The sequence below is a fragment of the Pristis pectinata genome, chromosome 2, assembly GCF_009764475.1.
Source record: "Pristis pectinata isolate sPriPec2 chromosome 2, sPriPec2.1.pri, whole genome shotgun sequence".
Taxonomy (NCBI): Eukaryota; Metazoa; Chordata; class Chondrichthyes; order Rhinopristiformes; family Pristidae; genus Pristis; species Pristis pectinata.
Window position 1 is genome coordinate 129069897 of NC_067406.1, and position 231965 is coordinate 129301861.

At 40.7% G+C, this 231965-nt stretch overlaps 3 protein-coding genes across 7 annotated transcripts; 2 read left to right on the plus strand and 1 right to left on the minus strand.

Annotated features, from left to right (window-relative positions):
* Positions 1 to 5059: 5059 nt before the first annotated feature.
* LOC127584712 (dihydropyrimidinase-related protein 1-like) lies at positions 5060 to 45912 on the plus strand. Of its 2 annotated transcripts, none has more exons than XM_052041610.1 (14): positions 5060 to 5664; positions 17997 to 18085; positions 21466 to 21650; positions 22679 to 22843; positions 25716 to 25777; positions 26325 to 26405; positions 27788 to 27856; positions 34020 to 34140; positions 35593 to 35749; positions 37648 to 37789; positions 38816 to 38986; positions 39285 to 39464; positions 42149 to 42314; positions 44767 to 45912. In XM_052041610.1, exons 1-14 carry the CDS (start codon positions 5293 to 5295, stop codon positions 44856 to 44858), a joined length of 2052 nt encoding a protein of 683 aa, XP_051897570.1. In that variant the 5' UTR covers positions 5060 to 5292; the 3' UTR covers positions 44859 to 45912. The 2 variants fall into 2 exon arrangements, with proteins under 2 accessions (XP_051897570.1, XP_051897577.1); XM_052041617.1 differs by lacking the exon at positions 5060 to 5664 and adding an exon at positions 6694 to 6882.
* A 124-nt stretch (positions 45913 to 46036) lies between these two features.
* On the minus strand, positions 46037 to 78516 carry LOC127584699 (evC complex member EVC-like). 2 transcript variants are annotated; one of them, XM_052041592.1, is made up of 20 exons: positions 77812 to 78516; positions 77551 to 77661; positions 73927 to 74010; positions 73089 to 73321; positions 72099 to 72183; positions 71392 to 71490; positions 68943 to 69077; positions 67651 to 67809; positions 65730 to 65946; positions 62950 to 63098; positions 60380 to 60478; positions 57609 to 57821; positions 57108 to 57217; positions 55505 to 55715; positions 54645 to 54845; positions 53319 to 53463; positions 51823 to 51934; positions 51056 to 51182; positions 48993 to 49083; positions 46037 to 46755 (listed from the first exon to the last, which is right to left on the minus strand). In XM_052041592.1, the coding sequence occupies exons 1-20, from the start codon at positions 77992 to 77994 to the stop codon at positions 46679 to 46681; spliced, it is 2841 nt and encodes a 946-aa protein (XP_051897552.1). In that variant the 5' UTR covers positions 77995 to 78516; the 3' UTR covers positions 46037 to 46678. The 2 variants fall into 2 exon arrangements, with proteins under 2 accessions (XP_051897552.1, XP_051897558.1); XM_052041598.1 differs by lacking the exon at positions 71392 to 71490 and having other exon boundaries at positions 77812 to 78483.
* Positions 78517 to 78742: 226 nt separating this feature from the next.
* On the plus strand, positions 78743 to 207692 carry LOC127586245 (limbin-like). Of its 3 annotated transcripts, none has more exons than XM_052044051.1 (22): positions 78743 to 79390; positions 79768 to 79855; positions 85754 to 85908; positions 87936 to 88001; positions 96777 to 96951; positions 99704 to 99813; positions 100910 to 100975; positions 102574 to 102708; positions 104939 to 105081; positions 111835 to 112159; positions 123883 to 124122; positions 129498 to 129673; positions 144986 to 145145; positions 160284 to 160753; positions 164745 to 164940; positions 169202 to 169330; positions 182098 to 182325; positions 186117 to 186325; positions 189881 to 189968; positions 199047 to 199234; positions 200854 to 200946; positions 205187 to 207692. In XM_052044051.1, the coding sequence occupies exons 1-22, from the start codon at positions 79127 to 79129 to the stop codon at positions 205452 to 205454; spliced, it is 3972 nt and encodes a 1323-aa protein (XP_051900011.1). In that variant the 5' UTR covers positions 78743 to 79126; the 3' UTR covers positions 205455 to 207692. The 3 variants fall into 3 exon arrangements, with proteins under 3 accessions (XP_051900011.1, XP_051900019.1, XP_051900028.1); XM_052044059.1 differs by having other exon boundaries at positions 99707 to 99813; XM_052044068.1 differs by lacking the exons at positions 189881 to 189968; positions 200854 to 200946; positions 205187 to 207692 and having other exon boundaries at positions 199047 to 199136.
* The last annotated feature ends 24273 nt before the right edge of the window (positions 207693 to 231965 follow it).

Consider the following 231965-nt stretch of genomic DNA (forward strand, 5'->3'; position numbering starts at 1 on the left):
TCTTCCTCTGAAATTTATTCCATTGATTTCAATGTAACTAAATTTCAGAAGCTGAATATTACTGCTGATGATACTACATAGTGCATTTGGTCTCCTGACCAGGATTGGATTTCTACCCAACATTGTCTTGCACATTGTGAATCCTTCAGTGCCTTACAAAGGCAAACAGGAATCAAACATCCATACTGGATTTCGTTAAAAGCCAAAAAAAGTTTGAGTTTTGTCTCTCCAAGCCAAACTCTTTTCTAAGACTGTGTTATGGTTTCTATATATGACTTGGATGAGATTATTTTCCTTTGGTACATAAATTTCTTGCAAAAAAGGAATAAAGTTTAGATATGCATTTTATTAAAAATAGAAGCATAAGGAAATGTCCTCAGATTTCTAATGTATATATTACTGAATACATGTAGCGTAGTCCCTAATGTTTCTTAAATGGATGTACATCACTCGTTTATAAGATGTTTATTAAATAGCACTACAAATTACTTAAAATCCTGTTGATTTACTTGTTAATAAAATCGTAAGGTTATTTTTATAAGCTGGTAACATGTAAATGATTTCTACACATTTGTATATTGTATATTGTATGCATTTTGTATTAAAATTAAACTAGGAAGTTATTTGGATTTCATGTGTTTATTTCCTTTCAATTTTGGATGTAGATATTGGTTGTTTCCAGTGTTCAATGCACAGCAGAAGTTAATACAGGGCTTTTATTATCATATGTCAGGATATATATGAACATAGACAAGCAGATGAATCCTCAAGAAGGGGCAACTCAAGTATACTTGCACAATTTTAATCCAGGGGTGATGTGATGCAAATCCAGAGCACATAATTTGGCAATAAATGTTCAGTCTCACAAGCTACAAAGCCACTGTTGTCACCAAAAAAAAATATTGAGGGGGATTGTTCGGACATGGGATAAATTAACTTGTAACTGAAATGGATTGAGTGTGCTAAATTCTAATATTAGTCATTTGCAACCAATCATTAGGGATCATGTGGCAAAGTGACTAGAAAATAGAAAACGGTGGAAGAAGTTTCAGAAGTTGAAGGACTGGTGACAAGATTTGTAGATGATACAAAATTGGAGGTAAAGCTGACAGGTACTAAACCAAAATTGAGTTGTAACAGGCAGATAGATGGGAAACATAATTTAGTGAATTGTGAGATGGTTAGTTTTAGAAGGGGCAATAATGAAGCTGATTATTCTTTTGAAATTGAAAACCTAAAGAAATTAGTAAAAAAAAACTAAAGTGGGATTATTTGAGTAACACGCAACCACTGGACCTGGTGTAGGATTCACATTCAATTTTTAGTGTGACAAAAGTGGGCTCGTGGTTAATAATAAGCTTGGCAGTGGTGGTATCAAAAACCTCATCTAATCTTGCAGATTTAAGGAGATGGGTATGAAAATGTGTGAGGACATTGAACTTTTTACAGCTGGGCATCATGTCCTTATGGTTTGAATCTTTAATGCTGTCTACTCCCACTGTTACTTTAATGCTTGCCTTAAGAACTTTCCAGCTCTTTATGAATTGACAATATCTATCCTCTTTATCTCATTTGCTAAAGATTTATAGCTGCATCAAAAACTGTGGATGCAAACTCTTTCATGAATTCAAGCATTGCCTCCATCACACTCCATGGTCCTACTTCCAGACACAATGCACCTCCCAATTAAGAAGTGTTGGTTTTGAGCTGTGATGGCGATCTTGAACAGATGCTACCTGCTCAGGAAATTGGGCCTTCTGGTGATGTGTAATCATTATAATGATTGCAGCCTACATTAACTGCATGTTTGCTGGGCTTATCCAGGTTATTAGCAAACTCCAAGAACATGGTTGCTGTGCTGCAAAAAGGCCAATGATCTTGTGCATATTTTCAAAACCATCTCCCAAAATTTGCAGCATTTTTGATACCATCACTGCCTTTCTTCCAGTCCCCTTGTTGCCTGTCAGCCTAGCAACAAAGACTAGCGCCATGAATGGTAGGTATGTGGTGCATTCTTAAGTTAGGCAACTTCAAGATTGACCTCCAAGACTAAATGCAGCTTCCTATCCTGCGAGCAGCAATAGTTTCCCATTAGGGCAGCGATGCATAGACGCACTGGGACAAGGAAAGCCATGTGGAAGACTGGGTGATATTTGTAGGTTTTATCTGTGGTTTGGCTTTTACTCTGCTATTCTGGTCAAGCAGATACTTGATGATACTCAGTAGAGGGAATGTATGATGAGGGCTAGTGGAATGAGAATTGGGACTGAAATCATATCAGACCAGTCGGTCACATACTGTCCTGTCGGCAAGTGCTCCTACTATTACCTTCTCTTTCTTGTCTGCCTCCTCTTCCTGGTCTTACTCCATAACTTATAACACATTTCTGCCAGGTTGTGTAATACACAGCAAAGACCATGAATTTGGAGATTGTAACTGCTATATACTACAGGAGCTGTCCTGCCAATAGTAGCACTGCACAAGAAATTTTTTTTTACTAATCTTTCACAGGATGTGGGTTTTGCTGAAAAGGACAGCAATAATTACCCATTAGGAGGTAGCAGTGAGTTATCTTGAACTGCTGCAGTCCTTGGGGTAATGGTAATGGGAGCACTATGAGGTAGGGATAGCTGATATTCTGATATAATAATGATAAAGGAATGCCAATATCTTCCCAAACCAGGATGGCAAGTGACCTTGAGGAGAACCTGCAAGTATTTCAGCCCCAGTATTGTGCAGTCCCACAAGGGGGAAGTCGCAGGGTTTGGGAAGTACTGGAAGAGAAGACTTGGTGAAAGGAATTAATATTTAGGGTGGGATGCCATTTAGGATTCTTGAGTGTTAAAGAAGCCACTCTCATCTGGGCAAGTGAAAAGTATTTGATACCACCCCTGACATCTGCCTTGCCATTGGTGAAGAGTCTTTGAAAAATCAGAAGATGGATTACTCACTGAAAGATACCTTGCCTTTGATGTGCTGTTGTAGCTATGGTATTATCTTGGCTGGTCCATTTATATTTCTAGTCAATGTTTCTTTTTAAAATAGGAAGTCATGAATTACCATTGACTCTTGGGTGGGATTAGCTGTATTAACCAAAATATTGAAGGAAGAATTAAGAACTGGCATAGTTGAAAATAATTGTATTTATATCCACAACAGTTTGCTGTAGTTGTTCCAGCTTTCACTGTGACATTTTACTCCAATGGACAATGTCATCCTACTTCCTATCCAGATCCCATTATATTTGGCGTTGGGTAGATGACCTTGTTTGTACTATGTCCTGAATTCTGACAGATGGTCAAAACCATTTTTGTTTATAGTTTCTCTTTAATCAATTGTTTCAACTAAGGATCATTTCACTTTATTTCAACCTTGGCATTCCCATACATATAATGGTCTTACTGCAGCTGTATTAGGGAATTGTTCCTAAATGCCTCAGGAAGAAAGGTTCAGATAACCTGTAATTTTCTATTAACTTTGCACCATTTTTAAACAGTTCTGTTGTTTTGTACATGAATGAATCAAACAAAAAACGTTTTATTCTCAGTATTTAAATCTCATCACTGTGTCATTGGAAGTTTTCTCAAATATTGACATCAGGGGTTTCAGGAACAGAACAGCATGTTACCAATCCATTTTAAGTATTGCTTGCATAAAAATTGGAAATAAGCTGAGTATATTTCTCTGTCCAGATGATCAATTTGATTGAAGACAGTTACAACCTCTTGCTCCAGGTTATAGTGTATAATGTGAAGAGTGTGGGTGCTCCCAGTCAGTGCTGACTACATTCATCGAGAAGCAAAACCATCCACCTGTGTTCAGCAACAAAGCACTTCTCCAAATGGACAAAAGAAAGACTTTTGGAACAGGGTGACTAAGTGATATTGTGGTAAATATTTAACTAGCACATTGAGCAACTGAGCGGCACAAGTCATAGAACATAGAACACTACAGCAGAGTACAGGCCCTTCAGCCCATAATGTTGTGCCGACATTTTATCCTGCTCTATCTAACCCTTCCCTCCCACATAGCCCTCTATTCTCTATCATTCATGTGTCTATCTAAGAGTCTCTTAAATGTCCCTAATGTATCTGCCCCCACAACCTCTGCAGGCAGTGCGTTCCATACACCCACCACTCTCTGTGTAAAAAAAACTTACCCCTGACATCCGCCTTATACCTTCCTCCAATCACCTTAAAATTATGTCCCCTCATGTTAGCAATTGTCACACTGGGAAAAAGTCTCTGACTGTCCACTTGATCTATGTCTCTTATCATCTCGTACACCTCTATCAAGTCACCTCTCATCCTCCTCTCCAAAGAGAAAAGCCCTAGCTCGCTCAACCTATCCTCATAAGACACGCTCTCCAATCCAGGCAACATCCTGGTTAGAAATCTCCCTATCGTTAAAATTCTCGTTATTTTGATATTAACACAGTCCTTCAGTTTTGTTGATGGCCGCAGGCCAGAGGTTAGTAGTTGCTTCTCAGATGTAAATCGATATAATCACGTGATGATTTGACAAGGGCTGTGTTTATATGGACTTAAATTTGCATCCAGTTCTCATAATTTCTTTTAATGCTTTGTAAGCTACATCACCAATTTCCGTTCATGTGTATGTTTAGTTTTTCAACCACCAGTTAATATTTTGAAAATTCGATCTAAGGTAATCGGTTGAACTTTGTTCTTTGCTTTAAGAGCGCGCAGATATGATGATCCCAACAAAAGTCCATGTACGCGCACTCTACCTGCAGAGAGGTCAGGCCACGCGTCTGTCTTGCAAGAAAACTAACGTGACCATTCTCCAGCCAAAGAGTGACCTCAGGCTGACGACGCTGCCTGAACTCCCCACCCCCAGCGGTCCGCCAGTGTGGGACGGTGCTGAAAGGACAGCTCACCGTGCACTGAATGCTGATCATCCGGGCACGTTTTGATCGATCGTTTCAATGCTGCTGCTTTCCGCCAAGCCACCCCTCGCCCTCCCAACTCCCACTCAGAATTCATCCCAAGGCCCCTCCTCAGAGGAAGGAATGACCAAAAAAAACCTGCCGAACCAACAGCGACACTTTTCTTTGCATTTCTGCAGACGCTATTACTTCCGTGTCAGAAGCTTTGGCTGAAATCTGCTGTCACTGGAGGATTCATTGACTTGCTAGATGCTGACTGGGTTCCACTTTACTGCCGGTGTGGGTGTGCGAGGGTGTGAAAGTGTGAGTGTTGCAGAGAGTTGAGGTCTTGTTCGATTCCCAGAAATCGGGCCGTTTCTCTCTTTCTCAGAGAGTGTGCGGGAAGGATGGCTGATGGTAAGAGACACTGGAACAAGGAGGATGATCTCCCGGTGTACCTGGCTAGACCGGGTACCACGGCTCAAACCCCCCGGCAGAAATACGGAGGCATGTTCTGCACCGTGGAAGGTGCGTATGAGAGTAAGACAATAGATTTCGATGCCTACAGCGTGGGGCGACGCAGCTCCAAGGCATCCAGGAGCTCCAGTCGGCATGACATCCTGTCCCCGGAATCGGACAGACTGAGCGAAACAGCCAGCGACATCAGCGAGATCTCCGGCTCGGTCATCAGCTCTCCCAGCGAGAGGGAGGAGAGGGGCCCGCTGGAGATCAAAGCTGCGACGGGCAAGGAGCTGCTGCAGGGCTGGGAACAAGGCAAGGTACACCCCCCCATCATCGTCATTGTCATACAACGACGCCAACACCACACGCACAAAAGTTCCTTCTCATATAACAATCAAATCATCCCATCCAGTTTCCAAAGTCACCGGGAGGAGGCTTCATTTTAAACACCTTTTGATTGGATTAAGTTGTTTGAAAGTCGTGATACAACAGGGGCTTTATGGTGGTTTTCAGTCACCGTGGAGGAGGGATTTAACAAATCCATTCCTGGTTAAAAGTGCCCCGCTGTAAAGTGGACTGATTCTTTTGTTCGGTGTTTATTGAACTGGAATCAGGCGACCGGGGGCAGGGGAAGGAGAGAGGCTCACTCCTCGGGGCTTGCTTCATGCTGCAGTCACTGTGCCGGAATCCGGGCTGGCGCAGAGCAGAAGCGTTTCCATCACTTTGAACAATTCCCCACCCTCTCGCTGTTGCCACAGGAGCCATTGTCTGTGGCAGCGTGACTCGCTCTTCCTCTCACGTTTCGTTTTAACGCCCGGGTGGTTTTCTTAATCCACGATATTTCAAAGTTCCATCTTCCCATCAACTCCTTTGAACAACATTTAAACAAAGACAACCTGAGGATTTCTATAATAGAACAAATGCAGCAAAACCTCCTCTTGCGATGACTGCCCCGCTGGTGTCTTAACTTGGGAAATTTGGGGTTGGAAGGCATGACTTCATTTGGCACCGAGGGGCAGCGTGCTGCGAAACGGCGGCGTGCTCAACACATTTTACAGGAAGGGTTACAGAAGACCTTTCGGGGGTGGGCTGGGGAGAGTAAACCCAGACATTTTAAGGTAGCTTCCCATTAACCCAAAGGAGAAAACGAAAAGCACCAGTTATACTAATTTGATTGCCCGTTGAGGAAAAAAAAACCGAGGGCATTGGTGCCGCTGGATTTCGTCAGTGTGCAGGGCTCCCTCGGCTGCCGGTGGGAAGTGCTTCCTGAGGTGAACCGCGCCTGCATTAGGCTGGCAGCCGCTAGAAGGAGCTCTTTGCTAACTCCCTCTGGACGGCTGCAGACATCTACACCAGCACACAGAAACACTTTCATTAATAAATACTGCTTTCCAAAAGGAGCGAGTTTGTAAGGTCACAATTGGCAGCCCAGTTTAAAGCCTAAAATCTACTCTTTAACACCCCACCCTTCCTCTCACAATAAAGTGCAGGCAAACATGCCCAACCAAGACGACCAGGACATGCACCGCGTAACGGTAAGCTCTTTCTTTGGGGGAAGGAAGGGCGCGCTAGCGTCCCAGTGTGTGTGTCTGTGTGTGTGTGTGTCTGCTCCATACCGGTACCTTGGGGGAAAGGGGGCTAAGGAAAAAATTTAACCAGGGGTTTGACTGCATCCACTTTGGGAGCAGGGATATGCTAGGGGAAAGCTGTATTATGGCGGCGAACGGCCCAGAAGGCGATGGTCCGTTTCAAACGATTTCCAGCATATGTTTTTCTTTTGTAATTAAAATAAATGTTGCTCATACTACTGATTGTGGTTGGAGCGTTGATAGGGGACTGTACGTGCAAAGAGAGAAAGAGTTATAAGCGAACAAATGGTTTCAGACAATGTCGTGGGTGTGGCTGTTCTGGCGAAAAGACGAGATCGATAGATTGATCAATATGCATCCTAAAGGGTCGGTACAAATAACTTGCAGCCTGATGGATTCACAGAGAAAAGGAAGCTGATTTAAACAGAAGCAGTCATTTCATGGTCAGATCACAGTTCAAGGACAAAAGATATTGATACCGCCCGCAACTCTGGGCGTCGGATGGCGAACGAAGAGTGAATCCGATTGTAGATGGAGAGAACAGATTTTTTTGTATATAATGGGAGGGGCTGGATGGATTCAACCGAGACAAAAAACCCTTCATAGCACAAAGCGCCATCATTGAGACACACCTTGAGGGTCAAACTCTGATTACACAAACAATCGGATGTTGTGGGTGGGATTACTTTGGATATTTTACATCGATATTTATAATACTCTTTAGGGAAAGGGTGTTGCCGATAGTTGCAGGTAAAACATAAACTGAAGTGATTAATATTCTAGCATGTAGAGCTCTTTGTTACGTTGCTGTAGACTCCCTGTTTGATGTGTGGAGACTCCCTTTGATGTGGTATTACAGAATCTTGGGGCAGTTGTCTTTCAACTCGGTGACATGTATCAGTTTAGACGGACGAACAAAAAGTCTCATCTGTCTGATATAATTTGGTTAGCGACTGGTCTACATTGTAATGCCGTCACCTGGGATTTTGTCGTACACTAGTTTCTCTGGGGCAGCTTGGCTGTATCGTCTTCCCGGGCAATCAATAAAGTCACCAAAGTGTGAGTTTGAGACAGGACAATGGGTAGATGAAGCGGTGGCCTTGAGGCTGAAGGTTTTTCAGCTGGGGTGGGTGACGCCCATCTCCAACCCAGCTATGTAATGTGTCCCGAGAACACAGTAGTGTCTATTATTAGAGCACAGATTATTTTTCACTTTCAGACATATGAACGTGCTGTAAATTTATTCAGTGAACAATAGGATTCATGAAGTGGAAAAGCAGATTGCAAGTCATTGTGTTCATATTTCAGCATTGTTACAAACGGAAAACTCGAAACTCTTATGTCTAATTTCAGCGTGAAACACTGGTGCCTTTAATATACTGGCATATTTCAAGATACTTGATTAAAAGGGGGATTTTGATAGAAAAGAGTTGGCTGGTTTTTTGAATAACGTAAGGAGGGGATTTTGGAAGAAAATAACCCAATAGATCGGTGGGATGGTCAAATGATCCTCTGTTAATGTTGCAGCAGGTGCGAGGGTTACAGGGAAGATCAGAGTTGGAAGAGAAGAGGCAGACTGGAAGGGTGCAGAGAGCCCAGTCATTGATTTGGAAATGAGGAGGATGCAGAGTGATAGTTAAATGCAATGTAATTTGTGACAGTTGTGAGGGATAAAAATACTGCAGATGCTGGAAATCTGAAATAAAAGCAGATAATGTTGAAAATACTCAGCAGGGTGGACAGCATCTCTGGACAGAGAAACAGTTAACTTTTCAACGAACAATCTGCTGGAAGAACTCAGCAGGTCAAGCAGCATCTGTGGGAGGAAAGGAATAACGCTGACAATGCCTTTCCTCCCACAGATGCTGCTCGACCTGCTGAGTTCCTCCAGCAGATTGTTCGTTGCTCCAGATTCCAGCATCTGCAGTCTCTTGTGTCTCCAGTTACCTTTTCAAGTCTGAGACCATTCATCAGTACTGAGAAGTTGTAGCTCATTTGTCTCTTAATGAAAACAAACAGCTGGATGGCACAGGTGCTGTTATGGAATTAAGGCTGATGGTGGGGAGACAAAAAAAAACTTGCTTGTGGATGAGATTGCCCATCAGTAACATATGGATGAGAATTATGGACCAAAGGTAGAATATTGGGGCACAACAGATGTAATTATATGGGCATGGGAGGGTGAAAATGGGTTGGGACAATGGTGCAGATACTGGGTGATGACAAAGCACGGTGCAGTCAGGGATGGTGGCTGTAGAGAGATCAAAGAAGATGACGAGTAATGCATTATGGTCATGGTTGCATATTTCATATTTAGAGCATAGAACAGTTCTGTACAGCATAGGAGCAGGCCCTTCAGCCCACCATGTCTGTGCTGACTATGGTGCTAATCTAATTAATCTCATCTGCCTGTGCGTAGTCTGCACACCTCTGCTCATTGCCTGTTCATGTGTCTGTCTACATGCCTCTTAAACATTGCTATCATACCTGCTTCCGCTACCTTCCCTGGCAGCATGTTCCAGGCACCTACTGCTCTCTCTGTGTTTAAAAAAAAAAATACTTGCCTTGCAAATCTCCTTTCAATTTTCCTCTTCTCACCTCAAACCAGTCTAATAGTTGACATTTCCATCCTGGGAAAAAGCCCTATCCATGCCTCTTATAATTTTATCAGGTCACCCCCTCAGCCTTTGATGCTTCACAGAAAGCAATCCAAGTTTTCCCAACTTCTCACTATAGCTAATACTCTCCAATCCAGACAACATCCTGGTGAAGCTCTTCTGCACCCTCTCCAAAGCTGCAACATCCTTCCTGTAACATGGCACCCAGAACTGTACACTATACTACGCGTGTGGCCTAACCAAAGTTTTATACAACTGCAACTTGACTTCCTGACTTACATTCTCAATGCCCCGACCAATGAAGGCAAGCAATCCATACGCCTTCTTTACCACCCTACCCATTTGTTTTGCCACTTTGAGGGAGCTATTGACTTGCACCCCAAGGTAGTTTTGTACATCAATGTTTCCAAGAGTCCTGCCATTTACTTAGACTTTCCTCTTGCATTTAACCGAACAAAATGCAACACCTCACACATCTGGATTAAACTTAATTTGCCATTTCTCTGCCCAATATTTGTTTGTCTTGACTAATTTAGAGCTCTCTCAGTCAGAAAACAATAACGGTTTATGAATTAAGAATAATGGGAGTGGTAGCAATGGAGTAAGGTGGTGATGTATGCAAAAGACTTTGTAGCTTTTGGTGAATATAATTTCAATCATAATTTTTGTGTGCCAAGAAATGGTAAATCAAACAAGACCTCAACTTTTGAAAATGCAACTTCCCCTCCTAGCTCCACATTAATTACCATTGTTAATGATTACTTGTTTTTTTTAGAAATAATCCAATTTCTTTTAAACATTCCCTCTAAACCCACACTTGACCTTCCTGTAAAACTCCATCTATCATCTTGTGTTCTTGTCACAAGTCCTGGAATGTGTTGTTACCTCGTATCTCCAGGATCAGGGCTCCAGACCTGCTTACAGCCTTGGTCCAAGCACAGACCAAAGAGCTGAATTCTGCTGATGAGGTGAAAGTGATTGCCTGTGACATTGAGGCTCTATTTGTGTGTTACTGAGGAGCCTTGGTAAAACAAGTCAATAGGTATCAAGGGGAAAATACACCAATGATTGGTCATATCTTATTTAAAGGGAGATGGTTGTGCTTATCGGAGGTCAATCACACCAACCGCACAACATCTCTGCAGGAGTTCCTCTAGGTAGTGGTTTAGACTCGACCATCTTCAGCTACTCCACCAGTGACTTTCCTTCCATCAAAGGTTCAGAACTACAGAAATTTACTGATGCCTGCATCCATAATGCCTCAGAAAATGAAGCAGTTTATGCCCACACACAGCAGGACCTAGAGAACAGTCAGGTGTAGGCTGATATCTGAAAATTTAATTGGTCTTGCACAAGGTCCAGACAATGACCATTTCCAACGAGGGGAAGTTTAACCATCCACCCCTGACATTCAATGGCATTGCCTTCTCTGTCCCTAATTATCAATGGTTTGGAGGGCGGGACAGGGGAAGGGGGTGTCATCGTTGACCATAAATTCAATTGCACCAGCCATATGAATTTGGTAGCTGCAAGAGTAGGTCAGAAGCCGGGTAGCTTACCATCTAATACTGCAAAGCCCTTCCAATATCTTCAAGGTATATCAGGAATATGATGCAATACTCTTCACTTGCTTGAATGAGTACAGCTACAGCGACTAGTCAAGAAGATTGGTACTATCCAGGACAAAACAGTCTGTTTAATTGGCCACAAATCTACTACTAGAACTGTTCACTCCCTTTGCCACTGGTACACCTTAGCCACAGCATGTACCATTTTACAATATTCTGCAGTTACTTGCCTAGGTTACTCTGTAATTCTCTGAAGGATAAGGATAGCACATGCATGAGAACACCGACACCTATTGGTTCCACTTCAAATCGCAAGCAACATTGACTTGGAAGTATATTGCTGTTTCTGTCTTGTCACTGGGTCTAAATCTTGGAACTCCCTACCTAACCCCATTGTAGGAATACTTTCATCAGAAGGACTGCAATGGTTCAAGAAGGTGTCTCACCAATACTATCTCCAGGACAATTGGGTCCAATGTCAAAAAATGCTGACTTTGCCAGCAATGCCCACATCATGTAATTGAATAAATAAGGAAAACACTCTGGTCATTGCCAATTTCTTCAAACCTTTTGAATCCTTTGAACAGATCTGCTGTTCCGTTCACAGCATTACCTTCTTTGATTCAAGCCATGAGTTATTGTGTAACTGCGACCATGGTACATTCACCTTCCTTGACTTCCAAGAACTCTATAGTTTTCAACCACAGTATTATCCAGGATGAATTTGATTGGCGCTCCATCTGCCACAGTTGACATCAATGTTCTATGCAATATGGCTCTGGTGTGTGCCATCGAAAAGATGCACTGCAGCAACTTGCTATAGCACCTCTGAAACCCATGAACTGGTGAAGATGACCATCTCCAAGTTTCTCTTCAATTCATGCCCCAAGTCATTCTTACATTGGATTTGTCCTGTGACTGAATAATAGAGGAACATCATACCATGCCTTTTCATTATCCACCATCATAGGGCTCCAAGAGGAGCATAGACTCCTTATGGCATAGACTCATCAGAATGAAAATGAGGTTTAATTGTTTAAATTATGGTCCTCTGGATGTGGAGTCAATGAAAATTTTCTAAATATTTATTCAATAAAGGCATCAAGGGATATCAAATTAAATGACCTAATTAAATGGTGCCAAAGCCTTGAGGGCTGGAATGTTGGAATCAATGAGCCAATTTTCTTCAATCATTTTCTCATATTAACTTTTGATATCTGCCAAAGATTTATAGTCATCCGTCTTCTTTCGGTCATTTGCATGCTTTCCTTTAGTAAAACAATTCAAAGGTTTAGGTCCAGTTTTAATCAGTATTTAATGGCAAATGATCTGTTTCCGTAGTGTCTAATAACCTGCACGTAACCAGGTCTCGCTTATGTTGGAGAGTAGCTTTTATTAACACAAAAGTATCATTTTCAGCCCCAGTAATAACCTCCAATCTTTCTGAATTAACTGCCCAGCCACTGCTAGCTGGTCCAATGGCTGGGCATCTGTTTAAGACCGAACTGGCCTTTAAAATCTCTTCCTTTCCTGTTTTGCTGCATTGCTTATCCCCACCTTCATATCAGTGCCTATTGCTTAAATGCTTGCATGTATTATTCCTGTACTTGCTTTCTCAGTGTTCTCCTTGATGCTCTCCCAGAACCTCACTAACATAAACTTCAACTTGTCCTAACTTATTCACGTAATGTCCCTCAATAAGTTTTGGTCAGCTATCGATCTTTAAAATCCAAATCATCACCTTCATATGTCTGCAACCCACTTCTATTTTTCATTCCCTCTCAAACACTTCTTCTGTTCTAGTTAAACAGGCATTAAACTCTGCTTCCCTATTTGACACCTATGCCAGCTAGCATTGCAAGTGTTGTCTTGGGCATTGTGCTTCCCTTTCCAAGTCCCTGCAATGCATTGCAGATGTTGCTGCCTTGGGAATACTGAAACCATTGACTTCAATGTCTGTTCCATAGTACTGCCTCTCTGGCAACTGCCTCAAACTGAACCAGACTATTTATAGCCTGGTGAAAAGTTGGACCTTTTTGTAGTGTTTTTGGACTTCATACCATCACTGACTGTTCATTTCTACCTCCTTAACATTACTTGACACTGCTGCTGTGTTAGCTCATCTGCTGTTGAAACATTCATCAATTCATTTTTTTAACCTCTAAACACAAATACTTCAATTGATTCAGTTGATTCAGAAAGATTGGAGGTTATTACTGAGGCTGAAAATGATACCTGCTGTCCTCCCTTGTTGTACTCCATGAGGTCTTGGAAAATGTTCTTGCCCATGTCCTACCTCCCACTGTTCAATTCACCCTTCACCCTTGTGCTTGCTAACCTACATTGGCTCCCAGTTAAGCAATGCCACAATCTGTAACGTGCTCATCATTGTTTTCAACCCTTAGTTCCCCTCCATCACGCCCGTTCTGATTATCCTACCCCTCCCTATCCCTCACACTCTGTAGCCCTTTGGGATCATCTGCAGTTATCCAATACTGGCCTCTTTAACAGCCCCAGATTTAATTGCCACACCATTGCTGTCCATACCTTCAATGTCCAAGGCACTGTGCTCGAATTCTCTTCATAAACCTGCTTGCCTCTCTTTCTTCCTTAAAGATTGCTTCTTAAAGTTTAGAGCTTTTGGTTAGCTGTCCCACTTCTCCTTATTTGTTTTGGTATTTTTTTTTGTTTGATAAAGCTACGGTGAAGCACCACAGGATATTTTTGCTACATTAAAGGTGCTCTTTAAATGGAAGTTTTTGTTATTGCTATTGTCTTTTAAGACCTTCCTTAAAATTTATCTCATTGAACAAACTTTTGATGGCATTTGCTAAAACATCTGACTCACAGTTTTTCTTTTATCTTTACTTCTCTGTTTTGTTACCTCTACAGTGGAAACTGTTGTTGAAAGATATGTTTGACAGATAAGTCAATAATATCTTTCATGTGTGAATTGTAGAGTATGTTTGCATGTTGGTATTGTCATGACTTTATACTGTTGAACAGTTAAAACCTCAAATAACTCATGCCAACACCTGCCAAGCAATCTAAACTAAAGAATCTGACCATTCTGGAAACAATGGTCAGGAAACCTAGAATTATAGGTACAATCTAATACATAAACCAGGCTTTTAATTAGACCATGTGTTTGCTCTGTAATTAAAAACTAATTACCATATACTCTCCAGAGAAATGAGTGAATCTTAATTGTTGGACCATCTGGTTTATTAAATTTAATTATTGATTATTATAACAGATAATGTGGAAAATAATTGTACAAGATAAATCTGGTTCTCCAGATCAGTGGGTGATACTCAGATGTAATGCATATAGACACTGTGATCAAATTGTATGATGCAGTTGATGTCTCCAGTTCATAGAACCATTCAGATACTCATTTGGTCTGTGCTCAGTTTGTAATTATGGTATTTTGAACACAATCAAAGTTCTTGGATGGCGATTGACTAAAATGGCCAATTGAAGGTCTGCTATACTGTTAGTTATGATTTAAAGAAAAGGCAATTACTGTTGGTTAAATCTTATTCTGAGCTGGTTTCATGATTATTATGAACATTTCAGGAGAATATAGAAGTTACCTAATTATTACTGATGCATTGTATACCATGTAATAATGGTGGAGATTAGGCTAAGGAGTTGCTACTAGCAAATAATTATGGCTTTAGGTATGCTTGGAGTCATTAGAGTTCCATATTGTTTTAGAAATACTTCTGTATTACTATAGTAAGAGGGCAATTTTACATCTAATGGTGAATTACCTTTTATATATCTTGTTCCTGTATCAGTCTTCATAAATGGTTCTGAGTATTAAACAGGATCATTTAATATTCATACTGTACAAAATAGTCAGTTAATAATGGCATATAGTATTGCCAGCTGAAGGATGTTTTTAATAAAAGTTTAGTCATTCACGGGGACTTTTTTATTTAAGTCAAGCCATTAACTTTTGTACGTGCAGGTTCCTTGGACTTGAGAGTCACAAGTGTAGCTGAGATTACCATTAACATCCGCTAATGTGCATTGCTAATGTTTCCAGAACCGTGGAATCAATATGTTGGTTGGAAGTATCCGTACTGGGGAAAATACAGTCCAAGGAATGTATTTCAGGACAAGCTAAGCATTCTGAATAAATACAGTCATTTTGACTAAAATGAATAATGTATTGATTTAATTTTACTTTACTGCCATTCTTTAATCTGCCTCCAAGACCAGTTGTGCTGTTCACTGCAGCATTAGCCTGAGGCCTTTCAAACTGTTTGCCTTTGGTCACAAGCACTTAGGCTTGTGTGAGAATTAGCACCAGCTGGACTTGATTTGCATGTCTAGTCCTGTGGTGTACATTGGATGCCCCAGAGAACAAAGATGCCCCTTTTTCAAGATATCTTTCCTCTCCCCAAGCTGACTGGTACCACCTCTCCACTCCTGCATGCTTCCCATCATGCTTCTCAGACAATCCATCTGATTTCCTTTCTTCCTCAGCGTTGTACTGGAGTTTTCTCCCATGCTAGAATCGCCAGAGTCTTTGATGGTGAAACTAACAGTGTCTGCTGGTTTTGCTGCCAGCATGAAACTCACAGTAGCTTTTGGATTTTTGCGTGCATGTTTCCACAGAGAATTCCCAAAGTGTGCCGAGTTGTTCAGCCCTTCTCTGAAGGCTGCACTTTCTCCTACCAGAGAGAAAAAATTCTATTACATTGAAAAGAACTAATCTCATCATAACGTACCTGAAAGTCTTGTGTTTTGTTACATGTGATCTAGGTGAATTTTTAAAGAAACATTGACAGAATTATTACTTAACAAGCTCTTTGGTCCTAGAAAAAATAATTTTCACAAGTAATTAAAGATATAATGGGATAGAAATTTCTCCTGTGTCTTATGCTCTAAATGTGTGAATTAATAATGTCTGAGCTTTGAACTTTGCTTCTGAAATTAATTGGTCATGGAGCTAATCACTGACCTTGAAGGCTAACCACAAAGATTCAGACTTCCAGCTAATGTTAGTTGCTCCGAGGTGTTAATTCAAGGGATCCGTGGCATCCAGCAGCTGTAGTGTCATTGAGTTGCGTGAGTGACCAATCATATTAAAGAATTCTCAGCCAGTAAGCCAGGAACTTTTAAAAAAAATTCCTTTTAATTAATTTTAACACTTTAAAGAGTTCACTTAATTAGTTAGGAGTTTGCCTGACTTCTTGGTAAAATGTTGATGAGTGATGAGCAGATGCCCAATAGGATGATCAGGTTCAATACGTGCTCGAGACAAGCTGCCCAGCTACAAGAACATAATTGGATATTATTCAAGTACTCAAGACTTTAAGAATATCTGCCAAGCAACAGTATTTACCTTGAAGAGTTTGCAGGATCTGGTTAGTATTCTGATATGTCACAATTCTTTGACCACATCTTGCATTTTCCAGTACTTGTAGATCCTTGCAACTCTCAAAGCTTCAGATACTCTACGATCCTGCCACTGTTTCTAAACTCTAAGACCCTCTACATCTGGGTTTCCAATTCTTGTCCTGATTGACAAACAACATGCTAACCCAAAAATTCCAAAACATTTAAAACAATACACTATGCTTTGTATTGTGGTAAATTTGAAATATTCAAGTCTGTGAAAGCAATTCCACAAGACATTCAAATTATATATCCTCTTTCCATCAAATTCCATAATATGTGCCATGGAAGGTGATTGTCTTTGGTTTAAGATTATAGCTTCTACCCCCATTAATAAAGGTCACTAAACCAGTAATTAAATATGGGGATTCATTTTTATTTACTTACTACTTAGGCTTACTGCTTACTGTAGATAAAGTTATCCATTGGGTTATAGTCAAAAATTTACAGTTATAACAAATTTAGAAAATGGTTTGAGATACTAAGATCCAATTTCTACTTCATTCTTAAACTGGTGGCAATATGCTATATTAGGTAAACTTCCTTCATACTCAACAGCTAATTGGATGAGTTGAGCTGGCAGTATGCTATATTAGGTAAACTTCCTTCATACTCAACAGCTAATTGGATGAGTTGAGCTCTTGCTGTTGTGTCTAGTTGTGCAATATGTCTTCTTGGAAGGATTATTAATACCAGCTTGCCTTGTGGACATTGCCACATGTGTGGGATGCTTTCCAAAACACAGTGCTGGCATAGAGGGTAGGTGCATCTCAAGGAAACTCATCAATCTATTGTATGCTGTTGGTATGGTTCCAAAGCAACCTAAATTGCCAGAAATGGCTACACCTTTTCATTCTGTGTAAACTGTTGGCATGAAATTGAAGCAATCAGAAATGGAGGATGATGTGAGTGAGTAATTCTCCAGCATATTTACTTTTGTCAATATAAAGTCACATCTTCTTTGTAAGCAAGGTGAGTTTTTGTTGGTTGTGACCCGAGTTTTCAAGCACCAAGAGGATAATGTATGCCTTGAGAGTGAGAGAACAAACCAGTGCTTATCGCATTATATAAGGGGCTGACATTGATGAAGGTACATCCAGCTTTTAGAAGGATTTGAGTTTGTACAGGATCTTAAGTAGATATAAAAATTCTGGTATGTTTTAATTCAGTTCTGGTTCTTTACTGTTTCCAAGTGACCATTTTCATGTATGAGTGTTGATAGCGAGGATAGACTGACCATAACATTGTGCAGTTATCACAGCTGAGTCCAACCCAACACAGACCCAGTTTTGGTTCCAAGTGTACTTCTGTATCTTCAACTGTACGTCAGTGTATCTTTCGATAATGGGTACTGCTTTGTTTACTCAATGCAAAGGTTTTTTTCTACTGCTTTTATTTTGTCCTGTTAATGGTACAGATTTTTTTCTTTGTCATGTACTCAACTTTTTACTTCTTTTTATAGAGTGATCAAATTCTTATTAAAGGTGGAAGGATCATCAATGAAGACCGGTCCTTCTATGCTGATATTTATCTAGAGGATGGAATCATAAGGTAAAGCATCTGTAACAAGCTCCTCTATGAATATGGAATTTCATGGCAGCTGTGTGTATGCACTTGTCATGCATAGTTTAATGCAAATGCATTTGGAATGCCCATAGTAAATTGCTAAGAAGGATGCATCGAAGTGATGTGGAAGATTTGCAATAGTATAGATACTAGCAAAGGGAAGGGAATATAAGCATGTGTAAGTAGTTAAACCTAATCCTATATCTGAACTGGTATCAAAGTTCTGGAAATTTGCAATAGTAAACATCCTTTGAGACAATAATGGAGCAACATGAATGTCTCAAGCTTTCAGATGCTGATTTTGCTAGTGGTGTGTTCCATCTGCTGTGAGTTGCATTGGATTGTGTTTGTGGTTAGATTGCTTTTTATGATTGAAAAATATAATTTTCTTCCTCGTGGGATGTTACTGTAGAATATGAACCCTTGTACAAGGTTAACAAGCAAGTTTTCTTTTAGTTTGCCATCATTTTAGTACGTTTGTTCACCTTACACTAGGAATGTGGATGATGTTGTTGGGCTTGGTTGTTCCTTGAGTCAGATAGTACAGATAGTTATTGATGTCTGCTGCTAACCTTACATTCTCTAATCATTACTTCAGCTAATCTGAACATTTTCAAAATACAAATTAAACTGTAAAGTGTGAATTAATATGAAGCATCTTATAAAAATTTGTATCTCAGAAATCCAGATTTGTTAAAATATCAATGTGTGTTAAATGCTGCCTGTGACATCACCTGAGTATTGATAACTGAATTCTACTTTTTTTCCTAGATGGGATGGGATAAGATAAGATACAGCTTCTCTCCAAATGATCTTGGAGGAGCCTAAACAGTTAGCTTCGGAGGGTATAGAGCGCCTCACAATTCAACACCACCTTTTTTTCACCCAGTGTTTGTGCATTTGCGCTTATGGCAGTCAGGACTAGTTAGTAAGCAGGAGGTGGAGCTTTGGATTTTGTTTGTAATTGTTTTCTTAGTACAGAGTCATATAAGAAAAATATTGTGGCATAGGTTTTACCTGCCACCGCTGTCCACAGATCCCCATTGCCTTTCCTAAGATTTCACCTGAAATTGAACTACTCAGAAAATTTACTTGTATTACTAAGTGGTACAATGAAAGGGCTTTCTTAAGTTCAATTAAATCTTACACTTGATGTGTGTTTATTACCTGAGCTGTTACCTAGTGAAACCAAATACCTTAGTCATTGAAGAGTTGGCCTGATTTCCTTCCCAGTAATATCACTGAGTAAGCAATCTGCTGCAGCAGATTACTATACAGACACTCAAGGAGTTAACTGAATAACTCTGCACGTCTTGGCTGTGACTTCAAGGGATGATGCCAAGTAAAAACTATGTACTTTGTCAGTGGGAGAGAAAACTGGAAGCAACTTCTGTGTAGGTCTAATAATGATGTAAACTTTTGGATGAAATGTTAGATAATGTTTAGTGTAAGTACATTAAGATTCAGTCCCATTCAAGAAGGGAATTCTGCATACCTTTTGCATTTGTAAGCCCTTTCCTTCTCCTGACATTTATAAGACACCCACTTCATAAACTTTAAATATAATTGTTCAGTTTGCTGCTCTTTAGTTTCTAACTTCAACAAGGTCCAGCCTTTATTCTCAGGGTAGCTTAACCAGAATCTGGAAAACAAAGTTCTGCACACACATTTAAGCACAAAAATGGAGAATAGAATGGAGTATTCTCTGCCTGTACAATGTCTGACACCACACCAATATTAAATGAAGAGCTGATCAGCTCACAAACTAAAGTTTTGAGGCACTGCCTTCAAGGAGAAATGAGCTATGGCTTGGACAAAGGGCAGGAAGTAAATTACAACTGAAAACATAAATAACTAGGAATCTTTATTTTGGTGTAGTTCCAGAGAAACTATTTCAAATCTCCAAACATAAATGCCTTACTTCTGTGGACACATGCTTGAACATGCCATTTTTACTCTCTACTAAATTCATATAACTTCATTCATAATGCTATTTACCTATGTAAATGTGTCATACTGTAATTACACATTTTCACTAGGTAGTTCTGTGCCTGGTTTATGAATGTCTTTATAGTCCCTTTTTAAAAGCCATTACTCAATCTGTCATCTTAGGTTTTCTTTTATATTGGTTAAGTTTGTGTACTAAAATTTAAATCTTTATCTCTTGATTAACCGTTTCAGCATCATGGCTCATTTTCTTCCATAAATTGAGCTTGTGAGATTTTCACATGAGATCATTGACAAGCCAATATAACTTTTAATACTAAAATAGAAAGTTCATGTGATGGGCTTTTGTTGGGCCAGTTCTTGCTTCTGTGGCCCTCTTTGACCGAGCATCAATCTGGATCAGAGCATCCAGCGCTCCAGTGATGTAGTTTCAGCAATGGTGAAGCCACTGGTGCAGTGAGGAGGCCCCAGCTCCAAATCTAATCTGAAGGTTTTGACAGCTTGCTCCCAGCTTTGACAGCTTGCTCCCAGCTTTGCTGCTTGCAAAAGATCCAAATGACTTTTAAGAACTTTAAAATTTCTTTGACAATCAGAGATCTAAATAATATTAACGTTGTAGTAAATAACTAAAAAATATTAAATAAAATGACAATACGTAATTAAAACACATTTAAGATAAAGCAACATAGTTCGAAGAAAATAAATTTACTTTCTCATTTTCCTTCTAAATCTTTGCCCAACATTCCCGACAGGAATTAATCCAGTTTTATATCCAGCACCAGGTTTCTCGTGCCTAATCTAAGAGGCTTTCCACAGCTTTGTGCTGGGAATTGCAGTAGATCTGGTGTATGCTATTGGAATTCATTTGGAATCCAGTTGTGAAGCAAACTGACATATTGGGCCTTCAGAATCTTTTTGTAAATCTGTGATTTCACATTTGGCAGTGTATGTACAGGAGTCCTAGATTAACTGCTATTTAATTGGCTAGGTGCCAGCAGTATTGCTGGCAGTACTGAGTGGGATCAGGGTAAGCACCAAGCTCCTGAATCCCCCTCTTATTGCACAGGCTCTGCCTGACTTTTGCACTGGTTCCCAAGCTTCTGTGTTTCAGCTGTTTGCTGGAATTGGCCTGATGTTCAGCAGGATTTTTGTACCCTTGTCCACTATTTCAGCATTTGTCAGTAATTTTATGTGGTTTTCTGGTTTTGTACCTGTAGCTCTGACATTGCATTGCAATACGGACTGAAGAAATGGCTGCAAATGAATTTCAAAGGATGTCAACCAAAATTAATAATTGAATCTTTCTTTGAATCAAAACCTATATGCTTTGTCATCGATGTTTATCAACGATTACTCTTAGATTGGACTCTGTTTTGTGCTTGGATATATTATGACTTGTGTTCCTTTTTATCTTGCAGAGAAATAGGGGACAATCTAAATGTTCCTTCTGGTGTGAAAACCATCGAGGCAAATGGCAGGATGGTTATCCCAGGAGGGATCGACGCAAACACCTATTTGCTGAAACCCCATATGAGCACCACTAGTGTAGATGACTTCTTTCAAGGAACAAAGGCAGCCCTGGCAGGAGGAACCACAATGATAAGTAAGAAATATAACTTTCCTAATGCCCATTCCCCGTCCCTGGCCTTTCATCTTCAATGGAGCATCGCTGTTAATGCACAACACTAAAAAAAACACTATTCAGTAAATTACCAGGGTATGTAACTGATTTTTTTTCCCCTCATGTTTTCTTATGACATAAAGGAGGCCATTCAGCCATAGAGTCTCTACTGGTTCTCAGGGAAATATTGTTTCCCCCACTTATTTCTCTGACCCATTTTCTCTCACATGGCCATAGATGCCAATCCCAGATTGTCTCACCAGGCACCTACGCTAGGGATAGATTACAGCAGCCAATTTACCAACTAGCACAATTTCCGTATGTGACAGGAAACCAGAGCACCCAAGAGAAACCCATGCGGCCACAGGGAAAACATATAAACTTCACATAATATCATGTAACAGGTAAGTAAGTAATGGTGGAAAAGGTACTTGCGGTATTGTACAGTATATTTGATGCTGGACCTATTCCTATTTCTTAAAAGTGGTAATAATCTCAATTACTAAAATATTGCAAACCATTGTTTGGCTATACAAGCATTGTTCTGAAAGATATTCCAGCAGAGTTTATGAATGGGTCTCTGAACAGCTTGATTACAATGCTTCTAGGTACATGTTCCATTTTGAATATGCTTCTTTGTAAAGTGATTTGTAAGTAAATAAAAATTCAAAAATAATTTATGTTATTATTTACATGGCCCTTTAGACAATGTCCCATATATCCAAGCATAACCTTTTGGTGCAGGACTTATTCTCTTTCAACTCCCTTGTGAAAATAATCCCTCAATTGTGAAGACAGTTTAAGTCACTCACTTTTATCTATCCAAATCCATTGTAAGGAATAGCATACAGGTATCAATATTTATGAATTCCTGAAGTTAAAGGAACCATGGTAGCAAAATGCATCTCATGGTAGACTTCCGGTACCTTTTTTTTCAATGGTTCTGATCTGTAAAACCTTTCTAGAATCTACTTAATTTCTTGATTCATCTATAAATGTTCTTTTTGCAGTTGACCATGTTGTACCAGAGAAGAATGCTACTTTGCTAACTGCCTTTGAAAAATGGCATGAAGCAGCTGATAACCGTTCCTGCTGTGACTACTCCCTGCATGTGGATATTCCTCAGTGGAATGAAGGAATTAAGGAAGAGTTGGAGATCCTGGTACAAGAGAAAGGTCATTACACCCCATAAGTAGCATAAGAGCCAAAGGCATTTCTTGTGGTTTGAGGAGCAGGAGGGACAGATATGGGATTTAATGACTGACAAGATGAGATATGGGACTGGCGTGAAGCAAGGTAGGGAGTTAGTAATGGAGAAGAGGCAGGGTTTGCCTAGAGCTGTAGGCGAAGGATGTGTGTAATGGGGAAGATGGGTGCTACAGAGGCAGGGAAAATGATAGTGTGCTGGCAGGTATTCTGTTGGTAAGTAAGAGCTGACTTTAATTTTGTGTGCTTGCCATTTTAAACCTGAAACTCTCCTGCTAAAAAGGATTTTGTTTTTAATGGTTGATTGGTTGTTCTTCACAACAGGAACATGAAACCATTAAGAAAGACAGTTATCTCTTTGTTCGATCTGATAGCCTGCTTTATTTATGTTAACACAAAACATAGAAGATATTTGGAACAGTGTACTTAAAGGTTGTGGGTTCAAGGGTAATAGAAATACTTGAGACTGAAATAGATTTTTATTAGGTAAGGCTAAAAAAGGATGTGCAACATTGGCAGGAATGTGTTGATCATCTGTGAGCTAATGGTGGAACTCCTGTCCTCTCTGCCTTCCTTGGCCTGACTCTGTAATTCCTCACCCCAAACATCAATTTCCTGTCCCTCACCTTGTGCCCTCTCTTATGATTTCTCTCATTCTTCTTTCATCAAGTTAGGTTTCCATTTAATCTTCCTGAATCTCTCAAAGAGACACTTTTTGATATTGCTGTCGCATGCAACCTTGCTATCCTGAAAGCCTAAGATATTAAGAAGGCCATTTCTAATTGCTTTCTCTTGAACATCAGCCTGTCCACTTCTGTTTTGGGGAAAAAAAAGCACCACAGTTCCCCTCACAACTGGTATCTTTGTCCCCTTTCTCTGCAAAGCAGCTGACTTCAATATTCATCTCTCTCTGATTTTTTTTCCATCAATTTATCATTATTTCTTGCACAATCTCCCATTCCCATTGTTTTCTAGATACAATAGACGTCTCCATGAATTCAAGCCCATGGGATGCAGACTAAATCACATCAGCTGGTATTGTACTCGCAGTATCGTAATTGAAACATAGGGGACTCTCATTCAAGCAACCAAAGTGCAGCAATTTCTACGGAATCTCTTTTCAAACTTACTATTTTATCCTATAAAAATATAATGGTCTAAAATTCATGAATACAGTGACTCGTGAATTCTCATGAAATTCATGAATTATGTGACATAACCTTCTAGAAAGTAGACCCACTTGCACATGTTTTGATCATGTGTGATCAGTACCAGTTTGAATAGTGACCATTGGGAAATTGGTCCAGCACTTCAGGCTGTGATTCACCTTAACCTCAGCTTGGGTTTGCCTGAAGTCATTAGTGCAGCTTGTGATCTCACAGGTGGTGTAGCATGGGCTTGCTCCGTTGCTGGTGGACGTTGGAGCTTATAAAGTCTTACAGCATGGGAACAGGCCCTTCGGCCCAACTTGTCCATGCCGACTGTGTTGCCCAGAGAACTAGTCCCATCTGTCTGCGTTTGGCCCAGAGTCCGCTAAACCTCTCCTGTACATGTACTTATCTAGGTGGCTTTTAAACGTTGCTAACGTGCCTGCCTCAGCCATTATTTTTGGCAGCTCATTCCAAATACGCACCACCCTTTGTGTGAAGAAGCTGCTTCCGATGTCCCTTTTAAATCTCTCGCCCCTGATCTTAAACCTGTGTCCTCTTGTTTTTAGCACCCTCTCCCTGGGGAAAAAAGACTATGTGCTTTCACCCTGTCTATGCCCCTCATGATCTTGTATACCTCTATCAGGTTACCCCTCAATCATGAGAGAAATCTAGGACTTCTGTTATTGATTCACATAAAGAATTCTGATAGGAGCACATTGTGTGGGTTTTGGGAATGAGACCTTGGTGATAGAATTTGCGATGTCACAGTGATATCCTGTGCACAACATCTGCCAGCAGCACTTTCTAATGGCCAGCAGTATATTAAATAATTCACTGACCACAGACTTCTTGAAAATGAATCACTGGTGAGCAGCTTACTGTGGCTTGGAGTCATTCATCACATTGGTGCCAATAAGGTCATTTCATTGCATGGGGATGTAAAGCAGGGGTATGTCCATTCACATGGGAGAGCGCATGTTCATTAACCTCCGTGGTTTCCCTCCCCTCGACGTTAGCTTCTCCTGCTGCCCAACTGTGGCTGCCATAGGGAGAGTACTTTAAGCACCAACTTGCTTCCCAGACCTCATGGTGCAGTGTGTGAATTTGTTCACTAAATGCCAGTATTAATTTTCACATGTTTTTGCCCAGTTTCACAAACTTCTTGGGAGATAGGTGTGAGTATTGGCACTACATGCAACACACATTTCGTAGCGCCGAAAGAGGGTGATGCACCTTTTTAGTCCCTTGTCTTGATGGCAGATCTAATTGGGGTGTAAGCCAGCATCTGCACAGAGAGGGGAAAGAGGGGAAAATGAGAGAATAGGTTTTAATTGGAAATGCCTCATGGAATTAGTCAGTCTCAGATGAAAGGGAAAGTCTTAGAAATTCATGTTCCTGCATGGATAATGGCTTGCTGGTCAGTGAGGCCAGTAGTGTTTCCTATCAGACTTTGGATAGGCTAAACTCCATCCAACTTCTGTGCTCTCTGCAAGTGTAGCAGCTTGGCAGTGAGATTATGTACATTAACCCTTAAAATTTCTTTCCCTTGAAATTAAATGATTTAATGCTGGAGTTTGTTGAAATGTATGGAAGTACTTTTACAACAATATTTCAATTTTGTACTTGACTCTATTAAACAGTTGGCTGAGAATTCTGGTTCTAAAATATACTTTCTCTTTTTCAAAAACAGATATCAATTCATTTCAAGTCTACATGGCGTACAAGGATTTGTTCCAGCTGACAGACAGTGAGGTAAAATAGAAGCTGACTTTCTTTATCTGAGGATTTATTTACTCCAGGTGTCCCATTGAGGTTGTACATGTAGGTTCCACCGGGACCCTGCGGATCACGTGCGTCTGAAAACTTACTGAAGTTAATGAATGGGATAGTGGATGAAAGCCTCATTGGGAGGCCAATAAGTGTGGCATTTTAGTTGCTTGGAATTGGATTAAAGACATTCTAGGCTGACAGGTTGATAGTCTTATAATTCAGGATTGATCTACTCATCCTTCTGTTGTTTACAAATTATTGCTGTATATATCTCTCAGCTGGCTCTATACTTGAGCACATGTCCTAAAGACAATTGTGAAGCCATATCTACTAAAAGCCACTCCCCTTATTACCCTTTCAAGCTTTTGCTTTACTTCTTGGTTCGCCAGCTTATGGCAAACCTTAGAATGAGAAAAGCCTAGTTTCTTTTCTCTGTCAACACCTTGTGGAAAACAATAGCACCCATGTATGGCACTGCTGTAGTTAATGAAACTGTTCTCATTCAATTGTATTCTTCTTACGCTTCCAGCTTTATGAGGCTTTTACTTTCCTGAAGGACCTGGGTACTGTCATCATGCTCCATGCAGAAAATGGCGAGTTGATTGCTGAGGTGAGTAGCTGTTGTTTTGATTCATTTCACTTGGGGGCAGTGCCACACCCACTCAATCTTGTTCCTTAACAGTCTTGTGGGGCAGACTGACAAACTCTGCAGCTCTCCAGATTGTTAACACCACTACTGACCCACTGGCCTCATTTAAAATATCACTAAAAGATTTTAGAATGGAACATGGGAGTGGGATGGACTTTTTTAGCCCCTCGAGAAAGCTGCACAATTTGGGTGAGGTCCGGTTGATCTGCACTCTACACTTGCCTTTCCCATTTGGCTATCAAAGGACCAGAAGTGACCCTGAGTGGGACACTTCTGGTCAGTCGCTAAACGACCTTTGCCCTCGAACAGGGTCACCTATGTATCTCCCCTCCTCTCTCATCAAAGAATTGTATCAATTTTCGATTTAAAATTGACATAGCATAGTAGAAGATTCAAAATTTCTGTCATCCTTTCCATGTAGAGTTGTTTCCTAATCATTTAAAAATGCTTTTTTAAGGTAATGAGAGGGACTATAGGATCTGGGTGGTCTATCGATACATGCAGTAGGCGCTGCTGTTTTCTGGTGAGTGCCAACAAGTGTGTGCCTTGAGCCCCACTGAGTGGCCATCCCACCCAACACCAGCTCTTGCCTTTCCACACCGAAAGAAAACTTTACAATGCTTCCCCCGATGATGGCATCAAAAGCAGGAGAGGTCATGCACCTTGCAACTTTTTTGCGCTGCTGGTGTGTGAGTGGTATCATTGTCCTTCACTGCATTAGTGCCATTGTTGAATAAATAAGTAAATGATTTTTCTATGTTGGAGAGCATCTCCTTTTGAAAGGAGCACTTGGAAATTGGATCCATGCTTTGAACTTAGGAAGACTACATTATACAGGTACAAAGGGGCTCTTGATACTTTTGAAGAACTTCTTCAAATATTTACACACATACCAAACCTGCGAGAGTCCATTCAATCAGTTAATCATCTCCATCCTTGTGGTTCGAATCTGGTATTTAGTGGGTGCATACAGTTTGGCATTAAATGTGTCCCAACTCCCTTCATACACAGTATTTCCTGCAGCAGCACCATCTTGAACTTGTTATTGAGGAGCAGAGGTTTGCTGCTGCCTCCTTACTTCATGTAATTTGTGCCAACTCAGTTTCACCCTTCAAGCTGTGCTCAGGCAGCAGTAGGAGAACTTCCTTGGAGCCCAAGCAGTGGCTCTTAAAATGCCACTGATGTATTTCTGTTTGATGCAGTCAGCACCTAAAAATATCCATTACACTAATAGAGGGGCATTTAAATGAGGAATAATTGCTTTTGGTGTCAGCAGCATAGCTCCTATGGAAAGTTGACTTTTTAAAAAAAAAACTAAATACCGCAATAAATGTTTTTTTTAGGAGCAGAAGCGAATCCTGGCAATGGGAATAACAGGACCAGAAGGTCACGTATTAAGCAGGCCAGAAGAGGTAAAGTCTTCATCTCCTCTGCCATCTATACATGTGTATAGTCAGAAAAAGACACAATGATAGATAAGTTTTTTTCAAAAATAAACTTTATTCATAATAAAAAATCTATACAGAAGAAAACAGTGTAAAATACAAAAGCTTAACATTCATGATTGTTACATTCAGTAGTGTCAAACTTAAAGAGGAAAAAAACACACACTAACAAACATAGCACCATTGCGACTAATGTGTCTCCCTGAGGTGAGACCCCTTTCATTGTTTGAGGGACTTCCCCTCCATGTGTGGTAGTGGAAGGAGTCTGGACTGCGGTCCTTCCCCACAGAGCCTTAGGTTTGGCTGCACCGAGCTTCAGTGCGTCCCTCAGCACATACTCCTGCAGCCTGGAATGTGCCAGACGGCAGCATTCCCTTACAGACATCTCGCTGTACTGGAAGACCAACAAATTTCGGGCAGACCAAAGGACGTCTTTCACCGAGTTGATTACTGGAGAAGATTCTTAGAGACAGAATTTATGAGCATTTGGAGAAGCATGGGGTGATTAGGGACAGTCAACATGGCTTTGTGAGGGGCAGGTCATTCCTCACGAGCCTGACTGAATTCTTTGAGGATGTGACAAAGCACATCAATGAAGGTAGAGCAGAGGATGTGGTGTACATGGATTTTAGTAAGGCATTTGATAAGGTTCCTCATGGAAGGCTCATTCAGAAAGTCAGGAGGCATGGGATCCAGGGAAACTTGGCTGTGTGGATTCAGAATTGGCTCACCCATAGAAGACAGAGGGTGGTGGTAGATGGAGCGTATTCTGCCTGGAGGTCGGTAACCAGTGGTGTTCCGCAGGGATCTGTTCTGGGACCCCTGCTCTTTGTGATCTTTATAAATGACTTCAGTGAGGATGTGGAAGGATGGGTCAGTAAGTTTGCTGACGGAACAAAGGTTGGTAGTGCTGTGGATAGTGTAGAAGGTTGTGGTAGATTACAACAGGATATTGATAGAATGCAGAGCTGGGCTGAGAATTGGCAGATGGAGTTCAACCTGGAAAAGTGTGAAGTGATACACTTTGGAAGATCGAATTTGAAGGCAGAATACAAGCTTAATGGCAGGACTCTTAGCATTGTGGAGGAACAGAAGGATCTTAGGGTCCACGTCCATAGATCCAAGGTTGCTGAGCAGGTCGATACGGTTGTTAAGAAGGTGTATGGTGTGTTGGCCTTCATTAATCGGGGTATTGAGTTCAAGAGCCGTGAGGTAATGTTGCAGCTCTGTAGAACTCTGGTTAGACCACACTTGGAGTATTGTGTTCAGTTCTGGTCGCCTCATTATAGGAAGGATGTAGAAGCTTTAGAGAGGGTGCAGAGGAGATTTACCAGGATGCTGCCTGGATTAGAGAGCATGTCTTATGAGGATCGGTTGAGTGAACTAGGGCTTTTCTCTTTGGAGAGAAGGAGGATGAGAGGTGACTTGATAGAGGTGTACAAGATGATAAGAGGCATAGATCGAGTGGACAGTTAGAGACTTTTTCCCAGTGCGACAATGGCTAACACGAGGGGGCATAATTTTAAGGTGGTCGGAGGAAAATAAAGGGGATATCGGGGGTAAGTTTGTTACACAGAGTGGTGGGTACGTGGATCGTACTGCCAGCAGAGGTTGTGGGGGCAGATACATTAGGGACATTTAAGAGACTTTGGATAGGCACATGAATGATAGAGAAATGGAGGACTATGTGGGAGGAAAGAGTTAGATAGATCTTAGAGCAGGATAAAATGTTGGTGCAACATTGTGGGCCAAAGGGCCTGTAATGTTCTTCCAGCAGCACTTGATGTCTGCCTTGGTGTGTGTCCCCGGGAACAGCCCGTAGATCAGAAAATCCTCTGTTACGCAGCTGCTAGGGATGAACGGGGACATGGACCCCTGCATCCGTCTTTACACGATGAGTTGCCCTTACTTTAATCATATGATAATACTCATCACAACAGCAGAAAGGATGAGCCAGACACTACTGCACCCACCTTGAAAACACCTTCCAGTCATGGTTGACAGGGAGGCACCAAGCAAGACAAATATTAATGTGTTGGAATATTTTCACTGCTCCTTTGACATATTTGGACTAAAAATAGCTGGTTATTAAGACAATAGTTGGGCATCTTGAACCTGCAGGATAGTTGAGAGTGATGTTTTCAGATAAATGTTCCAATTTGCCTTCATGCGCAGTGGGGATAGAGATGACTGGGTTGGGGAAGGAATTTTTGTAGCATTAATTACAGTTCAAGTAGGCCTCACTAAGTAGGATATGGAGAATGGATCCATGTTTAATGGACCTGTGTTTAAGTGAGCAGACATATAATTCCTGTTTGGTGTAGAATTCAATATTACTCACTGTTATTCCAGAGGGTTAAAGGACGGTAATGGTGACACAGCAGTTACTGCTGTTGCCTCACAGCTCCAGGGTTCTTGGCTCAAATCTGACCTTGGGCACTATCTGTGCTGTTTGCACATTCTCTCTCTGACTTGTGTGTTTTTTCTTTGGGTGTTCTGGTTTCCTTCTACATCCCAAAGACACGCTGGTAAGTTAATTGGTTCCTGTAAGTGAACACATAGTGTAGGCTAATGGGAAAAAGAATCAAAGGGGAGTTGATAGACATGTGTGAGAGAGAATGAGTTCTGGGTGTACAGGATAATAAGTGAAGTGCTATGAGACTAATGGGATTGCTGGCATGGACCTGATGGGCCAAATGGGCACTTTGTGTTCTAAGCACAAAGTAAATGTGTAAACCAGTGTCAGACAGAGCCACACAGATCTGGGATACTCCGAGAATTGATCAGTAGGTTTTCTTGAAAGAATGTCACATTTTACATTATCCCAGAGCTGTGAAGGAGAGTAATCATGGTATAATAGAGCAATACACAAAGTGCTGGAAGAACTCAGCAGGTCAGGCAGCATCCAAAGAGGGAAATAAACAGTCGACGTTTTGGGCCGAGACCCTTCATCAGGACTGGAAAGGAAGAGGGCAGAAGACAGAATAAGAAGGTCAGGGGAGGGGGAGGAGCACATGCAGGCAGGGGATAGATGAGTTCAGGTGATAGATGAGTCCAGGTGAAGGGGGAAGCTAGCGGGAGGGGGAGAAGATGTAATAAGCTGAGAGGTGATAGGTAGAAGAGGCCGAGGGCTGAAGGAGGAGGAATCCGGTAGGAGAGGGCAGTGGACCATGGAATAAAGGATGGAGGAGGGGAGAAGAGATGGGCAGGTCATCAAGGTGGGGAAGGGGAGCCATGGGAATAAAGGAAGACAAAGGATTGGTGGGGGGGGGGGGAGAAATAGAAGGGGTGGGTATCATGGTATAGATTTAATTCACACATCAATAAGGTTAATGTAACTAAAAATCATACAGGGTTCCTGATAAGAATCTCCAGTTTACATTCAGTATTCTGTTTACATTCAGTAGCAATTAAATAATTTTCTCAAACGTGGAGACCCAGTTTTAATTTGGGTGATTTATTTGGACAAGAACTTGAAATGGGAGAAGTGCAGAGTACATGATCATTTCACCAGTGCTGAAGACTCCGTAGTTGCAGGGGCAACTATGACACATGGAAGCATGTGACTTCCCACCGGCAAATAGGAATTGAGGGGCTGCTGTAATGGAGCACTCCATTTCTGGTTAAGAAGTGTGGCAATCAGGCATAATTCTTGTTTCTGACTCAAGGTACACAACCCTTCCTGCAAATGTATTTTTGGAACTTGGAGCAAGGGCTGGATTGGGCTCAGTATGATGCCCTGCAGCGGAATAACTTGCAACTACTTGCTATCTAGCTTGACACAAAAGGAGTTGCGTCCAGTTAAGTTTCATGAGAAGGGGCAATGGATCGAGAGAGGAGAAAGGAAAAACAAAATTCCACAGGAGATATAAAAATAGTTATGTATGACAAACCAGGCGTTTTATTTTGCTTTCATTCTTTTCTACCAATAGCAGTGATTTGTTCTGGGCAAACAGTTCCATGGATACCAACAAGTTAAATCTTTATTATGCATGGAAAGTAAGCATTGGTGAGCTACTCAATCACAGCAGGTGACACAGTGGTGCTGCTGCAGGGAGTGTAGGCTCCTCTTAGCTCCAGTGACCCAGGTTCAATTCTAACTAACGCTGCTGCCTGTGTGGAGTCTACACATTCTCCCTTTGACTGCCTGGGTTTCCTGTGGGTGCTTCCACATCTCTTAGTCGTGCCTGATGTTAGATAAATTGGCTGTTGTAAATTACCCCTTGTGTTGGTGTGTGGTAGGACCATCAGAGGGGTGTTGGTGGGCATGTTTGAGGGAGAATAGGTTGCAGGGAGGATGGGATTGCTCTGAGACCTGGCATAGACTCAATCGACTCAAACAGCCCCCTTCCATGTCAGAAGAAAATATGAGAAACCACAACCATGCCTGTTCCCATTTTTTTCCATATGTCCAGTCAGTTTCCATGAGGTCATTGGACAGCAGTCAATTATGGAAATATTTGTTGAATTTGCCCTGTCTTTCATGGGGTCACACAGCATGGAATCAGGCCCATGGACCTGTTGAATCTCTGCCGACCATCAAGCCCCCATTTATATTAATCACATTTTTATTCTCCCCACATTTCATCAATTCCCTCCAGTTTCTACTATTCATTAGATAAGATTTCTTTATTAGTCACGTACATCGAAACACAAAGTGAAATGCATCTTTGCGTAGAGTGTTCTGGGGACAGCCCACGTGTCGCCACTCTTTCGGTGCCAACATAGCATGCCCACAACTTCCTAACCCATATGTCTTTGGAATGTGGGTGGAAACCGGAGCACCCGGAGGAAACCCACGCAGACACGGGGAGAACGTACAAACTCCTTCCAGACAGCGGCCGGAATTGAACCCTGGTCACTGGCGCTGTAATAACGTTATGCTAACCGCTACACTAGTCCCGATTAACCTGCCAACCCTAATGTCCTTGGGTGGTGGGAAGGAACTGAAGTATCCAGAGGAAACTCTTGGGGTCATTGGGAGAACGTGCAAACTCCATACAGATAGCATCCGCTGTCAGGATTGAACATGGATCGCTGGAGCTGAGGCAGCAGCTGTATTAACTATGCCACCCATTCATCTGAGTAGAGCTGACACTGATTGTTGTGAACCTGCCATAGTCCCAGCTAACCTCGTGCACTGAATGTAGAACACCCCCAATCTGTACAACTCAGTCACTCAGCTGGCTCTTCACCACCAAACTAGGGGCTTCCTCAGTGTAATGTAATAATTATAGCTGTAATAGGACCACAGGAAACAAACTTCAGTCACCTCTGTAACTAAGAAACAACATCCTAGACATCCCACCGATGAAACGATACCTAGACATTCCAAATTCCAGTTACACAGCAGAACAATAAATATTAGAGAATACATATTTAAGTTGGAATTTGATACCATGTTTCTATGTGCTGGTTGGTGGTAACCTGATGCTGTGTTTAATTTTTAAGTCTGAAGTGGGCAGTCTCAGGCAGCTGCCCTGTAACTGGAAACTTCAGTGTCTGGGTATTGTTTCATCTCAGGGATGTCCAGGCTGTAGTCTTTTAGTTATAGAGGTGCCTACTCTCTTGTTTTGATGAATATATTTAAATTTTAGCTGATGTGATTCTGATTTATAACCTGTCTCGCAATAAAGGGCGAGAGAGCTTTACAAAAAGTCCTTTACAACCTACCAGGTAACACGTTTCAAGCAGGCTAGATTAGAAAGTCTAGGTGCAAAATAGGAGTAGTTCATCGATTGGATACTGGTTCTATATGTGAAGTGTTTGAGCTCTCACAATGCAAATGTTCCAGTACATCATGTATATCTTAGTACATTACACTAATTCAATCCATCTGAGAACCAAGACATCAGATATTCAGACTGTTTGGGTATTTGCTGTCGAAACCTGCTGATATTTTGTTACAATGGTGGCACCTGCGTGCTTAACATTGCAAGCAGATGCTTAGAATATGGGCGATTTGAGAACTTAAGTGTTTTCTGAGACAAGCTAATTCACAGGAGTTTATAAAGTTACCGCAATAACAGAAAGAAGTAGAAAAATTTTAACCGTTGTTGTTAGACTGATTCAGTCCTATTTACTCTGTGAATTTGCTTTATAATTGTTGGTGTGGGTTCTCTTTTCAAAGCTGGAGGCAGAGGCTGTTTACCGCGCTATCACTATTGCCAATCGGATCAACTGTCCCTTGTACATCACCAAGGTGATGAGTAAGAGCGCAGCGGATGTCATTGCTCAAGCCAGGAAAAAAGGTAAAAAGTGCACATCTTCCAAATCCTGCCTTGGAGAATTCAGATCATCCTCCCTGCAACATTTTAGCTTTGGTGTTCTGGCATAAGATTAAAATGACATTTGTATATATTTTTAGAAAAACACTATATATTAATCTAACAAAAGCATTGTACCATTGCCATTTTAAATCCAGCCAGTTATATTGCTGAGGGTACGCGGGGTTAAAATAGGGGTCTATTTTTCTGTCAACACAAATGACATTGGCTATCTTTCAACATTAGATGAGATGTAGCCAAGGGAATAAAAGCCAAACTGATGCAACCCATTCCCATCATTTAACCTCTATTCTGGCATCATTTTGATGAATCTGTACTGCATCCCTCTTGAAGAACGCTGCCCAAGTAGGAGGTAATCCAGATGGAGACGGGCATACATCCAATAGCGCTGAAGTATAATCTCCCCTTTGTACTCTGCTCCCTTTAGATAAAATGCCAGCATTCTATTTGCCTTTTTGGTTGCTTATCTGCAAGCTATTAATTTGTCTACTTGAACTACCAAACCTCTTTCCTGCTCTAAAGTTTGTAACTTCACCCAATTTGGAAAAATCTCTAGTTATCTTTCTTTGGCTGAAATAGGACCTCGCACGTGCCACCTGTAAATTAGGTGGACTCTAGGTTAGAATGAATGACCCACACTTTTACAATGCCTTTAAAGTCTTTCTCAGAACATCCAATGTATTTTACAGCATATGTAGCACTTCTGAACTGCCATGAGTGCTGTAATATAGAAAAGACCACAGCCAATTGTTCCCATTAAACTTCCATAAACAGCAAATGAATCTTTTCTAGAAATGTTAGATTGAGGCATAAATAGGACAGCATTGAAAATTCCTTCATCATGGTGCCATATGAACTTCTACAACTACCTGGGAAAGGAGACGGAGCTTCAATGCAATCTCTCTGACAAAAGCCAACAGGTGAGGCACTCCTTTGGTGCTGTACTGGAGAGAGTTGGCCTATATCTTGTATTTAGGTATCAAAGGTGTGATGAACGCCCCACCCCCATAACCTTCCGATTCAGAAGCAACTGAGCTAGAGCTGCCGATAGAATAAATTGTTTGCAGGATGTAAAAATATAGGGGATGATGAGCTGAATGGTCATTTCTCATTATGTACTTTCTCGTGTTTTTTTTTCTCCCCCAAGATTGACTTTATGGCCAGATCGAGAGCTCATTGAAAACAAATTGCCTGTGTGAATTTGGCTGTTGCAGGGAACACTAGCAAAAAAAAAATCTGCCTTCTATATAAATGTGACCAGTATTGTTGTGCATTTGAACAAAAACAAATAATAATTGTTCTTTTTAATTATTTTGAGGTTTTACTTTTTGAAGAATAAAACCATTGAATGGTATTTAACAGGAAATAGACTTGGAGGACTCCAATGCCAGATTCTGTATGTTCCTTTATTAACAGGAGCTGTAGTTTTTGGAGAGCCAATCACTGCAAGCCTTGGGACAGACGGAACACATTATTGGAGCAGAAATTGGGCCAAGGCTGCGGCCTTTGTTGCATCACCACCACTGAGTCCTGACCCCACAACACCTGACCACCTGAGTTCACTATTAGCCTGGTAGGAGAGTTACATCAGTTTGACACGTGTACTTGGCAAACCCAAGGCACTGAGTGTTAGAGACCAATTTCTTTTTTTATTTCAAACTATTAATGTCTGCAGTGAGAACATTGAATTTAAATGCATATTTAATTTGTTATGGGTAGGTAATTTGGCCTGCAAGTGTTGCTTTAAACCCTAATATAATCCAAGAAGAAGCTATGTCCTTAGCAGGGATGATTGCAACATTACCCTGCCTGATTTCATCTCTATAACCATGTTGATTAGAAGTGGCTTCATGGGCTCTAAAACCCTTCATTAATTGTTTGTGCTGCTCTTCATGTGTCTATTTAAACCGGCAATTTGACCCTTATCATATGCTCAATGACATCCACACTGGGTGTGTGTAGTTGGCAGTCTGAACCAGGAACCCTGGCTCAGACTTTCACCACCCACCTCTCCTGCAAGCCCAGTGTTGCTAGGGCTAAGTACTTCACTACTCACCAGACTGAGATCAGCTACCTTACTCTTGGGATCTTCCTGATTATATGTTGCTTTGTACCACTGCCTCCTACAAAATAGTTACTCTGAATTAATTATGAAATTATTTAGAGTTCTCTTATGAAGAGCTGGATTTATGTTATTGGAAAAATTAGATATCATTGGATGATGAAGTTAGCGGCAAGTAAACCCACTTAGGTGATATATGTTCTATTAATGTAGTTAAAATGTAATTTCAATTTCTGTTATTAAATCCACACCCCTCTATCATTATGCAGGTTTTCTGATGTGAATGAAAAGGTTCATTGACAACTGTCCTGATTTATTTTTGAACTGTGTCACCTTGAAGAGTAATCAAGTTTGATTAACATTGAGAGAAAAAGTGTTGATAATTCTTGAAGAGATTTCTTAATTAAAAACTACTAGGTTCATTTTAGAGCTTGTTGATAAATCTTGTTCTGTACCCTTTAGCCTATGGACTTGATAGCCAGGATTTTATAGTAGTAATACCAACCAAACTATTGGTATTTGCTATCATTATTTAATGAAACTAACTGACATGCAGATTAACACAGAAGTCCCAGTGTTGCTGCCGGTGATTAAATACTCCTCTGCAGGTTGTTTTTTTCGCAGTTGCCTCCAATGAAATCGAGAGAAATCACTTTAGCTGATGAGAATTACAGCTATTTATGAATTAGTCTCATTGTAAATGGTCTAAAAACCCTGCTGTTTTCTACATAAGGTCTAAGTGACATTTTAATAGTGTGGTGCTTAGCAAGCTATCTGGACCTAAACACTAATTGATGTGTAAATGCAAGAGACTGCAGATGCTGGAATCTGGAGCAAAAAAAACAAATTGCTGGAGGAACTCCACCGGTGAGGCAGTATTTGTGGAGGCAGAGGGATAGTTGACTGATGCAGGGTCTCAAACCAAAATGTTAACCATCCTTTTGTCTCCATAGATGCTACCTAACTCACTGAGTTCCTTTAGCAGTTTGTTTTTTGTTACTAATTGATGTGTATTATACTTCCTTCAGATTAATATTTAAAGTTTAGTTTTATTTTAACTCCTTAAAGATTATTTATGTTCCCCTCAATTGTAAGTGATTATTTCAGCCTCTAATTAGAACTTTGTATAGCATTCAAAAGTTATTTTAAAATTGTTCTTTTTGCTTCCTGGAATACAGTCTGTGATTGGTTACCAAGCCAATTTGATGACATCACAACTTCTGCAAATTAGGGTTCCTTTTGAACTGGCAATTACAGATGAAGAGAAAGTTCTTCAGATCTTGTGGGGACGTTTCTTTGAGGACTGCGCCAAGTGCTCTTCCTTTACTGCAGACCCCAAAATCAGAAATTACAATATCTGTAACCTTGCCACCTTACAAGCACCTAACCATGCAATTTTTTGCCTCTAGTGGAGATCTGCAGGTTACGGGAAGTGGCCACAGTACTTTTACCACTGCTCAGAAAGCCATTGGAAAAGATAACTTCTGCTTGATTCCTGAAGGCACCAATGGCATTGAAGAAAGAATGAGCATTATCTGGGAGAAAGCTGTGGTAAGTTATTTACTGTAAGTGCAAAATTTGGATGTCAAGAAGGAATACATAAGGATATTTTTTTTTAATCCTTGCTTTCAGAGCAGTAAAACATCTGATGGGTTCTAAAATATAGAGTACTGTCGAAGCATTGACAGCAAGACATTTAAGTGGAAGGGAAGGAGGGCAGGGAAGTAATGTATGTTTAATATATTTTTGTTAACACGGTGTTGCTCATGTGAATGCGACAGGCAACTCTTAATTCTTTTTGGGGCAATTTTCATGTCTGTCCTGCGCAATCAATGAGGAAGAGCAATGTGCAAGTTATAGCCTATTAGAGTTTCGACTGTTGTCTGACCTTTCACAAATGCGACAACTCGTGGTATAGAAACTGACAAAGTGATGTGTCCATTTCCTTTAGTTCAGTAACTGCTGGATGTTCCTGTGTCCATGTACTGTATATGGTCGCCAGATATATGGATCAGAAAAATAGTGGAGAATAGACAATATATATTGTTTTGCACCTATATGAGCTTACTGATGAACAATATGCAGCCAAAGTATCTCCAGAGAGCCCAAAGCCATACACGATACCACTTTGAGAACAAATCCCAGTGAGCTGAAGACCATCAATAATGCCATAACGAGCACACAATTTCTGCTTCTGCAGATTGGACTCCTTGATATCAATGGAATCAAACTTAAGAAGTGGAATGCAATATACATTACATTGCACATTTAGTGGATACAGTGGAAAATGAATTGCTCCCCTTTTGTGTGTGGCCTGGATAGGAGAATGGGGCAATAATGGATTAGATTTGGTTTGATTAACGTATATTATCATTGGATTATTACCTGTAGGAGATAGGAGAGGTAGAAACAGAATCAATCAAAAAAGCACTTGAGGGGGAATAACTTGCAGTGCCAGGCAAGGAGACAGGGAACTGGACTGATGGGATTGTTCTGTTTGACAAAAGCAGCTTGAACCTGGGCTGATGATGCACTTTCAGTGTTACTATAGACTGAAACTCTAATTTTTGTTCAAAGGCCACAGGTAAAATGGATGAGAATCAATTTGTTGCTGTCACCAGCACCAATGCTGCCAAAATCTTTAACCTATATCCAAGGAAGGGAAGGATAGCTGTGGGATCTGATGCTGACCTCGTCATTTGGGACCCAGACACTGTTAAAACAATCTCTGCCAAAACACATCGCTCGGTAAGAAATCTCTCATTACTTGAAGCGGAGTAGGAGAGGCTTCATTGAAAATCAGATATAGCCTTTAAATTATGTAGAGCCGTTGTTGTTTTGGAGAAAGTTGGTTTCAAGAATTTAGGGAGAATTTATCAGAAATATTGGGTAGAAATTTTGACTCATGATCTATAAGATAGTGAGCCTTGACCAGCTGAATTCGGATAAATGCATCAGTAAAATTGTTATACTTAAGAATTTAAATTCCTATTTTTAAAACTGATATTTTGACACCAGCTGATTTTATTAATTATTTCTATGCCAGGCTGTGGAATACAATATTTTTGAGGGTATGGAGTGCCGTGGTGCTCCGCTGGTGGTCATCAGTCAAGGGAATATTGTCCTGGAAGATGGGAATCTGTACGTAAATCAGGGAACAGGTCGCTTCATCCCCCGTAAACCATTCCCTGAATATATCTACCAGCGTATTAAGATCCGCAACAAGGTGAGGAACCATGAAGACACATGCCTGCGTGTGTGCACACATTAGAGAAGTTTCAAGCAGAATGACTGATATCTATCTCAGTGACTTGAACAGCAATCCCTCCTAAAGCAAGCCAATCGTTAATATACTAAATGTATGGTCATCCAGAATCTATAGACCAGTCTTTCAGTGAGTTGAATTTGAATTTTGGTATCAATAGATGCAGGTCTAATGCAGGTAAATGGAGTTACAGAACAGATTGTATAACTGAATGCGAGACAGCTGAAAGACTCATTACATATTAGTTTTCAGTGCTGGAATGCACAAAGGCTGGGATTTTTTGAGTGTGGAGTTACAGAAGGATTTTTGGACTGGAAGAGGTTTTACAGATGGAGGGTCTGGAGAGACCACAAATAAGTAATGAGTAAACCCCTCATGCCTACTCTACCTTTCAATAAACTCATGACTAATCTATTACCTCAGTGCCACTTTCCTGTGGTAACCCCATATCCATTTATTCCCTTAAAACCCAATATCCATCTGTCTGTCTTGAAAATATTTAGCAACTGAGCCAACATAACCCTTTTCGGTAGAGAATTCCAAAGATTCACTACCCTCTGGGTGAAGAAATATCTTCTCGTTTCACTGATTAATTGGCTATTCCCTTATTTTGAGACTGTGATCCCCTGGTTCTGGCCACCCCAGCCATGGAAACGTCACTCCTGTCCTTGCAGATAAGACATGAGACTCTTGTGTATTTCGATGAGGTCACCTCTCATTCTTCTAAAAATTACATGGCGTAGGCCCAGTCTGCTTAAACTCTCCTCATAGGACAATACCACCTATTTGATCTAATCACCTATTGCCTGCTTAGTTAGACCGGAGTCCAGTAAAAATGATTAACTTCTGCCAGAAATGTTCAGAATTGCAACCCTCAGAAAGAAGAGTGGAGGTGAGAGTTATACCATGGTGTGAGAAAGGGCAATGTTTTTAATAGGCAGAAGGGCATCAAATGCATAGGAACGGGTTTGGTTTGGTCAATAAATTGCTGCAGAAAAGTTATGATTAAGTGACTTAAAGGTCACATAGTTAGAAATTTGAAATTGCAGTGATAAAAGATTTGGGGAAAGAGACTGGTCATTGAAATTGGGGGTTGGAGGAGAAAGGAGAGAGTGAGTGGAGAGCCAAATACAAATGGGATCACTTTTTCTGATTGGTAATGATAATGTTCAGAGTAGGAAGGCCATTTGGAATTGCAAGTTCAGAAGATGCCCATAAGTGTGAGTGAGAGAGTTTATGCATGTTGAGTGATTTAGGGAGGAAAGAACTCCTGAGAATGAGAACAACATTACATCTGAAATCAGTGCGGATAAGGAATCGGTCAAAATGGAGTATCTAGGAGAAAAGAGAATTCACGTAGATACAAGAATGGGTGGTAATGTTAAATGAGAGCTATGAGGGTGGAACAAGATAGTAGAAAAAATTGCTAGAAGTAAGAAGATAAACCAAGATCTGAATTCAGATGAAGGTGACACCACCTTTGCAATGGTCTGATGAATGTAAAGAGTAGTCATGTAGGAAAGTTTCATTAAGGAAAAAGCCATCGCCCCTCAGCCAAGTATCCATCAAGGTCTTGAACTGCCTTGTTTACAAGTGAATGAACATTGAGTCAAATGCAGAGACGGTCAATGGCAGCCAGTTTAGTGGATCCAAAAGGGCTGTAAGTGTGGAACCTGAAGGTATTCGGCAATACTAATCTCCAATGCCTGCACAGGATGGGACGAATAGGGTGAGGTATTTGGGGTTGGTCCACCTGAAGAGGCAGAGAATAGTGTGCCAGTGATCCACTTGGAGGATGTCAAAAGAGGCATGGAAGGAAACTATGTGTAATGTTCCAAGAGAGAGCAGATTCTGGGATGGCAGCAGGAAAATGGTAAGGATGATGTACTGGAGCCTTAAGGTTTACAAATGTAGATCGTCTGAGGATAGGGTAAGGAAAAGAGGCATAACGGCAAAGGGAAGAGGAAAAATGGAAAAAGTGGCAGCAAGAACGGGGATCCAGCAGCAGCCAGAGAATGCACATTAATGGATACAAGGGAAGGTTAATTGCAGAGACATGGCTATGTGTTAAATAGATATCAGAACATGTGGAAGGTGTGGTTAAGTTTAGTCAAAGATCTGAAGGTCGCTGTAAATCCCAGATGGAATGAGGCTGAGATGCTGAGAGATGAACAAATCCCAGACATCTCTGCTGATGAATCTAAAACTTTCAATGGTAAATGTTTTATCCCAGCCATCAAATAGTGAGTTGAACCATTTAAGTAGAACAATTGTGACACCTTCTTATTAATAGTAAGGTAAATTATAAGTTACTACTTTCTTAGTTAGGAGATAAGCAATTGTTCTCAGTTATTTTATGTGCATTAAGAATTGCCAGATGAGATTCTCTATCCACTTTGAAATTATTTTCTGCATTTTGTTTTCCCTCATTCTTCCTCCCAAAATACATCACATTTCTACTTTCTTAGAAGTTAATTTCTTGGCACACAATTTGAAACATTTATTGCTGTGATTGAAATGTATGCATTAATAATGAGAAACAGTCTGTGAATATCATTCAGGAAAGAGTGAAGCTGTTAATCTCTCTCTGATCTTTCCCTGGTCCTGTCATTGAATGTATCTGCTCATCAATGACCTCTACTAAGTCAACGGAATTGCATCCAGTGTCTCGAGGGATGTATGATGGCCCAGTGTATGAACTCCCGGTTACTCCCAAGTATGCCACCCCAGCTCCTTCAACCAAGTCGTCCCCTACGAAAACACATCCCCCACCGGTGCGGAACCTGCATCAGTCTGGGTTTAGTCTATCAGGTGAGATGTATTAATGTGAGCAAAGAAGGAAAACTCATCTGTGTGTTTGTTTAAGGAAGTAATTATGTCATGTTCTTGGGAGGAGACTGAAATACCAGTGGATAATTATGTATTTAGCATATTTTTTTAGAGCAAGTTATTTCCTTGCCTTCTCAGCTGATTAGGGAAAAGGGAATAAAACTGGGACTAAAACTCCTCTGCTGATGTAGACCATGCTCATGACTTCTTAATCATGCTAACCATCAATTATTTTTTAGGTCATCTTATTTGCACTGTTCGTGGAGTTTCTTCATGCAGAGGGTGGTTAATCTTAGGAATTCTCTTGTCCACAGTGCAGTGGAGGCAAAACAGAGATCATTAGATTTCCTGTTATTAAAGGAATCAAGGGATACCAGGAAAGGGCAGGAAAATGGTGTTGAAGTAGACGATCAGCCGTGATCTTGATTGATTTCATCAAATTCTGCTCCGATTTCCTATTCGGATGCAGACATCAGAGTGTGTAGCAGTGGTGTGTGTGGGGAAATTGTACATGAGGAGGAATGTGTACAGTTAAAGAAGGTCATAATGAGAGAGAAAAATTCTGAAAGCCTTTAAATGTTTTATCAACCCGTTCGCAAAATATGAGGTTGCCCATTTAAGACAGAAAGGAGGCAAAGTCTTTGCTCTCAAGGTCCTGGGTGTTTGGAACTTTGCACTTTGAGGAAGAGGGCCTTGGAATATTTTTGAGGCAGAGGTAGATAGATACTTGATATACAGTGGGGGGGGGGGGGGGGGGGGGGGGGGGGGGAATGATGGGGGCACAGTTGAGGTCACATCACATTAGCCACAATCTTATTAAATAGCTGAGTGGCCTACACCTGCTCCTAATTCATTTGTTATAGGGAGTGAGGTTTCAGAGGTAAAACCAGCAACAAAATGAAAGGACTCTTCAGCTGCATGTCACAAGCTCACTTAATGAGTTCTGTGCATGGCTGCTCAAGCCCTGTGATACATGTTGGTAACAGATGTCCATGGAGTGGATGGTACCGCTCTGTATCTGGCTGTGTTCACCCTCTCATTAAAGACATCACCAAAGCCAGTGCTATAAAGGTACAATAATACAAATGAGGTTAATGTCATCATGGCAGGCACAGCCAATGAGATTTGGTTGAACAATGTAAATAGTGAGTATGGTGAATAATATATTCTGAAAAAGTATATTGTAATCTGGCAGGCCTGACAATCACGAGGCTCCTTTGTAGCTGTGGTGGTAATGAGAAGCAAACATCATGGATTCTCCTCTTCCATCCTGAGTTCCAACAGGAGAACTGCTGCAGCACCAGAAAAAGCAGTTTGGCATTTACAGAACAAAAGCACCCTCAAAGAGGACTGGCAGCAATGTTGCCTTGTTCACTTTGGTGGGCTTAAATCAAAAGCGTGCCCCTGCAAGTGGCATGTTGGCAAAAGTGAAATGAGGCTCAGCCTGGTGAATATGGCTGGAGCAGGAGTAGCTGTCCCAGTAGAGGGAAGTGCAAGTCAGGACGATTGAAAGAGCAATGAGCCTCACCGCCCAATTCTCACATTCACAGCCATCTTCCCACCTAGGACTACTTGCAGGGATTCAGCTCAAATATTGGCATTCTGGGTTCAGGGACCACTCTAGGCAATTGAACACAAAGACTAGGCAGCCAAAAGAGTCCAGCACTGTCAGGGTTGTTGCCTTTTGGATGTCAAATGAGGCCCAATCGGCTCTCTCAGGTGGACCTAAAGGATTCCATTAGCACCATTTATCCTTGGTGCCTTAGGCAAAGTTAATCCCTCAACCAACATTTCTAAAGTAGATCATTTGGCCATGATACCATTTCTGTTCTCGAACTTGCTGACGTTTTCCCCTACGACAATGATGATACTTCATTTGGGATGTTTTGAAAGGCAGTATGTAAATGGTGGGATTTTCCTTTCCCCCTAGCCACTGGTTCTGCTCTTCCATTGTTGAGCAAGTTGCAGCAGTAGAGCAGGAGTGGTTCTGAGTCAATTCCCAACATCAAGTGACATGGGGCCATTTGAGTCCATGCTAGCTCTCAGGGAAGCAGTCTGATTATTCCCACTTTTCCTCTCCTTATTTCCATGTATCCCTGAAACTTGATCTTTCCCACCTGTCCGTGAACTTCCCTTTTGATCTTTTTCTGCTATTAACCTACACGAGGCAATTTACAGCAGCCAGTCAACTTACTGGCACATCTTTGGGATGTGGGAGGAAACCAGAGCACCTGCAGGAAACCCATATGGTGCCAGAGAGAACATGCAAGCTACACAACCACAGCACTTGGCCAGGATTGAACCCTGTCCCCAGAGCTGTGATGCTGCAGCACTAAATACTACACTATCTTGCTGCCTTTGCTTTCTTTTAATTGCTGACAAGGAAGAATGATTAATTTTAACCAGTCCTTGTGCTTTGCTTTATGTACATCAGGTGCCCAGTTTGATGACAACATTCCACGTCGATCTGGACATCGTATCGTCAATCCGCCTGGTGGCCGTTCTAACATCACCAGCTTAGGGTGACCAAGACTAGAAGGTGGAGCTGCTGGTGGCTGATACAGGCAGTTTATCTACCTACAAGGTTATTAGTGTTATTAAAACCAGCTTACTCTGGTACTTCAGCAAAAGAAATGGAACAAAGTGTGCGTATGTATGTGTGTGTGTGTTTGTCCTATAGAATGAGGTGAATTATGTGATGTATTTTTGCTTGGAGTTGGCCACCACACAGTTGTGTTTCACGCCACTTAGCATGCTGCTTTCACTAGCATTGCCCTTAATGATGCGGTTTAGAGATGCTCCTTGTAATTTAATAAGGATTCTTTGCACATTTTAGCTGTTATAGTATGTTAGTGCATGATCCTAAGAGATGCAATTTCTGTGTTGTGTAATGAATGATTAAAAACTCTTTTGAAAAAAAACTGCCAAGAACTTAGCCAGAAGTCTTAGCTAAACTGGTGTGGAAGTATGGCACAATACTTTTTGAATTGCCAGGAAAAATACAATCAATCAGAAGTAGGAAGACTGAAAAGTTTCTATAAATGTGCAAAGCATTGCTCTCTCACTGGCTTCAGTTATAATCAGTCTTAGCATAGATATTGAATTGAAACATACACTTGAGTTAGTTATACAGTTATAGTTACCTCACAGTGTTAACAGAGTGAAATTGACAGAAAACCCCAAATCATTTTGGAGTTTATGTAGTGATTTTGGCTTGTAATCATGAACTGTGTTTCATGCTTCTTTGGTTTGCTGTTAAGCTTTACCATTTCTTGTCATTTTTCATCAAGAGCAAAAGGCTTAAGAATGGGAGTTTTAGCAAAACAAAACTGAGTTGTTTTATTTGAATTGATGTGTTAGTGCAAGAAATGTCCCACAAATGAAGGGTGGCAACTACTAAATACCATCATGGATTTGAGCTACCTTTGTCTTAAGCTACTGTGACATTTTTTTTTTAACTTTTTGATACCGATGCATCCTTTGTATTCATACACATTTGTACTTAATATTCCAAACTGAATACTCTGGTGTTGTGACTCTACACTTGAGCCTGAAGGCTGTGAATAAATGATGCCTCAAAGTTCCTGATTTTGGCCATTGATTTAATATCTTATACTGGTGTTTTGTTTTTAGTACTAATGTCAATAGCTAATTTACTTTTGCTTTTTTATTCTGACAATCACTCTTGCTCCTTTACTCCAGGAAAGCAGAGACTATCATTAGTCAAGTTCTTTCTCAGAGTGAATTGCTGGTCAATGTATTCCTGCAATAACTCAGGTCCACATCTTAATGCAAAGATATGGATTTTAGCAAGTATTGATTGTATTATAGCAGATAAAATCTGTAACAATACAACTTATCCAAATGGTGCCAACTTGGTTCTTCTGTAACTCTAGGGTTTTCAGGTTTTGATGTTTTAATGTAAATCCAGTAAACTATAGCCAGGCTAATTATTATTTGAGATTAATGGTATTCTCTACTGCTGTTTATTTACAGTTCTGGTCCTCCACTACCATAAACTTTTGAATATGCATTCACCACCTTATATACAAAATGTTTCAATAGTTTGAGGCGTAACTTAAATGGATTTTGTTTTACATATAGGATTTAAGCATCCTGTTGATGTTTGGCAACTTAGTTCATTTGGCAGTATCCACTGTAATGGATTTCAAGCTGCAACAAGTCTTGGCCATACATTTTCAGTCCTTTGTACCTTGCCTGTTTTACAGGCTGTCAAAAATTAAACAGGCAAGTTCCATAAACTCAAAAGCAGCTGAGATATTTACGTACAGCAAAGGTCATGAACCATAATACAAAGACTAGGTTCTTTATAGCACACTGTAGTGTCAACATCTGGGCTCATGCTCATTTTCCTGCTTGTAAGGTTTCGCTTTTGGTTCTTGAGGGTAAGACTGGCATTTCCCTGCAGGGAGAGAAAAATTCAGAACAAAGCCCATTCTAATTGGCATTCATGTTTTGTCAGCAGTGAGCAGTAAAATAGTAATCATAGAGTTAATATCCTGAGAAGAGATGCCCCCAGCCTTTCCCTCCTGGAAAGGATGAAACAATGATGTTGGATGATGGCTTTCAGAAAAGCAGCACAAGTAAGTATACTCAAACCCAATTATTTATTTCTGACTTATTTTTACAAGAGAAGAATCACATTATTTTAGAACATAGATTGAAGTACCTAAAAGAACTGGTATTTTGTAAGATAGCAGCCTAGATTAAAATAGTGTCAGTCAAAGTGCAGGAAAAATCAAACTGCATACTGATAGCAAAATGTTTACACTTCCATGGTAAGCTTCTGAGACATTCCCACGAATGAAAATGTTTGACCACTCTTATATTTACTCTTACCACTACTGTTATTTTACACTGCTGAAGTTATATGTTAACTATATAGTTATATGCTAATGTATTCCATATATTCAGAAGTACTTCTGTCTGCACTGTCACCAATTCCAGATATGATGGTCATTTGTAGGTTTTGGATTTTGCTTCTTCTGAGTTAGTTATTTTATTCTTATTGTGCAACGTAGATAAGAGGACCAAATTTATGAATTCACTGACACTGTAAAGGTAATCTGGAATTGGGTATTAGCAAGCTTTTTGAAAACCTGAATTTTGCAGATAAAAAGGATTTAATTGTCTTGCAAAAGAATACTAGAATGACAAGCCATGTGGAAAGCCCCAACTTCATTCATCATTGTGAAAATGTTAAGAGTAAATATGTTGGATGGTATTTTTTCAGCTTAATATGATCAAGGAAGTTATGCTCAAAAGGACCAATAACTATCAAAACAAATAGAGAAGGATAAATAACTTGTTTTCCTGCTGAAGAGTGAGGAGGAGGAGTTGTTGCAGTAGACTTTCCAGATACAAGTAGTACACAAGCCTTAGCTCTTTAAGAAGTCTAAGAGTTATGAGGTGAAGAATGTCTCAATAATGCCTCAAAGGCTATAAAGTTTGAGAGTTCCATTAGAAGTCACAGGATATGATGAAAATGGAATGGTTTGGTTATATTAAGTTTAAGACAGTGAATAATATATGAATTAAGTTTGTTGACCTTAGTAAGTTTGATCGGTCAGTGGTTGTTGGCAGGACATCGATCTTACTGATAATGAAAATACAAAAAAAGATAGATTGGGTGTAAGGAAGATGAGAAATACGGAAGTGCACATAACCAGGTTGATATTAAGAATGTGATTTATGTAACAAGGAGAAAACCATGTCGGTTACTGTAGGTATTTGCATTGTAACTGGAACATCAAATATTACTGTAATATACGTTACTGATTGGTTATTTCAAATACTGCTTTTGCAAAACATCACTGTTACCTTGATGAAAAAATAGGCCACTTGTTGGACCCGTTTGGAAATGTCAAAAAAACATTTTGCATTGAGAATAAACTATAGTTTGGAATATCTTGCAATAATGTTCCTAAATATTATCTGGATCAGACCATACATTTTAATAATGACTTAACAGAACAAAGGGAATATTCTGATACACGCTCTCAAAAAGAGAGATGCTCTTTTTGTCTAACCATTGGCCTACTGCTATTTTTTTTATTACATTTATAAGTAAAGTAAAAATGGAACAGCAGTTGAAGAATGAATAGGTCAAGCTTCTTAAAAAGCAGCTGGTTTATTTTCCTTTGTACATAGCAAAACCCAAATGCTACATGATAAACACAGCCCCTCACAGCTCCAGTGACCCAGGTTCAATCCTAACCTCTGGTGCTGTTTGTGTGGAGTTGTCATGTTCTCCCTATGACTTCGTGGGTTTCCTTTGGGTGCTTTAGTTTCATCTCGCATCCCAAAGACGTGTAGGTTGGTAGGTTATTTGGCTCCTACAGTTCAGGTGGGTGTAGTGGTAGAATCTGAAGGGATGGGAATGTGGGCAAAAGAAAGTGGGATTAGTGTAGATGGATGCTTGATGATCAGCAGGGACTCAGTGTGTTAAAGGGGCTGTTTCTGTGCTGTATGAATCTATGACTCTGATATTTGCTCAGTAAGAGAACAAAAAGTGCTCTTGTGAAGTTTGTATTTAACACGTGGTCTTAAACCCTTGATTAAAGCATAGAACAAGCCAGAGCAGCTTTAATGCTCCTTTGAGTTTTTATTTGCTTAAATAAAATGATCCTGATTCCCTACCTGAAAGGAACTTTTTCTCCAGGATCTTCCATTCTGCTTGTGGAACTCTTGCTAAATCTGCAAGCTGTGACATGAATGTTTCTTCTGCCATCTAAGGAGTAACATTGGAAAAAAATCAAGATTACTAAAGAAACACAGGACTGCAGATGCTGGAATCTAGATGGAAAAACACAACGATGCTGGAGGAACTCAGCAGGCCAGGCAGCATCCATGAAGAAAAGCAGGTGGTCAATGTTTCGGTTCAGGACTGAAGATAGGAAAAGGGGAAGCCCAATATATAGGAGGGAAAAACAGAGCAGTGATAGGTGGACAAAAGACGGGTGACAGGTGGGCATAAAGTGGTGATAGGTAGATGCAGGTAAGAGACAGTGATAAGCAGGTGCGGGGCAGGAGGGGAGAGCAGATCTACTGGGGGATGGGTCAAAGGTAAGAGGAGAGGGGGGAAAAAAGGTAGAAAAGAGGCTGGGAAAGGGAAGAAGAGACGAAGGTGGGGGGGGGGGGGGGGGGGGGGGGTGAGGATTACCTAAAGTGGGAGAATTCAAATGTTCATGCTGTTAGGCTGCAAGGTTACAAGATGGACAATGAGGTGCTGTTCCTCCAGTTTGTGCTTGGAATTCTCCTGGCAGTGGAGGAGGCCGAGGACTGTCATGTCAGTGATAGTGTGGGAGGGGGAGTTGAAGTGACTGGCAATGGGGAGATGCACGTCGCGGTTACCGACAGAGTGCAGGTGTTCTGCAAAACTGTCATCTAGTCTGCTTTTGGTCTCACCAATGTAGAGGAGGCCACACTTGGAGCACCGAATGCAGTAGATGATATTAAGGGAGGTGCAGGTGAATCTGTCTCTCACCTAAAAAGACTATTTGGGGGCAGTGGAAAGTTTCCAGGGTGGAAGTGGTATGGGTGGGGTGGGGCATGGGGAGTTGGGCAGAAAGGGGTGGGGAGGGGAAGATATGCTTTGTGGTGGGATCCCATTGGAGATTACTGAAGAATTACATTTTGGTTATTTCTTACAGAAAGCAGGCAAAATCTAAACTTTATACGATATTAGTCAGAATTCAAAACAAACACCACAGTGCTTGGCATTACATGGGCAATCTAACTCCAAGGCTCCTAAATGGGGGAGCAAACAGAACAGCACTCGAGTATAACAGCAGCTGCTATTTAGAGGTTTATCCAAAAGAATATTGTTGGGAGCATTATTCTAGTATTTTGTGACAGCATCAATGAGTGCTAGGTTGATTGCAGTGCAATTAGAAGAATAAAGACTCTTAATTCCAGTTATAAAAAATAAGTAACTTGTTTTATGACATTAAAAGGTTCTATTTAAAAAATAAAGGTCAAGGTGCTTCACAGGATTGCTATCAAACAAAACTTGACATCATACCACGTAGAATATTATGGCAGATGGTGAAAGAATTGGACAACAAAACTAAGTTTTCAAGAGGAAAACATGGAGGTATAAAGGATATAGATCCAAAGCCTAGTGTCTCCAGCTGAAAGTGCAGTCACCAATTGTTTAGCAATTACAACTGTGGGATGTTCATGGCAAGAATTGGAGGAGCACAAATATTGGAGGATGAGCAGTTGCATGGGTAAGTGCCACCATTTGCAGAATGGTAGGCAGAGATGGAGGAGCAAACCATGGAGTTGCAGAGGCAATGGACCTTTTATAATGCTGAAAGTGGAGTGTATCTGGTGATGGAATCCTACTGAAGATAGCAGAAATTATGGAGAATGGTTCATTGAATATGGTGACTGGTGGTGTGGAAGGTTAGGACAAGGGGAACCCCAACCTAGTCTTGGAGGAGAGGGACTGAGAGCAGGAGTGCAGGAAATGGCAAGGAAGCAGTTGATAATCCTACAATGCAAGTCAAGTGTTCACGTTGTATACAAGTATCTGCAGTTTTACTCCTGAATGTCTGATACCTTTTATTTTAAACACGACTATTAACCCTATTAATCTATAAAAGTATTAATCTTCCTCCTAAGAGGGTCAAAAGTAAATTCAAATTCCTTATCCAATTATAATCATAGAGACAAGATTTAAATGACTAATAGTATACCTTCAAGTGTTTATCTAGCTGCTCTTTCAATTGATGGAGCAGCTCTGTCCTCCGTTTTAGGAACTCTGTATTTATTTCCTCTTCAAGCAAAAGCAAGGACCTAATCTTCCTCTGCTGAAGCATCATCCTATCAGCCACAGAGAAAGAGGCAAGTTTACATTAAAATTAAATATTCTTCTCTCAGCTTCTGATCTACAAATTGCACAGACATTAACCAACATGGTATTAATGAGGTGCAACTTGTCTACTGCACATACTGATTATCCCCGAAACATGCAAAGGCAATAGCAACTATTTGTACAGTCTCTAACAGGGTAAAATATGAGGTTCACGGGAGGGTGCTGTCAGATAAAGTCTCCCACTAAGCCATGTAAAGACATAATAAGCCATATAACAAATAGCTTGATCAAAGAGGTAGCTTTTAAGAAGCATCTTAAATGAGGGGAGAGAGAGAGGGAGGTTGGAGCAGGTTAGTGGTAAAACTGTAGAAAACTACATTGCAAAAACTGCAGAACCTTAATCTCCACATCTAACAGAAAAATTTTAAACTCTACTTTTAACATTGGTTTAGCTTGTATATTTATAATATTCTGTAACACTTTAAAAAAAAGTTTAGTAGCAGTATGTCTTCAGCAACTAATTGCTTTATATGCACAAAATTAAAAGTAGCTGATGTTAGCTTTCGAATAAAATAGAACTGCATTGTTTGGGGTTTGCTACCCCATGACAGAAACTTCAAATATCAATCACAACTTAACCTTACTCACTGATGTTGAATCTTTGTTGAAGTAAAGCGCTTTGTCTTCACATTAGCCATGTCTTCATTAAGATTTTCTTCCATCATCTTCTCCTTAATGTGCTGTTTCCTTTTAAAAGTTTCTGTTTCCACAAGTTTCAATTAACATTGATCAAAAATGTAGCAAACTCTGATAGCACGTACAAGTAAAATCTTAGAATTCATTTTTACTTTGTCAAAAAGGGCATTTCCTTTCGCTGAAAACTCATTGTTTGACGCACAGTAACAATATCTGCATTTAAATGCACTCTGGAATATAAAGCCCCAAAGTGTTTACAAATTATCAAAGATGGTTGCTGAGCTGAAAGTGAAGATATTAAATCCAATTAGTGGCAGTTTATAGTAATGCCTTCAAGTCTTGTACCACAACAGTGTTTCACTGGAGGAAACAGGGTTCATCCTGCATATCCTGTACACAAATCGTATAAATAAGGAGCAGTAGACCACTCATCCCCTCGAGCCTGCTCTGCCAATCAATAAGATCACGGCTGATCTGATTGTAAACTCAACTGTATTCCGATTTGTCCCTCAGTAACCTTTCACCCCTTGTCAAGAATATGTTTCTGCCTTAAAATATTCAAAGGTACAGTTTCTACCTACTTTTAATGGAATTCTAAAAACTTGTGTGATCCTGAGAGAAACATCTTGCCTCATCTCTGCCTTAACTGGATTTTCCATGTTCCCTGCTATTACATCTTTAACAATAGTTTATAACTTATAACTTCATCCCAACCACCACCCACCCCCACACCAAGACAGACGTTAACCAAATTGGCCTGAAGATGCCTCAATGACAGAACTTTGATTACTTCAGTAACAGTGCAGAAGCAGGAATTACACCACTGCTGTAGAAGATTTAGGTATTGCCACATAACCACCAGGTCTACATTGGAAGGTTTGTTTCAATGCATTATATTCTTGATTTTGTAAGCAAAGTAGTAAATAGGGTCCCCAACTCTGCTCACTGTAGAAAGATCCCCAATGTTTTTAATATCAATATTTGGGTCAAAGGAAATACCAACATTCCCACATTGTTCCAATACAAGGTTGAACTTGAATCAGATAGCATACTTCATAAAAGTTATCTGAGATATCTGGATTATACCCATTTACTCAATTGAACACACATGGCTGCCAGACACAAAATTACAGATCTTAAAATGAATGAAAATATAAAAAAAAAGTCAACCATTAGGAAATATTGCTGGTTTTGCTTTCTTAGTGCTATTGCATCTGATGCTTGCTAACTTCCATAGATTCACAGTAGCCTGTCGATATGCCCCCTCCATCGAGGTCGAGTTTCACTGGGAATGCTTCTCATGATGTTACAGTATCTGTGACCAACCTCCAAGTCAAAGCAATCAAACTTAAAAGGAAAATACTGTACAAGTTGTTATTTGATTATAACAGAAGTATCTTGGTCAAAACCATAATCTGAGCAAGAAATGAAAGCTAAATTAGAGACACCTTGCAGGGACCTCAGCTGATTCCTTTTGTCTTTCCTGTATAACTCCATGATTTCTTCTATCCGTTGGTGATAATTCTGAATAAGACAAGTTGCACCTTCCATGGTCACATAGACGCTCTCCATTGTTCTCTCTACTAGTAGATTCTAAAATATAAATCAAACACATCAATATTTGATCAATTCTTTTCTAGCTTTGTGTAGCCCTGCCCAAAGATTCAGCTCCTCGGTTACTGTGGCAGACTTTTACCACACTTTGATATTTAGTGCTGAGATTTAACACATTTTGTAGTAAATAACTTAATGTAAAAAGAAAACCAATGAGGTAGTTTAATAGAGGCTGCAATATTCCTCAATACGGGGCTTTTTATTGTTGCATTTTTGACCTGGTGCTCTGCCTGTAGATTCTACTGTCAGAAGGTCCTACAAGACCTAATGAACTCAGCACCCAAATTCTCTTGTATTAAAGCCCCATGTCTAGAGAAACAAACACAGTCATTAGGACTCATGCTAGGTCCCTGTAGAGCCATCCAGTTAATCTTATTCCCCTGCTCTATCCCCATAGCTCTATCATCTGATTTCTCTCAAGCCTCTACCCAATTTCCTTTAGAACTTATTATCTTTGTTTTCATCACCCTCAAAGGCAGAGATCGCTAGCACTCGCAACACACAAAAAAAATTCTTCCTTACATCCCTACTGCACCTCTCTTGCAAAGTCAATCATATTTCTCTGTACCAACTGAGATCACAGATATTGAACAGTCTTAAAACTACCTTGACTAAGCCAAATTCATATTGTGGATCAAGCAGCACATGGGATTTGACACCAAAGTGTATGGGAATAAAATTTGTCTTTGCAATCATGTAAGATGGTTGATATTGAATTGGCTGCTCTTGCTTAATTTTCCAAATGCTCTTGATATAGGATATCAATTTTATCCTATTGGGAAAAGCTAGAATGACCTCCAGTCTTATGCAGAAGAGCAGCCTCTACTATACTGGTGTTCTGGTAGCAGATGTTTAAACTTTAAAACCAAGGTAATGTGTTAGCATGTACATTCGTCCCAGGTCAGACTGCTGCACTTCTTTCGTGCAACATAAACTCCCCTTTTTATTCAACACCCAGACTGAAATTAACCCTAAATTAATACAAAGATAAAACTACCTCTACACAAAGATTCCAAGGCAGAGTATGGAAAACAAGCTTTCCCAGCACAATACAAATATTAGTACACTGGCTGCAACTGAGATTTCAGAATAACATGTAGTTTAGACTGGATTATGAGAGTTGTGTTTTGACACTGATGATAGCTTCTAGGGAATATTACCTTGAGTTGATGCGTGCTGTCTATATGGTTCTGCTTGGCAGAGTTGATTCCAACTTGATGGACTAGAGCATGGCCAATGACCTGAACCATGTGATGCTGCAAAAAATCCATCAGTGCCTGGGATTCTGCAGCGAGTTGCTGGTGAATCAGTGATTCAGTCTCTCGGCACAGCTTCTCTTTTTCTTTTGACAATCTGGACACCTTTCACAAAATAAACAGAATGCAGAACACGTCAAATACAATTATCCAACAGCTAAAAATATCATCACAGGTTCACTCTCAACTTGTGGACAGTGAAAATTTGCGAGATAGAAGGTGGTGACCAAAGATGGATTTCAGGTCAATCCCACCTCCCAGATTTTGGTCCTGCAGATTATGGATCTTAAAGTGGTCATCTAGCTACTCTTTCCAAAGTGATGAGGGCTTCTGCCTCCACCTTCCTTTCAGGCTACAAGCCCCAATCTCCACCATTTAATGAGTGCAACAAAATTTTTGCGACACACTGCTAAACTTTCTACCGATTAATTTAAGTACATGTCCTCTAGTGACTGACCACCTCTGTTCAGGGAAATAGATCCTTACTGTTCAACCTGTCAAGGCCTCTCAAAGTTTTATATTTTTTAAATTACATTCCTTTCAGTTTCTTTTGCTCCAAAGAAGAAAGCAGCAGCCAGTCTCTTCTCAAAACAATAATTCTCTCGGCCAGATATTATTCTAGTTGAATGTAGAGTGCACTGACAATAAAATCTTTTTAAAAAATGTGATCTGAACATTATACAAATTGAGAAGGAAATCTTTAAAGTACAGCAGAAAATACAAGTTAATTATCTGCAGTAGGTTTGATGAAGAGCTACTGGTACCAGATCATCCCTTAGTTTCTTGCTTTCGTCTTCATACTCATCCCAAATGGGTGGTTCTTTTAATCGCTGTTCCCCTAGTTCATCCAGCTGACATTTAGTCTTGTAAAGCTTCATATCCTTGAGTGTCATTAGACTAAGATGTCTCAGAGTTAACCATCTAACCACAGACTGTAAAGCCGTCTTGTGCTCCAGCATAATGTGCTTAGAAAACCTGAAAGATTAAACATGAAAAGCAGTTACATCTTTGCAGATTATTCAAGCAAATGTTGGATCTTAAATGTTACCGAACTACTCTTATGACTTGAATACACCAAGGCATTTAAGTTATAGGATTAGCAGATGTGGGGAAATAGTCAATAGCTTCTTTTGTGAATAGTGGAGAGAGTTCCAAATCACTCAAACATGAAAAATAGAGGCCGCTTGGCTCAAAATTAAAAGGAAGTGAAGTCAAACTCCACTCCTAGCCTTGAGACTCCAAACAGAGACTACACCTTTGACAATATACAACAGTGACAGATGTACCATCTTTCAGATTTAAATGTTAAATTGAGGTCTGTTTGGGCGAATGAAATAATATTATGATCCCACTTGGATAAGAGCAAAGAAGCTCTCTCACAGCCTGGCCAATATTTTTCTCTCAAGGCAACAGAAACTAGATTTCCAAGGTTCACTGAGTGTGAAGCAAAAGGACAGATTGAGGGCATGATCAATGGCATACAAAAGTGTTCTCATTCTTTACACTTCATGGAATATATAGTCAAAAGTGAATGCATGTCAGGGATACTGGGGTCTGATAAAAAGTTATATCAGTGGGTTAGGACTAAAAGAAGAACAGAAGTAATAAATAACTGTATTAGGCAAAAATCCTGAGGATGGTCAATAACAGGATTGTTAGACAAACCTTGCATACATTTGCAACGTATTCAATACATTGCCTGAAAAGAAGACTTGTGCCAATTTTGGGCAATTGCCCCTTACAGTGGAACTTGGCACTCAAGATCCAAGGCATCATGCATAATAGATCAGGCCTTGAACTTTGCTTGTTCTATAACACAAAGGCTAGTTCTATTGCGCAAGAATTCTGACTGTGCATTTGTGAAGCAAGCAGGGAAGTTAGGCGAGTTTCAGCTCATAGGGGCCAATGGGGTGGGATACAGAAGATCAGGCTTGGAGTTGGAAGCAACCAGGGGGAAAATTGGAGTTGGGTCTGACACATCAGAAAGACAGGCTGGGATCCCAGGGACTGGGCAAGGGTGATTAGACAGATGTCCAGGGTCCCAACAATGCTGGAATTGAGAGATAGTAATGAAGACTAAGTAGCCTAAGGAGGTACCTACAAGACAATGGATGCACTAGATACTGCAGCAGAAGAACAGGTAATATCCTCACATTAATAGCCAAGGACGCAGCTTTGATACCTGAAATAGCAGGAATCAGAGTGTCAATGCTAGCCCGAGAATAGCTTCTCATCGTAACACAGAGGAAATATTTAAGGAGACAGAGGTAAGTCAAGAGAATAATGTAGAAAAACTACCAATAATTTCACTGAATTTCATAACCCTACCATGTATACTGTAGATAACTTTGAATTATTCGTACTTACTTCTCATCTAGTGCAGTCTGCTTCAATAGCAAGCTTTGAATGATCTGTTCCTGATAGTCAACAAGGTGTTTCTGTTTAGCTGAATTAAGTGCCTGCTCATTTAGCCATTCCTGAATTTTGCAATAGGAGATATAAATGTTATATAAAAAATACCCATTTTCGAAATGAGAAAAAAATCTCAGTTATACAGTCATTTGCAAGTTTGTTTCCAGAACTTAATTTCTCATGATTTGAAAAATACTGCTTGGGTGATTTAAAGGTCAAGGGAAGTTCTAAGTCTGGAATGATTTTGCCATTGTTAAACGTGACCAACAATATTATCACTCCAGGCGACTTGAATACTTAGAAGTGGTTAGAAAAAGCAGCACAGGGAGAAATCTGAGTTAGGTCATCTCCCCAGTTGTATGACAGAGTATGTACAAGGTGAGTATTTGTATGTAACAATGGAAGAATAAGACAGTGGCAAAAATACAAGATGACTAAGTCATTTATTTCACATACCTGCTTCATTTGGACCAATTTTTCTTGGAAAAATGTCAAATGCCATTTTCTTTCTTCTTCTGCTGCCTGCTTGCTTGCCCTTAACTCTTGCTGCATTTGGCTTTTCAGGGTTTTCATTGCAGATGAAGATACTTCAGTGAGGTTTGGTAGAGTTTCTGAAAAAAGCTCCTCGATCAATTTGTCCACAGTCCGTGATGAGGCAAAGTGCAGGTTCTGTTTGGTACAATGTGGTCAGTTTACTAAAGCAATGTCAGTTCCATGCTTGTGCAGTTGAAGCCAAAAAGCAATCAACAAATACCACTTGGCCAAATGGTTTGCAAATTGAAATCCACACCCTACATCTTTATGTCTGTAGGCTGCAACAAACGAGGTTTTCTTTTGAGGATTTAAATATTGACCCACTGAAAATTCAAAATGCGCCATGCAGAACTATTTGACCTAATTAGTTGGGAAAATCACATGCAGCTCATGTCTACATTTATTATTTATGCTTCCTGTGACCCACAGCAAGAAATCATAAAATTATCCATATAAATATTAACAGAATGAGTGACTAAGGATGTAAACATACAGTCTTCCCTCTCTGGAAACTAATTAATGACAGAGAAGTTTCCCCAGTTATGGTCTGTGGTATCCAATGTGAAATAATTTTAAACACCCTTATCTAATGGAATAAATCCATGAGTACACTTTTTATAATTCAACAGTAATCATAATAAACTCTTGGAGGCACATGAAACTGCAGGTTCTGGAACCTGGAGCAGAAACAAACTGCTGGAGGAACTTAGCAGTCAAGCAGCATCTGTGGAGACAAAGGAATAGTAGATATTTTGGGTCAGGACCCTGCATCTGGACCTGCATTAGGATAATAAACTCTTGTTGTACTCAAATCACAAGGCTGTGTGATTAGTGAGAATGAAAAAAAAAATCACCCTGCTCTGTTCCAGGGTTCTGGGAGAAAACAGGAAGGTGGAATCAGTTTTAGATTGCTTCATCAAGAGCTTCATCAGACACAATGGACTGAATTAACTCCTCCTTTGTGACAGATTTCTCTGATTCTTGGTTCCGATTCTGGGAATTAGTTTTTGCTCTTGTAAAGCTTGATGTGAAAATATTTGATTCTGTCAGTAAGAAGTTATCCCATTTTCTTAAATGAACAAAGCTCACCTGTATAAGCACAAACATGAATAAACAGGTGAATTCAACATAATGGAATCTTTTAGGTATAGACACAGCACTAAAATTGCAATCTTGTTCCTGCTGGAGGATCAGTGGCAACATTTTGTATTAGGTGATCGTAGATACGCGAATGTATACTCCCAAGACCAACTCAAGCCAATTACAGCAACACAAGGCTATAATGAGCTTGAGGAATGCCATCTCATCTTACAATTAGGCATTTTCCAGCTTTCAGCACTCACTGGATTTGCATTTCAGATAACCATCCTTTCAAGTCTGTATCAGAGCTGGCCGATTCTGATGAACTTGTAACATTAACTCAGTTTTATTCTCTCTACAGATGCTGTCCGACCTATTGGGTATTTCCATCAGTTTTTTTTAAATAAGATTTCTAGCAACTGCAGTATTTTGTATCTCACTGTTCTTATATTTTTTCCTCTATCCTCATTTATCTCTTCACATTTACATTTTCTCAAAACAGAAGTGAGATTGACAAGCCTTCCACACACTCTCAGCTAGCACCACTTGTGTCATCCAGTATCTCCTAGTCTCCATTCTATCACATGCATTCCTTTTAATTGCAGAGAAAGGGGAGGGTGGAGAAAATAAAGTCAAAGAGTCAGAGCTATACAGCATGGAAAACAGGCCGTTTGGCCCAACTCGTCCAATGCCGACCAAACTGCCCAATTAAGTTTGTTCCATTTGCCAGTGTTTGGCCCATATTGCTCTAGCCTTTTGTAGCCATGTAACTGTCCAAATGCGTTTTAAATGTTGTAATTGTACCCACCTCTACCACTTCCTCTGGTAGCTCGTTCCAAATACCCATCACCGTCTGTGTGGAAAAAGTTGTCCCTCTTGTTCCTTTTAAATCTTTCCCCTCTCATTTTAAAATTATGCCCTCTAATTTTGGACTCCCTTGTCTGGGAAAAGACTTTGGATATTCACCTTATCCATACCCCTTGTGATTTTACAAAACTTTATAAAAGGTCACTCTTCAGCCTCCTATGCTCCAGCCAATCCTTGTAACCCAAGTCCCCCAGTCCTGGTAGTATCCTTGCAAATCTTTTTTGCACCTTCTCCAGTTTAATGATATCCTTCCTCTAGCAGGGCAACCAGAACTGTACCCAGTACTCCAAATGTGGCCTTGCCAACATCTTTCACAGCTGTAAAATATATTTGTTTTGTAACTTATTCTAGTTCTGATGAAAGGTCAATCTAAAACATTAACTCTGTTTCCCCTCTCCACAGATGGTTCTTGGCCTGCTGAATATTTCCAGCATTTTTGTTTTTATTTATTAAGACTACCAGTTTGCAAGCATTTAATCAGCAGGATTAATAATGAAAACAACAATCTTCATAATGCAAGGCTAAAGGGGCCATAAAAAAAAAGTAACATTGAGAGACTAAAGGGGCCACAGATCCTTCCAACTTCTCCCACCAAAAAAAAGTTTTTCCAGACTTTTTTTCCCCCCACTGTCAAAGCATCCAACAATCAAACCAAACCTCTGAATATTTTAGCAAAATGTACTAAAAAGTGAAAACTGAATTAGTTACAGAGGTGTAACCAGCAAGTGAATTGACTGGACTCTCACCTTCCACAGCTCAGTAACTGCCTCAGCATCCTTATGATCTTCTTCATCCTCCATTTCACAACGGATCTGCCTGTGGCGGTCCTCAAGTTCATGATAACTCTATCAAGTTCACAGTTATAATATTATGTGCTGATCAGTAAAATATTCTACTACCTTCATTTCACTGCTTGCCAAATTAGTTATATACTGATTGTACCTGAACCATGTGAAGAAAGTAAACAAATGAATGGATAATCATCATTTAATATATGTGTGTGTATATTAAATAGTATTTAGTTCTGCTGAGCATCATTATTGCCTCAGCAGAACTAAATACTATTTAATATTTGTACACATATGAAAATGAAGAATTGTCCTTTTTATAGGACGAGGTCCTGCGTGAAGATAAGAACTACAAACACCAGCTTTCTACTTTGTTCTATTTTTATGAACAAATAATTTGGAGGATTAGATTTTGCAACTAGACTCACTCATATACTGCAACTTTTTCTTTGGACAGAATAATTAACATTAGGAATCATTATACAGTATACTCTCAGCCATCCAGTGTCCAAGGTGAACGGGGGTTGTCAGCTGCCTCAGAATTACCCAAGAAATATTATGATACATCACACACACACACTAGTATTTTACAATATTAATCTATAAATAAATTACAAAACTATATGCCAGCTCCTTTTACTTTTAAAACAATGTTTGAAACTGCAATTCTTTATTTTAAGGTTAAACAGTATTAATGTAAAATACGGCAAAATAACTCAAATGACTGTATGCACAATCACATGGTGTGAAATCTTCAAAAGTGATTGCTGATTATCAGCCTACAACTGCACTGCTCTTATAAGCATATAATAAAGATGTCTATTCACGCTTCTTTTGCATAACACTTGAAATAAAATTCAATTTGAACTCTTTTTCATAAAAACAAAATCAAGCATTTAACGAAATTGCATACTAGTCATAGAAGTTTTTGCCATTTGCATGGGAATCCCAATGCACAAGTTCTGGATAAACAGGAGTTTACTGTTAGAGTACTACAGCAAGGAAACAGGCCTTTCAGTCCATCAAGTCCATGCCAACCTAATCTTCTGCCTGGTCCCATCTACCTGCACCCGGACCATATCCCTCCAAACCCCTCCCATCCATGTACCTATCCAAACTTAAATGTTATTGAACCAGTATCTACCACTTCCACTGGCAGCTCATTCCACACTCGCACCACCCTCTGAGTGGAAACGATTCCTCCCAGATTCCCCTTATATATTTCACCTTTCACCCTAAACCTATGTTCTCTAGTTCTAGTCTCACCCAACCTGAAGGGAAAAAGCCTGCATGCATTCACCCTATCAATAACCCTCCTAATTTTGTATACATCTATAAGATCTCCCTTCATTCTCCTGCGCTCCAGGGAATAAAGTCATAAACTATTCACCCTTTCCCTGTAACTCAGGTCCTCAATTCCCAGCAAAATCCTTGTAAATTTTCTCTGCACTCATTCAAGCTTATTGACATTTTTCCTGTAGGTAGGTGATCAGAACTGCACACAATACTCTAAATTAGGCCTCACCAATGTATTTATACCTTTGTGATCATATGTTGTTTACATACAATCACAAAGGTATAAATAGCGTGATCAACAAGAATATGTGGTCAATAAAATGAAGCATTAGAGGATTAAGACACAGAAGGGAGGGGCTGAGAAACTGGTCCATGTGTGCCTGTCTACAGCACAAGGAGGAAGGAACAAAAAAGAAGCAATTTCACACATTGTTGACTTGTATCTCCCAACCTAAATTCATCCCATGCCATATTGGTTTCAGGTAATTTTGCAACCAGGCTTATGGAGAGGCAGTTCTCCATAAACAGACATTAGTCCCTTGGACTAAATGGAAGGAAAGGCCTAAAGCTTGTACAATGACAGCATCCAGAACATAGGCAGTGTCGAATACAAGTGTTGGGACTGCTCTGCTCATCTTTTGAACCATTTGTTGCTGTCTAATAAGCAATTGCCAAAAAAATTTTGAAGTGTGGTCCTAGGCACAGCAGGACTCCACAGTAATCTAGAGGGCTGCTGCAGGTTTGCTCCCTTCCTATTCTCCCTTTACCAGCTGGTGGACTACACCAATGGGAACCACAAGAACACCTTACCTCACAGGTAGTGTTGAAAAGAGGCTCAAGGCAGAATATAGGCTGAGCCGAGTTTCTGGCTGCTGTTGTGTTCTGGGGACTCATTAACCATTTCTGCTCTCCCAATCAGGCCCAGAGTCATCATTGGCATGGAATAGCCCACCTCATACCCAAGTCATCAATCCACAACTCCATTACTGAGCACGTTCAAGAGGCAGCAATTTGCCTTTTGCCAATGTGATAGTCTGACATGGGCAGTATTAAGTGAATTGCTAATTAGGTGGATTACATCAGTGAATAAATGAAAAGTGAACTTGTTGGAGGGAAGTCTATTGGAAAGTTATTCCCTTCTTGCAGCAGTGTAAATCTTACATGCTGCAAACAGAAAGTTGAATCAACATGTTAAATGCTGCACTTTATCTCAAAAGTATTTAGAGTGTAACCTTAATAAAGTCATCTGGAGCAAGTATTCGCCTAGCCCTGTCTGTCAGATTCGTAGCCTCCTCTCTTTGTGTCTCTTCAAGTCTATTCATCAGAGTCCTCCGCCGTCTCTTCATTTCCAAAATGATGCCTTTTGTCTGCTTGGTAAATTCTAAAGGAAATATTTACATTATTTGCAGGCACAAATTATAGAACTGTTTCAAGGATCAAGGAATGCTTGAAGCAGATTTAAAGTTATTTGTTCTGCAATTTTGGTACTATTCTCTGGAATGAGATGAACAGAAGCATCAGATAACGTGGCCCAAAAAGCTAAAACCATCATTCTTCAAATAAGGCCACTTCACTACAGCAAGAATTCAGGAAAACTGAGCAAGATCCAAGGCCTTTAACTTCTCGAATTATTTTCTTCACTAACATTATGTTTCAGTTTTGAAAGCCAGCACTTCTATGGCAGCTTACACAATAGAAGTAGCAATTTAAATATGGTCTAAGAGTCATAGACATACAGAAACAGGTCCTTTGGCCCATCATCAAGTATGTATTTATACCAATCCCCTTAATAGCATTTGGTCTGTCCCATACTGGGTTCCATACTTTTGGATCAGTTTCCCCATATAGGACCTTGTCAAGGGCCTTACTCAAGTTCATTTAGATTACATCAACTCCACAGCCCTCAATCAATTTGATCAGACAGGACCTCCCTAACAAAAACGTGATGACCAGCTTTGATTAGTTCCCTGCTTTTCCAAGTGTGAATTAATCCTGACCTTAAGAATTTTTTCCGATAACTTCCCTACAACTTAAGTCGGACACTGGTCTGTAATTACCTGGCTTATTCCTGCTGCCTTCCCAGCCTGGGATACATATCCTGGGGATTTACCCAACTTTAAACACACTAAGACATCTAATACCTCCTTTTTAATGTAATTTCATTGTAACGCTCCTTGAGTTCTCCAAGTACAATGTCCTCCTTAGTGAATACAGAAGAGAAATATTAATTTAAGACCCTACCTGTGTCTTCTGGCTCCAAGCACAGATTTGCACTTTGGTCCCTAATGAGTCCTATTCTTTACCCTAATCACCCCATTTCTCTTCATATAGGAATGAAATGATTTGGAATTTTCCTATCACCCCATTTCTCTTCATATAGGAATGAAATGATTTGGAATTTTCCTTAATCTTTTTCGCCAGTGATATTTCGTGCTCCCTCTTTGCCCTCCTAACTTCTTTCTTCATCAGTACGTCTTCTGTTCCCTTGAAGGGCCTCCCCCTTCTTCAGTCTCTACATCTGTCATATGCTACACTTTTCTTTTAATCCAGCCCTCAATACCCCTTGACACCCAGGTTTCCTCAGATATATTGTCCTTACTTTTCACTCTAACGGGAACATTTCCCATTATTTCACTTTTGGAATGACTACCACTTGTCGGTTATAGATGTACCTGCAAGTAACTGCTCCAAGTCTACTTTTGCCAGGTCCTGTCTTACGGCATTGAAATAAGACTTCTCCCAATTTGGGACCATGACTACCTTTAAACTTAGTTATGGTCATTATCTCCAAAATGCTCTTCCACTTCCACTTCAACCATTTGCCTGGCCACATTCCCTAATATTATATCCAGTACTGTCCCTTCTAGTAGGACAATCTGCATATTGGCGCAGTAAGCACTTTAAAACTTCCACTCCCTCCTCGTCTTTCACACTAAGGAAATCCCAGCTAATACTGGAGAAGTTGAAATCTCCATACTACTGCAACCAGTTTTTCTTACACATCTCTGTGGTTTCTCTACACATCTTCTCCATTTCTTGCTGATTGTTAGGTAGTCTGTAATTTACCCTCAAAGTGATCGCCCCTTTTTTCTGCTTAATCCCTACCCATACAGTCTCATTTGAAGGGGATAACCCCCCAAATTACCACATTCAGTACATCCACGCCTGGTGGTAATAGGAGAATAGGGGGAGTTGGTGGACATGCGAGAGAAAAATCTACAGGAAAATAAGTGAGGGAACAGGATTGATATGATTGCTTTGAGAGCCAGCATGGCTCAATAGGCCAAATGGTCTCATCCTATAAGAAATAGGAGAAAATACAAGGAGAATAAATCAGTTATAGAGTAATCCAGCACAGAAAGAGGCCTTTTGGCCAATCATGTGCATGCTGACCATTAAGTATCTATCTGTACTAATCCCATTTATCAGTAGGTGGTCCACTGGCTTCCATATCTTGGCGATTTAAGTGCTAGATACTTAAATGCTGAGAGAGTACCTGCCTCTTCCAACCCCTTACACTTAGGCAGTATGTTCAAGAACATCATCTTGTTATCAGTGACAAAGCCTGCACTTTTAAACACAGTATTTGCCTTACTGTTGTGGGTGATTACATAGTGTACCAAGTCTAATAATGCAGTGTCTTAAGCATTGATATTAACAGCCAAGCTACAGAACCTCCCTCCAGCCTGATCATTAATGAGTGGATCAAATTACACATAGTGGGAAGAATCGTGAACCAGTGCTGTACAATGACCATGCAGAATGATGTTGCAAACACAGCCTCCCTTTACAGACGGTCTCACCAATGTTTAGGCTCTACAAGTACCCATTTATTTACAAACAAGAATTACAAGTGAGAGAATGGAAGTAGTTAGCAAAAATGTAGGCTTAATGAGTCTATAAATGTTTACATTTAACAGTTTGGGGCACCTGCATACTGATAACCCTGAGTCAGTCAAGAAGTGCCCTGATGAAATTACCTTTCAATAATTCAGTCTAAAGCTTTACTTACCATTGTTCAATGTGTTCACACAACCCTGAACCGAACTTTGTAATCTGGCTGTTAGCTCTTCTTTTTGCCAAGATGCCAATGTACCATCTCTGGTGAGAGTTTCCAGGACAGATGTCACCATTTTCAAATTGTCTCTGTTTTCCTGCTGAGCAAGCCACTTGAAGAAATAAAGGCTTTTAGCCATGAACTTCCAACGCGTCAACTTATCCAGAATAACCTATTAACATAACAGAACCAAATAAAGGATAGCCAGATGACTGAAATCAAGTTTAACTTCTGATACATACTATGTAAGTCCTTAACAACATATGATTATATGACATAGTTGCACAACTGCAGAATAAGCATGATGATGCTGCTGAGTTAATGTGGTTGTAGTATTTTTCTTGCCATGTTTAAGACCACCTACAGGAGATGACCTAGCAATGTTTTGGCCAACTATTGCTGGAAGTTACTACCGAATTAGAAGTTTAGATTAATACAACTGTTACAATATCTTTTTGTTTTAAGGTTAGTAAATTGAGGAGTGGCGAGCACTTTTGCATCTCCATCTAAGAACACATGCTTAAGAGCTCCGCATTACTTTAGTAAAGGCCAGTATGACATAGCAATGGAAGAGTCAGCAATGCTTTTAGGTACTCAATTTGATTTTTTTTTCCAGACCTGTTTACCTACAGACTTTATCACAATCTTCACCTAGACATGAAGCAAGAGCTAATCAAAACCAAAAGACTAATGTCAGAAATCGAAAATAAAAACAGAATTTTCAAAAGGCCTTCAATGCGAAGCATTAATCTCTTTCTCTTCCCACAGATGCTGCCTAACCAGCTGAGTGTTCTTTGTTCATTACGGAACAAAGGCTCAATGCCAGGGGGAAAAGAGAAACAAAAGGAAGTTTTCACCAAGGAGCTCAGGAAAGTCAATGGCTTCCACAAGGGTAAATCCTCCAGTGGTTAGTTTTATTTTAATACAAAGAAAGATTGTTGCACTTGTAAAAAGCCAATCGTCACAGTCCAAGGACATTAGTGCAGGAGTATCTTGCAGGACCTCAAACAAATCACATTCAGTTATCATTAATAAATTTTCCTCTTTCATACCACCAGTGGATCGTTCCCTGATGATTGACTATTTTCAGCTCCAGTCAGAACACCTCCAATAATGAAACACAGTAAGCAAGCCTAGAATAGACCCTGAATAACATCTAGATGTACTAGCAAGGTGGCTATTCATATCCGTGCCACAAAGCTGGCAGATATGACCACATTGAACATGCAGATTAGTTAACATTAAACATGTGGTTATATTCATGAATATATCTAATTTTTATTTCAATACTTTTAAGTATTTTGTGCAGACAAAATGTTAGTCCAAGGTTTGGTTATTACAAGCCAGCCCAGAGACATGTGCCACAGAGGCAGTCCATGCCTATACAGCTATCAAGTGATAAATTATATACTAATGATCAGTACTTTTGCTGTCAAGGGATGTATATAACTTTTATAGGATAATACGCTTCCCTTTGAGCACAGCAATAGTGGAGTGGAACTGTTAGCAGCAGTATTCCTGTATATTCGAAGAACCAAGAGGAACAATCCTGTTCTTCCTGATCTGCAAAAATTCCCCTAAGTAAAAGTTCCCACCCATTTTGATGGGTGTACAGCATACTTGTAGATGAAAATTCCACTTTGTGGCAACACCAATAGTTTCCCTTTTGTGTTACAATGCAATACCAAGGGCTTTTGACTTACCTTATTGTGTGGTCCCTAGTCCACAACACCACAGGTCAAATACCGGGGAAATGCTATTTTTCGTGAACTAATAGCCTGCGTAGATTGGGGAAAGCTGCAGTTGAACTTGTCATTGCTACAAAATTAGGGTTTAAAAATTCCACGCATTGGAATAATTCATTATTTCTACATACCGTGACTTGCAAAGTCAGAGTGTCAGTTAGCATACTCTCCAACTGGGACATTTTGTCACGCACGTTCTGCATTATCTCCTCCACAGTGACTTTAGGGAGCTCAGAATGTTTCAGAAGGAAGAAATGAGAGTGTTCAGTTTGCTGGAAGAATCGACTCATCTGAGGGTCAGACAAACAAATGATAAATGAATCCAGTGTTAGAGATATGTCTAACAGCCCCAGTTGATGTATATTAAAGTGATCTAAGATGCCCATATACCCACATGGTGCTGGCTGGAACCTTGTAAAGTGAAAGCCTTCACTGGAAAGTGTATTATCAGATGAAGTGAAAATTTGCAATATGCACTATTCCAGACTTGATAAAAACATTTTGGAGAACTTAACCTCTGCTCTATTATGAAGTGTGCATCATAGAAAAATGATACATCACAAAACACAACCTGTGAAAAAAGATAACACATGTCCAGGAGATTCATACAAAGATGAAATGTGATATACTTATTGGGAAAGAGTCAAATAACATCTGGGGTTAATTCATGATGTGTGCACTGAAAGAAGGCAATAGTAGTGCAACATTTCATGTTGCTGCCTCATTGCTCTGGTGACCTGAATTAGAGCCTGTCCTCAGCTGCTGTCTCCGTGGAGTTTGCACGATCTCCCGTAACTGCATGGGTTTTCCCTGGCTACCCTAGTTTCTTTCCACATCCCAAAGATATGATGGCAAGTTAATTGACCACTGTAAATTACTCCTAGTGTAAATAAGTGCAAAAGATTCACAGAGAATAGATGGGCATGATTAGATTAGTTTATTGTCATATACACCAGGGTGCAATCCCCTTTAAAACTGTTTCCTCTCATCTTAAATCTATGCACTCTTAATTTTGATACTACTATCATAGGAAAAGTGTCTTATAAGCTGCACGAATTGGAGTGCCAAAAGTGGCAAAGTGTGTTTGCATGCATACTGATCTACTACGATGAAGGGTTTTGGAAATCATGTTGCTCCGCCATTTACTCAGATTCCTTATTGTCTGTAGGTTAGATGCATCTTTTCTGTGTCCTGCTAACAAGTCTTGGGAAAGCGGACAGGATTTGACTGACTGAAATGTTAAGCCTATGCAAGAATGGAAGGAGATCTATCCCACTGGATGGACTTTCTTCATCCTGTGCACCAGCTGTTGCGTGTGCCAGGAGAATGTTCAAATTCATTACATAGCACAATCTCTTAAGGTTAAGTCACCACTCCTTCAATTATTGCATTATAAAACTGCCTGTACACATTCAAGCATTACCTGTTGTATGGCATATTGAAAATAATCTTGTTCATTTCTTTCAATTTCTTCCAAAGTATAACAGTGTTCAGACTCTTCCCTGTCAGCAGCACTTGGGAACATTGGCTGATGTTTCTTTGTCAGTTCTTGTAGTTCCTTTCAATTAGAACAGTTTTAATCAGTTGTCACAATTTCTAGATAAAGAATTGAAGACTTGTCCATCAAACAAAATAAGTTTTTTTTTAAAGTTACAATAAATTCTTTAAAATATTGACTGAACTAATTATGTCCAAAATGATGTTCACCTCCACTTTACTCCATTCCATCCTTTGCTATTTGACCAAGAAGCTTCTTGTTAGACTAAGCAATAGCTGCCCTAAAGTTGGTCATTAGAAAGCACACACAAGGTTGGCCCTCCTTCCTCTAAAGATTTTGTCTTCTGGCTGCCTAGTAGATGTTATGGAATTCCCACTTGGGAACTGCAGAACCAAATCACTCCCCACTGTTCAAACATTATATTGCTGGTCTCTGAGTTACAACTGTATATTTTAGTTTACTGGAATCCAGCTTCAAGTGAAACCACTGTCAATAGCATTTGAAATATTAATCTAATTTTTTTCCCCAAAATAAACAATGAATGCTTAAATATTTAATTATTTTTTTCTCTCTTCCACCAATTTCCAAAGGCAAGAAACGTAGGGGTGGAGCTTAGGAACAAAACAGGTGTGTACAATATTCCTCAGGACAGTCAGCAGAAGTTAGAGGAACAGATATGCGCACAAATCACAAAGACGAGAGTTATAGCGGCAGGGGATTTCAATTTCCCCAGTATTCATTGGAATTGTCCTAGTATGAAATGTGGAATGTTTAAGGGCATCCAGGAGAGATTTTTAAGCCAGAACATAGTCCTACTAGAGAAGGGACAGTAATGGACCCAGTCTTAGGGAATGTAGTCGGGCAAGTAGTGGGAGAGCATTTTGGAGATATTGACCATAACTCTGAGCTTCAAGGTAGGACATTCACAATGAACAGATGGGCCTGGGGAGTATTGAGGAATCCAGGGTCCTTGGCATACAAGTCCAAGAATCTCTGAAGGTGATAGCAAATGAGGTGGTGAAGGCAGCATGCAGGATGCTTGCCAACATCAGCTGGGGCATAGAATGCATGGGCAGGGAGTTTTGGTGCAACTTTATAAAACACTGGTTAGGCCACAGCTGGAGTACGGTAAAACTCTGATAATCTGCTGGTTGACTATTTGGAAATCCTGATGGTTTGTCATCTGGCTCACCGGGTAATGTTCTCACGAGGCTGACCAAGGACCCAGTTCTCAGTCCTCCGAGACTCACTGGAGCCCTGGTTCATACGTTCCCTTGAGACTTACTGGCCTCACTGGAGAATGTATTATAATACTGTGAAACATTTCTTTAAAAAAAATCTAATTAAAAGTGTGTTTGGGTATTAACGTGAATAACCATCCAATGGTCCAGAAAATTTGCCTGTCTGACACCAAAGCCCTGAGCGTGCCCAATTACTAGCACTTTACTGTATTGCGTACAGTTCTGGTTGCCAAACTATAGGAAGGATGAGATTGCCCTGGAGAAAGTGTAAAGATTCACCAGGATGTTGTCTGGTATGGAGCAGTTCAACTGAGGAGAGACGAGATAGGCTGGAGATAAGGTACTAGAGGAACCTTTACCTCACTGCAGAGTATCTAAAACAAGAGAGCATATGTTTAAAATAGGAGTTAGGTTTGACAGGGGTCTGAGGAAAAATTATTTCTCATTGAAATTTGGAAAGCAATGCACGAGTAGTAGAGGCAGATATTCTCACATTTAAGAAGTATCTAGATGAGCACTTGACTCATCAGGCATAGAAGGCTATGGACCGAGAGGGGTAAATGGGATTAGTATAGATGGGTGTTTGATGGTTGGCAATGGACATGGTAGGCCAAAGGGCCTGCTTCTGTGTTGAACAAGTCTATGATGTTTTTCTACAAATGCAAATGACCAGATTTGACCAGCCAAAAGGAATCATTCAGGCTGGACAAAGTCAGTCTTCTGAAACAGAGCTGCTGGGAATAAAACACTTCAGTGGAGTTATCAAGTTGCCATCTTCATACATATATGACCCTGCACTATTACATTAAAGCAAATTATGTAGCGGCTAGCTTAACACTTTACAGCGCCAGCAACCCGGGTTCAATTCCAGCCGCTGTCTGTAAGGACTTTGTACGTTCTCCCCGTGTCTGCGTGGGTTTCCTTCCACATTCCAAAGACGTATGGGTTAGGAAGTTGTGGGCATGCTATGTTGGCGCTGGAAGCGTGGCGACACTTGTGGGCTGCCCCCAGAACACTCTATGCAAAAGGTGTATTTCACTGTGTGTTTCGATGTACATGTGACTAATAAAAATCTTATCTAATGGTTTTTCATTCTGATAAAGCAAATAAAAGATTGCTTGACAGAAAATTACCTTCTCTTGCATGGAAAGAAAATCCCCGTAGAAATTCTCATCAATTTTCTCTCTTAAATACAAATTATTCAGTTCTATTCTTAACAACTGAAGAAACATCTAAAGAAAAGAGATTGATGAATTCAGAGCTCCTTAGTAGTAAGGATTTGAAATATGCAGCAGTAATATACATGAATCATGAAATTTTCCCCTATTCAGGTCATACCCAGATTCCGTTCCCATGTACGGTTTGTAACCTTATGGCCGCGAATCGAGTTCCCACATGGCAGAAGATGCCTGCAGCAGCCAGGAATCCATTTCCTGGTCTTCCAAATGCTCGTTCATATGTATGGGCTGTACATAAGTCAGGCATTCATAAGCCAGGGTGGACCTGATACAGTCCGAAGGTGTGTAAAATGTAGTACAATCTATATCGCCTTACATAGAGAACAACAGAGTCTAGAATGTTGCACAAGAGGCTAATGCATAATCTGCAGGGAGTTAAAGCATGGTGGGACCCTGGAATGGGGTGCTTTGAAACTCTACAGTGGGACAATCCAACAGAATTGCTCTATCGAGGTTCTTGTCCTGGGATCCAAATGGGACTGCTATAGGGTCAGATGAAGAGTCTGCCATATTTCACTTCAGCCAACACAATGACTCCAAATATTTGTCTTATTTTAGATATTTAACATCCGCTTTACAATCCTTAGCAAATGTAGACATACCGTACATTTTTCTTGATGCATTTCTGTATCTAATTGTCTCAGGTCTTGCAGACTAAGTCTGTACAGGCCAAGATCTGCCTCAGGACTGTCAAATATGAAAAGATGTATGAAATACAAATGAACAACACTGAATAATATTAAGTAAGTTCTGAAAAGCTAGAAACCTTCCTATGGAGTTATATATGAGGTTATTACCTGCCTGCCCCCAGATCCTATTGTTTTGTCAACCATGGTTTGAGGGGCAGCCTTTCACTTGGCACCCAGCTGCCAGCGCATCACATAGCTTAGGGCAGCCCAGTCCAGGTGCCCAGCTATGCTGACAAAATAGCAGCGAAAGCTGGTGAGGTGCCACATCCAGCTGTCAAAGCTGCCACTATTATTCACGTCCTTTAACATTCACAAATATTCAAAAATCACATACAACTTGTAAAGTAAGTTATAATTGAAATGATTGATAAAAACTTAAAATAGAACACCCATACTTAAGAACAAATAAAAACACTTTAAACTCAATTAAATTGGATAAAAAGCTTGAGCCATCTTCCCCCGCCCACCCCATCAGCCAATTTCCCCCATTGATTTCAATGGATCTGATGACCAGCTGTAAGTTCATTGGACAGATTTCTCAACCCAAAAGCTGGAAGATCCATGGATGTTGGTGCCACCTATCACCCAGTCATGAATGGGCCCTTTGCTAAGCAGAAGGCTGAGCTGCATAATCCTTTTGAGAGTAGCCAGCAGATCCTGGTAGAAGGTCTCCTTCATTATTTTAAAATGAAGGCTTGTGCATTCATTAACCATGTGCATGTGCTTTTTAATTAACCCACATCCTCTAAGTAGAATCTATGATACATTTTAGCCAATTTAAGGACAGGATTATATCTGCATTGTCCAAATCTGTTTCACCTGAATAAACTTGCACAACATCATGTAATGCATGGTTATAGGCACATATTTATACCTAGTAAACATGTACTTGGAATATTTTACCTTGAATAGGCCAGTATTTCTGGGAAGAATGTTACCATCAAAACTAGCTTATCTTCATTACATGCTTTAGGATCTGGTGGTGAATAATTCCCTTGAAAATAATAGTACCCTCTTTCATCCATTTGACAAGGTGACTCAGACCCAGATAAAACAAAATCTTTTGTCCTTTTGCTGTGGTCTCTTTGTTTCAAGTTCTCTAATAGAGAAGGGTTAGATGATCCGTCTGCTAGGGGCTGCAAATAAATGGCACGTGGTTAATAATTAAGAAGCATAACATTTGTGCAACATGGTGATAAATTAATGATCTTCAAAAAAATTATGAAAGAACAAGTTATCCCATAGGGATTAAGAGGAGGAGAAATTTCTTTACTCAGAGGTTGCTGAACCTGTGAAATTCTCTCTCACACACAGGGGCCAAGTTGCTGAATGTGGATTGATTTCTAGGCACAAAAGGCATCAAGGGATATGGGGAAAGAGTGAGAATATGGTACCAAGAGAGAGGTTCAGTCTTTGATCATACTGAATGACAGAGCAGGCTAAATTGCCTATAGCTTTTCCTATGTTCTTATTTACTCTGCGGTGTCTCCATTTTGAATTTTTCCCATTTAACCTGGAAAGTTAGGTGGTTCGTTCTGATTATTTTAAATTAATGCTAATATAAACTAACTAATTGTGTAGCCAGATTTCCAAATAACCTATTCTGGGAGCATATGCAGATTATCAATCTAAAATATAACAGAATACCATTGCTATAAATGAATGCAAGGTGAAAGAATATTCAGCTGGGTGTTGAATGGCAATAATTGTTACTGTTTATAACAACAAATGCATAACTTACCCTAAATTTTTGATTTATGGGATATATGACTTTTGCTTTCAGTGCAAAAGCAGCTATATTACTGTTGATTGATAATTCATCTTCCTGTAAAGTAAATGATATTAGCATATCATAATACATTCTAGTGTTGAAGCTTTTGAGTTTTCTTATCTTTGTGGGTAGTTTTTTTGGACATAATTAAGAGTATGCAAGCCACTAGGCAAGTGTCCCAATTACATTGATAATAGCTCAGTCTGTGAATGCCAACAGAATTTAGTGATCTTCATGTGATCCATGAATGAAGCAATAACACGAAGAACAAATCACATCTCCAGCCAACGACATGCAGACAATAATGAAGTTTCAGAAAACAACTGGGAATCATCTTCTTTTAAAACTGGAAACGAATTCTATGAAATTTAACGGCTTGCAATTGAAAAAGTGAAGGTTTATTTAAGAAATGATCAACCATACATTCTAATAAATTTTATTATCTCCCCAAAGCAACAGAAGTTTGGAATCACCAAGGAATGCTCTCCATTTTAATAAGAACATGTTACTCTTTGCAAAATGGTCATATTTTAATAATGTAATTCTTTAAACAGTTAATTTACTTAACTATGAATTCATGAAGGATAATTTCTGATTGAATATTTTATTTTTTTTAAAAAACCCTATTTCATAATGACAAAGTAGTTTAAGCACTCTGGGGTATAATGCACACAACACCAGATGCAAAGGAAGAATCCACAGGGTCTGGGTAAATTTTGCCTCAACCCACCCATACGCTGCCAGATCTACTTTCTGTGTGGCCAATGGGAACAAGAACTCAGTAGTAGGAAACTGCCATTGGTGAGTAAAAGATGAGGGGGCACTTAAGGGTAGGGACATTCCCAGGGTAAGAGAGGTCCAGGCTTCCACGAGAGGCTCACAGAAACCAACTTGGGCTTCGTGCCCCAGGAAGAAACCCACAAATAAAGTCAAGGCTTACACTGCTCAGTTTATTCGACCCCACAATCCAACTCCCAGCAGATCTGACAGCAAAACATAACCATTACTCTTCTCAGGCCACCAGTTAAAATTACAGATAGAATCATCTGGAGATGATCTACAAATTCAAAGGAGAATCCTGATGCCTTCCTGCAAGTCTTCTGCTTGCTTCCTCACCAGCAGATTACAATGAGGTGACAAGGCAACAGGGTCAGAGGTAATAAGTCACTGCTCTCTTTTGACTGCTCCTACACTCAGCTTCCACCTGGCATAGAGCTAAAGATGGGGCTATTTTTAAGTAACGTGGTGTATAATTCTGTTGCCATGATGAATCTTTACTTCAAATGCTTGTTCCTTCAATTGGACTTTAATACTGGGTAAGGGAAGCTTTCAGATTTACAAATATCTCAAAGTTTTGAAATCACCTAAAATAAATCAGATTTTAACATTTGAAGTAAAGTGAACAATCTGGGAGCGACAAAGTTTCTGAGATATACCACTACATTCCTTTTGTCATAGTGTATGCAGAGACGAGTTGGTGCAGTCAACAAACAAGGTAGCATTAGAGACTTGGGACAGTTGAACCAGGGGAGTGTTGTACCATTCAATCCTCCTTTTAAAATCTTTCTTCCTACACCAATCATATGTTCCTAATTCTGCATTTATCCTAATTTATTTTGCAAAAATTACTACGTACTCATTATACCTTCTTATTCCTGATGATGCCGTGTCCCTTTAAAATAGTGAAGTATTACTGTTGCCAGGTAACAAAGGATCAGATCACTCAGAGATGAATTGCTTGCACAAGGGAACTTTGCTGATTGGATTGTGCTTCAGGTTTCAATTCAGAAGCATTTTTACAAAGCTTTGAATCTGCAATGTATAAACCTTGTATTGTGATTTTTGCACGGCTTACAGCAGTTTCCTTGTCAATGCACACGTGGAATCACAAAACAGTACAGCACAGGCCCTTCGTCCCACGTCTGTGCCGACTATGATACCAAATTAAATGAATCCTACCTGCCTGCACATGGTCTATAATCCTCCATTCCTTGTCTGTTCATGTGCCTGTCTAAATGCCTTTTTAATGTTGCTATTGTATCTGCTTCCACCACCTCCCCGGCAGCATGTTCCAGGCAACTACCACCCTCTGTGCAAAGTAACTTTCCTCCTCTCACTTTAAACCTATGTCCTCTAGTGTTTGACATTTCCACCCGGAAAAAAGACTATCTATACTTCTCATTATTTTATATACTTCTATTAAGTCGCCCCTTCAGCCTCTGATGCTTCAGAGAAAACAATCCAAGTTTGTCCAACCTCTCCTTACAGCTAATACTCTCTAATCCAGGCAACATCCTGGTGAACTTCTTCATTCTCTCCAAAGCCTCCACATCCTTCTTGTAATGCAGCAACCAGAACTGTACACAATACTCCAAATGTGGCCCAACCCAAGTTTTATACATTTGCAGCATGACTTGCCAACCTTGCACTTCATAAAAATGTATTAGCATGGGAATATTATACGCATTGCGATATTCTCCTCACAACATTGCCTTGTGGAAAAGCCTCTGCAAACTTGCAAAGACATACCTGATAAATGTCTATAAAGATGAATGTCAGCTGTAGGTTTTTAAATGATGTGAGATGGCCTTTCCAAACCCCTTGCATCACTCCCTTCACCGTGAACCTCTAAGGCAGTAAACAGAGGTATGTTTCAAAACAGCATTGCTCTGGGGCTTAAGGACAACAGTGGATGATTGAGTAGATAATCCTTCATCCTGTGGTACCATTGAAGTAGATCTGTAGTACAAGAACATCCAACTACACCCAGCAACATTACTACCCTCGCCTAACAGAAACATACAAATAAAGCCAGGAAATGCTGAATATATTCAGCTGGTTGCGCAGATGACCTATTGGAATTCTGATGAAAACTTTTCAACCTGAACTCTGCTTCTCTCTCCACGGATTTTGAATAGTTCTGGTGACATGTGTTTTCATTTGGGACTGGCAGCATCTGTACCATTTGGCTTTTGTAAAAATACACAGAAGTTTTCCATGGGCTTTGTGCTGAGACAAAGAATGAAGATGGCAAAGGTATTCAAAATATATCATGCCACGTCAGGTCTTCTGTCCACTGTTGAACTCTCAATGATAGGAATACAGCTGTGGGGTTTGGAAGACTAAACATTCTGCTTCATTGCTTCTCTCTGATCCCTGTGCAAGACTGTGCTACTTTATCCAGCTGTACCAGTAACACATCCAGTCAGTATAAATAACTAAGATGAGGAAAATCCAATATAATCATTCTACCCGCATGCAGAGCACACTTCCAATAACCCAGTCGTGGCCTGAAAAGGAGATTCAGTCTCTTTTTTTTGGCATTATGCACAGGTAGATCTCTTATCCTGTGGTTCAGGGCAAGTTGTATTGTACATTATTTTATAAGGGCAAGAGCAATATACTTTGTAAAGTGCAGTGCATTATTCCATTACTGAGGTAAAGCAGTGCTATTGCAATAGCTGCATTTTAATTTGTCCTCCACATATCCTCTCGCTTTAAAGGACTATATTGAATTGCAGCTAAATTCTCATGATATGAAGCATCAAAGGACAGCAAAATGATAAGAGAAAAAAACGAGGGAAAACATCCCACCTCTTGAAGGGCGGAAGCTTTGGTTCTTTCCACCACACTCTCGGAGTTGCTGTCATAATACTGGTCATCCTCAGAATCGGAACTGTCATCAGTTCCATCTGAACACGTTTGCTGAAAAGAGAAAAAACGTCTAAAATTTAAAACAGCAAAAAAAGCAAACCGCTCCTCCTGCACCATTCATGTTAGTAAAACAGTTCAGTATGCATCCCACTACGTTTCTATAGAGTCAATGCATTCTTCTCTTCAAATGAAAACTATTACCTTTCTTTGCAAGGCGGATTTCAGAACGAACAAGTAAAGCAGAACTCCCCCAACGACACCCAGGAAAACGCCCAGCACCACAGCAGTGGCCAGTAACCCGGTATCAATCTGCAGCTCGCTGGACGTGACCGCAAGCACCGCTCGCATCGCACAGGAATCGAGGTCACTGTTGACCCGAGTCATTGCAACGGTGAATGGTAAGCAGCCCCTTCGTTCAAGGAGCTGACACTCTCAGCAGTCCTGTTATCGTCCACAGCCGTGACTAAGCACACACGAATAAAACATCTGAATAAGAATAATTTTCTATACACACAATCGCTTCATTGGCTGCAGAACACGTTGGAACGTCCTGAGAAGGGGACGTGGAAGGCACTATATAAATGCAAAGGTTTTCTTTTGCATTTCCGAAAACATCGGGGTTTTCGGGTGGAATCCTTTCCTGTCTCTCGATATTTCCTCACCGCCCCGCCTCCCAACTATTTTCATCTGGATCAACGTAAAAATTCCTCCTGGGTGGTCCTTCTGTTTTTCTTCATTCCAAACAAAAGTAGAATCGAGTTGTTACACAATTGTTTTTAATTCCTTACTGCGCTTGAAACCAAACATATTTTCTCCCGTAAAAAAATAAAGAGAAAAATGCGAGCGATTCACAACCGCCGGGACTTCTCCCAACTTCTTGCCGCGTTTCTCCCAACTTTCAGCGGTGTGCAACGCCTGCTGGGGGTTGTAGTTATTTTCACGTTTTACCCAATAGGAAGGCAACAACGATCTTCAGCTTGTGGACTACATCTCCCAAAGGCCTCCGCGGCAAGTAGAATGACAGCAGGACCAACCATACACAAAGCGAAACTGTCAACCAATCAAAACTAGCGTTGGTGCAATCCAGCCAATCCCTCTTTGCGAGGGGTGGGGCTTTACCTCCCGGGAATCAGGCAATGGCTGCATTGTGGGCAGGCTGGGGATGAAGTTGTGTCTGGAACCCGAGCGCTGGTGTTCGGGGAGGCTGATGATGTCCAGGGTCACTCTCCAGTGCAGGAGCAGGACATAAGGCACTCGACCTACAGTGCAAGGATGCCCCGGACCCACTTGCTGCATGCGTGATGTTTCATTCCCCACTTTGTGACCAGACAGCAGGCTCGGGAAACGCCGAGGACTTCGCAACTTTACGATGACTTGAGGCATTAACGCTGTTCTCTCTGCGCCTGGCCTGCTGCATCTTTAAAGGATGATCTGTTTTTAGTTTAATCAAGTTAGCTCTTGTTCTCCTGCTGGAGTGGATCGCGCAATTGTGCATTTACTGAGTGAGCTCCGTGTCATGAAATTCAGTGTCTGGCTTCTCCTGTTTACTGCACTCAGCCACACTCTGCACAGTTCAGCAAGGGCGGGTACGATGCATCCGCTGACGAATGCTTCCAAGTTACTTTCACCCATGTTCCAGGTGAAGAGAAGAATTGGAAAGGGGTTGCAAGAACTTCCGAGTACAAGTTCTCTCCATTTACTGGAGCAGAACGAACCTCCTGGACGTGGGTGCAGGAACCAGCTGTATGTGCCCCTCGCTGATCTTGGCACTGATCAGAAGGTAGAGTGAGCTCTGTTGGATCAAAGTCAAGATGTTCCTCCTCTGATGACATGCGAAATTGGAAAAAATACTCCTCGTTCAAAAATGAGTTGTTGTCTGGATAGTTTTGCTTTGGTGTTATTTCTTATGATTGTCAGTTAATTAGTTTAATACATCTCTAACGTTGTTTAGAGTCTGACCCGTAATATGTGCACGCAATCCAGCTTCAGGTTTGCGCCCACCCACCCGCTTTATTAGAGCTAAAATGAGCTATTTTAATCCACGGTTGGTACATTTCAGCCGAATAGCGTTGACGGGAAAAGCAGTTTGGTTTTAACTTGTGTCTGGCAACACTGAGAAGCAGACAGTAATCTTGTACCTCCACTTGAATTTTGAAGTGTTTGGATGATCAGAGCTCCCTGCAGCATGAACTGACGGCAGATTCCTCCGGTGTAAAGTTGTATGGCAGCGCACACACACATCTAGGTGAGTGTATTTGCAATCGTCTTGTTTCTGCCCATTGCCATGAAGTTACTCCATCACCATGAATATAACATCTTTTGATTCTGATGTGATCTGTAATAGAGTTTTTCTTCTGGTTGAAAAACAACGTTTTGTTTAGTGTAAAGGATTAATACACCCTTATTATCTGTAAGCTCAATTTAAACAGCATTATGGTTTATTGTAAAGTTCTACAAAACAGTCACAGTACAGGAACAGGCTGCGACTCAATGTTGTGTGAAATCGTTCTTCTGTCTTAAGGATCAAGGACTCTGGACACGAGCTTTGTAGACCAAAACTAGTTTAATCACAAAGGCAAACGTGGGACAGAATGGATGGGAACAGACACAAGCTCACTCACGCACAGGATACCACGAACACGAGAGGGGAATCGCAGCTGGGGTAAAATACATACACACACACACACACACACACACACACACACACAAACAAGCACACAATATCAATGTACAACTTCAGGATATAACACTTCAATGCCTGTCCCACACTAACATTGGCCCTTAACGCTCCCTGAGTCTGAGTGAAATGCTCCCTGACCATGTGGTGATGCACTCTTACCAATGGTCTCTGCAGCGTTGTCTCAGTACTCCTGGGATCGTCAATGAAGGAAGGGCTACGGGATGCAGCCCTTTTTCTGGTGCTAGGAGGCTGGGTGGAGCCTCACTGTTGTGATTTAAATGAGCCAATGGTGTGGGAGTCAAAGACAAAGGTTCCTGCCACAGCCAATGGTCAGGCAGGTTCAGAGACAAAGGGTGGTGGTCAGGCAAGTTCAGAGTGGTCAGGCAAGTTCAGAGGCAAAAGGTACTCTCACACCGGAGGGGTGGGTGGAGCCGCACCTTGATTGACAGTAGTATCACTTCCGATCAGAGGAGCAATGCTGTCCTCCGGTCAGCGGGGGAATTGTCGTTACTGTCACATGACAGCCATGTGGATTTCTCACAACACTCATCTCCTGACACCCTAAAGCTTTTCCACCATCTAACTGATGCAAGACAGCAGTGTCTTGGAAAATTCTGTACCTGCCTAGATGAGTGCAGCTCCAATCTAACCTCAAAAAGCTTGACACCATGCAAGACAAAGCAGCTCGTTTGATTGGTAGCCCGTTCACCACCCTAAACACACAGTTTCTTCACCACCTGCACACCAAGAACAAAATGCACTGCATTCGGTTGCATAACCAACTCTGACAGCATCTCCTAAACCCAGATATCAGACCACCAAGAATAACAGCAGGCTAATAGGAACACCACTGTCATCAGGTTCCCATCAAAGATGCAAACCATCCTGACACAAATGTAGCACCATTCCTACTAGCTCTCCAGATCCTCTGGCACTACTCCTGTAGCCAGGAAGGATCAAGAAATGGTGGTCAGAGCCTCTGCAATTTCTTCCTTACTACTTTTAACAGCCTGGAGCTGGCAAGTTACCCATTATCAAAAATGATTTAAGCCCTTAACTGTTCCTTTTTACCTATGTTTATCCCATCCAATATTTCGCCCTCATTCACCTTAACTATGACATTCTTATACGTCCTCCTTGGCTTTCAGGTATATTAAGCTTTTGGCGTCTGACAGATGTTTCCCCTTCTTACTTTTTCCTACCTTCAATGCAGCTTGTCATCCAAAGACCTCCAGGTTTGGTTGTGCACCCTTTTTCTTTGAGGGAATAGGTTTACTGTGAACCACATAAAACTCCTTCTTAAGTGCCTCCCATTGCTCCTGGACTGATTTCACTTCAAGGAGCTGTTTCCAGTCTACTTTTGCTAGATCATTTCTTGGTCTTGAAAAACTGGCCTTCCCCAATTTAGAATCTTTGTTTCTTTTTTTATTTTTGTCCCTCTTTAATAGCAATGCTAAGTGTAACTGAATTAGGATCATTACAACAAAATGATCCACACAATATTCCTTCCACCTATGCAGTTTATTCCTGAAAACAAATATCTGGAATTGGCACCCCCCCCCCACCCCCCCATTGTTGCCATGTACCAAGTACCGGATAAAAAAGTTCTCCTGAATGCAGTTTAGGAATTCTGTGTCATGCACATATTTAACACTTTCTGTATCCCAGTTAATGTTTGGGTAATTGAAATGTCCCACTCTTGGTGACTTGGTACTCTTGTGCAGCAGAAATTAGCTTACTGATTTGCTCTTGTATCTCCCTCAGCCTGTTTGGAAGTCTGTAGTACACTCCCAATAGTATTTTTGTTCTTTAGTTCAACCCACATAGCCTCATTTGATGATCCTTCTAACATATCCCTTGTCAGAACTGTACCACACACCACCTTTCTTCTTATTTCCCACTCTACTTCACCTGGAAACTCTGTAACCACAAAGTTAAACAACTTGCCCCTCTTTAAACTACACATTTTAATAGCTAAATTATGTGCGTCTATTGGTGCTCAACCTTATCTACCTTATTCATGCCTCTCCTTACATTAATTCAGAAACCTTTTTTTCTATTATTTTCTCTCACCTGTTCATTTTATACATTTCTTCCTTCTGAATCAATGCTCAGTATCTCATCTCCTGCCAAGCTAGTTTAAACCATCCCTAACAGCACTAACAAATCTGCCTTTGAGAACATTGGTCTCCAGAGTCAACTCTAATGCTCCAGGAATCCTAAGCCCTCCCTCCTGCACCATCTCTCCAGCCCTGTATTCAGCTGCACTATCTCCTGTTTCTCAACTAACTAGTTCTGTACATATAAAATACAACGTCTGATATTCACTTCTATTATGATACCTATATAGCTGTTTATTTTTGAAAACTCTATCCTGTGAAGCACTTTGGAATGTTTTTCTGTACTAAAGGGGCTATATAAATACAATTTGCAGTTGTTGGATCTCTTATAGACATATGCTCCCCAAATGGGAATTTGAATCTGTGTTGCAGGCAGTCCCCAGGTTACATAAGAGTTCTGTTCCTGACAACTGTTTGTAAACCAATTTTTTTCCATAATTCAGAAATGAACAATTTCAGTGAGGGTTGATTAACATGAACATTTATTTCTTGTGTTCCCCGTGTAGTTAGAATGGTACAGAATCAGAATGTCCCATATCTAATTGATTGCCTTAAAGCTTCAATGGATGTTAGGTTGTTTGATAAATATGTTACAAAATGTCAACAGAAGAGATTTGCCTTCCATAGCAAATCTCTTAAGTGGCCCCCTGCTGTGAATGGCAGCTACATATTTAAAGACAATGTATCTGTTTCATTACTGCAGAAAGGTAACGTGTAAACATTGTTTTTGAAAACTTGGTGTATTTTCAATTAACTTGCTCCATAACTCCTGGAGATGTTTGCGTTTCCGTAACTAACTTTCCTGTCTTGAAAAATGCTGTAAAAATGTATGGGAGAATTTGGGTGTAAAGTTGAATTTCTGTAAGTCAGGTCTTCCATAACCTGAGGAGCCCCTGTATATCTGAATTCTAGCACATCCTTTCATGCTTTTGTTAACTGACACCCTGAGAATATGTTTTTCTTAAGAAGACCACGATGTAACTGGAGTTGTTGAATAAAAATTTGGAGATACGAGGGAGTGGGAACATCATATTTGAAAAGGATAAGCTAACAATCACAGATACTTGACTAATACTGCTTATGATAGCTAATTATGTGAATTGTCCCTGTGTAATCATGTGGAAAATATTGTTCCACCCAGAAGGAAAATGAACACCAGTCAATTCTCAATACAAAAATCTCTTGAAGAAATCCATCACCGATAGATATTGTCATTTCAACTTCCTGATCCAGTTACTAATAGGGTTGAAGTGTAACCACGTAGACCACACTTAATCTCAATATTATTTCACAGTCTGTAACTTGTGTTAATGCTGCACCTATCCATGAAGTTCATTGTGTAAAGTTTGTACTCGTGAGAAGAATAAAGTTTAGTAAGCAATCTTAGTACTGTGTTACATGCTCTGTAATTATGACGGAAATGCTTGGAAATAAAAGATCGAATTATAGACATTATTGATTTAAGTACTAGATGCCACGACTGCATTGAACTTGGATGGAACAAAACAGGAAAGGAATTTGTATAAGCATCATGTAAATTCCAGTCCAAGGATCTCTGTCTCCATGACCTAGTTTCAGTCTATACACCATGAACATTATTTTATTTGCTGCCTCTAAAAAATACTTACAATGAACTTCATTAGTCAAAATATTCTTAAAGGTTTGGATGGATTGAACAGAAAGTATCCAGATTGAAGTGCAAGGTGTATTCTCTAGTGCTTATTTCCGTGTTAAGATTGGTTTAAGACCATTGACGGATGAAAAGATGGTAGAAATATTGGATGTAAAAATTAAAATGCATGGCCAGTCTGGTAGTATCTGAAAAGTGGAATGACTTGGAAAAATTTCAATGGCTAATCTTCAAACAGACCGAGAATGGGAGGAAGAGATCAGATGATAGAATGGAACAAGGCAAGGGGAGGGGGTGGGTAGAGAGCAGCAGGTCAAAAATGAGCAGCAAGAAAGCCAAGTCCTATTGGAGAGAATCCAGGGGTGATCAAACGTACTGAGCTAGTTCTTGTCAGCCTGGTGTCCACAGCCCAGGATAGCCACCCACTCCATTCCCCCCCCCAGCAGAGGGTCCAGATGCAGAGGGTTAGTCTCTCTGGCTCTTTGCATCCCAGTGTCCAGGAAGTTCCAGCAGCACGAAGAGGAGATCCTGCCCTCAAATGCCCCAACACCCAATAACAGCTCACTATAAGAGATGTGGAAGACTTTAAGTAGTTTTCAGATGTCTCTGACATTCAGAAACATTGAAAACTAATGAAATTGAATAAAAATAAATAAATGTTTTTGAAATATAAGTTGAACTACTACGCTTATAAATAGTTAAAAAATTAAACCAATGAGAAATAATCAATAAAAGTAACTTATGTTCTTCTTTGTTTTCTCATCCAAAGCCCAATAATCCCACTTGAAATTAATGGGGTTTCTGATTTTGTGGCAGGCTAGACTGGTCACATGATCTGAGAGGCAATTTCTCCACCAAAATGCCGGGGATCGCACTGATACCGGGTGCTGCTGTTGAACTCCATGGCATATTCAACCTTCTGTTTGGAATCACCAGCAACAGCCTTTAGCTATTGATTGAGAGTTCTCCCCATCTGCAAGCAGATAACTGCTTCATAGTTCCTAGGTTCTGCCTAGATTCATTTTTAAACAGCACAACTGCAAGTGCTGTTTGGCTTCCTTGAGAGGTCCCTACAAATTTCTGCCTGTGCTTCTGGCAACACATCTGTAGTAGGGCAGGCACGGTAGTGTAGCGGTTAGCGTAACGCTTTACAGCACCAGCGACCTGAGTTCAATTCCAGCCGCTGTCTGTAAGGAGTTTGTACGTTCTCCCCGTGTCTCTGTGGGTTTCCTCCGGGTGCTCCGGTTTCCTCCCATATTCCAAAGAGGTACGGGTTAGGAGCCGTGAGCATGCTATGTTGGTGCTGGAAGTGTGACGACACTTGCTGGCTGCCCCCAGAACACTCTACGCAAAAGATGCATTTCACTGTGTTTCAATGTACGTGTGACTAATAAAGAAATCTTATCTTTAGTTGGGGAAGTGCTTTGTTTTCACAGGTTTGAGAAACCTGTTTGGAAATTATCAATGTTAAATACTGTTTCTTACCCAATCTGCTTGCAGTTGTTGGCCTTACGTGACATATTTGAACACAGCATATAGATTGTCACTTTACCACTGTACCAGAAGCATTATTTGGAATGCAACTTCTGGCATATCAATCTGATGGTATTTTGGCACTTTAAATTACTCATTAATCAATCTGCAGTCTAAATCTGCTGCTGGAGCAACGTTTCGCTGCACTTTGCATCAACTGATATATTTGTTCCATTGCAGAGTTAGGGATTTTATCACAGGAGCACCACAACCATCCTCTGTCTTCAGCAGCCTCAGGCAGCATGTGGAGCCAATCAGTGTTCTTCTCACTTCTGACATGGAGCAAGCCAGTTGAGTCCCCAAGGAAAAGGGAATTACCTCAGTCCCTATTGAAGGTCAGTGCAGCAAAGTTATATCAATGGATCGAATATTCACCAATGTTCAGGGAATTGATGAGGCAGGGCCCTTCATGTTGCTATGACTGGTTCCCTCACCAGGGCGCCTGACTTGCATTCTGCTTCACTTATTGCAGCAAAGGTGTGAGGCTGGTTGGGAGGGAGGATTGTACATGGACTCCACGATCACTTAGTGCAGGGTTTGTGCTGACGTAGGGAGTGTAGCAGCCAATCTGTAGATGTAACCCCCCCACAAGCAATAACATAGAACATAGAACACTACAGCACAGTACAGGATCTTCGGCCCACAATGTTGTGCCAACATTTTATCCTGCTCATTTTATCCTTCCCTTCCACATAGCCCCCTATTTTTCTGTCATTCATGTGTCTATCTAAAAGTCGATAACGTGATAATGTCCAGATAATCTGTTTTGTGGTGCAGTAATTGTTAAGAGCAAGTATTATCAGTTGCAGTATCCCACCTTTGTGATTCTATTAAAAATGGTTAATAGAACTTGACATTCAGCTGAATTATAATGTTGAAAGAACTGATTCAGGTCAAGAAGCATCAATAGAAAGTGAAAGAGAGAGAGTGTTTCGGGTCAAATACTCTTCATGAGAACTGGGAAGTGAGAAAACAAGTTAGTTAAATTGTATTTTAATCAGGGTATTGCAGATTTATAAAATGTAAATACTTTTTCTGTAGAATTTCCAAATGTTACAGAATAAATCACTAATTTATTGTAACATTTCATCGAGAAACAGCCCAAAGAATTCCTTCACCATTAAAAGGTGATTTAACAAGTGGCTTTATAAATGTAATTTGCTGTATACTATTTAATAGAGTGCATTAGATGTCAGTATTCAATCGGTTTATGCCCCTTGCTGATTACCTGTCTGGATTATAAAATTAAAATTCTATTCTAAGATGTCTTTGACATATTTCAGAGATAGCAGGTAATGTGCTGGAGCAACCTTTGGTTTCGTAATAAATTCTGAAGAAGTGAAGTCTGTTGGAATGTTGGTTACCAGTAATTTGACATGAAGGACAATATGACATAGGATTAAATTGCTGTGTAACATAAGAAGAATAAAACTGCTTAAGAATTGAGAATATCTTTGTTTCATTTTCTTGCAGTTTTTTTTCCAGTTATGACAAATTCACTGGGTTCTAAGATCTTATCACATTATTTAGAGAATGTGGCTTGAACTACAGGAAATGAGTCCTGATGTGTTGATCTGTGCTGCCTGTGATAGACAGGGAATGTGGCCAAGTTAGTAATCTGTGATTCTGTGACTTGTGCCGCTTGTGTTTACTGTTGCAATTGGGAGCACCAGATTGCAGAATCAACCAGCATATTAGAACAGACTGAGCCCCACGAACAGACTTGCAGATGACAGAGTGCATTGTTTGAAAATTGGTATTTAGAGATTTGCTATATTGTATAGGCAACCCCCATGTTACAGTTGTTTGAGTAATGGAAACTTGCCCTCACAGAATTCAAAAATTGCTCCCCAACAATTTGAAATATGTAATAAAATTAGCTCTCACAGAATTAACGTGAAAAAGGTAAATAAATAAACTCAATCATTTTTCTACTCGCTTTTCTTGAGGTGTGCATGATGACACGGGTTCACGTTATGGAAAATTGCTATACAGATTGTTTTCTAGAAATGCTTGTTTTCTAGAAATGCACCCCCCCAATCCCTCTCCTCCCAAACCCCATTCCCCACAATCCCCATAACACAGGGGTCACCTGTAAAAGCAAGTTACCGCAGACACCGAAGATCTGAAATAAAAAAAACAGGAAATGCCCAAAATACTCAGCAGGTCAGGGAGCATCTGTGGAGAGAGAAACAGGGTCAGTGTTTCTCTTTAATATTTCAGGTTGATGTCTTTTGTTAACTCTGTTTTTCCCTCCACAGATGCTGGATGACATGCTGAGTATTTCCAGCATTTTCTCATTTTTATCTCAGAGAATTTATTTTACTACCATATATGATGTTACAACTTATATTTTCAACAGAACGAAAACACGGGGAGGAGTCCAGGATCTTCGGCTTTCAACCTGACTTTTCAGAAATGTGCAGAGGTAAGCTGTTTCTTCAAGTGTGATTCCTTCTGGTGCTCATGGAGGTAACAGCATTTATATTTGCTGGATCCTGTCTCTAATGGTTGAACTTTTTATGAATTAATTAATTTAGATGAGGAAAATACTGAAATTCCAGGTGAAGTAATGTCGTTGTGGAAGGTTATCTATTGCCTGAGGTCATTGGCCAATTGTGCTTGGCCCCAGCTGTTCCAAACTGTATGTGACCAGAGCACTTTTCCACTCGGGGGCAGGTCCCTGCACAGTGCAGTACAGTGCCTCTCCCAACTCAAGCAACCAGCTCTGCCAATGGCTTTGACAGCTGGTGAAACCCTGTCCCCAGTCTCACCAGCTTCCAAAACTGAGGTTGAAGTTTAAGAATGCCAAAGATATTCAAAAGCACCCAGGAACTTTTTAAATAAAAATTAAAGAAAGAAAAATGTAAAATTACATTCTTTTCTAAAAATTAAAACAGTAAGAAGCACTCTCACATACTTAAAAACAATGCAAATACAATTAAAGGAACTGAATTAAATCAAATGAAAATGTCCACTTCTGTTCTCCAGAGCTGTTCCTTTGCATTAATTTTGGTGCACTCTGTGAGTGGTGAAATCTGCAGAAGTTAGCTCTCCTGTCAGATTCCATGGGAGTCTACTGGAGCAGAGCTGCTGTCATAAGCCCATGCCAGTGCTAGTCTCTGGGACACCCATCAAGTGGAACAGGCAAATCCTGGCAGAACCACTAATGCTTTGTTGGAAGATCTCCCATAAAGGGAGGTGAGGGTGCAGTCATCTCAGGAAATGTAAATAAGTCAGGGATCAAAATGTTGGTGAACTGCCAGATGCTAGAATGGAAGATTGGAAATCTGGAAAAGAAACAAAACCTGTGGAAACATGCAACAGGCTCTCCATTGCCCAAGCTGAACATTCTGTTCTGCTAAAGATTTACCACCGGAATTGTTCAATATCTCTTTTGTCCTCACATGCTGAGACAGTTGTTGGGGTGCTCCATTACATTTGGTAGGAAAGGGAAATTTATGACCAGTTCCCATTTGCTGATAGTGATTCATTGACTCCTTCTGCTTCACAAGTGTGTATGTTCGGACAGGCAGCGAAACCGTTCATGGTGAAATAGCTCAGCAGTCTTCACTGCCTAAGGTCACATTGCCCTGGAATCTGGAGAGAACTCTGCAATATTTTAAAATCTGTTCATGCATTTGAAATGTCATATTTGCAACATTTGCAGTTATGTACAGAAAGTAGGCAACTTAAGAGTCAGGTGGGGAATTTGTGCCTCCAACTAAGGTTTTATCAGACTGCTTTTGTACTACATGCATGTGAGAAATATTGGATTCGACAGCAAAGGAAATGCATGGTTGATGAACTCATTTGACAGATTTGATGAGTAAAACAAGTTACCTCTGAACACTGTATAGAGGAATTGTGCTTTAAGGTCACTCAAAGAGAAAAGCAAACAGGATGGAGAATATTTAATGGTTATGCTGCTAGTATTGGAATGCAAAACTGCAGCTGAAAGTGCAAAAGGTGCTTTGCTTGTTTAATGTATGAACAATTGTTGGCTTCTACTGCCCTCTAGTGTGCTTTCTGTCCATATGCAAGTATATTGGAATTGTGACAAATTATTCCCAAGCAATTTGAGTTGCACCCAAAACATGTGTAGAGCTGGTAGAATGATAGGTCTGTATGCTGGCTGAGGTCTGAGTCAAATATCACTCATTCAAATAATATAGCAAGTGCATGGTTTGTCCCTGCCACTCCATTATGTTGGTGTGTGTGGGAGTGAGAGTTAACCAGCATTTGCGCAGATATTGAATAGAAGACAGAGTTGGAATAAATGGGTCTTTTCAAGGCTGGAAGGAGTGCCCTGAGGATTAGTTCTTGACTCTCAATTATTTACCATTTATATTAATAAACTGGAGAAGGAGGTAGAGTGTAAGGTATCCAAGTTTACTGATGACACGAAAAGAGGTGGGAGGGCACGTTGCATTGAAGATATTTAGGACTCTGCCATTGGACATAGAGGGGCTGAGTGAGTGGGTGAGTGGGCACGGTAGTGTTGCAGTTAGCGTAACGCTATCACAGCGCCAGCGACCTGGGTTCAATTCTGGCTGCTGTCTGTAAGGAGTTTGTACGTTCTCCCCGTGTCTGTGTGGGTTTCCTCCAGGTGCCCTGGTTTCCTCCCACATTCCAAAGACGTACGGGTTAGGAAGTTGTGGGCATGCTATGTTAGCGCTGGAAGCGTGGCGACACTTGCGGGCTGCCCCCAGAACACTACGCAAAAGATGTATTTCACTGTGTGTTTTGATGTACATGTGATTAATAAAGAAATCTTATCTTGTCAAATGAACTCAATGTGAGAAAGTGTGAGGTTATACACTTCACTAGGAGGAATCTAAAGGCAGATTATTATATAAATGGAGAAAGATTGCAGATGAGAAAAGTACAGAGGAACCTAGTTGTTCTTGTCCATGAATCACAAAAGGTTAGCAGGCAGGTGCAGCAAGTGGTTAGGAAGGAAAATGGCATCTTGGCCTTTATTGCAGGAGGGCTGGAGTTCAGAAACAGGGAAGTATTGTTACAATTTTAGGGGGTACTGGTGAAACCACACCTGGAGTATTACGCACAGTTTTGGTTTCCTTAATTAAAAAAGGATATACTAGTACTGGAAGAAATACCACACTAGGCTAATTCCTGGGACGAGAGGGTTGTCCTATCTCTAGCAGCAAAAGAAATTAGATCTTTATTGTTTGGAATTTAGAAAAATAAGGGGTGATATTCCTGAAACATAACATCTTTAGAGGACATAGCAGGGTAGATGTTGAGAAGTTTCCACTAGTGGGAGAATCTCAAACAAGGGGACAGAGTTACAAGATTAAGGGGTGATCATTTAAAACCGAGGTCATAGAACAATACAGCATGGATACAGACTATTTGGCCCAACGAGTCCATGTCGACCACGGTGCCCACCCAGCTAGTCCCAATTTCTTGCATTCGGCCCATATCCCTCTAAGCCCTGCCCTTCCATGTACCTATCCAAGTGCTTCTTAAATGATACTGTTGTACCTGCCTCAACCACTTCCTCTGGCAGCTCATTCCATATACTCACCACCTTCTGCGTGGAAAATGTTGCCCCTCAGGTCCCTTTTAAATCTTTCCCCTCTCACCCTAAATCTATGGCCCCTAGTTTTGGACTCCCCTACCCTGGGGGAAAGACTGTTACCATCCACCTTATCTATGCCTCTCATAATTTTAAACATTTCTGTAAGGTCGCCCCTCATTCTCCTACGCTACAAGGAATAAAGACCTAGCCTGGCCAACCTCTCCCTATAACTCAGGCCCTCTGGTCCTGGCAAAATCCTCATAAATCTTTTCTGCATTCTTTCCAGTTTAACAATGTCTTTCCTATAACAGGGTGACCAAAACTGTACACAGGACTCCAAGTGTGGCCTCACCAATGACTTATTCAATTGCAGCATAGTGTCCCAACTCCTACACTCTTTACTCTGACTGATGAAGGCCAGTGTGCTAAATGCCTTTTTCACCACCCTGTTTACCTGTGACACTGCTTTCGACAAACTACGCACTTGTACTCCTAGCTCTCTCTGTTCCATTACACTCCCTAGTGCCCTACCATTCACAGTGTAAGTCCTACGCTAGTTTGACTTTCCAAAATGCATCACCCTCACACTTAACTGTATTGAAATCCATTTGCCAGTCCTCGGCCCACTTCCCCAAGTGATCAACATCTCCCTGTAATCTACAATAACCTGCTTCATTATCAACAACACCTAATTTCCCAAATGACGTAAGGTGTGTAGGAACTTCCTCTCACGGAGCGGTGAACCTCTGACATTCTCTAACCCAGAGGATTGTGGAGGCTAGATCATGGGGTTTTCTAAAGAGGAAAGTAGATACATTTTTGAAATATCAGGAATTTGAAAGCTATGGGGAACTGGCAGAGAAGAGGAGATGTGGCCTGGAGTAGATCAGGCATGATCATATTGAATGGCAGGGCAGGCTTGAGGGGCCGAGTGACCTCCTCCTACCCCTGTTTTCCCATGTACTTTTGATATTACTGAGAATTGTTGGGTGGTGGGGGATGTAGGTGTGCAGTGGAGAGAGCGATCTATCCATGTTGGAATGTTAACCCAAAGGCAATGGGCAAAGATTTCTCTTGTGGGCCTTGGAGGTGGATTTTGCTCTATGGAGTTTTGCTCACATGAGAAACAGAAGCACAACACCACGCTCCCCACCATCTTGAACCTTCCCCACCATCTTGAACCTTCCCCCCTCCCGCCCACCCCCATTGGACCCAACAGCCATTCAATAAAAAAGGGTAAAATAAGACATTATGAACGCACTCACCCTGTTTTCCCTATGAACCTTAAGGATATGCATATGTCCCACCACAAAGGTAATAAATCTGAATTCCAGTGTACTGTCTGGTGGTAAGTATGAAGGATTGTGAGCTGCCATAGTCTCAGATAGTTTCAAAGATAAAATGAACAATCTTTCACAATGTTTCATATTTTGGCTCGCTCTTTGACCATACTCAGATATATTGCCATCTTCAAAGCATGGAATCTGTCATTTTTCAATTATGAAATCCAAATATATTTTCTTAATCTTTACATGGTTGCTTATCATAGACAAGATTGTTTGAGCAGGATATTGTGGGGATTAAGTTTGAAGTGTTAAGAAAGGATTGAGTTTGCAGTGTTAATGACCTCTCTTAATAAATTTAGTTTTAGTGAACTGTAACAATAGCAGTAGAAAACTTAGGGATTAGTTTCTATGTGCGAATGGAAGCTTTGATACTGTGCTGTAACTTAGAGTGAACGGTCTACTGGCTTTAAAATACCATATGAAATGTAAACATTAGAGTAGAAAAAAGACTTGGACTATTGATAGCTTTAAGAAAAGCATTATTATGGCAGAGCAAGATGATTTATTATTAGTTTAATTCAAATATAACTTTTAGAAGTGACAAGTTTTCATTTCCAAGTGGCAGCTGTGTTCTGGCAGCCTCTGTGTACTCAGAACCAGCCGTTGCGAAATATATCAGAGGATCCCAGGCAACCCAGGAGCACCCCACACTCTAGAGTTAGCATTCTCCAGATTTCTTAGCACTGAATGCAAGAGCACAAGGAAATAGGAGCAGGAGTAGACCACTCGGGCCATCAAGTCTGGCCAGTCAAGGTGATCATGGCTGATCTATGCTGGTCTCAACTCTTCTTCTGTGCCAGATCTCTAAAGTACTTCATTTCTATAAAGTACTTAACTGCTGTAAGTGCTTTGTGTTGTCTTGAGCTTATGAAGGGTGTTTACGTGCCACCAAAGTAAATTGTTATATTGACCGGTCACAATTCAGTGCGGCGGTATACGTAGGAATTTTAATGCCATAACTTTTGGAGGAGCTGATACCAAACACATTGAAGTGATCCAGTGAAGGATGGAGATTGGAGTGAGTCCAAGAGAGGGGGGTCCCATGCCCCTGCTTGCCCCTTCCCTAACTAGACTAGGCCTGTGGTTATTAGTAAAGCTGCAACATGAAACAACACACCTGCAAATGACAAGAAGGATGGGCCTGTCAAACCAGACCATCCTCCTCTTAAATTACATTGCCCAATGATCAAAGAGTGCAGTTGGAGTGCACGGAAAAAAGGTTACTCCCTTAGCGCAGAGAAAGAAATTGTGTATTAATGAGTCCTGATGCAGGGTTTTGACCCGAAACACCGTCAATTCCTTCCCCTCCTACAGATGCTGCTCGACCAGCTGAGTTCCTCTAGCAGATTGTTTGTTGCTTGTGTTTTACTGTATTGACTTCCAAATGTCTTCACTAAATGCTATGGTAAAACTCTGATAGTCAGCTATCCAATTGTTCAGAAATCCCAATGGCTTGGCATCTGGCTCCCCGGGTGCTGATTCCTATGTTCCTTTTAACACATCAGGGCCGCAGTTCCCTCAGTTCCTTTAACTCACCAGTGCCTCAGTTCCTGTGCTACCTTGAGACTCACCAGGGCCTCAGTTCCTGCACTCTCTTGAGACTCACTGTGTCCTTGCATCCTGTGCTCCCTTGAAACTTACTGAGGTCTCCCTTCCCATGCTGCCTTTAAACTTACCAGGACCCTGTTCTCATGCTTCTTTGGTTCTGTTTCCCAAGCTCCCTTGCAACTGGTGGGATTCTGTATTGCAGGCTCCCTTTAAGCCTGTGGAATCACTGGAAAGTGTATATTACCACTACATAGAATGTAAAAGAAAAAGTGAATTAAAAGTGTATCAGAATATTAATTGGAATAACATCCGATAGTCTGGAAAATCTACCAGTTTAGCACTACCTAAGTGTGCGGGATTAATGGAGTTTCATTGAATTTTACATGTTAACACTATTAAAATGCAGGACGATGTGGCAGCTGGTTTGTACATTGTAGGATCCAACAAACTGCAGTGAGTTACAATGCCCAAATACTCTGTGTTGCTGATGTAGGCTGAGGGTGAAGCATTAACAAGGAAGAACACCCCAGCTCTTCTTTCAGGTCAGACAGGGTTTTGCATAAGAAATTAGTCATCTTATACATAACTAATCTGAGTTTTTGTTTGTGGAAAAATATGAACCAAATCTGTGTAATTGGTTTTCCATTTCATCTGAGAGGTAATGGTCTAATATTTTAAAATAATTGTATTTTGTTTCATGCTGCATATTTGGGAAGAAAATTTTGTAAGATTTTTGAATATCCAGAACTGAAGGGGTCCAGTGGGTGAGCTGAGATCTGTAATTGGTGACTTCAACATGATGGTTAAGTTGCGCTGCATAATCTGATCAATAGATGGTGCAATATACCACCAAATGAGGGACACATTATACAGTAGGAATTTAACCACTGTGTGACTTACAAGAAGAAGAATTGTTGGTCCTTAATAAATAGCGCTTAGGTTATTTGTTTTGTAACTGTGCACCTTCAGAACTAAAGGAACTAAATTATTCTAATTTATTTTTCTGTCTGTTCCCTTCGACATTCTTATACAGTTCCACTTAGATTGTTAAATATTCATTGATGGTTGTAAAACTGTCCAGTGATGTTTAAGCATCCAGAATGACAGGCACCAGGTGCACACACAGGTCTGATGGAAGGGGGCCATGTGTTTTGATAGTAAAGGAAAGGTATCCAGGGATCTGCACCTGAAGCAGGCATTGGGCCATTGCATTGAGGATGGGATTTCTGTCCACCTCCACCACCAAAACTGGCTGCTCTGTACAGTTTCCCAAACGGGTCACTGGTGGTCCCACCAATGCAGTGGAAGAGAAAGTCAGAACATTTGTTTAAACAGAGACCAATTCCTTTACGTCGGTGGGATGTCAAGGTGTTAGTAGTATTGGCCTTGAAATTCTTCTGTGCACTGCGCAAATTAATTTAACCTAAAGACCATTCAAATTTCTTGTGTGGAACAGTGTTAGTAAATTTGGTGCATGGGGAGGCTGCTGGATATGCAAGGTGACATCAAATGGCCCTCAGTGTGCAATGTGATGCCACGCAAAGAATTCATTTGGCCGTCCAAGGCCTGAGAAGGGCACAGGCTAGTCAACAGACTCGGGATTTAGTAAGAGAGATGTAGCAGCTTCTATGTTAGTCAAGTGGGACCAATCTCATGCAGTCAGTGGTTATGGGTGGTGAGAAACGATCTTTGGCAATTAAGTCCTCTGTAATATTTTTCAATGCTTACTTCCAACCCTTGTATTCCCACCAATTGTAGAGTCATTCAGACTTATCGAATTAGGGCTCTGCCTCCCCAACCCAATCACTGTCCTGGCTCACCATCACTACATCACCCTCCTCGCTCTCTCCACCTTCACCATCCCCTCCCTCCACCTCGCTCCACTTTGTCTGCCACCATCTGTCATCCACCTGCCTTTGTCTCCTAACTCCACAATCCCCCCCCTTCCCTACCTGACTCAATCTTCACAAATTACCTCTGGCCCCTGTCTCACCACTCCCCCTCTCCTCTTCATACTGGCCATCTCCCCTCTTCACTCTCAGTCCTCACGCAGGGTTTTGACCCAAAGCATTGTCAATTCCTTTTACCCCCACAGATGCTTCTCAACCCGCTGGGTTTCTCCAGCAGATTGTTTGTTGCACTATCACATCTTGACCTGATTGTGACCTCTCCCCCAATTCTCTGCCATCGGACACCATTCAAATCCCACCCTAACCTCTGCTCACATCCTATAACACTCCCTACCCCTCACCTCCAGGTCTCGAACGCCATCAGCCCCATCCTCCAGTAACCCCAGAGTGCCAATCTCCACCTGTTCCCATCTGACCTTCCTTTTCCACTGCACCGCAGGTCTTCTCCCACATTCCCACCCCCACCGCCACCTCCCATTTGAACGTGGCTTTGAGGCAGGGAATAATTCTGAGACCATGGTACCGAATGGTTGTGTGGCTGACTGTGCAGCTTAACTATAAGGAAGATTGAGGTTCAACAACTGCTTCTTCCCTGCTGCCATCAGGTTCTTGAACCAACCCGAAAAATCCTGACACTACCTCCGTCTGTGTTTTCCTCAACTTGCACCAATATCATTATTATTTACTTTTGTTTAGTTTGTTGTGTAAATAATGTATAATGTATGTTAATATAAGTCTATGTTATTTATGCTTGTCATATTTGCACTGTTAATTTTGATGGCATTTATACCCTGGGTATGTATGCCCTTGTTAATAAACTTGAACTTGATCATACTAACTGTTCTCTTTCTCAGGTGAATGGAAAAACGTTGACTGTAAAACTGATGATAAACAATTTGGACGTTCAGTCTGCATTTAATGTTTCTCAGTTGACTATCCAGGATTCTATTAATGTTCTCAGCATTCTGGATAATACTGGAAATGAAACTGAAATGGGGTTCCAGACATACACCAAAGAATCTCTCCAAGGTACAGCTGTCCTTTGTGTTACTCCATTTGTTCAATTGTAAGTTAAATCTCAAGTCTGTGAAAAGAAAACTGAAATAAACTGGCCTTTGGTAAATGTGAATATTGCCTTAAAGCACAGTGAACATTCTGATCTGTTTTCTAAGCAAACTGTTGAACTGTATCTGTAATTATCTCTTTTGTGTCATTGGGAGCTTTTCCTACTGCTACAGTCAGCTCTTTTTTTAGTAATTATTAATTTTTTGGATCTACCCATCCAGCATTGCTCTTGAAGGTGGTGGTGAACACTCTCTAGAACCTCCTGCTCTGATGAAGGTACTTCCACAATGATGTGGGGTAGGGAGTTCCAGGGTTTAGATCCAGTGTCGATGAAGGAACGATGATGTGTTTCCAAGTCAGGATGGTCAGCTTTTAGGGGAACCTGCAGTTGGTGGTCTTCCCATGTGCTTGCTGTCCTTGTCCTCCTTGGTGGTAGAAGTTGCAGGTTTGGGATGTGTTGATGGCATAGCCTTGGTAAACAACTACAGTATACCTTGCAGAAAGCACACTGAAGCCCTAGTGGTGGACGGAATGAACACTTCAGGGTAGGAATCAAGGGGCCTGTTCTGACTGGGATGGTATTGAGCTTCTTTTCTGTTGTGGGAGGAGAGTCTTCCAGCACATTCCTGACTTGTGCTTTGTAGATAGCGAAAAGGCTTTGAGGTGTCAGGGGGTGAGTCAAGTGCTGCAGGATACCCAGCCTCTGACCTGCTCTTGTAACCATGATATTTATATGGTTGGTCTAGTTGAGTTTCTGGTCAATGGTGAGCCTCCAGAATGTTGTTGGTGAGAACTCGGTGATGACCATAAATGAAAGGTGGAAAGATCCTCTCTTGTTAGAGATAGTCATTGCAAGAGGTGCTGTTGTTCCTGCCATATATCAACTCATGCCTGAATGTTGCTGAGGTCTTGCTGCACGTGGGGATGGACAGTTTCACATTGATGAGAATTTGTGAAAAGAATTGAACATTGCACAATCATCAGTGAATATCCCTACTTTCTTGTGATGGAATTCCTGTTGAAAAGTACTGAGGCTGAGATGATTCCCTCAAGCAATCTTGTTTACAATATCCACTATACTATGACCAGTTTACTTTATTGCTTGCTTTGGAAGGGACCAATGATAGAATATGTGGATTGCGTTCACCCTGAAGTTTGTTGATTTGCGGTAAGGTTCATTAAGATTCATTTGAAGAAATGCTGCTTGTTGGGTTAATTGGATGCTGCAAATTACCCCTAGTTTATGTGGATGGTGGATGAATCAGGCTGTGATAGAATAGGTTACAGGGAAATAAGTGGGGGAATGGAATTGCTCTGAGAGACAGCATAGACTCGATGGGATGAATAGACTTTTATATTGTAAAGAAATATGAAATTACTTTCCTCAGAAAGTAAATGATTTTATCGCAACTGTAGGCTTCCCTAAAGAGATGTGCGTGAGAGGGGGTGGGAATCAGGACTCCCTGTCCTTCTTCTTGAAAGATACAGATCAGTGTTGCTGGTAGCAAGTCTGATCCCAAAGGCAGCCCGACAAGACACATTGTCATGTTTAACACCTGAATCATAAGCATTTGGGTCAGACGTTAAATGACTGTGATCTGCATCTGTGGAAATGTATCTCGGTATGAATTCATGGGATTAGGAAGGGAGGGAAATCTGAAGGAAAAATTGTTCTCTGTGACTTAGCTCTTCCTTAATAAACAAGTCAGTTCTGTGCTTTAATTGGAAGTTTGAATTCTCTTGTGTGATTGTATATTATATTGCAACAACAGCTCACATTTATGAAATGCCATTAAAGTGCTAAAACATTCCAAATCACTCAGCAGGTGTGATATGAACCAAAGCCTTCCACTGAGACACACAAGCAATATGAGGGAATAATGGAACTTGGTTATTGAGATAGATTTTTAGGAGTGCCATAGAGGAAGAAAGAAAGGATAGAGAAAGAGCAATGTTTAGGGAAGGAATTCTGGAGGTTGGCAGTTGAAGACACAGTTGGATCGAATAAAACTGATGATAATCAAGAGGCCACAATTGGGATTTATCAAGCCTTTTCTTTGTGAATTGGAATATTTTTCAAGGTACGGACATGAATTCATGTCAGGATATATTTCCATGGATAGTGATCACTAACCACTAACAAGCTCAATGCTCAATCATCTTTTTCTTTTTCAATCTTTTTATTGAATTTCAAATTAATTCAAATTAATATACATAACATTAATAATTATACATATGGTGCAAAGAGATCGGAATAACAATCATAACAGTTAATATTTATACTCACAAGGAGCAAAATATATAATCTGGACCTCCTGCTCTCTTGCTAAGTGAACATGATACAAAAAAAGATGCTCAATCATCAAGTGCCAAACTCGAAAGAGAGTCTTGCTGGGCTTTCTGCGGGAGTCGACTTTTCCATCAGCAGCACTAAAATGTACCTGTCAGGAAGTAGGGTTGGAAGGTGGATGTGGATGCCCTGATCTGTAATGGATGTGAGAGCAATAGTGAGATTGTGTGAGTTAACAAAATCAAAGGATGGTGCTGAACCTGGGCTGAGGAATTTATACAGCGGGAGAGATTATGGGAGGATTGTGAATTCTGGAGAAAGAACCTGATAAGACCATTGTGGGAAGGCAGGGTTAGAGAGATTATTTCAAAAGTGAAATTTTTTTAATCTTTTGTTAAAATACACTTTTCATTTCTTATTAATCAGCAGGTGAACACTACATAATAAACTATACTGCAGTATTAAAGGCTGGTGAGCCTGAGGAAGAGAGGAACATTTCACTACCAGCTTACCTCACCATTGGCAGTAGAACACAGGTATTCTACTTAAAGATTCATTCGTTTATAGCTCTGTTTAGTGAGAAGAGTTTTTGATCTTGACGCTACTGGTGGATGCTGTTGGCAGCCCTTGGAGTAAAGAAGGCTGAGGGGAGATATAGAGGTGTCCAATGTCATGATTGGGTAACTGAGAGGAAGCTTATTCCTTAGCCAATGGTTCAAGGCCCAGTGGCACAGATAAGAAATTTTGAACCATAGGTACAAGGGAGATGTGACAAAGAACATGAAAAAAGTGAAGGTCTAAGACAAGGTATTTCTTTAGCATTACTCTGTGTCTAATTGAGATGGGCAAATTTTGTTTTGAATTGAGTAGTAGTTTAGTCCAAATGTAAGAACTCTGGAACATAGATTATGTCTAATTGGATTCTTTCTGGGTTTGGATAGACTTTTTCTCTGTATTAACTTTTTCAATTATTTTATAAGTTTGCACCATTAAAATTTTCTTAGTGAGAACAGTTCAAATGCTTTTACCCTCTTTTCATGAGCCTGATAATCTGATACTTGTAGCCATTTGCTCTCCTCCAATGACCACTTTCTATTGCAGTATCTTTTCATTTCTGGGATCTAAATGAGCCATGACATATCAAACGTGAAAGAAGCAAACTCAAGTCACCTTTCTCACTCAGGAGTATCTTGTCCTTTATTCATGAACTGTGATATGCCCATTCTCACTACATTTATTGCAAACATGTCCCAGATAGAGAATGTTTAGGAACAAGGAACTTCAGCTCAGGGATAATTCCTTCTGCCAGTAACCGAGCAAGTTTTGAGTAGACCATGGGGCCTCTTTTATTAAGCTAATGGTCTTCCAGGATCAATTGCTGTCTGTCTTTGATTGTGTTCCTGGGAATAACTAGAGAATTAAATCACTCTCATTTTAATGTGAAGGCAGGTTGACTTGGACTCTCTTTTTTCCTTGCTTTCCCATCTCCTCATTACATTTGGGGAAATGCTTTGTTACTGCTTGGTTGAGGCTAGTAGATTGGGTTCGCACTGACCTTACCTGCAAATGTTGGCTTTACAGCTGACCAAGTTATAAAGCATGTTAATTATAATCTAAAATCCTACCTTTCAGGGTAGTCAAATACAGATCGGACCTCTTAAGGCAGATTTCATATTGATGATGAAAGCAGCTACTCAGGTAAGTTGAGAGCAGGATTTTGCATTCTCAATTATCTTGATTTGTTTAAAGTGAGGCTTCACAAGCTAACTGCATCTTCATTGACATCCTTGACATGTAGGACTGAATCTGAGGTCTACCAATGCAATAAAATTAACTCAGGTATGAGCTGCACAAAGTGTAGTGTACTGTTCTTATTATCTTGGGTGGAAGAGAGCTCTTTATCCAGCCCTAGCTGGTTGGATGCAAATCTTTTCCTTTTGCTAGATGAAAGAATCTCACAAAATTAACTTGGGCAGTGCTTGTATCACATGATAAATACTTTGAACTGATGATAATTTCCAGTAAGTTGTTTTGGTATTTTTGTGAGGCCAGAATAGACAGTGGAGGTTGCTATGACATCTTTATGTACAGATGAGTTTCATCTTAAGATAAGATTTCTTTAGTAGTCACGTGTACATTGAAACACACAGTGAAATGCATCTTTTTGCGTTGAGTGTTCTGGGGGCAGCCCACAAGTGTTGCCACGCTTCCGGCGCCAACATAGCATGCCCACAACTTCCTAACTTATTAAAAGAACTTAGATTTCAGTGTTAAAAACATTTTCTGTGAGGATCTCGACTCTGTGGGTGCAATCAGTGGTGTGCAGATCGCCCTGACATATCTTCTGAGATCATGAAATTTCTTTCAGCATTGTTCAAGTGTTTGTGGATTCTGACTGCTAGTTGAGATTTTGCAGCCACCTCCTAGGCAGGTTTCATGATGGGTTTGGTAGCACCCCCCTGATCTACAAGGCCTTTCTGCTGGCAAGAATCTCAATGGGCAGGACTTGTATGCTCCTTTAATTGAAGCGGGTGAGGGGGTATATTCCTGTCTCTTGCAGAGTATGTTTCCTCTCTGCCAACATGTGTTTTGATGTAGCATATTGCTATGGGGGATGCCCTTTTGTATAAGGTTCCCTCAGGAACCACTTGGGGCCAGTTATAGTATAACTCTAATGCTGTTTTAAACTGAATTTTGACCAATATTGCCATTTCTAGCATTAATACTAAATGCAGCCAAGGTTTAGTGCACCAGAAATGGCTGCAATCAGGTTTCTAGACATGAACCTTGCCCAAAATTAAGCAAATTCCACCTTTGGATTCCCATAATTCTACATCCCAGTGAGCAGTTGAGCTCCCAGTGAGTTTGAGTTAGAAAACCAGACCTGCTGTGCTGTCCAGCAACACATCCACCTGTTGTGTCTTGGGTGGGTGTTGGAATAGAGGTTGGCTGTAGATTCACAGAGCTAACTAGGAAATGATAAGCAAGGGTGAGAATTCCTGATCAAATCTGTTGGCTAAACACCAAAATTCTATTGATGTTAACTGTACTTTAAAAATATTATTGGTGCAAGTTTATTTTCATTTAAGTTTTTTGATGATGTATGAGACTCTCAAAATAAGTAACTGTTTTGAGGAGAATGTACGCTATCAAATCAAAGTTAGTAGGACTTTGGGCTTGTCTTTTACTGTGTAACATCCTGACTGCTTTAAACCTAAAACAAAATTACAAGCTTTTCCAATGCAGCTTTGTTCAAGAAAAGCTAAAACATCCTTTTTTTAAATTTTCTTTTGCAGGTTTCTCTGAATCATGGCTTCCACTTTGCTGGATTTATTATTGCGTTCATTGTTTCTTTTGCCATGGTATGTTTAATTCTCATCACCATCTTCCATGTCAGGAGGATAACTGACAGGAACCCTTCTCTCCGGCGGGTAAGTGAATTAATAGTCTGTTTTATGTCCATTTTGTATCATGGATTTCAGCATTCGTGAGGCAGATTCTGATGTCAACCAACTAAAACTTGACAACTTCTCCTTGCTGCAAAATTGTAGACTCATAATAATTGGAACCAGTGATTCTCCACCAGTGGAAGAGAGCCATAGTTAGCAGTACAAACAACAGGAGCTGGCCCAGAAGGTGCCATCTGATCTAAAACAGCTACATAATAAAAAGAACTTGTTTCTTGTTCATTAAGGAGAAACTCATCTTGGGGTGCATTGAAACAGAAAAGGTATCTCATTGAACACTTGCTATATGCACTTGATGGTTGGTTCCATTGATTGTACTTCATTCAATAAAACATTAAAATAATTTTTGTTCTGCTCTTTGTTTCTTCTCTTATTGGAGAGATTAATGTCACAAGGCACCACTAAAATATGCATGCTACATGTTCAACTTGCTATTCTTCAGCTGAAGGAAAAGTTTATTTAGTCGCCCATAGAGCAGACTTTCTGAGAGAAGCGCTTTAATTTTAAATTGTGCTGCCTGGCAAAATCCATGTTTCAAGTGGATGGAAGAGGGGGCTTGGGGGAGGGTGAAGTTGAAGTGAGGTTGGTGGGTCACTACCTCTGATCCTGTTGCCTACCCCTCCTGTTCCAATTAGAACATAGAACAGCACAGCACAGGAACAGGACCTTCGGCCCACAATGTCTGCGCTGAACCTGATGCCGAATTAAACTAAATCTCTTCTGCCTGTACATGATCCATATCCCTCCATTCCCTGCATATTCATGTGTCTATCTAGCAGCATCTTAAATGCCACTATCGTATCTGCTTCCACCACTCCCCCTGGCAGCTCATTCCAGGCACCTACCACTCTCTGTGTAGAAAAACTTGTCCTCCTTTAAACTTTCCCCCTCTCACCATTAACATGCCCTCTAGTATTTGACATTTCTACCCTGGGAAAAAAGATTCTGACTGTCTACCTTATCTATACCTCTCATAATTTTATAAACTTCTGTCAGCTCTCCCCTCATCCTCCAATGCTCCTGAGAAAAACAACTCAAGTTTGTCCAATGTCCCCTTATAGCTTATACCTTCCAATGCAGGCAGCATCCTGGTAAACCCTCTCCAAAGCCTCCACACCCTTCCTGTAATGGAGCATCCAGAATTGCACAAAAATTGTGACATTTTCTGGAGCCAATCTGCTATTCCATTGGAGCCCTGGCAACTTTCTTATGAGACATCCTGTGGGATGAAGCGTGGGCCAGAAGAGTTGTAGGGAGGTAAAGTTTGAAGAATTAGATGAGTCTTCCTTGTGTGGACCACGAGGAACAGAGATTATTTCTGTAAATGAGCTCTCAACCCCTGGGTCTCCCATTTCAGAGCCTACACGCAACTCTTCCTCTTCCCCCTCCCCTTCATCTCCACCACTGCTGCCACCATTAAAATCAGAGCTTGAGGTATTTAACATTGCAAAATAAGTTAAATATATTTGTTTTTCCAAATATTCACCATTTACAAGTATTTTTTATTTCCTGCTTATATTAGCCTCTTAGGTAAAATCATGTTTCAGCCCTGCTAATGACTGTAGAATTACTGATTTGCACACTCAGAATAATGATCTTTGCAACTTCATTCAACTCAAAGCAATAACCCAGTAATTCCTTCTACCAATACCAGGTTTGTGTTGCTAGTAAGATGTGCAGTGCACCCTAACCAAGCCATTGTCCCAGCCAAATAGACATTTTGAGCATTTTTATAATGATTAAACTGCATCAGCATGACAATATGACTGTCCTGTCCATTTTCTCTTCCATGCTATTGGCAAGTGTTCATTCTGTGGCTTCCCAACATGACACAGCTCTGTTCAAGAGTTCTCTGTGTTGGATACAGTATGGTGTGAATTTGCTATTTTGGTCTGCGGACTTTTGAAGATAATGTAAATATCATGTTACAGCTTGTCAATCCTGTAAATGCATTTCCAGATTTTAATTTTTTGTTGAACATTGAATTTCGTCAACACTTGCACACTTTATACAAGAGTCACAGCACCTCTTATGCATTGGAACCCTAATGCACCGTGCTGCCTGAAACTGGTCTGCTTGTACAACACAGCAACTGGCAGATTTTAACATCTTGTGCAACATCCTCAATAATGATGTGTGCACTTTATCATAGCAGAGCTGAAATATGCCACTTATACTTTGGATTTTTTAACAGGTAAAAAGAAGGCACTCAGATGCTAGTTCCTCAGTAACTGATGATGGAGCAGAGTGCTTAAAGAAAAACATCCGACTCCAGGACAGAGTGATTGACATTTTGCTACTTGAAGACCCACAGAACATGACTCATGCCTTGGATGAGTAAGAGTTGTGGTTTAAAATTATTCAAGTAAATCTTTAACTTGTACAATGTTACGGACTAAATTTAGGACGACAATGTGCTCTGTTGTAAGTTGCTTTAGTCCATCTAAGAACAATGTACTTTTCTTTTGTGCCCAAGGAGAGCTGATGATGATGCTGATGCAGTTTTAGTCATGATTTTGCTGGGGCTTCAGATTTATTCACTTGGCACAGAATCAATATCACAACTGAATGAGCAAATCTAGGAGAAATATTAGCACAGTTTATCTCATTAACTAATTCATGTCCCTCCAATCTAATTGAAATTGCATGTGATCTCTTGGTAATGAAATTGGCTCCATTCTAAATCACAAGATCCAACAGTTTGATGAATGCTGCAGTGTATCAGACAAGGCACAGCTTTGACAAGTTTGATTAGCATTGAACCACTATGAAACCATTTTGATGCTTAAAGATCCACAGAACATGATTCAGGCTTTTGAGGAATAACAGTCAACTTTTAAACCATCCACATAAGTCTTTGCTTCGGCTATAATTATAGCTGAACACATTTCAGTTTAGAAGGACAGCAACCTTGTAACTTTGGGCTGTTGAACATTCATTTTTCAGGTATTACTGGTCTTTTGAGTCCACAAGGTAGCATACAAGAAGCACATGCACACTTCCAACTTTAATTATGGGGGGGAGATTGGATAGAGTGGGCTTCATTTCCCTCCAGCGAAGGAGGCTGAGGGGTGACCTGATAGAAGTATCTAAGATTATGAGAGGCATAGACAGGGTAGATAGTCAAAATCTTTTTTGCATGATAAGGGTATCAAAAACAAGAGGGCATAGTAAGGTGAGAGGTAGGAGATTTAATGGGGATCTTAGGGGGTAAGTTTATTTTACACAGAGAGTGGTTGATATCTGGAATGTCCTGCTAGAGGAGATGGTGGGATCAATTACAATCTAAGGGGCATTTGGAAAGCTTAGAAGGATACGGTCCTAAAGCCAGCAAATGGGATTAGTGTAGGTGGGCAAATGGGTCAGCATGGACATGGTGGGCTGAAGGGCCTATTTCTGTGCAGTACAGCTCTGTGACTGGAAGCATTCTTTATGCCTGCATGAAACAGGCATCAGGCCCTTTGTATAACTGAATAAGGGGCCTATTGCCTGTTTGAATTCTCTTTTGCAATGTTCATTTATCCTAAGGGAGCCTGCACTTTGCAGTAAGACTTCCAGATCAGATGCTAAACTGAAGAACTATTTTGAAACATCTGTTGGCAGTTTGATGAAGAGCAGAGGAGATCTCATTAATGCCCTGGCTAACATATATCTTTCAACTAGCATCACCGTAAGAGATAATTGCATCATTATTATGTTGCCTTTTGTACAATTGCTATTTCCTAAGTACAATGGTAACTACATTTCAGAGAAAAATAATCACTGCTTGTAAAGTTGATCTATTGATTTTCAGTGCATTGTAACTTTGCAGCACTCTTTCTCTCACACATACACACAAATGCCCACCCACTCACTCTTTAGCTCCCTCTCTTGCTCCCTCTCACTCTCTCTCATTTTCTATCTCTTCCTGCCCCCACCCCCACCCCCACCCATACTTCAGTTCCCTTCCCTATGCTCAGTTTTGTGTGCTCTTTGCTACTTTCATTTGTGGATGTGTGCTCACACTCTCCAGTGCTCTGTCTTGCATTCTCTCTCATATTCATTCTCTCTACCTCACTCGCTTGCTCTGCCTGCTGCTTTTGAGGGAGATGGAATGAAATACAGATCGCCCCTAGGTAACAAATGGGTTCTGTTTAAACGGACATCCATAAGTCAATTTTATCTGTAAGTCAAAAACTACACAAAAATCACTCAATATGGTAACCGTACCTCCAGAGTATTGTAATGCAATGAATGGCATCAAAAGCAATTAAGAAGAACAATTACTAAAAGTGGAGAGAGACAGGAAACTAGTTCTGTCGTTTGTAGGATTGAATGTATGTATATGTGTCAGACTTCTGAGGGGAGCTTGTTTGTATGCAGGGATGTCCATAAGTCAGGCATTTGTAACCAAGGGACAGACTGTATCGGTTTCCTTTGCATAGAGACTGTTGGCAAATGGATGGTAAACTGAAAGATAATGAAATACTTCCACTGCACTCTGGAAGGGGGCCAATGCTTGGAGGCTAATAAGCACGTGATCTTGGCAGGCAGCTGCAGTGCTGTTCTCACCCTGCCTACCCCACCTCAGCTCTATGTGTGGCTGCAAAAGGTGCAGATTTTGGAGACAGCAGCCTGATTGAAGGCCAGATTTTGCTCACACTGCTCTTCACTGTGGTTCACGAAGGAAAATCAGTTCCTGAACAACCTTGCTAGACATGGCCTCGTGCTGAGAGTGGGATCTTTACCTTAATTAGTCGGGGCATGGAGTATCAAGACGGAGGTCTTGTACAACTTTAGAAAACATATAGGTTGGGCCACAGCTGAGGATCATTGTGTGCAGTTCTAATTGTCACACTGTAGGATGGACATGATTGCACTGGAGAGGAGATTCACCAGGATGTTGCCTGGGATGGAATGTTTCAGTTGTGAAGAGAGACTAGATAGGCTGTGTTTGTTTTCCTTGGAGTAGAGGAGACCAAGGGGGAACCTGAGAGAGGGGTACTGACTTGTGAGGGCCATAAATATGGTAGATAGTAGGAAACATTTCCCCATGGCAGAGATGTCTAAAACCAGAGGGTCTGGGTTTAAGGTGAGGAGTAGGAGGTTTAGAGGGGATCTGAGGAAGAATGTTTTCACCCAGAGGGTACTTGGTGAGAAGGTGTTGGAGTTTGGTGCTCACCCAATATTCAAGAACCATTTAAATTGTCCAGGCATGATAGACAATGGACAAAGTGCTGGTAAATGGGATCAGTATAGATGGTCAGCATGGACATGGGCCAAAGAACTTGTTTCTATTCTGTATGACTCTATGGCCCAGGGCTTCTCCATTTCCTCTCTTTCAGCAGTGCTCTTCTCCCAGTCAACACTGTATTCCAATTAAATACATTAAGGTAAATGGGCCCGTGTCCTGGAGTAGCTGCTTGTGTGGAGGCCATGATGTCTGGACAAAGTCCTTTCACAACTGCCACACAATTCTTTGTAGACTTCAGCAACCCGAAATGCTTCAGACAGCACCATGCATGAGTGGATTCCAGCAAAAGCTTGTGGAAACCTGTGGGTATCTGATGCACTGGTGAGGTGAGGGGATGGGGGTGATGATGGGGCTTGGGAGGGCGAATCCTTCCCCCCTGGTGCAGCTATGTACATTTGTAGTACTGAACTCAATTTGCAAATGGAGCTATCCAGTCAGCATTGTAAGCTAACTGACACCTCAATGTTTCTGGTGTGCAGAATCTGCTAATATCCTCACCAAGTACACATCCATCACGACTGGCAATAAAAATGTTTGCACCACTTTGGAACTGCAACAACACCCAAAAAATGTACTGTAGAACTCAATTTTCCACTTCCTCTTGGACTTTTTGTTTATATAACTTTTAAGTTTATTTAACTTTTTAACATTATTAATTGGTTTAATCATGCCTCAGACCTTTGAGTCAGAACTAATATTGGCACAGATGTGGTGACTATATTCTTTCCTTCTGTGATAGGATTTCCATAATTCTATGTTTATTTGTACAGATTTGTACTTCCATTTGTTATTGCCACTGTTCTGAATGGAGTGCAAACTCTAAAAACCTAATCATTTACTTCACTTTTCTGGCCTTTCTTGCTTTTGTATTTCAATTTATTATCTTATATATCCTATTAATTAATGCATTTTGAAAAACGGCCCAGATCCTTTATTTCGACTCTTGAACAAGGTCTCATAATCCTGTTCATTTTGCACATGGTGGCATATGGTTCATTAGTGTAACTGCATTCCGGGTGCAGTGTTTCTGATAACCTGAAAGATCAAAACCCTCCAGCAGTTCTTTGAATAAAGTGTAATTGCCAGTAAAAATTAACCCATATATCTGAGGATGATGCATTTTACTTCAGAGCTTTTATGCAACAGTGGAAGCTCATGCCAGTAAAATATTAGAAGTTACTTGGCATCACTTTACTTCACCCCTTAGAGCTATTGGATGAGTTCCCTTGCTTTTGATAACCCATGGAGACACAAGAAACTGCAGGTACTGGGATGTGGAGCAACAAACAATCAGTGGGTCAAGTAGCATCTGTAGGGGGAAAAGGAATTGTCAACGTTTTGGGGCAAAACCCTGCATCAGGACTGAGGGTGGAGAGGAAAGATGGCCAATATAAAGAGGAGAGGGGGAGTGGTGAGACTGGGGCCAGTAGGTCATTGGTGGACTGAGGATAGGTGAAGGATAATGGTCAGATGGAGCCAGATTTGGGAGGGGAAGGGGTGGAGTTGGAGGGGGGATCTTAGTCTGTGCTTGGTCTCGCCGATCTAGAGGAGGCTTCATTAGATGCACTGAACGCAGTAGATGAGGTTGGAGGAGATGCATGTGATGACCCAGATGTACAGTATCAGAAAGTCACATTTGTAGCAACTTAATTTTTTTGCTTGCTCTCCCTTGTCTCTCTTGCCTGCCTGTGTCCTTCACAGACTCTTTTTGTTGTCTGTCCATGGCACGGTAGCGGCACGGTAGCATAGCGGTTAGCACGATGCTATTACAGTGCCAGTGATCGGGGTTCGATTCCCGTTGCTGCCTGTAAGGAGTTTATACGTTCTCCCGTGTCTGTGTGGGTTTCCTCCATGCTCCGGTTTCCTCCCACATTCTAAGGACGTACAGGTAGGTTAATATGGGGGTTTAAAATTGGCGGTGCGGACTCGTTGGGCTGGAAGGTCCTGTTACTACGCCGTAAATAAAATATAAAATTTTAAAAAATTAAATTTAAAAATCTCTTTCACTGAAGCATTCAACAGAATAGAAATTACAGATAAGCACATAAGAAAGAGAAGCAGGAAGAGGCTCATTTATTTCTTGTGCCTGCTCTGCCACTCAGTAAGATCATGGACAATCTTATATCTCAGCACCACTTTCCTGCACTGATCCCATTCCCTTTGACTCCTTTAATACCGAAACATCTTTTGATCTCTCAACAACCGCCAAATAACCTACTGTACAACAATGCCTTTTGACAATTGAAGTCAGTGAATAGACTCTGACAAATGTGGACCTCTTCAGAGCATGGGACCCACCTCACCGGAAGGTTGCCATCGATGTTGAAATTCATCATTGCCTTTAGAGCTCTAGCACATCTTTTAGTCATCTAGGGAAAATAGAACTAAATTTAAGAATTCGCCACAAAGCTGTTTGTCCACCAGGCAACAGTGATTCCTGCTTTGGAGGCACAGATTACCTACAAAAGGCACATCAGAACACTGGAGGGATACCACCAATGGTGTCTGCACAAATTCCTCCAAATTCACTGGCAAGATGTGAACCAAAGCCAGTGTCTTCTCCCAGGCCAATATCCCCAACACTGAGATTGAATCCCCTCAGCAAGGTCCATGTTGTTTGCATGCCCAACTCCAGACTTCTGAGAAAGTCTATTCTGACCTATCCTGTAGTAAAGGATTACCAGGAGGATAGAGGAGATGGTCCAAGCAAGTTTGGAAAGCCTCCATGAAAATCTGTAACATTTTCACCAACTCAGGTGTATGCCCAGCTCATCACCTCTCAGAGTGGAGAAGGAGCATTTGGGCTGGCAATGGAAACCTTGGGCCACATCATTTGCAGAGCATAGAAGCCCAGTGAAAATAGTGGAAGGAGTGTTCTACTTGTGTTGGAGTCAGTGAGTTGCTTCTATTGGCCCTGCAACATAGAAGTCATGTGAATTTTGCTTCACTTTCATTGAAGTGAAGACATTTATTGAAGACTCCTTCGACAGTACCTTCCAAAACCACGATCTCTACCAGTTAGAAGGATAAGGGCAGTAGAACACTACCACCTGGAAATTGCCCTCCAAAAGCCACACACCATCCTGACTTGGAAATATATCGCAATTCCTTCACTGTTGCTGGGTCAAATTCCTGGAACTCTCTCCCTAACGTTATTGTGGACATACCCACACCTCAAAGACTGCAGCTATTCAAGAAGGCAACTCACCATCACCTTCTCAAAGGCAACTAGAGACGGGCCTGTTTCCAGGCTGTATAACTCTATGAATCTATGGCTCTAAAAGGTATGGGAAATACACATTTTAAAAATTGGATAAATATAATGAAAAGTAAAACTGAGTTCCAGAATTAGAGTACAACTGTTGACTATCCCACCTTTTGTGTGTACTTCCAAGGATGAATTTCAAACCTAGCTAGTTTCAGTGAGTATCATTCCTGCTACTCACTTTGTTTACTTTCCAATTTAATCCTAAACAAATTTTCATGCCTTAAATCATTCTCACTTTGAATTCAGTCCCAAAATTGTGATAGAATGCTTAAAATCATTTTTAATAACCAGTAGCTAAGACCACTGCTGATATTCTACTAGTTAGAAAAGTATAGAAACATCATACTTGTCATATATCTAATTGAGCTCACAACCAGTGATGACTTCAGTCTATAATGACTTGAGTCACTCACTCTGCATCAGTAACCTGAAAAATAAGTGAATTACTCAGGTCTCCCATGATTGTTTTCTGTTTATGTTCTAGTGGTGATGATGATTAATAAAATAATAATTTTTTTAATTCAAGTTATTTTCTTATTCCTCACTCTACAAAATGGACATAATATAACATTTGGTTTCTGTTTTGCAGCTTATATGTCTCGAATATAATACAATTGGATACAGTTCTGGAATATCATCGAAAAAGAATGAACTTGAATGCAATTGTGTTGTTGCTCAGGAATTTCAAGCACAACAAAGACCTTTCACCATTTTTAGAAGAAAGATTCAACATGGTTTTCAGAGCACAGTTTGAACAGGTGGAGAACAGTCTGAATACGGAGCATACAGAAATGTTGGCCATATTAGCAGCTCAAAGTAACCAAGAGACCAGGCATAAAATGGAAGCTCTTTATAGGAAACAGGAACAAGAGGACAAAGAAGCTGAGCTACTCATGCAGAATGTGGAAGACGAGGTAGGTCTTCCATAGTTCCATAGTTCTTTGCTATGCAAGTGGGATTGTGAAAGAGAGAAATCTGCCTGGCTTGAATTCATGATGGTGATATCAACCGGAATATGAATCGGTATATGACATCAAAATTTTCCAGAGGGAGCCTTGCCATCAGGAATTTTATTTTGTACTTTTTACTTAGAATCTTGGAGACTTCCTCAGCAAATTACAGCCATGCCTTCTAAACAGGAGTACTTTTACTGTAGCTCTTCTAACATGCTTCTGTTTTCCTTCTCCCCCATGTACACTTTGGTAATCCCCCAATATATCTTACATTCTTGGTTTCTGAAAACGTATAACTAGACATCCAGCATTGTGACTGAACTTGGAAAGTGAGAGTGATGTGGAAATGTTTGTGGGAGATTCTGACTGCTCTGAACATTTCTCTTTTAGAACTGAATTTATAACTGCAAGAACAGTAACATTCCAAGTTATTTCATGGGAGCCTTACCAGACAAAATATAACACTGAAGCAAAAAAAAGGTACATTAGGTTGGATTGTACTTGATCAAGTCTAGTCCTTGTGCTCACACATGTAAGCTGATGGGGGTGGGGTGGATGCACTTTGTATCTAGCCCCTCAGCTCAGGGTATTTATAGTCTGACCCTGGTCTTACTGCTGAGTGCAGTGGCAGAGAGGGAGGTCAGGTGCACCAGCATTCATCAGCTGAAGATAGAGATAAACTGATCCACAAAGACCACCTCACTAGCAGAGCATTGGCAAAAGGTGGATAATTTCAGCCCATTAAAAGAACTGATCAAAGCTTCAGTGAAATCAGTGAGCAATGAGGAGCAACCTGTGGAAGAAGAGGTTTAGGGATGGAATGTCAGAGCCCAGTCCATCGGCATCTGAACTCCCAGCCACCAAGGGCAGGGTCCACAGATGAAGGGTCTTGACCCAAAATGTTGACTGCCCATTTCCCTCCACAGATGCTGCCTGACCTGCTGAGATCCTTCAGCAGTTTGTTTTTTGCACTGAAGGCAGGGTGATGGAAATCAAGGATACATAAAAGACCAAAAAAAATGTAGGCTTCTCCTTGCTAATTTTCCCTAAAGACATGGACTAATGGCTTGCCCACACCTGATAAGTCATAGCCTTTAATTAAGATGGTTTGAGTGTATTTCATTTTTAACAGCTTAATATGATTTATCATGAGATAGCACACTCTTTGTATATTTCGGCAAGATTTACATGGAAAAAGTTACAATATTGGCACTTCAGGTTGGTCTCCTGAAGCTGCTGGAGTTCAGTAAATTAAATTACTTTGTCAGAAATATCTTATTGAACCTAAAGGTGATGTTAGCAGGAATCTATCCAGTCCATTTAAACCCTCGTATTGAGTGGTTTGTCAGTGCATCCAAAGCTATGTTAATTAGAGGCATCCATGTCAGGTCAACAAACATCTTGCTTGTTGGTTTATGTTGGAAAATTCAGTCGTCCAAGGCATTGTGTACTGATGAACAGGCCTTACAAGGTTTTAAGTTCACATATTTTCCCTTGCACAGAAGAAATGAGATGGGCCCAGGGCCAAGTCTGGTGAGTGATTAGGGATTGAGGCTCAGAGATTAGGTGGAGAGGGGAAGGCTATGATGGGGATCAACAGTGGTTATTGGGGCCGATCAATGTGTGATGGGGTTGGTATATGGTCTAGTATTGGGGATCATGGAGTGAGGTGTTAGTTGGAGTATAGTCAGAAGGAGTGGGGTGGAGGAAATCATGGCTGTGGGAGTGGACAGTCAGAGTGTTGGCTGAGGAATAAGGGTGGGTCAGCAGATTGGTGGGTGGGTGAGTGGGGCTGGAACAACAGATTGTCATAGGGAAGGGCATTCTGTGGTAAGGTTGGCTGAGTGGTCAGAAGGACTGACCTTAAAGAAATCCAATCTGAGTCAGACTCCCAGCTTCACAAGTCAAACAGTCCCAGACCAGATACACCATGTAAGAGCAATGTTGCATGAGTTGTCCATGTATGGCCATTCACGCATGCACGAGTGAAAGCTACAGAGGTGATGTCCAGCGTCCAGGCATGGTTTGAATGCTGCAGGGCGCTATTAAGCACTTCCGTAATCCTCTGTGCATTTAATAGCTGGCGCGTGAAGGGCCCAGGATAAAAATTGTGAACTATGCTACTCACAAAAATGATTTTGTTTTTCACTGAAATTGATTGGTGGTCCACAAAAACGCAGTGTTGCACAGTCCAATTTGTAGACATAGTATTCCCAGTTGGCTCTGTTTTTATATCATTTCTGTTCGGTTTTACTTCAGTGGCTTGGCATGGTCAAAGAGCTGCTTGGTGATGCATGATAAATGCTTGAAATGTGTGTTCCCTTAGATCGCTGTGGGCTTGCTTTTAGAAACAGCCTGCAATAATATGCTTGACAAACCTTTCAGAATGGTTCCTTTCACTTTTGCATGATCTTTTGCTGCTAAATGTCACAGGAACTCCTTTAATTTTTTTCCCTATTTGGTTGCTACCACTCAGACTAGAAGATTAATTCCTGAAGAAGTCGCATATAAGAACACACAATAAGTCTATAGTGTTTTATTTGTTTAAAATACATGCACATTTGATAGAACAAATGCAAAAGCAGATTATTTTTTAAAATTGTGTGAGATTGAAAGGTGTTTGTGTTCAGAGTGACCTTGATGTCTTTGTTCCCATTATTGATCGATCCAATACCAGAGGGCATGCACTTAAGGTGAGAGGGGTAGGTTCAGAACCGACGTGACGGGTATGATTTTTACTGAGAGAGTGGTGGATGCCTGGAATGCATTTGATAGGGTGGTGGAGGCAAATTCATTGGGGGCTTTTAAGGGGGGCTTGGATGGGCACATGAATGAGAGGAAAATAGAGAGATATGGGCATTCTGTGGGCAGGAGGGATTAGCTATATCGGCACAACATTGTGGGCTGAAGGGCCTCTTCTGTGCTATACTGTTCTACGTTCTATATATATGAAGCACTTGTTATGCAAGTTTATCAGGCAGTTAGGGAAGCAAATTATATTTTGGCCTTTATTGGATGAGGATTTGAATGCAAGAGTAAAGGCCAAAATACTACGTTCTCTTCTAAGGCAGTCCCTAGGGATCGAGGGACTTGCTTCCACCAGTTCTGCAGGAGCTGTAGGGTCTTCCACAGATGGGGCAGGAAGTGCCTGATAGGACCGGTGAATGTGTGATTTGTTTGAACTAGTCTTCTGTGTGCTCCTGACATGGGGACTTGAGATTCTCAGTGTCACGCTTCATCAGTTTAAGCCGTCATTTCTCATCTTCCTCATATTTCATGGATGACACTGAAGGAGGCCATTTGGTCCATCAAGTCCGTGGTGGCTCTCAGGGCAATCTCATAGATCCCATTCCCCTACGTATTTCCCTTTAATCTATTCTGTCTTGCATGTGTATCAACTCACCCCCCCCCCCCACCAATTCTTGTACCATCCATCTACACAAGGGGAAATTAACAATAGGCAGTTAACTACTCAGCATGCCTTTGAAAGTGGGAGGAATCCAGAGCACACAGGAGTAACTCATGCAGTCACAGAGAGAATGTGCATTCTCCACACAGGTAGCACTGGAGGTTAGGATTGAACCTGCTTTGCTGCAGCTGTGCAGTGGCAAATGTGACTTTTGCATCACTGTGCCAGGGATTCTCAGGAGTCAGTGAGCACGTTACATTTTTTCCAGGAGGTTTTGAGAAGAGCCTTGAATCTTTAACAGTCAAGCCTAGTTTCCCTACCTACGGATGGATATACTTGTTATAGAGGCAGTGCAGTGAAGGTTCACTGGATTGATTCCTGGCATGTCACATGAGGAAAGATTAAGCAGACTAGGCCTGCACTCTCTTGAGTTTAGAAGGTTATCATTGAAATGTACAGATTCTTGTGGGTTTTGACAGGGTAGATGTAGGGTTGGCTGGCGTGTCGAGAGCAAGGTGTCACAGTCTCAAAATGAGGTGTTGGCCATACTACAGGACAGAGATGACAAGAAATTTCTTCACCTTGGTGATTCTTTAGAATTCAATTCATTTGCTGAATATATTCAAGACAGCTCAACAGATGTTTTGATATTAAGGGAATCAAGGGATGTGGGTTTAACCCGGGAAAGTGTAGCTGAGGTAAAAGATCAACCATGACATTGAATGTGGAGCAGGTGTGAGGATCTGAATGGCTTATTTCTGCTTGTATTTCTGAGATTCTTACGTATTAGGACTTGATGCATTTTTTCCAAGGTCTCTGAATCTGAGGAGCTTTGTTGGATCCTGTCTCAACCTAGATTGGATGGAAGTGACTGATAATTCAGAGTAGGATCTTTGCAGAATGAGATTTGTGTCGAGCCAAACAACATTTCTGTCTTTTTGTACACAAATTTAAATTTATTTATTTTACTAATGTTCAGCAATCGGTCTTTCTACAAGAATAACCTCTCCAGGCAGTGTTGAATAGTTTGCTACTCAACACATGCTGAGCGAGAGTAATGTTATACATTCAAATACATGTGCATTTTGGAAAGTGATGTTAATGTATAAGCATTAACATATAGAGAACATTTAGTATAAAAAAAGAAGTGATATGGGCTGCATTGTGCTGAATTTTAGCTGTCAGTTCTGGAGAGAATTACCCACTGGCTTCAGTGTGCTTTGGACTTCCACACCTGGAGAAGATTCCCCAGGGATACTCTAAATACCACATTAAAGCATTCGTCAGATCAATCTGCTACTTATCCCTAGCCCACCATTTCACCTCCCCACATTCACATGCACATCTCCCCATGGCTTCCAGTTTCTGCAGCTGTAAAGCAGATATCTGCAGCTTTCCAACTTTGAGTTTACAAATTGAGATATTATCTTGTGCCCATTAATTCTGTAGACTTCAGTTTTCTTTCTCTGATCTTAGATCAAATCCACACCTCTGAAAGTAACAATCCTCTTTGTACATGTGAATCAGAATTAATAGCGGCTTTCAGGCAGAATGATGAAAGTGGTTTTGCTTTGAGAGGAGATAACCAGATTGGTTTGACAGAAAATATGGCCCATTGAAGTTTCAGCTGTAATTTTTTTGTGTTTCTCTTTGGTTCTCTTGCTTATTGGGATTACGTGGTTTTTTTTACCATTTATAAGTGGATTTTACTTCTCGCCATGCATGTGCACCTGAGGTTGTAGATATCTTTTTTGTAAGGGATTCATCTCAAAACTAATACTGTTCCACCATTGTCATTATTTTTAGGAGAGACTATTTTGTTCTATAATAATCAATATTATATAAGAGGCATTTATCAGAACAGGACTGTAATCAATTCTCATGCCCATTAGTAGCTGTTTCACATTTCAAAAGATTAAAATGCAATTACATACAGTTCACATCAGAGCAATTCATCCACCAGTGTCAGTCACTGTAGGTGAAAACTTTTCCACCTCCTTACAACTTTTGATAAGGCAACCTTCCTTAACAATTGCCATCACTGTTGAAGCCTTGCATTCTGAAGTATTTTGGGAAACTGAGTTGGGAATAAAAGGCTTGGATACCCAATTCACAGGGTGTTGTTATTAGTGAACAGCAGTCTTCCAAAACTTAGAGGTTGTTCACCTTGTCTCAATTTTAGTGGTGCTCACTTTCAACACTGTTTACCCATTTGAAAATGGCTAAGCATGGAGTGTATTGTCTGTCATGAATTGCACAATGAAAAACTGTGCTCAGAATAATATATTTGTACTGGACTAGAACATCTTTTAGTCTGCTTAATCTCAATTTCTTGGAATGCCACACTTAATTCTTAGTAATAATGCTTAATCACAGATTTTGCCAGTTTTGGCAGCACTGATTGTTTTTAAAAGTCCTTGAAGCTTTTTAAGTGCCAAAGCCCCAAATCAAATAGTGCTGGAAATGGTAAGGTAAATGTGATGATTATATAATAGCCTGTTGTGCCTTGGAAATGTTTACCACCTTACTGGATGATTCATTTAACCAGTCAGTAACAGAGTCATGTTGGGAGAACACAGATTCAATTTCTCATCCATTCTACATTTAAAATAATTTCTGATTTTGATTCCTACTTCGCAGTGAAAGTTCTCATGTGTGGACGTGGGGTGAGGATAGGATTGAGGTAATACCTGATACATCCTTGCTCCAGTAACTGACATACATCCTCAGTAACGAGGTTCCTATAAACCTTTGTAATTCTGCATAGTAATATTAGAAAATCAACGATACCCATACATCTGGATCCCAGAAAAGAGTCACTACCTTGAGGAGGTGGAATTAGCAATAAACTGGCAACAGGAAAACCAAAACCTTAGTGAGGTTCATCATCAAACCTCATTGTCCCTATCTGAATTGTGTACTTCTGATGTGCTGTTGTTATTGTTGATAATTCAAGTTTCCTCAAGAGGACAACAATAAATGCAGATAATAAAACTGTGACACACATGTATGCTCATTGAAAACCAATTCCATATATTGATTACAGAGGAAGCCTTTCCATGCCCCTGTGACTCCCTGAAACATTATATAGTATTAGTAATGGGATCCATGAAAACTGGACTGTTCTAAAACTGATGTCCTTCAGAGAAGAAGATCTGTTATCCTCACCAGGTCTGACCTACATGTGACCCCTGACCTGAATTGCACAATAATGTGGTTGACTTTTAGCAGCCTCTTGAGTGAGCGCAGCAAGCCACCTGATTGAGGACCATTTAGGGATAGATCATAAATTCTGATGCTCACATTGTGTGAAGAAATATATGTAAAAAGCATATTACTTCTTTCTGTCAGATCTCTCAGATTGTTAGACATGGTGACCTTAAGCTTTTCATATCCTAAATCAGATTTTTTTCTTAATTTACCATAACATATTGCATTGTTAGAACTGAATCTATCTATCTTCTTGCCATTTAATGCCTTCATTACATTTTTTTACTTTGTCTGGAGCCTGAGCTTTTACTTGTTATTTGCTAAAGGCTTTGACATGGCTGAATGGAGATTTTACAGTTTGCACATATGTTTAGTTAAACTAATTTCCACAGGGCGTTCTCAGACTGCTGAGCCAGTGAAGTGTTGGACCAGAAACAAGCTGGACTGGGCAATTCAGCCCTTTGGGATTGCTCTGCCATTTAATAAGATCATGGAGAATCTTTAATCCCTTCTCCACTTTCCTGCACTAACCTAATATCCCTTGATTCCCTTAATATGCAAAATCTATTTAACTCTGCCTTGAATATGCTCAATGCCTGAGCCTCCACAACACTCCTAGGTAGAAAATTCACTGACCACTGAGTAAAGAAATTTCATCTCATCTCAGATTGCAATCGATAACACTTTATTTTGAGACTGTGCCCTTGGTTCTAGACAGCCCAGTCAAAGGAAACATTATCCACATATCTACACTGTCAAGCCCTATAAGAGTTTTGTATGTTTTAATGAGTAGACCTTTATAATGTGCACTGCAGCCTGTTTTATGTTCTAGAAATTTAAGAAAGTGTCTTGAGACTCTCATTCTAATCTTAGTTAATTTAAATAAGTGTTGAAAGTCAAACCAAACTGGAAGTATTATAATCACTTCTTTGTTAACAGAAAATGTTGAAATCGCTTATAAATTTTTGAGAGATTATGTGTCTCTCACGTAAAACACTGCACAAACACACAAACCAAAACATAATTAATAGCTGCAGAGTAGACTTTCCCCATCATTCAGCAGTTTTGTGGTAGGTCTGCACTTTCAGTTGCCTGGATTTCACCATATATTTCAAAAAATCTATTTTAATTTGTTCAGTGACAGCCTCCACAGCTCTCTGGAGCAGAGATTTCCAAAGATACATTAATCTGGGAAAGAAGGAAATTTTCCAGTGAATATGGGCTTGCTCAATTAAGAGAGTAACTTCATCCCATGGAACAACCAATAAAATTTCCCTGCACTGCTTCCAATGCAAAGATATCCCTCCTTAAATAAAGAATGCAAAACTGCACACAACAGGTATGGTCTCACAATTGCAGCTAGACATCCTAGATGTTTACTCTGCTCCCACCTTCATCATACAATAAAGGCTACAACTTTCTTTGCATATAAACAGTTTTTACATGACCCTTTGTTTTCTCTCTCTCTGTCTGTCCTATCAACCAGATGACTTTGTAAACAATATATCACCATTGCATTCTTACACTCACCCTGTCAGAGATATTTCCTTTGCCCTATTCATCCCTCCACCTGCAATTGCCCTCTTTATAACTTCAAACTAACTTGTTGCTTTTCCTGATCTGATGAAGGGGGTCTTCGACCTGAAGAATTAACTCTGCTTCTCTCTGCACAGATGCTGGCTGGCCTGCTGTGTGTTCCCAGTTTTCACATTACGATTCATTGTCCGAGCACTGATCAGTGTCACACTCCAATATGTACAGGCTTCAACCTGAAAATAATATACTAGTCATGACTGTTTCTATTAATTAACTGGTCCTCTCTCCATATATCACTCCCAATGCCACGAGGTCTTATCTTGGGCAGCAGCCTTTTATACAGCATCTTATTGAGTGCCTTTCAGAAGTCCAAAAATGTCACATATACTGGTTTCTCTTTATCAACCTTGCTACTTTCATCCTCAAAGGACGCTCATAAAATTTCCAAACACCATTTCCTTTCAGGAAGCCATGTCGGCTCTACACAGTTGTATTATAATTTTCTAAATATCCCGCTGCTACTTCCTTAATAATGGATTCTGACACTTTCCCAAAAACAGATATTAGACTTACCAGCTTATACTGTCCTACTTTATGTCTCCCTCCTTAGTCAACTAAGAGCTTCACATTTGTACATACACAATCGGCTTTGAAGAACCAAGGGAATCTTGGGAAAATAGTTAATTCTTACTCTTTCCAATTTTAGGTATTTTTAATTTGAATTCTAAAAACAAATAAAGCTTTTTTGAGATAAACTGATTGGCAAGTGGGTTTATTATTGTCACATGTACTGAGGTACAGTGAAAAACTTTGTTTTGCACGCCGTCCACACAGATCATTTCATTACAACAGTGCATTGAGGTAGTACAAGAGCAAACAATAATAGAATACAGAATAAAGTGTTACAGTTAAAGAGACAGTGCAGTGCAAGCAGACAATAAGTTACAAGGCCATAACGTGGTAGATTGTGAGGTCAAGAATCCATCTTATCATGCTAGGAGACCGTTCAATAGTCTTATAACAATGGGATAGAAGCTGTCCTTGAGTCTGGTGATATGTGCTTTCAAGCGTTTGTATCTTCTGCCTGATAGGAGAAGGGAGAAGAGAGAATGTCCAGGGAGGAGAGGAAGGGGAGAGAAAAGCAGGGTTGAACCAAAGCCTGATGTCCCATCTTCCACTTTTATGGATAGTGTGTCAAAAAGAAGCAAAGTGGTTGAAGAGTTAAATATGAAGCCAAATAGACAAAAGAACTGAGAAATGAAAAAGAAAGGAAAAGGTAAATCAACATAATGTAGGTCCAACATAAAGAAAACCCCAAAGTCATTTGAAAATATATAGGTCAAAAGCGAGTGGTCAAAAGTAGTGTATGCCTGCTCAATAATCAAAAAGGGGGATCTTCATGAAGAGGCTGAAGAACTAAATTGGGTACTTGCCATGCTGTCACAATGGAAATGGCTGCCAGTGCTACAGTAAAGGATGAGGTAAATGAAATATTGGCTAGGAAAATATCAACACATAAAGATGAAGTACTTAAAAAGTTGGCAGCTGCAGGATTGGAAAATTGAAAAGTGTATTTTCTTTGTTCTAACAGGCAGAGATGGATAAACACGACACTTACAGGCCAGTCAGCCTAAGCTTTTCTAGACAATAATCTGGGACAAAATGAATTGGCATCTGGAAAAGTATGGATCAGTATATGAAAGATTTGTTGAAAGGCAAATCATGTTTGATTGAGTACTTTGATGAAGTAATAGTTGATGTGTATATGGGTTTTCAAAAGTTGTTTGATATCACATAACAGACTTGTTTGCAAAGTTAAAGCCCATGGGAATGAAGGCCCTGTGGCTACATGAATATGAAAAGACTGGTGGGAGGTTTACAGTGATGTTCCTTAGAGTTTGGTAGAAGGATCACAGCTCTTTTTGATACATATTGATCCCCTGAACTTGGATATAATGGGCAAAATTTCAAAAGTTTCTAAACTCAAAAATGTCATAAGGAAGATTGTTTCGTATCAAGTGCACTGAGATATATTGGTGAAAAGGATAGGCACAAAGTAGATGAAGTTTACTGCAGAATCGTGTAAACACTCCTGGGGCAAAGGTCAAAGAAGCCATGCTTAATTTTTATAAAACCTGGATTAGTCTTGAAGCTCTTAGAGAGACTCTGGAAGTAATTTACCAGATTAGTACCAGGGATACATGGAGAAGCTGGAGCTCAAATTAGACCAGAAAAGATTAAAAGAAGATTGCAAATTTGTTCAAAATTCTGACAGTATAGGATAGACTAACTAAGGATTAACTCAGCCAAATGAATTGGTAACCAGAAGATAGAGGTTGATATCAATTGACAAAAGAACTAGAGGTTTAATTTGCTCATGGGGTGTGGATGGTAAATAGTCTATTGAATTGAGTGATTTTTTTAAGCTACCTCAGAGGGCCCAGCAAACCATGCAATTTAAGAAACAATTGAAGTGTCTTCCATGTTGATGGATCTGGAGTAATGAATTGGCCAGCCTAGGTAAAAATGCTAGTGGATCACAAGAACACAAGAAAATAGGAGCAAAAGTCGGTCACATGGAACTTCAAGCCTGCAGTGCAATTCAATAGTGTTATGGCAGATCTGCCCCAGGCCTCAACTGTACCAGTTCCTCATAGCCCTCTATCCTTTAGAGATTTACCACCCTCTATGAGAAAAATTTCCTATGCAGCTCAGTTTTAAATGACTGCCTCCTTGTCTGGTAACTATGTCCTCTCATTTGAGACTCTCCCACTACTAGAAACATTTCAACATTTACCTTATCATGCCCCTTGCCCCTTTAGGGCCTTGACTGTTGCAGTAAGATCACCCATCATTGGGGTGAGGGTTGGTGGGAGTGCCTCAGATTAATTAGATGGTTGGCATGGACTCAGTGAGCCAACAGGCCTGTTTCCATCTCCATGACCATATCACACACAGGCACCCTATGTAAACAGCAGAAGGAGCGCACCACCTCATAAACTACCCACTTGCCTGCCTCATCAGCCACCTCAATACCCACAGAACTGAAGCCATCCTCGATTCCGAGGGACTGCCTAAGAAGAAGAAAAAGATACCACACCAAAGAGAATAAAAATAGCTTACAAAGACAGCATTATTGAGGCTTTCATCATACTACTAGCAAGACTTTGATCTGTATATGCTTTGTTTTCTGTTGATGAATTCCCTTTCTTTGTTATTTAATATTACTTTAATAAAGCTGCATGCCCATTGTGTCATATTTAGTGGGGCGAATCGTAAAATGAAGGTGCTGCTGGTGGTGTTTATTTCATGATTTCAATTGCTTGTAAAACATCTTAAAGATTGTGTGTATGTGCCCCAACTGTTATAGAACTGCCGTCTGTGGACCTTAATTTTTCTTTGATTTTGGCTATGCCAAGCCAGAACAAAGAAAGTACTTGCAAAGGAATAATAAAAGTATGAGATCAGTGGAACTATGAACGAGATAGGATTATAATGTTTTTAATGATCTGCTTTGATGCCTGTTCAGGTTGCCTCTCAGTGGAGGAAGGATCTGGAACAATTGCACATGTTGGAGCAGCAGCAGTTAAAGTCCTTGATGTCAGTGACACATGAAGAAGCTTCTGCAAATGCCCAAAGGGAGATGGTGGTACGCCTGAGGCAGGCATTCCAAAAGGGTGTCTATGACCAGCTGAAGGAGGTCACCAGGCTGGAGGAATTAGATGCAACTTCAGGCAGACAACTTCTGCAAGAAAGCTGGCATATTCAGGTAGAAAGCTAACATTGTTGGTGCATCTTTCCCTGGTTGATTTTCATGGTTTTCATTGCACCTTTCTGTAGAAAAATGTTTGAGGAGGTGACAGAGTGGCTAGGGATGATTATGTGACAAAGTAAGGTGCTTCAAAGGAAGTTAATCAAATGTTATCTAAAACTGGATGAAACTTCTGCAAGGATTTGTTTTGTTGCATGGTGTACCATGTAAATGAAGATAAATATTGCAGCACCTAAAAGATAAGAACTTCAGTTAAGTGTCAAAGTTGCTTGGTCGAGGGTGCTGAATACATGTTGCCAATTAGCAAACCCACCTAAGCCCATTGCCAATATTATGTCTCAATCACTGCCATCTGCTGTGGTGATCCACTTCAGTGCACAAGACTGGAAGATCAATTGACTGCAGCAACAACATATTTGTTTAGCACCTTTTGACATAGTGAAACCGTTCCCGATGCATCTAACAGGATTATCATCAAACAAAAGTGTGACAAAATTTAACATCATGCCACAAAAAGAGGTTTCACAACTGCCAGTCGAAGGTTTATGGTGGATGTGTCAGAGGTTTATGGTTATAGCTCAGTGTTTACACATCCATCCCCTCCCCCAGCTCCTGGTATCTCGCATCTCTGTGATTATATCATGCTATCTAATATGGGTGCCACCATAGTGAAGTGGAGTAGAGTGACTGAGGGAATGGAGATGGTCTTTATTTACTTTTGCTTTGCCTTGAGTCAGCCCTGTCACTGTTGGCACCAGATTTGATACCTTGCTCTCTTTTGACAGTTTAGTTGGGCTACTTGGTAACATTCCTATTAGTTAGCTCACTCTTTCTTATTCCAGGTGTAGGTTACAACTTTAGCATATCCTGAGACCTTGCTTTGGAAAGAGACCATAGGACAACAGTGAGATTATTGAGTTTACCGCTGTGTCTGTAGCTATGTGTTGTGTGAAAAGGTTCTTTTGGAATCTTAAGGATGGAGGGCTCAGGACACAGGCTTTGGATTTTAAGAATAGTTTAATCACAAAGGCAAACACAGGGACAGAATGAATGGGAACGGATGCACACTGGCACACACACACACATACACACACACAGGAGACCACAAACATGAGGGGGAATCGCAACTTGGATGAGATACACACAGTCACACACACAAACACACAACAAACAAAGTACAGCTTATCGAGGGATAAACACTTCAATGCCTGAATACCTTGACCCAAACAAGCATTGGCTCTAACACTCCCTGGAATCTGACTAAGACGCTCCCAAACTGCATGGTGGTGCACACTCTTACCAGTGGTCTCTGCAGTGTTGTCTCACTATTCCTGGGGCAGTCAAGAGAGAGGAAGGGCCAGGGGAGTGCAACACCTTTTATAGTGCTGGGAGGCTGGGTGGAGCCCAGCCAGGTGATTTAGACAGGCCAATGGCTTGGAGGTCAAGGACAAAGGTGCTTTTCAAGGCCAATGGTCAGGCAGGTTCAGGAACAAAGGTGCTCTCCAAGGCCAATCCCTATGCCCACACCTGATGGGTGGGGTGGAGCTAAACCTTGATTGACAGTAGGGTCACTTCTGATCCGATAAGCAATGCTGTCCTCCGACCAGAGGGGTCACTGTTGTTACAGTCACATGACAGCCATGTGTTTTCATACTACACCATGTAATTTCACTAGCACACTGAATGAAGACATGGACATCAGAAACCTCATTTGGAACAATTTGTGTCCAAAAAACTGTTTACATTAGCCCAGATTTATCAATGAAGACAAAGGACTTCCTTTTCTGCCCCTTCTATTGAAAAGTGTTGCCACAGTGAATGCAGTTTAGATGGGATTTGGAATTTCCAAAGTTATGTGCGAGGAGACAGGTTCCTGGAACGGGTGGGTGGGGTGGCCTTATGAGCTATTGTCTCTTCCCTGCTTTCCAGCAACTGCTGTGTTCTGTATCTCACAGTTTCAGCAGGATTTCCTTCTGAACTCCCACTATTTACACCTCCTACTGGCAGGTTAGCTGCCAGTAACAATCCTTCAGCTGCCCTCCATGTTGACAATAAATCTGTACATCCATCCATCCTCTTGAGCTCACCACCCTTTGTTCTTTCCATCCCTTCCCTTTCTCTGCAACTTGGAACAGGCCTGTTTCCTATTTTTCTCCAGATTCTGATGAAGGGCCATTGACTTGAAACATTAACTCTGTTTCTGTCACCACAGATGCTGCCTGACCTCCTGAATATTTCCAGCACCCTCTGTTTTTATCTCAATCATATAAACATAGTTCAGATTGTGAATCTGGCTGTATTGTGAATGATTTAATATAAACAAAAAATGTTGTTTCACCAATTATGTATGGAAAGACCTTAGCACCACGGTAATGCTGTTTGTTTTCATGATAATTCATTGAAAATCAATTGTTCCCTAAGTAAAATGTGGAGCAACCAGTTCCAGATTGTTAAACATTATTCCTGAAATTCATTTGGGTACTTCCTTTCATGGGCTACACGTCTGCCCCAGTATGTTTTCCACAGCATGGGATGATATCATTTGCAACTATATAAAACTTTGGTTCGGCCACACATGGAGTAGCGTGTGCATTCCTGGTTGCCCCATTACAGGAAGGATGTGGAGGCTTTGAAAGGGGTACGAAGGGGTTTACCAGGATATTGCCTGGATTAGAGGGTCTGAACTATAAGGAGAAGTTTGACAAACTTGGGTTCTTTTCTCAGGAATATTGGAGGCTGAAGGGAGACCTGATAGAAGTTTATAATTGGATTGGAAGGTGGCAAATGTTGTCCCCTTATTCAGAAAAGGTAGTAGGGATAGTCCAGGGAATTATAGACCAGTGAGCCTTACGTCTGTGGTGGGCAAGTTGTTGGAAAGGATTCTTAGAGATAGGATCTATGGGCATTTAGAGAATCATGGTCTGATCAGAGACAGCCAGCATAGCTTTGTGAAGGGCAGATCATGTCTCACAAGCCTGATAGGGTTCTTTGAGGAGGTGACCAGGCAGATTGATGAGGGTAGTGCAGTAGATGTGGTGTACGTGGATTTCAGTAAGGCATTTGACAAGTTTCCACATGGTGGGCTTCTTCAGAAGGTCAGAGGGCATGGGATCCAGGGAAGCTTGGCCGTGTGGATTCAGAATTGGCTTGCCTGTAGAAAGCAGAGGATTGTAGTGGAGGGATGTGACTAGCGGTGTCCCACAAGGATCGGTTCTGGGACCTCTGCTTTTCGTGATTTTTATTAATGACTTGGATGAGGGGGTAGAAGGGTGGGTTGGCAGGTTTGCAGACGACACAAACGTTGGTGGTTTTGTGGGTAACGTGGAGGATTGTCAAAGATTGCAGAGGGATATTGATTGGATGCAGAGCTGGGCTGAGAAGTGGCAGATGGAGTTCAATCCAGAGGAGTGTGAGGTAGTACACTTTGGAAGGACAAACTCCAAGGCGGAGTACAAAGTTAATGGTAGGATTCTGGGTAGTGTGGAGGAGCAGAGGGACCTTGGGGTTCATATCCACAGACCCCTGAAAGTTGCCTCACAGGTGGATAGGGTAGTTAAGAAAGCTTATGGGATGTTAACATTAATAAGTCGTGGGATCGAGTTTAAGAGCCGCGAGGTAATGATGCAGCTCTACAAAACTCTGGTTCGGCCACACTTAGAGTACTGTGTCCAGTTCTGGTCGCCTCATTATAGGAAGGATGTGGAAGCGTTGGAAAGGGTGCAGAGGAAATTTACCAGGATGCTGCCTGGTTTAGAGAGTATGCATTATGAGGAGAGACTAAGGGAGCTAGGGTTTTACTCTTTGGAGAGAAGGAGGATGAGGGGAGACATGATAGAGGTGTACAAAATATTAAGAGGAATAGATAGAGTGCACAGCCAGCGCCTCTGCCAGGGCACCAATGCTCAATAGAAAAGGGTATGGCTTTAAAGTAATGGGTGGGAAGTTCAAGGGAGATATCAGAGGAAGGTTTTTTACCCAAAGATTGGTTGGGGAATGGAATGCAGTGCCTGGGGCGGTGGTGGAGGCAGGTACATTGGTCAAATTCAAGACATTGCTAGATAAGCATATGGAGGAATTTAAAATAGAGGGATATGTGGGAGGAAGGTGTTAGACAGCCTTAGGCGAGGTTTAAAGGTTGGCACAACATTGTGGGCCGAAGGGCCTGTATTGAGCTGTACTGTTCTATGATTCTATAAAATCATGAGAGGCATAGATAGGGTAGACAATCAAAATGTTTTTTTTCGAGGGCGAAAATGTCGGGTACGAAAGGACATGCATTTAACATGAGAGGGGAAAGTTTGAAGGAGATGTGTGGAACAGATTTTTTACACAGAGAGTGGTGGGTGCTGGAACGTGCTGCAAGGGATGATGGTGGAGGCAGATATGATAGTGGTGTTCAAGAGGCTTTTAGGTGGACACATGACTCTGCAGGGAATGGAGGGACATGGATCATGTCCAGGCAGAAGAGAATTAGTTTAATTTGGCATTGTGTTTGGCACAGACATTGTGGGCCGAAGGGCCTGTACCTATTGTACTGTTCTATATTCTATGATTTGAGGCATTTCAGCTGGATTTTTAACATGTTGACTCTGCAGGTGACTCTCCTGGGACAACCTGAACTACTCAGTGCATCTCCAAGCTGGGGAGTCTATAATGTAAAACAATTACATTAGGTACAACCTCAAGGATGACCCTCCCCATCCCACCCATCCCTGCACTGCACCACATCTCATCACCGAACACCCCCATGCCCTCCATGCTACAATTCCCCCTCCTCCCCCATCCCGTGATTCCTCCCAAGGTCACCACTGATCTATCACTACCATCCCCCAACCATTCATCAACGCAAGACCCTGATGTATCTTTCCCTCTCCCAACCACACTTCACCATCCATCAGTATCAGGCTTCAATTTCCCAACCACCCATTACTAAAAGACTCTGACCCTTGTCTCTCACTCTGCCAAACCACCACCTTGGGTCAACTGAAGTTTGCCAGGGGAGCCAATGACCGCGATGATTGACGCACCATGTATCCATTATATTCTTTCAAGTTGCTCTAGAAATTCAATGCAATGTTTCATTGGAAAGTCTAACCTGCCCTCATCTACCCTGAGGTGGAAACAGGTATAGGAACAATTATCATCATTATGAGGGGAAAATTACATTAAATTTGATTAATTTATTGAATTTATTATAAAAAAATTATAAAAGTAAACATCAGAACAGATTGATGATGCAAGATCATGTGTTGTGATTTTCAGATGGTTTCAGTTGATATTTAAAAATTATATTAAATTCAAAATGTGTGTGGATTTTGAAAGATTATGTACACATGATTGTTCTTTAGTCTGAATCTTGTGCACTTTTTTAGTTTCAGTTGGAGATTCTGATGGACCAACAACTGGCATTCCAGAGAAAACTGCTGGAGGAGAGTCTTGCTATTAAGAGAAATCTAGTGAAAAGGATACAATGCGGTGTTGATCACAGAAGGTATCTCCTGAACACAGCTGCCCTGCACATTGCAGACCTCATCAGACTGGTGAAAAAGTAAGAACTTGTGATCACTGAAAGCAAATGTGTAAAAACACTGTTCATTAGAGAATCATCCCATCTATTGTCCAGATTTCAGCTAGGCAGGCTTTTTATGGATGAACTTGTTCATCCCTGAACCATGCAAAGGACGTGCTCAAAATGTTTCTGATGAAATGCCATTGACTTGAGTTGTTAATCCTGCATCCTTCTCTTGAGGTGCTGCCTGACCTGTTAAGTATTTCCAGTATTTTCTATATTCCTTTCAGATTTCCTACATCTGTAGTATTTTGATTTTGCTCTTATGAGAAGGAGGTAAAAAAAAAACTCATTATAATGCATTAATTCTGACTGTACACAGATTAATTTCCAGGAAGACTGTAATTAAAAGATTAGTTTTGAAAAGTGCACATTGAGGAACAGAGCTAAGCAACAATAACCCAGAGCAACAAAAGTATCTTAATAGCCTCCCATTTCAGTGAATGTCATCTTTGTTGGAGATGGCAAGCATTCAGTGAACAACTTGCTGCAGTAAGTTCCTCTGAGAAAAACTGCTGATTTAGAGGAAAGAAATTAGATAATCCACCTTTTACCATTTCAACATGTTCTGGTACACTTTATGGATGATTAAGTATCACAAGCGGCAGTGTGATATCGACTAGATTATCTGCTTTATTAACATTTATAAAAAAGATAATCTGTAGAATATGTGTTGCAGGTAAGGTCAGCACTTATTGTCCACCTTTCTTGAACTACCCGTATGCCTGTGATGAAGGACAGGAAATTCTGGGATTTTGACCCAGTGATGGTGATATATTTCAAAGTCAGTATGGTGTGTGACTTTGAGGAGAAAGGAGTTCCTATGTGCCGGCTGACTTTCTCCTTCTGGGTGAAAGATGTTATAGGTTTAGGAGGGACTGTCAAAGAATCGTTGTTGATCTGCACACAGCCTGATCCTACCATTGCCAGGTAAACCTGTAGATGTTGGATAGGAGAAAAAAAATTAGTTAGAAGATCCCTTGTATCCTCCCATAAATAAATAAGAGTTCCCCTGGAAAAACGCATTGCACATTTAAATTAGCCTTCTGAAAAATTAAGCAGCAATGTTATTTAGAACATAGAACATAGAAAACCTACAGCACAATTCAGGCCGTTCGGCCCACAAAGCTGTACCAAACATGTCCCCACCTTAGAAATTACTAGGCTTACCCATAGCCCTCTATTTTTCTCACCTCCATGTACCTATCCAAAAGTCTCTTAAAAGACCCTATTGTATCCGCCTGCACCACCGTTGCCGGCAGCCCATTCCATGCACTCACCACTCTCTGAGTAAAAAAAACTTAACCCTGACATCTCCTCTGTACCTACTCCCCAGCACCTTAAACCTATGTCCTCTTGTGGCAAACATTTCAGCCCTGGGAAAAAGCCTCTGACTATCCACATGATCAATGCCTCTTATCATCTTATACACCTCTATCAGGTCCCCCCTCATCCTCCGTCACTCCAAGGAGAAAAGACCGAGTTCCCTCAACCTGCTTTCATAAGGCATGCTCCCCAATCCAGACAGCATTCTTGTAGATCTCCTCTGCACTCTTTCTATGGCTTCCACATCCTTCCTGTAGTGAGGCAACCAGAACTGAACACAGTACTCCAAGTGGGGTCTGACCAGGGTCATATATAGCTGCAGCATTACCTCTCAGCTCCTAAATTCAATTCCATGATTGATGAAGGACAATACACCATATGTCTTCTTAACCACAGAGTTAACCTTTGCAGCTGCTTTGAGCATCCTATGGACTCGGACCCCAAGATCCCCCTGATCCTCCACACTGCCAAGAGTCCTACCATTAATACTATACTCTGCCATCATATTTGACCTACCAAAATGAACCACTTCACACTTATCTGGGTTGAACTCCATCTGCCACTTCTCAGCCCAGTTTTGCATCCTATCTATGTCCCACTGTAACCTCTGACAACCCTCCATACTATCCACAACACCTCCAACCTTTGTGTCATCCACAAACTTACTAACCCATCCCTCCACTTCCTCATCCACGTCGTTTATAAAAATCACAGCGAGTAAGGGTCCCAGAACAGATCTAGTGACATTTTGAAAAAATAATCATTATGAAGGAATGGGAAGAAAAGCTTTGGCATGCTTACAAAACAGCCCTCAAATCTGCGATAACAAAGGCAGTGTTTAAGAACCTGTATGGAATCTTGTGTTTAATCTAGTTATTACTTCCCTTGAGTGTATAACAGTACAAACAAAAATGACTTCTTACATAGAGCAGTATGTGCTTTAAAGCTGGATCATGAATAATTGTTTTGCTCTATGTTTGAAGAAATTAAAAAGTGCTGTACCAGTGAAAGCTACTAAATTGTATTTTCTGACTCGCCTCTGCGTTGAACAGCTGCTTAGCAGTCACGGCACTCAGTTTACAATTCAGATTGGACATATTTGATGAGAAGTGGTATGGACGTGGTGCAATCTCAATGTTAATATTGTTGTGCAGTCCTTGCTACTTTATGAGCGGAGTTCATCCCACACATAGAGATGAAGATTTGTGCAGATCACACGTAGCAGACCTCCTGATCCATCAATCCCATTTGAGCTTGTTTCTAGGATGTAACAGAACCTACAATTGAATTGTTTGGGAGCTTTTTAGCTCATGGCTTGGCTTCTGTTAGTCTAAAAGAATAATTTGAAATGTATTGAGTAAAACTAGATTAGTTTGTGGACAGAAAGTAGAAAGCAGCCAGGAAGTAATTTCCTAAGAACTCTGCTCCCCTGACAACTCTGCTCATCACAATAGCAACATTGATTTGTGGTTGCAATCATCCCTTGACAAGCTTCTAATTGCTTGTAGAACCCTGGGAGAGTTACTGAATGAGGACATGAGCTTTCTTCGACAGATGAAGGGGCAACTTCATCTTGTAGGCCATTACAGAATGATATCGTTCAGGACTTAGAGACAAATATCTTGTTTACATCTCAACCTGGAAAAGAACAGTGGTACAAAATGAGAGAAGAAATTGGAGTGGACTTCCTAAAATCAGACTTTCTAAACTCTTAGATAGCCACATGAATGATAGAGAAATGGAGGGCTACGTGGGAGGGAAGGGTCAGATAGATATTAGAGCAGGATAAGATGTCAGCACATCGTGGACCGAAGGGCCTGTACTGTGCTGTAATGTTCTAAAATCAACTTGCTAGTGTGGTGCATGAAAATAGTGCAACTGAACCACCTATTTCTTCTCAAAAAGATTTTATTTTCATTTGCTGGGAAGGTTGTGACTTTCCCTCAGATCTGTATTTTCCTCACTGCCAGTGATATAATTAATTCCCTCCATCCTCTATTACTAAAGCTAGAGGTTTGTTCACTGTGGCTATAAGGAAGGTGCATCATTCTAGCTGCAGTGTAGTGACAAGGTTATTGAGGAGAATAAGTAAATTTAAAAGCAATTTTTTGTTTCAATACTGAGGAGGAAATGATCTGGAGCTGGATTCTCTTTTGTTATACTGCCTAAAGTGATGGAATTATTGGGAAAGTTGCAGGTAATTAGGGCTATCACTCTCTCCCACCTCATTCTTCATATTTATCTGTAAATTTTTATGATTTGATCTCTCTGCCTCAAGCCTCTGGGCAACCCTTTCCTATCTCCCACATTAAAATGAAATAGTGCTGTAACAATAAAAGTCCTTAAATTGTATTCTCTGGCTCAATTCTACATTGAACAGCTGCTTAACGGTCAAGGGCACTCATTTTACAATTCAGATTGGACGTATTTGATGAGAAGTGGGAGGGTCGTGGTGCAATCTTCATATTAATGTTATTGTGCAGCTCTTGTTGCATTATGAGACAAGTTTCCAAGACCAGTTCATCACACACATAAAAATTAGGATGTGTGCAGATCATGAGCAGTAGATTTCCTGCTCCATCTGTCCCATTTGAACTCATTTCTGAGGTGTAACAGAACCTACAATTGGTTAGTGGGGGAGGGGGAGTGGCTTACTTTGACTATATCCTTTCATCCCTTAATTCAGTGCCTTTTCACTTATATCCTTGACACCTTTATTGCCACTTCTTTTGCTGTACTTAACTGTCTCGTCTTTACAGGGATGTAAAACCCATCTATATCTCCATCCCACACCAGGATGGTCTGAGGGACCTCTGCTTCCTCCTTGAACAGAGGTCCAACCAGTTCTCCTCCACCAACGCACTCACTCACCTGGCTGAACTTGTCCTCACATTGAACAACTTCTTCAGCTTCACTCACTTTCTTCAGTTCAGAGGGGAACTCACTGGAGCCCAACCTCTGCCTGTGGGAATCTGTGGAACAGTCCTTGTTTCAGTCCTTCTGAGCCATCTTTCTCAGTGTTCTCAGATTAATGGCTGTATTGGTGCTGCTTCCTGCACTTAGAAGTCAAAAATTTTAATTTACTTTTGCTGCTAATTTTCACCCTGCTCTCAACTTCTTATCTCTTTATCTTGCCATCTCCAACTCTTCCTTTTCTGGATCTTCCTGTGTCCATCTCAGAGTATAAGTTAGAGACAAACATCCATTGCAAATCCACAAATTCCCACAGTTATCTTGACTATACTTCATTCCATCCTGGCTCCTAGCTCCACACCATTCTGCCAGTTCCTTGGTCTTGGTTGTATCTGTTCTGTTGATTATAATTTCCACAGAGGTAACTCTGAGATGTCTTGCTTCTTCCTGAACCAAGGTTTACCCTCAATCCTAGCATGATGGAGCTCTTGATTGCATTGCATGTGCTTCCTGTACCACTTCTCTCGACACCACCCGCCACTCTGCCTCCACCACTTCCCAGCCGGAGCAAGAATACTGTTCCCCTTATCCTTACTTTGAAACTCATCAACTTCTTGTTCAACGAATCATCCTTTCCAATTTTCACTGCCTTCATGCAACTCCACCACCAGAAGAAACTAGTGTACTGCATTTAATATTCATGATGTCGCTTTTTCTACATTGGAGAAACCAAACACTGATTGGGGGACTACTTTGCAAAGCTTCTGAGTTCAGTCTGCAGGAGCGACCCTAAGCTTCCAGTTGCCTATTAAGATAAGATAAGAATCTTTATTAGTCACATGTACATGGAAACACACAGTGAATGGCATCTTTTGCGTAGATTGTTCACCACGCTTCCGACGCCAACATAGCATGCCCACAACTTCCTAACCCGTACATCTTTAGAATGTGGGAGGAAACCGGAGCACCCGGAGGAAACCCATGCAGACATGGGGAGAACGTACAAACTCCTTACAGACAGCAGCTGGAATTGAACCCAGGTCGCTGGCTCTGTAATAGCGTTATGCTAATTGCTACACTACCATGCCTGCTCTATTGCTTTAATTCTTCATCCCATACTCACTTTGATGTATCTGTCTGTGGCCTCCTGTACTGTTCTAATGAGGCCTACTATAAACCTGAAGAACAGCACCTCATCTTCCATTTGGGCAGAATGCAGTCTTTGAAACTTGTACCAAGTTCAGCACTTTCAGTGAAGTCACTTCCTCTGTTTGCATCAGATCTGGCCAGTTCTGCTGCAGGTTATCCATCAGTAATACCAATTCAGTTTCTCTCTTACCATTAATACTACTTGCTGGGCATTTCCTACAATTCCGCATTTCACAGCCTTTACATGTTCTTTTGTTTTCTCTCTAATTATTAACCGACCATTCAGACAGCTTCATCCACATCTGATCAACATGGCAACCCTGGTCTCATCCTATTGGAGATATCCCTTTACCATATAATTCCCTCCTCACCCTCTTTGCAAAATATTAATTTGTTTTCTCTCTTTCCCAGTTCTGGCGATAAATCTCTGACCCGAAATATCAATTGTTTCTCTTGTCACACATGTTGTCTAACCTGCTGAGTGTTTCCAGCACTTCCTGATTTTTATGGCAGGGCGCAGGGTCTAGGTTTGCACTGACTGCATTGTGGATGGTAGCTGCATGGTTGAAATAGTGGCTACGTTTGCCATGATCTGCATAAATTGAATGCCCCCTCTTCTCTCCCTCCATTCTTGTTATTTTCTGAGCACTAATGGGCAATATTTCCTATCTTCTTTTGGGATTTTCTGACTTTTTAAGACCCCTGCCACCTGTTGTGATCCTGTAGCAAGGCACCCTGCATGGACGATAAACCTAACACAGGAAAATAAGTTCTATTGTAATGTGGACAATTATGTTTCAGGAATTAATAGGCGTGCATTCAGTAACAATGATTATCCGTAGGAAAATGTTTGTCCATTAGCTCCTTCTGATGTCTATAATTGGTGTAATTAGCAATGTTATAAAAGTTTTTCAGAAGATTTAATTTTAATTTGTAAAAAAATTACAAAACAATAACGCAGTACAGATGCAATCTTGCATGACAATTTAAAAGTGGAAGTTAGAGAGTTGTTACTTTTACCATATATGTATTACTTAAGGGAATATAGCATTTGATATTAAAATATACTTAATGGTATTGCTACCATGTTGCATTTTTCATTAAGGGTTTAGCAGTCTTGCAGTTATTGAACTAAATCACTAAGCGAAACAATAATTAGAAAGCAACTTTCGTTTTCTTAAAGAGATTACTGCTCTTTGATATTGGAAATAGATTCCTGTAAAGAATTTTTCTTTCTGATAATGAATTTCAGGAAAAAAATAATTTAAAAATGTTGAATGTAAGTGATGCAACATTATCTATATGAACAAACAAATAATATTTTCTAATATTACAGTAAACAATTACGATTGTATGTGTGAGTAAAGAAAGTGTGCAATTTTGAGAAGTTTTTAACCAACATAGACCAATTAAACCATATTCAAGAACAGTAAATCCTCAGGATAAAAGAGTGCTAGCTAAAGCTTAAGAAACGTTAAGGACTGTACCTGGATTACATTGAGCGAGGTCTTGACTGTATAACAAAGAAGTAACAGCGAGGTTGTATTCACATATTGTATGCATAGTCCAGCCCTGATCAAAAGTTGGGTATTCTGCAGTGAGTGACCCACTTCATGATTTCCTAAAACTTTCCCATAGTCTACAAGGCCCAAGGCACATTCTCACCAGCTCCTTGAGGACAAACGGCAGTGGGCATTCAGTAAAGGTGTTGACAGCAATACTCACAACTTATGAGTGACTGAATAAAAAAATGCTCTGGGCTATTGCTGCATGAGTTCGTGTATTCGTTAGTCTCTTTTCAACATTGTATTTTGTGCTTACTTTGAACTCCACTCCATTGCTAATATGTCATTTCCTCTCCTTGGTCAATCACTTAGGGTAAACTAAATAATGCACAGCCTAGCCCCTTGCTTTGACCTTTAATGTGATCCCCATGCTCGTTTTCCTCTTCACGTCTGCTGTTCGCAAGCCAGCTCTGCTGTTATCTCAGTACTACTCTAGTATATGACCTGCTCTTTTGTTTTGCTGACATTGAGAGAAAGGCTGTTGTCATGACAGCATGTCACCAAGCTCCCTATCTCCTTCCTGTATTCCTGACTCATCATTATTTGAGATATGACCCACTAAAGTGGTATCATCTGCAATCTTTGTAGATAGTGCAGAATCTGGCCACACCGTCATGAGTGTCCAGGGAGTAGAGTAGGAGCTGAGGACACAGCCTTGTGGGGCACCAATGTTGAGAATAATCGTGGAGGAGGTGTTGCTGCCTATCCTTACTGATTGCGGTCTGTTGGTCAGGAAGTCAAGGATCTAGTTGCAAAGGGAGGTGTTGAGTCCCAGGTCCCAGAGTTTGTTGATGAGTTTGCTTGGAATTATAGTATTGAAGGCGGAGCCGTAGTCAATAAATAATAGTCTAACGTATGTCTTTACTGTCCAGATGCTCCAGTAATGAGTGTAGGGCCATGGAGATGGAGTCCGCTGTCAACTTGTTTTGGTGGAAGGTGAATTGCAGTGGGTTGAGGTTGTCTGGGAGGCTGGAGTTAATGCGTGCCATGACCAGCCTCTGGAAGCACTTCATGATAGTGGATGTCAGAGCCACCGGTCGGTAGGGATTAAGGCACGTTACCTTGTTTTTCTTAGGTACCAGGATGATAGTGGTCTTCTTAAAGCAGGTGGGAACATCAGATTGAAGCAGGGAGAGGTTAGGGTGCTTTTTATCTGGTTGTTCAAAAACTGTTGTTCGCCCCCAGTGATCAGACCCAGCCCCCTCCTGTCTGGAACTCTCCTGATTTATGCAGGTCCCTCTTGCTATCTCTACATGTCTCTGTGAACTTATCTCCTCTCCCTCCCTCTGATCACTCTGAGCCACTTCCTTGACACCATATGACTCCATCCTTTCCCTGCTCTCCTCCTTTGTTGTGGCTTGAGACATTGCAGTGATTACTTGTCCATGGCTCACCATGGCACCAGAAAACGTCGCTCTGTGTTCATTTCCTGTCTCCTCAATCTAATCGGCATTCTTAACCTCCGTAGGAATTGAAACTGAATTCCAGTCAAATGAAACCCGCGGAAATAGCTTTCAGGCTCCAGTCTTCCCTGGCCGAAGGAAAGACTGCAATTTACAAAGCATTGTGGAATGACTCAGTATCATTTGAAAAAGCTTGCAATATATGATTTGTTTTACAAATTGTTGCATTTGATAATAATTATCAGTACTTCATGTGCAAAAATATTAAACCACCATCTTTCAGCATATATTTTTCATACCTCATTGGAAATTTTAAGCCTGTCAGTTACCATAAGTTTTACAGGGTGCATTTTTAGACTCCATTTAAATTCAAAGGGAAGTAATTCGGTGTCTGAACGATTAATGCATTTAAATAGATGCTCTTGTCAATGGGGTGCCAATTAAATGACTTGCATTTTATGTACTTGAGGACTATACTGGTGAACTTTAATCAAAGATGGAGAATTAAGCAAAAGGCAAGGCATTAATTGTGAACTGCAGGCAAGAAGCACAGAGCAGACCATAGCATAACTACTCATTTAGTATTTGATGTCTGCTGTGCACATCTGCTGTTACGAGGCTTTAATCTAACAGAACATGAAAGGAAGATCAATAGGCAATGAAATCAATGTGTTTGGATGTGTGCACCAAGCACTAAACTTGCTCTGTGGTATTCTTCTCTCACCAGAGAATTCCTGAACCGCAGATCTCTGCCAAATAATGCAATTTTTTCTCCTTTTTGTCATATGTTGCTGCATACATTCACTGTTCAGTCCCCTAGAGTTGTGTTATTTTAGTTTAAGTGGAGAGACTTGAAATTGATAAGATGCACAAGTGCAAAATGGACACACATTATGAATTCAGAGTATGCCTAACTCTTTTTATATAATGTGAATCCCTCTATACTCTTTAATATTTTACTGGGCAGCATTTAGAAAATTCATAGCAAAATAGTTCTCAAAATCCATAGTAAAGCAAAGTAAGGCCTTTCATTTTCATTTCATATCAGAAAAAATATACCAGTTTGACTGTTTACCATTGAGGTTTTGATAAATAGCGTGTAGGTATTTTTTTTCCCTCGTTTCTCCTGGCCAGCATGGCAAAAGCATCTACCAGTTTTTTAATTCTTGCCCTTGATCACTTGAGCAATTGTGTACACCACACAAAAAATGGTGTCACAGAACCATGAGCTGCCATGGTAATATAAACTAATCTGTCAGCATTCTGAAGTGCGAGAACATGGATAGTGTCAATGAAACTTAGACTGGAGTGTTACAGGCTGAATTACAACCAATGCTTTTTCATAAATGAATTGTGCTGTTTAAATATTGGTTGCCTAGGGACCGAGCTTGAAACTTGGTTTTTATGTTGATGGTTTACTTATCAGAACATGATTACTAAGTTTCAGGACCTTTTGAATAGGCTGTTTTTTTTAATCAAGAAGCTGATTAGCAGAGCAGAAAATAGTGTTTCTCTCTACACTTGAGGCAGATAGCAAAATGTCAAGAGTTGCCATCAGAACAGATACTTGATGAAAGTTAAGTATCACATTTTCAGTTACTCTTGTGTAACCCTGGTGCGTAGCAATGACCTGCGTTTAATACCTAACAGCCCAAAAATGGTGGCAACATTGTGGATCCCGCTCCTGACCATGACCTCTTAACAAAGTTCCTTTTATCTGGGATGTTTTCCCCATGGGGGCTGTTGGTGGTGTTGAGGTGGGAAGTCAGCCCGTTGTTCAACTCCAACTCCTGCGTGTCCAAAGGGCCTTCCGTGAGGTAATCCTATCACGTCAAGGGAGGATAGGTGTTTGGAAAGAGACGCAGAATATGCTCCACTTTTTAGGAAAGAAAAGCAACATTTTATCAGCTGAAATTGTCAAAATTATCAAGTACTTTAAACACAAATGTTTTTGAATGCCTCAGACATTAAGAAATTGCTAAAATTTCAAAAACATTTCTTTTCAAACCTAAAGCACTTCAAAACACCCAAACAATCTAAATTAACTAATATTTACCATAGTCCCTTGCACCCTTTCTTTCTTTTTAAATCTTTTTATTGAGTTTCAAATTAATTCAAATTGATATATGTAACATTAATAATTATACATATGATACAAAGAGATCAGGATAACAATAATAACAGTTAATATTTATACTCACAAGGAGTAAAATATGTAATCTAGACCTCCCGCTCTCTTGCTAGGTGTACATGATGGAAAACATTGAAAAGAAATTTAATTATATGAAGAGAAAACCCCCAAATCAAAAAAAAAGTATAATAGTAGACAAAAGCAAACCAAGAACTTCAAAGAAAAAAGAAACTGGACTCATATTCCTTCGATTAAAAAAACCACATTATTATGTCATCAGCTCCGCTCCTCTGTACTCAAAGGTTATTGAAGGGGATTCGACAAAGGTCTGCTCATATCATATGGAAATATTGAATAAATGGACTCCAAACTTCCTCAAATTTAAGCAAAGGATCAACAGTACCACTCCTAATTTTTACTAAGTTTAAACATGTTATAGTTTGAGAAAACCATTGAAATGTAGTAGGGGGTATAGGGTCCTTCCATTTGAATAGAATGGATCTCTTGGCCATTAATGTAACAAAAGCAATCATACGACAAGCAGAAGCGGATAAATGGCCAGAATCCGTCATTGGTAACCCAAAAATTGCAGTAATAGGATGGGGTTGTAGATCAATATTCAATACAGTTGAAATAATATTAAATATGTCTTTCCAATATTTTTCCAGAAGCGGACAGGACCAAAACATGTGTGTCAGGGAAGCCACCTCCGAATTATATCTATCACATATAGGATTTAAATGGTGATAAAAACGGGCTAACTTGTCCTTCGACATATGGGTCCTATGAACCACCTTAAACTGTATCAAAGAGTGTCTAGCACACATTGAAGATGTATTAACTAATTGGAGAATTTTCTTCCATGTCTCTGTGGGTAAGAGTATCTGGAGTTCCCTTTCCCATTCATCTTTCCTTCTCCTGCCAGTCACCCAGCTACCTGCCTCCTGCAGCTTAGGAGTGACTGCGTCTCTGTAGCTCTTGTCTGTGAACTCCTCGTTCTTCCTTAGGAGCCGAAGGTTGTCCAGCTGCAGCTCCAGTTCCCTAACACGGTCTGTAAGGAGCTGCAGCTGGATGTACCTCGTGCAGATGTAGCTATCAGGGAGACTGGAGGTTTCCCAGAACTCCCACATCTCACAAGATGAACACACTGCTGACCCCGGAGCCATTCTAACTACTCTAGCCTGGCATTAAAGGAAAACTCAAAGAAAGAAAGAATCTTACCAGAGACTTACCTTAGCCTCCGCCTCCTCTCACAAGCCTCTTGAGCCAAAGCCTCTAGCGCTCCACTCTGACCCTGACCCACTCCATCAATGGCCGCTCTGCTTATACCTACCTTCCTTTTATTGGCCCTTGCCAAGTGCCTGATTGGCCAACGGTTGAAAACTCCGCGGAACGTCCGGACAGGCCTCGCTCGCGCGCTTTTCAAATCTTGCACTAACTCACCCAACAGTAGCTGCTGCATGGTTGAAAGCTCTGCCCACTGTCAGTTGGTACCCAGCCCTCACCCTCTCTCCCCATGCCTTCCTTCCTTCCATCCCACCAATGTTAAAGCTGCCATGTCACTCACACGTGAAGCTGCTGGCACTCATGCATCCATATTGCAAGCATGAGGCAGTGCAAAGAAGAAAGTCTGAGTGGGAGAAAAATAAAATTAGAACAAAGATAATTTGCATGGAGACAAATTAGCTTTGCTCTGGAGATTCAATACAGCAATGTGTCGAATCTCTAGCAGAAATGTCATCGTCCCCGACTTCAGCACAGCTGAAGGTTGAGGATTTCCCCACGGCACTCTGACATTGTTCGCCTTGCGGAGTCCAACAGTGGAGCACAAACTTTTGCAGCTTCTCACCACTTGGGCTGGGAAATTTGCCCACCAACACTGTGCCTGGTTGGATCTGGCACAGGAACAGCAGACTCACTCATTTGAATAGAGAAGCACAGCTGCAAAGGGGAAGGGTAATTATAAGGTACCTGACATTGAACAATCTTTTAATTTTTTTAAGTGTTTTGATATGCTTTAATTTTTTATTAAAACAATTTTGAACATTTGAATAATGTGTTTATCTTTAATTGGGTTTTGAATATTTTTTGAATGGTTTTGAATGTCATAGATATTCAGAGATTCAAGTTCCTTGACAGCCTTGATGTCTGGCTCAGCCTGGCTTAGCTGGTTCCCAAACCATTAACAGTAGGGATTTATGATAGATTTACATAAGTTGTAGAGAGACAGAGAGACTTAGCAAAGGATTTTCATTGTCAGAAACAAGGCAGCTGAAGGGCTGGCTGCCGCCGGAGGGGTTGTGAAGGAAATCATGAATGGACAAGATTCCAGAATTGTGCGAACTCAGTTCTCAGTGGGTTGTAAACCTGGAAGGGATTTTGGAGATAGAGAGGGGCAACTGATGTGCTTTGGGTAACTGAGCCACAGGCAATACACGATGCCAAGTTCAATTTATTGTACTGGCATATAAGAGGTCATCAAGATGAGGATATTTGCCTTCAGACTATGGTAACCTTTTCTTATCATTTTTGGTATTGGTATTGGTTTATTATTGTCACTTGTACCAAGGTACAGTGAAAAACGTGTCTTGCATATTGATCGTACAGGTCAATTCATTACACAGTGCAGTTACATTGAGTTAGTACAGAATGCATCGAGGTAGTACAGGTAAAAACAATAACAGTACAGAGTAAAGTGTCGCAGCTACAGAGAAAGTGCAGTGCAATAAGGTGCAAGGTCACAACAAGGTAGATCATGAGGTCATAGTCCATCTCATTGTCTAAGGGAACCGTTCAATGGTCTTATCACAGTGAGATAGAAGCTGACGTTGAACGTGGTGGTACGTGCCCTCAGGCTCCAGTATTTTCCACCTGATGGAAGAGGAGAGAAGAGGGAATGACCCGGGTGGGTGGGGTCTTTGATTATGCTGGCTGCTTCACCAAGGCAGTGAGAGGTAAAGACAGAATCCAAGGAGGGGATGCTGGTTTCCGTGACACGCTGAGCTGTGTCCACCACTCTCTGCAGTTTCTTGCGGTCACTGGCAGAGGAGTTGCCATACCAAGCTGTGATGCATCCAGATTGGATGCTTTCTATGGTGCATCAATAAAACTTGGTGAGTGTCAAAGGGGACATTTTTGTATTCAGAGTTGGCATCGAACACTTTCACTTCAGGCATACGTTGTGCAGTATAACTATGGTCCAGCAGGGAGCTTCAACAAAACCTAAAAGTACAGTCACAGACTTTGGCAACATTCTTTTTCCCAAGCCAGTGAAGTGTGTAGTGTGCCTGACACATAAATTTAATTAGTTCTTAATCAGTATGTGTGTATGGATATGAGAAGCTGCTTTGTAACAAATCAGTCTCATTTAATTTGAAGCTCTTACAACTTATTTTAATTTCATTGTGCCCTGCTTTGACTTCAAATCCCTGAGAAGAAAAGACTGATCTGCCTTCAAAAGAATGTGGCAATTTAAAATTTTCTGAATATTTGTTCTGCAATGTACTTTAGTCTTCTCCTTTGGCAGACTCTCGGGATTGAGGAGGACTTGTTTCCACTCTGATCTTGTGGGTTCTGAGGTGACTGATGAGGCCAATGTGGGAACTGCAGGCTCTTCCACAGATGGGGCAGGAGGTGATTGAGCGGATGGGTGGTTTGTGAGGTAGTGCACTCCTTCTGCCACTTACACTGGGCACAGTATGCTTCCAGTACATGGCCTCAAGGTTCCAGTACCATCCAGAATGTTCCTCCCCAACTTTGAGTGGTCGTGGGCCAGAGGTTCCCAGGAGTCACTGGGATGTTGCACTTCTTAAAAGAAGCTTGGAGCACATTGTTGGATCTTTTTTCTTTGTCTGTCTGGTAATCTCTTCTCACAATAAAGCTAGGAGTAGAATATCTGTTTAGGGAGGCATGCAAACCATTGCAAGCCCAACATCATTGACTAAGTCTTACCAGGGGTCTCAATGCTGGGTATGTTGGCCTGGGAGCAGAAACTGAATTAGTTTTGGTATTGGTATTGGTTTATTATTGTCACATCTCCCGAGATACAGTGAAAAGCTTTAATATTGCATGCCATCCAGACGGACCATGCCATACATTGAGGTGGTAAAAAAAAACGGAATGCGGAATATAGTGTTGCAGTTACAGAGAAAGTGCAGTGCAGGTAGACAAATAACGTGTAAGGGCCACTACAAGGTAGGTTGGGAGATCAAGAGTTGAAGAGTTCATCTTTTAGCGCATGAGGTAGGAGCAGTCCTTCAGTCTGGTCGTACGTCCTCTCAAGCTTTCCTTAATCTTCCAGTGAATTTTTAGGATTTTGCAGGACTGGCATTGGTGATATTTTTCCAGTGCCTTGGGATGCTTGCTGTAGAATGCCCAGGTCTCAGAAGCATATAGGAGGGCGGGATCACTACTGTCTGATAGACCATGAATGTTGTGCCAGGTCTGAGGTCTTGATCTCCAAATACCCTTTCCCAAAATCAACCAAGGACTCTGTTGATTCATTGAATGTGGTGTCAAATTTTGTACTAAATTTCAGTCCAAGTGATTGAATTAGCATTTTAGGAAATTACACTTTCTGTAGCATATTCTTAAACCTGTTAATAAAAATAAAGTAGCACAGAAAGCAGCAGAAATAAAGACAACAATGTGAGAAAAAGATATATTTCAACTCAGTAGGATGTGTCTTTTACAAATGTCATTGTATTTGTAAATGTTTCGATTAGTGGTAAGTTTATGCCTTATTGTACTTCGAATGATTTCAAAGTATTTCAAGTAAAGTAAGTTTATTTTAATTTCGTTTTAGTGCTGGTTATTTGACAGAAGGTCAAGTGGAGTCACTGTTGGAGATGGTGCACCAAGAAATTCTGGTTGTGAAGCTCAGGCTGGATGAAGTCATGGATCAAGAGAAGAAACTAATGCAACACAAGCTGGTCAGTGAGAGAAGGAAGCACATTGTCAGAAGAGTAAGTGGATTACAATTTTCTCCACTCCTGTATCTAAGCTTATTGAAGTCAAACAGAATGTGACAGAGTTTTTGGAAGAAAGGGAATTTGATTTGAATTGATTGTAAAGGATGCATTTGGTAATGTGATTAGAAATACACTTGCCCTTTTTTTGGCGCACTAGACAGGTTCTGCATGTGGTGCCAATTAGGTGACCCACAAACATTTGGGAAATTCGGGTAAACATGTTAGTAAAATCCTGAGGGTGTTTTTCACCCTGATTCATGCATAAAAGTACATGTGGTTCTGGACTGAGCTGCCTGTGGTGATCGCAGCCATTGCGTTATTGCCACTATGATGCAGGTAAAAGTGAATGGAGTCTGAAGGACTTGTCTCCATGGCAGCCAGGAAACAGCTGCAGAAAAGAGCAAGAAGCTATGTCTCCTCAGTGTATCTGGCCATTCATCGTGTGAAACACCAGCCCATCATCTGCACACAACCAAGCCCATGATGTTAGCGGTCACACACTTCTCCAAGGCACAACACTCACTCTGATGAAGACTGCTACTTTTATCTTTGCTGTGCATTATGCAGAAAGGCTGAGTAGCAAAGGGACACCCAGCAATACTGTCTGAAGTATGCTGAGCAATTGAAGCTAAGGCTGGCGGTTGAGAGGATAGTACTGATGGAACGGTGGGGACCCTTTATTTATGCCTCTTTGCTGATCTACTTTGGGGCTTCCTGCTTTCTTTTTGTGTCTGATAAATGCAGGTTGTAGGTCACAACTTTGACATCCAATTTCTGTTGGCAGTCACAGAGAGTTTCTGCGCACCAGCTGATGTTACTCGATGCACAGCTGATGCCAGGCAACATCAGAAACACTAGGATGAATAGTGGCCGGAAGGTCCCGGGTCAGTTTCCTAATTGTTGTGGATCTGCCCAGAAATGATTAGTAGAGTGAAGTCAATTGCGCAATATGGCTTTTATGTGTATTTGCAAATGGTCCAATTTCTAGGCATTGAATAACATTGTGACAAGCTCTATGTTAATAACCAAGAGAATTGATAGTGAGGAGTATAGTCTCAAGCTACAGTAAGGTGGGTAGAACCATGCAGATGGAATCTGTTCCTAATAAGTGCAAGGTGATACATTTTGGGAAGATCGTTTAGAGTGGGACTTCACAATGAATGGTGGGGCCCCAGGGTTATTGAGGAACAGTGAGATTTTGATGTAAAAGTCCAAGGATCACTGAATGTGGCAGCATAGGTAAATAAAGTAGTGAAGAAGGCATGCAGAATGCTTGCCTCTGTTGGCTGAGCATAGAATATAAGAGCAAGAAGGTTATGGCACAACTTTATAAAACCTTGGTTAGGCCACAGGTTGAGTACCACGGACAGTTCTGGTCGCCACACTGTAGAAAGGACAAGATTGCACTGGAGAGGACACAGAAGACATCCACCAGCATGTTGTATGGTATGGAGCGTTTTGGTTGGAAGGGAAGATTGGATAGGCTGGTTTTGTTTTCCTTGGAGCAGAGGTCTACAAAATAATGAAGGACATAGAGATTGTAGGAAGCTTTACCTCATAACAGAGATATCTAAAACTAGAGGGCATGGGTTTAGGGTAAGGAGTGAGAGGTCTAAAGGAGATCTGAGAAAGAACTTTTTTTTACTCAGAGAATCATTGAAGTGGGTGGTGGAGGCATTTATTCTCATAAAGCTTAAGTATCTAGATGAACAAATTACCAAGGCATTGTAGGCTATGGAACAAATGCAGGTAAATGGTATTAATACTGGTAGGTTCCTGATAATCAGCATGGAGGTGATGGGCTGAAGGGCCTAGTTCTGTGCTGTGTGACCCAATCAGAATTATGTTCAAAACAATTATTTCACTTCAGCCTCTTGACTATGGTTTTGAAGGTTTAGAACAATACCATGGACTGTTGGTCAATGTATCAGTTCTTGAACACATGACATTTAATTTAACCTTCATTCTACTTATTTTCTTGGGCGGTTCTTCCACCCTTTCAATCAGAGCAGACCCTGGAGGAGTCATGTAAGTAACCTTTCTTCTGAGGTTTCTAGCAGCATAACAGCAGGACATTGGATATCCTCACCCACTTTATTGAATTGAAATTCTTTGCCTCAGTTTCTGTTCTATAATATGAAAAACCAGTGAAAGCATCTTTGGAATATTGCGGTAAGTATTGCAAATAAACAGAGTTTTCTTTTTTTAAAAAAAAATACAAGCTTAAAATACACAGGACTGAGCAGAGGAATGCAAGCTAGCACTTTGGGGTCAGAAGGTGTTGGGTGAGGGAACTAAACAAAGGTGGAGCCTTGTGTGAAGTTGTAGTGGCAGATACTGATGCTGCCTCAGACTGAATGAAGCTGCCTTAAACTCCCCAAACATCTCTCTGGTGTCCAGTAGCTCATCAGATGAGGAGGAATGTAAAGCATTGCTGCAATATTTTATATTGGAATAGATCTGTCTGTGCTAGTTTCTGTGCAAAAGCAATATAACTGATTGATGGACGCAGTCAGGAAACCATTAAGGAATATTAAATGCTGAATTGTGTCTTTGCAGTTGCATTTTTTTTCTATTGATTGCACTTTGCATCTCCACCGGTGTGCTGATTTATTAGTTAATAGAATTGATCATTTAAGTATAGCAAATGATCACAAACAAATCCCTTGATGGTCAGTGGTGTCTTGCAGCATGCTCTTCTGTTAACAATATTGGCAAAGGTCTATGTATTTTGTAGAAATAATTAATATAAAAGAGTACAATAATAAGTCCTATTTGGTAGGGAAAAGATTCAACAGATTTACCACTCCTGACTATTGTAAGAATATCGAGTTTGGTATTCCATCTTGTAAATACCAAGGAACCCTATTGATCCTTCACTTAACTTCTCAGTAAGGGACTGGTCGGAGTCCTGGCTATTTTTAGGTATTGGAGTGAATGATGCCTAAACACAGCATAAGCTTAAATTAACCATAATGGTGAATATTTGACTTCATCATACCAACTCTCAAATACTAGCAAGCTACTGAACGAATTACGAACATTCAAATTAGGAGCAGGAATAGGTCACTCAGCCCCTTAAACCTGTCCTACTACATCAGGTAAGGTTGATTTCAAGTCTGCATTCCCGAATAGCCAGGGTGACCATCCACACACTTGTTTGTCGAATATCAGTTTATCCCTGCCTTAAAATTCAACAGCCTTAGTTGCAAGGACTCTGCCTCCATTGCACTTTGAGGAAGAGAGCTCCACAGACTGAGAGAAAAAAAGTAGCCTCACCTCCATCTTAAATGGATGACCCCCCTTATTTTGAAACAGTGATGCCTTGTTAGAGATTCTGCCACAAGAGGAAATATCTGCTCCGCATCTGCCCTGTCAAGAAGGTCTCTGCGACTTGTTTCTCTCCTTCCCAATTTTGATGAAACGTCTTCAGCCTAAAACATTGACTCTGTTTCTGCTTCCATAAATGCTACCTGACTGAATGTTTCCTGCATTTTCTGTTTTTATATTGAATATTAAATCTTTCCTTACAGAGTCTTCAAGAAGTCAAACAACTGACCACTCACTACACCTATTTGTTGCCTACAACATCCAAGTTTTGAGTGAAGTTTGCTGACTTATTTCAACACAAAAGGAGGCCATTCTGTTAGTTCTAAGCAGAGCCATTCCATTGGTCCTGTTCCCACTCCCCTTATTTCCCTTTACCCCTGCAACTTATTCTTTTGCGCAAATGCCCTCAATTCACCTTTGATTCTTTTGCCACCGACCTACACAAAAGGGTAACTTACAATATATCTTTGGGATGTGGGAGGAAACCAGAATATCCAGTGCAAAAAGCCCAGGCAGTCAAAGGACTGCACAGACAGCACCTGAGGTTAGGAGCAAACCAGGATCCTTGGAGCAGTGGGGCAGTAGCTAACTGCAGCACCAACCTGCCACCCAGTCTGCTGAATAGATTAGCCTCTCAGAATGGCATTGAGCTATATTTCAAAACTTTACAGAACCTCACTCTTTTGTGTAGCTGGGGGTTGGCTGTTAGTCCTGGAGCTTTGGGCTGATGGGACCTTTGACAACAACATCATCGATTGTTCCTCTTGGATCCTTAGTTCCAGATGCCTGCCTTATCACAGTCTATGATCGCTGCCACCCAGCTTAACTGTGACCTTTACTGATCTCAAACACGTGTGCAGTTAAACAATGCACTTATTTCTGCCTGTCATATCCTTTGGGTGGTATATTTCACTAGATTTTACTTCTGAGCCTTTCAACTCTCTGCCCTGGGGAAATCTATTTGTACAGGTTCATTTCTTTCTTGGTTGCATAAGGGTTAATTATAGAAAATGAAAGGAATTGTTCTAATTCCCAAGAGGTTTCAAGAAAAGTTGAAAAGCTTCTCTACTACTGACTGAAGGGGTGCAATGTGCCATATTTTTATAATTTAATTTCAAAGAGAAGTTTCTAGCATTTAATTGACTGAGTGACATCTGTAAAACTTCATCCTTTGTTTTCTGTCAATTATTTTGAATAGTCAGTTAGTCTACTAAGAATTCCCGTCAGTAAAGCGTGACTTCGGGACGCTGTATGCATGTTTGTACAGATCTTCCCCAGGTTATGGCAGGATTCTGTTCCTGTGAGCTGTTCATAACCCAGACAGTTTGCAAGTTGGAAGTGTGGCCACAAACCGAGTTCCCACATGGCAGATAATGCCTGCAGCCCTGCAGCTGCCAGCAAATCCATCTGCTGGTCTTCTGGACACTTGTTCATATGTAAGTCGGGCGTACGTAAGCTGGGGAGGAGCTGCAGTAACCGGCTCTCACCTATCCATTTGTAAGTTATGAGAGAATATATGCAACATGTCCTAAGGTGGACCTTGAGCACTGCTGTAGTTCTGGTAACTTCTACTTTCAATAATAGTTTCAGGAGCTTCATAGAAGAGTGTTTAGTTTATCGTATTCTAAACGTAAGGAGCTTATATGTGTACAGTACAGTATATGCAATGGATTGATTATGTCCTTTGACCACATGACTCATTTACATATGTAAATACTCTGCTTGGTTTTCCTTCTTTGAAAGGAAGTGTGTATACAGTTGTTGGTTTTCCCTCATTCCCATTTTTATCAAAGGATCTTTGACCTAAAACATTAACTCTACTTCTCTTTCCACAGATGCTGCCTGACCCACTGTTTCCAGCATTTCCTGTTTTATTACAGCAATGTTTTATTACATACCAATACTCGTATGTTCCTTGCTGTGATCACTTAATCTGTATGGACATTTCTGGCATCATTTCTGATACACACTAAATATCTTAACAGACTACAGGCTTGCACTGCATCACAGAGGTTTCATTACTGTGTTTTGTATTTTCTCACTGATCTGGTAACTCTAACTCTCACTCAATCAAAATCTCTTCTTCCCTTGAGCCATCACCTTTTGCTTCAATTGCAGCATCTCTTCTCTCATCTCTAAGTTGAAATGGTCATTCAAATGTGAAGATGACAATGCATTAACAACTCTGCCAGAGTAAACCATTCATAGACTGTGAAGTTATAGGTATTTAAACAATAAGGTAACCCGTCGATGATTCATTGTGAAGCTAGGGTAACCTTTGAATGCTTTCTTCTTCAAGGCTTCTTTTAGCACATCTACAAATATGTCTGCTGCCCTGATAAAAGCAGAATGATATATCAATAGAAGATGCCTTTACTTCACATAAAGCTCTCAAAGTCCAAGTCAGAGTCAGGTTTATTGTCATATGCACATGTACGCACAGGTGCAATGAAAAACTTACTTGCAGCAGCATCACAAGCATGTAACATCAGATACACAACATTCACAAGAACCGCTATATAAATTTGAAGTGAACTGTGGTCCATTGTTGAATACCAACCCTTCTGATGTTCCATACGTGGCAAAAATTGTCTCAATCCTTCAGTAGTACATTCTGCTGTGGGACATGTATCTACCTGATTGATTTCAAGCCATTTTTGAGTGGATAACAACGAGCATGAGGAAATAATTGTTCCCATTTTGGTAGAAGTCAGCATGGACTTTGTGAAATAATTAATTCGGCCATTTCTTAATTGTAATGGTGTTTTAGGTGGTATTGCTCTCCATTGCTCGTGAACTATACACTTTGTCATGACTTCCTTTAAATTTATATCAGTATTCAGACAATGTAGAAAACTCCTGGCAACAGTCTTCATATTGGCGTTTCCTGTGCGTTCTGTGTGACAGTGCCGTCCTCAATCCTTTTTCCTGAGAATGCCTGGAATAACTACTCAATGTCCAATTTCAAACATCCAGAATGGATGTAGAGCTTACCTCAGGCACCTGTCTGTGCTGCTCCGCCCTCTCATAGTTTGCTGGTAGACATGCTTTAGTGATGCAATGTGCTGAATGGCCAGAGCAGCCTCAATAGCTGTGACCAGAAAATCCTTATCTATAAGTTGTAACTTATAACTCTGGTTACTTCAGCACATTACTCCTTGTCATAAGACTTCCAAACCTTATTCCTGACTGTTCCTTAATAAGGGTAGGTGGTTAAACTGAACATAGGGGTGTGTTAATCTGCATCTCTAATGACTTTCTGCCCGTTAAAACTTTGACCTTTAAATCCTGTTGCCTGTTCAGATGCTGTACAAAGTAAATTCCATGTCATTTGCAACCATTGTAATAATGTGCAGGTTCCTTTTTTTGTGACATCATGAGAAATTTATTCTCACTATTGCTGATTTTGCATTCAAGACTACATCCCTCTCTGCCTTGCATTTTGTTTTAAAAGTTAGTGCTTTGTGTCCTGTTTTTCTGACATGACTAACACTTGAAATCAGGAAAACTACAGATCCTGGAAACCTGAAGTAAAATTGGTATTGGTATTGGTTTATTATTGTCACTTGTACCAAGGTACAGTGAAAAACTTGTCTTGCATACCATTCGTACAGATCAATTCATTACACAGTGCAGATACAGTATATTGAGTTAGTACAGAGTGCATTGAGGTAGTACAGAGTAAAAACAATAACAGAATACAGAGTAAAGTGTCACAGCTACAGGGAAGTGCATTGCAGGTAGACAATAAGGTACAAGGTCAAACAAGGTAGATTGTGAAGTCAAGAGTCCATCTCATCATATAAGAGAACCGTTCAATAGTCTTATCACATGTTGGAAATACATTAGCAGGTCAGGCAGCATCTGTTGAGAGAAGTACACTGCAGGACAGTCATCTTTCATCAGAACTAAGAGAAGCTGGTAAACAGGCATGTTATAAGCTGCAGAAGCAGAAGGGATGGAGAGAACAAAATGAATGTCTGTGATAGGATGGAGACCAAGATAAAATGGATACATCAATTGGTGTTGGCTGAGAGAGGATGGGGAAGTCTGTGAGGCAGAGGTTAGATCAAGGGAGAACAGATGAGAAAGAAAAAAATGCTCAACTTGTGAGATACTGAATACAGCAGTTGCTGGAAACCTGAAATAAGAGAGAATGCTGGAAAAGCCCAACAGGTCAGGCAGCATGTATGGAGAGAGAAAATATATTCATGTTACAAGTTGATAATCTTACACCAGAACTGGTCAGTTTTGACATAAACTAAAAAGGCTAGTTATCTGAAATTGTTGGGTTCAACGTTGAGCTATTGAGTGCCCAGATGGAAGATGGTACATTGTTCCTCAAGCTTAAGTTGGACTCTATTTGAACAGTGTCAGAGGTCAAAGGCAGGGAGATCAGAATGCTTGTGGGATGGACAATTAAAGTGACAGGCAATTGAAAGCTCAGGTAATCCTTATAGACTGAGCAAAAGAGTTCTGCAAAGTAGTGATGTAATCTGCATTTGGTTTCTGCATTGTAGACAAGTCCACATTGTGGGCACTAATTGCCATGGAGTAAATTGGAAGAAGTTTAGGTGAATCACTGTTTCACCTGGAACGAATGTTTGGGTTCCTGGACCATGGGGTGACTCATACTTAGACTCTTTAGAGCAACAGTCGTATGTGGAATGATTGTCAGCACATCTGTATCAGTGACTTGTGCCACTTTCAGTCACAAGATGCTATTTTTGTTTTCGGGCCAAAGCTTTGGTAGTTGTCCTTTTGACAATAGACTGTTATTATATCTGTGGCTGGCACAGAATGGAAAGCTCTTGGCTACCATCTATTCTTGGCTACCATCTCCATGGAAGTAACAATCTACATGCCAAATCAAACAGAAGGCTTTTAGTGCCTAAGACCCCACCCACCCCAGACATTCTCTCTTCTCCCCCCTTCCATCGGACAGAAGATACAAAAGCCTGAAAGCACATACCACCAGGCTCAAGGACAGCTTCTATCCCGCTGTTATAAGACTATTGAACGGTACCCTAGTACGATAAGATGGACTCTTGACCTCACAGATGTATTGTTGAAAGTATCGTGACTGGTTGCATTATGTCTGGTACAGCACTTCAAATGTGCAGGAACGTAAGCAGCTGCAGAGAGTAGTGGACTCTGCCCAATACATCACGGGCACATCCCTCCCCACCATCGGTTGTATCTACAGGAGGCACTGCTTCAAGAAGGCAACATCCATCATCAAAGATCCCTACTATCTGGGCCATACCATCTTTTCGCAGCCACCATTGGGCAGGAGGTACAGAAGCCTGAAGTCCCACACCACCTGGTTCAAGAACAGCTACTTCCCTTCAACTGTTCGGTTCTTGAACCAACTCACAAAACCCTAATCACCACTACATTTTAGGAACACTATGACCACTCTGTTCACTTTGCACTAAAGTGGACTTTCTTTTTGTTCCAATTGTGTTTTTTTCTTATGTTACATACCAGCAACAAAAGAAACACACCGAGTCATGTATAGGTGTTAGAGACTATTTTATTAGTAACTACTTATGATAATAAGAAAAATAACTAAAAATGTTAGAATGTTAGGAGTAAAAATGTTAGATATTAAACATTAACCCCAAAACTACACTCGAAGTGTGTGTGTAGCAAATTCCCAAACTCCAAGTCCAGGAATAGTTTTCAAAGTTCAAAGTAACCTAATCCGTAACACTTGTAAAAATTTATGTTTAATTCATGTTTTCCTTGTGAATGCTGCTTATATAACGCTATGTGCCTGTGATGCTGCTGCAAGTAGGTTTTTCATTTCGCATTTGCATACATGTACTGGTGCATTTGACAATAAACTCGACTTTGGCTTTGACAATCTACCTCATTATGACCTTGCACATTGTCTACCTGCACTGCACTTCATTCTGCGTTCTGCTATTGTTTTCCCTTGTACGATCTCACTGCACTGATGTGATGAAATAATCTGTATGGATGGCATGCAAAACAAAGTTTTTCACTGTACCCCAGTACATGTGACAATAATAAACCAATCACCAATTTAACTTCGACTGGATCCTTTTGCCTCCTAGATCACACACAATCCTATTTCTTAGTGCACGATTTTAAAAAATCACCAAAGTTGCAGTAACTTGCAACATTGTAGTCACTTCACAGATTCTCCCAGCTTTTCATTGCATGTGCCAAAGTTGTAGATCTGTGCTATCTCAAATGGGTCTGGGCTGAGGCATTCTTCCAACTTCTGGACTATCTGCAAATAAGATATCTTTAGCTTTCTGCAGCATGACAAGTTAGTGGGTGTGCTGTGCATATGAGTAATATGAGTAATATTGCTTTTTTACGTTCCATCAATGCAACATTTAGCACCTGTGCTCCTTCACCACTGTCTTCCAGCTCAGCATTGTCCATGAAAAGCATTTCTGTCCTTTCCGTACAGATGTGAACTATTCACATACCTTAAGCTGTAAGTAAAGCCTGCTTCTGTTTCAGCTGCCATTTTCTTTCCTGCCAAAACAGTCACAACGTTGAAGCTTTCTTGTGTGTACTTTTACCCTCAGTTTGTTCCATTGATGACTTACATTACCTCCTGGGCTTTAATTTTGCCTTAAAAATTGGTTGATGCACCTTTAAGAATGACTGATGTTGCGTCATGTTCCAAAACAGCAGGGTGGAGCTCTCCCTTTCTCACTTTGATCTGACCCTAGGGGCTTGCGCAATATTAACCTACCCCAAGCCTACATTTTCTGCCTTCCTTTTGCTTGCTGGATTTCTGATGAATCCCACTTTCAATAACAGTTACAGGACACAGAAGCTTCAAACCAGGATTTGTTTCAAGGAAGCAGCTCCCTACACGTGGTGTTTACATCACATCCATACACTTGATTACGTCACAAAGTTCCCTTACATGATTTCCATGTAGTAGAATGAACTGGAAGGATAATCTCAGGATAAAAGATCTGCCACTTACAATGGAGATCCCTCAGAGGGCAGTGCAGTTTTGGAATTCTCTACCTTATTGAGCTGTGGATGTTAAATCATCAAGTATATTCAAATCTTTGGATTACAGGAGAACCGAGGGTTATGTGGAGGAAAATGGAATGATGCCACGATCAGGTGAGCTATGATCTTATTGAATGGTGAAGCAGATCTGAATGGTTGCATGGCCTCCTCCAGCAACTATCTCTTCTGTTGTTATGTGATACCTTGTATCTCAAATAAGTGAGTCTGCAGTTCTGCTTCATATAGGTTCCCAGGCAGAACCAGGAGCCATTCCTGGCTGTGCCCTTGTACATAGTTCTAAAACACACAAAGACCCTTATGTATCTGCAAATTCTTTACGGCTTTTGGCTTGGAAGACCTTTTGGCCTGTTTAGTGGAAACCCTTGTGCTGGTTGGAAACCTTGTGGTGCATTTCATTTTACTTCTTATCATTCAATTTCGTAACTTGCCCCTTTTAAACTACATTTTGAGACTATGTTTCAGATAAGTTTCAGGGCTTTACTCAAACAAATCTTGAAGGCTGCTTCAAGAAATTTAAAGGCACATTTCCTACATTAGCCTATAGCTGGGAAGTACACCTTCATAAACAGACAAGTGATGATGGATCCCTACAATATTTAGTGACTTGGATAAATGCTGGTGTGTTGCCGTTGATGAAATGTTCCCCCATGTGAGCAAGTGTTAAGGGAGGAGGTGGGTAGATGAGACGTGGTAGCGATGGAAGGGACAGAATTCTAAATGGAGTAATTAGAACCTTTAAGTATTCATATACGGGGTGCAGATGTTGCTAATAAGACAACATTTATTGTACATCTGTAATAGCCCTGATAAAGATGGTGGTTATCAAGGTAAATGAATTTGAATTCCTTTTAAGGGATGGAGGATTTTGAACTTCTGTCTCTGTGACATTCGTCTGAATCTGAGGGACATAACTCCAGCACTTCAGTCATACTTTCAAATAACGTATAAAGCCAGTCAGATCATATATTTCATCTTGAGCATATCACTTATTCTGGCATTCAAGTTAAAGCACTTTTATCATTATAGCAGTGTTCAGATGCTAACAAGGAACAGATCAGATACATAAACACTGAACCAGATGCAGCTCAGCGATAAATTGGGTGCTTGACTTTCATTGACGATTTTTTAAGTTCAACTTCAATTTACTAATCAAGCTGATTTTGTTTTCAACACTTCATTTAAGAATACCTTAGTTGATCAGAATCAGATTTATTATCACTGATTTATATGACGAGAAGTTTGTTGTTTTGCGGCAGCAGTACAGTGCAAAGACAAAAAATTACTACAAGTTACAAAAATTAAATAAATAGTGCAAAAAAAAGGAATAATGAGGTAGTGTTCATGGGTTCATGGACCATTCAGAAATCTGATGGTGGAGGGGAAGAAGCTGTTACTGAATTGTTGAGTGTGGGTCTTCAGGCTCCTGTACCTCCTCCCCGATGGTAGTAGCGAGAAGCAGGGCATGTTCTGGATGGTAAGGATCCTTAATGATGGATGCTGCCTTCTTGACACACCACCTCTTGAAGATGTCCTCGATGGTAGGGAGGGTTGTGCCCATGATGGAGCTGGCTGAGTCTACAACCCTCTGCAGCCTCATGCGATCCTGTGCATTGGAGGCTCCATGCGAGGCTGTGATGCAGCCAGTCAGAATGCTCTCTACCGTTCATCTATAGAAATTTGTAAGAGTCTTTGGTGACATACTGGATCTCCCTAAACTCCTAATGAAGTAAAGCCACTGGTGTGCCTTCTTTGTGATTGCCTTAATGTGTTGGGCCCAGGATAGTTAATGCTGTCCTTCCTCAGTTAAAATTCCACAACGTTTGTGGAAACCCCTATCTCCCAGGTTTCCTCAAACTCATTGCAGCCAACTTAAGTCTTTTAAATAAATATAGCCTGAGGGATAAGGGAAAATCGGGGACAGAGGGGAGTGCTTATCAGAAATTAGAGAAATCAATGTTCATGCCATCAGGTTGGAGACTACTAAAACAGAATATGAGATGCTGTTCCTCTAATCTGTGTCTAGCCTCAACTTGGCAGTAGATGAGGCTGTGGACAGTCATGTCAGTGTGGGAATGAGAAATGGAATTTAAATGGCTGGCCACCAGGAGATCCCAGCTGGTACGGCAGACGGAGCAAAGGTGCTCGAAGAAGTGATCCACCAATCTGTTTCGTGTCTCACCTATGTAGAGGAGGCCGCACTGGGAGCACCAGATGCAATGAATGACACCGATGGATTCACATGTGATGGACTCCCTCACCTGGAAGGCCTGTTTAGGGCCCTGAATGGTGGTGAGGGAGGAGGTGTAGGGGCAGGTGTAACACTGAGCGCGATTACAGGGATAAGTGCCTGGAGGGGGATTGGTGGGGAGGGATGAGTGGACTAGGGAGTCACGGAGAGAGACACCCCTGAGGAAAGTGGAGAGGGGATGGGAGGAGAAGAGGTGCCAGGTGCTGGGATCCTGTTGGAGATGGTGGAAGTTGCAGAGAATGGTATGTTGGATGCGTAGGCTCATGGAGTAGTAGTTGAGGACTAGGGGAACTCTATCCCTGTTATGCTTGGGGGGAGGAGAATGGGGCAAGGGCAGATGTATGGGAAATAGAAGAGATGCGGTTGAGGGCTGCATCGAAACCCTGTTTTCTGAAAAAGGAGGACATGTCAGAAATCCTGGAGTAGAAAGCCTCATCACAAGTGCCTCCTGCCAAGTTGAGGCTAGATGCAAATTAGAGGAACAGCACCTCATATTCCGCCTTGGTAATCTCCAACCTGACAGGATAAACATCCATTTCTCTAACTTCCAGTAACACTCCCCTCTGTCCCTTTTTTCCCCTTATCCCATCGGCCCCATCACCCAATCTCTTTCTCCTCTCCTGCCCTCTCGATCTGCCCATCACCAACACATTCCGCCCATCGGTTCCCCTCTTCAACTCCATCCCTTTTTTACGATCCTCTCCTATCAAATTCCATCTTGTTCAGCCCTTTGTCACTTCCACCTATCACCTCCTAGCTTATTACATCATTCCCACTCTCCCCCCTCCCTCACCTGCCTATCATCCCCCCTCACCTGGATCCACTCATTACTCGCCAGCTCTTGCTCCACCCCTTCCCCCCTCCCAACTTTTTAGACTGGCTATCTCTCATCTTTCTTTCCGGTCCTGACGGAGGGTCTCGACCTAAAATGTCGACTGTCCATTTCCCGCCATAGATGCTGCCTGATCCATTGTGTTCCTCCAGCTTTTTGTATGTTGCTCCAGATTTCCAGCATCTGCAGACTCTTGTTTCTCCACTGTACTTAGCTGATCTTAGTTGGGTATGTGAAGTGATCACAAAACCATTGGGTTAAGTAAGGGAAAAACTGGTAGAATTCCTCTTATAGGGGTCTCGTGAGACTGCACCTGGAATATTGTCTTGGTTCTGGTCTCCTTACATTAGGAAGGATATACCTGTACTTGTGATTGAGGGAGTGCAAGAAAGATGCATAGATTGATTTCAGGGATGGGGGAATTATATGAAGATGGATTGTGTTTATACTCTTCAGAGTTTAGAAGAATGATCTAATTGAAACATTAGAAGGATAAATGCAGAATAATATTTATCTTTTCTGGAGAATGTTGAACCAGTGGTTTTAATTTCTCAAAGTAAGAGGTTGTCCATTCAGGACTGAGATGAGAAGAAATTTCTTCACTTGGTGAGTAGTGAATTTTTAGAATTCTCGATCCAAGAAGGTCATGGAAGCTAAGTCATTGACTATATTCAAGACAAAGATCCATTGATTTTTGGATTTCAAGTGAATCAAGGGAAGTGGTGTTAGTGTAGGGAAGTGGCGCCGAGGTAAAAGATCAACTATGATTGTACTGAATGCTGAAGCAGGTGCAAAGGGCCAAGCAACCCATTTCTGCCTCTATTTCTCATGTTCTTTCCTTGTATAACAAATGGCTGGATTTTCACTGGCTTGTTCTCAGATGGATCAAGATGGACCAGGTTTTCTGAGGAAGGTTACAACTCAGTCTGGACACTTGGATTCTGTTCCAGAGTAGTTGGCAATTAAACAACAGCTGAGCCATTAAATAAAGGAGGTGTCTTGTTCCAATACCATCTATGGGACTTAACCCACATTTGAGGCAATTTTTACAGATGGAACCATAGTCTAGTAAAGAATCAATGCGTCAGGTGGTGGAGAAAACCAATGAAAGAAAACAAAATAATATAGTTGAAACATAGGAAGGTATAAATGAGTTCTGCAGGCCAGAACCAGTTGGTGGCAGTATTGTAACTATCTTATGCAGTAGTTGTTTCCAAAATTCATCGAAAGCAGGCCATTACCAAACTTTATGGATGTATTCTGTCATTATTATTATAGCTTTCTCTGGTCTGTTTCTTCAACCTGTCATAAATGTCTTATATATGAGAGCAAGTCTAAAAGATAGAAAAGTCTGAATCCCATACAGCTATTTGCATAATGGGCTGTGGCTTTACACAAAGATCATGTTTATGTAATTGCATATAGAAGTTCACCCTCATTGCTTATGTTAAATGCACAATTTAGTAGCAATTTCTTCATGTACTCCACTTTCAAAATCCATTTCTTTGTCTTTAGTAGATCCAAATTTTGGAAGAGAAATTCAACATACATCCACTGCTGTATTCCATATTTAATCATGTTTGATCATGTGATTGTGCTTGAATTTTTGTTATATTAGTTTGTACCCCAGAGAATTGGTACAGTATTTATTTAAAAGAGATGATTTTATTGTAATTCTTTGTATTGTTAGATTGGTGAGCATGAACGTCAAGAAAAGGAGCTGGCATCTCTTCTCAATACCTCTGGAGAAAGAACATACTGTCATAACAAATACCTCATGGACTGGCATGAACTATTAAAGAAACAAGCTGTAGAACTCGGAGAATTGGTGGAGAAATTGGATGAAGATGCATTAGATCAACTGGAAGTGCTCAGGGAGCAACTTACCAAAGACATCTCGCTGAGAATTAAAAAAATCCACACTGAGATTGCCCAGAAGTTGCTCAACTTTGGTGTTCCGAAGGACTACTTAAAACAAATGGCAGACAGCCAGGAGAAAGAAACAAATCTTCTGCACGAAAAGCAAATGAAACAAGAGGAAAATGAAAAGCATAAAGCTAACGAATCCCTGGAGAAAGTTAGGGAGGAATTATCCAATCAGCTTCAGTCAGAGATTGAAGAACAAAAATTCTTACGGCTTCAGAAACATTTGCTCTTGCAGTAAGTACGTTAAGATTTTATTAATTAATTCTTGGGATGTCATTAGCAAGATCTACATTTATCACTGTGGTTGCCTTTGGGAAGGTAGTGGCAAGTTGCTGCCTTGAACCTCATGTTGCCATTTCATTCAGCTACTTCCGCAATCAGAAGTTAAATGCAATGGTTTAAAAGTGTAATACAAATAAATAATTCCACAGGTTATATTTAGCAATTAAAACAACATTTTAATTAGTACAACTTTGTCAGTTTGATACATTTTTTTATAAGCTCAGTTGATTCCAGGTATAGGCTTAATTCAATGAAATTATCTTGACTTCTTATTTAGTGTGGTTTCTTCAGACTGCAATCATTCTTTTATTCTATGGCTATGTTCAGAATAAATTCTTAAGAACTGCAAATTTTACGTGTACATTGTCTTATCTGAACTTGTCTTAAGGTTGGTTGAGGTGCCATCCCTGTTTAAATCATACAACCAAATAAAGATCCTAGTCGCACATTGTTACATCAAACCCTGATGTTAGAAAGTTCCAACTAATGTCGCCTTTGCTGTCAAGTATTACTTTGCTCAAAGCAGCTAAACTGTGACAAAGTGACCTACAAAGGAGATCTGACTTATTGAAGTTCATAGTAATGAGATTTGAATATGGCTAAGTCTTCTGGAAATTCATGTGGCTATCCTGTATGGTAATGGTGGACTGGGCATGATAGGCATTCTTTTTCTATAGTTTTAGTTCTTGGGACATGAATGTTAGCAAGACCAGCATTTATTAGCCATCCACAGACACCTGAGAGAAGGTGGTGATGGAACTGCCTTCTTGAACCACAGTAATTCGAAAGATGAAGATACTCCCTCACCATTGGGAATATGGAATTAAGATAGTAATAATTCTCATAAAAGGTTATCAAAGAGAAGCATTAACTCTGTTTTTCTCTCCACATATGCTGCTTTATCTGCCGAATATTTATTTTTATATTCTTAATAAAAAGATTATACTCATTAAAAGAAATATGGGTTCTGACGGTAGTTGGACCATTTCATATTCCTTGGTTTCTAATGCAGATGAATGCATCGGAAATCAATGTGGAACTTTCCATCCCGTTCCTGCTAACCTTTATTATTGCAGAATTCCAGATAAGGGGTGTTGACTTAGATTTTCTTCTGAAATCCCGCCCCAACCCAGGCAGAATGGTAGTTGAAAGAGTGAGGAATATCAGTCAGTGAGGAACTTTGTTATATCCCTGCCCCTTTTCACCAGTCCCAGCACTGACTACCCTTTCCCTGCTTACCACCAACAAATACCATGAGGTCCTGAACTGCTAGTCCTTTGCAAACCCATCCACCCCTTTACTGACTTTTTCCAATTTCCTATATTTACAGCTAATACATATCTGTAAAGAACAACATGATAGATCAACACATTCTTAATCCAGATGTGCCCAGCCCTTGAACAACATAATTAAGTTATGTGCATGCAACAAAACAAGACCTGCCCATGAAAATGCTGTGATAATCTTTAACAAACAACAAAACCACACCTCCAGCTTTGCCATCTGTCAAGTTTTTCCAATACTTGACTACTAGTAATGAAATAAAAATCGAAAACATTTAAAAACTTAAATTTTGAAATAATTTTAAAATCACCCTAAAACACTTAAACAATTCTAATTAAGAAATAATACTGTAAACACAAATAATTTAAAAAGGCTTATTCTCACCAACTGAACAACTCCTAGAGATCACCCATTTTTGTCCCCCTTCCCCTCCTGGTTCCATCCACCTACTACCCACACATTTCACCCACCAGGTCATCTCCCACATCTGGTTCCATCTGCCCTTCACCTCTCTCCTAATGGTTCCCATTATCACCTTTCTAACTTATCAGATACCATCGTTAGCCTTTGTGTTCCCGCTCATCGCCATCCAGCAGCTGTCTCCACCATCACCTTCCCCTCTCCCCACCTGGTTCCTTCCGCCCCTTTTTTGTCTGTTTCCGCCTATCACTCACCTATGTTATGACTATTGAATGGTTCCCTGGTACAATAAGATGGACTCTTGACCTCACATGCTACCTCCTTATGACCTTGCACCTTATTGTCTACCTGCAACATTTTATTCTGTATTCTATTATTGTCTTACCTTGTATTATCTCAGTGCACTGTTGTAATGAATTGATCTGTACGAATGGTATGCAAGGCAGGTTTTTCACTATACCTTGGTACATGTGATAATAATAAACCAATTTACCAACTCCTTTACCCCCCCACAGATGCTGCTCAACCTGCTGAGTTCCTCCAGTTTGTTTTTTGCTCCTTGTTCTTACCTGCCTTTCTCACAACTGTGAAACTTCCATTCATTTGACTGTCCTCACTGATCGTACAGCAGGTTTAACCCGTTGAAGGACATATGAGCGGGTTCTCCAGTTTCCAAGAGAAATCACGTGAAGTCCAACAGCAAAGCATAGTGACAAATTTGCCAGCAGGAATCTGTCTGCAAGTTCAGGCCTTCTGGTTTCGGATAATCCCCAAATTTACTGGCAATTACATGGATAAATGCAGGGAGTTAGTTGCAGAAATGCTGTCAAAACACAGAAAATCCTGAGCTAATCTGTACTGAGCACTTCTACTGCTGCCATAGCTGATTTAATCAACTGCCTTACTGTGATAATAATAAGTTATATTGCAATGATATTTAAAGTCTTAAGAGTGCTCGAGATCAATATTTGGTCTTAAAACTGCGTCACTATTCGACTAAAGTATTCAATCAGTTCCTGGCATGGCTTGCAAATGACAGCATAGAGGAGGAGTAATTGTCTAAATTATGATAATAGCTGACATCTGTACCTCTCTGCTGCATCACCAAGATAAATAATTTAAGGTACATTTAACGGGACTGGGCACCTTTGAGTGCCAGTGCATTGAGCATTGCTTCATCCTACAACAATCATTGCTCATCTTCTACATCAGCTCGTCAAGCAGCATCTGTGGAGGCAAAGGGATGGTTTATGTTTCGGGTCGAGATGCTGCATCAGAGCCTGATGCAGGGTCTCCACCTGAGCTGTGAAGCATCCCTTTCCTGCCATGGATACAGCTTGATCTGCTAAGTTCTTCCACCAGTTTGTTTTTTCCTCCAAATTCTGGCATCTGCACTCTCTTACTGTACCTCAGTTCTACTTTTCCATTCTCTGCCCCCCCCCCCGCCCCGTCTTCTGAACATAATTACCAGAGGGCTTAGCTTTAAGATGAGAGGAGGAAAATTTAAAGGAAATTTATGAGGCACATTTTGTACACATTGAGTGTAGATGCCTGGAACGCGCTGCCGGGGGAGGTGGTAAAAGCAGATACAATAGCAACTTGGCATGGTAGTGTAGCGGCTAGGGTAACACTATTACAGCGCCAGCGACCCAGGTTCAATTCCGGCTGCTGTCTGTAAGGAGTTTGTACGTTCTCCCTGTGTCTGCGTGGGTTTTCTCCGGGTGTTCCGGTTTCCTCCCACTTTCCAAAGACGTATGGGTTAGGAAGTTGTGGGCATGCTATGTTGGCACCGGAAACGTGGCGACACTGTGGGCTGCCCCCAGAACACTCTACGCAAAAAGATGCATTTCACTGTGTGTTTCGATGTACATGTGACTAATAAATATATCTTATTATTAAACTTAAAAGAAGCACATAGATAGGCACATGAACAAGCAGGGAATAGAAGGATATGGATCATGTGCAGACATGAGATTAGTTTAGATTGGCATTATGGTTAGCACAGACATTATGGGCTGAAGGGCCTATTCCTGTGCTGTGCTGTTCTCCGTGTTCTATAAAATAATTGAAGTTTTGTTCCAATGTAGCAGAACAAAATTTATCATAAAAAGTTCTTGTAGCACAAATACAAGTCAAGCAGTCAATGGATCACTTTGACATCAGGTCCCCATTAAGTGCTCTGTCTTTAGAATTGTTTCATCTTCAGGTTCATCTGATGACTACTTTTTACATTTCAAAGGAACATGATGAAGACCGTCCTCGTATTATCAGAGGAGGAACTTCAGCAAATGATGCAGAGCTTTCTTGACGTTTTCTGTCAAATGGATAAAAGCCTGGCTCTCCCTAAGCTGCGTGAAAGATCCATCCTCCAAGCCCATATGACTGACCGGAGGAAAGCAAAGATGGAAAAGCTTGAGCTGAGGTGGAGAAAACAGGTGAGTGGAGGTAGAGAGGACAACCCACTGCCCTTTGGCATTCTGGAACTCATTGTAGATTGCGCGGGGCGCAGTAGTGCAGCAGTTAGTGCTGCTGCCTCAAAGCTCCAGGGACCTGGGTTCAATCCCAACCTCGGGTGCTGGCTGTGTGGAGTTTGCATGTTCTCCATGTCAAAGTCAAATTGAGTTTTTTGTCATATGCACAAGTACATGTATGCACAGGTGCAATGGAAAACTTATTTGCAGCAGCATCACAGGCACATAGCATCAGATAAGCAGCATTCGCAAGAAAAACATATATTAAACATAAATTATGCACAATTTTTACAACAAAGAACTTAATTATAAAAAAAACAAAGTTAATTTTAGTGCAAATTGATCAAAGTGGTCATAGTGTGCTAAACTGTGGTGATTACAGTTTTACAGGTTGGTTCAAGAACCGAATGGTTGAAGGGAAGTAGCTGTTTTTGAACCTGGTGGTGTGGGACTTCAGGCTTCTGTACCTCTTGCCCGATGGTAGCTGTGAAAAGGTGGCATGGCCGGGATGGTGGGGATCTTTGATTCTAGATGTTGTCTTCTTGAGGCAGCACCTCCCATATGGTGAGGAGGGATGTGCCCGTGATGCATTGGGCAGAGTCCATTACTCTCTGCAGCTTTTTATGTTCCTGTGCACTCAAATTACTGTACCTAACCACGATGCAGCCAGTCAGGATGCTTTCAACAGTACACCTGTAGAAGTTTGTTAGAGTGTACGGTGCAAGCCGAACCTCCTTAACCTCTTAAGAAAGTAACGACACTGACAGGCTTACTTTCTTAATGTGAATGTGGAGAACCAAGGGACTGCAAATGCTGGGATCTGGAGCAAAAAAACAATCTGCTGGAAGAACTCAGTGGGTTGAGCAGCATCTGTAGGAGGAAAGGAATTGTCAACACTTTGGGTCGGAACGCTGCACTCTTGATGCGGGATCTCGACCTGAAACATCGATAATTCCTTTCCAACTACAGATGCTGCTCGACCCACTGAGTTCCTCCAGCAGATTGTTTGTTGCTCCTTGTGAATGTGCAGGGTTTCTGCCACATCTCAAGGATAGGCTGCTAAATTAATTGCAGGTAATGGCAAAAGATCAAAGGGGAATTGACAGGTGTGTGGGAGAAAATTAAGTTGCAATTCTGCAGGTATTAAGTGGTAACCTTGGTGTATATGGTAGTACAGTGGTTGATTTACTGGACTAATAGTACAGAGGCCTGGACTAACAAACCAGAGATCTGAATCAAATCCCGCCTTACAGCTCTAGAATTTAACTTCAGCAAATAACTGGGAATTTTAAAAAAAGTTCATCTCAGTAACAATGACCATAAACCACTGGATTGTTATCAGAACCCAGCTGGTCCACTAACATCACATGGGGAGGATACCTGCCAGCCTCACCCAGTCAGGCTTGTGTGTGATTCCAAGCCCACAGCAATGCGGTTGACCCTTAAAATGTTTCCTGAACTGGACTGCAAGCCATTCTAATTCAGGAGCACTTAGAGATGGGAATTAAACTCTGGGCTTCCAGCAATGCCAGAAAAATGAATAAATTAGCATTTTGCGACCAACAGCAGAGGAAAACTTCATCGACATTACAAATTGATTCAACTTTCAAATGACATTTATGACCCAATTTCAATCTTGGGAATTTCCAGCAACTCTACTGGTCCTCTGCATGTTTGAGCTCTCTTTGGCTAATTACATTCAATAGGCTAAGTTGGTAAAGTGGTTTATTATTGTCATGTGTACTGAGGTTTGTTTTGCATGCCATCCATACAGATCATTTCATTACAACAGTACATTGAGGTAATACAAGGGAAAAGCAATAACAGAATGCAGAATAAAGTGTTACAGTTACAGAGAAAGTGCAGTGCAGGGTCAAAACGAGGTAGATTGTGAGGTCAAGAGTCTATGTTATTGTACTAGGGGACTGTTCAATAGTCTTATAACAGTGGGATAAAAGCTGTCCTTAAACTAAACTTTCTATTATAATGGCAGCAATCAAATGAAATATCATAGAAACATTGTGTTTGATTTTTGGACACAATTCTGAGGAAGTTTTGAATTTGGAGCTGTATGTATCTCTAACATCCAATATGACTTATGGTATTCTGGTTACCCCATTACAGAAAGGATGTAGAGGCTTTAGAAAGGGTACAGAAGAGGTTTACCAGGATGCTGCTTGGATCAGAGGGTATGAGCTATAAGGAGAGGTTGGACAAACTTGGGTTTTCTCTGGAACGTGGGAAGTTGAGGGAAGTTTATAAAATAATGAGATGCATAGATAGAGCAGACAGCCAGAATCCTTTTTCCAAAGTAGAAATGTCAAATACTAGAGGATATGCAATTAGGTGAGAGGTGGAAAGTTTCATGGAGATGTGTGGGGCAAGTTTTTTACACAAAGTGCTAGGTACCTAGAATGGGCTGCCAGGGTAGTGGTGGAAGCAGATATGATAGTGGCATTTAAGAGGCTTTTAGATAGACACACAAATAAGCAGGGAATGGAGGGATATGGATTATGTGCAAGAGATTTAGTTTAATTCAGCTTTGTGTTTGGCGCAGATATTGTGGGCCAAAGGGTCTGTTCCTGAGCTGCACTGTTTTATGTTCTATAAATCCCCTGTTTGTTGAAGGAAATGTCCTGAATGGCAAGCATTTCCTTAATTTTGCCACATTTGTACACTTAGTTTGCATATAGCTATGCCAGTCTTAACCCAAAGAGTCAGGACATCAACAAGAAGTAGCGGCTGCTCTCAAGGCCGCAAGTGGATTGTCTGCAGCATTTTACATGCACCTGGGACCTTGGGAAGGGCATCACAATTGGTGGGAAGTCAAGGATGCAGAGCAAGGAGGTCCAAGGTTTCGTTGTGGGGCTCAGTGGAGCACAAAGTAAGTCGCCAAAAGTATTTCATACAAGGGTACCTACCTTGTACACTTCTCTGATTCCGAAATCTGAAATATTTAGTGTGGTGGAGGAAACAGCATTGCTCCAAGATCACTCAGGCCCCACTGGCCCCGATCTACTTATTTCTTTTACAGGCAGTTCAGTCAGGGCAGAAACCGAGCAGCAAGGTTACCATTCTAACTGCATCTCCTATCACCAAACTCCCTCAGCCCAATACCAAACCAAACGCCGTCATACATCTTCCAGATTCTGTTGGACAACAAGAGTTAAATCAGTCTCGTGTGTTCTTTCCCTGAAAATTAGACTTCTTTTCATGTTGCCTCCTTTTCCATGTAGATTGGCACGCTAGTCATACAAAATTTCATCATCTCGTTATGACTAAGCTCCTAACAAAACATGTGGCTTTTAATCAGTCAGTAAATGTATTTTTAATCCTGTTTACCTAAATAGACAGGTCAGAAAAATAAACCTGCAGTGCAATTGGAAATATTACCACATCTCCCACTTAAAATAATGGCACTCATGAACATCTCACTGCAGCATAACATTGCTGCAACTCCCACTGAATGGATGCCGCGGACAAGATGTTCTCTGTAATTGAAAGAATCAATACCGTCCTTATTGCTGTGTAGAAATCTAAGTTCAGATACTCTGTATTTCATCTGTCTGCAGAAATTTTAATTTAGCTGAGGAAAGGCACACCCTGCTTATAGCAGCATCAAAACACAACATGTGGAAAAAACTAACATTAAAGCTTCCTGAATGGAAACCTATCTTTCCTTGTGGATTTGAACAGATATTCCAATCCTTTTCCATCTTTAAACATCTGGGATTGAGTAACTATTAATCCCTTTTACAGATTGCCATGATATATGTTCAAACATTCAGATAGGCACTACTCACTTAAGGCCTACATCACTAAAGCTCTGGATAAGCTTAAAAAAAATTGAAATAACCGGCCAGAATTTTGGGGGCTATAGTGAGAGGAAGGGAAGTGGAACTGGTTGGATTGTTCTTACAGACTTGATGACTCAAATAGTCTCCTTCCATGATATAACCATTCTGTGGTACATCTAGAAGGAGGATCAAAGGTGTCTCCCTCCTCTTCCTCTTCAGTGTTCATTACTAATTACACTCCTCTAATCCTCTGCTAATTAAAAAAATAAGAGATCTGTTGTGACCTTGAGAAGTTTTCAGGGTGAGCAGCAGATGAGATGTTCTCCCATGCAAGTTTTCTGTGTGTATTGTACAGCTTTGGATTTGGTAGTTTGTGGTTCTTGGAAAAAAACAGCTACTTCTTTGATAGATTATGTCTCTCCTTGTAGGACAAACTAAAAGCCAAGGAACAAGGACATGGTGATCAGGTGAAAGTGGTGGTGCTACAGGAGCGTATAAGACGCAAAATTAAATTGTATGATGGTGAAGCAGAAAGAGCTGCCGAAGAAGTCAATAAGGTAAGGCATCCAAAAGATAGGTTCCAGTAATGTAAAGAAAACATGGAAACAACCTGCCAGGCATGGGGTAGAACTAGCAGCCTCTGCCCATTTTGGTCACACATGGTCTTGGTGGGACATAATTCAATGTTTAGTGTGCAGAATATGAAATGTTGCTGCCCTGATTCAAGTCTCTCAGATCTTGGCAATTGTTTATCTTCAGAACCTAAGGTGAATAATACAACATAATCCCCAAACTCAATTCTTATTATGTACTAAATAACCTAGTTTTATTTTGTAACTTTAATCCATTATTCTAAACATATTGGTGGAAACCATTATATTAGTTTTGCCTCGAAATTTGTCCTCAATCAGAAGTGTTAAACTGCTATAAAGTTGCATCAGTGCATCGTACTCCAACTTCAATGGAATGAGTTTCAGAGGCAATGCAAGGCTGATGCAACTATATTGCATGTTTAGTGCCATTGTCTGGGGATGAATTGCCAGGTAATTTTCAATACCTTCTTCCTTCCATGCGCAATTTAAAAATTTCTTCCCTGAGTAGAAAGGGAGAAGGCCATTTGACCACTTGAGCCTGCTTCACCATTCCATTAGATCACTAGTGATCTGTATCTCAACTCCATCTACCTGTGATGGTACCACTTGTATACGGTAACCAACCAATACTTGTGCTGAAAATTTTATTTGGCTCAATAGCAATTTCATCCTCCTTTTAACATAGAGAAAGGCTATTTTGGCCCATCAAATCCCTGCTGGTTTCTAGAGCAATTGCATTGCTCCACTAAATTTCCCTGTAACCTATTCTTCCCACATTCATATCAATGTCCTGTAGATTCTACCACTCGCCTACACACTAGGGGCAATTTACAGGGCCCAGTTAACTTACCAACCCACTTTGGGATGTGGGAAGAGACTGGAGTACCCAGAGGAAACCTGTGCTGTTACAGGGGGGATGTGCAAACTCCACACATGCAGCACCAGAGATCAGGATTGAACCTGGGTCACTGGGACTCTGAGACAGCAGATCTACTAACTGCACCACTGTACCATTGTCTTTGGGGAGAGAGTATCAGACTTATACTGCTCTTTGTGTGAAGGAGTGCTTCCTGAACATCATTCCAATATGGATCGATCGATCGATCAATCATCTCAGATCGAGTCCACAGCATTCTTAAGGGAGACGGTGAGCAGCCAGAAGTCGTGATCCACATTGGTACCAATGACATAGGCTAGATGGGTGACGAGGTCCTGCAAAGTAAGTTCAGGGAGTTAGGTGCTAAGTTAAAAGACAGGAACTCCAGGGTGGTGATCTCAGGATTGCTACCCATGCCACGTGCTAGTGAGGCAAGAAATAGGAAGATAGTGTAGTTTAACATGTGGCTAAGGAGATGGTGCAGGAGGAAGGGCTTCAGATTTTTGGATCATTGGGCTCTCTTCCAGGGTAGGTGGGACCTGTGCAAGTGGGACAGTTTGCACCTGAACTGGAGGGGGACCAATATCCTTGTGGGAGGGTTTGCTAGTGCTGCTGGGGTGGGGGGTGGGGGGAGGTTTAAACTGGAGTTGCAGGGGGGTGGGAACCAGAGTGACAGGGCAGCAAGTGGAGTGGCTGTGGGGAAAGTAGATGTTAAGCCTACAAGCAAAGACAGAAATCTGGTTGATGAGCATGGTGGGACTAATGTTCTGAGATGTCTCTATTTCAATGCAAGGAGTATTGTAGGTAAGGTGGATGAACTTAGAGCATGGATCAGCATGTGGAATTATGATGTTGTAGCTGTAGTGAGACTTGGTTGCAGGAGGGACAGGACTGGCAGCTCAGTGTTCCGGGATTCTGATATTTTAGACATGATAGACAGGGAGGTGTTAAAGGGGGAGGGGTGGCATTACTCATCAGGGAAAATGGCATGGCAGTGCTCAGAGAGGACGTACTGGAGGGCTCGTCTACTGAGGCAATATGGGTGGAACTGAGGAATAAGAAAGAGATGACCATGTTAATGGGACTATATTATAGACCTCCCAATAGTCAGCGGGATTTAGAGGAACAAATTTGTGGAGAGATAGCAGACAGTTGCGAGAAAAATAATGTGGTGATAGTAGGTGATTTTAACTTTCCACATATTGACTGGGACTTTCATACTGTAAAGGGATTGGATGGGATAGAGTTTGTCAAATGCGTTCAGGAAAGTTTCCTTAATTAATTTGTAGAGGTCCCAACTAGAGAGAGTGTGATATTGGCTCTCCTCTTAGGGAACAAGACAGGGCAGATGACAGAAGTGTGTGTAGGGGAACACTTTGGATTGAGTGATCATAATTCCAATAGTTTCAAGATAAAAAGCCAAAACTACCAGAATGCTATAAGCCCTACCATCCAAAGAAATCTCTCAACATTAGCCATCCAAGCCTAGCTTCAGAGATATAATAGTATGATTGAATATTAATTGACCCCCCCCAAATGGTTGGTTATTTGTTTTTGTCAAGTCCAGTTACAAAATATAAGAACAATAAAATATATGGGCAAGCTGATATTAACCTGAGCACTGATTTGACAAAAATAAAGATCAGTCTGCATTGCAAAACTCTCTTTTCTAACATCTGTGAATGTGTCAAAATTGGGAGTGGTGTACCACAGTCTAGAGGAGAACAGCCTGGACATAGTTGTATCCTCACAGCCAACATCCTAGAATCCTCATTTAGCATGTCTTTTCCCACCATCAAGATGACAACATAGTAGTAACATTCAGGAAGTAATGGCTTTGGGAGTAAGTCTAGACTCTATATCAAGATATCATATCAAACATAGGCAAAGAAATTCCCAATTAACACTCTTCCTCAGCTAATGCCTCAGTACTCCTCCATATTGCTCACCAGTTAGAGAAAGTACTGAGAGTGGTAAGGATTAACTAACTGGCCCAGCACTAGTTGCTCTGCACCAGCAAATCCATTGTGATCCTGTGGATCATTTTTGAAATAGTTAATCATGTCTTGTTCAAGAGCTAGCTACCTCCTGAAGCACATCACAAAGCAAAGAATAAAAGTGACACGCCAAAGTTCAGAAATATTTCTAGCTCCACTTTCTGTGATGGTGTGATTATTAATTTTAAATCCCTCAGCCCTGAAATTGCACCACGGGTGATCTGATACAAACACTTCAGATTGGCCATCTGCAATTACACTCCTGCTGTTTCACTAGAGGTTTAGCCTATTTATTTCAAAATTCATTGATGTACTGATAGCTCAGGGCATAATTATAGAGCCATTATTTTGTTAAACATCATCGGAAATGGTGGAAATATTCTGTCTCATCTAACGTAGGATTACTCCAGAAATGTTAGTGTTACGGAAGCACAAGCTGTTGTACACTTCCACCAATCTCTAGCTTCCTTACAGATATCCACTTATTACAGTTTTACTTTTCACATTAAATGCTGATAAGCTGTTTAATAATTAGTAGCTCTTTGACTGTGTAAATCCCAGGTAAAATGAGATAAACTACCACACAGGTAGGGCCCACTATCATATCATTCACCTGTTTAAAAACTCCACCTGATCACCAACAAATTACTCACCCTTGTACGAGGTTAATGGGTTCTATAGGTTGAGTCAAGTAATCTGTTATATATTTGAAAAACAGCAATACAGAGAAATTGTTCCATCACTGAGAGATTTATAAACTTGTATCCCATGTAGGAATAGTAGGTTTGCCAGTCACATTATTGTAGATTTATGTCAGTGCAGAGCTATCAGAAATACAACATGGGATACTTTAATGCTGAGGGTCATTTTGGACATCCTCTATTGCTAAATTATACTGAGACTATTCAGATTGAGAAATGTTGTTTGTCAGATTGCTGCAATCCTTAGATACCAGATATCTGTGGAGAAAAGATAAACTGTAACATGTAACATGTAACATGTAGCCATCAAGCATATTCAGACCGGTTAATAATTAAGGAAGAAAGACACTGCTCTGTTAAGATTCTCACAGCGTCCTTAATAGTTTCCCAACTGATGACTTTTCTTTGAAGCAGAGTTATGTATGTAATGTGGGCAAATGTGGGCCCATTTACTCTGCAAGATCTCACCACAGCAAATGAACAAGTAACCATTTAACTATTTCTTTGTCTTTGTTCATATGATATTGATGTCGCTGGCGATATCACCTCTATTGTCCATCCCTAATTAAAAACAGAAAATAGGAGCAGAAGTAGGCCATTTGGCTGCCTGAGTTTACTCCATCATTCAATACAATCATGGCTGATTCTTTACCTCTATACATTATACCTGCACTCTCCCCATACACCTCAATGCCTTTAGTATTGATAAGTATATCTACTTCTTAACTGTATTCATTGACTTGGCCCCCAGCACCTTCTGTGGTAGAGAATCCCACAGGTTCGCCATCCTTTGGATGAAGGTATTTCTCCTCATCCCAGTCTTAAATGTCTTATCCCATATCCTGAGACTGACCCTCGTTCAAGAAAGGTGTAACGTCCTCCCCACCCAACTCCTGCCCCATCTGCCTTAAACCCTTCTGCATCTAATAACCTGCTATCTTTCATTATAAGAGAGAGGGAGTGGGTATTGTGCAATCTGTTCAGGTGGTGAGGCTGTCATGATTGAATAGCTGGCAGTGTTTGCATGCTGTAAGATGGGTATGAGCCTTGTAGCTGTGCTAGATGTTTGAAGGAACATATGAATTTTAGACACCTGTCCTGATCAGTAGACATAGTTGGTTGGTGAATTATAGAAGTGTAGGAATTACGGAATTATGGAACTACGGGCAGGCACGGCAGTGTAGCGGTTAGTGTAACGTTATTACAGTGCCAGTGACCCGGGTTCAATTCCAGCCGCAGTCAGTAAGAAGTTCGTACGTTCTCCCCGTGTCTGTGTGGGTTTCCTCCGGGTGCTCCGGTTTCCTCCCGCATTCCAAAGACATACAGGTTAGGAAGTTGTGGCGACACTTGTGGGCTGTTCCCAGAACACTCTACGCAAAAGGTGCATTTCACTGTGTGTTTCAATGTACATGTGACTAATAAAGATATCTTACGTGTGGTGAAATGAGCACTAGTTATGCATTTGAAGGTGCATTGAGCACTCGGATGAGGTCACTGAATTTCTTCTGATGTCGCATTGTTCATTGATTGATTGCATTGATTCTCAGGGCCTGATTCCTGAATCGGATATCTGCTGCTCCCATTTCCTTAAAGAACACTTGCCTCCTGTCCCCTGTGGACATAGACCAAGTCGGAGATTTTGCAGCTTTTCCACCAAGGTCTCTGGGAACCCTGGAGCTTACCCTGCCAATCTCCAGTGTTTCCAAGATTAGGTTCACTTTCTGAATGCTCTGCTCCAACAACAGTACATCTCCCCTTTAAGAACTGTGGGCTAGATTTAAATGCAGCTCGTTAGTCTTGATGTTTGCTCCCTGCTGATGTAACCGGCCCAACCAACAGTGTAGTGAGCGCAGACTGGATGTCGAATCCACTCAAATGAACAGGCAGCACAAAGCTGGCGGTTTGCCTGCAGTGCAATCAATTGAAGAAAATCTCCCCTATTCTGTTGACTGAATGCAGTTAATGGTAATGGGGATGTAAAATTGTTAAAGTCTGAGAAGAGTGAACAGTTCAAAGATTTTAGGAGATTTCTTCCCTGTACTTTGTAAACTCATAGGCCTTTTAGTAAATAGCAAGAAACTATCTAACCTTGCTGTTACTTGTGCAATTTACCCATTTGGTAACACAGTGTGGCATGTCCACTGTTGTGTGAATTGGAAGTGTCTTTAAACCTCTCAGGGGCCTTTGTTTCAAATCATCCACATTGTTCTTGCTTCTCCTGGTGATTTCGCTTTCATGCTACTGCTAATAGCAGAGTGGATTTTGCAATATGCCCTTTGTGTCTGATAGATTTTGTTGTGTTCTGTTGAACATGTTTGAAAAGCCATCCCTCTCTGCAAAGATCAAGACTGCTTTTTCAGATGCCTCTGCTGCTTCCTTCCCTGGCATTAAACCGTTGCACCTATTAGCCCAAACTCATCCCTGTTCCTTGTCTTCACACCTTTCCATTTATTCCCTCCTGGCTCATCTTACCCACAAGGTCTCCCTCCTAATTCCTCAGTCTTATTCCCAACCCACCATCACTTCCTGGGCTCCATGTTGGCTGATATGGTTAAGAAATCTTCCCTCTCACCCCCTCCCACCATCCCTTTTAAATGGGTCGTCATTGCTCCCTTATCAGAACAAAACCATGGTTGATTCTTCTGTCCTTGCACAGTTCTTCCTTCCTCCACCTGAAAACTCTCTTTATCCAACATCTTCAAATGTGATGCATGCCAGCTCGGTCCCCATCTTCCACACAATTAGTGCCTCGAAATTGGATTTGGTTTTTTTGATGTGCTAAAATATCAGTTAGACTATTGTTTATTGACTACAGCTTTGCCTTCAATACAATAATCCCAAGCAAACTTGTAACCAGACTCCGAGACCTGGGACATAACACCTCCCTCTGTAAGTGGATCCTTGACTTTCTAACCAACAGACTGCAATCAGTGAGGATAGGCAGCAATACCTCCAGCACGATTATTCTCAACACTGGTTCCTCACAAGGCTGCATCCTCAGCCCTCTACTCTACCCCCTGTATACTCATGAATTTGTGGCCACATTCTGCTCTAACTCCATCTACGTTTGCAGATGATACCACCGTTGTAGGCAGTATCTCAAACAGCGATGAGCCAGAGTACAGGAAGGAGATAGAGAGCTTAATGGAATGGTGTCATGACAACAACCTTTCCCTCAATGTCAGCAAAATAAAAGAGCTGATCATTGACTTCAGGAAAGGGGGCGGTGTACATGCACCTGTCTACATCAACGGTGCTGAGGTCGAGAGGGTTGAAGGTTTCAAGTTCCTAGGAGTGAACATCACCAACAGCCTGTCCTGGTCAAATCACGTATATGTCACGGCCAAGGAAGCTCTCCAGCGCCTCTACTTCCTCAGGAGGCTGAAGAAATTCGGTTTGTCCTCTTTGTCTCTCACCAACTTTTACCGATGCACCATAGAAAGCATCCTATCTGGATGTATCACGGCTTGGTACGGAAACTGCCCTGCCCAGGACCGCAAGAAATTGCAGAGAGTTGTGGACACAGTCCAGCGCATCACGGACACCAGCCTCCTCTCCCTGGACTCTGTCTTTACCTCTCACTGTCTTGGTGTAGCAGCCAGCATAATCAAAGACCCCACCCACCCAGATCATTCTCTCTTCTCGCCTTTTCCGTTGGTAGAAGATACAGGAACCTGAGGGCATGTACCACCAGACTTGACAGTTTCTACCCCACTTATACAATGAGATGGACTCTGACCTCATGATCTACCTTGTTGTGACTTTGCACCTTATTGCACTGCACTTTCTCTGTAGCTGTGACACTTTACTCTGTACTGTTATTGTTTTACCTGTACTACATCAATGTACTCTGTACTATCTCAATCCACTCTGTGCTAACCCAATGTAACTACACTGTGTAATGAATTGATCTGTATGATTGGTATGCAAGACAAGTTTTTTACTATACCTCAGTACAAGTGACAATAATAAACCAATACCAATACCAAAGCATTTCCAGGTAAGTTAGCACTGGTGACAAATCGAATCCTTCTCAAAACATTACAAAATTGGTCAAAGGCAGGTCTGAAATAGTGTTAACAACCAGAAAGGTACACAGAATCTGGACCTGCATCGTTCCAGGGGGTGACCAGACTTAATTCAGCACACAGGCAGCAGCAATGCACATTACAGCTGCTTTGGAGGAGAGGCTACAAGGCAAGGTTCAATGAGAGGGACTTAGAAGTCCTGGATAATGAGATTTATGCCAGGAGGGAGACCCTGCAGGTCAAGGTCGCCCAGAGATCTGGCAGGGCCACCATCAGTCGAACCTGACAGGACGTAGCTTGAGTCATCTCTCCCAGGTGTGAGAATCGCTACAGTTTAGGGCTGTGTCAAAGAAATTTCATAACCTCACGAGGTTGGTCAAGGTGAGCTACCAACTGGTAGAAATACTGCTCTCTCGCTCAGCATCACTTGTCCAGATAAGCTCAACACACACTGAATACAGTGAATACAATGCTTGAGTGACTTCTCCACAGTGGAGAACAGAGAGTTGGGAGACATGGTAGAGACCTGCTGTGGCCACATGGAATGATCTGGTGGTGAGAAAGTTTAATAGGACATTGACCTCCACTGAGAAAGCAGTCCAGACACAAAAGCATAGACCAGGGGCTTGCCACATTATTTTGCATGTCTCAGTGAAAACAGCTTTGGAAAACCTGAGCCTGCAAATAATTTCTTCATCAGGAAGGTCCAGATAGGATGTGGTGTCTCTGAAGACTCTCTGGGTGTAGGCTTTCCAGCGATGGGCATGTCTTTGCCTCCCAGCCTGAGGTTCCCGACCTATCCTCAGTGACCACCATGGCCATAATGATGTCCAACAATTGAGTACTGCCAGCACTGTCATTTAATGAGGAACCCATGGATTAAGAATCTCATCAGTTCAATGCTGGAGAAAGCACTCAGATAGTTTAAGCACACTCTGGACTTTGGAATGTGCCTGCTGTCATTTTTGAAGCCATCCACCCAGGTCTTCTGATATCAGAAGAGTTTCTCTTTAAGGGGGAAAACAAAAACCTAATTCAATGTGCACCTGGTACTAGTGAGACCTTTCAGTGCCAGTCATTGTAAATGCAGGTCTGGCACTGGGAAAATGTCTGACGTGAATACTCAGTCCACTTTGGCAATTGACACAAATTCACCCAGAGGAAAAGTTCTAGCACAATTTACTCTGAGTAAAATTGAGATTGGAGCCGTTTCTTGGTTTTCACATTTGAAACTTTGTAATCTCTTCTTTAGTCTGTTCACTGTGGTAAACTATCCCTCCTTCCTCTTCTTGTCAAGTCAGCAGCCTTGACACCATGTTCCTCAATTGTTACCCATTTGCTGCCATTTTTAGTTAGGTTATTGTCCATTGAGTTGTAGCCAGATACTCACCTGCAAAGGTTTCTCTCTCTATAGAACTGCATTATTAACTCTTGAATCCACGTAGGATTTATCCATGGGCCTCTATATTCCTCAATGGCATGCTGCCTATTTAGCACTGAGGTGAGGAAAAGTTTCTTCACTCAGATGTTGGTGAACCTTTGGAATTCTCTACCCAGAAGGGAGGCTCAGTCTTGGTGTTTATTCAAATGGATTGATAGACTTTTGGACATTAAGGGGATCAAGAGATATGGGGATATTGCTGGAAAATGGTGCTGAAGTAAAAGATCAGCCATAATCTTAGTCATAAAGCACAAAATCAGGCCCTTTGGTGTGCAAATTCCACATTATCAGTGCTGGAGGTCAGGTCGCTGGAACTGTGAGACAGCAGCTTCTCTATAACTATGCCAACAAGCATCTGCTGGAGGAACACAGTGGGTCGAGCAGCATCTGTGGGAGGAAAGGAATTGTCGACATTTTGGGTCAAAACCCTGCATCAGGACTGAGAGTAGAGAGGGGAGATGGCCACTATGAAGAGGAGAAGGGGAGTGGTGAGACAGGAGTCCAAAGTGATTGGTGGACTGAGGAAGGGTGTAAGATGACAGGAAGGTAGTGCCAAGTAGGGAAGGGAAGGGGGATGGAGTTGAGGACACGGAGGGAAAATCATAGAGAAGGGTTGAATTGAATGCACGTACCTGAAGTCCAGGCTGAGGCTGAACTGGGAGGCCTGGAAACAGAACTGGAAGCCACTGCGAAGACAAGTACTGCGGAAGGATACATGGCTGTAGTAGCGAGTCTTGGTAAGAACATGGTTCAAAGAGTTAGTGAGCTCTTTGACCATGTTCTAACCAAGACTCACTACTACAGAGAGGGAGCGGTGAGAGAGGGTCTCACAGAACTCCCATCAGAGAGAGGAGGAAAACTTCACTAACTGTGCAACTGTGTTGTCCATAATCTTGATGAATGGTATAGAAGGGTCAAAACTTTGCAGTCTCATTTATTTGTACCTTAAAGCCTTCATTTGTAACAGTGGTGTTGCGTGTTTGGCGGTCAGGTAAGAATTTGGGGCTCAAATCGTATGCAATGGTTTTATTCCTCAATGAAGTTCATCAGGTGCAGACAAAAAAATCAGCCCATTAACCTTAATTAACTTCAACAGAATCACATTTCAGGACCAAGTTTAGGTGGATACAGTATATGTTACTGTGTCATATTTTTAGCAAAACTAAATTTGATCTCTACAGTTTTTAGTGATATTGGCTGACAGATAAATGTTAACCAGGGCAGTGGTCAGAAATGGCACCTTCACAGCAGAAACCTCTTCAATATTGCACTGAACTTTATCCTTCTCAATGTGCACAAGTCTCCGTAGCTTCCGAACAGTGCAGTATGAATCCTACTAAAAGCCAAGACTGACAGCTAAAATGGTGCTTTCTTTCAGAAATTAATATTTAGACAGTGATGTTCAGAAACACTTAAAAGCCATTCAGAATCTAGGGAGGCTTATTCAGCTCATCTGCTGAAGCTTCAATAATCCAGCATCCCTAACTGGCAATTGAATTATCATAAAAAATACAAAATTCCTTGGCCTCAATTCCTCTTCAAAGCCCTATCAAAATAACTAACCCAGCACTCTAGTTCCAGGCTGACTGCTTCCCACAAAGGAAGCAACATGAAACTTGAACAAATTGATCTTTTTGCTTTGCAGCGGAATTTCCACATCTCATTAATTTTGAAAGGATTTCAAGGTATAGGTGGAAAAAAAGACAAGCATTTCTTTATTAAATCTCCAGGCACAGAAATCTTACTCCCTTTCCCTGTCTGGGATGTTCTCCTTGAATTATTATTGCAATCAGAACATCTGCATTGATATGTATCTGTGTGTGAGGCAGAAATTAAATCCTTTCTGCATATCACAAGATCACAAGACAAGGGAGCAGAAACAGGCCATTCGGCCCATCGCGTCTGCTCCAAAGAAAAGGGAAAAAGAAATGGGGAATGGGGAGAAAAGAAAAGAAAAACATATTCTAATCCCAATTTCCGGCCTTATCCCCATATCCCTTGATACCCTGACTATTTAGATATCTATCTATCTCTTCCTTGAACGCCCCCACTGATCTGGCCTCCACTGCTGTAGAGTGGGCAGGCACGGTAGTGTACCGGTTAGCGTAACACTATTACAGCACCAGTGAACCGGGTTCAATTGCAGCCTCTGTCTGTAAGGAATTTGTACGTTCTCCCCATGTCTGCGTGGGTTTCCTCCGGGTGCTCCAGTTTTTTCCCACATTCCAAAGGTGTACAGGTTAGGAAGTTGTGGGCGTGCTATGTTGGCGCCGGAAGTGTGGCGACACTTGCGGGCTGCCCCCAGAACACTCTACAGAAAAGATGCATTTCACTGTGTGTTTCGATGTACATGTGACTAATAAAGATATCTTATCCACATCTTTCTCGGCCTGACTTGTCACCACTGTGAAAGAATGAGTCCATTCAGCACATTGTTTCTGGGCTGGCTGTTTGCTAGAGCAATCAAAAATTACTCTCACTGATTTGTTCTCTTCCCCAGGGCCATGTATCTTTCTGCTATAATAATATTTATCCACTTTGTACTTAAAAGCTGTGATAATCCCTCCCTCATCTCAGTGCTGGGGCAAAGCTCTCTGTCCTCCAACAGCAATCTGTGAAAGAAATTTTTCTTGCACCCTCTTTCCACTGTTTCAGTGACAACTTCCAATTGATCATTTTCACAATTGACTTCTTAATTAGGGAAGGTCATCTTTCCTCATTCCCAAAATGGCTGGAAAATCAGGAAGCACAGATCAGACACATTGAGCTAGCTCTTTGTGTGACACTGTAAAGTATATGGTAGGAAGTCTGCAGTCCATTTTTACAGCTCTCCCAACTTTTATTTCTACCAACTTCAGCGGAGGAGTGTTTAGTGGCTGGTGGCTCACTAACACCCATTTTACAGCACCCCAAAAACCATGAGCCACTCCAATGCTCTCTTTTCTAAGATTTCACGCCGCCCTCCCACACTCCACCCCTTAGACCATGTGTCATCCTTTTGCCTCCACTAAAATTCATGTCAGTCCACAAAACTCCTCGTGGCAGATAATGTGCCTGATAATGTGTTCAGAATTATTCTCTAGCTGAGGGAACTGGTGGCATTAAGGACAAGTGTAGTTGCTTGGTTGATCAATCTTGTGATGGTAATTATCGGTGAAGTGCAACTTTTAAACCTCTCTTGGGTGGTAACTCCTTGTTGTAGAGAAGAGGCCCTTACCTTCCAGTGACCCTCAGAGTTATGTCATGTGGAGTCTCAGTCATCCATGACCAATGGGTCTGAGGTGATGATGCAGAATACAAACTTCTGTAGATCACAGCAGTGGAGCAGTCATGTTTGAGAGCATGGGAAGGCTGATGACAGCTGTGGTACGACTGGTTGCCTGCAATTCCATCAGACATCCATGTCACAGGGCCCAGTTCGGGAGGTTTGTCACCTGTATGCAAGTTGCCCATGTTTAAGGATGTCGCTAAGTGTATCAACATCGTAATCGCTTCAGTGACCTCCCAGAGCAGAAGGCACCATCCTCCCCTCCAGCGATGATGATAGTGGGCACACTAAATTATTTATGTTCCTATAATACTCCAAACATTGGCCACACTTCATAATGTCCATGTCTTATTTTTCTAACTTGGAATAACTTCTTGTGGTGAATATCATAATAAAATGCCAGCTAAATGTCGTTCCAGATTTGTGCTGAGCTGTTTCACCAGAGAGCTAATCAGATGAAGGATCTGGAAGAAAACTTAGGAGTCTGCATGGCTTCGATTCAGCTTTGCAGAGCTGAGAGGCAAGTGAGATCCCTGGAGACTCATACTGCAATCCTCAACTTGCAGGCTCTGCTCTTGGAAGAAATGGCCACAGCAGGGTTACAGTGCGAGCCAGCATGCAACCAGGTTGTTCAGGAGCACATTTCTGTGAGTGTTATTTAAAGAGAATTGTATATACAGCATGAAACCTAATTTTCTATTCATTCATTATTTATGCTTACCCCTTCTGAACTGTTTTGAATCTCTGCCATGGAGACAAAATGTTAATGTCTGCTTTCTTAATATTATTATTGTTATGATTATTATAATAGTTTTAAGACGTTGTACCATAACAACTCTGAAGTTCTATGACTTCATTCAAACATCATGCTTGCCTTTAACTAGTCTGCATTTGTATGACAAGATATCCCAATCAATTTCTTACTTAGATCAATGAGTACACATTTGTTATCACAAAATGTTTTAAACAGCAAGAGATTCATTAAGAGGTGAAGTTGCATATGAATGTAGGAAGAATCCCAAAATATGCCCTATTGCCCTGATTAAACTGTTGCATGTTACATAATTTTAGCAATATAAGGAGATATGATCATGAGGATGAGGTGGTCAAGGACCATATATCTTGAGCATTGCAAGAAAGACCTGTTCCTATTGTGTGATCTTGAACTGTCATTCACTTACCACTTGTAAACGTGTATTTGAAGATGAAGACCTCAGACCTGCCTCAAAATTCACAGTCTATTGGACAATAGTGACTCCTGTCCTTCGCTCTCCTTCTGACAGCTGAACTATCTACAGCAAGCTTCTCAAGGCACTAGAAAAATATCCACCAAATTCACTGGAAGGTTAAGCAAAGCTTGAGAGCATGTACCACCAGATTCAAGGACAGCTTCTGTCCCACTGTTATCAGACTCTCGAATGGACTCTCGCACACCGAAGATCTCACAATCTACCTCATTGTGGCCCTTGCACTTTACTTGTCTGTCTGCAGTACACTTTCTCTGTATTCTGCATTCTGTTTTCTTTTTACTACCTTGAGGCAATTATGTTTAGCATGATCTGTCTGAATGGCATGCAAGACGAAAGCTTTTCACTGTACATGTGACAAAAATAAACCAAAACCGATACCAATACCATTCATCCTATTGAGGCCATACTGGTTGCTAGTAAAGCAACCCTGTCACTCTTTCCACAAAGCCCCACAAACCTTTCTCTCTCAGGAGCCTGTTCAATTCCTTTTTGATGCCACTGATTGATGCTCTTTTCATCACCACTGCATAAAGACATTTTTCTTCACGCTTCTTTGTTTTTTTGCCTGAATTGTTAAATCTATATACTCAGGTCCACAAACCATCCACTAATGGAAACAATTTCCCTCTACTCTGTCTAAACAAGATTTACTCACTCAAATCTCTTCTCAACTTTCTTTGCACCAAGGAGAGCAACACTCTAACCTTAGAGATAGGAATGGCTGATTTTACTATCTCAAGACACCAGGGAAGCTGAGCTCAAAGGAGTATGAGTGGCAGCATTGTAACTCTACTGACAACATATTCTCCATCTTACCATGGTTTTTGCATACTGTTTCTCCTAAGTAATATAATTACATTAATTATTTTTATTATTAGGGGGAAATATGTTGTTGTTAATTCTGTCTCTGTACTGTTAATGGTAAAAATACAAGATATCTGGCAATTGTCATGTAGCATTTTTAAGATCTTGCTATGCATAAAACAGTAGGCACTTTTTGTACCTAAAACAATAACCACACTTCAAGGGTACAACATTGATTGGGATAAGTTGAAGTCACAGTGAAAGGTGCTATATAAGATCCTGTTCATTTTTTTTCTCACGGAATACTGCCCTGTGAGACAGAACAGCAGTCATTTGATCAATATCTATCTGATTCTGAATACAAATCCAAAATTCCCTTCTCTGGGTAAGTTCATTTTAGGCAGCTGAGCTCCAGGCTGCATATAACATATGAAGAGCTTTAGACAAGAAAAAGCCATTAGATGTAACAAAGCTTTTCACCCCAGTCACCTATATTTACATCTTCAAACCTGCCTGGAGATTATTAAAACATTTATAATTCCTTTTCAGTGAAGAAACTGCCTTTTTAAATTTATTTTTCTTCACGTTATTATTGTATTTTGTTCCTACCTTCTTCTCACATCATGAAATAACACTCTGAATTTAATTTCATTTGTATTATTTAATATTTTTATATGTCACTCTGATCGCTCCCTTAACCAGCAGCTTTCTTAACCTACTGATAACAGAAAACAGCTTTCTCAACCTACTGATAACAGAAAATTGCCAAATTTTAGGAGAGGGGAGTTTAAATTACATCAATGACACTTGCATTTACAGAGCAGTTTTATGTAGTGAAACATTTAGAGATCAGTTCCAATATAAATCCTGAAAAACTCTATTCCCTGAGCAACCTTACACCCAGTCCATCACCATCTAGTGCCAATAGGAAAACAAGGAGTAGAGACAGTGCGATCTCTGGCTGGGGGTTTGTGAGGGGAGGGGGGGACTCAATTTAAAAAAGAAAAAAAAGACAGTGCATTTGATTCAGGGTATATTAACTCTAAGGATAGGAAAAGCTTATGTTTAGGCACAGTTCTAGAATCTGTACTTCTATAAAGCAGGATTCTACACCACAGTTACAGGGTAGTTCATTTCCCATATTTAAATGAAACTGAAGTAAATTTGAAAACTGCTTCATCAGTTCCACATTTTGTCCTTGCTTATTAATTCAATGCACTGAATTCAATCCTTTCAAGTTCCTTCTACTTCCCTGCTCTGCCCTTCTCTCCTGTATCCCCTTCCTCTCTCATTTCGTCTCACACATTCTCCACTCTTTCATTTTCTCTTCCTCAATCTCATTCCTTTTGTTGTTAATTTGTATTCTTTTTCACTTTGTTCTTCCTTCTAGCCATCTCTATTTCATTCTCATTCTCACTTTCTCTCCATCTCTTTTGTTTGCTAATCTATATTCTGTCTACACCTTTCTGATTTCTCTCAGTTACAGCTAGTACATGGTAATTGAAGTTTGGATGGTGTGATTAATTTCTTCCTGAGAATCATTGTTCTGTGAGGATTTTGTTTTTGGTCAGACATATTAACGTTCCTGTTTATTAATTTGTAATTTTGTCACTATTATCCCTACTTCCAATTTTCCTCTCCCAATTTACCCAAAAACCCTTGATTCCTTGCTGTGTTAATGTTCCAAGAATACCAGACACCCTCTAGTAAAGGGCCCAAGTGAGCAAATTATATGCACAGACTTGGACAGCGAGAATCTCCAAGCTTTTAGGCCAGCCAAATTCATCATTGCCTAGCTCAGTTATGTCAAGGCATGCACCAGTCTGATAAGGCTTATTTAATTAGCATCAGTGGGACCATTCACCTTCTCCTCCCTATCTCAAGCCCACTGTCACCTGGTGACATCAGGCAACTCAGTACAGATTGGGAATCAAACTTGAATGTTCTTTCATCCTCTTGACTTAACCACCTACCTAGCTGAGTCATTGATGAATTTATGGCAGTGTATTTCAGTACCTAAAGATGGAGACAGGTCAGGATTTCCACAGGGAGACGGGATGAATGTGAAGGACAGTCAAGCAAATATTTTAACTTCTGACATTTTGAAAACTAACTCAGACTTTCAGAGGTCCTTCATCAGAATCCTGTGGCCAAGACTAATTGATCTTGAGTAAGTGTCCTATTTTCTAGTTTGTTTTAGACTTAGAGTCCATTTTTTTTCTCAGATCTATATTTTTAATCTTTGACTTTTGAAAACGGCCTATATATCAACCAGAAGAATTCAAGGAATATGGTTGTGAGTGCTTTTGGGAGGTATTGGAGTGTCAATAGAAAGTATCATGAGTCGTGGTAGGACAAATTGCATCTTGTTTTTCTTTCCATAGAATCTAGAGCAAATTATCCACTTGCATTCAGATAAACTGCAGCATGAGCTTACTGTTGGGACTGAACAAACTGAATGGAACAACTGGGTAGAGATGCAAAGCAGACCTCTCACTGAAGAAAATACAGCACAGTGCAGCAGTCAGATGTTAATCTGTCTATACCAGGCTATGTCTAAGTGTAAAGACACAGTGGAAGCAGAGTCTCAAAGGTAACAATCCTTTTATAATGCTGAGAAGAAAAAAAAATGAACATTTGAGGCAATGTGGCAAAGCTCAGGTCATTGTTGGGTTATTTTGCAAGTTTTCTCACCAGCCTGTCAACCTTGTTATAGTCACTATATGAGTTGTTGCAAGCAGAGGCCAGGTGGAATTGGTCTCCACTTTGTGAAGAGGCATTTCAGCAATGACCAGTCCTGTTCCAATATCCCATTCTGGGTAGAGGTTGATATTCTGGGATTTCAGTCATCCAAAGTGCCTGTGGATTTTCGGAGAGGTCGGCAAGCATAAAGCACCTTTGATCTGACTGGTAGAGGTAGAAAATAAACATGTATGCATTCACATGGACCACCTCTTATCTTCACCTGTTTCAACACTGCTAGCAGATACTTTTCCAGATCAAGACAAAGACATGATAGACTCTACTCTTGCATGTGAGACTACAACGGAACCTGTTCCACATGCTAATACTTGGCAAAGCCCACCAGCATCCATTGGTCCCCACCTAGGTACCTTCCAACATACCTTTAAATTGATCATATCTGACAATGAGCAGAATAATCCCTGGAACTTGCCATAGGGTCAAAATGTCTACTTCAGCCCAGGTGTTAGTACCTGTTATGCACCATGCTGATGAGTAGTTATAACCAGTATTCTCTTGTTAAGCAAAGTTTAATCTAAGAGGGGAGGTGTGTGATATATTGACGTGCCATTCATGGGTTTGTCTCCTTTGGGGTGTTGTACTGTTGGCTTACCAGTGCTTATCAGCAGGGAGAGTCTGAATGAGCAGAAAGAATAAAGATAGCTGCGCTACTTTTAACACAGAACATGTCTCAGGCTTTCTCTAATATTATAACCAATGTTATTACAGTCTTCAAATTCATTGCTATCTGTTGCTTGTTGCACAACTTTTACGATATGAAGCAACATTACCATGAATATGAGGAGAACCAACAAGTGCCAGAGGAAAGAAGTGAGGAAGATGGGGATGAAATGGGTGAAGAAGTTGAAACCAATTTATCAATCACTAATTGAGAATCTTTTCAATTGTATAACACAGCTATGCCCAGTGAACACGACATCAACCACCTCTTCCCATCCGTCTATTGGCTGTTAACTTATTCCAAACCTTCCTCACAAAACCTTCAGGATAAAGGTGAAATAAATGGCAGTAAATAATTCTAAAAATATCAATAAAAGGGCAAGTACTCCAGTGCTTCCCCTTGGTGAACCTGTTTGTTGTTGAAAACCAATTTTGTGATATATCCAGATGCTACTGCAATCCATGTAGAAAGTATGGTGGCCAGTTGCTTTTTTATTAATGTAACTCTGTACACCTTAGTTCCATGAGCATTTATTAAATGTTTTAACCTGGGCATTAACTGGCACTTCTGCAAACTGGTGGTAGTGCACTTCTTGTATTGCCAGATTAATAATCCAGAGTCCTGGACTAACAATTCAAAAACCTGAATTCAAACCCCACAATAATAGCTGTGGAATTTAAATTCAGTTAATAATTTGCTATTTATGGTCCATCACAGACACAGCCTTCTCCACCATAGAAAGTATCTACATGAGGCGCTGTCTTAAAAAGGCAGCATATCAGAATCAGGTTTATTATCACTGACTTATATGACGTGAAAGTTGTTTTGCGCGAGCAGTACAGTGCAAAGACATAAAATTATTATAAATTACAAAATAAGTAAATAGTGAAAAACAAGCAGTAACAAAGTGTTCATGGTTTCATGGACCATTTGGTTCATGGCTTCATGGACCATTGTAGACCTGTCGTGCCGGTAGGCAAGTTGCATCGCATCCAGGTCCTTGCTCAGGCAGGAGTTAATTCTAGCCATGACCAACCTTTCAAAACACTTCATCACAGTAGATGTGAGTCCTACTGTGCAATAGTTGTTGAGGTAGCTCACTCTGCTCTTCTTGGGCACCGGTATGAATACTGCCCTTTTGAAGCAGGTGGGAACTCAGACCATAGCACTGAGCAGTTGAAGATGTCCTTGACCACTCCAGCCAGTTGGTCGGCACAGGTTTTCAGTACCCGGCCAGGTACTCCTTTGGGGGCTGACCTATCATCAAGATTCTCACTATGCGGGTCATGCCCACTTCTTGTTGCTACGCAAGGAAGTACAGAAGCCTGAAGTCCTACACCATCAGGTTCAGGAGCAGCTACTTTCCTACAACCATCAGGTTCTTGAACCGACCTGCACAACCCTAACCCTACCTCAGCAACAGAACACTATGGACCACTGCTTGCACTACCAAGGATTTGTCTCTGATTGTGTTTTATTTGCACTAATGTTTTGTTTTGCTCAGTATTTTATCTTCACTGTCTTGTATAATTTTATGTATAATTTATGTTCTGTGTGTTGTCTGAATCTACATGCCTGTGATGCTGCTGCAAGCAAGTTTTTCATTGTACCTGCACCTCACTGTACTTGTGCGTATGCCAAGAAAGTTGACTTGACTTAACTTGGCATTTAAAAAAAAGTCCAGGGTAATGACGACCACAAAAGTACTGGATTTTGTTGTGAGATCTTATCTGGATCATTATTATCCTTCAGGCATTCTAACCCCGTATATGTAACTCCAGACCCATCGATGTGATTAACCTTGAAATGGTCTAGCAAGCCACTGTGTTCAAGGGCAGTAGGGGATGAGCAATAAATGCTGACCTTTACAGAGCCATTTGAATGTGACAAAAGAATTTTTAAAGAAGAATTGGCTAGATGTGCTGTTTCCTTAGAGGCAACAAGGTTACCTGCCCCCTCTCCCAGTCATCCCTGAGATTCCATAGGCTGGTCAAGGGGATAGGTTGTTGGCCACCAATGAAAAGTGTGAAACTTCCCATCAAGGCCCTTTCACCCTGACTTTCCAATTTGGAAGTGGAAGCTTTCTCTCTAAATCAGTGCTCACGTCCTCAGTAACCTGTTGCACTATTTGCAAGATAAAATACATTCAGATTCACTGCTGTTAGCTTAACCAGTGGTCTTTTTTCATCTACTGCTCTGAAAATTAAACTCGTGAATGTTTTGAAAAACATGCAAAATGAATAAATGAAAGATTTTATCCTTTTTGTAGTTATGAAACATTCTTTCCAAAATATAATTGGTTTTGGTAGTGCATTCCAAGCTACACATGTTTAAGCATATTTTGTTGCTTTTGATAATGAATTTTAAGTCAGATATGCTTAGTTTTAACATTATGGGTTTTACAACAGACTACATGGTGATTTATTTAAATGGAAATTCTATAATCTGCATTACATTGATAATGTCAACTTGTATAACTCAGATAAGATCAACATTCAGAAAAATAATTTACTGCCTTATTGTTTGCTCACCCGATCAGTTTTATACACAAGCTCACAAAACTCGTTAGTGTGGCCACTCTTCCAGTTGTCTGTGTCTAAAAGATACTCTTTACCATTCTAGTTGGTGTAGGTTTTCATTACTTCTTGATCTTCCTCTGTGTATGTTGCTTAGTGACAGAGTGAACAGTCAGGATCAAATAATAATGCCTGTGCCGTTTTCCAGATTAAGAGATGAAGGTAGAAATAGTCAATTACTAGAAGATGTCAAAGGGCAACTGGTGGTAAAGACACTGCTGAGTCTTCAAGATCAGGTAACGTCCTGCATCAAAGCTTCAGCTGAAATGCAGGCAATGTGCTTTTGCTTGTTGATTACCTTCCTGCTAAAATATGTACGTAAACTTGAAGAAAGATTCTGTTACCATAAGAAAATTACCATAAGTTTTTCCAACTTACATTGCTGCTGCAAGTTTTTCATTGCACCTGTGCAGACATGTACTTGTGCATATGACAATAAACTCAACTTTAGTATTTTTAAAGTTTATAAATAATGTTAGTTGGATATTCCAGAATTGTTACTAATTTACTTTATGGCCTTTTCATAAATAGGGGCATGTGTGTAAGAACAAATGTAGTCATTCTCTCTGCATTCAATTCAACTGGGATTGATTGGCAAATCTGTGTAACAAGAATGAAAGCATGATCCTGGACATTATTAGATTTTTTGCATGGAAGAGTTGGTTAAGGATTTCACAGGGCTTTTTCTTTACACATGTACCTGTTAATATCGGAAGCAATCAGAAGAAACTAGAGACATTTTATAACTTTGACTGCAGTATGGTTGTGTTTCAAGATAAGGCTCGTGATGATGAAGTGAAAAAGGTTTTGTAGTTAAATGCTAAGACAGACTCAGGAGAGAAGCAGTGAACTCTGAAACCTGTCTGAACAGTATCCTTGGAGAGGAAAAGTATCTTTGGAGAGTGGGTCATGGTTAGAAAAACAACGCATTGAGTATATAACCAACAAAAGTCATCAGAATAAAATCCTAACACAGGAAAAAGACAGTTGTGATCAGTAAAAGTACACTAGAATATAAAGCTTAAATGCATGGAACTGGATAAGGGGAATTGTCTCAGGAAAAGGAGGATTGAGAAAAAGCAAAATTTATTTGGGGTATAGTAAACCATTGAATTTCTCCACACTAGAATGCTGTGGATACTCAGCTGTGGAGTATATTTAAAAGTGAGATTGATAAGAGCTTTGAAGCCAAGAAATTCATGGGATATGTGGATCCAGCAGGAGTGTAGGTGGGTCTCAATGGTCATTAGCCCTATTGCTGCTTCTGTTTCTTGTAGTATATTGGAGTGAAGGAAGACCCACGGATGTATAAAATATTTTTATATTTGAGTTGTTTATTTAATAAAAATATATTTAAGTTGTTGTTTAATGATTTAATCTATTGTAGCTGTTTTAATGTTTTTAATAAATATTATTTTCCTTTTCAGTGTCAGAGACATTTAAAAACTGTTAACACTGGTCCATAGCATCAGACACAAGGCAAAGCATTGCCCTATTGAATTCTATACACTGTCCTACAAGTCCGAGGTTTGGCTGGGTCTAAATCACGGAAGTCCGTACCCAACAACAATAGGAATGCCATCACCAGAACTACTGTGGTGGTTCAAAAGGTGGCTCCACACCATCTTCAGGGGTTGTTAGGGATGGTCAATAAATGCTGGCCTTGCAAACAACAGTGCATTGTGCAAAATAAATAAATATAAAATCAAAATCAAAGAAGGTTAAGAAATAAAATAGAAATGAGATTAAGATAGTAGGGAATATTGAAAGAATTACCAAACATGTTTGCAAATATATTGGCAACAGGAGATGAAACAGGAAGTGAGAAGAGCTTTGAAGGACTGCATTTTATGAAATGATCAAGGGTAACACACAATACAGAATTAACTCCTCTTCTTCATATCCAATTTTCCATGCATAGATTTAAAATTTTCAGGGTCAGAGTGCGGAGAAAAGGCCGAAAAGATACAGAAATTTTACAGCTGCTTAGTTCGCCTGAGGAAGCTAAAGAGGGAAAATGCATCTGTTGTGAATGGGTATCAAACACGGCAGATTAGTGAATCAGTCATTCCGTTGCCTAACAAGGATGATAGCTGTTTTAATAAGAAAAATTTCCTAGCTGTGGTGGAACATTCCCCAAAATTAAGTCCTGGACTTAACATAGACCTGTAGTAATTCTGGGACTCCCTGCTAGATATCGTGATATCTGGCTCTAGGCTCCTTCACTGGATTTAATGCTGAGTCCAGCAGTAGAGCCTGTCCTTGTGGACAGGGGGGTCGTCCCTGCAATACTACGCACCTGACATTGGATTGGAGACCCCATTCATTTCAATTGTGAAATGAGGAAGATAAGTTGTTATCTTTAATTATTTTACTGTAGTTTAATGCTTTTTATGAATTTTAATGTGCTCTTAATTAACTCTTTTTAATCAATGGCGGGGGCATTTAAAAAAGTGTTAGTGCTGCTTCACAGCAATAACAAGGACAAGCCTCACCCACAGCTTTACCATTTGTCAGGTAGTGCTGCTGGGAGTGGGGGTACAGCACCATATCGCATGAGGCTTAGTCACTGCTGAGATCTCACTGTCCAACTTCGTGTGTGGAGAGCCAGCAAAGTTAGTCCTCCACATTTGGCACAGGTGATTAAAGGTGCTTGGCCTGGTCCAGTGTGAACTAGACTGTAGCATTCAGTTTAAAAAGGGAGCCTGTAGATAATTCAGAAAACTGCGGAACATCAAGCCTCGAGTTGGTTATGGGCAAAGTTTTGGAAGACATCCTAAAAAAGGAATCAAAAATGGTCTTAGAGAGTCAGCCTGAATGAGAGATTTTGTCTGACAAATGTACTCTATTTCTTTGGAGGAATTAAAGAGCTTCTTGGCACTGGAAGTTCTGAAGTGATGTGCTTAAATGTCAGCAGAGCTTTTGTTACCTTCTCCTAAGAGATACAAACACATGAAGATGTAAATAGGGGAAAACCTTTGAGGGAAATCCAGCTGAACCAGACAAAGCAAAAGCTAACTGACTCCAAAGATTACGTGTACTGTATGATGGAATTTCATCAGAAAACTATTGCTGAGATCTGGGTTTTGGCATTTTAATTTCAAAGCCCTCAATTTTCCTCCATATGTACTCCCTGCTAATGAAGTGACTTTCAACAGTGTGCAATCACGCCTGGAAGCCTTTTTTGCAGATGTTATTTGCATATTTCCCTGAGGAGCAATGACTTCACAAGGTGGTCCTCACTGTGACCTATGACTTCAAGTACAGGTTCCCACACATGCCAGACTAATTTGCCATTGGTGGGACCGTCATGGTCACCCTCTGCTCCTGATCTGCAGAATCATTCCAGGCTGCAACTCCTGATCTATGTCCCATCTCTCACTTTGCTGCTTGCTGGAACATTAGGGAGATCGTCCAAGCTCCATGGTCAATGAGAGAAAACTTTGTCTACATTTTCTTCAGTTTAGGCTGAGCAGGCATGGGGATTAACGTTCTCAAAGTGCAGGCATTCATAGGCTGCTCGTCTGATGTAGTACTTCTTCCTCTGGCTTTGCCCTAATGAGATACTGTGACCTCCCTAGCACTCTGTGCCTCTTCTCAGTACTCTTCTCAGTCACACCGAGCCTATGGGAGCACTCTTCTTCCTTCCTCCATCATTGTGGCATCCATTTGAAACTGCAGCTGGAATAGTTCTGCTTGTATTGTACTTGCATCCCTATGGACGGCACAGTGATGTAGTCGGTGATGCTTCTGCCTGTCACCCTCAGCGGCCCAGGTTTGATCCCGTGTGGAGTTTGCACGTTTCTGATGTGATTGCATGGGTTTTCCCTGGGATACTCCAGTTTCCTCCCACATCCCAAAGATGTGGCGGTTGATAGGATAATTGTCAACCGTAAGTTACCCCTAGTGTAGGTAGTTGTTGTGAGAATTGGGGAGAGAGTTAATGGCCTATCAGAGAGAATGGGTTACAGAGAAATAAGTAGGAGAACAGGATTGATGGAATTGCTCCGAGAGCCAGCATAGACTTGATGGGCTGAATGGTCTCCTTCCTTATCATAAGGGAATCTTATGGGCTGACTCCCCAGGCCACAGCTGTGAGGCTAAGTGCTGGCAGCTGTGAGATCTTGCACAGTCTGAAAGTGAGACATGATGAAGTTACGCAGCGAAGTACAGCTAACTTTCATGTTCTGGGACCCTCACAATGGAAAAGTGTCATCGTTATGTGACTATTATAAACAGCATTAGAGTGACACACAACACCACTTTAATGGAACTAAAAAGTAGGAAAGGAAATTATAATCATTAATATATAACAGTCTTTTCCAGATGTTAAAAAAAAATTCTGGGTTTCTGTGACCCAAAATAAGAGCAACATTTCTTAGTGGATCAGAGAAAGAAGCAGAAAATTGAAATGTCAACCTTCATCCAAAGACACTGCAACTGAATTTATAATTCTGCCCTCCGTGAACTGATACATTTAAAGATATCTGAAGGAGGTGCAGTCGTGATGTTCTTACCTTTATGATCACTATACACTGGAGGGAAGTTAGAATGAAAAATCTGAGTTGCAGCTGTGGCTAGAAGCTGCAGAGGTTTGTGGAAGTAAGGAGACTGTGAGCCTGAAAGCTAAAACTGAGTAACAATTACTGCAGCTGTGAAATGTTTGACTTTTTCTTTCAGGTGCGACGCATTCAAGCAGCCTCTGTCTGCCTATAGAACTGTGAGGATTTTGATATTTGGCCTTTATCATCACTGTAATGAACACTTCTCAATGCTAATTATGCAATTTCCTATGGTTGTAACCTTTGTACACCATTGAAATGAGAGCAAACAGGAAAGGAGAGTGATGCACTCTTCAGATTATTACTTGTACCCACCCAAGGATGTGCATGCAACACAGGTCCTGTAAAGAGCTTAATAATAAGCTCAGTATGAAAGAGTCACCCAGATGCTGCAGAAGGAGTTTGGCACTGCAGCAGCTGGAGAGGTTGGTGTCAAAGGTTGCAGAGAGGAGAGGAGATGTAACTTGATCTCAAGGGAAGCCATCCTTAACTATGGTTATGGATACTTTAGTGCAGTGGAAGGAGCACTCACTTGATTGAAGAGACATCACAGTGCAACCCAGCAGCAAAAGTGATGTTATTATTTTCCGTCTTCCAAGTGCTATGGCAGCTGACTTCCACAATGAATTATTATGGAATGGAATGGTTGATATTTGGATAACCGTAATGTTCATTTTGAAGCAAGAGCCATGCTTAAGAAGTAATGAAATGCATGGTTAGTTAATCTGTATTTGATCTGAGGAATGTTACCCAGGACACCAGAAGAACTTCTGACAGGATTGTGAGATCTTTTACTAATTCTAAACCTCTGTAATTCTCTTCAGAGGTTACCGGGGCAGCAGACTCCTATGCTCTTAGTGACCAAGTATTCTTTAGTACTTCAAGTAATATCCTTTCAAAGCATATCAGGCTCTATATTTCCTTTTAAATCAACTTTAGAGTTGCAGACTTCCATTTGTAACTTACCAATCATTTGGCATTATTTTCTAATGATAGCATTAACTTAGTAGTCTCCTATCAAAGTACTTTTAGCTCTTCCTCTCAGTTTTGACGTCTTTTCTTCAGAATGCAAAGTGCTGCTTGATCAAAAAACATGGAATTTTGAATAAATTTGCTGAAATTGGAAAGCAGTGTTGAGATATATGGGGTGTTTCCTCCGATCTTCAGCTAATTTTATATTCATGCTGAACTGCATATTGGAAAAGCATTGCTTTAATAGACAAGAATTCCTTTCCGTGTATGAATGCTGATAGTCTTCAAAGTCAGGTCTGCTCATCTTATTCTGTTAAAGAGAGTTTTGTCTGCTTCATGCCACATTATTTAAATTGGCAGCTCTATATAGAAAGGAGGGAGGAATGTCTCCAGTCATTTGGTTCTGTTTCATCACTGAATTATTTCCAACAGTTTCATCTCTCCACTTTGATGGTCATGAAAAAAAAAGCTCCATTTTCTGTCAGCTTCTCCCTTGCAATTGGTAGGCATGAAGCTGTGCTTCCTGACCTTGGCTGCTTTCTTTGAGGGAGATATATATATACACATATTCTGAAAAACTCAGAGTTCTTTCTGCATGAAAATCTGAAGTGTTTCTCATTAAGTTTGAATTGTCTATTAAACTTACTCAGGTCTGCAGCAGAATTTTCTTGTGGTTGCTCCGGATTATTGTAATCTGCTTCATTGGCTTGTCTGATAGTCAATATATATTTAAGAAATCTGGATACTTTGGAATCTGTTTTCACTCTGAGGTTAGAGCTGTCTACATATAACACATGCATCCTCTCTCACTGACATGAGATTTGAGTTACTTTAACTTGAGGGCCTTCATAATGTACTTCAGATCTGAATCCCACCCAAGCTCCGTGCAAATGTTGTGGAGTTAACAGGAGGAAGTGAGGCCAGCAGCCAAATAAATATTGTGGGAACTTTTGGTGAGGGGATGGTAGGTGACCAGGATCAAGGGAGAAAAGTCCAAAACAGGATACAAAGTAAACAGTTTGAAGAGGAATGTCAAAGTAAATTGGTCTTGATTTTCACAGAATTTAAGGCTTAAAAACCAATTTGAGAGAGGAGCATTGAGAAGTACAAGGACTGCTAAAAGTTTGGCAACATTTAGCAATACCTTCCAGAAAAGAAAGACTAATACATCATCTCGTCAGATTTGTTAAAATAGTGACCTTCTGAAAGGATCAATAAATGTTTTGGAAGAAAGTTCACTTTAATAATAAAATCTCACCTTTATTGCATTGCAATGATTGATCACCTGATACTGCCAAATGCTGCGATTATTACAATTGGATCTTGTAATGCTTAGCAAGGAGCTGTGAGGATTGAGGAAATGTTCAGTTAAACAATTGTGCCTAATCCTCAGGAGTGAAATGTCATTCTGTTTTTTTATTTGAAAATGTTTAATGTTGGCTGTGCTTTTCTTTGGGCATTCATCATTGCAATGAATCCTTATCGGATCAAAATCTCGAGATGTGTCACTTAACCAAAATTGTTCTATCACTATTTACATTATCACAATTTAAATAGTGATAGGACAATTCAAAGTATTACTCTTTTTCAGCCAAGCTTTGCACAAGCTGCTTATAGTCTACAGACATTGCCCATTTTACCCAATGCCAGATTATGCTTTCTAAATCTTCCTGAGAAAGTGATTCATCAAAAGGTATTTCTCTCTAGAATTATCAGGGATACTTAACAGCTAGTCTATGAGTAATGATAGACAATCAGTCACTTAGCTCTGTCACAGGCATAATAGCAATATCTGATCAACATGCAGACAGGCCAACCTCACAGAGATAAGCCAGTTTACTGCTTTTAATCACATTAAAGTTTTGATCCTGAACCTGACTCTGCATTCCTGCCTTGAGAATGAAAAGTTCTCTCCTACCCCAGAAGGATGGAAAAGAGAGATTTCTAAACACTTTCCCAAGTAGTTGATTCCATTTTAACGTGAGGAATTAGCCAGAATTTGCACTTGTGCAAAGAAAGGGGAAAATGGCTTTGGCTTCAGTTGATATTAAAGGTCTTTGTTGGTTAAGGGTATAGGTCTTGGACATTGCTTGGTTTCAGAGAATCATGGAACAGTACAGCACAGGCTGGCCCATTGGATTGATCCGCTGGATCTAATTAGACCTGAATAAACTCAGGACTGCAAGCTGGAACAAGGCTTCCCAGCCAGTGATGGATTGGTTCATTTGTGTGTATGTAATTGACAAAATAGATTATCCTATACAAAGTCCCTATAACATTATAGAGTTCTTGGAAATAAAATACAGAAACTGGCAATGGACCAGTTATATTTTGTACCCAGTCCAAGTACAAAATTAGTTTTGGCAACATTTTTGTTATTTCCAGAACTTGGTCTGTAATCCAGGTGCTGTGCAGAGGTGCCTAGCCAGTTCCTCATGGGATAGATTGGAGCCCAGCTTCCCATAGCAGCAGCTGTCGAGTTAAAAAATGCAAATGATGCTTTTCAAATGGCCATACTGAGACTTGGCCTGGTTTTGAACAGATTTGTTTACGACAAGAAACTGGGCAATTTATTTCCATGACTAAAAGTGTCACAAAGAATCGGCTGACGAGGTGAGTAAATGGGAAGCATGCCATTGTAAATCAACTGGCCTTCCAACTGCTTGTCTGAAGAGAAAATGGGCCTGCAACACACCACAAGGCTATATTTTGTCCACTGATATTATAATTGTAAGTTTGGCCTGATTTTGCTTGAGTAAGGGAACGATGTTTGTCCATAGTTTGATTACCCCCAGCAGTTTAAATTATTGTCAATTTTTGCACTTGAAGCTGCTGCAAGTGTGAACTGATGACATCACAGTGAGGGAAAGCAGAGTCCTGCAACCTTAATGAGCAGCTCAAGCAACTATGTATCTCCTTGATCAATCAGTTTGTGGAACTAATAATGTAGGGCTTGAGAAGGTAATGTTAATTAGTGTGAGTGAATTCAATGTAAAATCAGGCACAGAAAGGAAAATAGGAGAAAGAGTGAAACGAGAAAGAAAGCTGAGACAAGGAAAAAGAAAACAGTTTGTAAAATGTTAATATCCACAATACTTGAAGGAATGAAAGACCCCCATCTCCAAGTATCATAGAGGTTAACGCATATGTTGTTATTAAAAGGATGGTTGGACTTGAAGTGATAAGACTTAACCTTTGTTGCATGCATCTGTCGTGGAAATGCATCAACTTCACACTACTCACTGCAGTTCAGTGGTCAGGAAGACAAGGAGGTGCCATTATCAGGAAGCCAAGGATAGAGCAGCATATCACACAGAGCTACTTTTGGATAAGCTGTATTTCTGCATACCTGCCCTTCACCTGATCGCCTGAAGTTGCCATGTCTGTAGCATGGTTACCTTGATGGCAGAATCTTGCACATTGTAGACCCATCTGTTTCATTGGTTTGAATTTGGCTTGAAGTAATTGTGTCCCTGGTTGGATTGCAGTCAATAAGGGATTCCAGTAAATTATTTATATTTTTATAATCCAGGACCATACATTCAATCTTTTGTTCTGAAATGGTTCTTACTGCTCTATAGCGGACATGATTATCTTTTATGAAAAATGTTATAATTATATCCACATTTTTAAAAGTCTGCAGGTTTCCACAGTAGCATAATATTTTGTACAACTCTATACTCATTTTGCAGTGGTCTAGAGGGATTTTTATATTGGATTTGCATTAATGAACTTCTGTTCATAGTTAACGGAGCAACATTTTTGTTTCCTTTATTACAGGAGCTGAAGCTGGTTGCTTATCTAATACAGCAACTGAGTATACCAGTGGGTGTATGTCGAGCCCTGCTAAATCTGCTTCTTCCCAATGCCATCCAGGAAGAATTAACTCTGTTTGTAAATAGGATCTATGCTGAGAGAAATGTTAGCAGTGGGATAAACAAGGATAAAATGGATAAGCAGAGAAAGAGGTAAGGCCTGTTGATCACAACTGGTGTTGGAAGCCAACCTCCCCATCATATGATGGATTTGGTGGGAAGAGAAAGTTTTTTTTAACAGCAAAGTGCAATGACACGAGTTCCTATACTGGAAAATTATATGAGAAAAGAGGATTGTTTATGTTGACTTTTACAGAACATCAAATGATCTAAAAGCAATTTGTTTCTCCTTCTGAAGGAGGATGGTGTGAAACCACCCTGCTTAGTGCCTGGGATTTGAAATCAGCATTACAACTTGCCCTTCATCTTTACATGATCATATTATCCCAAGAATTCATTAATAGAAATTCAGATGCTGCTAGGTCTGAGCAATGCAACTTGTCATCTTTGATCTAACCAGCTTGAGCTGTCAACCTAACAACCAGTGAGCTTCTGAAGGCAGCCAAGTGAATACCGATGCATCCATCAGACTGCTGATCCTAAGGGTTGTTTTGCAAGATCCCAATCTGTAACTACCACAGTAAATTCTAACTTTAATATCTAAACAACTACTATTTAAGCTTTAGCTATTCATTTACAAATCTTGTTTGTTTTCAGAGCCATGCTCCCACCTGATTTCTTTTTTGCAACCAATGAATAGGAGACTTCATTTAAAGTCAATGTACAATTATAATTTTTTATGTTTGGCTTGGCTATATGTATTTGTTTTCTAGATTTGAAGGAATGTATTATTTTATATATCTGCAGATTAATCACTTTGCTTATTCACTTTACTTGTTTTACCTATGCATTCCAATGCTTAGCCCATTTTACCTCAGCATTCTTTATTGTTCAGCATGAAACTTGTTTTAGGAAATCAGGTGCACACTCTAAAATGGACCATTGACAGTTGTCCATATTGTCTTGCTCACCATATCTGTAAGAACTCACAAATCAGCAGTGTTTAAAAGAAAGACCAGAGGAAGAAGGAAAGAAAAAGGGGTTAGAATAACCTGCTGAAATGGAAAACCAAAAATTCCTAAATGTAAATTTCAAGTAACATAAAAGAAAGGAGACACACTGGGAAGAATGGAGACACAAGAGACTGCAGATGCTGCAGTAATCAGAGAACATTTGAATTACTCAGAAGAAGGCAGAAGCCAGATGGAAATGAAAAAAACAGGCAGGATGAGCAGGGTCCAGCAGCCAAAGAACTGGAGAGATACCCAGGATGCAGTCTTCTCCATTTCCACCTCAGTACCTCATAAATATCTTTAAATTGGAGACACAAGAGGCTGCAGATGGTGGAATCTGGAGCAACACATAATCTGCTGGGAGAATGAAGTAGCTCCCACAAATTCTGCTCGACCCGCCAAGTTCCTCCAGCAGATTGCTTGTTCTTCTAATATCTTCAATTCTCCTGTTGTCTCATTTTAATATCATGCCAGCAGGTTAAATGCAATTTTCCAAAATGTTTCCACAGATTTTATACTGCGTTATTTCCAAGACCCTCGTGTATCTGAATGTTTTAACTTGTTATTTTTTTTAAGTTCAGGAATTTACAGCTTACTCTCAAGAGTAACAAATGATAGCAATAATGGATTTTTTTAGGAATAATATTCCTATTTCTTGGGATTTCATCTGTCTAATATTACTACTGCTTCCATCTACAGGAAGCTTTGGGAATCATTGGAGCTAAAACTGAGGAACAAGCTCATTGGTGAAAACCTGGGGAATATGAATGTTCCCTGCAGCAGGAAAGGAAGGTAATAACCCTTACTGGGCCATATCTATTTGTTTAGCTTCTGTGTGAAGGTTTTAAAACAAATCAATGTAGTAAGAAGTGAAATATGACTGCCATTTAATTATTTCCCAAAATTAATTACTTGCAGTAAACATATTTATTGGTCAACTCAATTATATAATTGAAAATGATTTAAAATAAATATACTGCTAGACTACCACTTACTTTAGCTTTAACATGTATACATTGAAAAGTTTGGTTCACTTTGAGTTTGTTAAAAGTGTGAATATTGGAAGAGATGCTACACTTTGTTGCGACATCCTGACGTTGTGAAATGCAAGGCCAGAAAGATTTCTTCCTTGTACAGATTTTAATTAAAATCTAGTGTGAATATTCCATTGGTGATGGCAGGAAGGACAAATTAGTGTTTTAAAGAGGTTGGAAAGTTAAACTGAAAGAAACAGGGAGATGAGAAATATCCACAGATCCCACAATCACAGAGTTGTGGGTTAATGCCTTACAAGCCTATTACCCAAAAACCATTCAGGGATGATCAGTGAAATAACAAAGAGATGTAACAATGGATAAAAAGGTGCAAAAGACAGGAAGGTTCATTGGAATAAATCTGAACATTTTCCCTTGACGCTGAAGGAACAAATGATGAAGAGGGCTGAAAAGGATTTAGGAAAATGTGAACTTGTTAATGGGAAATACAGTTCAATCTGGATAAATTTTCATTATCGGTTAATTATTTTGGATTGGCATTACGTGCTGACCTTGCAGGGATGTCAATATCCTGTAAATGAATTAAAAAATACATTTCTGCAAGAAAAGCAAAGAATTACATTGTATTTACAGCTTCGATAGAGGCATTCAGCCCAGTCAGTCTTTGCTAGTGTTTGTGTTTCACACAAACCTCTTTAATCTCTGTTTAGTTCATCTTCCCCATTCAGCACATCCTTCTATTGTTTTTGTGTTTCCTGTTCGTCCACAAGGGCCACCACTTCACCACATGTCTGCAAAATGCTCTTTTTCTAATTCAAGGGTGCTGATGTTAACTCTGTTGATTTATTGCCTACCCTCCAAACCTCCAAAACGTGCCAGGTGTTCCATTTGCTTCTCACTACATTTTGCTTTGGGATATTTTTCCATACTAAAGGCACTGTTTTATATTATAACACTGTTATATGTATACCCAGGAAAGTGGGAAAGTAGCCCATTAAAAGCATCACACCTTAATCCTGCAGCCATTATCTATCTCAAGTTCTATCCTCCTCTTTCTCATTTCTGCTGCTGCTATTTCACTCTTGACCAAAAAAAAATGGGTCCTCACAAACTCCAAACTTCTTTATTCATCCAAAATCCTTGAATAAGTCACTGTCGCCAAAATATTATGCTGTAGCAGCTGCTACTGCGATGTGAAAAACAAGACACTAGTCGAAGGGTTTCAGAACAAGAACTGGTTTATTTTCCCGCCTTGCGCGGGCCTTTTAAGAGAGCCTGTTCCTGCCCACTCAAAACGGCAATGACGTATATGCTACGTCATCAAATCTTTCCCGCGCATGGGTTCTCCCTGTCGCTCGGGGAAGATGAAGGCCCACCGCCATCTCGGGCCTCGCCGCTCCGACGACGCGCGACCCGACCGTCGAGCTGGTTCGCTTGCTCGGACAGTGAGTCGCTACAATGCCAATATTTCTGATTCAATCCCCTCCAAATGGGTTTCTGCTCCTGCCACTATACTAGAACAGCTCTTGGTGATCTCATTCATACCATCTCATGTGATTATGAAAGATGTAATCATTCCTTCTCCTCCTTTATTGTCTATGTCGTTGACCACACTTTCTTCTCTGTTGTTGTGCAATCAGGTGAGACTACAGTCATCTGGTTCCATTCCTTTCTCTTCTGCTGAGAGCATCACTTGAAATGACTTCTCTTCCTGATGTCTCCAAAGAATCTCTCTTCAGCCCCACCTAATTCTCGTGATTAAAAAATGCATGTTCAGGTTGCAAATTTAAACTAGGACACCCAGCTCTGTGTCAATGCTATCTACCTCAACTTCTGGACTATGATTAAATTTTCAGATTGCTTGTCCAATATCTAGTACTGAATTTTCTCCCACAAAGTATTGAATAGATCATTATCTTTGATCCCGTTGAATTCCCATTCCTTCATGACTCAGTCGCATTCTGCAAGGATCTGCCGGAAACTGAACTAGACTCTCTGCAACTTTGGTGTCATATCTGATTCCAAGACAAGCTCTGAACTGCATATTCACATTTGTTTTGACCAATGTAACATTTTGTGCTTCCTGCAATTGAAACACTCATGCAGGTCATTGCAACCTCTGTACTTCCCTATTCCAGTGTATTCCCAGCAACCCTCCCTCATGCTACCCTTTTGTAAGCTTGACACAAGCTAACCAGCAGTGCCCAGTCAGTAAACCCCAAACAGCACTATCAACATGACAGTGGCCGAACAAGGGATCCCAAACAGTCATGCCTAACCTGCACCGAGTTTCATTCATCCATCACCCCTGTGTTTAATGACCTGCATCAGCTCCCATTTAACATGCCCACATTCTGTGATTTAAAAATTCTCAACCATGTTTTCATTCTCTTCCAATGCCTTAACCATCACTATTTATCAATTCTTCTGTCATCTTTCAAGGCACATATATGTCTCCCATTCTAACCGATTGATCATCTTTGAATTTAATCAATACATTATTGGCATCTTTGCCTTCAGTGGCCAAAGTACTAAACTTTGGATTTCTCTAAACCTCTCTATCTCTTTCCTTCTTTTAAGATGTGAAATAAAATGTGCCTTCATGATATATTTGAATAATTGTCATAATATCTCCAATGTGGCCTAATGTCAAATTTTGTTTGACTATGCTCCTGTGAATTACCTGGGGCATTTTGCTGTTTTAGAAATGCTACATAAATGCATGAAGTTGGAGTAAAATGAATGGATAACCTCAGTGGGCTTGCTCTGTTGTCCTCAAATAAATATTAAGCAAAAGCCTTCTTCATTACTTCAAGTGTTGTCCTGTGATTCATACAGCTGAGTAAGATTGAATGAATAACTGGGGGATATTTTGCATGATGATCTGATGGTCCAAGTTTGGCCAGCTGTTGTGTGTTACAGGAGTCTTATAAAATGTGTTTGTATTAATTGTCATGTGATATTGTTTATTTAAGCACTGTGTATTTGAAATTTGATTTTTCCTGGAGTGAAATGCTATAGTGACCATTTCTGGGTTGTTTTACTCCACTGCCTGGTATGAATAGGGATTCCATGTCTGATAAAATTTCTGTGTCAGATAGTGGCTAATGGCGTCATTCCAGGAGCACTGTTCCTTGTGGAATATTTTGCTGGAGTTAACAGACTTTGTCCAGGAAATGGCCATCGCTGGGCAGACTAAGTTGACTTCCATTACTTAACATCTGTCTCCACCCCCATTGTACGAACTTCCACACCCACCAATCCTGACGAACAACCTACCTGCCCCCTAACCTACCACCTGGGCCCTGAACCCAAGCCCCACCTTGAAGGCTGATCAAGACCCTGATCTCCACTCCTCCCACCAGCAATCCACAAGGCAGCAAATTTCATCCAGGTGAACCACCACCCCATTTTCAAGAGATAGTGCCTCAAGAAGGCAGCATCCATCACTAAGGATCCTCATCATCCGGGACATGCCCTCTTCTCATTGCTACCATCAGGGAGGAAGTACAGGAGCCTGAAGACCCACACACAGAATTCAAATCAGGTTTATTATCACTGACACATCGTGAAATTTGTTGTTTTGTGGCAGCAGTACAGCGCAAAAACATAAAGACATAAAAATTAATACAAGTTACAAAAATAAATAACGGTCCATGATGAACCCATGAACACTACCTTATTATTCTTTTGTGGCACTATTTATTTATTTTTGTAATTTATAGTAATCTCTGTGTCTTTACACTGAACTGCTGCTGCAAAACAACAAATTTCACACCATATCAAACAGTTTTTTAATAAACCTGATTCTGAACTCCCATCTCCCAGTTCCTGATAGGGCTTCCTCTTTTTGTCCTTCCTAGATGTTATCCTTAGTACAAGCCTGGTCCAACTAAGTTCTAATGTTAGTTGGACTAAGCTCACGTCATCAGCAACCTGTAACCCAAAGACTGCCTTTTACAATGTACAATTTCTATTTAAGTGATAATTCTTATACAAGTTGTATTCAAGTCATCTTTCTTGAATTTTATTTGTAGCATTTTGAAGAAGAAACGTCTGCAGCTCTTGAAACAGGTGTCTTTTTCTCAAAGCCATGGTTCCTCTGAATTCCCCCCTGATGACTCTCCTGAACCAATTAACGAAGGAGCAGGACAAATGTTAAAGATGGCAGATACAGGAGAGAAAGTCTTTGTGTTCCGGATCAAGAAGGAAGAGCCTTGTTCTTCAGACCTTCCACCAAAGAAGAAAAAACGCAACTTCCTAAATTTTAAAAGATCAGCTGTAGCAAACTTGGATGAACTTTAAATTACCTAATTTAAGGTCATCATTACTTTGAAATCTACAATTAGAATTATGAACCATTTAACCTCTATGGTACTAATGCAGTATTTAAAGTGAGTGGTTTGACAGTGTTGCAGTTACATTGACCTAATCATTTTTGTAATACAGAAATGGCCAATTTTGATCACCTTTTGTGCACTTTCCGTTTTGATGTACTTACTAATGGCCATTAAGCTCCCACTCTTGGCTAGTTTGGTTTGTTTTGCTATTTTTTCTTTAACTCTATGATGATGATTCCTAATTTCTCCCTTTATTTGGTTACTAAACCAAATCCTAATTAGAATAAGCCACTATTTTTGTTCTGAGCATGCTCGTTTGTTTTGGCTTATGACTATGTTGTGAACAATCAATATAAAGAAAAGATATTTTTATTCCTCTCTTTTTGTTTTGCTCCACTTTTGAGGGTTAGAAAATCAATCAATGCTAAATACAAATGAATGGTCTGCCATCATTTCTACTTACCATGTCACCATTTTGCTTATTATTTTACAAAACAACTTTTAAATTTGATTTTTTTCCTTTGAGGGTCAAGAAGGCTGAGAAAGTATAATATACCAATGAGGTTGCATAAAACATTTTTATATTGTTTGATTAATTCTAAAATGTAAAATATTTAACGTTTGTGAAAATTATAAATATTTGGTGATGTGATTATTTTTCAGTGTTCAATGAATCTCTCTGCTGATACTCTTATACTTTTAACAGAGTTAATTGTCAGCTTGCTTGAGATGAAGTTGTCACCCAGAAATTGTTTTTGCTTTCTGATTATTCAGAAGGACATCCAGGTGAATGGAAATAAAAATGTAACAAGCCCTGAAACATCTGAATGGGCAGTAGTTAGTTGGGACCTCTGTCAGCCCTCTTTCAGTGCCTGGCTATTCAGGGTGATTGAACAATTCCCTCTCCCATTTCTCCTTCAGGCTCCATCACCATGACTCCTTTTGTGGTTCTGATGTAGGGTCCTGGACATGAAGCGTTAACTGTTGCTCTTTCCACAGAGCCTGCCTGACCTGATGAATGTTTCTGGTATTTTCTATTTTTGTTTCATAGTTCTTTTGCCTTGGTAATCACTATATTTCAACAGCAATAACAATTACAACTGGGATTTATACAACACCTGGATAGAGTGGACATGGAGAGGATGCTTCCAGTACTGGGAGAGTCTACGACCAGAGGGCACAGCCTCAGAATAGAAGGATGTCAGAACAGAGATGAGGAGGAATTTCTTGAGCCAGAGGGTGATGAATATGTGGAATTCATTGCCACTGATGACTGTGGAGGCCAAGTCACTGGGTATATTTAAAGCAGAAGTTGATAGGTTCTTTATTAGTAAGGGCTCCAAAGATTACAGGGAATAGGCAGGAGAATGGGTTGCGAGGGAAAAATAAATCAACCATGATTGAATGGCAGAACAGACTCAATGGGCCAAATGGCCTAATTCTGCTCCTAGTCTTATGGTCTATCAGCTGATGACAAGTTACTTCACTGTTCTCCTTTCTCCACTGACACTGGGGTGCTTCCATATTTTCTGTGTGTAATTTACTGCTGTACAACACAAACTATTCTACTCACCTCATGCCGCTCCCCCTGTGCCAAAGGCTTCGAGTCCATCATCTACCCATTTTAGTTTATAAATGTTGGTATATCCCACTAACTGTTCAAAATATAGCCAGGTGTTTTGGCAGTATCTTGGTGAATACTGATGCTGCAATCCACCCGTCTCTGCAGATTGACACTTCTGACAGTACAACTGTTGTGACACTTTAAAAAAAATCTCCTGAAGTGTTGGGTTCTAAATACCAGTGAGATCTGATAAGAGGTTTATAAGATTATGAGAGGCACAAATACGAGCAGATGCAGAGATTAAACACAAGAACCCAAGTTTTAAAAAAGTCCAGTGCCCAGGTGAAGGGTCTCAACCCGAAACGTCGACTGTCCATTTCACTCCACAGATGCTGCTCGACCGCTGAGTTCCTCCAGCATTTTGTTTGTTACTCCAGATTCCAGCATCTGCAGTCTCTCTTGTGTCTCCTCTTTATAAAAACCAAGGTGCATTGTATACCTTTGTCAAGACAAACTGAGGTAGAATCGATCTCCTTTCCTGGATAGGTGTATGGTACATCCTATGTAGTAGGAAATACATCTTTCATATCTCCAGTATCGATTGTTAGTGTGGGCTTGTCAACTTGAATGTCTTTTTACAGATAAACAAGAGCACACTACCTCTCATAGAGATTGAGGCAGATCTGGCCTGCTACCCTAACTTGACTCTCTGGACACCCTCCTGCTTGCCAACATTAACCTGTTCTAGATATAAACCCACTGGCTAATTATTTGATTTAACTGATATTGCATAGATTAAACAAGAAACACAACAAAGTCTGTAGTCTTACAATGTCTGGTTTCCAAACTAACAATCTTACAAAAGTCTGAATCTTTAGATCTGCAAATGTGTACAAAATCATGAGGGCCATAGGTAGGGTGAATGCACTCAGTATTTTTCCCCAGGGCTGGGGAATCAAGAACCAAAGGATGTAGGTTTAAGGTGAGGGGGGGAAAATTTAATAGGAACTTCAGGGCTAACTTTTTTACACAAAGGGTGGTATGTGTGTGGAACGAGCTGCCAGAGGAGGTGGTTGAGGCAGGTACAATAACAACTTTTAAAAGACAGTTGGACAGGTACATGGATTGGAAAGGTTCAGAAGGTTATGGGCCAAACATGGGCAAATGGGACTAGCTTGGATGGGGCATCTTGGTCAGCATGGACCAGCTGGGCCAAAGGGCCTGTTTCCATGCTGTATAACTCTATCTCTTCTTTCCATTGAATAAGAACCTATTAGACATGCACTGGTCCCCACTGCAGTATGGGAGCTCAATATTGTTAAGCTCTTGTTTTCCTTGCTCCAAGCTTCTTTAATGATTTTCACACACAAGTTTCAAAGATTAGTTTCAATGAAAAGGTCAAGCACAGTAGTGTAGCAGTTAGCGTAACGCTATTACAGTGCCAGCGACCCAGGTTCAATTTCGGCCACTGTCTGTAAGGCGTTCATACGTTCTCCCCATGACTGCGTGGGTTTCCTCTGGGTGCTCTGGTTTCCTCCCATGTTCCAAAGACGTATGGGTTAGGAAGTTGTGGGCATGCTATGTTGGCACTGGAAGCGTGGCAACACTTGCAGGCTGTCCCCAGAACACTTACGCAAAGATTCATTTCACTGTGTGTTTCAATGTACATGTGACTAATAAAGATATCTTTTAGTTCTTTCCAGCATGCATGTGCATGTAGTTGATTTTCATGTGTGTCACATGCTGCAGCTTAATGATGTCAAACCTCAGGATAACACCAACCGATTCAGCTGACTGCATAGCAACCATAAATTTGTGGTTAGCTATAAAGTAACAGTGCTCGCCACTGACCTTGAAGAAATCTCCATAAAATAGTCCAGCTACAGAGTTCGTGTTGACATTTGTCAGGCATCACTTCAAAGGGACCTCTGGCATTCAGTGGCCAGTCACAAGGAATTCTAACCTACTGCCAACCAGGAAGGCAAAAGCACATTTTAATTAAGTTTCAAACATTTTGCAGAACACTAAATAAAGCTTGGAATTTATGCATATAATAAACTTTTCAATGTTCTATACCATTAAATTTTGAAGTATTTAGGAAAATTACAGTAGACATAAATTGTTTATGACCAGAGAATTTGGAAAACAGTAATTAGGGCTAAAATTGCCAATAAAAACTCTCAGACATACCATAAGCCGTGACATTTTGAAGGTAGTTTACAAGACTAGTTCATAAATACCTAATGTTAATTCAAATGATTATCTTGATTCTGTTGCAAAAGACTGTAAACCTCCAAGAAAGGTTGAATGACCAACACACAATATTTTCCGGATTTCTGCATCAAACGATGTATGGACAGAAATCCTACATTTGCTGTTAATGGCAGCAGAGTTTCACTTTTGCTGTTAATACAAAGTCCAGGCCAAATTCTATTAATGCCCCTGTTTTTCAGTTTGTGTTGTATAACTATCATTAAAATTCTCATAAACATATTTGTCAGGCTCCCAGCAATATTTTGGCTTTTCTGTTAAAATTCTTCATGTTGCTCGGGATGTTTAAAACAGATCTTCCCTTTAAATTGCAACATCCAGGGCAAGTCTAGCTGAACAAGCTGAATTGTTTTGCCTCTCAGTTCCAGTGACCTGAGTTCAATCCTGACCTCCAGTGCTGTGTGGAGTTTGCATGTTCTCCCTGTGACTACGTGGGTTTCCTCTGGAGCTCCAGCTTCCTTACACATACCAAAGATGCCCCGGGTGTGTAGGTGAACGGTAGTATCTGAGAAGAGATGATGAGAATGAAGGAAAACAAAATGTAATTAATGGAAATGGGTGTTTGATGGTTGATGTGGACAAGATGGGTTAAAGGGGCTGTTTTTGTGCTATATGCCTATGACTCTGTGAATTCTTGTATTGGGAGTCAATGTCTTCCCTGTTACCTGCAAGGGTTGTGTGATCCCTTCTATGCCTTTTAGGGTTTAAAACACATTGTCTCCTGGAAGAGTGAACTATTTGATTTTCTCCCCATGATTTCAAGTTATGGACCTGATCTTAAAGGTTACATTTTCTTCTTCAGTTTTAAGCTGCTGAGTCTCTCACTACGAAGGCTGCATAAGAACACAAATGAGAACAGGAGTCATAGGGAGATACAGCACAGAAACAGGCCCTTCAGCCCATCGTCTGGGTCAACCATCAGCCACCCATTTACACAAAGCCTACATTATCCCCATTTTTTATTTTCCCCACATTCTTGTCAAATCCCCCTAAATTCTACCACTTACTTACACAACAAAGGCAATCTACAGTGCTCAATTAACCTACCAACATGCACGGCTTTGGGATGTGGAAGGAAATCGGAGCACCCAGAGGAAACCCCTGCAGGCACAGGGAGAACATGCAAGCTCCACACAGATAGCACCCAAAGTCAGGATTGAACCCAGGATGCTGATACTGTAAGGCAGTGGAGCTACTAGCTGTGCAACTGTGCTCTGAGGAGTGGAGACCTGTGGGCTACTGAGCCTGCTCTATCATTCAATAAGTTTGTGACTGATCTGATCTTGGCCTCAATTCCAATTTCTGATCAATTCATGTAACCCCTAACTCCCTGGACATTATCTTGGCATGAATATATATTCTTTCTTCAGAATCAAGGATGGCTTTCTTCATACCTGTTTGGTGTGTTCTGAGGTAAGCAGTGTGAGACCTGCAGACTCTTCCACAGATAGGGCAAGGGGTGCCTGACGGGGTAGGTAGGTGGGTAGCTTGTGAGGTGGTGCTCGCCTTCTGACATATACATTTGGCTTCTTTGTGCTCCCAATGCCTCCAGGTTCCCATTACCATATCAAATGCTTCATCTCCACTTCGAACGCGCATGGGCCAGAAGTTCCAAAGAGTCAGCAGAGATTTTACACTTTTTCAGCAAGGCATTTGAGTACTTTCATTTCCCTGATAACCCTCAATAACCCCTTTCCATGACAGAACTTGGAACAGAGTATCTGTTTCAGGAACAATAAGGCCTGCCTAACTGAGTGTAGTTAGGGCCTCATTCTGGGGAAATTGTCCTGGAAGAGACCATTGACGTTGGTTCACTTATCCTTCCGGTGAATTTGGAGGATCTTGCAGAGTAGCATGCAGTGGTATTCTTCCAGTGCCTTGAGGTGCCAGCTGTAGGTAATTCAGATCTCAGATGCATATATAGGACAGGGATCACTGCTGCCCAATAGACCATGAATTTTCTGGCAGATTTCACACCTTGATCTTCAAACACCATTTTCCTCAATCAACCAAAGACTGTGCTGGAACATTGAAGGTGATGGTGAATTTCAACAATGATGTCTGCCTCTGGAGATATGTGAAGTTGTTCACGTTTTCCAGGGTCATGATGTGAACCTTCATGGTCAGAGGGTGCTGTTGTGTAGCGGGAGCAGATTGGTAGAGGACCTTTGTCTTAAGGATATTTAGTGTAAGTCCCATCCTCTCATATGCTTCATAGAACAAGTCAATGATGGCTTGGAGCTCAGACTCCAGGTACGCCAAATGCCAGTATTCCCTACATACTGCAACTCAGCTACTGAGGTTCGGCTGACGTTGGCTTGGAGTGTAGTCATGGTGGGTTGAACAGTTTGCCATTAGTTCTGAAGATAACGGATTGGAGCATTGCAACGAGAAAAACTGGGAAAAAAGTGTTGGGGCATTGGCATAGTCTTGCTTGACACCAGTCTTCCCTGAGATTTGCTCTGTTGTAGACCTGTTGGTTAGGATTGTGGCTTGCTTCAGTCATGTAGCAAAGATAAGATGGAGATAAATTTCCCTGGGCTCCATAGTTCCTCCCAGTTAATGGAATCAAAGTCTTTAGAGAGAAATAAAAAGGCCACTGGTTAGAACATAGAACAGTACAGCACAGGAACAGGCTCTTTGCCCACAATGTTGTGCCGAACCAATTACATTAATAATAAAAGGCCCATCTAAACTAATCTCTTCTGCCTACACAATGTCCATGTCCTACTATCTCCCTCACATTCATGTGCCTATCTAAGACCTTCTTGAACGCCCCTATCATATTTGCCTCCACCACCACCCCAGGCAGCGCATTCCAAGCACCCACCATTTTTTGTGTAAAGAAACTTGCCCCGCACATCTTCTTTGAACTTACCTCCTATCACCTTAAATGCATGCACTCAGATATTAGACATTTCAACCCTGGGGAAAAGATACTGGCTGTCTACTCTATCTATGCCTCTCATAATCTTATAAACCTTTATCAGATCTCCCCTCAGCCTCCGCCGCTCCAGAGAGAACAATCCAAGTTTGTCCAACCTATCCTCATAGCACATGCCCTCTAATCCAGGCAGCATCTTGGTAAACTTCTTCTGCATCCTCTCCAAAGCCTCGACATCCTTCCTATAATGGGGCAACCAGAACTGAATGCAATACTCCAGATGCGGCCTAACTAAAGTTTTATAAAGCTGCAGCATAACTTCCTGACTCTTGAACTCAGTTCCTTGACTAAGCATGCCATATTCCTTCTTTACTACCCTATCAACCGCAGCCACTTTCAGGGAGCTATGGACTTGGACCCCAAAATCCCTCTGCACATCAACACTGTTAAGAGTCCTGCCATTAACAGTGTACTGTCCCTTTACACTTGATCTCCCAAAGTGCAACACTTCACATTTGGCAGTCTGCTCACTGAATTAGTCCTGAGGTTAAGATCATGCCCACTGTGCATCCAGATGGGCAGAGACCAGCATCAGCCACTATGCATTCAGGGAGCAGCTCTTTAACCATTGGAAGGAGGCAGTTGAGGAGGACCCTAGCAATGACTTTCCCTGTGACAGACAGAAAGGAGATCCCCCTGTAGTTAACATAGTCAGACTTGACTGCTTTCTTGAAGATGATCATAACTTCATAATTGAACACAAGAATATAGAAACAAGAGTAGGCCATTAGACCCTTCGAGACTACCCCACCTTTATATGATCATGGCTGATCTATGCCTTCAACTGCTCCACAGTGCCATTTCTCCATACCCCTCTATTCCTTAATCTCTCAAAGATTTACTTATCTCCACTTTAAATATTTAAAGTCATGGAATTATATAACACAGGACCAGACCCTTCAGCCCAGCTGCTCCATGCCGACTCAGATGCCCCATCCAGGCTAGTCTCACTTGCCAGCATTTGGCCCATAACCTCCTAAACCTTTCCAATCCATGTACCTGTCCAACTGCACCTGCTTCAACCATTTCCTCTGGCAGCTCATTCCACACACATACCACCCTTTGTGTAAAAAAAGTTAGCCCTCACGTTCCTATTAAATTTTTCCTCTCTCACCTTAAACCTATGCCCTTTGGTTCTTGATTCCTCAACCCTGGGGGAAAATACTGAGTGCATTCATCCTACCCATGCCCCTCATGATTTTACACACATTTGCAGATCTAAAGATTCAGACTTTTGTAAGACTGTTAGTTTGGAAACCAGACATTGTAAGACTCCAGATTTGTTGTGTGTTTTGCCCCCAGTGATCCAATGAACACTTCTGTAGATCCAGCTTCCACCATCTGCTGGACAGAGAATTCCAGGGATTCACTATCTTCTGCAAGAAGAAATTTCTATGTCCCTCAGTTTTAAGAGATGTGTAGTTATGTTCCTGTTGTTTGAGACTCTCCCACTAGTGAAAATATGCCAGCATCTACCCTGTCAAGTCCCCTTAGGATCATATATGTTTGAATAAAGGCACCCCTCATTCTTCTAAATTCCAAGGAATACAGGCCCAAGCTATCTAGTCTCTCTTGATAGGACATCCCAGGAATTAATCTGGTGAATCTTCTTTGTACTGCCTCAAATGTTACCATATCTTTCTTAGATAAGTGGACCAAACTGTATGCAGTGTTCTAGGTGAGGCCTCAACAACACCCTGTAGAACTGCACAAAATCTCCTTATTTTTAAACTCCAACCCCTTTGAAACAAAGGCCAAAATTTTGTTTGCCTTCTTAACTACTCGTTGGATCTGCCTGCTAACCTTTTGTGATCCATGCACTAGGACACCCCGATCCCTCTGCACTTCACTCACTTTAAGTCTCTCTCCATTCAGATAATAACCTGCCTTTTGATTCCTCTTATTTAATTCCTCTTATGAAGTGCATGACCTCACACTTTCCTACATTAATTTCCATTTGCCACTTTTGCCCACTCACTATATCTGTATCTACATCCCCTTGCAGAATCATGGTATCCTTATCAAAACATGCCCTTCCACCTATTTTTGATATTATCAGCAAATTTGGAAACCTTACATAATGTTCCTTCCTACGGAGTGAACAACTATGAATACTTAGTGAACAGTTATGGGCCAAGAACTGATCCCTATGGTACTCCACTAGTTTCCCCCTTCCAATTTGAAAAGGACCCATTTATTCTAAGTCTCTGGTTTCTGTGAAACAGCCTGCTTTCAATCCATTCTCACAGACTTCCTCCAATACAAATGCCTTTGGGGTTTTAGACTTCCGGCTGGGATATCCTTCTGCACCCAAGCTCTTGTTCTTTAGTTGGGATGTAGCCTTTTTGACTACTTGTGGGTCAGAAATGGCAACAAGACTCGACCAAATATGGTGCAGTTCGATGGAATCGAGAGAGCTCACACGAGGAGCAAGTTCCACTTAAATCGGTCTTCAACGTGTTTCTTGCAGCGGGTGTTGACTGCCTCTCTATCCTTAGTAAGTTCACTCTCATTCCTGGCTCTCACTGGGGCGAGGCCTGAAGAACCTGCACAAGTCATAGCTGTCAACAAGTTGGCGAGCCTACCATGCTCTTTCCAGCCACCATCTGTTCTTTGGGTCCTGGTTTTGCTGCTGATCTTTTGCCTACAGTTGTCTGTAGAGCAGTTCCTTCTCCCTTGGGGAATGGTGGAGCTTCAATCCAAAAAAACCTTAGGTTTGCAATTAATTAACTCCTTGATCTCCCAGCCATTCTCACCAAATCAGTCCTGGTTCTTCTTGGCCATGAAATCAAGAGTCTTTTCACAGGTGCCAAATATAGTGGACTTCAAGGTAGCAATTTGAATGGGAGAGTTATGGCTTCTGTTGTCTGTGAGTCACTGTCTGAGACAAGCTACCATTGTGTGGTACATGAGATCTCTTTGAGGCCTTGGGTGTGAACATATTAATGATTCAACCTCCATGGCTCCCTGAAGTGGAGAATTTGAAAGATTCATGACTCTCATTATCTCCCTGATAAAAGAAGTGACTCTTTATTCTGCAACTATGCTTCCAGGCTCTTGATTCCCCCTTTCAATATCAAAATTGTCACGGCCTCGGAATCTAATATGCTTCAATAAGATTGCACTCATTCTTCTAAACTATGATGTGTTTAGGCCCAACCAATTCAACTTTTCCTCTTGTGGTAAACTTCTACATCCTAGGAATCAACCTTTGCTGAACGGCCTCCAATGCAAGCACATTGTTCTTTAAATAAGGAGGACAAAACTGTATGCCGTATTCCAGGTTTCACCAATGCCTGATGGTTATTGTAAGAATCCTTGATGTGTGTGTGTGTATATATATATATATATATTGTTACGGACTCAGTGAAAGTCCCTTTAAGATAGAGAGTGTGTGTGTATGTGTGTGTGGGGCGTGCTTACGTCAATAGAAGATAAAGGACGTAATGACGTTGTTGAAGAAGTTAGAAGAAGAAGAAGGAGAGAGAGAGAGAAGAGAGAGAGACACCAGCCTGCTTGTTTTCTCTATCGATGGATGAGAAACAATAACTGTGTTTGCCACTGAAATCCATGTATGGAAGTTGGAAGTAATCCGGTGGAGTTCACTTTGTTGCTGACCTGTAGAAGGAAACAGGTATTTGTATGTGGACGACCACGGTTCGGATGCTTTTCGGGGTGAGGAAGTCACTACCGAGTAAACACTGAAGTGTCGTTTGGGTTCCATCGTGGAACATTTGGATTTCGTATGTACTCTCTCTATGTTTTTCTACATCTACACTTATCTTCAGACAACGGTGGTTGTTGAAGAAGCCCTTGCTCATGTTTCACCTTATGGCTTGCGGAACTGAACTTTAAGAACCATTCAGGAACTGGGAGTTTTGGACTTTGTCACACACACACACACGACGAGTTTAGTTTTGGGGTTAACGTTCGAGGTTTAACATTTTTGAATTCTAACATACTAACATTTTAACTTTTATTTTACGTATTATCATAAGTAGTGATTAATAAAATAGTTTTTAACACTGAATCATGCTCAGTGTGTTTCTTTTGTTGCTGGTTTGTGACAAAATTGGGGGCTCGTCCGGGATAGTTCCCAAGGTTAACGAGTGTCGTCTGGGATCGTACCCCAGATTGACGAAATTTGTTCGAGATTCAATCCAAAGATTTTTGAGGGAGGTCTGATAAATTCTTTTTTAATTGGCTTGTGTGTGTGGAAACCAGCAGCAATGGATATTAAGGCATTTTTGGAGTCACCAACCCAAAAGGGATTGGAGGTGGCGAAAAAGGATGATTTGATAAAGATTGCTACAAGGCTAAACCTTACAGAAGTAAAGCAGTCTATGAGAAAGGCAGATATTCAGAGATTGATAGCTGGCCATTATGTGGAAAAGAAGGTGTTTGAGAAGGAAGTGTTAAAACAGTTTCCTGGCAGTGAAATAGCAATTTCTGAGGCACAGGTGCAGCTGGCAAAGATAGAGGCTGAACGAGAACAAACCCAGTTAAAGATAGAGGCTGAACGAGAGTAAAAGAGATTAGAGGCCGAACGAGAACAAAATAAATTAGAAGCTGAACGAGAACAAAAGAGATTAGATGCCGAACAAAAGAGATTAGAGGCTGAACGAGAGCAAACCCAGTTAAAGATAGAGGCCGAACAAAAGCTAACTCAGATGAAGATAGAGGCTGATCTAGCAATGAAGCAGATCGAGCTGGATAACGAGGAGAAAAAGAGGCAGCATGAGTTACAAATGAAGCGTAGGAGTTCGGAATCTGATTCTGATGATGGTTTTTCAGCCAGCAGGGAGGTTCGATTAGTCCCTCCGTTTGAAGAAGATCAGGTTGATCAGTATTTCCAACATTTTGAAAAGGTTGCTGTGAGTTCAAACTGGCCAAGGAAAGGATGGGCTCTTATGGTACAGAGTGTGATTAAAGGTAAAGCTCAAACAGCTTATTCTGCTTTGTCTGTTGAGGATGCAGCTGATTATACCAAGGTAAAATAAGCTATATTGAAGGCCTATGAATTGGTCCCTGAGGCTTATAGACAAAAATTCAGAGACTTGAGGAAATCTGCAGATCAGACTTATATGGAATTTGCCAATGGAAAGAGAATATGTTTTGAACGATGGTGCCTGGCTAAAAATGTAGATGGGGATTACGATAAATTGACAGAATTGATACTGGTGGAAGACTTTAAAAGATGTGTTCCAGCTGAATTAACAACATATTTAAATGAAAAGGCAGTGGAAACTTTACAAGAAACTGCTAGGTTGGCAGATGATTATGCTTTAACCCATAAATCCAAATGGGGACAACCTAAAACCTTTCAAAAGAGTTACAAAGACAATCCAGGTAAACCAGAGATTAAATTGGGAGGTAATCAAAAAGGAAAAGATGAAAAGAAGCCAGGGCTGGAGAAATCTGTTGAGCGTACTTGTTATTACTGTAGGAAACCTGGCCACGTGATATCTAATTGTGCCCTTTTGAAGAAAAAGAAGGAAGCTGGGCCCAATGCTTGTTTTCAGGCAATTAAAAATCAAAAAGGTTCAGGAGATGCTGTTAAAGATCAGTCCTTGCAAGAGGGAAAAGCAGAAAAGTTGGAGAAGGTGAGAAAAGAATTCCGTTCGTATGTATCAGAGGGTTTTGTTTCACTGAATGATGAGTCACCCCAGGTGCCAGTGAAAATTCTTAGAGATACTGGGGCTAGTCAATCTCTCTTGCTGGACAGTGTTTTAAATTTTGGTGAAGAAAGTGACACTGGTGAGGTAAATCTAATACGAGGCGTTACAGGTGAGACCATGTCTGTCCCTTTTCACAGGGTGATTTTAAAGTCAAAGTTCGTAGAAGGACCAGTCGAGATAGGGATAAGACCTAGTTTGCCAGTGGAAGGAGTTTCTTTGTTATTGGGAAATGACCTTGCAAATGGAGAAAGTGATCCTGTGGTACGGTTAACAACCAAACCAAGGATTGATGAGTCTGAGGATGATACAGATGTTTACCCATCATGTGCGGTGACTCGAGCTAGAGCTAAAGAATTAGCCAAGACAGACAGTCCGGTGCAGTCTGATGTAGTTCCTTGTGACAGTCCTAAACAGGAAGAAAATTTTGATGCCTTATCTGAGACTTTTCTGTCTTCACTGGAGGATCAACATCCTTACAGTGAGCCTGAATTTAAAGATTTGTCTTTGTCGAGGAAGGATTTTATGGTGGAACAGACAAAGGACCCTGAGTTGACAGAATTGAAAGAAAAAGCACTCTCATGTGAGGAGATTGAAAAGGTGCCAACTGGATACTATGTCAAAAATGGAGTGTTAATGAGGAAATGGAGACCTCCTCATGTTCCTGTTACTGAGGATTGGGAAGTTATTCATCAGGTTGTTGTTCCAAAAGTTTATAGGGATGAGATTTTAAACCTGGCCCATAGTATGCCTTTGGGTGGTCATTTTGGTGTGAATAAAACTGTAGGGAAGATCTTGAAACAATTCTATTTGCCTGGTTTGAGAAAAGATGTGGTGATGTTTTGTCGAACCTGCCACACATGTCAGATGGTAGGTAAACCAAATCAAAAACCCCCTGTGGCTCCTTTGAAACCAATTCCTGCTTTTGGTGAACCCTTTTCGAAGGTGATTGTGGACTGTGTTGGCCCCTTACCAAAGTCTAAGACTGGAAATCAGTATTTGTTAACCATCATGTGTGCCACTTCTAGATTTCCAGAGGCAATACCCCTTAGAAATATTAAGGCCAAGACGGTGTCAAAAGCTCTTGTAAAATTTTTTACCTTGTTTGGTTTGCCAAAAGAAATCCAATCTGATCAAGGTAGTAATTTTATGTCAAAAATTTTTCAACAAATAGTCTATGAGCTGGGAGCAAAGCAGATTGTATCATCTGCATATCACCCAGAATCTCAAGGAGCTCTGGAGAGATTTCATTCTACTCTCAAAAATATGCTGAAGACTTATTGCTTTGAAAACACCAAGGATTGGGACGAAGGTATCCATTTACTTTTGTTTGCCGTTAGAGAATCGATCCAGGAGTCAATAGGATTTAGTCCGTTTGAGCTTGTATTTGGACATAGGGTGAGAGGACCTTTGGAGTTGTTAAGAGAGCAATGGGTTAATGAGGAAGTTCACTTGAGTCTGTTGGACTATGTCCAAAAATTTAAAACTCGGTTGGAGAGAGTCTGCCAGCTAGCGAGAGAGAATCTGAAAACAAGCCAGATAAGAATGAAGACATATTTTGATAGACGTGCTCGGCCTAGGACATTCGCAGTGGGGCAAAAGGTGTTGGTATTTTTCCCTAGCCAAAATAATCCCTTGCAAGCTCGTTTTTCTGGACCCTATGTTATTGAATCTCGAGTGACTGATCTAACATATATAATCAAAACACCAGATGGACGCAAGAAAACACAACTCTGTCACGTAAACATGCTAAAACCTTATTATGAGAGGGATTCAGTTGTGGCCTTGGTGGATGGTGAAAAGGTTGTTTCTAGAATGCCTGATGTTGATGTTGAGGAAGGCCAATTTAGACCAAATATTGTTCCATCGAAACTGAAAAACCAAAATATCATGGAGAACCTTGAAACGAAGTTGGACCATTTACAAGTTTCACAAAAACAACAGATGAGAGAATTAATTTTAAAATTTAAAAATCTGTTCCCAGATGTTCCAAACAGAACATCGATAATTACCCATGATGTTGATGTTGGGGATGCACAACCAATCAAACAACACCCATATCGAATGAATGTGGAAAAAAGTAAACTTGTTGATCAGGAACTAAAGTACATGTTGGAAAATGATATTATTAGACATTCTACTTCAAATTGGAGTTCGCCCTGTGTTATTGTACCTAAACCTGATGGAACTGTTAGATTTTGCACAGATTACAGGAAAGTGAATGCTGTAACAAAGTCAGATGCTTACCCTATTCCTAGGGTGGATGATTGCATAGACAGAGTGGGAAAGGCAAAATTTCTTACAAAGATTGACCTATTAAAAGGGTACTGGTGTGTTCCATTAACAGATAGAGGAAGGGAGATTTCAGCCTTTGTAACCCCTTCTGGATTGTATGAATACAATGTTTTGCCATTTGGAATGAAAAATGCTCCGGCAACATTTCAAAGAATGATTAATTCAGTGATTCATGGGTTAAAACATACAGATGCCTACATTGACGACTTAGTGACTGGGAATGATACTTGGGAAGATCACATCTCTGCGTTAGAAAGGTTGTTTGAAAGACTTTCCAAGGCTAACCTTACAGTTAACTTGGCTAAAAGTGAATTTGGCCATGCCACTGTGACGTATCTTGGTTATGTTGTAGGTCAAGGCAAGCAAGCTCCTGTTCAGGCAAAAGTTCAAGCAATATCTGAGTTCCCTATTCCCACAGGTACGAGGACTGTTAGAAGATTTTTGGGAATGGTTGGATATTATCGAAAATTTTGTAAAAATTTTGCTGATATTGCTCTTCCCCTAACTAATCTTCTGAAGAAGGGAGTAAAGTTTGTTTGGACAGATTCTTGTCAAGAAGCATTTGAGAAGCTGAAAGCCATTTTATGCTACCATCCTGTGCTCAGAACACCTGACTTTGAAAAGCCATTTTCATTAGCAGTAGATGCCAGTGATGAAGCTGCAGGAGCTGTGTTGTTGCAGAAGGGTGACCTTGATGATATTGACCATCCTGTAGCTTACTTTTCAAAGAAATTTAATGAGCATCAAAAGAATTATTCCACCATAGAGAAAGAATTACTGTCGCTTGTTTTAGCCTTGCAACATTTCAGTGTATATGTCTGCACCGCTCAGAAACCATTGACTGTGTATACAGATCATAACCCATTGGTGTTTCTGAGCCGAGTCAAAAACAAGAACAGAAGGCTGTTAAACTGGAGTTTAATTTTGCAAGAGTTTGATCTCATGATAACTCACATTAAAGGCAAAGATAATGTGATTGCTGATTGTCTTTCCCGATGTTAAATGGGAAACATGTATCTGTACTAATCTGATAGTCTGTAGTTGTGTAGCATGATAATTATTAACATTATTAACTATGCGCGGTTAAAATTTTCTTGGGAAAATTTTTTTTTAGGTGGGAGGTGTTACGGACTCAGTGAAAGTCCCTTTAAGATAGAGAGTGTGTGTGTATGTGTGTGTGGGGCGTGCTTACGTCAATAGAAGATAAAGGACGTAATGACGTTGTTGAAGAAGTTAGAAGAAGAAGAAGGAGAGAGAGAGAGAAGAGAGAGAGACACCAGCCTGCTTGTTTTCTCTATCGATGGATGAGAAACAATAACTGTGTTTGCCACTGAAATCCATGTATGGAAGTTGGAAGTAATCCGGTGGAGTTCACTTTGTTGCTGACCTGTAGAAGGAAACAGGTATTTGTATGTGGACGACCACGGTTCGGATGCTTTTCGGGGTGAGGAAGTCACTACCGAGTAAACACTGAAGTGTCGTTTGGGTTCCATCGTGGAACATTTGGATTTCGTATGTACTCTCTCTATGTTTTTCTACATCTACACTTATCTTCAGACAACGGTGGTTGTTGAAGAAGCCCTTGCTCATGTTTCACCTTATGGCTTGCGGAACTGAACTTTAAGAACCATTCAGGAACTGGGAGTTTTGGACTTTGTCACACACACACACACGACGAGTTTAGTTTTGGGGTTAACGTTCGAGGTTTAACATTTTTGAATTCTAACATACTAACATTTTAACTTTTATTTTACGTATTATCATAAGTAGTGATTAATAAAATAGTTTTTAACACTAAATCATGCTCAGTGTGTTTCTTTTGTTGCTGGTTTGTGACAATATATATATATATATATATATATATATATATATAATTTCATTGATGTGTAACATGTTTATCTTTCCATTCTGTTCTAAAGTACTAAAACATTTTTAATGAGAAAAGAAGACCAGAGGACAAAGGTTTAAGGGAATGGGGAGAAAAGAAGTGTGGAAGGGTTCTGAAGAAAACTATTTTCAGCTAGTATCAGAATGCACTGCCTGAGTGAATGGTAGAACTAGGGACCCTCACAACATTTCAGGAGTGTCCAGACAAACGCATGAATTACCAAGACATAGAAGGCTATCAACCAAGTACTAGTAAATGGATCTAGTGCAGCTGGGTAATTGATGGTTGTCATGGATGGAAAGGTTTGTTTCTGTGCTGTCTAACTATGAATTGATTTACAGAGAAATAAGTGGATCTTAGTGAAACTTTTCATTAATATTCACACATTCATGGAAAGATAAAGTTTGAATGCTGTCAGATAATTAGGAGACATGATTTTTAACACTTAAACTGTTTTGGGATTATAGCAATTCATATGTCAAACATTTGACATTCTACTTAATGTGTGCAATTATTAGTAGACTGAGCAAAGAAAACAACTCTTCATTCGAAATGACTTTGGGGAATAATAAAGAACTGAAACTATTATTCCATGAGTCTGCATTCCTGCTTCCACTGACTACTTATTTACCCTGCTCATTTTCCACTATAACCAACTCTGGTGACTGGAAATTATTTCACCCTCTTCTGCTGCACTGAACTTATGCTGTGTACAGCACTCAGTCCCACTTGGATAGCCTGAAAAGAATTGTGAGATTACATAAAGGTACACTAAATGCAATGCTGTGGTGATTAGCGCACAGATCTGTCCACTAAAGTGGAACTGGTGTGTTTCCCATTGGGAAGTGGTTGCAGAAGCTACACTTGCTGCACCATTGTAGCATTGACCTCTGGGAAGTGAACCTGTGTTTAAAGGACTCTCCCTAGGGCAGCTGCAGTGTCACAGCAGGAAAGCGGAGGGAAATCACGGAGGAAGGGGGAATAGAATGGTGTTCAGTGAGTCTCGGTTTACCCACCCCTTTCTGCAAACCTGATGAACTGTCACGATTGACTAATGTGCTGCAGCTGACCCCAAGTCACTGTGAGCTACAGAGCTGCAGACTGAACTTGTAGGAGGAGAGAGGAGGCAGTGATTGCAGCATGCAGTTCAGAACTGTTTTTATCCAAAAAGACACTACTAATGAACGGAGCTTCACTGACTATAAGACACAGGCTGTCAGATGTTGTATGCAAGGCTCCAATGCAGATCTTTCCCTGTCCGATGTTATTTTGCGCATGAGCATTAAACGTTCCCCAAGCTCTAAATTCTGTCAGAATCAGGGAAAAGATATGCAGTCTATGGCAATATAAGCTGAACAATTTAGGCCAGATAAACTAAGGAGAATAGCACACAGAAGTGTCTGGGCCTTTTGGAAGCCGAGTGACCCAGAAAACATATGTACCTGGACCCATTTCCTCAGAATATATGTTTTATTTGTAACTCTAAATCAAAATATCTGGTGTTGTTCACAAGTCAAAATGTATATGTCTCCTGTACATTTTCTAGTCTTCAGGTTTTCCCAGTCTAATAAAGTTTTTCTAGTCTAATATTTAAAACCTTTCTGACCAGGCTAAACCACTGAACCTAGGCAGATGATCTCATTCACAGAAGAAGGAAACTGGGGGGGGTATTTGAACAAGTTTCAATAGCAAAACTTTAGCCCTGGACTTTCTTCAGCTTGTGGGTAACCTGCATCTTGAATGTTCAAAGTGTACCTTCAGTCTTTTTATTATTCTCTTTTTGCTTGCAAATGTCCCCATTTGTAACCTTGGGTAAGTTTGCAAGGTTTTCTATCCTTGTGTGAGGCTTCTCTCCTCGGTTTTTGCTCAGTTGCAACCTCAGGTCAAAGAGTGTATCCTTGCTTCTGTCTGTAAATCATTTCAAGCAGGATCATGAAGACCAAAAGCTGTTGGTTGGCTAAAATCATTCCTTACTAAAGACACAAGAGGCTGCAAATGCTGGAATCGGGAGACAAAAACAAAATGCTGGACTGAAAAGAATTGTCAATGTTTCAGGTCTACACCTGAAATGTCAACATTTCCCTTTTCCCCACAGATACTACTTGACCCACTGAGTTCCTCCAGCAGTTTGTTCTTTGACTCTTTTTGTAAGTCGACCCTTCCGTAGGTAGCTGCCTAGGTTACACAAATAATATCCAAGTAAGCAAGAAACACAGAATATAATGGAAAAAATCATTGAAAATCAAGCATTAATCCTTTGGGTAAATCAGCTTTTCAATAAATAGCTACATTGCCGCCGCATAGAGGTGGAGTACATCACATCATCGATGAGAATTCAGACCACTACAGGGGCTTCACTAACTGATTCTCTTAAAAAGTTGATTGTGATAAAAGATCATTGCACTGAAATTTTAATGCTGTTTACCTCTACACAGATGCTGCAAGCACCTTGTATTTTCTAATTTCCAGTGTCTGCAGTATTTTGCTCTGACGATGTTGCGGTGGTGCATGGACTGTGTTTCTGGCATTTAATTGGCGCTGCCATGCTCACCAATTCAGGTTTGTGAAAATGAAAATAACTGCAGATGCTGGAAAACGGAAATAAAAATGGAATATACGGTAAGCACCAGCAAGTCAAGCGGTATCTGTGAAAAGAGATTTCAAGAGAATGTTACGTAATTCCACCAGCTGACACATCTTCCCCTCCCCTTCTTCCCAGCATTCTGAAGGGATTATTCTCTCCATGGCTCCCTGATTTTCTCTTCTCCCTCCACCGGCCATTCCTCTTCTAATGGCACATGTGCCAGCATCTTTACTTTCTTAGGAGGTTAAGGAGGTTCAGCATGTCACCAAACACTTGAACAAACTTCTATAGATATACTGTTGGAAGTATCCTGACTGGTTGCATCATGGTCTGGTATGGCATGTCAAATGCGCTGGAACGTAAGAAGTTGCAGACAGTAGTGGTCTCTGCCTTATACATCACGAGCACATCCCTCACCACCATCGGTAGTATCTACAGGAGGCGCTGTCTTAAGATGGCAACATCTATCATCAAAGGTCCCTACCATCTGGACCATGCCGTCTTCTCGCAGCTACCATTGAGCAGGAGGTACAGAAGCCTGAGGTCTCACACCACCAGGTTCAAGAACAGCTACATCCCTTCAAGCATTCGGCCCTTGAAGCAACCGGCACAACCCTAATCACGATCTCAGTATAGCAACACTATGACCACCTTGACCATTTTGCACTACAATGGACTTTGTTATTTTTTTGTTCGATTGTGTTTTCTTGTAAAAATTGTTTAATTTATATTTAATTTATGGTTTTCTTGTGAATGTTGCGTATCTGATGCCATGTGCCTATGATGCTGCTGCAAGTAAGTTTTTCATTGCACTTGTGCATACACGTACTTGTGCATGTGACAATAAACTCGATTTTGACTTGAATTTTTTTTTGACTTTGACTTTCACATTCAACTGTGGGAGAAGCAGCACGTGCTCTTTTTCCTCCTTCCTTCTCAACATCCAGAGACTCAAACCGTCCTTCCAGGTGAGACAACAATTCACTTGCACTTCTTCCAATCCAGTATATTGCATTCCTTGTTCACAATGTGATCTCCTCTAGATTGAAGAAACCAAATGCAGATTCTCATTTTTTTTTCTCATTTTTCATTATGACATAGAAGGAGGCAATTTGGCCTATCAGGCCTTTGTCAGCTCCTAGACAAATAACATTAAATCCATTTCCTTGCTTAGTTTCCTGTAACCTATTCTCTTTCACATGCCTACTAACTTCCTTCTGATTGTCCTAACACACACCTACTCTTGAGGTAATTTATAGGAACCAATTAACCTACCAATCAATCTATATTTGGGATGTGGGAGGAAACCAGAGCACTCAGAGCAAATCATGTGGTCACATGGAGGACATACCAATTCTGCAAAGGCAACATTCAAGGTCAGATTTGAACCTAGGTCACTGGAGCTGTGATGCCGCAGGACTATCTGTTGCACCATTGTGCCACCCTTGGACAACAGCTTTGCAGAGCATCTGAGTTCAACCTTCAGGGATGACTCTGAGCTTCCAGTTGTGTGTCACTTTAATTCTCCACCAGTCTGACCTGTCTGTGGCCTCCTGCACTGATCCAATGAGGCCCAGTGTAAACCTGAGAAGCAGCAGCTCATCTTCCCTCTGGGTCCATTTCATCCTTCAGAACTCAATACCGAATTCAACCATTTCAGGTCACTCATTTTTCTATATGTGTCAGAATTGGCCATTTCTGCTCTGGACACATCTGTAATATTAACTCCGGTTTCTTTCTCCACAGTCACTGCCAGATCTGCTGGCCACTTCTAACTTTCTCCTTTTGGTTTCATGTTTCGGCAACTGCTCTGACCTGCACCTCACACCTTTGGTTATTTTCTCTTATTATCTTCATTAATCTATTGACCAGAATCATTTCAGCAATCCTAGCCCAACTCGATCAGAGATATTCACTTTGTACTATCAATCTCTCCCCCACCCTCTCGGCAACTTAACATGAACTTGCTTTCTCACTTCCCTACTTCACCCTTTTCTCTAATATTCCATCAAGTATTCTGAACTGTTAGGTTTGAGCATCGAGTATCTGAATCACATTTTCTGAAACCCCGTCATATAGAGAGACACTGAGATTTCACAAGGACCAGTTGGAGGTTAGAGCTTTACTATTTTTTCCTTAGAGGATTTGCTCTTATTGATCATGCCAATGCTGAGACGATTTTGAAAGCAGTAGAGAATCCACTTTAGAGAATTGGTGGGGATAATTTCCTGGACAGTACGCTCAAGTTGTGCAAGATTGTATAGAAATCACACTGGCCTCAGATTTTATATTTGGTGTTGTACTCAGCCGCAAAATTTGTTTCACACAAAGGAGCTCAGTTAGGTTGAAAAATGTTTTGACATTATGGAGTCTACGCTACATCATGAGACTTCGTAGAGTTACTACAAGTGTTAAGAATCAGGCACTAGCCATAATATCAGGTTTCAGCACTTACCCTTAAGCTTGGGACAATATAACCAGAGCTTACAGGCCTTGATTTAAGTGGGTCATTGAAAGCAGCAAGATTCTAACAGTTTGGAAGATCTCTGTTGCCAAGAATATCAATAATAATAATAATAATAACAATTCTAATGCGTGGTGCTAATATCAATTAAATTATATTATTTTACAGCCCTATAAGGCATACAATCCTGGAACTGACCTGGTGTGGGATATGAGCTGGTGGTGATGCAGGAAAGAAGCTCATCAATGATGCAGATGCAACATAGCCTCTCCCAAGAGTACAAGAAATAGTAGGCTTTCAAAGGTAACAGTTTGTCCAGATCCTACTTTAGCTGTTTTTCATCCAGCAAATAAAAAACACCTGATGAAAATCAAAAACTGCAGATGCTGGACATCTGAAATAAAAGCAGAGAGTGCCAGAAACATCAGCAAGTTAGGCAGCATCTGTGGGGAGAAACATAGTTAATGTTTCAGATTGTTTCCAGGCTGGTCCCATAATGAACAAGGAGTAAGCAGAGGGACAAAAGCACCTCTAACCCAGTTGTTCTAATTCTAGCAAAGGTTATGCTGCTTTTGAGTTGTAGAATTATGGGGTCAAATAGGGTGTAAACCATTGTTCAGGCATTGTCTTTGATGGGCTGAATCTAGTTAGACACAGCCTGGTGCCTATGGTCCCCAACCTCCCACACTTACCTGGGCTGACACAGAAGAGCAAACAAGCTTACTGGAGGTAGAGTGAGGCCTCAGCAGCGTAATACTGAGATTCTGCCCTGCAACACATTGTCGACTTTTGACAATAGCCATGGCTGGTGGTGGACCCTGTCCTATCAAAAATGGAAGGCTTTTTTAATGTTTTGACTGTCTTTGATATTCAAAAATATTTATTAATTATTAAGGTTGTTGTAAACTTTAAAATATTTAAAAAATAACAAAGTGAGTGCCATATTTAGAGAACCTAAGAAATAATTAAATATACCAAGATTCAATAAAATAAGTAAAAACAAGACCTTTATTTTAGTTCTAAATCCCCAGGTCAGCAATCCCCACTCAAATGAGTAAGGCCTCCAAAGCCATCCTAGGTCTTCCAGCAATGGAGCAGAGTGACAGATGTGCTGGGATGGTCACTCAGAATGTCCCAGACTTAGAGTTTGTGTAAGTCTGGGACTTACATGAATGGAGCTGCTGAACACCAGTAATTCCCTTCAGAAATACTGGCTATGTCCAACTTCTTTGGAACTGATGACCCGACAAATGGATTTTTATATGAATACTAATAATGTACAATGGATCCTGTCCTTAAACTGTGCACCTACATTAATCTACATCACTTATCACTTACAAATTACACAAATTAGCCACTTTGGAAATGATCTGTGGCTGGTTTCATGATGTTAATTTTACATTGCTGATTCCATAAGGATGTTATTTTGAGCATTGAGTTATAAAAAGATAAAACTGACCCATTAACTATGCAATAGGTAGGTCAAAATAAAATGTTTCTATTGATTGAGGAAAGACTAGCAAATACCATCCAAACTCATAAATATTGCCAGATAATTATTTTCCATCAACTTTGTTAATCATCATCGAAGTAATCTGAATTCAATGGAGAAAGTAGTGAAAGAAGTCACTATCTTTTGAAGCAATTATTACAAATGCAGTTTTGCCACTGCTGAAATGGTTGCTGTCCAGTTGTTACACACTTTTATTAATGTAATTGAAACTAGCCTTCGAATTTGCAGCACATTTATGTCATTACCTGGTATGATTTCTGTTGAATTTTGTTCCCATGTAAAATGAGACGTCTCAGCTTTTTACCCATGGCATAGTTGAGGGGAAATATGGAAGGAGAAGCTCAATCTCTTGAATGGACTGAAGTTGTGGGTCTTCACTAGAGAAGTGGATGAGAGCAGGTAAAGAGGAATGTGAGACATAGAGACAGAAAAGAAATTAAAAAGAATGAGCACAATCACCTGCCCAGAGTTCAGGCTAAGTTAAAAAAGACACTGCTCATCATTTCTTCCTGATTGCAAGTGTCAGAGTGTGAGGTCACAGGTGGATTTTTTTTTTCTCTTTTATTTTCCTCCTTCTATTCTGATAGGTCAAGAGATTTAAATCAGGGAAAATTAGTGTAGGAAGGTTTGCCTGTTCAAAATGGTGAAATCTAATACAAACTAATTGAACTATTAAATATAACTAAGTAAGTTGAACAGATGGCTGGGCAGGCGTTGTGTTGTAGCTGCAATATGTGGGAACCGGTGGACTCCATTGAGGTAAACAGTGACCACATCAGCAGCAAGTGTTGGCTGTTTGACGAACTTTGGCTCAGGGTCGATGAGCTGGAATCTGAGTTCCATCCATCAACTGAATGCCAAGTATTGAAGAAAAATGAATATAATCAAACCCGGTCAACATAGTTTTATGAACAGTAAATCACGTTTGACAAATTTGCTTGAATTCTTTGAGGATGTGACAGGGAAAGTTGATAGAGGGGAACCTGTAGATGTAATGTATTTAGATTTCCAAAGGGCATTTGACAAGGTGCCACATAAAAGACCAGTGTGTAACTTAAGAGCCCAAGGAACTCAGCAGGCCAGGCTGCATCCGTGGAGAAAAAGAGATAGTCAACATTTTGGGTCAGGACCCTTCTTCAAGACTCATGAAAAACAACAAGATGCTGGAGGAACGATGAAAAAAACCACAAGATGTTTTTAACCTAGACTGCAGCATCTGCAGTCCTTCAGTTCTCTTAAGAGCCCAAGAAATTGTTGCATGGTGAAAATCATGTCCACTGTGCCTCTAGATGGATGACAATTCAGGGAGCGGCTCTTTGGCCACTGGGGGGAGGTGGTTGAAGAGGACCCGAGTGATGACCTTAACCAAAGGGTCTGCAACAGACCCACTCTCAGGGTAGACTGCCGACAAGCTAATCTGTGCCATTGCCCCAACACTTTTCATCTTTCTATACATCACTTCTAAGATAAGATTTCTTTATTAGTCACATGTACATTGAAACACACAGTGAAATGCATCTTTTTGCGTCGAGTGTTCTGGGGACAGTCCACAAGTGTCTCACAAACTTCCTGCTGGAGTGGAGCTAATCTATTGGATAAATAGAAAGCCTCTCCCATCTCAGATTTTCTCTTTTGCTCTCTCCACTGCTTTCCCCTTGACAAATCGATTTTTTTTAAAATCTCATTTTCCCATTCTGAAGAAAGGTCATACACCTGCACTGCTAACTCTGTTTCTTCCTCCACATATGCCGTCTGGCACATTATGTATTTCCAGCATTTTCCATTGAATTTCAGATTTCCAGGACCTGCAGTATTTTGTTTTTTGAACTATGATCCATGAATTGATCCGTAGCTCACTTGCATTGCCCATGAATTTGGATTTATGTTTTCCCTACAACACAAGAGTTTTCGCATATGTTGGGTACTGGAAACTGTGACTCAAAATTTGTAGGCCCAATAATGGTTTTATGTTTGAAAAGTGCGTGAAAAAAAAAAGTTTAATTTGTCACCCCAATGCTTTTTTATGAAGAAGGTATCATTGGACTGTGTCTGATGTGCATTGTTCCACTTTATTTTATATATGATATAAATTACAACAAATGCAACAGTTAAGGAAACACATACATTGACACATTAACAGGAATCACAAAGCAAATGCTATATTAAATTACATAAAGGAAACTTCACAGATCCACCCAGTCCATGCCATCAATTATATTCCTCATGAGCCTCCTCCAACACTTCTTCATCTCTCCATTAGCACATTCTCCTATTCCTTTCTCTCTCATGTTCTTATCCAGCTTCTCCCTAAATACATTCACATTACTCATACCAACCACTCCTTGTGAAAGTAAGATCCACATTCTTACCAGCAGTTGAGTAAAGAGGTTTTTCTAAATACTTCATTGGATTTAGCAATCTTATAATTGTGGCTTCAAATTTTGATTTACCCTATAATTTTTCTGTACATCTACCCTTTCATAACATTAAACTTCACCCACAGATCTGGAGAGTTTCCAGCCTGTACACCAATTCCTGATAAATTTAGCTCTAAGTTCTGATAAATTCTTGCGAATGTTCTCTACTGCTTCTTCAGAATTTCTAAATCCTTTTAATAGTCTGAAGACAAGTACTGTGCAATGTACCATTAAACAAAAACTCCCCATATCTAATTTTTCCTTACTTTTCTGGTCTATCTTTCTGTTAATGAGTCATAAGCTCAATTCACTTCTTTTGGATATTAATCTCTGTTTCTTCTTTCACTGATATGAATTGTACCTCTCTACTGTTGCTCCTGTGTCCCATTCAGACTTTAGTCACCATACTCTATACTGTCTCCTTCTTTCCTCCAAATTGCCCTGATTTGAAATTCAGTTGTTAGTTGCACACCTTCCCTCCTGTACGTCTATTGTCACAGCATTTACCATACACTCACATTTGGCTGCAAATTTTGATATTATACTTCTAATGCTGAAGTCTAATTGGGGATTTGTGTAAAGGGGGAGCAATGGTTTCATTTGCAGATATTATAGAATAGCAGATCTCTTCCTCTTTCAGGCTGATTAGCCAAAATTAATTATTACTCACTATCTTCATTTTTTTGCAGCTACTCCACGACTTGCCCTGCTCTGATCATGGTCTGAAGTCTACTGTGCAGACTTTATTGAAGGCCTTTTGAAAATTTAAATATGTTGGATCCACTGCATTTACCTTTTTACTTGTTACTTCTTCAAATAATTCAATACTATAATCATCCATAATGCTCCTGTTTAAAGTTG

Coding starts and splice junctions, on each gene's coding strand:
- LOC127584712 (XM_052041610.1), top strand. CDS start 5,293: ATGGCTGATGGTAAGAGACACTGGAACAAGGAGGATGATCTCCCGGTG. Junction 22,844..25,715: donor GATCCTGGTACAAGAGAAAG/GTCATTACACCC, acceptor TTTCAAAAACAG/ATATCAATTCATTTCAAGTC. Junction 27,857..34,019: donor TATTAAGCAGGCCAGAAGAG/GTAAAGTCTTCA, acceptor CTCTTTTCAAAG/CTGGAGGCAGAGGCTGTTTA.
- LOC127584699 (XM_052041592.1), bottom strand. CDS start 77,994: ATGACTCGGGTCAACAGTGACCTCGATTCCTGTGCGATGCGAGCGGTG. Junction 60,479..62,949: donor CTCCAGATGACTTTATTAAG/GTTACACTCTAA, acceptor TGAACTTGATAG/AGTTATCATGAACTTGAGGA. Junction 54,846..55,504: donor AGAAACTAAGGGATGATCTG/GTACCAGTAGCT, acceptor ATTTTGTGAAAG/GTGTCCAGATTGTCAAAAGA.
- LOC127586245 (XM_052044051.1), top strand. CDS start 79,127: ATGAAATTCAGTGTCTGGCTTCTCCTGTTTACTGCACTCAGCCACACT. Junction 99,814..100,909: donor CCATTGGCAGTAGAACACAG/GTATTCTACTTA, acceptor CCTACCTTTCAG/GGTAGTCAAATACAGATCGG. Junction 102,709..104,938: donor GGAACCCTTCTCTCCGGCGG/GTAAGTGAATTA, acceptor ATTTTTTAACAG/GTAAAAAGAAGGCACTCAGA.